General features: G+C 41.3%; 3 protein-coding genes and 2 long non-coding RNA genes across 22 annotated transcripts; 2 read left to right on the forward strand and 3 right to left on the reverse strand.

Moving 5' to 3' along the window:
• Nucleotides 1-23,121: 23,121 nt before the first annotated feature.
• Nucleotides 23,122-164,455, reverse strand: NRCAM (neuronal cell adhesion molecule). 16 transcript variants are annotated; one of them, XM_081877812.1, is made up of 30 exons: nucleotides 164,273-164,455; nucleotides 115,565-115,648; nucleotides 101,081-101,274; nucleotides 96,099-96,204; nucleotides 93,655-93,860; nucleotides 92,473-92,595; nucleotides 90,047-90,217; nucleotides 89,488-89,544; nucleotides 86,359-86,470; nucleotides 85,176-85,360; nucleotides 83,638-83,769; nucleotides 80,772-80,915; nucleotides 77,135-77,246; nucleotides 76,173-76,339; nucleotides 75,933-76,080; nucleotides 72,264-72,388; nucleotides 70,694-70,723; nucleotides 67,950-68,051; nucleotides 66,807-67,004; nucleotides 66,631-66,701; nucleotides 65,552-65,777; nucleotides 65,230-65,345; nucleotides 64,114-64,318; nucleotides 63,668-63,790; nucleotides 58,321-58,506; nucleotides 49,800-49,925; nucleotides 47,353-47,505; nucleotides 43,279-43,410; nucleotides 40,633-40,711; nucleotides 23,122-25,598 (listed from the first exon to the last, which is right to left on the reverse strand). In XM_081877812.1, exons 3-30 carry the CDS (start codon nucleotides 101,169-101,171, stop codon nucleotides 25,361-25,363), a joined length of 3,864 nt encoding a protein of 1,287 aa, XP_081733938.1. In that variant the 5' UTR covers nucleotides 101,172-101,274; nucleotides 115,565-115,648; nucleotides 164,273-164,455; the 3' UTR covers nucleotides 23,122-25,360. The 16 variants fall into 16 exon arrangements, 15 of the variants coding, with proteins under 15 accessions (XP_081733938.1, XP_081733946.1, XP_081733947.1 ...); XM_081877820.1 differs by lacking the exon at nucleotides 164,273-164,455 and adding an exon at nucleotides 163,367-163,517; XR_014160505.1 differs by lacking the exon at nucleotides 164,273-164,455 and adding an exon at nucleotides 31,490-31,551 and having other exon boundaries at nucleotides 25,472-25,598.
• Nucleotides 111,529-115,157, forward strand: LOC309351041. The gene is made up of 3 exons (XR_014160675.1): nucleotides 111,529-111,807; nucleotides 114,151-114,234; nucleotides 115,106-115,157. It is a non-coding gene; the product is annotated as an uncharacterized lncRNA (long non-coding RNA).
• An 8,523-nt stretch (nucleotides 164,456-172,978) lies between the features above and the next one.
• Nucleotides 172,979-203,566, reverse strand: PNPLA8 (patatin like domain 8, phospholipase A2). Of its 3 annotated transcripts, none has more exons than XM_081877905.1 (10): nucleotides 203,441-203,566; nucleotides 198,499-199,672; nucleotides 196,516-196,665; nucleotides 195,649-195,800; nucleotides 191,935-192,029; nucleotides 191,344-191,515; nucleotides 190,484-190,541; nucleotides 185,260-185,454; nucleotides 176,438-176,633; nucleotides 172,979-174,375 (listed from the first exon to the last, which is right to left on the reverse strand). In XM_081877905.1, exons 2-10 carry the CDS (start codon nucleotides 199,585-199,587, stop codon nucleotides 174,101-174,103), a joined length of 2,382 nt encoding a protein of 793 aa, XP_081734031.1. In that variant the 5' UTR covers nucleotides 199,588-199,672; nucleotides 203,441-203,566; the 3' UTR covers nucleotides 172,979-174,100. The 3 variants fall into 3 exon arrangements, with proteins under 3 accessions (XP_081734031.1, XP_081734032.1, XP_081734033.1); XM_081877906.1 differs by lacking the exon at nucleotides 203,441-203,566 and adding an exon at nucleotides 203,291-203,434; XM_081877907.1 differs by lacking the exon at nucleotides 172,979-174,375 and adding an exon at nucleotides 176,337-176,361 and having other exon boundaries at nucleotides 176,404-176,633.
• Nucleotides 177,780-183,631, reverse strand: LOC309350922. The gene is made up of 2 exons (XR_014160601.1): nucleotides 178,434-183,631; nucleotides 177,780-178,402 (listed from the first exon to the last, which is right to left on the reverse strand). It is a non-coding gene; the product is annotated as an uncharacterized lncRNA (long non-coding RNA).
• A 22,996-nt stretch (nucleotides 203,567-226,562) lies between the features above and the next one.
• LOC309350694 (mesotocin receptor-like) lies at nucleotides 226,563-230,387 on the forward strand. The gene is made up of 3 exons (XM_081877752.1): nucleotides 226,563-227,138; nucleotides 228,382-229,471; nucleotides 230,162-230,387. The coding sequence occupies exons 2-3, from the start codon at nucleotides 228,559-228,561 to the stop codon at nucleotides 230,359-230,361; spliced, it is 1,113 nt and encodes a 370-aa protein (XP_081733878.1). The 5' UTR covers nucleotides 226,563-227,138; nucleotides 228,382-228,558; the 3' UTR covers nucleotides 230,362-230,387.
• The last annotated feature ends 57,971 nt before the right edge of the window (nucleotides 230,388-288,358 follow it).

Genomic DNA, 288,358 nt, shown 5'->3' on the forward strand with positions numbered 1-288,358 from the left:
GTGTTATCACTCTGCTGGTGACCCCCCCTCTGTTTCTGTTTCAGCTGAGTCAGGTGAAGCTGTGGAAGTTCTAGATCAGTGTAGCAGGGGCTCGATGAGGACCAGTAAGCTGAACCTGCATCCTGGCAAGATGGAGGTTCTGTTGGTGGGTGGCTCCTGGGTTCAGGAATTGGGAAGATGCTTGTTCTGGGTGGGGTTGCACTCCCTCTGCAGTAAAAACTTGCATAGTCTTTGGGTGCTCACCAAGGCCTTTGATGGTGTTCCATTCCAGGATGGATGTGCATTTTTACTGCTTGGTTGTAATTTACAGTGGTACCTTGGGTTACATACGCTTCAGGTTACAGATTCCACTAACCCAGAAATAGTGCTTCAGGTTAAGAACTTTGCTTCAGGTTGAGAACAGAAATTGTGCTCCGGCGGTGCAGCGGCAGCGGGAGGCCGCATTAGCTAAAGTGGTACTTCAGGTTAAGAACAGTTTCAGGTTAAGTACGGACCTCCGGAACGAATTAAGTTCTTAACCCGAGGTACCACTGTATCTGCCTTCCTTAATCTGATTGTGCAGTTTACATGGATTTGTAGTTCATATTATAACCTGTTTATATGTATTTGTATTTTGTACCGTAGCTTGCTCTGGAATTGCATTTGCAGTGAAAAAGAAAGGTTTTAAATAATGATACAAATGCCATCTTTGCTTTGTTCAGTATAGAGTTCAGGATAGCACGGCCAGCCCTAGCTTTAGGGAGAATGAGAAGGCTGCCTCAGGCAGCTGATTTTGTGTGTCAGGAGAGCAAAGCAGTTTGATAATTATTTACTTGGTTATAATTATCATATTTTACTCCCAGGTAGAGCTGCTGGTGGGATTTTCTGCCCTCGATGCCAAAGTAACTTTGCCAAAATAACCTTGGGTTCTTTCAGGAGTGGCAGCATCATTTACTGTGTCACCTCAGGAAGCAAAATTATTTGGGCCAGACCTGCAGGGTAGACTAGCTGCATGACGTTTCAAGAAAATTAAAGTCTCCATATTACCAAACATAATACTACAACTATAGGACAAGCAAATGAACTTGGAGCATTCTAAACTACTTTAAAAACTGCGTCTTTAAATACTTTTTAAAGACAGAAAATAGAATTGAAATCTGATCTGCAACAGTAGGCTGACAAACAGCCGTTCTAATAGAGATGCTGTATCAGTTTTACAGCAGGTCAGGGCATCATCATTTTATGGTGGAGCTAATATGAACATGCCACAGAGAAAGTGATGTTTGCTGTCCTGAAACAACCTGAATCGACAGGGACAGAACGTGATTATTTTGCTCTCTAGGCTGGATTTAATTCATATAATCAATTCAGGGTTCAATTTCTTTTTCCAAAGCCATAGCTCCGCCTGGCCTTAAGCAATTTTTCTACTCATCTTATCAATCAGCCCTCAGTGTTCATATTCATAAGAGGTCTACATGTCCCCGGACCCTGGAACAGGAAGCTAATAATAGCAACCCTCATTTATCACCAAGAGGAGACTGCAATGTATTAAGAGTTGGTTATTAACTACACAGATCAATTGGCCAACATAGATGCCATCATTATCTCATTGTATGATTTTCTTTTTGGTAAATTTGCAAAATGAGGCATTAATTTATAAGTAAGCACTGTTTAATATTCTCCATTCCAACCAAGTTTAATTATACATTAGTCATAAATTACACATGGGTTCATAATATTTCCAATTTATATCTGAAACACAATAGAGCCCAACGGTAGCTCAGAAAAGTCACATCATCAGAAACCTAATAATTTCTTGGCAATTTCCCTGGATCTGTAAGAAGATCCATCAGCCTTCGAGAATGAAGTTATAGCATGGTACAGAGGCTGTCATTTCCCATTCTTAAGAGTCTTACATAGGAACCAAAACATACTTCAGAAGTTATATTCTGTCCCTGCTCCCAGGAGCTGTTCCCAGGATGATAACTGCATCATGCACACTGACCTACCAGTTGATACCTAACCCTTAGGCTGTCAGGGAACCACTCTGGGAGGCTTCAAATTTCATGTGGTTATTCATAACCGAATCTATACATTGAGCTTTAATTATCCACAAAGGTTTGCAGACTCTCTTTGCACTCTGGGCAAATCCTTTGTTTCAAAGGTGAGTGTCCGTTGTGGATACTGTTGCCTTATGAGGTAATCGAAAGCTGCTAAAATATATTGCATTTGGGTTTGGGTTGGCAGATTCTTTTTGGGTGTGTGTGCAGTATAGACTACAATCCTATATCCCTAAATCGACATGTATAGGATTGCACTGTTCATGCTACGACTATCCAAGAGGGAGCCTTTAAAGCTGCGAATCTTGCCTCCCCTGACTGAAATATATTTGCTCTCTTCTCTCACTGAAATTTGAAATCTTATCCTTTGTTTCCCTATGCATTTATTTTTTACATAAGCTTAGTTCATAGTACAGTTCTTGTGTCTGGTTACCTCTCCTTGACAAGAGAGATAGGAAAACTACTGGATCTTCCTAACCTGTCAAGTTAGCTAAAGGATCACTCAGACCAAGTGAATTTGGGAACCCAGGAAGATGTCTTATGCAGAGTCAAATTGGTACATAGTCTATTGAGCTCAGATTGTCTACACTGACTGACTGCACCTCCCCAGAGTTTCAGGCAGGGACATCTTCAGTCACTTCTGGAGATTTCTTGGAAGTAAACCTGGTATCTTTTACATGTAGATCATGTGCTTTTCCACTTTGGTCTTGACAATCCTATTGTTCAGCTTCTACTGTTCTGTTGCCAAACATTAGCCAGAGTGGCCACCACAGTGAAGAACATCATCTGTTCCAGTCTACTTACGCTCAAAACAATAAAGTATGTTTTATCCAATTGTGTTATTCTAATTTTAAATTTCTCTCCTGTTTCTAGATATTTAACACATAAATACTTCAAATACTTCTGATTTCCATTAGAAATTTTCCATGAAACAACAGAGTGCTTCTAAATAATGAAGAAGCCCATGCTGTAGACCAGTGTTTCTCAAACTTTTTCTGACTGTGGCCTCCTTCTGACCTTGTTTCCTTCCTGTGACCCCCCTCTGTCCTGCCAGTAGAAAGCTGGGTATTTAAATGTTATACTTTAAGTATTTCTCCATTAATGTGGCAATATGACCCTTGTTCTTGATGACCAGAAACAAGCTTTTTTTAATATATCCGGTTTGATTGATGTGAGGGATAACTGAAGATCACTTCTGTCCATTATGTTAAGGTGATTCCGTGTTAGGCAGAGTAAATAATTCACATGACTGAAACCTAATTCTACCAAATACAAAGTAGGAAATGCCATGAAAAACCATTTTGATTTATCCCAAAGCTGTGGATACCGGTACTTTTTTGAGACTGTACTCTATCAAAAAATTGTGTTTTCTTTACTGAAAGTTACTCTGATTGCTCTGTAGCTCTTTGAGGAAGAGCTACATCAGCAGCATTCACAGCAAATGGATCAACTACCCAGTCCAGATTATCATGGAAATAAAATTCCATATTGTTATAAAGCTGCTTCAAATGATTCACATACAAAATTATTTCATCATCTTTCAATTCATCACTAACTGCTGCAAATTCTCTGTGGCTGCCTAGTCTTGTGCCCCGGCCCCCCATTTATGCGATTTTCACCTGTGCCCCCCAGTTGAGAAACACTGCTCTATCCCTTACACACATACCAACTCCTTTCAATCCAAACTAACCATTTATGAATAAAAAGCTTTCTACGTTTTACCAAAATGTGTGAAATTTAAATATTGACTCGCACCATCGTACATGAGCTTCATGAACGCTGCTAAATAACAGTGATTAGGTTCTTATTTTCTGCTGTAATTTGATAACTGTAACACTCTTCCCCAAAGCACACCATTGGGATAGGGAAAAACGATTCATTTTCTTATTGTTCTTCCTGCCAGCAACCTATACTAAAATTGTATTTGAAGCCTCTTCTCTTTAGCAATCTTTCCTGGAGCAAGGTTATACTAGGTGAACTTCTGATGTATTTTTCTCTCCTGGAAATCTTTAAGCAGAAAGCTAATTCATCATTGGAAGTGAATAGGCAGAGGAGAGAACCTCCTTATGTATAGTGAACATAGCTTCTACTATCCAAATTACAGCCAGGCAGATCATATCTCTCTCTCTCTCTCTCTCTCTCTCTCTCTCTCTCTCTCTCTCACACACACACACACACACAGAGAGAGAGAGAGAGAGATTGGGACTGTAACTACTGTTTATTACCACCCACCCCTTATAGTGGAAAAAATGATGCCACATAAGAATGTACAATGATACAGAGAATTGAGGAAAAGAGACAACTACCGTTGACGTACCAAACGTGGGTGAAAATGGACAGCCAACATAGCTAATAGGTATGAGGAAACTTTGTCACTCGAAAAGACCCTCCAGCTTTGCCACACATTAGAACATGTGATCAAAAGAAGAACGAATACAATACTTCACTTTGTTAATACAGATGTCTAATCTGGCAAAATTGTGATAGAAGCCCTTTGCATTTGTTAAGCTGCTTGTCTGTACTGAGCTCATGTTCAGTCTTCCTTCCTCTTTACATCAGCTCCCTCTTTCTTCTACTGTTCTTTTTAAACCCATTCAATTCACTTTTAAACACCTCAGTTCTCTAGTTCCTGCTTCTCTCTCTATTATTCTGCGCTGTCTACATTCCTCTGTCATATTGTTGGAGCTTGCGGTGGCATCCCAAGTGGCAACAAGATCAGAGCTCAAGCATCAAGAGGGAAGTAGTCAAGGATGGGGAAATTGTGGTCCTTCAGATGTTGTTGGACCTCATCACTCATCAACCACAGCCAACATGGCCAGTGGTCAGGGCTGATGGAAGTTGGAGTCCAGCAACAAATTCCCCTTCTCCTTCCCCTATCTACCAAAGATCACTCATTCTGTTTACACTTGGAAATTGCTGACAGTTAACTTTGAGTTCTTTTTTGTTTACTTGCTTGCTCGAGCTGTTCCTGTTCCTGAAATTATGTGTAACGCTTTACAACTACCTGGATGTTTTAATCATGGTTATTTATTGATTTTAATCATGTTTATATTGTGAACTACTTTGAGATTTATAACGTATAAATAAAAAATGGCATATCCATTTTTTAAAACAAAGCCAAGGAAACATTTGAATAGAAATACAGGAAACAAACCCATGCGAGACATGTGAACTTCAACAAAGGACACTGCTTAATATATTCACTGATCATCCTATTGCAAATGAAATTGGTAGAAATTGTGGTGGTGAGAAGGTGGTGGATTAAGCAAGGGTAACATCCAATGAAGTCTTTATGGGATAGCGAAGGGCATGTGCATTTAAAGAACTGTGGAGTCTTCACAGTAGTACAAAAAGAAATCAGCAGGAACAGTTGAAAAGGTAAGGAAAGATACCAACAACAACAACAACAACAACAACAACAACAATTTATTTATACCCACCCATCTGGCTGGGTTTCCCTAGCCACTCTGGGCGGCTTCCAACAGAATATTAAAATACAGAAGAGCAAAGTGGGTTTTTGTGTTATGCAAAATAGCATAGAGTGGAATGCAGCAGGGTCCTGGAAGAGCAATAGGCCCCAAACAAAAGCATTGTGAAAGACCAAGATGTTTGTGTCAGGAATTTGGTATATATAACACAGTGCTGCTATGCAGCATTAAGAATTTATGATAAAATTCATTTTGCCCCAGGGTACCTGCCGTCTGTCCCCATGGTAAAGAGAGGCTGTAGCTTCCTTCTGGTGGCCACTCACTTCCCTCTAGTTAAATACATTGAGGTAGATGCAAACTCTTCTGCTTAGGAGCACCCCTCCCAAGGGGGAATAGACGAGATGCTCAAGTCTGAGTTGAACCTCTGATGGCATGAAAGTACCACAAAGTTTATTTTTAAAAATAAAGATCTAGTCACATTAGCCTTCAAACACCAGCAGCTTTTCTCAATTCCCTGAGGAACAGGTCGAGCTATCATAATTATATATTTAGGACTAACCTTACTCTTGTGCCCATAATCTGTTTTAACCTTTTTTAAAAAAATATTGTACTTTTAAATTGCTGTATCCTGCCCTGGGGCCATATGGTGTGGGACAGGTAAGAAACTGAAACAAATCATTATTATATTAGAGGAAATTGCTTTGCAGAAGTGCCTACATTGGGAAAATTATACAACAAATGTGTATATTAGGAGAAATTTGCATTAAAATGCTGGTGAATTTTCATGAGGAATACACACACACACACACACACTGATGCAGAAATGTGGAAAACTGGACTTGAATGGCAAAATTGAAAGAATCTGTGAGGGGGTGGGGTGAAAAGCCATTGTGGATGAGAGTAAAATCCCTTACCAACAGTGTTAACCAGGAGGCATTGACAGCTGCAGTGGGGGCTTCTGAACTGGGGGTGGGCTGGGAAAGTTTCCCCTTGCTGCTGAAGAGTCAAAGAGGGAAATCAGGAATGTAGAAGAACCTTTTGAACATGTCCCTTGGTGAGATCCCACTAGGCCACATGAGATGCAGGGCCTGCTGAGATCTTGTAATGTCAGGGACCGTGCTGAGGAGGGCTGCACTGAGGAAGAATGGTGGGAGCCACCCCCTCCTCCTGATCCTGAATCTTCCCAGGAGCAGGAGGACAGTATAGATTTGGAACAGTGGTTTGCAGAGGGGCATAGTTCAGAAGGCAGAAGCTGGGAAATACTGGATGGGGAACAGCTAGCAAAAGAAACACTGGAAGAGAGGGGGTTAACAGATTCACAGTCTCAGGACAGCATTCACCCCCCTTCTCCAAAGTCACAGAAAGCTCAGAAATTGGCAGAGCAGAAAACACAGAGAGTACAAACTCTTACAAGACGTAGAAGTGACGTAGATTAATAGGGATAGAAGGGAGTGGGATCCTTACTTAGGAGCACCACCATTCTGGTTAGAGGCTATCTTTTATCCTTTTCTGTGTTTATTAAAGAAACTAACTGGTAAGAATTCCCTTTCATTTGATCTGCTCATTTACGGCCACGGGGAAGGAAGTCAATTCCCCAAAGCCTTACAAGTGATGCTCCTCTCCATAGTCCTGCCATGCTAACCATCACACTCCAGCAGATGATGTTGACAAGCTCACAGGGCCACAGTTACTGAGAAAAATAAACTGGGAGATCCTTCACAGCAGACACTGTTAGTTTTTAAATTAAGATGATTTGAATTAATTTAGAATCTAGTGTCTGAACATGCTTTTAGAAAGCATTCACAACCGAAATAATGATGGAACTTTTTGCTTGTGTTTTAAACCGGTAAGATAAGATTTTGACACAACAGCTGCACTCTTCTGCTACTTCATTAGAAATGTTTTTTCTCTTTCTCTTTCTTTTTTTTTAGTCAAAATGAATTTTTTTGAAAGGAAAGGCTCCAGTCTATCTTTTATCAATCAGATCAACTTGTTTGCCAGCCTGGTGTTCTATCATCTCAGGAACATCGCAAGGATTGTGATATTACCTTTCCCAGAGGGGAGCTGAATTGGTTTTATTACTTCCTGTCTGAGTTACTACTAATCTCTTTTTTGGAGTCGTTCCAATAGGAGCAATGTTTCATTTGAGATTGGCACATTGCACTACGTGTTTTTGTGCATTATTTCAAAACCCATGTGCAAGTTTTTGAGATGTCTTTTTGAAGTCATAACATAGATTCCCTGGTTAAAAACAGAGATTTATTAAAATTCTTACATATGTTTGAAAAATTGCATACACCTGTCATCAGTTCCCAATACAGTGGTACCTCGGGTTACAGATGCTTCAGGTTACAGACTCCACTAACCCAGAAATAGTACCTCAGGTTAAGAACTTTGCTTCAAGATGAGAACAGAAATCGCACAGCGGCAGCGGGAGGCCCCATTAGCTAAAGTGGTATCTCAGGTTAAGAACAGTTTCAGGTTAAGAACAGACCTCCAGAACGAATTAAGTTCTTAACCCGAGGTACCACTGTATATAACTTTGAAACATGGGAAAGAAATGAGAGTCACCTTACAACATATGTGTTTGCTCTTGACACCATCATTTTATCATTATTACTGTGTGATCATTCACAAAGCGTAACAATTCAGTTGCATTTTCTGGGAACATTCCCACCCCCACCCCCACCCCCAGTCTTGCAAACTAAACCATCATATTCTGTTAATTTGAAGTGGTTTCTGCCTGCCTCACATATCAGATGACAGTTGCTGTGATGTACTGCTGTGAATCTCCCTCTAGCAATGAACGGCCTTTGAACAGATTTTCTTTGGCGGTGCAGAAGGAAAGGGAAGGACATAAGGAAAATCAAAGGAGGAGAGATGAGGGAGACATGGAATTTAAATGAGAAGAATGTGCGTTTTTAGTTTTAAAAACACTGTTCTGATCTGTGGTTGCGAGAAGTGCTACAAATTAAGAAAATCTGAAGTCCTCCTTAGGCGAGTTCCCTCATCCAATTTGCAATCACACATTGAGGATAACTGAGCTGGACTACACTGGTTGCCTGATGGGACCCAGCCCCACTGACATGTCTACTGCCAGCCCCACTCACTTCCATCCAGGCAAAGAGAGACATAGGGTCTCTCTGGGACTCTGATTGTGTAGGGTTCAAGATCATGAAGAGAGCTTCTCAATTGCAGATATTACCCCAGTGTGTTGGTGTACAAGGGGCAGGGCTGGCAAGGGGACGCAATGGGGCAGAGGGGCCCACACAGCACAGCACAGCACTCCTTATATACCAAAAAACGGCATATCAGGAATTCAAGAACCGTATTGTCACACCCACTCATTCAACAATCAGACTCTCCTTGTACCCATCACATCAGTCCATCCACCCAATTCTCACTTCCACAAAACACCTGGGGTAATACAACTCCACATCTCTCCACCAACACACTCACCCTGTGGCTGGTGTGTGTGTGTGTGTGTGTGTGTGTGTGTGTGCGCGCATCAGGCACAGCTCTCAACAAACTTGACCCTCACAACCTCACAGGGAGCATAACTGTAAATCATATGAGGGAACACCTGAAAAGTCTTTATGCATTCTTCATATTTGACAATGATAAGGCTTTGATCACCACAGGCTGAGTGTTGAGTATTGAGACTCAGGTGCAGCTGGCTTTTATTCCCAGGTGGTGGACCAGATTGAAGACTTCACGACTCTGGTTCACCACCTAGACTCCACCTCCCTGCCTGCCCCTGATTGGGCACTTCAAATTTTCAGAGTTGGCAGGCTATCCCGCTGTCCAAAGTGACTGGCCAGGGGAAAACCCAACAGCTTGCCATGAATATAGGATTTCTCCCCACTAGGAACAGAGGGGAAGCCCGTGACGGGCCACAACTGCTAACCACCCCCAAGTAGGGGAAGCGACTATTTTGATCACAACAGGCTTAGTACTGAGTTTGTCTGAAAAAAATCCTAAACTAAGGTGTTAGATATGCTTTTAGTCAGCTACCACTGCTCTTTTTTGACTATATGTGTGTGCATGGGGGGTTCTAATTATATAATTATATTTAGATCCTGACTTTCCCCCCAGCATGGAAAGAGCATGCAACCAGTGGCTACAAATAGTTGAAACAACTGAATGAAACAAAGAGGTAGCCCCCTTGATTTTAAAGTTTATTAATGGCGTGGCTTTCAACTGGCTAATTCACTGACTGTGTTGCCACCACCAGTCACATTTCCCTGCTATCAGAATAGCATGCGTTGGAACTATGGGAGGCCAACAACTGCACACCATCACACCTAATGTGAGATCCTGTCCTTGCACATTAAGCTCCATCCCAATTATTTCAGTAAAGTTAAGCATAAGCAATGAATGTTTCTTGGATAATTGCACTGATCAAATGAGTATTTGTGGGAGGTCTAGTTTGTATGTCTTGATATGACTATGTTATCATCATCTGGGAAGATAGCCAAGTATAATGCACTGGTACAATATATGAGCTTTTCCTGGATTAACTATGTATGAATTTATTTATTTTTAATATCTCCCCCCCCATTTCTCTTCACTGGAAGGTCCCAAGGCAGGTTACTGCAATACAAAACGACAGTTACAGAAATGGATAGAATCGTTACAATAATAAAATACGGTAAGCTGCTCCAAATGGAACAGATAAGTATAAATTAATCAAAAGAGGTGGGCAAAGCACCCTAGCTGCCAAAGGCCAATATAAATGGGTGCTTTGTGCTCTAACAGCGGCCTGAATTGTGGCATCCAGGTGGAGGGGCCATCACATCATCTTGCTCAGTTATCCTAAACAGGATATTCTAGCAAAACACTACATAGCCACTAGGCTCCAGAATCTCCCTTATCTTCTATATATATAGTGCTTAGAAAGAGAAAATCAGAAATATGTTGCTACTGATTGTGCCTGCCCAGCATTGCTCTGTTTAGGTGGTTGCCACAGCAACAAAGGAGTCTCCCTTGGCAACATATCACCCCTCAGTGTGTGCAGATTTTCTCTGGTGGATCATGTATACCCAGAGGCCCAAAATAATTACTGGGAAGGATTGCTATTTTTAAGACTTTAATTACTCTTCCCACTTGAGAGTAATAATATTTCTCTCAATATATTATTGCCCTAAATGTTATTTTATTGGTTCGAAGTTGTAAAATGTTCGTGATGAACACATTATTTCTATGAAGGGGATTTTGTGTGTGTGTGTGTGTGTGTGTGTGTGTTGCTAAAGATGGGAAGGTCTTATTCCTTGGCAATGATGTGAGTCTCCTTCTGGGCAGGATATTGTCCTGAGCTGTTTAATGTGTCCCGTTCCCCTCTGTAGCACGTATACGCTGCATGAGGTGGAATGAATTTTTCAGTGGTAATGGTAGAAAAATTCCCACTGGGTATATTCTGATGCAGCTAAGAAACCAGTTTTGCTTCTGGACATTTGATTTCTTACAAAGGAAATGCTTAAATGCTTTCCCCTTAATTCTGGATCAATAATAGACGCTGATAGAAACGATTAAGTGCTCTTCTAACCAGCTTTTGTGGACACAGATGGTGGGAAAGGCTGTGCATAGAATAAAAATGGTAGATATTTAGCATGTGCAAAGTTGCCGTACGACTGTTGGTTTCATGACGTATTTTTTTTTAAAAAATAGTTTTCTAGTACTACATTTGTACAAAAACGGCATGCTTGTTAATAGGATTGCTGCAATCGGCAAATGTATAAGTAAGCCTTTAACAGCTTGAACACTGAGGGTATGGACTTTTGAACCAAAAATTCAACCCATCATGTCCCAAGATCTACAGTCATACATTAGGGATGAGATGTGCAAATCAATGGCCACTGGCCATGATAGCTATGGTCCACTTCTACTGCCAGAGACGACATACCTATAAATACCATTTGGGAAGAATCTAAAATGGGGAGAGTGCTCTTGTACTCAGGTTCTGCTTATGGGTTTCCCAGATGAGTCCGGTTAGCCAATGAAAGAACAGATTGCTGGACTAGATAGGCCTGGGCCTCATCCCACAGGACCTATATGTTCCTTATATCTATTCCAACAGCATTTAAAACATCAGGGTGTGTGGATAAGAGTGATCAGCGCTTGCAGATCATAAGGCAGATGAAATGCCTTGGAAGTATCAAAACTTGTAAGAATAGTGGCCAAGCTGATGTTCTAGAAGCTGATCTCCTGAGATTATGCATTTTCTAATCACTTTAAATTTATTATTTTGTAGCCAGCAAAGTATGGCGCCACCAACCCTGTTCACTCCTACAATATTCATTGTGGGGAATATGGTTACATTATTTTTAGAAGCACTTATTGAGTCCAGTGTCAGTGTGGAGCACCCGTGTTACAATGCAATCCTAATTCCCTGATCTGTGCTGTTGGAGATGGTTAACATAAGGCGAAACTAGTTCTCTTGGTGACCTTACAGATTACTATGATCTGTAGCTCTTGCCCTCAGAATGAAATTTGCTATGAGGAATGCCAGATTACATTTGTGTGATCAATTGGAATAACTTGGGCCACCTATTGTATTATTAATTCTGTGTCAGTTTCAAAATCATTTGTAAATTATTCACACGCATGAGTAATTATTTAACATTTGCTTGAAACAGAAAATGTACACAGAAAATTAATGAACCCTTAGCTGTTGAGATCCTCTCTAGGAAACAAATCAGTTGGGCAGTTGAAGACCTTTATAACAAGCCAGTAGAATTTATTGTGTATAAAAATTATCTGCCGCTTTGCCGTGCGTGTGGGGAGGGCTTCCCCCTGCTAGCCCATTCTCCATCTTGGGCTTGGGGACGGGCCCCAGACTCCACCTCAGCATAAAAGACTCCAAGTAGGCCCGGGACACTGCTGCTGCCGCTTTGCCGGTGAGTCTTGGGGAGGACCGCTCCCCCTGCAAGCCCATTCTCCATCTTGGGCTTGGGGACGGGCCCCAGACTCCACCTCAGCATATAAGGCTTCAAGGAGGCCTCGGAACACCACTGCTGCCGCTTCGCCGTGCGTGTGGGGAGGGCTTCCCCCTGCAGGCCCACTCTCCATCAGGCCTTGGGGCGGGGCCTACGCTCATCACTGCCGCACCTTTGGGGACATTGGTGCTGCGGCAGCGGTTGTTTGAAGTGTTTTTATATGTTTTAAACTGTGTGGGTTTTTTGTTTTGTTTTGCTTTGTTGTACCACCATAAGCGGTGATTTTTATCCATGTATTTTTATTTTGTTTTGGTCTATTTTGGGTTGGGGTGGGGTGGTTGTGGAGTGGGGTGGGGATTGGCTTTATTTTCGTATAATTGTTTTTGTTTGTTTGCTTTTATATTCTGTAAATGGAGGTGAGCCTGAGGCTTGGGATTCCTACTGTGGAGGGGCAAGGGAGGTATGGCGGTGGGGGCAGATGTCATAGGCGAAGGGGATCGAGATACGGATATGCTCGTACCCCTTCCAATCTGCGCCCCATCCCGAGAGACGAGGGTAGGGTGAGCAAGGATTACTCACCTCCGTCACTGGTGTTGTGCAATGCCAGGTCTATAGGCAACAAAACCGCCACCCTGCGAGATTTCTTCACCTCGCAGGGGGTTGACCTGGCATGTGTGACTGAGACCTGGGTGCGCGAAGGGGATACTGTTACCTTACGAGAGATGGCGCCCCCGGGTTTCTCCGTCCTCCACCAGTCGCGGACTGTGGGCCGGGGGGGAGGGGTGGCGTTATTAATCCGGGAAGATTGTCCTTTCAGGGCTCTACCATCGCCATCGATCCCCGGCATTGAATGTGTTGGCCTAGTGTGGGGCTCCGAGGTGAGCTTGGCTGTCTGGCTGGTGTACCGGCCACCCAGCGCACCAGCAGCCACCCTGTCAGGCCTGCTGGAGGCGGTGGCCGGCTGGGCCTTGGAGTTCCCTAACCTATTGGTATTGGGGGACTTCAACATCCATGCTGATGCCACTCCCTCCTCGCAGGCTCTGGACCTGGTGTCTTCCATGGCGACACTAGGGCTCTCCCAGTTTGTTTCGGGCCCCACACATCAAGCAGGCCACACGCTGGATCTGATCTTTGGCATCGGTATAGATGTGATCATGTTTCCTTCGATGAAGGTGCCATGGTCTGATCACTATGCCCTGAAAGCCAGGATTGACGTTCCACCCCCACCCTGCTTGGGTGGCGAGCCAATTTGGGCTCGCCCGCAAAGGCTGATGGACCCTGATAGATTCCGTCAAGCCTTGCGGGACCTTTCTCCCCCTGGCGACTCATTGACTGAGCTTGTTGAGGCCTGGAATACCCAGCTCCTGGCAGCCATCAATGAGATCGCACCTAAGCGCCCTCTGCGACCCCGCAGAAACCGGGCTCCCTGGTTTACCGAGGAGCTCCGGAAAATGAAGCGGGACCTCAGACGGCTAGAGCGAGTATGGCGGGGTGCCCGTGACGGAGCCTCAAGAACATCTTATAGGGTTTTTATGAAAACCTATGAGATGGCAGTGAAGGCCGCTAAGAAGTCTTACTTCTCGGCCTCCATTGCATCCGCTAGCTCTCGCCCGGCGCAATTATTTAGTATAATTCGGTCTTTAACGTCCCTCGAAGGACAGCCAAATTTAAATAACAATTTGACACACAGCTGTGAGGCATTTGCGAGCTTTTTTGCAGAGAAGGTCTTGTTGCTCCGCCATGACCTCCCTGCCAATTTGGATACAATAAAGGAACTGGAGGCCCCTCGACTGCCCTCGGGTTCAGTATTGGACCACTTTGACCGGATATCCCCAGCCGATGTGGACAGACTCCTCCGAGCTGGAAAGCCCACCACATGTCCTCTCGACCCGTGCCCGTCCTGGCTGATTAGAGCGTGTCCAGACGAGGTGTGGGCCCCCCTGGGGGATATCATCAATCTGTCCCTTGGCACCGGGACATTCCCAGGGGAACTGAAGGAGGCAGTGGTGCGCCCGCTCTTAAAGAAAACATCATTAGATCCCTTAGATCTATCCAATTACCGCCCGGTTTCGAATCTTCCATTCCTGGGTAAGGTGATTGAGAGAGCGGTTGCTGAACAGCTTGGTAGGTTTCTGGATGAAACATCGGCTCTGGATCCATTCCAGTCCGGCTTCCGCGCTGGTCATGGGACTGAGACGGCTCTGGTCGCCCTAACAGATGATCTCCGCAGGCAGCTGGATCGAGGCGGGTCGGGGCTGCTGATTCTTCTAGACCTGTCAGCAGCCTTCGACATGGTCGATCACGAACTCCTGGACCACCGCCTTGCCGACGTGGGGATCCAGGGCACAGTCCTTCAATGGCTGCGCTCGTTTCTCTCCGGTCGGGGACAGAGGGTGGCGCTTGGGGGGGAATTGTCATCCCGCCACTCCTTGGTGTGTGGTGTGCCCCAGGGTGCAATACTCTCCCCAATTGCTTTTTAACATCTTTATGCGCCCCCTCGCCCAGCTTGTCCGGAGTTTTGGGCTGGGCTGCCATCAGTATGCTGATGACACCCAACTCTATCTGTTGATGGACGGCCACCCGGACTCTGCCCCAGACACACTGATCAGATGCTTGGAGGCTGTGGCTGGATGGTTACGTGGGAGCCGGCTGAAGTTAAATCCTTCGAAGACAGAGGTCCTCTGGCTGGGACGGGACGACAGGGGGCTGAGGGGGCAACTCCCATCTCTTGCGGGGGTGCAATTAGTGCCAGCACCGTCCGTTAAGAGTTTGGGTGTAATCTTCGATACCTCCCTCTCCATGGAGGCGCAGATTGCAGCTATAACAAAGGCGGCATTCTTTCATCTCCGCCAAGCTAAGCAGTTGGCTCCTTACCTCTCACGCCCTGACCTAGCCACTGTGATCCACGCGACGGTCACCTCCAGACTGGATTATTGTAACTCGCTCTACGTGGGGCTGCCCTTGAGACTGACCCAGAAACTCCAGCGGGTGCAAAATGCTGCAGCGAGACTCCTTACGGGGTCTTCGCTTAGAGATCACATTCATCCGGTGCTATACCAGCTGCACTGGCTCCCGGTGGAGTACAGGATCAGGTTTAAGGTGCTGGTTTTAACCTTCAAAGCCCTATACGGCCTAAGGCCCTCGTACCTACGGGACCGCCTCTCCTGGTATGCCCCACAGAGGAACTTACGATCTTCAAATAAAAACATCTTGAAGGTCCCAAGCCACAGAGAGGTTAGGCTGGCCTCAACTAGAGCCAGGGCTTTTTCGGCTGCGGCTCCAACCTGGTGGAACGCTCTCTCACAAGAGACAAGGGCCCTGCAGGACTTGACATCTTTCCGCAGGGCCTGCAAGACAGAGCTGTTCCACCTGGCCTTTGGTCAGGGCGCAGCCTGACTCCCTCCTCTGGCAATCTTTACAAAACTTTAGTTTATGGTTGCCATCAATTTTGATTTTAATTCATTTTAATCCATTTTTATAATGTTTTATAATGTTGTACTGTTTTAGTGTTGTTAGCCGCCCTGAGCCCGGCTTCGGCTGGGGAGGGCGGGATATAAATAAAATTTATTATTTATTATTATTATTATTATTATCTTCCTTACCATAAAAATGTACACATTTTGCACAGCCCCATTATAGTGAATAGGAACAAGAAGTAAATCTGACTAGTTTCAACTGTGTTCATTTAACAAAAAGTTTCTAGGAGTTTATGCTCTATTTCTTCTTTTCTGAAATATACTTATGTGTCTAGAAGACTTTTGGATTCCCCTTCCCAGCTTCTTGATGTAAACCTCCAGAATGTATTTTGTATAGTTAAGTTCTTACCTCTATCTTAAGTACATTGTATTTATTATTATTATTATTGCTATGGCTAGTGGCCAATGCAAATAAAGATTCTTCTGATTCTGGATTCGCCTTCGCAGCTTCTTTTTGGCCCTACTGTCATCAGAGCCCAACATTAGTTGGGTTAGGTGTTTTGAGCCCCAGGCCTACTTGGTGGCAAGTCAGTAAGTCATATCCAGAGTTCAAAGTCTGGGGGTCAATCCATGCAAGCAAATTTCTAAGTCTAAAGGTCAGGAAATGCAGTCGAAGGTCAATCCAAGTAAGCCAAGTCTGAAGTTCAGCAGTCAGCATACACTGCAGAGTTAAACCCAAAGCACAGTCCCATAAATGTCTAGAAGCATCCAAGCCAAGGTCCATCAACATGGGCAGTTGAGCAGACACAACACCTTAGCTCTGCTCCCCTTTTGTACTTGGCCATCTGGGCTTGATGAGGCAGGTGACCCTCACCTGTTCTGAGCCTACTCCAGCTCAGGAATCACATGCCTCCTCCCTGAGCTAGTGAGCCCCACTTGGCCAGCTAGGGAGCTGGACTGTGGGCCCTTGCCTGCCTCACCCTCCTGGAGCCCCACTTCCACTTCTCCCTGTGACTCAGAACTCTGGTGATGGGTCCTGTTGCTCTGGTTTCTGTTCACTGAGCCCCATCCCTTTGCCATCCTCTGTCATCCTGTGAGTACTTCCTCCCCCATCCCCAGCTTGCCCCAGTGTGTCCCAGTCCCGGCTACATCCCTCGCCGGTACCCTCTTCCTCCTCCCCATTGTGCTGCCAGTTCATGACACTAAAACACAACTGATACAAACAAAAATAGACACCCTCAAAGATATCTTGAAACTACCCAAAATTTAGATATTGCCCAGAACTTATGGAAAACTAAGGAGCCCTTCATATTTCCTGGGGCCAGAACCTTAGGATCCACTTCATCTCAGCATTCCATTGTGCAACTGTGTCTCTCAGCCGCCTGCCTGCATTGTAGGGACAATAAGAACTGCTTTACAGGGTTACAGTAAGATCAAAATTACTTAATACTACAGTGGAACCTTGGTTCTCGAATGCCTTGGTCCTTGAACATTCCGACTCCTGAACACCGAAAACACGGAAGTAAGTGTTCTGGTTTTCTAATGTTTTTCGGAAGCTAGACTTCCTATGCGGCTGTTGGCTATTGTTTCTGGGGCACCTGAGCCAATCAGAAGCCGCACTTTGGTTTTCGAATGTTTTGGAGGTCAAATGGATCACATTCGAGAACCAAGATACCACTGTATATGTGAAGCTACTTTAATGGTTTTAATGAATGGTATATTGTTTTAAATTGTGATGTTTTATGTAATTCACCCCAGAACCATTTAGTAATGAGCAGGTTATGTGCATATATGCAAGCATGTAGGTATGTGCAAATAAATAAATAAATAAATAGCTCGTAGTGTTTTCAATCCTGTAAATCCTGTAAATACTAAAAAGCCCTATTTATTATAATCGTTACATTATCATCCTACATACATAGGATCAGGCTGTCAGTAGACCAAATCTGTATTTGGGTGTCCCTCTCAGTAACAGGTTTTCCTGTTTTCCTTACCCTCATCATGAGAGTTGTGTCCCCGTGACACATTTTATCACCCAAAGCCAGTAGGGGTATTAATATCAAGAGACAGATTCTCATTATGCAGAGAATAGAAGGGTTCTGATGCCCTTAGACAGGAAGGCATATAGGCAGATAGCCAGTGAAAGTAATGCAGGCTGACAAAGTGACATTCCAGAGCAAATTGATTTCATTGTTCTCAGCCAGATACAAATAAAGGGTCTTCAGATACAAGAATATCAATAAACTAAACAAATACGTCCTGAAAGGATGCTTTGGTGACTTCTGTTTAAACTATCAAACTACATTTATCAAAGCATCTTGTAATAAGTAACGTGTCAAAGGGGTAGACTTAGTTCTGGGACCAAATCAGCCTTGTAACAACAACAACAAACAACAACAACAACAACAACATGACGACAACAAAAATCATCATCATCATCATCATCAGTGCTTTTTTTCTGGGGGGACGCAGGGATACGCATACCCCTAAACATTTTGTGAATCTAAGTTTGGCCTCATTGAGGGGCAGTATTTCAATATGAGTAGGAAAATGAGAGTACCCCTAAAATATTTTTTAGAAAAAAAAGCACTGATGATGATGATATTTATACCCCGCCCATCTGGCCGGGTTGCCCCAGCCACCAACACATAAAAACATAATAAAACATCAAAGATTAATTAATCCAATATAAAAGTTACAATAACTTGGTTATTGCGGTCACCCTAGCAGATGATCTTTGTCAGGAAAGGGACAAGGGGAATGTGAGCTTCCTTCTTGTATTGAATCTTTCGCCAGCTTTTGATACCATTGACCACTGGGACCCCCGATCCTGCTATGTGGGCTGGGTGTTAGAACACTATTTTATCCTGATTCCGACACTACTGTAGGGTTGTTTGCAGAAAGCAGCACTGGGAAGTATGCTTTTTGGTCTCCTGGCATTTGTGCTGGGCCCTATTTTGTCCCAGTGCTGTTTACCATTGATATGAAACCATTAGGAGTGGTCATTAGGGGAATCTGGAATTAAGTGTCACCTGCCTGAACCTGTAAACAGGCTAGCAGAGGGCTAAATCTCGCTTACAGTACAACTTTGACAGGTAGGTGCAGTCACTCACATCCATTGCCTGCCATCATAATGACACCAGGTGACAACTTGAACGTGCTTGCAAAGGGACTTCAAAGACATTGCCTTTCAGCATCCAGGGGTGCTGAGAGACATAATTTTGAAACCTGGTGCTGAGAGGCACTGCCTTTGAAGTCCCTTTGCAAGACGTTTGCATTGAAACAGCTTGAAAGTGGACTTCAATGTGATGTCTGTCAACATTTATCAGCTAAAAAAGGCTGAAAAACACTACCATTCAGTTTCAGTAGCAAACAGTTGCAAAAGAACATTGGACTGTTGGTAGCCATGCCTTTACCTGCCTCACACCTGTCATCACATATGATATTAGGGGTGGGACAACTCCTGACTTACCCTACAGACTAAATATGAGGTTGCCAGTGTGGTATCTATGGGTGCAATGGCAACCTTGAGAACTTCCCCTGGCACCCAAGAAACCTCTGTGCCACCCCTCTGCACTTACAGCTTCTCAACAATGAGGTGGCGAAGAGAGTTATTTTTTCCTTCCCACGTCAAAATGTTAGAGAAAGGGTGCCCATTTATTCTGTCAGCTATTTATGCTTTCTAAGGCTCAGATGACACCTGTGCAGCCAAACAGAAAGTGGAGTGACAGAGAGAACAAGAGGAAAAGGTAAACAATCTTGAAGGCTGGAAGCAGAAAAACAGAGTGGCCAAGAGGAAATGGGGTGCCACATGAAACACACACACACACACACACACACACACACACACACACACCCCGGATCCCACAAAACAGGTCCAATTTAAATTGCACAATTGCAGGAAGCTTTTATGTGTCTCCTCCCCCCCCCCAAACCACCATGAGATCATACCTGTCCACAATGACTGAACCTGAAGAATCATGAACCACGGGCCAGGACTCAGCTTCACTGCTACACAGCAGCCTGCAGGGGGAGAAGGGGGAGTGACTCCACCTGCAACTGATTAGCCTTCAAGGACACAGAGGAGAAGGCACTGATGAGAACCAGCTGGCTTCAGCCTTCTTAAGCAGGGCTCTCAGCAGCAGCCAGATGCTGGAAACATGCTTGCCTTTGCCTTCTGAACAGCTGTGACAAATTTTGAAACAGATGAAGTGTGATTGCTGAACAGGGTGGACTACTGACCTATAAATTACCATACCTTGCTCCTTTGTGCTTTCCAGCTGGACCCTTCACTTTGTGACCACTGGATTCCCTGACCACTGGATGGTCTGACTATGTGGATTGCTGATTACGTGACCCTCGAAATGGATTTGACTTCGTTTGCTGACTCTGCTAAGCATATCTCAGAGACTCTTCTGTTTGTTTGGCCTCACACTGCACCAAGCTCTATGTGCTCAGCCATGGAACTACAACATCATTTCCCAACACTGACATGCACAAAAAGATAGTTCCTCCACCATCAAACATAAATGGTGATAGCATCTGTGACTTGGTGGTAGTTGCTTCAGCATCCTATGCAAATATCATGAGGCTCCACAGGGATGTGAGCCTTGGATCAATGTCCTTCACTTCACATATTCAGTTGACACCAACCCTGATGGTTATTAGAAATCTTGTAAAAACATTTCTATTGACTCAAGCAGTTGGTTAGTTGATTCGAGGGAGGTGCTTTTGTTGAATGGTCACTTTAAAATGTGAAGGTTCATTATTATTTCACAAGTTGTGTATGTCTTTAAGGGCCAGGGCCAAGGCAAATAACGAGACCGTCTTGCAGCTGTGAAACATAGCAGGTGCTGCTGAGTTGTACTGATTAAGCTGTGTCAGCAATTGAGTGTAGTATTTAAGGAGCAGCACCTAGCTCTCCCATTGCCCTGGGGGATGGGATGGTTGGGTCTGGTTTGTTGTTGATGTATTTAGTGTATAAGGAGTTTTTGTTATTGTTATTAAAACCTTGTTTAAGTTATTTTTGAGTCCCTTTTTAATGCATGGTCTCCCCAGCAAGCTCTCTGCAGCGCTACTAAACTGCAAATGCTCAACATCTTTGCCATTCTCAGTGCTGATGTGTACTTTCAATTCATTATTGCTGCGGTTTGATCTTTTAAAATATTGTTTTATTGTACATTTTAAAGTTGTACCGTGCTCTGGGATTGATTTTAATGAACAGGTTATGAATCATCTAAATAAAAAGCTATCATAAATAAAAGGTTGGCAAGCCTAGAAGGTACAGCAAAGAATATTTTGATCTTTGTTTCTGCAACGATGGTGTCAGTAGTGACTTAACCTTCCATCTACTTCCTACAGCGCTGCTTCACTCTCCATGCTTGCCATTGCCCTCTGAATAGCTGTGACAAATTTTGAAACAGATGAAGTGTGATTGCTGAACAGGATGGACTACTGACCTATAAATTAGCTAGTGTAACTTTGGATTCGAGGCATGTCACAAGCTTAGCTGTGTCATTTTTACATATTCTGCTTGAAGCACCGTATCACCCAGTTACAAGGAAACAGTCTGAGGTTAGGGGTTTTCCAGTGAACCACAAAATATGAGCTAATTGGCCACAAACCCACATTCTTTAATTACATACCAATTTCCCTGGATATTTGCAGCTTTTGGCTATATCAGACACTCAAACATTTTATGCAGAAAAAAAACATATGGCACCTACAATGTGTGAGTTGGGTGAACAGTGTATTTAGACCAGGAGAGGGGAATCTGCATTTAATTCAGATGAAACACAGTGTGAACATGTCACATTCACCCTAACTTACCTCACAGAGAATACGATGGGATAACTTCATATATGCCATCCTGAGCTCCTTGGAAAATGTGTGGGAAAGAAAAATAGAGGAGCAGGATGGGAACTGTATTTTCTATGTCTTTCCTGAAAGTTTAATTGTTTCAGCTGCAGGCTAAAACAAAGCGCAACACAGGAAAGCAAGAAGTTAAGCAATGAGAAAGTAAGAAATACATACAACGTAACAGAAACACAGAAAGAAACAATCCCACATCAAGCAAAGATCAAGGTCAAAATCAAGGTCACAAATCACAATATGAGAGCCAAAGCATTTTTGTCGTAGGTTTACAATTGTCAGAGGAAATGTAGCACCAGAAATCTCCTTGTTTAACATGTCATGGTACTTTCTTTAGAAACTTATTCCGAAATAACAGTGAAACATAGTGAAAACACAGCGATGTTGAATACCAAGGTGCTATACTTTGACAATAAAAGCAATTGTCTATTGAAGTAATTCCTAGAAAAATGTTGTGATCTAAATGGGAAGCATCTCTCAACTCTGACCTTATCTGAAAGATTTGCTCTTAGCAATTATCAGGACAAGGAGTACATGAAGGGGGTCAGTATATAAGAGTTATTTCCCAAAATGGTCAATAATGGTCCCATGTGCCTGGCCCCACATAGCTTTCACATGATTCCTTCATCTTCAGTCAAGTCTGCTCTGAATAATTTCCCCAACATCCCATATAGGAGAGCAACGGCCCCCTACTCCCCACAACATTTTGATCTGTGTTTCGAAGCCACATACAATGCCCATACAAAGCCCAATCCAATTTTGTTGATTCACCGGTAGTGAAGGAGGGTTGTAATAAGGTGCAGCAGGAAATGGCTTGCCATCATCTAGTATAATTCCTAAGGGAATTATGGGAAATGAAAATGGCAACTGCGAATGAGAGCTTTCCTCTTAGGAAAGGGTGGAGGGTGGGAAGATAGTCAGAATCATGGATGGGGAGGGAAAGTTTAAGTCTCTCCTCTCTATGTACTGCAGTCCCAATGACCAATGCCTCCAACTTTTTTTAAAAAAAAATCCTTATAGTGCCTCATTGTGATGAATTTAGCATCACCACTAGCTTGACCCATAATGTTTGGTGCCATAGCTCAACATTTTGCAACCATATTGCTATCATCTTTTTTGTGAGTCAGAATTATAATATGCAGTTCCTGATGGATGAGCCTGGCAGAATAACTCAGGAACACATCTGCAATGTGTAATAAATAGAAAACTATTTAATGCTCTACCACCCCAAATCCCAGGAAAACACGAGAGTGGCACCGGGGGGGGGGGGCAGGGAGGGAAAAAAGAAGTTTCACAAAGTTTCATGCACTTTCGTCTGTTGAGCCTATAATTAATCTATTTTTACCTTATGTGTGATCTTAAGAGTATAAGGCTAGGGTATGGATGATGATAACAATCTGTTCGGTATTATTGCATGAGACTGAACAGCAAGTGAAATTTTAAAACCACATTTATTTTAATACAAAATGTGTTGCACCATTACAGAAGTAATCTCCTCTGTGTATTTTCACATGCATGGATAAATTTAGCATCTACATTTAATTGTAAAATTACGCTGGTCTCCAATACTGTTGGTAAATCTTTGTAGGAATGTTTTATCCTTTTTGTGCTTTTTCAGTCAGTGCTGCATAACTGTTTTCCAGCTCTAAGTGTTGCCATGCTTATAAGGTGAGTATTTCAAATTGTGCTTAATTTATACTATAAGTTAACCTATACTATAGGTCCCATAGTATATGCATCAAAGCTGCAACAAGTGTGCTGTGATTAAGTGAAAAGCAATAACTCAACCTATAATGATATTGGAAACAATCTGTCAAGTACTGCTGCTGTGCCACCTCCACTCCTTAAGGACCTGCACAAAAAATGGATAGAAGTTACACAGTAGCAGCCTAATGGGCATGTTATCTCAAATTTTGAATTACATATATTTAGGTAGATGCTTTAAAATACCATGCACTCTGTTGGTTAGAGTACTTCTTACACAGTACAACAAAAGCATTTTCAAACACCTAGAAGCATATAGCATCTACACTTTAAGTGTATTTACAAATTCAACAAAATATCTACATATAAAAAGCTTACTTAAAATTAAACTTGATGCAAGTTATGAAAAACCAATTTATTGGCAAATGAAACTGAGCATTCCTTCAACCATAGGTTGTTATATAAAATTTCATATTTGGAGGTAACCATTTCTGTGATATTGATTGTGTGTGTGTGTGTGTGTGTGTTTGCAGAAAACATTCTAACAGATGATAGTGGTAATTTATGACTAAACTTACTTAACATTTGTCAAATTTCACTTGAATGCTGTGGCTCTTGAGTAGCAGCTTCATGCCAAGCATAATGGTAAAAGCGGTGTCAGAGGGTCTTGGACTTACTGGGAAAGGAAATGTGCTTTTGTGAGCATGGTATCTTAGAATATCATGAGCTTTTTTGTGTTTCCCTATGTTAGCAAAATATACTAATTCAGCCATCTTTGTGTAAACTGCATAAGGCCATGAAAGTGTAAGTTGCATTAGCTTGTCTATAGTTTATCTCCAGAAAAGAAAGAAACTTTAATGAGTTTTATATCACGTAAAAACGAACTCTTCTGTACCTGTTGAACACATCTGGGAATTTAACAATAATTAAATTACTTTGGCAATGATGTCAGTTCATTAGTCATATACTATTGTACCAGCTTACTGAGGTGCAACACAAACCGCAGGGAGCATTTCCTTCACAAGTTCCATCAAAATGAATCAAATTGCGAATTTTGAATTTGCAACTTTTCATTTCAATGCTACCTTGCACAAGGAAAGTTCCCGATTGGTTATGACCAGCTACAGTACATTATTGAATGTACACTTATATAAAGGCACTGAATGTATTTTGCCCTGTATGGTTTCTGGAATATGTCTATATCATTTGAAAATTTCACTTCCATAACTGTATAAATTCCAAAATGCATTTCAATGCATGTTGTTGTATGTCCTAAAAAAAGAGAAAGATACAATGTACATTGGATGTCAAAAAGAGAACACTGTGCTGCAGTAATACTTGGATTAGAAAGGCTACAAGAGGAGCAAAGAGCAGGTATCAGGATCTCAGTAAGCATCAGCAAATGCAAGTATCATACTTAAAAGTCATTTATCAATCATATACTGTACATACTGTTCCTAACTGTCTTGCAAAAAGACATAATGATATCTAGACAATTAAGTCACCAATTTCACAACAATGTCCACAAAGACATTGAAGTTCTATATAATACTACTATAACACTCTGACAATGAAAATGGGCTTCATATCCAGGGATTCAGTTGAGGACTGCATAACGAAGTATCAAAACCATTTTCAGTGGCATAAACTGGCTTTGCCCGGGACGTATGCAGCGCTTCGCATGCATTATACTGTACTTTTCGTTATTCTTAGTTGATGTTGCTCTTTTTTTAGTCTTGTAAAAAAGCAAGTATCTGTGCAAAATGTTTTGCATTCTGAGTCATACTAACATACCACTTACTGTTATATAGTTTAACAGTTTCACCTATATGTACTTATTACATAAACACTTTGCCGTGTAGAATATTTGTTTCCTTCATGTCCAAAAAGTGGGGAAGATGTACAAATGCTTGAAAATAATAATAATGGAAATGTAGTATGAATAGGGCAAGAGTTCTTTTTTTCAATTAGACAAATGAATTCATTGCGTTAACAGGTGAAGGAGCCTCAGAACTTTCGTTCCCTTCTGCGGGTTCTTTCTCTTTTTTACCACTGTATTGTCCAATAAAGGAGCCATCCTCATTGAACTGACCATTAACTCCTTCTCCATAGTCAACTAAACTATCATCGCTGTCCTCTTTTTTCACAGTCCTGTCTGAAGGTGTCCTGCTTCCCTTTTTTAGAGGCTTGTGGTCATCGGCATCACTGAAAAAATAAAGGGTTTTTAAGAAAAGAAACTATTAACATATAACTTAGACAAGGTGTAAAAACAAAAACAAATCATGCATGCGGGTTTTTGAAAAGTATGTGTAGTCCCACAGTCCTTTAGTAAACTCAATCACAGGGTGAAGACAAATTAATACAATGTATGAATACGTGGTGCAGTAATGGTTTAAACGCAGGATTTCTCCAACGGTGGAAGTGCGTTTTCCCCACCGTGCAAGGCTTCACAGTGACAAATTCAGGTCCCATTTTTGAAGCAATGTAGAAAAAGTTGCAAGCATTAGAAAGGGCCCCTTGTTCTTCAGATATGAAGCTTATGGTGTGCTGTGAAATTAGTCTGTTAAAACTTTTTATTCTCGATTCCTGAATATGAATGAGGAATGAATTTGATTAAATGGAAAAAAAACAAACAAACCAAGATTCTCCCCAGTATTAGAAAAATACAATAAACAAAGTGTTGTATTTGGAGCAATTTGTTACACTACACACACCAGGCTTGAAATTGGTAACCTTACCTTTCCAGAGACCTACATATTCCATTAAAAGGGTGCAGAAGAAACAAATGAAAACAGCCTAAGAAGAAAAGCAAAGTCCATATCCTGATAGTGATCAGTGTTTAGTTAAATGAAAACCAGATCTTAATTCACAACATCTTTAAATCAAACTTGCTATTTCAAGAGTGAATGAATATTTTGGAAAGAATTGTTAGCAGCTGGAAGAAATGGTTTACACTCGGTCTTAGCTTTTGCTTGAGACAGTATAGGTAACTGTGTATGAAGGTGGTTTTGCTGCCTGGAGCATATCTCTCTCAATGGAAATCTTGACAAATACCATCTGCATATACTGAAGGGACATGCAGCATGCCCTAATTTCAGCAACTGAGCAGATATGCATACATGGCTAGCAATCTCCACAATTTGGGCCACAGTGCCAGGCAGTAAGCAATGGTCCATACCAGCATCTTCCTAGTCCACATGTAAAGAGGACTGTTTTGCTAGAAGTTGCAGACAATGCAGCTTATTAGCAGTTTAAGAACAGAACCATACTTTATCAGACTGGGTTATACACATTTCCACACAGCAGGACCTCATACCATTTTATGCCACATGTATTTTCCATTTCAGTATCACACCATTAGCATGGGAAGTAACATCATTTGTGGCATCCTTGTGATTATTTCCTGTACATCAGGGGTGGCCAATTCCCAAGAGACTGCGATCTACTCACAGATTTAAAAACTGGCAGTGATCTACCCCCTTTTTGGGGGTTCAGGTCAAAGTTGTTGAACTTTTTGGGGGGATGAGGAAAGCCCCATTTTTGGGCGGTGCAGAGCAAAAATGTTGAGCTTTTTTAAGGGGAGCCAAAGTTGTTGAGTTTCTTTGGGGGGAGCCAGTGATCTACCACAGATGTCCAATAATCTACCGTTAGGTCATGATCTACCTGTTGGATGTGCCTGCTGTACATGATGCCGAAAGGTGCAGGACACAACCGTGTGGAAATGGCTTCTGCACTCTACTGTTAATGTTATCAATCAGTCCTGAGATTAACTATGAACCCGGGTGAGATGTTTGTTGATGCTCTACGTCAGCTTTGTCTCTGCTTAAAATCTTATCATACCTCCCTACCCACTTTTATCATTGTCTACATGACTAACAGGGACTACCGCAGACTGTGCAATCTGCAGGTTTACCCTATTGTGTATCCAGCTGCTTGCTTGTGCCCATCTGACTTTTCATACAGACATATCTATGGGCCACATTTGTGATTTTTGTGTGCAGAGCCACAGGTGTGCATGGTACGAGGATTTCCCTTTCATTTGAAGTACCCATCCTGTATTCCTCCTTTGGCACAGCCCAGTATATCCACCGACAGCAAGGTTAGTTCCCTATTGCATCCCATCTCATCATTGCTTTGTTCTGCCACTATAATCTGGTACTCCTCTGAGCCTTCTCTTGTAACCTCCAATATATTTTATGCCCATCTGTTACGCAAGGTTCAACTGTCTGGTTTAAGCATACAGTAAGCCCACAGCTTATGCTCATTTAACTTGTGTGCATTCAGCTTTACGCACTTGGCAAAAAAGATTTTTTTTGAAAGGGGACAGGCATCTGGGGGGGGGGGGGAATCCTACCTGCCACTGAACCCAATATGTTTTGACGATATGTGATTTTTGCTTTGAAGCGATCCCTGAAACATTACTTCACGTAAGTTGCAGGCTTACTATATTGGAGAGGTATTGGGAATAGGACAACAGATGTGTTCTCTCTCTCTCTCTTTACAACAGAATGTTTAGACTACTCCAAACTCATCTCTACTTGCAGTGTTTGTGAAATCCTTTCTATCAAGATACATTATCTCATGGGCAAATTCTGCTGTTTCTTTTCTCTTAGGGGATATATCCTTGACCTTAAGATCTCAGACTCTGTTCAGTTAATCTCTCTCTTGCCTTCTACAAAGAGAAACTTCAGAGCTCCCTTCTGAATTTCCAGGTAGCAAAAGAATTATGCGTTCACTCAAGAGTTGTCAGATTCTAAATGTAGATCAAAATAATCCTTTGAATCTCACAATAAGCTGTTTGTGATGTATCTAGAAAGGAAATTTGGCAGGTTAGACTTTTGTCCCACAAAACATCATTGTGTAGCAGGGGGGGTTGGGAGAGGTTATTTGAATCCATCTTAAGACATTCTATTTTAGAGTGGACCATAAGATAATTTCCAACCAGTAACATACCAGGAACAAAACTGCATGCCTCTTCATATGACGCTGGAAAATCTCTTAGATTCCCTTTTCCCAGTCTGACCATGGCACTACTTAACTGTTGGTGTCAAAGACTATACATATCTTACACATTCAATATGAATATTAACTGAAAAGTACCAAAGCGGTAAACCCATTTAATTTGAAGAGCCCCAAAAAACACTAATGGAGGCATGGGAAGAGAAAGCAGCATAACCCCAATTTGTTTACTCAGTTCAATAAAACTTACCCCCTATTAAGCATGTTGAGGATTGCAGATTGAATTTGGTGCAGAACATCACATTATTATTATGGCTGCAAACTACTTGTTACAGCAGCTTGAAATAAATTGAGGAATATGAGTTTGTTTTGAATTTCTGAGCACACATCACAGCAAATTCAGGAAAAATGTTGATTTATATTCAGGGAAGCACTATGGAGATTTCTTATTCAAGCTATGTATTGCAAGCTCAGATATGTGTCTTTCCCTTCCATTTCTCCATTTATAACAACAACACTCTAATATATGCATTAGACAATACTGTATAATAAGATGTAAGCTCCCACATTATAAAATCATGAAACCAGCTTTTCACTGCAATTATATCCATTTTTGTTCATAATGATAACAGCCACAGTGGTTATTTTTAACACACTGGAAATGTGTTGCAAACAAAGATGGCTGTGTCCCTTGAATATTGACTTGTGTTTCCCCTCTGGCTTGGTTCTGCATTCCCTAGACTTGAGTGAACATTGTAGTTTCTTTCACTTATTGGAGTCCAGTGGATTTCCAACTCTGTCTTCCATTACTTCCACATTTATTCTTCATTCCTAAAGGCTTGTTTCACAATATGCATTGGCTATCTTTGTAACAAAATGGATGTAATCTATAAATATTATCCAAAGAAAACAATTATATTTTTTGAAATTTAAAGGAAATACAGTTAAACTAGAATATATCATTCTCCCACCAAGTTATAAAAAAAGACAACAAGTTACCTCTCATTGTATTGCATAAATAGGGTGAAATTACAATTTACACAGACACATTGAAAACCAGCCATAGCTCTTCCATCTGTTTAAAATTAACTATTTCCTTTAACTTATTCAACTTGTCTAACATGCATATTGCACGAAACAACAAGAAGACACATATATTTATATAAAAAGTACACAATATTGAGTCTGTAGAGGGGGAAGATGGTATTTAAGTGATGCAAATGTAAATCAAGACACTCCATAGAAAATATATAGAGTTAGTCCAAATTAAGCACTTTGAAATCCCATTTCATTTTAATAGGAAGTTGAGTATGTGCCTCTACTAAAGTAATGGTCATCTGTATTGCCTTCCTAAGCAGTGAGGAGAATATTAACTATTCCTCTGAATTTCTGATCTGGTAAGATAGGCTGGACGAAAAGATGACAGGTTAGTTACGATAATGGGTTGGATCCAAAGTTTTAATTCATTGAAGGAAAGAACCATGCGTGGAATGACACATCCTAGTGAACGTATAATTGGTGCCTTTTATGGTGACTTTGGGGAAATGTGAAAGGAATTTAAAATGAAATTTAAATTTAAATATATTAAACAAAGGTTGGGGGCCACTTTTAGCAAGAAGGCTGGATGAAAGTAGTTAACTCTTCACAGAGTGACCACTTGTCAATCTCCTGACCTCAATTTGACATTAGGCACAGGAGAGGTAAAGCTCTGACTGTAAAGAAACAATCAAGAGTTCACTCCCGATTGTTTCTTTGAAGTGGCTTAACCTTCGGTGCAGTTTGAATTTGGTGTCTTCTGTCACACTGTTGTCAGATCAGATACACTTGGGAGCATCTGAGTGTATCTGATCCCTGCTGAAAGCAGTGCAGCGTAAGGCACCACATTCAAATAGTGATGAATTTAAGCTGCAAATGAATTCAGTGTTTGTAGCTGTGGCTTTATCAGTCCTGAGCCTGATGTCAGGTGAGGGACATATGAGCACGGCTTGGCCAAAACAATCTGGTGGTCCAAATGGGGCTTGATAGACTTAATTAGGTCTATAGGCTGGACATTCTCTACCATTATCTTAAACTAAATGTTAACCTGATAGATTTCCTCAGAAGTAGAATTAACATGCTCACTATCATTTCTACCACTGTGATATAGGTCTGCATCAGTGAAGAGAAATTCCTAAATAGAATGACTCCTGTGATGAAAAGTCATGTGTATACAGTGGTACCTCGGGTTACATACGCTTCAGGTTACAGACTCCGCTAACCCAGAAAAGTACCTCGGGTTAAGAACTTTGCTTCAGGATGAGAACAGAAATCGTGCTCTGGCGGCGCAGCAGCGGCAGGAGGCCCCATTAGCTAAAGTGGTGCTTCAGGTTAAGAGCAGTTTCAGGTTAAGAACAGACCTCCAGAACGAATTAAGTACTTAACCCGAGGTACCACTGTGACAAACTCACACTTGTGATTTATTCTCAGTAATAATAAAAAAGGAACCCAAGTGAACACAACAAATTAAAATTAAAGGGTGATGTGCATAGGTAATATACTCCGAGAATAACTAGTTAACTATCACCCAAAGTTTTGTATTATGCATTAAATACAAACATGCACCTGTATACACATTAACCACAAAATAGAAATGCCACCTGCGAAATAATCATATGCATTCACAGATCCAAATATTTCTGAGCTCTCCTTTTTCCTTTTGAATACTATGAATATATCTTTTGATTTGTGTTTCAACGAAATTCACAATCACCCACCAAAGACAGATCTGGTTGGGTGGTATACCATGAATAAAGCACAAAGGGTTTGAAATACATAATACCTTTCATTGCATTGTTGTATCCTATGCTTTGTAGCACAAAATATTTGGATTTAACTGAAAAAACTATACATACTATTTTTTAAAAGGGGATCATAAGCAGTTTTCAAATTTTTCAATATTGTATTTATTTCACACAAAATGTTTCAAAAGTAACGTGTAGTGGCACTAACTTCAGAAAGCAGTTTTATTTATTACCGTAGAATACAGGACTTTTTTTTTTATTTCAAAGAAATAAGTTCTTTTCATCAGTTTCTCTTTCATTCTTATTTCTTTTAGGTTTATTTTACAGTTATAATCTAAATAATGAAAAAATACTTACACAGCTGGTTGCATTGTTTCTGTGATTTTTCTATATGCTAGTAATGATGCAGAGTCTAATGTCTGTATAATTAAAAAACAAACAAGAACAAAACTGCAGATTTACACGAGTGTGTGTACCTGCACGGAAGTGGACACTGGCGTGAGTGCACAGTTACAGCATATGCAAAAATCAGATTTGGAAATTGGGTTCCCTCAGTCTTTTGCACACTAAAAAAGGAAGTGAAAACAATGTTCCCATAGGAATTGCAGCAAATATATAGCTCAGGAACCAAGGGAGCCCCCTTTCAGTGAGTAAGGAACATGTTCAAAGCAGCACAACATGTGTGTGTGTGTGTGTGTGTGTGTTTAGGGGGGACCAGATAAATATATTCAAGATTACTAGATGCTGAGAAACAGGAATGGTGGCAGAGGTCCCAATTGAATAAGGCTGAGAACTAAGTTCTATCAATTCAACTGAATGAAGAGAGAATAGTAGCCATCTTGACAGCAGATACCAGGGAGTAAATAAGAGTTAATTACCGCAGGCTAGCAATACGTTCCATAAACTGGATCAATGGAATGAACGTTTATTACATCTGTCAAATATAATGTCCAGATGTTAAAGAAGAACTGGAGATTATTCCTCTAACAATTGTGCAGAAGAGGAAATGTTGGCAGGTGAAGCTGCTTTCATACCTATATGCCGAAGCAACTCCCACTGAAATGCCTTCTTCTGCGTAACTAGTAGAAGGAGCAACTATTACATCTGTTTCTGGTCACCTGAGAAAAGTCAAATAGACTGTGTGCACTGGACTGACTTCTTCTATGAACACTAGCTACTTTAAGGTGCAGAGCTAAGACAGGGCTTTCACGCATGCAGCAATGGCAGGTTTTCCCCCCTGTGATGTCAAGGAAACATACAAAGCTTGGGACAATGCAGGAAAATCCCCTTCGCGCATAGTCATGAGCATCTGACATTCCATGGCAAAGCAGGAACAAGTGCTGCTAGGGCAGCTTCCCAGTTCTGCTGAATTAATCCAGCAGCCATCCAGATATTGCCAGACTCCAGCTCCCACCAGCCTCAGCCAGCATGGCTCATAATCAGGATGATGGGAGTTGTAGTCCAGCAACAACTTAAGGGGCTACAGATTCTCCATTCCTGCCTATACAAAGTCACTTGAAAGTAAGTTCCAACAAATGTTGACCACAGAAAAGGCATTCTGTATATGGTTAGGAGTCTTGATGATCTTTTAAAACACTGCTTGAGTTGAAACTCTGCACACACTCAGAGGCACTCTATTCAAGGCACCTAAATGTACTTAAATATCTAAATGTATTTAGATGTCCTAATCTGTATCATTCACGAAAGAATGTGAAACACCTTTTGCCATGGCACAGACAGAAATAAGAGAATCACATTAACAAGATGAAGATTTATTAGTCGCTTTACGCATAGAAATGACTCAAAGCGACTTACAAACACAAAAGAAATACTAAAACCAATTGCAATTGGCACAATCAATAAAAACCTAAAGAAGAAGCTTGTCTATACAAATAAAAGCAGATCCTGCCACACCAAAAGAGGCATGGAACGTAAATCCATTTTGCTCATGTGGTTAAGTAAAACATGCCTTCAAAATATTCTATAGATAGGAATTTAGCGGGTGAATTCTAGATTTTGCCTTTAACTCAAAAGGGATTTCTTCCAGGAATAACACAATATCACTTACTCAAGAATGATACATTATACAAAAGAATGTTCTGCTCTCTACTTCAAGATGGCATATTCTTTGCCCTTCAAATTTGTTAATGTAGCTAATTGTTAATGTATATTGAAGATGCACAGAAAGGAAGATGTCTCCCAGGTATATCCTGGGAGGAGAACCAAAGTCTTGATTCTTACTGGGAAATGAATGTTAATTTGTTGCTAAGAAATATACTTCAGAAGCAAGATTGATTGTGTTTTTGTGGGCTTTAAAGAGCTCCACATTAAGGGTTGGGGCTTTTGGGCATTTTTACAGTAGTGTTATTTCTAATGATGATTTAATATAATACCAGGAATGTTCTCTTTTCCTGCTTAGATAGCCTCAAAACCTATACAATTTTTTTTAATTGACTTCCTTTGCAGATGAATACTTACTGAAATCTTTGAAATTAAGATCAACAACTGAAAAATATCCTTCAAAACTTAAAACAGAATGTTTTCCCCCTCCTCCAAGTATATCAGTAAGTAGCATGAATACTGGAACAATTACAAAGAAAATATGGATTGTAGGATATATGAATTTTATTGTCAGATGAGGCATTACAATAGCAAGTTCGCTCCAATACTTGCTATTTACAAATAGAAAGTCAGTTTTAATAAACTAATAAGTTGAGCAACCTTTAAATGAAGTTTTATATTACATAAGAACATAATTCTAAAAGTTGTATTATAGAAGGTGATATCAAATGTTAGCTACACATCAGAGTAGAACAACTGAAATTAATGGAATTAATGTTTATTTCAGGGGGTCTGTTCTGAATACATCATGTTGTGATGTATTTAATTGTGGCCCTTCCCTGATGGAAGCTTCTTTGATTTAACAAAGGCTTCTGTGAATTAAAGAAGGTATTTTTCTGCCAATTTCTCCTTTCTCTTGCAGCCCCGCCCCCCAGCAGGACCTCCCATGCTGCTCCAAAGAAATAAAAAAATTAAAAATCCCCAGACCCTCTAGAATAGACTTGGCAACAGGGGGCAGGAGGCAGAAGATCAAAAATCTGTTCCCTTATTGTTCTGTTTATGGAAGCCTCCACTGGATCAAAGTGCTTTCCTTCACTGGAAGAACAGCTCTCTGGCCAAATTAGAACTTCCCTCTTTTTACTTATACATAACCGTTTTTTCCCCTTTACTGTTATGAGTTTTATGAAACAAATAGCAAACTTGAAGGTGATGGAGGAGAGACATAACAAAGTGAGAAGATGGCTGTAAAGGGCATAAGTAAACAGAAGCCAAATAATATCTGGGGGTGAAACAGAGCAGTAAAAGAAATGCATCAAAAAGTTTTACAAATTCTTAGTAAACTTTGTCACATCATTCCAACGACATTGCATTCATTACCTGTTAATAATCTTTTCACTTCAGGGGCAGGCAGATGCAATAACGAGTCAAAAAGCAGAAGGCTGGTTTGTCTGTGCATGCACCCATTGTGTAGATCAACATGCAAAATAACTCAAAATATGATTAGCACTATATTCAGCTAAAAAAATCACTGGAGCAAAAAAGAATACAGTAACGCGCATTGCATTGCAGTGAAACGGGAAGGAACTTGGTAGGATGTATTGAGTTGACTGGCAGCTTTTAATGATGGCTCTGAGAGCACAACTGTCTCTCACTTCAGGGGGAAAATAGGGAGATAACCAAAATTATTCAGTATGCACTACTTTTTCCTAAATGCCTTGAAGAGAAAATGATTAAATTGCTCTGATCTCATCCTAATTCTTAATACAGTATACAGAATCGGAATTCGGGTATGTTGGTATGCTTCCAGTATCTACAAGATGCCTAAATCAATGGGACCAGAAGAGAAAGGAAATAAAGGACCAATTTTTGACATCCCAGAAGTATAAATTTTATGCTGTAAAACAATTTAAAAGGCCTTCAGGATAATTACAAATTTACCTTATCTCACTAGGGATTTTTTTGACAAATTGGCTTCAGTAGGCCTACATTATTTCAGTTACAATTGAATCACTTCCTATGAAATAAATCTCTGCATTGCTTAGCTTTTAGTAATATCTAGAATATGAAGTGTATTGCAAATTTTTATTTTAACTACAAGTAGCAGGTCAACTTTAAAAAAAAATAGACAAAATGTTTTAAAATAACATTTTTACAAATGATTTCCCCATTGTTAAAACAAGTAATTTTAAAGGATATCATTCAAGGTTTTTCAAAGCTAAGGAAAACTACCCCTTCCTAGATACTGAGACAGATACAATACTAGGTTTTTTACTGTAAAGCTCAGGGTATCCTGGGGTATGTCATGTATAAACTCTGCATCTGTTTTACAGATAAAGAAGGTTGTTTTGAGGTTCTGCAACAGAAACAAGGCCACTCATAACTTTTTGGCTCTTGAGAATGAAACTCCTAAAGGTGGAATTGCCATAGTGCTGGTCAAACTCTGAGATCACAGGGCCCCTATATTACTTGAGTGGCAGGAGAAGGAGCCATGCTGCACTGGTAATGTTTGAAATGCTAATAATATAAGAATATGTTCAGGATTGCAGCGTTGGTTTTCTTGTAAAGGTAGGATATATTGAACTGGCTGGCAGGTGTTATTGGATTAATTTTTTAGTAATGCACCACTTTGTGAAGATACCAATATGAAATGCATTTTCAAATCAGTCTAAAGAAGCAAGTGCATGTTAAAAATATTCTGTGGCAATGATGGAAGTCTGTCTGGATATGAAGCACTCTTAGATAATAAAACGGCCCAAGGGAATAAAAGTCCCTCTGAATCAGTTTTACAATGCTGTTGTAATATAGGAACGTAGGCACTGCAGCCACTCCCACTGAGATGAAATAACTGGATTATCTGGACTAACAATATATGACCTGGGAACTTTAATTTTCTTAAATGATATAGGAATGGTTGGTTAATTTCTGCCAGAACTGTTGGAGCTAAGAAGTTCTGGGGCTACTATTTTGAACACAATTTTAAAAATAAGGGGCAGGGGACCCCTTTGTGAACTTTATGAAGCCAGAAGTCAAACTCTACAGAGAGACTTTAAATATTGTGCTGGCTGAGCAAAACAGAAAGTACTAATTACCTCAGTCTAGATCTCTCTCTCTCTCTCTCTCTCTCTCTCTCTCTCTCTCTCTCTCTCTCTCCCCCCCCCCCCGTGTGTGTGTGTGTCCACTCTGAGACTCCTATATCCCCTTCTAAATCGGGGGGGGGGGGGGGAATGTATCCAGTATGGATAACAAATGACACAGTTGGTTAAATAATCTACTTATTCCCCTAGTGAAAAGAAGGCAATTGACCAGAGACAGTGAGAGTGATACAGAAAGAGTTTAAAACTGATACTGCATTTAAAATTGATCAAGACAAGAAACCATGTGAAATAGCTTCTCATTCCCCTTGTGTCATCTTTTTATTGACTGAAACTATTTTTGCTTCCTGGAAAGCATTTATGTCAGAAGTCTCCTCTTGGTACATTTGTGACTTCTTTGAATGTTATACCCTTTCATATTCATGAGATGTAAGGACTGCAAACCTTTCCCTCTTTTTAACCTAGTAGGGAACTGATAGGCTGTGTGACACCTGTGAGGATAATAAAGAAAAGAAGTGGAACAGTGTATTTTCTTTTTCAGCTGTTGGAGGGATTTCTTCTGTTGGGCATAATCTTTGAAAACCTGTCCCAAGCAGTCTCCAAATAAAGTTCCACCACAATATGGTAGGGATAACAGCTGGTATTTCATGCCTAGGTCCAAGGGCCAATGACGCAACAAGCTAGCCCTCCATGCCACTGTGAGACATGCTATGTTTTTAACTGTGAGTTCGAGAGAATCCTGGGCAGCATCATGAATGAAATTAGCTGCAATTCTACACAGAATATGTGTTCTCCACTTGCTTGAAGGTGACTTCAGTGTGCCTCCCCTTATTGCTTGCTCCTTTTCCAGCCAGGCTAATAAAGCCCTAGACGCATAGGCAGAATAAAGGGATACTCTAAGCTGGGCTGAAACTAAGCTGAATGATCTCTTGATCATAGCCTCAACCTTTCTATCAACTGGATGTTTGGGGACATAGCCCGCAACTCCAGAGAAGCATGTCTTAGCATTTCTACTAGCTGCTGCAGTATCTATCTTGGGTATGGTCCCCCAAAACACAGATTTGTCCACTGGCAGAGGATACAGTTCATGTAGAATTGCTGGAGCTACATGTCTTACATTGGGTTTATTCCAGATTTTATGAATTAGTTTTTTAACAGCTGAATGAACCGGAAGGGATTTATCTATCATGCTACTTTCTGCAGGCTGTTCAGTTTTGTGGTGTTTTAACTGTAGTTCTTTCTGAATATGCTTGAATAAGTAGTTCTGAATCTCCATTTTGAACCTACGTATGGGCTCACTATCCTTTCCTACTTCCAGTAAGGAAGCAAATGATACTTCTTCATTCTCAGGAGGCGATTCATCCTCCAAGTCACTGTGAAATTTAGGCTTTTTTGTAGAAGCTGAATTTTTTTCCACACTGTCCACAGCTTCAGGTACCGATAACTGGCAGTGCTCTCTAGTTGTTTCATAGGAGGCCACAGTAATCACTGTGTGTAGTGCCTCGGGGTCCATTATTGAAGAAGGTTCAGCCTGCATGGCAGAAGCTACAGCATTTTTGGCCACAGCATGGGTATCCTTCAAAATGGAAGTAGTTTTGGGTAATACAACAGACCTCATTAGTGAACTATTGTCAGAGTTGGAGCAACTACAAGCAATACTAGGAGCACCAGAAGGTCTTACCTTCTTGACTTGGCCCCTGTAGTTGTCTTCTGAATCTGAGTTGGGGCCTATTGTGTGGTTGAACCACTGTTGTGAAGAGGCCGGGCCCTTGGTGGACCTTTGCTGATATGGGGGACGCTGTCCTACCTGAGAATGTGACCCTTCATCCAGTTTTGTTATTTGCTGCCACAGAGTGTGGTATCTAGAAACACCCTCAGGCTGCCATTCCGTTGGTTTATTTTTCCTCCGACAGAGTGAAGGGGAGATGGAATTTACTTTTAAATGCTTTGGAGAGTGCCTGACTCTCCTGTGAGAGGTCTCTGATCTGGTGATGAAGGATTGCTCTCCTGACCTTCTGGATAGGTTGGCTCTCTGAGACCACACAGACACTGCTTTGGTAAAGGCAGGGTCTGCTTCGGGAAAACGAGTGACATCGCTACATTCTCTCTTTCTTCCTTTGTCCGTTTTCTTTACTGTCCACGGAGACATGGACCTGAAGTGATGAAAAAAGTTCAAAATACTCGAATTCTTGGGGGGGAAATGAAACAAAAACAAAAAAAGTTTCCCTCAAACACACACTGAATCACATTTTAGAACTGCCTGAGGCAGCATGAACCAGGAAAGTGATTACCGGTAATGGTAGCAGTACTGGGCTGCACAAAAGTTACAAACACATAATCTGTGATTTGAATATTTGCTTGCATCTGCTCTGTCTCTAAAGAGAAAAGGGGGCAAATCCTATTATTACCTGTGAATGCCGCAGGAACTTGTGTCTAAAAGGAGATTTTTTAGCAAAATGAATTAGATGAGCGACTTCTTAAAAAACATATAAAATCTGGTAGTAAAGATTCATGCAATCATTTACTTAACCGTACAACTAACTGATGATGGCATAGATGATTTCACACATTAACATGCTAGTTGTTTCAAGACATAGACTAAAATCCTGGCTTAGGTCCCACATGATAATAGATTTGATGATCACATCTAGAACTGAGTTGCCCAACAAAAACTCACCAGAGAATTGGCATAATTCTGCATGACTATAAGGTAACACGGGAACAGAAAACTATCATAGGTACAAGTTAGCATTTGAATAATTTCCCTTTGTGAACAATTCTGTCACTACTTAATTGCTTTAGGCCAATATTATTAGCCCCAATCTTTTATAATTATTGTTACCCAGCAACAATGAAATACAAAACCTAATCACCTTTAAAAGTTTCTGCATTGTAAGTGCCATAGAACAACACAGGACCTATTCTTTGGCATTCAGAATCATACAATACACAGCTTAGAACAATTAAATGAAAGACTAATTTCCTATAGATAGAAAGCTACAAAAATATACTGAACTCGTTAAAAATGACAATTAGAGCACTACAGTACATGACATACAAGAAACAAAGTATTTAAAATGATACATAAACATATCTTAAAATATGATAGAATGCACAAACAAAACACAAAAGGCTAACCTTTTAAATAAATCATCCTTTCTTGTTTAAACCAACACATTGGATTAAAATGATAAAGCTTTCTTTGAATTATATTATATATTGTTATTAGTAGTTTGAATAGCATGCCTTTGTGAGGCAAGAAAAATAGCTAATTTATTATTCTTATTAGATAACAATGAACTGGCTTTGAACTTAACAAAGTTCAGCTAATTTGAAACTACCACCTAATTTTTATCCATTCAAGTTGATGATTTTTACCCTTCATATATCACTTAGCTATTTTTTTCCCTACTGTTGAACAAGATGCCTAGAATTCATCTATGTTTGATTATTACACTACTAAGACAAAAAACAAAAGCTGAGTACTGCTGAAATCAATTATATTTTTTACTACTAAGCCTGGATTTAATACAGGACATTCATATATTTTGCTTTATTCCTGCTTTGAAAGGAATAAGGCAGAAAGATTAAATAATAAGTAAAAATAAAAATCACACATGCACAAAACTGCCCCAAAATCACAGTGAACACTGGAAGCAAATATATGAGACATATGAATGAAGTAAAACCCTGGATCCAAATTTGTTTTAAGTATTCGGTTAGCAATACTGCAATTTGGATCTGTATTTTACATTTCTGGTTGATCATAATGTATGATCTTAAGATTTTCCACATAGGTTGCAATCCTTGCACTCTTACCTGGGGGTAAGCCCCAATGAACACAATGGTACTTACTTCTGAGTAAACATGCATAGGATTGCTCCGGTAGATTGTAATCCACAGAGGCTGTGTGGGAACAAGGCTACCAGAAGACGATGAGACACTGGGGGAACTCCACAACTTCCTCTAGAAACATTCCTACAGCAGTGGAGATGCTGCCATGCCTTGTGTTATGCTTTGCCACAATTACTGCACCCATAGAATTTCAAATTTCCCTTACAGTCAAGTGGATCATTAACTATCAGATATGTTGGTATCTATGCCTGTGAATTGCCTTGCAATGGTAATGGCAGTGGGGCTATGGTCCTACATCAATATATTTGTGGGTGACACCACATGATATTCTTAATGTTGGTGAGACATCATGTTTGAGGATGCTGAGCTGATGAAGCTACTAACACCTCCAGTATTAAATACTTCTGAACGGTGTGGAGCAATAGTTAAAAATAAGTAGTTCTCTTCAAAATCAAGCAGACATGACCAGTATGAATTAACATAATTGCTTACCTGTATTCGCCAAGTGTTCCGTCGTCTTCTTTCATAGGCTGTATTTCTGGGTCACCATGAGCATCCTCTTTTTCTTTCACTAAAACATACAAATGGAGGATAACAATTAGCAAGGATTGGAAGTGTGATGCATGCCAACCCCTAGTGGGGTGTGTGCTTTCTGAAGGACCCTGTGTGCAGCAGCAGCTGTATGCCAGTCACCTAACCCTTGCAATCTCCATCTTCTACTGCAGTTATAAAAAGGGAAGGACTGCCTTGGTTCATGCTGGAATCACCCTGGAATCCAGCAGTGCTTTGCTGTTATTAAGGATAAACTGGGCAGCAACTATATCCATGGAACATAAAGATCTGCAGACAGAATGCTGATCTTCATCATAACACACAGCAACTTTCTTTTGGGTTGCATCCCACAAGAGCATTTTCTAAAGAAGCCTCTACTACAAAAACAGCAGAAAAGAGGTATCTGGTATTATTTTAGGCTTTGTAACTTGCAGGAGTTATATTATACTTTCTTTAGCTGATGTCAGGGAACTGCCATCAGCTCAGAGGCGAGAGGTGGAAGGGCAGGTGGGTTACAGGGAGCCTCCAAAGATCGTGAGAAGCAGCACTTCCTCCGTGGAGGAGGGAAGCCCCGCCTCTAGTGGGGAAGGGATGCAGGGCTCAGAGGATGCAAGAGAGAGCCAAGACACCGTGCATGAGCAAAGCGGGGGGGAGGCAGGCCCCCCTTTAGCCACGCCCTCTCTGCACAGTAGGTTTACGTGCAGAGAGGGGAGGCGTCGGATGGGGGTAAAGAGACTACTCTGCTAGGGAAAGTTTAAGGACCGCCCACTCTCAGATTCTGCTAGTGACTGATCAAGACATGGAATTGAGACGTTCTGCACTGTAAATGTTTTTGCACCAATAATAAAGCCTTTGAAAAGATCAGTGGGGATCTTGCCTGTTTGCTCTTGAGCAACCACGCCGGTAGGCATAACAGCTGATTTTTATGTTTATATTCAGTTTTAGTTGAAGTGTACTTGTATGTTTGATTTCCGTGTAATTTGTTTTAAATCAAGTTGAATTGTCTTTAGACCATTTTTATTATCATCACCAGTAGGAAAGGAAGGAAAAGGTCTCACCCACCCTCATAAATGATTAATAAACCCAAATCTAAATAAAGTAAAAGAGATGATGTTGCTTGTGCAACACAGACCATGCCTGCCATTTATAATTCCAATAGTTAATAGGTTTGCATCTTTAGTGGACACTAATGGGTCATATGAGATCACTAATGATACCAAGTCTTCAGAACAACAAAAATACAGAAGCTCCTTTGATGGATAACCATATAATAAGCCTCATTCCGAGCCCAATAAGTGTGGAATGCCTTTGCCCAGTGGTACTGTGGCCCATAGATTGCAGCAAATAGCTTGGCGAGGTTTTGCCCAGTATCTTGTTTATGTGGTGGGCTCATGGGAAAACGCTATAATACTGTCTGAGCAACCCTCTATAATTAACCAGTTTAAGAGTGGGAAGATTCCAGGGATTGACTATACCCCAAAAGACTTTATAAAAGTAAATCAGCACTGGTGAATACAATTGGTGGTTGCCCTTCTTATTACAATAAACAGTTGGTATGATCCCTTCCAGTTGGAAGAGAACAAGCTAATGACCCAGGAAGCTATAGACTTAACTATTTTCTAGTAACTATGGGGAAAATTATATACTAGGTTCTTAACCAAGATTTAATGTTCTTCCATCTGAAATGCTTTGGGGAAGGTATGTTGGCAAACCTCTTTGCTCAAGGGTATGCCCTGTAATAATAGACTTTATAGAATATGCCCCTCTGCTTTGTGATTTCTATGCTGGAATTCAGCAGCATACAATTGGATCTTTATGCAGCAAACTACCAGGAATGTCAATTCAATTTTATGTTAAATATCCAATGGAAGATACAACCCCAAAGATGTCACTGATAGAAGCTAAATTTCTATCAGTAGCATGAGAAAATGAAAACTCATTATTTGAAATTGGAAGGACTATTTTCAGGGTTGAACTCAAGATTACAACAATTCTATATAATTGCATTTATGTCACACTTTTGAATCTGTAATTGCTGCCAAGTTAAATTGCTTCAAATTCTTAAGATTTCACAAAAATTCCAGAAATAAATCTGAATCAAATTACAGATCCAAAGAGCAGCACAAGTAGTTCTCTACTCCCAGTTTCTTCCCACACTGTATGGCGAACTGTTTTATCTAATACTGCAGCTCTGCCCACACGAAATACTTCCATGCATGCAACAAAACTTCTTTTTCCTCTCATGATGCCTCTAGGCCTCAACATACCCTCAAAATCAGCCCCAGAAGGTTGGGAGACCCTCCAGATTTTGAGGAAATCAGGGGAAGGAGTGGAGACAGAAATCCCATTGTATCAGTAGAAGTCTGTTTGATCAGCATGGATAAAACCCAAAGTGCCTTTCAAGGCAGTTTGTGATATGACCCAGGGAACTACTGTGAAAAGATTTGATTTATTTTATTTTATTTTAGAACCCCCAATCATTTGGGTTCCTTGATGTAGTAATCTGGATTTGGGCAATTAAGAGTAGAGAATATATTAAATGTAAATAGAATTAAATATTCAAACTCACAGTGCAACATATCGTACCTGGATATTTTCCACCTTTATTTCTCCGTATGAAACAAACTATTAGCAAAATCAGGATGAGAAGAGCAACTGCGCACATAAGACCAATGAACCATCCTTGAGTAGCAATGTCAACCTGCCGGCTTGCCTTTGCTAGAAAATGGAAAAAGATTAATTATTATTCCCAAATATCCATTACATTAGAGTAATTTCACTCACAACCATTCTGTAAAAACATTCTATGTATTAATTTTGCATCAGAAGAATGACACTGAATGTGGTATTTAAGAACATTTGACCTCAGAATGGATTTGCAGCAAGGTTAATTAATGATGTTCAACGTTATGCATTTGATTTATTTAGCATGCTTCACATGTCATGGATCTGTAATATTTGCTTCTTTAGCATATTCTACTTATTTTGCTAACTGATACCTATATATGGAGGTGGCTATGGCTAATATTTTTATAATGCAAAATTTGGAGGAAAGTCATTGAGTCCATAGCTTTGTGCAGAAAGGATGCATAATTTTACCAGCAAGATTATAGCACATTCCTAAAGCAGATTTTAAAGTCAACGATGACAGTCAAATTAGTTCAGTCAAGCAGGTTCCTACACTTGCTCATCAGTATATGAAATTAATTGATCTGTGGAATTAAGCCGCATGATCCACTTGAAGGCATTACTTATGCACAGTAGATTCACCTTTCTGCAATAGGAAGTGCAACAAGATTTCTGTGTAGATATTTACAAGTTTCACAGTTGTACTCTACAGGATTACTGCATGTGGTTTTGAAAATGCATTCTTTATAAAAATAAGAGGTGATTACGTTAAGGTCTGGGGTTCTTTTATAAAGTATCTGAAAAATAACCATAAGCACCAACATAGCTAGTGACTAAAATTCATAAAACTTTCAATTTCAAATGAATGTATTAACATTTTATTATTTTTAAAAGTCCATTTTCTTAATAGATAAATCTGAAATTTTCCAAACATGCAGTTATGAGGAATTAAGTTTAGGGTCAAACATTAAAGGAAGACATGCACATATAACATTCAAATGTATTCTGAAATTTCATGCTAACTAAACGAAACACTCCATGCATATTGTACCAAGTATGTAACAAGAAAAGACAGTAACTTACTTCTGCAGCTTCTGATATTCCTTGCATACCAGGATACTGTTTATCCTGCTAAGGAGTACGCATTTCTAAAACCCAGTTGATGGAATCTAACTGGTACCCTTGTGCTTTTGATTCAGCAATGCCTCTGTTAATGGATGAGCTAGAGAGGAAATTGTAGCTGTTTCCTCCTTTCCTCTGCTCCTCTCTGGAGCCCATTTTTAGATGTACTGGAGGCTACAGGGATAAAATAACCACTATCACTTTTCTTCCATTAGCAGATACATCCACTGGATCAAAAACACTTCTGTGAGCACAAGGGTATCAACTGGATTCCTCCCAAGTTTTGTTTGTTTGTTTTTTTACATAAACTTTTGTAGTTGTGTTGCACAAATTGTTTTCTTTAAGCACACTGCTAATTTCCCCTGGTGAATACAGAAGCTGCAAGTACATAGGAAGGGGCCGCACTGTGCTTACTTAATATGAAATAATGTCTTATTATGATGAACAAGATCTCTTTCAGAGACCACAAACATGTTATGTAGATTTGAGTCTAATCTGGGGTTTCAGATCCCCCTGCCTTGCCCCATTTTACCTCCTCATATTTATTGTCACTAAGCAAGAATTTAGATGCTGAATTATTCCATTTAGTTTGAGGAATGAAAATTCGCTGCTGCATTATGGCAATGTAATTATCTTGCCATGCTTCTCTTCAGTTTGGCTTTCTCTGCATTTCCTATAAACAAAACTCAGGAAAATGCGGAAGAATTGTGCCAAGTCAATCCATGAGCATGGAAAGAAGTTGTCCCCACTATCTTCCTGCTACTTTCTTGCCCATCTTTAACTGTCCCCGGCACTCTCCAAAACACATTTCCCCTTTTCCCTTCCCTTGGTGATGAAAGGAACTGGCAAGGCAGCTCCACACCTTCTCTCCACTATTAACAGCATGAAAAGGTCCAAGGGACTATAGGGGATGTTCTTCTAAACAAGGACTTCCCCTTGCATGTTCACTAGCATTCAGGGCCCTCTATAGGTTTCATGTCCTGTGGTATGGGCTGTCTACACTGCATCAGAACACCTACACCTCTTCAGGAAGGTTCTGACATTTAGTGTTCTTTAGGACCATGAATTCTGGTAAAGCCACCAACCAGGCCACCAAGGTCCTCTCCAATTATATGATTCAATGGTTTGCTATTTTTGTGTTCATCTGGGAAATGAGCTATTTTTGTGGAAATCTGCCGTCTAGTTTTAGCTTTGCAGGTGTGAAATACCCACCCCCACCCATAATCAGTTGGCTTCTGTAGCAATAGTCACAAGAAAAGTGTCATCCTATCACCAGAGTTTCACTTAACTTCTACATAAAAAAGCTGTGAATGCTGCTGTTTAAATTTTATCAGCTTTGCTATAAACACAGAAGGAAACTGATAAAAGGTATTGTAGGGAATTGATTTAAGACCAGATCATATAATTTTACTATGACTATACTAAATACACTGACATCATAGTTTAAGAGTTTACCATAATGCCATACAATTTTTCGAACAGCCATACATTGGAAATATATAATGTAGAAGAACATTATAGCCCCTTAACCAGACAATACTGATTGCCCAGGGCAGTGGAGAAGAATGAAATGTGTGTCTAGAATTTAAGCTTATTGTCAGTTTGCACTTGCAGAATAGGTAGTGCTGACCATGTGTTATGAGTACAGGTGACTCCCTACTTATGAGGGGGTTACATTCCAGCACCCCATGTGCATAAGTGAAAATTGCGTAAGTGGGGAGCACCCTCTAAACACCCTTTAAATGCTCTTTCTGCCACTCTCTCTCCAATCCAGATCAAAAGTACTGTAATAAAAATATCCACAAGTGGAATTGAAGCTCTGGGGCACTGGAAGTCAGGTTCCGAGGTCTTGCAAGGCCTCAAACAGCATCTCCGAGGTCTCACGAGGACTCTGATGTGACTTTCAGTGCTTTGCAAGGCATTGTAAGTTGTGCAGGGGGCCCTGCAGTGCAGATGCTGAGCACCCACAAGATTTTTTTGTGGGTGCTCGGGCCCCCAGGTCCCCCTAGAGTTGGCACTCCTGGCAGTCACACACAAGTTGATCACACAGAAGTGGGGATTCATCCGTACTGGCATTTTCCTGAACCAGAGGACCCTTTCTGAACACATGGGGTTGCATGTAGAAGAGCACTTTGCATTCCTCACATATATAATCAGAGTACATGACTTTAACTTTTTAAAATGGCCCTTTTTATCAGGTTCTTTGGTATCTTTCTAATTGTTCCACATCATAAAGTTAACATTTGTTTTTAGCATTGCTTTTGAAATATTGCAGTGTATATGCAATATGCAACCAACACATGTACCAACAGCACACCCCCTAAACACATATGATTATGCCACTCAACATGACATTGGTAACAAAATATTGGTAACAAAAACTATTATTTTCCTCTTTAAATTATTGCTGTTTTATAAAGATAAACGGAAAGACGCTCTTTATCTCCCTTCTTACATTTGATTCAGTACAAAACATGCCAAATACTATACGTATTCTGGTTTTAATACATTTGGTCTATCAGAACAACAAAGTTAATACATTTTTATTGATCCTTAAGCTAGAAGGAACCAGTTTGATAATCTGAGTTCGATGTCCTTAGACTTAGTTATTCTCTAACACAAATGTACAATCCAGAAACAAAGAATTAAAAAGGGCCCCTCAAAAGGAGCCGTGAAAAATGTATACTTCCTTACAACAAATGGCAAAGTGATAAAGACAACCAACAAATTCATGGAGCATACCAAAGACATGCTGGTGCGAGTATGAGACACACATTTTAGCTCTCCCTTGGATAGAGCAGAAAAGGATAATTTTTATATAAATATACAAACATAACACTACTTCAGATTCCCAGCACTTAACACATCACAATTCTGAATGCAGAGCAGAATTGGTATGGTGTGCCTCACCTGGACCTGTCTCAAACACAGCATCTGAACTCCTAAAACCAGAAAGACCCTCAGCACCAACCCGGACTTTATATGATGTTCCTGGTGTTAATCCTTTTAACATAAAGAAGTTCCGGGAACCATTAACATTTTCTTTTTTCAAATCTTCTTTGCCTACAAAATTTTTAGGAACACAACAATTGGAGTATTTAAATTCACTGTCTTGAATTCATGCTTACACTTCTTACTGCCGTTTGGCAAAAGTTTAGATTTCCGTCTCAAAAATATTTTGCTGTTATTTACTAATATACAATATCTAGGTAAACTGTAGGCTAAATGACAAAGAGTATTGTGGCACCTTAAAGCCTAATATTTTTTATTATGGTACGTGCTTTAATGGACTAATACAGCCTTAGTCAATGTGGTACCCCTCCAGAGGTTGTAAAATCACAATCCTCCTTGAATTTTGGTCATGCTGATTGGGGCTGATGGGGTTTGTAGTCGAACAACTTATAGAGGACACTGTGTGTGTGTGCATGTGCAAACAGTAAGGAGTGAGACTGGAAGGGAACGAGTTGAAAACCCCCCTGAAGACTACAATAATTATATCCAACTTTAAATGGATGTAAAATAATTACAGGCTCTATTCACAAAGCAACATTAATAATTATGAATAGTATAGTCACAAATGATTTTATGTGCATTTAAGATATACTGTAATTGTCACAGTTTGTACTTTTTGCATTTCATTTCATAATGAAATATATACTGCTTATAACCTTGCTCCCAACCCTATTTGGGTGTATACATGTCAAATTAGAATAGTACTTCATGCATTTGATGAACTGGAGTCCAGTTCACGAAAGCTTACGCTGTTAGATATTTATTAGCCTTTAAGGTGCCTTTATTTCTCTCTCTTTCTATTGCAGCAGCTATCAGCCTGGAAACAGTCACAATCTCATTTTTCATCTATTGTGAAAGATTCATTTTGATCAGTCTGCTAGAGGAAAGGAAATGTTGTTTTAACTGTTAAAATGGCCACAAAGATTTGATTATAGTTTTGTTTTCTTGGGAAATGGTGTTAAAACCCTAATTTTTTAAGAGAGGCACATTTTCTGCTTAGATTTTTCTTTACATTTTCTTTAATTTCTCAGCAATCAAGCAAAGAAAAGGGGAGCAATTCATTCATAACCAGAATTTGTGTGGCTCATTAAACTGCCCACTTCTGCCTAGTTCATCTTTCTCAGAATTAAGAGTGAAAATCCTTCCATTCAGATATGCTTCTCACATCTTTCTGTTCAGGATTTATTAAAAATGTGAAAGATACACATTGTATAATTACACAAGGCTTCTCTGAAACTGGACTTTACTGGGGACTGATGATGGCATTATCTTCCTTCTCATGTAATGGGGCAAGTAACATGCCCTGACCACCAAAAAGTGACCTTTGGGGGATAGCTCAGTAGGTATATCAGGGTTTTGGACTCTTAATATCAGGGTTTTGGGTTCAAGCCCCACAATGAGCAAAAGATTCCTGTATTGGTTGGTCCTTTCCAACTCTATTCTATTCTGTTTTAACCTCATGGACATAATACAACTAAAGGAAAGCAAACAAGCAGACACCTTTTGCCATCAAAACATCAAGCATTTAACTTTAGGATTATAGGTGCATCAAATTGCTGCCCTGAAGATGTTTAGAAAATCAGGCTTTCTAGTTTTAATGAAGACTAATTGGCTACATATGAATTTAATGGCACAAAAAACCCCAGTTTCAATATACTGTAGTTTAAAGCATTTTGCTTCATAACCTTTCAGGTTAAGTATCTCTGAAGCTGCATTGCATTAATGAGGTTTTAATAACAGAATTCCAAGCACAACAAATATGTATGTGCTTAATAAGACTGAATGTACTCTATGATGGGCAGCCTCATCAACTCTCACCAGAGTGAGGTGGGGAAAGAGGAGTAACTGCAGATGCAGAAGCAGTGCTTCCTCACATATATATGCTGCTTGGTGGGGAACTACCAATTCACACAGTTTCTGCATGAGCAATTCCCTCTGGGGCTGTGTGTGCTTTTCAAAACAATGCTAAAAATTCTGCTGAATTGCCGTTTGGGGGTGCGGGAAAGGGTTTGATTCAGTCACCACCTACTAAACAGCTGATCAACAGGAATTTAGTAGCTGCGATAGTAAACTCTATGTGCAGCTCCATGCGTGTCCATTTAGTTAGGGGCATTTTATTAAGTGCTGATGGCTCTAATTCCTAAAACAATACAATAAAATGACATTATTTCAAATGTGTGCTTGTACACACTTCTATGCACTTCATATTAAAAAGTTTGCTGCAGTTTTTTAGAAGCAAAACTAGTTTTTGAAAACTTAAGTCGATATTGGGCCATTTTCTTATTATTAAAATATTTTTAAATATATTACAGCATTTGGAAGAATTCAATGAAATGTCTTCTTACTGCCTGCCACACCATATTCAACATAAATGTTCTCATGAACTGGACCCTCATACTCCCAACTGATATTGGCATAGGTCTCAGCAGCAGCTGCCGTAACATTTTTGATCCCTGGATACACTGGCGGCACTAAATACACAAGAAAAACAGAGCAAAATATGAAAGGCTGCATGCATCTCGTACAATCCAGCTTTAACTTCTTCCCTAACCTGAATCTTAAGGAATAGAATATTGATTTGTTTCCGTTTTCGGAAAAATGAAAAATGTGGACTTACCATGAATTTCCATTAGCAGCAATTCTCAGGTGGACCACTCTTCCGCTTGGTGAAAGCCCCTCCTCTTGGTTACCAGGCACGGTCCTCTTTAAAATGGAACCAAGGGGAGGAGCTTCCCCTCAGCCCCTGGGCTGTGACAAGAGTTTGGATAAGCTTCTACCATGAACTTTACTCTGACAGGAGGTCTACTAATAGTATTAGTAGATCTAATACAACAAGCATGAAAACACTGGAGCTAATGTACTGCTATGGTTAACAAAGAAAAAGAACTTCCTACTGGAGTCAAACTATCTAAACCCACTACAGATACTGAATGGGCTTCCAAGAACATAACTCTAGCTTTTCTCTATATCTACCTATTTGCAAACTACCCCACCTTTGAATCTCTGAGAATGAGAATAGACAATGTCAATATTTCCCTCTCTGCAGTGGGGTAGCCTTCAATTCAGATGTACCAAGTTTTCTTGTATCCAAACAGCAGGGAGATTCAACTGTTTTATCCCAAAGCCGCCTTCTATGAAATGCGGCATTAAGATAACGCATCGTTACAAGTATGATCATTTGATAATGTCTAGCAAAGGTGTGCATGAATCTTGAGGGTGCAGCTTTGCACACAGATGGGGAGCTTCTGTAGGCTGTGGAAATAGCAGTATTGCATTTATAGTGAGCTGGCATCTTATCCTTATAGACTTTATTGTCTTCTAACCATTGTGAGGATGGACAAATCAGTCCCCACTGAAGATTATTGCAGAGGGTTGGACTTCCAACTCCCTCCCAACTCTACAATTCTATGATTGAATCTCTGTTCAGAAATAGTACATGAATGACCATGAAAGGATAGGAACATAGGAAACTGTCTTACAGTCTTACACTGACTCAGACCATTGGGTTCATCTAGCTCAGTACTGACTGGCAGCGGTTCTCCAGGATTCCAGGTGGAGGTCCTCCCCAACCCTACCTTGAAATGCTGGAGATTGAACTGGGGGTGTTCACATGCTCTATCACTGAGCTGCTGCTCTTCCATGAAATCTGACCTGCCAATGAAAAGTGGAATGAAATACTCTAGTTCTCCTAGCTTCCATTGCTTTGCAAAAAACCCCATGTGTAGGTCATCCTAATACACCAGGGAGGGTTGCAGTGAAACCCAAACAGGAAAAGGCAGAAAATCAGAGCCATGAGAGTTATTCTTGTCCCCATTTTCTTCTCCTCATTTTGTTGAGTGGCTATTGCTGCCACTATATCCTTGTGTTGTAGTTTTATTTAAAAAAAATTTATGGTAGGACAAGGAGGACTCAATACCTCTCAAAGCCACCTGATTAGCTGGCACATTTAGAAAGACAGTAAATGTCTTGCACCTGTTTGGACAAAATGGATTTTACCAAAGTTATAAAAAAATGGAGTGCTTTGGTGGCCCTGAGGTTGGGAAACTGGAAGGTAAGCAGTCTTCATATTTCCCCAAACTATATAAACAATCTCCATAAATAGAAGTGGACAACAGGTTCACGTATCATTTTTTCCTTCCCAAATTTGCTTTTGTGTCCTTCTACATATAATCCAAATTTCTTACTAGAAGGATTAGGGAAGGGAGGGGGGAATCTATTTTCAAAATTGTTACAAAGGTGTGTGATGCTCTGAACAACTGTCTTGCCTGCCAACAATGCAAGGCAGGCCTGGAAGCTGAAGAGAAACCCTTCCTCATGGTGTTGTACGTTGTTGTTGTTGTTGTTGTTGTTGTTGTTGTTGTTGTTGTTGTTAAAGAGAATCCTGCCTGGTAACCCAGTGGAGGTGAGTCCCCGAGTTCTGTTCCACTCTGGCACCACTAGAGAATTAGTGACTACAGGATTAGCAGACATTGCATATGACGTGGTAGTAAGCATGCTATGTTAGTCTATTATGAAGTACAACTAACTATATAACCGTTTAATTCTATGCAACTCATTTAAGAGTATGCCCCATTCAATTCAGTGTGACATTTCCAGATAAAGAGGCATGTTTAAGTATTCTACTTCTCAGTTAAAAGGCTAGCCACATCTAAAAGGCTAGCAAACATCTCAAAAGTGACACTAATTCTACAGATTGATGGAAAACCATAAAGACACGCAGAAATATAACTTTCTATTTTCATATTGTTTTGGTAATTCTTGAATTTCTTTCCGGCAGTTTCTTTCTGCGGAACGTTGCAGTTCAGCTGTTTTGATGGCATTAAAATCCATAAGATAAATATCCTTCCCCTTATATGTTGGTAGGTACAGTCTGGGGTGGACCCTGGTAATATGGTGCCCTGTGCAAGGCCAAAGTTTGATGTCCTCCCGGCCCTTGTAGCAGCTTCCCAAATTGGCTAAGCGAGGCACCAGACTTTGGGATGAAGGCACAAGGCTCTGGCAGGGTCCTGGAGCCCTACTTCACAGAGTTGGGCAAGAACTAACTAAGCTTTTGGAGGGACCCTGTCAAAGCCCTCGTGCCTCCTTCCCGAAGCAAGCACTTACTTAGGCTTTGTGAAGGAAGCGGGAAGGCGCCCCCTCGGCTCGGCACCCTGTGCAGGGGAACCAGTCTCGCCACCCTAAATCCGTCTCTGGTACAGTATGCATAACAGGGAAGGTTTCAAAAAGGGGTTTCAAAAGGGTTCTCTGAATTTCCTTCATCAGAGAAAGCAGGAAAGAGGAAAACAAACAGCGAAAATATTTTTACAGAGTAAAAATGTTTCATACATTACAGCACCATCTTACCTGTTAAGTCAACACAACACATACATAAATGGACACCCATGCAGGTTCTTTTAAAGACATTTTACTCGATACAATAGGAGAACAAGTTGCAAAAGGAAAACAAGCACATAAAATCATTATTAAAATGCAGATCAATAATAATATTAGTTATAGCTATCTTGAAAGGCTAATAATCATTCATTCATGACTCTGATGGACATAGGCTTTTATCACAAGGAGGCACCCATCAAGAACTGCAACGGTACAACCTGTGCAATCCCAGAGATGACCAAGTAAAAAAGGATTTTATAGCTGAAGTGCATGGTAGGTTGCATTTTTTACTTTATTAATGATTTGTATGATTTTTTTACCCACCCTTCACCTCGGGCAGGTTACAGCAATGTAATAAACAATAATAAACACAGATAAGCAGTAAAAATCATAAAACAGCTTCCATCATAAAAGAACAGCATAAATTCAGCAAAAGAGGTGGGTTTCATAAAATGAAAACCTTAGCTGTTAAAAGGTATGGTAAAGTGATGCCTCTTCAGCACCTCTGTGTGTTCTATGTGGTTAATTCACAACATGTTCTCGAACATTATTCAGCATGCAAAACCATTTGAGGAATGAAATACCATGCATTTCTTTCCCCCTGGAAACAATGCTGAAAAACCTGTCAGGGGAAAGATCAGAGTTTTTTATTTTTAAGATTGTGCTAATCCACCCCCACAATGGTCCATCACCCAGCTTCTGGAACTGAAATCAACTTCCAGCTTTCTGTGGCAGCACATATTTACTGCTGCTTGATCCAGAAAAGAAGGAAGCTCCCAGTTTGCATCTGTAAAACAAAATATAGAATCGCCCTACTTTGAGCCTGTGTAAGTTCTAGGTACTCAAAAATAGGAACCTTCCTTGACGAACTTGCAAAACAGATGCTTTTAAGTGATGCAACAGATATGCAAAATTAAAGGAAGTTGCGGCAAAACACAATTGGATATTATTCCTTCAGTAAAGAGGACTTAATTCTGACTGATTTCTTGAAAATGTCTGAAGACTATTCTTTGCTTCCCCCAAAATAACAGTTTACATTATGATGCAACACATTGTTAACAGTCAGTTAGCACATTTGTGAACTGTGCTCCACTCTGCAGAGATGCATTCAGAGCAAAATCAAACATGAATCTGTTCATGCTCTAGGCACAGAGAGGAATTTATGGAGAATTGAGATTTTGGAAACGTTTCTCTTGGAGTAATCTAACAAAGCAGGTAAAGTCCAGCTCCAACGACCTTCTGCCGGTTCCCTCACTGCAAGAAGTAAAGTTACAGGGAACAAGGCAGAGGGCCTTCCCGGTAGAGGCACCCACCTTGTTTAACGCCCTTCAATCAGATGTTGAACAGATAATCAGTTTTCTGAAGAAGTGTGCATGCACACGAAAGCTCATACCAAGAACTGACTTAGTTGGTCTTTAAGGTGCTACTGGAAGGAATTTGTTTTGTTTTGACTATGGCAGACCAACACGGCTACCTATCTGTAACCAGATAATCAATTGTATGACTTTTAGAAGACAGCTGAAGGCAGCCCTGTATATGGATTTTTTTTAAGTTTGATGTATTATTGTGTTTTTATATTTTGCTGGAAGCCACTTAGAGTGGCTGTGGCAACCCAGTCAGATGGGCAGCATATGGAATTATTTATTTACTATTACTATTACTACTATTATTTTCAGGAAAAAACAAAGACTTTTCATCTTTGCCAATGTGGTCCCCCCCCCCAATACAGATGATTGTATTATGAACAGGGGATGCTAACAGCCAGCCTAAAAGGCTTTGGCCCAGTATGCCTGCAGAAGCATCTCCACCCCCAGCGTTCAGCCCGGACACTGAGGTCCAGCTCTGAGTGAGTTTACAGGGAACTAGGCAGAGGGCCTTCTTGGTAGTGGTGCCCGCCCTGTGGAATGCCCTCCCATCAGATGTCAAGCAAATGAACAACTATCTGACTTTTAGGCAGCCCTGTTTAGAGAAGTTTTTAATGTTTGATGTTTTATCGTGTTTTTAATATTCTGTTGGGAGCCGCCCAGTGGCTGGGGAAACCCAGCCAGATGGGCGAGGTACTATTGCTACTACTAATCATTTATTACTATTATTATTACAATTGTTGTTGTTATCCTCTGCTTCAGTTAATAAACTACATATCTAGAGAGCTTTATTTTTTTTTATTAACCAAGTTAAATAGCCAGTTAATTCATATAAATAGGCAAAATACCAACAATGACAACCATCTATTTCAGTAAAAACAACAACATTAATTTATGGATGTACCAGAACAAGTATGTTATGGTTGTAAGGTGTCAAACTACTACATAACATGTCAGCAGAATATACCAAATAATTTCTGCATGAAACTGTTTTGATATTTGTAATCATATTATGTTGAAGTGTTTCAACAAAACAAGTAAGGATAGGTGGGAATCTCATGTAGACCACATCTTTAAGCAAACTGAGCTAATTAGGACCTCCTAGACCAATCCAAGAGTGGGAATATAATTACCCTTCAGTTTTCAAGCTTTTCTGAATTTTGCGATACAGTTCTCATTTCAAGAAAGTATCCAGATTCATAAAACAATGCAAATTTTAGGTTAACATGTAGTTTATATGTATATTGTGTTTCATTATGTGTTTAAGTATAAATTTAAATCAGATTTTTTTTATATGGGATTTTAAAAAATAGAGAATAATGCAGTGGAATGAATTTATGAATATATACATGGGGAAAACTGACATGAGTCAGAAATAGGCTGATGTGTCCAGATTCTCTGAAATTTTGATTTGAAATTCTACAGGAAGTAATCCAACATTATGATGTTTTAATCCATGATGCTTTAATCCAACATCACAGTGCTATACTACTCTTTAGATAGTAGTATTGATTACCATTTCTCCAATTATTGTTTATATTTCACTTTCTTATGCTAATAACAACAGCCATCTTAACTTTCAGCTAATAAGTTCTATAAGCTGTGAACCAAACAGAACATTTAACAGGTCAGCCTATGCACAGATAACATAAAGCTCTCCAATAGAGCAATAGATAATAGGAACCCAAATGGTCATGAAACTATCCTCTCTGTGTGTTTATTAAGGTGACATATATAAGGAGAAAGGTATACTGGAAACGAGTAAGCAAAAGATGGCATTCAATAAACTGACTGTACATGTCTGTGTGCCTGCGTTTTTGAAAAGTGAACTTTATTTAATAGGATCTCTGCTTCCACTTTATTTGCAATATACTAGCCCACTTTGATTCTACAGGAAACAGACATCTGAAAGCTTGGTGTGACCAATAAACACATGACACTAGATCTCACCAATGCTTGAATTAATTGGGGAGGGAAGCCTTTACTCCCGCCCCCCCCCCATTGCTAGCAGAGGCATTCTCAGAGGTTCTGAAGGAGGAGAAACCTGCAAGCTATCATTACTGCCACAAAGCAGCCTTAGTGATAGAAAAATGAGCTCCTCCCTGTAGCACAAACTTGCCTCCTCCTCAGAGCCTGTCTAATGGATTGTCATGAAAGACAGTAGATACACGTGTGCTTTTTGAAGCAATAAGACAGGTACTATGTTAAAGAAATTGATGGATATCCCATAAACATTCCCTCTATCAGCGCAACACTCTCCTTTAATGAATTGCATTGTTCCTTTCACTTTTACAGGCTGATTTCTATTTAAAGAAACTGAATTAAGAATCTGCAAAAATCCATACAATTCATGCTCATCTTTACCTGCACTTAGGTCAAGTGGAAGAATACCAGCATAAATGGAAGAAAATAAAAGGACACTACATAATTAGGTACAACAAAAGGAGCGTATATATCTATATATCTATAGTATAAATCTACACATATATATTAAAGTACAAAGGCATGCAGTTAAAGTATTAGAAGAAGGGAATAAGAAGTTAAACACTCACACTAAAGAGTGGTTTTAAAAACAAAGGCTAATAATCATGCATTTGTTTCACCTACTATTATTATTTTTTAAAAAAAGAAATATCTTTCTTAACCACTTTTCCTTTTGTCTTATAATTTATTAATGTGCAGTTAAGTTAAATCATAGGTGTGCATGCATGTGCACGCACGCACGCACGCACACGCGCGCGCGTGCACACACACACACACACACACACACTATAGCAGTTTTCCAGAATAAAGACACTTCCTTGTTCTGCCAAACTTAGGACAATTGTCGGTTGCTTTGTCCAAATAAAGGACTTGCCTGACAGCTTTTTCTTTTCTTTTCTAAGTGACCAGCATTGCTTTTTAGTCTGGCATCTTCAAAAACAGCAATACTTGCTTTGTGAGGGAAGGTCACTTTATAGTTTCTTTCACTTGTAACTTGCCCCTGCTTAGCATCTTACGTGTTATGCTATGTTTGGTTTTGGCTTTAATCCCTGTTTTGGATACGATTAGATTCAGGACAGTGATTCAGAGGAAAGTATTATACCCGCAGAACAGGCTTTAATTAGGAATCCTGATGCAGCAGCCAAAACTCGAGAACTGATACAAAATACGATGCATTATATTCGGGGTATATGATGGTAATGCATAGACAGCTGCAGTATACAGGTGCTTTTACATGGCTTTGTGACTATTGTTTTCATGCTAATGATCCTGTGGTATCTGCTCAAATACATCCCAATGATTAAGCTACGAAAGCAAATGGCAGGTCCAAATGGCAACTTTCTGTGCACTTGGTCAGATATTGTAGAGTATGGGTAAAAATATATATTTCGGGTAGAGATTTCTCCCCACAGGGTATATCTGTACTCGCAAAGAAAAAAAACCCATGTGGAACTGCACAATCCACAGTGGTTTAATGTAAGGTGGGGAGGCAGCTCTGACTGAATCATTCAGGACTGCAGGAAGTATAAATGCTAAAAAGTAAAGCTAAAGGGTAAAGGGACCCCTGACCATTAGGTCCAGTCGTGACCGACTCTGGGGTTGCAGCGCTCATCTCGCTTTATTGGCCGAGGGAGCTGGCATACAGCTTCCAGGTCATGTGGCCAGCATGAATAAGCCGCTTCTGGCGAACCTGAGCAGCGCACGGAAATGCTAAAAGTAGACATTAAATCTCTAAAATCAGTGCAATCCAGATATGACCTAAAGTCTTGTTTTCATTGGGAAGCAAGGAAACCATTTCATAAAATACAGACAGCTGCAAGATGATCATATAGCCATTTTAGAGTGAATTTCGTGTGACCATAGCCCAGCTATGGTGCCTGGAAAGCTATGTGACAATTTAAAAGGCATAGTTTAGCATGACACAATAAATATAAGTGACTATATACATATGCAAGTCCCTTGTAAAACAATTATGCACAGGTTTTCTAGGGATAAACTTTACAGCAGTTCCAAGAGCACCACATTTTCCTTGAAAACCAAAACCATAGAGACAATTCTCCTACTACAGACAGCTAAATTCACTTATTTTTAGAGAGAGAAAAATGGCACAATTATTCAAATGTAAGTGGACGTTCTTTATACATACCCATCTTACCTTCATCCATAATTGTTACTGCCTCCTCTGTTATTTGACTTCCAGCTCCAACTGATGTCTGTGCATAGAAGTAAAACTTGTATCGAGTGCTGTAATTTAAGTTGCTTAATATCAGGCTGGTCTCATTGGCTGGTATACTGATCTCTTCCAAGCGGCCTAATTCATGTGTGTTATTAACTGTTGAAAGACAGCACAAATAATATAGTTAAGTACTTGTTTGGAAGCACATCACTGTTACATCAAAAAGCATTGCACCAGACTTTACTACATATATTGAATTAGTAAACTCCCTTAATCACGTGACCATGGATAGCTCAGGTGGTTGGAGCATGGTGCTGATAACACCAAGATCGCAGGCTTGATCTTTGTATGGGACAGCTGCATATTCCTGCATTGCAGGGGGGTGGACTAGATGATCCTCAGGGCCCCTTCCATCTCTACAATTCTATGATTCTATGTAGCCATATGGCACACATGTTTTGGCACACTAAGCAGTATGTTTTTCAGCAGCCCTAGGTAAAAATTGAATTATGCAGCATTGCTCCCTGGTACCGTGGAAAGTCATGGATTTGTGTGTTATCTTCTTCATGTCTCTAAGGCTGTAGCCAAGGCAAGCAGGGAGGAAAACAGAGGCTAAAATAATAATAATAATAATAATTGGAAGGAGTGTGACAGATGCCGGAAAAGCAGAAAACGTTTGATGGGGCAAGCTGAAAGGGAATGGAGTGGGAAAGAACTTTATTATTATTTTTAAATGAAGAAGCACACCAACAGTTGTGGAGGGTTGGGCAAGGTTAACTCAGACAGACAGACCATACAGACATGGAAAACCTAAACCTGAAACAAGCATAGTGGAGTGCTTTGAAAATAATGAATCAAAGACTTGGTCAAGAATTTATATCTTCGGACAGAGTAAAGAAGCGAGGAGTGGTGATATATGCAAAAGAGAGCCTGTCACCTAAATTCTTATTCAAAGACGAACATGGAAGAATATTAGGAATTGAGATACAACATCAAGGAGAAAAGATTCTGATATTAGGAATTTATGCACCAAATGACGGGAAATCGGAATTCTACAAGAAGTTGCATGAGATCATGCTGGACTATCTGGACTACAACAACATCATTATGATGGGAGATATGAATGGGGTCGTATCGACAAACATGGATAAGTCACAAAATCAAAATGTTACAAAAGATGGCAGACTGCCAAAGACCTTTTTTGAAATGGCTGACAATATGGACTGGATTGACATTTGGAGAACTAAGAACCCCCTGGGAAGAGAGGGAACATTCTTCTCTGAAGCCCAACTGACTTGGACAAGAATCGACCAAATATGGATATCTAGAGGTCTGGCACCCAAGGTCAGAAAAGTGGAAATCTGCCCAAAGACCTGCTCCGACCATAATGCGCTGAAGATGGATATGACACTTTTGCCAACCGGCTCCTTTAGATGGAAGATGAATGATAGCTTGTTTGGAGATCAGGAGATCGTTAAGAAGGCCCAAAAAACTCTGAAGGACTATTTTGAAATAAATATGAACACTACGGTGGAAAAAAGAACTATCTGGGACGCAAGCAAAGCTGTGATGAGGGGGTTCTTGATACAACAGAACACTGTAAAGAAAAGAACACAAAATGAAAGGAAAGATAAGATTTTGCAGAAAATCAAAGAATTGGAGAAGAAATTAAGATCAAATCCGAAGTCACAGCCGATTCTGAGAGAAATTAAGCTATATCAAGCTCAATATTCCAAATTGATAAACCAAGAAATAGAATGGAAGATTAAATTAATGAAACAAAAAACTTTTGAATCGGCAAATAAATGTGGGAAACTGCTAGCCTGGCAGTTGAAGAAGAGACAGAAACTAAATACAGTTACAAACCTAGAAATTGAAGGAAGAAATATCCAGAACCCCATGGAAATTAGAAAGTGCTTCCAGAGATACTTTAAAAAATTATACACTCAAGGGCCGCAAGATGAGGTTGAGATTAAACAATTTTTGGAAAGAAATGGACTAACAAAGTTGTCACAAAAAAACAGATTAATCCTGAACAACAAAATAACACAGCAAGAGATTGAACAAGCTATCCAGAACATGCAATTGGGCAAATCTCCAGGGCCAGACGGCCTGACCTCCAAGTATTATAAGACATTAAAAGACTATCTGATCCAACCATTGATGGAGGTCTGTAATGAAATTATGGAAGGGAAGAAGGCGCCGGAATCGTGGAAGGAAGCTTTTATCACATTGATACCAAAATCTGAAGCTGAAAAGACACAACTTAAAAACTATCGTCCCATCTCCCTTCTGAATGTGGATTACAAAATATTTGCAGACATTTTGGCAAGTAGATTTAAAAGAGTTCTTAATGAAGTAATTCATAAAGACCAGGCAGGCTTTCTCCCGGGCAGACATATGTTTGCAAATACTAGGAACATTATTGACGTTTTGGAACTTTTGCAAACAGATATAAATACAAAAGCAGTGTTAATTTTTATAGACGCGGAGAAGGCCTTTGACAATATTTCTTGGAAATTTATGAAGGGAAATTTGAATGAAATGGGAGTGGGACGGGGGTTTGAGAATGGGATTGACGCAATATATTCAGAACAAAAGGCTAAACTAATAGTTAACAATGTGGTTACAGAAGAGTTCAAAATTGAAAAAGGAACACGACAAGGCTGCCCGATTTCCCCTTTGTTATTTATTTCGGTTCTGGAGGTGCTCTTGAACTTGATCAGAGGGGACCGGTTGGTGGAAGGGATTCAGGTCGGAGCGAAACAATACAAATTGAAAGCTTTCGCAGATGACCTAGTTTTGACTCTGCAGGAGCCAGAATCTAGTACGAAAAGAGTATTACAACTGATACAGGATTTTGGTCGGGTGGCAGGATTTAAATTAAATAAACAGAAAACTAAAGTGTTGGGAAAAAATTTGACAGATATAGAGTCGGAACGGTTTCAGAGAGAAACGGAACTAACTATGGTTAAAAAAGTAAAATACCTAGGGGTAAACATAACAGCAAAAAACCTGAGTCTATTTAAGGATAATTATGAAAAATGTTGGTCTGAAATTAAGAGAGACTTGGATAGTTGGACAAAATTGAAGCTTTCTTTGTTAGGCCGAATTGCTGCTATCAAGATGAATGTATTGCCAAAAATGTTGTTTTTGTTTCAAACATTACAGATTGTGGACAAAACGGAGTGCTTCCGGAAGTGGCAGAAAGATATATCCAGATTTGTCTGGCAGGGCAAAAAGCCCAGAATTAAGTTTAAGATATTAACAGATGCGAAAGAAAGAGGGGGCTTTGCCCTGCCAGACTTAAAGTTGTACTATGAAGCCGCAGCTTTTTGCTGGCTAAAAGACTGGCTACTTCTCGAAGACACTGACGTGTTGGACTTGGAAGGTTTTAACAATGCTTTTGGTTGGCATGCATACTTATGGTATGATAAAGTTAAGATCAATAAGGCCTTTAAGAACCATATTGTCAGGAAAGCAGTGTTTAATGTCTGGACAAAATACAAAGACTTACTGGAAAATAAAACTCCAAGGTGGCTCTCACCTCTGGAGGCTAAGGCCCTAAAAAGACCCAATATGGAGGCCAAATGGCCAAAATATTGGGAAATATTAGAAAAAGATGGAGACAACTGGAAATTGCAGAGTCTAGAGAAAATGAAGGATAAGGTGCGAGACTGGTTACATTATGCTCAGATTAAAGAAGTTTTTAAAAATGATAAAAAGTTAGGGTTCCAGGTGGAGAAATCGAAGTTAGAAACTGAATTGTTAGAACCAAAGACTAAGGTATTATCTAGAATGTATAACTTGCTGTTAAAATGGAATACACAAGACGAAATGGTTAAATCGGCTATGATAAAATGGGCACAGGACATTGGGCATAACATCATGTTTGAGGACTGGGAAAGGTTGTGGACCACTGGGCTGAACTTCACCGCATGTAATGCTCTGAAGGAAAATGTAATGAAAATGATATATAGATGGTACATGACCCCATTTAAACCTGCCAAAATATACCATTCGTCTGATAATAAATGTTGGAAATGTAAAGAAAACGAAGGAACATTCTTTCACCTCTGGTGGACATGCCCTAAGGTGAAGGTCTTCTGGGAAATGATATATAATGAGCTGAAAAAGGTATTTAAGTATACCTTCACTAAGAAACCAGAGGCCTTCCTTCTGGGTATTGTCGGCCAGAGGGGTTAAAGAAGGACCGAACATTCTTTATGTATGCAACAACGGCAGCAAGGATACTCATCGCAAAAAAATGGAAAACTCAAGATCTACCCACACTGGAAGAGTGGCAGATGCAACTGATGGACTATATGCAACTGGCCGAGATGACTGGCAGAATCTGTGACCTGGGAGAAGGGAAGATGGAGGAAGACTGGGAGAAATTCAGGAAGTATCTACAAAAACATTGTAATTTGGTTGAATGTTAAGAAGGATGCTAGATTATAAAAAATTGGCCACCACTAAATTAGATTTGAAATTTGATGATAAGTGAGACTAAAGAAAATATAAATTTTTTTGGAAGAAGTGCTAGATTATATTTGAACGTGTGGACATGAGATTGTAAACAAGTTGATAATTTGTTTGGAAAAAACTTTTAACGATGTAAATGGGAGCGGGAGACGCGAGGGAGTCCAAAGAAGTGATGAAATTATGTCTGTGATAGAAGTAAGATTCTTTATTATTTGTGCATTTATATTTAAAAACTTTAATAAACATTTATAAAAAAAAAATGAAAATAATGAATCAGCCATGAATCAAAACTGAAGGCTGATGGGAGGAGGTAGTGATTTTGAGCAGTGATTTTGCCTTCAACCATCAGGTGGCATTCCAAAACCACACGATGCCAGATTGCATGAGAGAGAGAGAGAAAAGTGCTATCATGCCACCTGCTTTCTATAAGAATGGGACACCAAGAATGCAGAAGTGGAATACAATGGAAGTTTTAAAATTCGACAGATTTGATTTAGCATTGCCCATTCCCATTTGAAGCAATTTTAATAAACTGTTCCCTACAATATATATATATATATATATATATATATATATATATATATATATATGAATGAAAACTTATACCAAGAACAAACTTAGTTGGTCTCTAAGGTGCTACTGGACATCATCATCATCATCATCATCATCATCATCATCATTATATTATTATTATATATTTCGACTGCATCAGACCAACACGGCTACCTACCTGAATCTGTTCCCTACAAAGATATATTATCAACTTAAAAAGCTGCTATTAACTATTCAGTAAGCATGTGTTTTGAGAAATGAAAAACAACTGTTTACTCACTTGGTTGAAACTTTAGTATATATCCTACCACAACACCATTTGGATGAGAAGGTGGTCCCCATTCCAAAGTGAGGGAATCCAGATTTGGATTGGTAATCTTCAAAAAGGAGGGTGCGCTCGGAACTTTTAAGATGATAAAATGACACATGTTAAAGATAATAAGTAACAAATTTGCCATCACCACCACCACCATTATTAACTAAAATTAAATAAAATTCAAATACAAGCCAGTGTAAATGAGCCCTACATTTACTTCCACCTTTTACACAATGTACAGTAATACTGATTAGGTAGTGGAACAATGTAAGACCCACATTCTAATCTGATTCATGTTTTACTCAAGAAATCCTAGTGATCACTGCTAGGATTATGATTTTCAGGAATGTAAAATGCATTTGAAACATTAAATGCAAATAGAGTAGCTTTATTGTTTTCTAACTGCATACCTCCTTCGGGAGTTTTAAATGTTTCATCAGGGGTTGCTGGTCCTTCTCCTTTTCCATTAACCACTCTAACATTCAATTTGTAAGTGCTATATGGCTCCAATCCTGGCAACATTCCATGTGTCTTATTTCCAGGAAAAGACAGTGCCTTTTTTTCAACATGCTGGTTAATTCTTCCAGATAAACTTTCCACTTTCATATAGTAAATCTAAAAATTAAATATATATTTTTTAAAATATTTATCTACTGCTTCTCTGGTTTGCAACATACTATGATAAAGGTTTCTGACATACAATTTAGGGTTCTGGGGCTCTTTTAATGAGGCATACAAAATCCTAAACATGCTTATTTGGATATTTGCAATCCTATGCATGTTTATTTGGACGTAAAGCCCATAAGCCCCACCAACACATCCTTTTAATCAAGTGCTTTTAAGACTGTTCATGTTCATCAGTGGTTACAGGGTGTGATTTAATTTTTTAAGCCCATGACAATTACACGGCATATATGTTGCATTCACCTTTATTTTTATTACTTTAAAAAGTTTATCAGAAACAAATCTGAAGTGATTTAGTGGCACAGCAGGATGATAGTATTTGATAACACAGGTTTATGCAGAACATTATTTATAAAGTGAATTGTTTTAAGTTTTATCTAATATGCTGATATGAGAAGGTAGAATTCACAATTATTAGCAGTAGAAAAAAATAACTATTCAAGCCTGCTGATTTCCCCCCTAATGCTAGTTGTACTAGAAAGAATAATCCCTGGTTGAGTCATGCTATATTAATTTTCAGAACCATTCACGTCACACTTTTCTGGAAGCACTTAAGGGTAAAGGATATCAGCAGTCAGGCTAAAAATCGTTTTTGACAGAAATGAACTAATGGCCTTTCTTCTAGAAAGTGAAACACAATGGCTCCAGCAGTTACTTTAATCACATGGAAGCTGACAGAACAGCTATTTCAATCAAATACTGGCTGATGAAAATGAAACAGACTACTATAAAAAGAGATAAGCTTTGATATTTAGAGTTCAGAACTCATAGCTAGAAGTTCCCACCCCAAAGATATAAACAAAGAGTAAATATTATTTCAGAGGCTACAATGGTTAACTTACTTTGTATCCCTGTAGATGACCTCGGACATACTTTAACAGAACTGGATCCCATTGCACTTTTGCTAAGGTGCTGTTTACAACTTGTACCTGCAAATTGCCTGGAGCAACCATTGGTACTGTTGGAGAAAATTCAATGAATCTCAGGTTAGAGCAACTTACACATACTCATGACACTTTAGAGACTTCAGAAGTCTAGAAGTTTGGTTGTGAATCTATATATTTCACAACCATAATTACTACCAAAGCTTCAGTGCATTGCGATAAATGTATAGCCCTCGCAGCAAGGATTATTGCAAAAAAATCAAAAAAAAAATCAACTTACAATCTTCCCCAGAATGTCCAATTGTTGTTGTTGGTTCTGGAGCAGGTCCCAAATCATTTAACGCCTGCACTTTTATCTCGTAAGGAGCAAAGGTCGGTGTACCAGACACAATATATTTGGATACATTTGCAACTGTAACAGATGTCCAATCATCGTCGCCATCCTTCTGCCGCCAACTGACTTGGTACCGGAGCCCTGGACCGTTGGACTGAAAATGCTTTAAGGGCTAAAATGGAAAGTGAAGAAAAAGAAGATATTTATAGTTAGCTACTGCATTTAAAAAAATACAGAAAATAAGACAATAATTATATAAAACCAATGACCTTGGGTTGAAGAATTCCACAATATGCCAATTTAACCAGGTGCTTCCTGTGAAATGTATTAATCTTATTGCTTGCATAGTTAGATATTTCCAACCAAACCCTTTCAGAAATATTGTAGTTCATGAGCAGTTTCATTGTTCCCCTTTTTATATAATTTAGTGAAAATTTATTCTTATACAGGCAACTCCCCACTTGTGTGTGATCTACTTGCGTGCAACTGCACACATGTACACCACCAGTAAACCGGAAATGGGGAGCACCCTGGAGAGTCCTTGTGGCTCACGAAGAGACCCTCCCAAGAGTCTGAAGAAAGCATCCTCTTTGGGCTCTGGGGAGGGTGTCCTTGCAAGCCAGAGGTGTAGCGGGGCTATAGTGAGCTGCTCAGCTGAAGCATGGGGAAGGTTTCCTGTGTAGCAGCTGAGCAGCCTAAACAAACCTTCAGCACATGGGAAGATCCTCCCTAGATCTCAAAGAAGACACCCTCTTCAGGCACTGAGGAGGCTCTCCTCATGAGCCAGAGGAGCAGTGGGGCTTTGTTGAGGCTGCTCAGCTGACTTATGGGTAAGCAACTGCTGCTATGCTACTCCACACGTCAGATGTTAGGTGGGGAGGCTGAGCAGCCACAACAAAGTCCCACTGCCCTACAGCTTGTGATGAGACCCTCCCTGGAGCCCAAAGAGGACGCCTTCTTTGGGTTCAAATTCTGAAAGGGTTCAAACTCTTTAAAAAATCTTTAAAAAATGTATATATCCTTACCTCCCACATGATCACCAAATTATCAGGTTCTGATCCAATCCCTTGAACCCCAGTAGGATTGTCATCCGGCTCTAGAAGTTAAATATTTATATTTAAGTAAACTCTTTACCCATCCCAAATAATTCAGTACTATCTATGGTCTAAGCTGATAATTGTAAGTGATAGCGTTTATTTACTTGCAGCTTTTGTAAAGTATTGTTCAGAGGCTTCACTTGGCTGGCTATTTCCAATGTCATTGACAGCTATTACACGAAATGAATAGTTAACATATGGTGACAGCTTTAACTGTACAGTTGTCAGGATCCCAGAGATTTCTGTCAGGTAGTTCCATATCCCTGGTTCACGCATGGCATCTTCATATTCAATGACAAACTCTGCATATAAAATAAAAGAGGATTGCTTCAGAAACCAGAGAACTTTCTGTCATGCAACAAGCAAAAAGGAAATGTTTCAGATTATAATGAGCTGAGGACAATATCTATGTCAATATAATTTTATAAGAAATTGTCCTCTTTTAGTGTAGGAATGGCATGGTATCAACATGATTATTATTATTATTATAGGTTTCACTATGTAATGATATGTTATCTCTGTATACTGAAAAATGGTTAGGATGCAATGCAAACATTTTATTCTTAGAAATAAATATATTTTTAAAAATATGATAATTGTATAAAAAGAGGTTTTCATGTTCTTGAAAACAGGAATGCTATAGCCTGAAAAGTTGGCAGATTGTCCTAGAAATAGACTTATCTAACCCAGCTTGCAGCATTTGTTTATGGCAGGAGCAGCTGCACACCATCAGGGCTGGTGCTGGTTAAAGGGAAGAGAAACAGAAAAGCCAGACCACAGAGAGACAAATGAGATGAGAAGAAGACAACGAGAGAAGCAGCATTTGACTTCCAGTTCCTCTGAGATGAGCCATTACTATGGCCACATTTAAAGGCATTCTATTCTCATGAAAGAGGAGAACTTGATATCTGTGCTGGCAAAGCAAACAGAGGGGTGGGTGGCTGAGAAAAAAATGTGGATGGTTGAAAGAGAGCAAGCACATACACACAGAGAAGTCACAGAAAAGGCCCTCCCTCATGATCTCCAGCTCTTAATGAAAAGAAAAGTTCCCATCCCTGCCTTAAAGGATTGTGCCTTTTTATTTTATTTAGTGTCCAATAATGGTACAAAAGTGTACAGCTAATAAGAAAATTGCAAATGAAAAATATAATTACGTAGAATCTGGGAACAAAACACACTCCCTTTTAAATGTAACACATTGTTCCCCTTTTAATTTAATTTAGTCAAATAAACATAGCGAACCATACTCGTAATAGGGCTATTATTGTCATTGCCCGGTATCCACGTGAGCTGAACACTTCTCTCTTGATGATCTGTCAATTCCAGATCAAAAGGTGGATCAGGACGATCTGCAAGCCAAATAAGCGCAAAGGAAGATAAACACAAATTAGTTGCTATCCAGGAAAACAAAATCTAACCATAACTGCTTTCAACATGTACAAATGATTTAGTGGTCACTAGCATGCAACTGCAATGAAAATGAATAACCGATTTTGCTGGGAAACAATGCAAAAAGAAGAAAAAGCAATAATTGTTACAAGAACTCCAGTGCCAGATTGCCTTGTGTTTTAAGAAATAATGGTAACTGGACAGTTGAGAAGTAGTATGGTTCACCAGCAGTTTCAGTTAATGATTAATGATGATGAGTAGAAAACTACTGTATGTGAAAGCAAGTCTCCTCGTACACAAAAAGGAAAATAAAAAGCATACATATTAACAAAAAAACAACTGTTTCAGAATTACAGTGATCAGAAGCACTTCTTTTTCTAGGAAGGTTCCTTTTTTAATAATAATAATAATAATAATAATAATAATAATAATAATAATAATAATTTCACCTGGCAAAGCCAATTCAAAGCCATTTAAAAGTAGCAGATGGCAGAGTGGGGCTGTGCCACTTACCTGACCATCCTTCAACTGAGTTGCTACTGTATACTGGGACAGAGAGGGGGGTGGTTGACATGGTGCAATCCAATGTTCCTGCCAGCACGTTTGCACTGCACCAACCTCTTCCTCCCCTTTCCTGTCTTAGTATGCAGCAACAACTCAGCTATTGACCATGCCCATAGTTTATCATCACTGCTGCTTCTTTTTTTATTCATCTGCAGTTCTTCACTCTGGATAATATACATTTTGAATGGGCTTAACTGTGATGGTATCACAACTTCCCCTCAAAATTGGTATGGGGTGGGTGGGGAAGGAGAGCAGGGGTCTTAGAACAGCATTTCTAATTCATCCAAAACCACAATTGTCACCAATCCTTGATGGAAGCCATGATGATATATAATGAATTATGATATGTAGATTATTTGAAATGTGGCTTCAGCTGTCTCTACGTGAATAACTTGCTCTCCAGAGAGGTTCAGCTGATGCTGATTTGTTCTGACATTTTTATTTTTCCTGAACTTTTAAGATGATTTTAGGGGTCTGGGTGCATTTTAACCTTTTGGTGCTAGATTTATATGGTTTGAGAACTAACTCTGTTTTGATATACCACTATTTTATATATTTTTAATTATTTGAAGACCAAACTAGAAGATAAAGGCACAGATATGGAGCTGATATTGTTGTTGTTGCTTCTGCTGCTGTTTTTACACAAATTGCCACCATGTAAGGCTCAATTTGAATCACCTTGGATAGTAGGGGAGTAATAACCCTTTGCTACTTCTCTGGTCCATATGCAATCCCTACCCACCCCCAAATTAAACAGAGAGTTCTCTCCTTTGTGCAAAAACTGATGGCTGAGACAGGGGTGGTTTGAATTGGGAAAATAGCAGGGGCAAAGGTTTTAAACCCCCTAAAGACCACATACCATTGTCAGTTTTGACCTTGAATTATTAGCCCTCCTGAGGATCCTTTGGGTGGAAGGGCAAAACATAAATATATTAAACTTAGGTGTGTTTTTTTAAGTTTGCATATGTAGTGTTTCTGGTGATTTGTGGAAATGGGACTTTGAATCATTCCTGCAGCTTTGTTGAATGATTTTTCTTACTTGTCTTATCTCACATCTGGAAGGGAAATGAAAACAGGCAGATTCTTTCTCCCCCTCCATGGCAAGGATCTTGTTGGTCGTTGGGTGAGATTTTAAGATCAAGACATTTCCTTCCAAGCAATATGTGTCCCCTAGCAGATTATTCCCAGGGGATTTCTGAGAATTAAAATATGCTCTGCCCCAGATGCCGCACCACCTCCATGGGACTGAGGAGCGCCACTGTCAAAACCTTGTGGTGGTGAAAACCGTCCCCCTAAATTTTGAGCTGAAAGGTCTTGGAAGAGAACATTCAGACCACGTTTAGACGTAACTGCTGAAACTCTGCCAAGCTCAGGAAAGGTGGACCTGTGAAACTCATTGAAGATGCAACAGCAAAACATCTTTGAAGTTTTGGGAGTAAAGAAAAGATGAGGGCAGAGTATATCCAAGACTTGTGCTAGCCCTGGCCAAGGATGAAAACAAGTAGTTAATTCCCAGCACAGCTTCATGTTTTAATTTTCATCAGTCTAAGGCCTTGCACTTAGCTGTTGACTTAACTTCAGACTTGTATCCATTTTGCTGTTCTTCATATAACAGCTCAGGAATAAGCCAAACATATCCAAAAGCCCATAGAAAAGGTCAAAAGGAATATTAAACATTATTTGGTGGAGAAAATGTAAATGATTTGTGGGGATGGATAAGTATTAAGGCAAATTTTAATGATAAAAATATGTGCATTTAAAGAGGTATGTTGAACACAGTTTTGGATAAAATGTTTACTCAGTTATTAGAAATATTGGTCTTGATCACAGGCTGTATTAAATCATAATAATGAAACAGTTCAAGCATTTAGCTCAAAAGAATGGTAACACAACACTAAATTATCATCAGATCCAAAATAAGTTTGTAAAATGTAATGAAACAGGGGGAGAAAGAGAGAAAATCTCAGCTTGAAATAGGCAGAAAGGTTAGGAACATTTGGTGCATGACACAAACAAGACTTTTTTTTTATTAGTTTACCGTAAACAACAGGTGGGGCTGTTGGAGGAGCTGAAAAAGGATATTAATATAAAGTATATAGTCAGTGTTAGTAGCCGGAAAAGAAACTGAACTGTACAAGTAAGTTACTATTAAAATGGCTGAATATTATAACACAAAGTTACGGTACTTCTATATGGATAAGTATTAATTTCTAATCATGCACTGATTAGGGGTCAAGCTGAAAACTGTAGCAAGTAAAATTGATGACATCCATTGTTCTGAGACATAAGCAACTTCTTGCAAACAGGTGATAAACTAAAACAAAGCCTGGATACTGTAAGGTTATTCATGAATAAGCCAATGACTAACGAAAAGGTCTTGCTTAACTTATATTTCCTTCCTAGTTCATTTATCAATTCAGGAAATCACAACCATAACAGTAGCACACATGTGTATGTGTGTGTGTTTGTGCACAGTGCACCTTCCCTGCTTTGTTCGTAGCTTGGCAGAACAAGACTGCTTAGCAGGTGGATCTGTGTGTATTACCCTACTGCTTGTATCAGTTTTATTTTCCCATGCATCAGGCAAATTAGCCCACACCCAGGTACACAGATAGGAATATGTGTTTCTGTGCTACTTGCTGATCCTTGATAGCTATCTAAAATAATATAAGCCATCAGGAAAGTAAATATACAATGGATTAAGGCAAAATTGGTTTCTACAGCCTCAACCCCAGTCCCTGAGATGGATTAAGGAAAGTCCTCCCCCACCCCCCTTTAACAGGCATAGGCAGACATTGATTTTTTTCTAATTCAACAAACAGAAAAAGCTGGGATGTGAATGCGGTTATAGACAAAAGCCTAATATTGCTAGGGCAATCCATAGTAGATTCAGGTATAGAGGATCCATGTATGAAAACAGAGATTGCAGAGAAAACCCACACATTGAACATTCAGAGCTGTGCATTTATCTGTGCTGGATCATGTCTCTGTGGCTGATACAGCCAGTTTTAAAAAAACATTTTCGATCATGTGGGAACTAAATTTTGGGCCCTTCTTCCCTTCTCAAATATGTGTGCAGTACTGCCAAAGCATCTGTAAAGTGTGCGTGCTTATTACCTTTATAAACAATAAAATGCATTAAAAATAGTTAATCTATAAATAAAATAGGTTGGATCCAGGTATGTCTGAGCATAAGGAGACTTACATTAGAAGGCTTTCCTACCCCTTTCCCCCACTGTAGCTCCACTGTGCCCACTTGTGGCATGAGGACCCTCAAGAGCAACTTATTATGGGTTGCAATGAGCTCCAGTAGAGAGTTATGGAACCTGAGGAGGATTTCCTTGTGCATGCAGAGTTTCTCTCCACATAAACTGTGTCTGTCTGATTTCCACTCGTTTCCTCCTCTCACTGAAGCTCCTTGCATCCCATCCCACACCATTCTCAAGGGTTCCATGACCTTCTGGCGTGGTTTTTCAGGAGTATATGTGGCAACATAAATTTATGCTCATGCATAAATCCAGACATATGGCAACCCTACCATTAGCTGAAACTCAATAATAGATAATAGATTTATCATAGTCATAATCATAAGTTAAAATAAATCTTACCAACAACAGTGAGCACAGCACTTGCAGAAACACTGTCCAGAGTAGTATTAGCTATGCAAGTATATGCTCCACCATCTTTATCAGTGACATTCATAATGGTCAAGTTGTGTTTACTGACAATAAACCTGCAATTACAATACATTTAGTCACTCCATTGGTGCATAGGACTATAAGTATATATTGCAACAAAATACAGTAAAATCTTAATATCAGTACTGAAAAATACTTCAATATTATCTAATATTGAGAAAGCATCCTTCATGCAGTAAATAAACCACATTTAGGTCACATATCAACCCACTAAATATTGCCTGCATCATCAAAAAAATATAGTGTAGTTGAAGCAGGAACAAGAGTATAGTACTTCTTAAATATAATTAGTATATAATTACTGTGGTTGAAAAATGTATTACCCAATCCAGCTATGCTAAATTTAAAATAATTGGTTATGATTCAGTAGCTTCAAAAATTTACAGAACAGCCTCTAATACATGTCTGTTCAGAGTCCTTAGTGCCACATAATGTTAGGCCAAATCAATCTCCTTTCCTTCAGGACAGGAGATCACAGACACTTTGCTCCTGCTGAAACATTTTGCAGATGCATTGAGCAGTGGCGTAGCGTGGGTTGTCAGCACCCGGGGCAAGGCAAGTAATTTGCGCCCCCTAACCCATGGGTTTTAGCACTCGAGTGCGAGCGCCCCCCCCCCAAGATGTTGCGCCCGCCCCCCTGCACCCCCACGCTACGCCACTGCTTCAGGCCCCCCAATAAAACATTTGAGGGGGCCAGTCCCCCAGTTGATGGGCATTGCCAATGTGGTAAACAATGCAGGGCGGGGCTTACCTGCCTCCCCCCCAAAATATCATACTGTATTCACGTTGGCACCCCTGATGAACTCAGCGGGGCTAACTTCTGCCCCGCAAGCCTTTGCACCTCCCTGTCTCCTTTCCGCTCTATATGTAAGAGGGTGAAGGTCAGGCTGGCAGCGCGAATAAGGGCCCCGCTGCTGAAGGCCTCGCCCGCCACGACCTCCTGGTCCACGGGCAAGGCAAGAAAGTGCCTTTTCCTTGGGGGGGGGAGTCTTAAATTTCAAACCATTATTATTATTATTATTATTATTATTATTATTATTAATATCAAATGTGTGTGGTTTCTCCACCGACGACTCGCCACGTGCGAGGAGGAAGGTGGGCTCCCTTCACCTACCCGTCTCCTTAAGGGAAAGGGAAAACGATGTGAGGAAAAGCGACGCGGGACAGCGAGCGAGGTTCTCCTCAGAGCCTTTTCCCGCCGCCCCCTCGCAAGACAGCCCTGAAACCGAGCGCGGAGTGAGGGGCGGGGCCCGGCGGAGTCTCGCTGCCCCCCTACGCCTCTCGAGGGGGCATGAGGGGCGCCATGTCAAGGGCGCCCGCGGGCGCAGCAGCGGCTCCTGTCAGGGCACGAGGCGGGCGGGTGTCCCTTGCGCAGCGGCAGCCGCCGCTGGCTAGCCCCGCCTCACCTGGCGCCTCTCCCCCACCCACCCCGTCCGCCCACCCATATCCCACTCAGGAGGGGCCGGTGGGCTGGCGAGCGCCTCACTGCAGCAGCACCAGAGAGGGAGAGAAGTCCGCCTCCTGCCGCCGCCGCCTCTTCATCCCCAGCAGCAACTTCCCTGCCCAGCTCCCCGCCGCTGCCTCCTTCTCTCCCTGCTTTGCAGTAGCAGCAGCCGCCGCCGCTCCTCCTCTCCTCCCGGGGACGATGCTCTGGCTCCTCAGCGGCAGCTCCCGAGCCGTGTCCCCGCGGCACCTCTGCTCCCCCGGGCTCCCCTTTGCCGCCTGGCTCCTGCTGCACCACCTGGGGGCAGCTCCCATGGCTGGGGCTTCCTCCTTCCCGAGACATGCGGCTCTGCTACAGCCTGCACCCGAGGCTCTTTGGCGACTCCGGAGGTGGCGAGTGCGCCCCCCCAGATGTTGCGCCCGGTGCGGCCAGCACCCCCGGCACCCCCCACGCTACGCCACTGGCATTGAGCTAAGTCACAATTTGGCTTACATAGTGTGTTGCATTGTCTTAAACTGAATTCATGGCTCGGCTCTCTCCAGAATCTGCATACACCTAGTGGAGCGAGTTGAAGAGTGCACAGAAGTTCTGATGTCTATATACAAAAAGCTGCCTGTTCACAATGGCACCACCTTTTTCAGTGAAGAGAAAAGCTCCATGAATGCAAAGGGTAGGTCCAAACAATTCCATGTTCCACAAAGTGAACAGGGAATCTTGGTCAGAACTTGGGAATTTGGGAATTTGAGTTGGAACTCAAATATGCAGTTACAATTGTGTTAGGAGTCCCATTCTGCAATCTGATTTATATACCTTTTCAAACAGCTGTAATAAATCGGGTCCTTCCTTAAAGAGGGCACGTGCTGCGGTGAGACCTGGCAACCAAACCCTGTGTTGTGGGTGGGTTTGATTGAATAGCCACAACATCCACTTGGTAGGTCCCTTGATGCTGGGTTTAATCAGGCCAATGGGTTGCAAGCTAAATGGATCAAGGGACCTAGATATACCTATGCGCGTGTCCCAGAGCTTCCTCTTTTGGTGTGTGCATCCGGAACACCTGCCCACCTCTCCCCATATTTAGGGCTGTGTGCTTGACCTTGCTATGCCATCGTGTGTCATCTGTCATTGGGACAGGGACACGGCAGGAATTTTCCCCAGTTGGCTGATTGGCTGGTGCCATTTGGGTTTTGCCTGCCATGTAGCAAATCATCACAACTTGTAAAGTTGCAGATAGGCTCTGGTTCAGGTGATAGGGATGGGAGAATGCTCTCACCATCCCTATGTGAAGGGTATTCCGTTAAAGGAATCCAGGGACTCGATGGTTTGGTCAACCCCTGAGAGGGGGTTGTGCCTGTGCCTGAGTCCAGGGGGGCATTTGGGTGGCAGAGATAGCTTGTTCCTGGCTTTCTGCTTATCCAGGTGTTCACCCTAGGCTGACCTATGCTGGTGACCTCGGTCAGCGCTACCTGAAATGGTCAGGGAGCTAGTCAAACCAGAGCCTATGCAACCACTCACTTGCTGTAATCAGTAAAGATGTGGCCTAAATTCTGCCAAAAACTAAACCAAAATTTGAGTCTTGTCTGAATTTATTTAAGGACATGAAGATTGCAGATCATATAACTGCCTCTGTATGCATGTAGCAAACTGCAAAGCTATCAAACACCTGTTTGCATGCATTCCTATGACAGGGAAGGCGGCAATCACATTTTCTTACATAGTCTACCCCTTTTATGTCTTCTCATTATGTCTTATTTTTCTGTGTTAGCCAAAATATGACACCCTGCAAAATTTGTGATCCACAATATTGCTATCCAACAAACTTTCTGTTTTTGCCACCTTCCTTGAGCAACGGGAAGACCACAATACATGATTGGTGGCTTGTAAGTCACACGGGACTGAAATAAACCCTATGGGAAACCCCTCCACAAAATGTGTTCACTTTGTGCACTACCTTGCAAATATAGTAACCAAGTAATGCTAGAATGACCAAATCCCCTTAAGTCCTATAGGGCGCATTAAAGTATGTTGTCCCATTAGAAATATCACGTAAGGAAAATTGTACTTCTTCTATGAAATGCATAAATAACTGGGTTTTAATGCCTTGAAAAAAATGATGAAAGAAAAAATGATGTACATACCTTTCATCATTTGGCAATTCAGCGCTGTCCTTCAACCACGTAACTGTTGGTACTAAGGTTGCATCATGTTTAATTGTACATTCAAAGGAAACCTGCCCAGTCCTTTGTACAACTTTGTATTCAGGCTGCTTAATAATCATTGTTGGCTCTGAAACATAAAATTACTATTAAGATATTTAACAGCTGGAAATTCTTTAGGGAATTGTGATTAGAAGAGTGGTAGGAGGCATGATTTCTTACCCTTGATTTCTAATTGAACTTCGTTTTGTACCTTCCCTAGTTTATTTCTTGCAACACAGGTATACGTGCCAGCACTATCCTTCTGGGCTTCAGGAATTTCCAAGGTTCCATTTTTATGGAAAATATACTGATTTCCTTGGAGAATGCTACCTTTCACTCCTTTAAACCTAAGTGTTGAAAACACAATCATGTTATGCATTTATTCAAACATCATTGGGTGAAAATGAGTTCCTTTAATTAAATACATCATTATACCTCAGACCAACAGAGCTGTACCAGTAAGTTAATGGCTTGTAAATACTAGGGTTAGAATATACAGTACTAATATTCAACGAGGAGATTCTAACTGCCAAAGTAGACAATGTGTGATCAATTTGACATAGCCTAGTTTTTACTTTTGAAAAACTGCTCCCACCAATTAGAAACAAGCCCATGTCTGCAGAGTGAAGTTGGATAGCTCAGCTGACAGAGAAAAAGGCTGTTGATCTTAGGGTTGTGGGTTTCTGCCCCACGTTGGGCAAAAGATTCCTGCATTGCAGGCAGTTGGACTAAATGGCCTTCAGTATTCTTTTCTGTATGACAGAGTTCCAAAAATAATAATAATCCCATAGGGACTAGCCCTTGAGGAGGGGGGGCAGGCAAATGGAATATTTTTTTGGGGGGATGACAAGGGTCCCAAACCTGATCCCCATTCTGAAATGGGTATTTAAAAACCCTGTTAAATACAATCATGCATTTAACAGATCATTTAATTTTGTCCTGACTAGCGTAAAAAAATGATGCATTATGTTGGAAATAAGCAAATATACTAATGTTGCTTCCATAAGTAAGAAAATGGTTTGCAAATGAAAATGAGAAAAAAACAGTTTTCTATTTTACAAATTTCCAAAATTATTTGCTTAAATAACTGTTGTGAATGGAACAGAACATCTTTTAAGTTTTTTACATCATAATTAACTTACCATTCAATTTCAGGCACAGGTGATCCAAAAAAAGCACAGTCCAGAAGGGCAGGTTTGTTTGCAATGACTTGATAGAGTTCGTTATGAGGAGTGAGTATTCTTGGTGGCTCAGCTAAAAGAAAGGCATTATTGAAACTGTTGTGAATTCCTTTGGATGCATTTGTTTAGAAAAAAGGGAGATAAGTATTTTAAATAAAAGTATCACATAAAGAACAATAAAAGCATTTCCCTCAATTTCTTCCCTCTCTTATTATGTAGCAGTTTTGAACCAAAGAAGTTGCAAGACTTCAGCTAATAAATCCACATCCTGATTAACATTCTAGACCTGATATTTATTACAATGTAGAAATGAAATACCTGTGATAAAAATACTTCTGCCTTCCCTAGAGCTTCTAATATTTGATAGCTTTAGCATGCTCAGGAATCAAAAGTTTTGCATCTCTTTGTAGGAAATGCATACTTTTTTGTGCATTCTGCAAGCTCCATTTTAAACTTTTTTGTAAATTGGATGTTATTTCATACCTACCGTATTTTTTGCTCCATAAGATGCACTTTTTTCCTCTTAAAAAGTAAGGGGAGAGGTCTGTGCATCTTATGGAGCAAATGTGTGGTCCCTGGAGCCAAATTGCTGGAGTACAGCACCCTCCTGAGCTGCTCTTTGGTGGTGGTGGTGGGAGCCGCACTGCTCTGCTGGCAGCCTCCGCTTTCCCACTTACATTTTTTCTTGTTTTCCTCCTCTAAAAACTAGGTGTGTCTTATGGTCGGGTGTGTCTTATAGAGCGAAAAATAGTTTCTCTCCTACGACACCTTTTCTTTTTATTTGTAACTGCTTGTTAGAAAAAATATAAAACCTAAGGTGAACGATTTTGTGTTTCTTTTTCAAACAAAAAAGAGGACCGAGAACAAAAACAATCAAAATCTATGTATACAGTGGTACCACCGGTTACGAATTTAATTTGTTCTGGAGGTCCGTTCTCAACCCAAAACTGCTTGTAACATGAGGTGCACTTTTGCTAATGGCACCTCCCGCTGCTGCCACACTGCCGGCACGTGACTTCTGCTCACATCCTGGGGCAAAGGTCTCAACTGGGAGCATCTACTTCTGGGTTAGCGGAGCTCATAACATGAAATATTTGCAAGGGGGACAGTACGTAACACAAGGTTCCACTGTACCAAGAAAAGGTCCTAAGTGATGTGATTTGGAGAGTTTCTGACACAACCTTATTAATTGATCCTCTCATTGGAACTTCCGGGTTGGCGCCATCGCCGAATGGCGGACTCCCTCCGAGTTCCGGAGGGAGCCTGCTCGGTAGGGGCTGGGTCCTGCCGCGCCGGCGACGCGGGGACCCTTAAAAACCATGGGCGCTAAAACCCATGGACATGGTGACTCGGCTGGCACCTTTTGAGCCCCCCCCCGACCCGCGAAGGAGCCTTTTTAAAGGCTGCGGAACGGGTGACGGGGGGGGGGTGCTTTGAGTCCTCCGCTTCCCCTGCCGAGTGAAGCCGCATGCCATTCGACGGAGAGCGCTGACTTCTTCCATTGGAAATTTGGACTTAAAAGCATAACCCGTGAGTAATCGGAACTTGGATTAAAAAAGGCGAGAAATTCTTTAAAGAATTCGGAATGAGCGGGGGAGGCATAAAAAGGAAGTCAGCCCCCCCCCCCCCCGTTGTAGAGGAGCTAAAGTAAAGGACTTAACATCTAAGATTGAGCGCAACCTTATTTTGATAAAGTTATGAAATTTCGCGATGGAAAATTATAAGATTGAGCTGGAGGAGAAAAGTGGAATTTATTCAAAAAGCAACCCCCCCCCCCGGAACCTGGGAGCGTTTTAGTGAGAGCGCCGGGAGAAGACAAGGAGAGGTTTTGACAGCTGTCAAAGAGCTGTCAAAGCAGAAGAACAACAATGAGAACTTTGTTACGAGGACTTTGCCGGTTATATTTGTTACAAATTGGATACAAAATGTTTAAAACAAGGAATAATAAAGTTACTTTGACTGGTGGACGTGATCTGGAAGGGAACTGAGTTACTATAATCCACCTAGAGGAGCCGAGGGATATTACAAGTTGTTGGCATCGAATTTGACAGAACTTTTTATCTCCTGGGAAACTGCAGAAATGGAACATTATTTTGACTACAGAGGTTTACACACTAACGTAGACAATAGACTTATCTATTGAAAATGGAAGGGACTTGGCATCATGTTTCGTTCCTGAATAACAGAGCCTCTGCAGTGGAATTTAGAAGCTTTTGGAATTAGAACATTTGTGCAGGAAAACAGGAAAAGAAAGAGGAGAGAACAACAAGAACAAGAACAACAAGAATAATAAGAATTGGACAAAGTTGGAAGTGGGAACATTTGGGAAATCCAGATTTGAAAGGTTTAAGAAATAAAATTGGAGTTTTACTCCCAAGTATATAAAAATCTGGATGGAAAAAATGGGCCTTTTTGAGATAGACTCCTTCCAAGATTGGACATTTAAAATTAAAGAAGACTGGTAAAGGACTATGGTTTAAATAAATGTGGGAACTCCAGGAAGACATCAGATGTTGATCAATACGGGAAACGCAACCAGGAAAAGGGGGAGGGATTTGGAATCCAAAGGCTGTAAAATCAAAATCATATTTTATTTTATTATATTTTAATCTATTATGTATATTAAAGGGGGGAACGCGCGGAAGGGAATAGGTCGATCTTAGGAGATGGGAAAATATTTTTAAATTGGGCTAATGATAATAAGGTTAAAATTTGGGATAATAAATTGCTGAATTTATTTGTAAGAATTGGAATACAAGAGGGGGAGGGGAGGGGAAGTCCTGGAAAGATGTTATGGAAAATAAGATCTTAAATTTGGATGTTTTGTTTTTTTTATATTGTTATAATTGGAAATTCTTAATAAATATTATTAAAAAAATAATAATAATAATTCATCCTCTCATTAGCGTAATTGAGATGAATAGCATTCTTAAAGCAGACATTTGCAGCTTTTATGAAACATATAATTATCTGCCTCTTTTGAAAATTCGTATGACAAAAAAAGTGAAGTACGTATTGTACTGATTCTCCAGTGGATATATTTATATGCAACCTGCACCTGTTATTCAGAGGTATACTGTCTCCAACAGCAGTTGGCCATCATGACTAGCAACCAGTAATTGATCTAATCCTCTTTTAAATCATTTGGTGTCCCTCACTAGATATACTGGGAGGAAATACTGTAGTTTAACTGTGCACTGTGTGAATAAGTACTTCATTTTGTCCCAAATCTTCCAACATCCAGCTTCATTGGTTGAGCCCAAAGAGGGGTGAAAGATATTTCCCTATCTACTTTCTGGTATGAGTCTATCCTTACTGTAGCCACTGAACACACCGAGACATATCTCTTGAGTAAACATACATAGTATTGTGCTGTAAGACATTCTTATTTGGGCTTGTGTTTGGTGTTGAGTTCAATCTAGTAGAAGATGGAAGTTTGTTTTTAACTGATTTTTAATATACTAATTTATGTATGCTTTAATGAATGCTAAAATATTACTTCTGAGTAAACACGTATAGGATTGCACAAATGGGAAATCACACAACTATGCAGCATTATTACTAGGGGGTTTTCCCCCAAAAGAAAATGTGGTCTTACCTAAAACATTCACAAATGCATTTGCCAATAAATATCCATATTCATTAGAGGCGTTACATTGATAAACAGCACTTGACCTTTCTTGTACATCAGTGAAAATAACTGTGTCGCCGTCAACATTTCTGCTAGGATCTTCAGGAGCAACTAGCAAAAATAGGAAGGAGATATTAAAAAATGTTCAGAGATGCCAAAATATTCCTTTTTATTCAGTTGTTATTTGCAAAAAGTAATGAGAGGTTCAGAGACAGGATTGAAAAATTCTTGCGAGATACAGCAATATACAGTAAAACATAATGGAAACTCAAGTGGAGGCACATCTTCTACCAAAAGAACAAAGGATAAGTTATAGCAAAAAGGACCTGAAGAAAAGGAGAGAGTGTGAAAAATGCAAATACGACAAAACAATAGTATCCAAAGTAGACTGTAGATCTAACTGGAATTACTTATTTTCCTTCCTTCCACAATGAAAAATTGAGGTTAAATTATACATTAATGCTACCAATATAGCCCCTCCACTGGAATATTTAAGAGGCAGAATATACAAGAATGTGATAAAAAATCATATAATTTTACTCAAACATCCAAATGAACACCCCCCCCCCAAGAAAAGCATTATAAACTACAAATCAGCTATACTGAAACAACATGATGCCTAAGAATGCAATGCAAGCCACCAGATCTCCTGGAGAAATGAGGATAAGAAACGAAGGCGATAGCCCTCTGCTGATGCCCAGGAACTTTATGGGGGATGACATATCCGTCATTGAAAGATCTGTGGGCACAGATCAGCGTTGTTTTCACCAGCAACTGCTAATGCTAGGCCTCGAAATAGGATATGAGAGAATCAGGACAGATGGGCCTTGGATGCACCAGGTTCAAAGCCCCTGCATTATTTCAGGAAGCCATAGGATCGAGACCCTGAAGAACATCAGCTTGGAGCTAATTCCCTGTTCCAGTCCTGACAGGATGATAGGCAGATGATTAGCAACCTCACTCCCACACATCATATAATTTAGCATTGTTCTGTACATCTAGTTTCCACAAGAGCCAGAAAACTGTAGATGTTAGTACAAGGTCTTTCAATTCACAAATATATTATGTTGTCCAAAAGGGGGGGGGATGTTAACCCCATAATCTAAATAAAGTAAAGTCCTGAGGATTTCTAGTCTGCATTTTTAAAAACTAGAAAATAAAAACAGATCATTGATAGCAAGGCCTACAGGGAGTAAACAGCTTTGAAATTCAAATCTTGCTATTTTATTTGAAATTATTCCTTTGGTCTACATCTTCCTCCATTGAAGAAAAAAAGCCACAAAAGTCACAAAAAATACTTTAATGCGTGTAAAATCAAAGGTAGCTGATCCCTATGCACTTCACTTCAAAGAACCTTGCCCTCATGGGAAGATAATGAACATTATTCTAGCCACAGAATACAAATAATAAAACTCATGTGCTTTATCTAAATGGTATTTTAACAAATTATTGTTCCAGCACACCATTCCTCTTTCCAGAACTCCTGGCAAGGCCAAAATATGACTCAGCACTTCTATACAGAAATATAAGATTACAAACCCTCTTGTAGAGGCTCTACCTGTTCTGTAGGTTGTTAGGCTGGCTACGTGAAAAAGAGTGCAGAACAGGGCTTCTGCATGGACCTTTAATCGTTGGGTAGGAAATATATTTTCTGCAAGCAGTTTGTTAAATGCTTCCCCACCACCACCTGGCCAGTGTATTTCTTGTCCACTTTCTCTAATGAACTGTTTCACTTGAGGACTTTGGCTCTCTCCTTGCCTGGCACAAGTTAAAGCCACCTCATCCAGAGTTCCTGAATGATGTTGTTGCTTAGAAACTTGAAAGGGAAAGGAATGGAATCTTCAGAAGGGATATTAATGGCAACCTACTTCAGTAGAGCGAAGGAACCTGTGCCACTTGGGGAAGGGAAATTCAGCCGCAGCTGAAAGTACCCCTCCGTCTGGCCACCCATTCTCAACTTTAGAACTTGCTGCCACCCGATAATGAGGAATTCTTTCTACAAGGCTGCCAGTTATCAATCAACCTAAAAACTTCCCTGGGTTTTTTTCTGTAAAGGTAGGGTAGTTTATCGCTCCTAGGCATGGGAGTGTTAAAAACAAGGCTGCAACAGGTTTATGAAATGAAATCTAAAGTTTACCAAGGCAAAAATAAGGAGTTCTTCTAGGAAAAGGCATTGCATGAGAAAGTTACTGAAAGACAACATATTCCCAGTGAAGCAAAAGAACAAACAAATGCTTAAACGCAATCCTCCTTTGCAGTCTCTAAATACATTCCCTAAGGTTACAAACTTACATTCTTCTATTGTACTCCAGAGAGTTCCAGTAGGTCCACCTTGCTAATTTGATGTCTCCAGAGTCACGCCTTGAAGTGCCTGCCCCAAAGGCAGTCCTCTAAGGAATAGCCTCTGGCTACCTGCCCCCTCCACAACATGGGCTCTGCCCAACAGATTGCAGGTGACAGGAAATTTTGGGTTTTTTTTTTTTAATTTCAGACAAGCCTTCTCTCACATACTCAGATAACTCTCCCACCTTCTCTTTTGAGCTAGTTAACTCTAGAGTTATGGAGTTAACCATATAATCCCCAAACAAACAAGCAAGCAAGATTTGTATCCCCATATAATACACAACTGTCTATAAAAGTAGAGTCCATGCAAACAACCCATATAAACAAAGTCCAAGTCCTTTATTCCTTGTTTATTTCTCTCTCTCCTTCCTTTCCCCTAAATGGAAGCTGAATCCTGCAAAGCCTTGTGGCTTTCACCTCTCCTGGAACAGAGACACCAGTTAAAAACTTTGCATCACATTGTTCTGAAGAGAGTAAAAACAGATCTTACTTGTGATAGGAACTCCATTCGCTAACCAGCTTATACTGGGTTTGGGTTTGCCATTAGCTCTGCAGATCAAGGAACCACTTTCTCCAGGAGATAATACAAGGTTTGTGGGCTCTCTTATCCAGTAAGGTGCAGCTGAATTTAAAGGGAACAAAACAACCATCTGTATATCTTTTATTGTGTGTGCGTGGTGGAATACAATATTACACAGATTGACTCAATTAGTTATGGTGGCAAAATTCTGGCTGTCTAGGGAACAAAGTTGATAGAATGTTTGCAGTGCACATCCTGAGAGAGGAAGGAACATTGTCTATTTGGGTGGGATAATTTAAAACTTGCAGAGAACCTAGTATAGACAAAAGTTTGTGGGGCGTTTTTTTAAGAGTACTGTAGCCCACAAAGAAATTAGAAGGAGTAGAAAAGCCAAGAAAGAGTCAAGGAGCCCAGAGCAAAGGTAGCTGACAGAATTTAGGGACAGCAACATGAGGAAAGGGTAGATGAAGCCAATACATTAAGATCAGGAAGGAGGTCTTGATGTCACATTGAAGTAAGCTAATCAGTAAAATCTTCTCTTGCAGACTTCTTGTAACAAGTCTATTGGGCTGCATATTGCATATAATATCTTTATTCCACTTTATATATTAACATAGTACACTATTTGATTGTATCCAATGGGGAATGGGTTGGCAGAAGGTAATTTTCTCTGTCACCTCCAGAAAGCCCCTTCTTAGGATCGAAGTACCCTCTCTGAAAGGGGTAGGCTATGGCTAGGGGTGCCGAGGGAAATAATAATTTAAAAAAATCAGCAGATAAATCTTCTGCTAATCCCCTCCCAACCATGAATAACTGCATCCAAGTGATTTTGTTATTCATTTACTTAAATAGATGTGTTAGTTGTTTTTCAAAATGCTCCCCCCCAAAGGCAGCATACAGTATACAATAAAATCAGTTAAAATATATTATACAATATTAAAACAATAATAATGAGGTAGGAAAACAAGGGCCTCAGCAGAACTCTGAGAGAAAAACCTCCCAGAAAATTTAAGAAAGATTCTGGATCTATCAGCCTCTGAGAGGATTGTCCTCTACCCATGCTGGGGTTACAAGTTGCCCAAAGATCAGACTGAATCAGGTACAATCTGCTCCACTACCCATTTGTTCTCATTGTACTGATTTTGGAAGACTTGAAATTCTGCTGAAGGAGAATTTTTGGTGATTAGATCTGAGACTGATCAGAATCTGCCTCAATTTAGCTAGCGGATTCCAAAATGTCTTTAGGATATACAAGACTTTTTCTGTGTGCTGGGAAGGCTTTACCACACTGTGTGAAGTCAATGGCATTACAGTATTGGCCATCATGAAGTGCTGTAAACATACATAGCAAGGTATAGTTAATATACCACAATACATTTCTCATTTCGACATTTGGATTGGTTTCAGTGTAGAAATCCAGTTCAGACAAACCTTTCATGTAGTAAAACCCATCTGATGCCACCCCTCTGAACTAAAAAAATTACATGCCATGTTAAGAAAAGTTTTACCTTTGACAGTGACTGTTATAACATGGTGAGCGGAACCCAAAAGATTTGATGCAATGCATTTATATTTTCCAGAGTCAGCTTCAGAAATGTCTATTATTTTGAGGGTTTTATGAAAATTATCCAAAAAAGTTCTGTTGGCAGGAAGCTCACCGCCTTCTTTAATCCAGCGAATAAGTGGCGTAGGTCTGATGAAAAACAAACAAAGCAAGAACAGTTGAGATTAAAGTGATTGGCGGAATGAGCACAATATTCCAACTCTCATGATAAAGAGATTGGAAGCAAGCTTATAAGCTTCAGGTTCTCTTCTTCTGTCAGTGCTGACAGAATTCCCTTCCAATTTCCACAGTGGGCTTTAGGGTGCTATGGACAGATAGGTAATCAGCAAATTTTACAGATACAGCCAAAAATAATATGTAACTTAACAAAGAAAAAGAAAAAGACTAACTCATTCTTGGTAGATGGACAATGGAAGAAAGAGGTAGAGATAAGCAGAATATGTACATTTAGAATATCTCTTTTATAAAAGGCTGACATTTAGGATTCTTGCACTACAATTCACTACACGTCACTGGTACAAAAGGAAAACAAATTTGCTAAATATTTGCTGAGCACAGCCCCTGCTGATAGGGCAGGAAAGGAATGACAGAAAGAGTGAACACTACAAGTGAATGACAGTTGTAGGAGGTATAGAAGCAATCAGTGATCTATAAAAGCAAGCAAGTTATGGAATTATCTCCTGTGCTTGCCAAAGCATTGTTTGCCAGGTGTTGGACCTTTGAACTGATGGGTTTTACCCCAGAGTCTCTGCTATGAACCTTGTGTTGTGGGGAAGAGGAAGAATAAAAACCTTACTGCTGCCTGAATGTCTGATTTATGAAGGCACACTCAAGACAACTTGGTAAATTAGAGCAAAGAGGTACAGTATTCAATTATACAGTCTCTGGAAATTCTGGGGAAAGTCTGTCTTCTATTGGTTGGACAAGGAAACAACAAATTGTGAAATAGCTGTGAGAAAGAGAAGGGAAAGAGCAAGCATCTCAGCTGTCTCCCTTTCTCTGTGTGTGCGCACTGCCAAACTAATCAACAATTGAACATTTAAACATAATAATACTGCAAAAGGAAAACAGTGTAAAGATATAGAAGTGAGAAGTGGTTACGTTGCATGTTTCAAATGTCAACTCACAATCCTTCTGCAATGCACTCCAGCAAAAGGGTGTTTCCTCTTAGCTCTGTTTTGCTGCTTGTACTTCCAGTGGGTAGCAGAAGAGTTGGTCGCCTTTCAGGAGATAACCTGTCTAAAAGAAAAGAAAAATGTATTTAGAAGTATTAATAATTTGAATGTAATTTCAAGGCTACAGTAAAACTAATCCTTTCCATAAATGCATGCTGTATCTAATACTGACCGTCAATACTGTAATTCATAAAAACTGGGAGTTTTTAACCCTTCTTGCTCTGCCTCGTTTAACTACTTTGCAAAACTCTGCCTTAAAATTTGGAAAATTCCTGTAAGGGGTAAGCATTTCATTTAGTAACTAAAATCTTTTGAAAGAAATCCACCCACCAAATAAATTAGTGCTTTATTTTTTTGACACTAAAGAATAACGTAAGTTTCTCTGGGAACATCATTGTTGGTGAAATAGCAAATTCCTAAATAAATAATAGTGCTGTGAAGAGCTACTGTAAGTGATCAGAGTTTTTCACTTGAAATGACAGAAGTAAATGATAAAGGTTTTCGACTGAAATCTTTTCTGTTGGCTTAGAAGTTTATCTTGTGAATTCTATCCTTTTTATTACCATTTCTGTTTGAAATTCTTCTGGGAAATTAGTTAACATTCATCTGTGTAGATATGAGCAATAGCTGGCTTACATTCAATGGGACTCCAAAAGGTTATAAGTAAACAGGAGTGGAATCAGGGTACAGTGGTGCCTCGCAAGATGAAAAGAATCTGTTCCGCGAGTCTCTTCGTCTAGCGGTTTTTTCGTCTTGCGAAGCAAGCCCATTGACGGCTAAGCGGATTAGCGCTATTAGCGGTTTAGCGGCTTTTAGCGGCTTTTAGCGGCTTAGCGGATAAGCGGCTTAGAAAAAGAGGGGAAGGGGGAAAAACCCGCAGGAACTCGCAAGACATTTTCGTCTTACGAAGCAAGCCCATAGGGGAATTTGTTTTTCGAAGCACCTCCAAAACGGAAAACTCTTTCGTCTAGCGAGTTTTCCGTCTTGCGAAGCATTCGTCTTGCGGGGCACCACTGTATATCATCATTACAAATTAAAATGTTTTCAGGCAACTTTTAACTGCTTTGGCTTTCCCAAAAGATCTTGGTCAAACTGCAGTTTGGTCCAGTGTTGGAAATTCTCTTAGAGATCCCCATGATACAATTTCTCCTCCCCAAGCTTTTCATACACACCTGCACCTACCTACCTATATCACAGAACTATGACCCTCACCATTCCCTGGGAACAGAAAATGACTATAAAGTGTTTTAAGTTTGTAGTGTAGACAGGTCCAGGAAGACAGCGAGATCATAGAATAAGAAGTAAGCCACTAACTTTAAAAGCATAGCTTTTAGTCCAGATCACCAAGTTCTCTCATGTGTACACCGACTATTCCCTATTCTCTTCAGTCGAACTCTGTGTGCTTAAAAGAGGTGCATGCATTGAATTTCCACTCTTATAATGGGGAAATCCTCAAGTGCACAAGGAGCCACTTCTATCTCCATATGCTTTCACATAACTTGCAAATAGGATACAAAGCAAAAATATTCGAATTAATTCTTATTTTATGAAAAAAATGAAGGACAAAGTCCATCAGCCAGTTACCTACTAGCATGTACCAATTACAGTGGTGCCTCGCAAGATGAAATTAATCCATTCTGTGAGTCTCTTCGTATAGCGGTTTTTTCGTCTTGCGAAGCAAGCCCATTGACAGCTTAGTGGATTAGCGCTATTAGCGGTTTAGCGGCTTTTAGCGGCTTATCAGCTTAGCGGATCAGCTGATAAGCGGCTTAGCTGCTTAGAAAAGGGGGGGGAGGGGAAAAAATGCAGGAACTCGCAAGACATTTTCGTCTTGCGAAGCAAGCCCATAGGGAAATTCGCGAAGCGCCTCCAAAACGGAAAACCCTTTCGTCTAGCGGGTTTTCCATCTTGCGAGGCGTTTGTCTTGCGGGGCACCACTGTACATTTTCCTGACCTTTAAATACATCACAGTATGACTGGTCTGCTGTGCCGCTCTCTCTCTAGGACTAAATTGTCCTTGAAGGGTAGCATGCTCAAACATGCAGCTCTTTTGCCACCCCCCTCCTTTGCACTCCATGGAAGCAGGATGCAACAGTGGTGCGCTCTTCAGCTCATCTTGGATCTGGGAGGTTCTCACATCCAAGAGACAAACAGCAGCAATACAGATGACCATGTCACTGCATAGATGTAGGCACTTATTTTGCTAATGCTTACTTTGGTTTGGATATAGCTCCAATTGATTTGCTCTCGGCTTCTACTGGGGTGGGTGGGGAGGTTGTGGCACTTAGGGAAAAAGGGCTGCTGCTGCCTGCCTTGAATCTGAGCAATGGTAGGAGATGGTGGTACTTCACTTGCTTAAGTGAGAATAAAAAAGGGAAATACATCAGCCACTAGAATTATATTATGCTGATGGACTGCGTCCCTGTAATATATGCCATTAGCCCTTGGAAAGTTTGTGTGAAGTGGATCATATATGCATCCTTGAGAAATTCAACAGTGTGGTTAAATCCACAACCATAAAGCCATGTTTATAGTTGATAAGATTGCTACCTCTGTGAAGGATTGAAAATAAAAGAAAAAAAATAAAATAGCAAATGCACATTAGGGCATGGATGCTTCAAACATGCTAGACATGTATTCTTTCTAACACAGATGTATTAAGTGGTTAGCACTTAAAATGCATATTCAGTGAGATATTAAGCAGGATGAGCAACAGTTAATGGTTTATGGCTTTTTCCTTAGTATACAGTGTGTGCTATTTACTGGTCTCGGTGATAGCAAATTATCAGCTAACATAAAGGGGAAAGTTATAGAGTGCATGAACATTAACAAGCCTGCTATATTGATTCATTTGCCAAAAAGGGGGGGGGGGAAACATGTTCGCATGCAAATGTTCTGCCATTACTTCTAAATAATTTATAATCAATTAGAGCACTCATCCTGTGCAATTTACTTTTATGGTCACCAGTAGATATAGATATTAGAATTGTAAGGGCAGTAAAGTTAAGCAGCCATGGAGTGGTTAGTTAACTAAATTCTACAATGAAAGGAGTAATGCAGGAGTGGATCTCTAAAACTCACCACCATAAAAATCAGAGTCACTCATATTAGCAGTTATAGTTTCATTCAATGAATCCACTGAAATAAATAGAATATCATGAAGAATGCAACCAGGAAGCAGTAAATATGGGCTTTAGAAGTTAATCTATCTATCTACTGAAGCTGATCAATTCGTACAGAAATAAACATTTATTTCATTGTAATATCCAGGTCTGCAATTGCTTTTGAATAAGACAGAAAATATTTGGTAACTGTCATACAGAAGCATCTTGTTACCAGGCTGTTTTCAAACTTAGGTTGTATACCAGCAAACAGATTGTCTAAACTAGTATTGACTTCAATGCAGTTTAGGCACCCTAGGTACTTAACAGTACATATTTTTATTGCACCACATAATTTTACAAAGCTCTAGTAAATATATACTGGAAGTCATTTTTAATGTTTGGAAGGTGTATTAATTTAAACCACGTGTTCTAAGAAAGGTACATTCCAGCAAGAAAAGTTTGTTATACACTTACATAACATATACTTCTGTCAAATGTAATGTAGCTATAAAACAGCTTACAAAATTCACACCTACCTGGTTCAACTTTTAAAGAAATGGGTTGCTTCTGTTGTATAGTTTGAGTGTGGTTAAATCTCGCATAGCATATGTAATCGTCACGGCTATCTTCTGGCTTTACATTAGAAAAATAAAGGTCTCCATTTAGACTCTGGGAAACTCTATTATTTTGAGGCAGCTTTTGAAAAGCTGTAGGGAAGAAAAGAAAAGAAATTGTGTCATTAAACAATGAAGGGCTACTTTAGGTACGTGAAGTAGACATTCTCCTATTGCTGCCTGCCTCAGTGCCTCTGACAAAGATTCTAGTGTTTAGACAGGTTCAAATGAACCTGCCTTTCTAATGCCTGGGTCCCAATTCATAGAGGGCTTTAAAGATTAAAATCAGCACTCTGAATTGCATGCAGAAACAAATTTAGAAGCCCTTGAAAATGGTTTAAAACTGGTGGATGTGTCCCCTGTGGGAGAAAAACCAGTCAGTTTCCATGTGTGAGATAACTAATAAAGGAATGCCATTCTCCTACCCCCCTGAGAAAAATGTGAGAACAAGCATATTGGTGGAACAATTATATTTATTGCAATGTAAGAAGATCTCCAAATCAAGAGTGAATTAATAAGTGAGGGCAGGTGAGTTTATTTATTATATAGAGGGGAGCGCCCCTCTTATCCCCTGTGCAAATCAGCTGCTGTACCCAGTGGCTTCCAAGCCAACAACTGGGTATATTTCTGCTCCTCACACTAGATGAGCCTTAGGGTATAAGGACTGGGCATGTACACTATGGCCCCATGGCAGAATGTTTACCCAAGTGTACCTGCCCATCCCTGCCCATCTTTTGCAAGCTTACAGCTATAAGCGATGACTCCCAGGTGCCCACAACCCTAATAATGTCTCAGGGTGGCATAGGATTATATCCTAATTTTCTTACCTGCCTGCACTAAACTCCAGTGAGAGCAAAGTGACCAAATTCAACAGTAAACAACTGCCAGTCAAACCAGCTTGTGTACTTGTTTAAAACAAGCCACTGCCAGATAGACTAGATTAAGCAAATAAGAGAACTCATGCCAATCGCATCTGATTCTTCCAGTTACGTAAGCAAATAACAATGAGACCAGATTCATCCAACAGGGAAATGGAAATATTGCCAATCAGCAGAGTCACAAAATAAATGAGCAAGCAAACATTATGTAGTGTGAAATAGGCCAGAAAAGGGAAGGCATCACCCATGATTGATTACCTTGCCCATCTACTTTTGGGAAATCGCTTTCAGAGTCTCCTTTGGGTAAGGAGGTAGAGCAAATTCACCTCAACTAATATCCACTCCACTGCGGATATTGTCTCCAAACGAGGTCATGAAACCAGATAAATCAATGTGAAATGGCTTTTTCTTGTCTTAAAAGTAGGACTGCCATGTCCCCCCCCCCCCGTTCCAGATCACAACAGTAGGTGTAGTCCCAGCCATAGTTCAAGAGACTATTCAACATGTATTTACTTACTATAGTCATTTCTACTCTCTTCCTACTGCTTTGCAAGGTCCATCTTTGTATCAGCCCAGCCCTGCCCTGTTTTGGCCTCTCATTACTTGTAGAAAAAGCATGTCTCAGAGATATTGAGGATGGTTATCAAAATGTGGGTCATCTAGACAGGCTGTTCACAATGGTTGTGCAACTTTACTCACTGTCCCATCAAAGTGATGGGGGAAATGGCACACAATGACCATGCATGAACACTATGTAATAATTTGCAACAGTATTACAGGCCAACCTATGTGTCATGCTGATTCAAACCAACTACCTTGCTTTAAAAAGACAGTGGGCCTGACATATAACATCACACGCAGAAAACTGCAGCTTGAGTAGCATTATGATGTAATACAGAAATGTAGCAAACACAGCCATGTCCCATCATAAAGAGCTAACTTACAAACATGAAACACTTTCCTGTTAGCATGGGATTTCAAGTCATGTATAAAGGTAAAGGGACCCCTGACCATTAGGTCCAGTCGTGACCGACTCTGGGGTTGTGGCGCTCATCTCGCTTTATTGGCCAAGAGAGCTGGCATTTGTCCGCAGACAGCTTCCGGGTCATGTGGCCAGCATGACTAAGCCGCTTCTGGCGAACCAGAGCAGCACACGGAAATGCAGTTTACCTTCCCGCAGGAGCGCTACCTATTTATCTACTTGCACTTTGACGTGCTTTCGAACTGCTAGGTTGGCAGGAGCAGGGACTGAACAACAGGAGCTCACCCCATCGCAGGTATTCAAACCGCCAACCTTCTGATCGGCAAGTCCTAGGCTCTGTGGTTTAACCCACAGCGCCACCTGCATCATGTGTACAGTATGATGAATTTGTCCCCCTTGCCACATGAAGGTGTTCTAATTGCAGCACAGATGGAATTACTGAAATAATTTAGTGTGAGAGATATTTATGTATTTTAAAATAAACTTACAGTTATCCATCCAAAATATTATAGGTGGTGGTAATCCAATAGGTGGCCTGCAGGGAAGTATTGCATATTGACCTTCAACTACTGTTTTGGGAACTAGTTTTTCTTTGGTCCATAAAGGAGATCCTGCAGAAAAGGGAGGAAATCAATGTCACATGGCCTGGGCAGTGAAAACAAAATAGGAATTTCAAGAAGCGAGAGAAAACAAAGCTGCATAAGATATGAACCCAAAATCACATGAAATTTACAAATTTTGCATGAACATCTTATTTACAGTATTCTTAGGGGGAAAGTTGTAAGGAACTTTATGATGTGGTTTAAGCTATTTCAAGGGAAAAAATTAATCTTCAAATGTTCAGCAATAGGAAGAGAAACTTGCACTTTCCTGAAATGTGCATAGGAAGTTCTCAGACTATGTAATGCTGGGTATCGTAGGAAAGCAAAGCAATTAAACACGAGGATAATTGACTCCTAATTACACATTACAGGAGTAGGTAGTTACAAAAATATAGATGAATGGGAGAGCAAATTAAGTATGCCATCTTCAGCACAGTTATACATCCTTACTTTTTATTGATTTCAATGCTACTTTAGTACATGTAAAGTGAATCATATGTCGTTATGCAGCATTTTAAGGTATTTGCCTGCCATGCTAGAGTGAAATGATTTAGGATCATCTGTTTACCACCTCATCCTAAACTCTTAAAAGAATATATCTGAGATGAAGACATGACTGCTTAAGGAAACAAAAACTCTAATGAGACTACTTCACTGATCTATATTCCAACCTCTTTGGTCTCATTTTACATTTCAGCAATATGTAATTGTTAAATACATATAATAAATATAAAATATTTTGTTCTAATTGTGATGCTTTATACAATACCCAGTTCTAAACATACTGGAAAAAGAAGGGAAATCTCGCGTGCTTAACTTACTAAGAAAAACTTCAGAGAAGATGGGTAGTTTTTCATGCAGTACAGTGCTAAACTATAATATCAAATATCATTACCTTCTAATAAGATTGCTTTGATGATTAAAAAGATGTCTTTTTTAAGAAAAGAAGAAAGAAAATAATGTAATATTTATTACAAGGGTTCCAGAGAAAGAAAATTAAGTAAATAAATATGCTGACAACAAGTAGTAAGAGCTTCAAGTTTAAGAAAATTCTAATATTCAACTTACTAGATGACCGTATAACAATATTATTGGAAATTGCTGCTCCAAGTTCATTTCTTGCTGTGCACTGATAAACTCCTTCATACGTTTCTGCCTTTCCTCCATTTTCGTCATTAATAATATTTATTATAAGGGTTCCTGAGTGAGGCTTCATTCTTACCCGTACATCTTTATCGATGTCAAAATGAGTTCCATTGCGTGTCCATGAGAAGCTATCAATTGGGGTGGGAAGTTGAAGAAGTTAGTTATTGGGAGGGGGGACATTTGCTATCAGATAATGTATAATCTTCAGTGTATAATGTGTACTTTCGGTGAAACAAAATGTTGACAATGTTAATAAATATCCAACTAGAAAATGTGAAAAATAAACAAGTGAGACACCTATTCCAGACAAAGTGTTGCCCCAAAAGTGTTGTAGGAATTTTCATTACCTGCAATAACACTATGTCCACAGACCTCCACAGACTTCCAAAACCCTATGCCCAATGGATATCTGGATCACAGTTATGTTCTATAAGCTTTTCCTAGCCTCTGTTTAAGAGTAAAAGTCTACTAATACGGTATAAGTGTAAAGATGCTATTTGTAAACTTGTGTTTCTTCAAGTTGCATAAATAGCTAGTGCCACCTTTTTAGAAAGTTCATCATCTTCTGTCTACAGCAGGTCTGCTAAATCTCATACTATCACATCTCACAGTATGACAGTATACATCTGACAAAAATAATGGGAATGCTTTCACCAAGCCTTGCTGTTGTATAGGCAGCATTCTAAAAAATACTGAGTTCTCTGCTGAGGCCAGGATCAAGTCCTTACCCCATACAGCAGAAGGCAGCATTTTGGCTATATTTCCTTCTGGTGGCAACTCACTGCTCCTCATGGAGATATATTCTGAAAATTTCCAAGCTTGATGAGGCCTTTGGGGCAACTTCAATGGCCGCTCACTGCATCCATGGGGGCAATGGTCTCAGTCTGTGATGGCCTGTGTATGCTCTTCGCAATAAGCACCTCTGCTCACTCACTCAGAGATATATACAGTTCTTTATTTTACATATGTACAGGCAGCACATTACAGTCATGTGTCTGAATCGTTCAGTTCAGATTCTGGGAGTGGCTTTCGCCGGCTTCTCCTCCAACAGAAAAGGCGGGGAAGTTTCATGTGATGCCTCTCCCCCCTCCTCTTTAACTCTCTCCTCTCCTGGGCAGACGGACTAGGCACTGCCTCACCAAGTGCCAGAACTTCCTGTGTGGTGCTGGGGCTCTGCTTCAGCATCGGAGAGCCTTTCTGCCTCCTGGCTCTCTCCCCCTTCCCCATCCATCACTTCCTGTCCACCTCCCTCTGAATGTTCCTCCTCTTCCCCAGCATTCTCTGGCAGTCCCATGACACAGCCCCTTTGCACTCTGCCTTCGTCCCCAGCAATCAGGCCATGCTTGCTCGCTGGCCTCTTCTGAGTGAATTCCCCTTTGACAGCAGTATGGGGGAGGTGTCATCCTCTAGGTAGGACATACTTGAATAGACCAGGCATGTCCAAAGTCCGTTTCAAGGGCCTAATCTGGCCCACAAGTCGGTTTAATCCAGCCCCTGTGGCAGTTTATTTCCTGGGGGAAATCCCCCCCCCAAAAGAGCTCAACAACTTCAGTCCTAAAAACAACTTTGGGCAGCCCTTTGGTCGGCCCTCACAGCCCTTCACGTCATCAAATCTGGCCCTCTTTGAAAAAAGTTTGGACACCACTGGAATAGACCAATCATGGACCCCCCCCCCATGGAGGGTGGTGCCTTGCTGGCTGGCCAGGCATTGGCTGTTGCCCTGTCCAAGGCAAGGGTGGAATCCTACTCTTCAGGTGCTGGGTGAAGTGGTGCATCACACAATACTCTATCAGTGGCATAGGCAGGGTACCCCATTAGAGGGTTCACGGTGGAAATTCCTCTCCAGAAGCCAAGCATAGGGCAAATGGGCCATAGAGTTTCCAGCAGCAGCCTTGGGATGGCCAACTCAGTAGATCAACATCTTAGAGAGGCTATGATACTGGCTTGTCCCTGCAGCAGTTCCATCCCTCCAGCAGGAGGCTGGAATCCATATACACCCAATGCCTGAGCCAAAGTTCTACCTACACTTGTAATCAATAAAGTTGTGACCAATTTTTTATCCAGATCATTGTCTGCTTGCATTTGTTCTGTCACATTTCACATAGTATTAGGCCAGGGAAAGGAGGCACTGCGATTGGGACCACAACTGGAAGTGCTCCACATACAAGAACAATCGTACAATTAGCACTTTGGCACCTCACAAATGCTCTTTGCATTTTTTAATGATAGAACTATGTATATGATAGGCTATTTTGCAAAGTCATATTATAATAATCACAGGCATAGCATTGTCTATTTTGCTGAGATTAAGTTTTTTTAAAAAAATTGGATGTATACAAAGTTAAGACAACAAAACCAGTACTTACCTAGGGGGTGGCTTTCCTTTTGCTTCACACTGTATTACAATATTCTCCCTTGGATCAACAATATAGTCTTTTGGAGACTGTTGTGTTATTGTCGGAGGCTGTGGTACTTTTTATGAAATATAATTAAAAAGTAAAAGGAAATATTCAATTATATCTTCTAAAAGAAGCACAAAACCACTTTCGTAAAAAAAAAGTAGAAAAAGAAGCAAATCACAGAAATAGTGCTGTTAACCACAAACATCTAGTGTGCTGCAATCCTGTACAAATATTCAGGAGACTAAATTCACATGAGATTAATGGCAAATGTTACTGTTGCATGCCTCTAGGACTACAGTTTGGGTTTATAAAACAAAATCTCTGACATTTCTTATTATAGGCAGTTGCATATGATCATCATTTTGCCAGTGTACCATGGCACCCTGGGGTGCCTTGAATGATGGTCAGGGGTGCCACGGACAGCACTGGCCTCCATCCCTCTTTCCCCCCTCCCTCCTCAGATGAGCTCTTGAGTCTCTGCCTCCCAAAGGCTTGCACAGCTGTTTGTTGCAGCAGCCCTGGCTACAAGCTCCCCGGGCGAATGGTGCCTCTGGAGCTGGCCAGGGGGTGCTGCCCAGGCCCCTGCGGGGCAGTGTGAGGAGACAGCTCTCTTTGGGGTGGAGTGGGGACAGCTCAGAGACCAGGGGCAGGGTGTTTGAAAAAGGGTGAGAGGCTGCCAGCTCTGCAGTCATGGGATGACATAACTGGGCTCTTGAGCCTCACAGGGGTGTCACAGAAAGAATGTAGTTGGTCAAGGGAGCCATGAACACAGAAAGGTTGAAAACCTCTGCCTTACCAGACCATCACTAAAGCCCTCTTTGTATGTTCTACAACTGTATAATTAATTCATGTAGGGAAGATCCAGCTTGTATCCACTGGTCTCATTTGCAATACTTTTTGGAGGGAAAAAAAAAGCCTAAGTATGTACAAGTTGTCACTGTATTCTAGCTGGCCAGATGAGCTTTCACCAGTGTGCCAATGCAAGAACACACTGTATTGCCAAGTGCTAGATTGGGTTACCTCTACCATTTGACCTTCTCAGCAAAGGACACGTATTTGGCTTTTGACATGTGTTTTAATATGCATTTACAACATATATTTCAAATCGGCTGATTTTGTATTTTAATTAGGCGAACCTAAATTCTGATTTTCTGCATATTTTAATGTATATTTTATATTTTATGTAAACTACCTAGGGGTTTTGATGATTAACCGGTACTATATAAATCCTGTTAAATAACTAACAGGACTCGATGCCAAGGAATTTGTTCTTAAATCACAAGCGGCTATTTCTGTTGGATTAGACTGGCGTGCAAATTAATGAGAGTGAAAATAGTTTCATGTAACACCAAGAAGACTAGCATTTTTAATAGTCTGAGAACTCTTAGATCACAACTGGCTTTCTCATTACCAAACGAAAGCCCTACTGTGTGTACATAAGCATCTGCACCTGCTTACAGAGATTATCAAGTAGCTGTTTTTGATACTGTTACCATGAAATGATCACCAAGATACCAGATTCTACATGTGTATGAGTGACTGTGCTAATGTGACAATTTCTGTAGAGATCTTTTCTCTCTTTCTCTTATTGCAGAAAGAAATTAGGTTGATAAGTTATTTCTAGTAAGTGAACTCTTCCTGGGCATCTGTAGGTGGCTGTCCTAGTCTTTCCTTTCTACATCGTTAGCAGTACTGTATTTATATAACACAATATATGGCACATTATAAAAGTGTGTGATAAGATATACTAGACATCTCATTGCTGAAGATAATACTAAAAGTACTATGAACACATCTAGGTCAAACAAACCTGCCCCGCCAGTTCTGTGCATGCAGTGGGGATCTGATCTTCACTTAAAATTCACCTGCACTGCAATTCATTTCCAAAGTAAAAATGGAAAGTTTTGACCAACCACCTGGCTTAGCCCTTCTAAATTTGCAGTGAAGTAAGAATGGAGAAGGGGGAAGTAGTCATATGGGCCTTGAATTTCTCAGCAGTCACTCCCATACTGTGGGATGGCCATCAGATGTCAAGGAGATAAACAACTATTGGACTTTCAGAAGACATTTAAAGGCAGCCCTGCTCAGGGAAGTTTTTAATGCTTGATATCATATTGTGTTTTAATTTGCTGGAAGCCACACAGAGTGGCTGAGGTAACCTAGTCAGATGGGTGGCATAAATAATAATAATAATAGTAGTAGTAGTAGTAGTAAAGTATTAATATTACTGAACATTAAGGGCCCAGTCATGCATCACATTGAACTACAGCTTAAATAAAATTATGGTTTAATGTGGCTGAGCATCAAAAGTCTCTATGGTTCTCCCCCTCCTTCTTTTAGGGATATTAGGTAGGGATAGTAGGAAATTTTGTCAGAAACGGAAGTGGAAACTGCCACAATTTGCATATTAAACTGAAGTCAGGAATAGAAATCATGCAAGGGAATACGAGTCGCATTTGGTAACTTTTTTTTTTTTTAGCCTGAATGTTACATAAATAATTAAGCAAATTTTGTGCTGTTTTTCATGTTTGATTTTCACTGGAATGCACTGAAGTTAATTACATACTTTATTACATAATTAGCGTTTGTTTCAGCCAACACCAGAAAGTGAGATGAATAATGTAGATTTTAGCAGAAGCCGAACCGTAGTGAAATGGAAACAGCATCGATTGTGATGAAAATGGGATGAAACCATGCCTCTTTACATTATGAGCTGAGGGGAAAATGAACCAGAAGCTAGTCTGTCATTGATATGTGAAATGGCACTCCTGGGTTTGACTCTGTCCTAACAAACAACAATAATCCAAGCTTTGTCCTTGACTTATTTTCGTGGTATGTTAGGAGACAAACAAATCAGAAACAATGGTTTGCACATAATGGCAAGATATTCTCTGGCTTGTTTCATTTATGATATGCTGAACAGGGGTGCACCACAGGCTGTTGAAATAATAGTTTCAAGTGATGGGTGAACCACATCAAAAAGGCTGTTCTTAAAAAGGAATTGTGATGTGATGCATTCTTGTGGGAAACCGTGTCTATGGAGTTTGGGAGAAACCAAATTCTAGTCGTGCATGCTTGTAAATCTAACAGCAAGAGAAAACATGAGCAAACACACAGGCTGTGTATAGATGATTTACCTGGAACTATAGGAACAGCTTTATGCTTAATGTTGACTCAACTTAATAGCCACAAAATGAAGAAGAGGTGCAATGTAAACAGGAACATTTCTCTTGGTTCCATTTTTCTAACTGCAGTCACTTCTCCTGGTCCTAACTAAATGGTGAAACTGACTAGGTCAGATTACAAGCAGAAGCTGACACAATCAATGTAACTCCTGAAACTTGGGACATCATTGAAAGGGAAAGGTGGCATTGGACCTTTTTTGGGGAAAAACAACACACATATCCTTTTGGACACCAAAAATAAATATTTGAACATTTAAAAGAAACCCATTCCAAAGTTGCTACCGGCTATAATTTCCACAATGCTGCTTTCCATCAATCATCTATACACGACAACATTAATAACAGCAAACAACACCACGTACAAAAATCATGTCACTTGGATTCCACACTCATTAAAAAAATATGAATACACACACACACAGTGTAAACTTTATTGTCTAGGTTAGTGGGCAGAAAACTTACATTCTTCAAGGAGTTTTGCTTTTTTTCCCCCCGCATCAGATTCAGCAGGTGAATTGTAATCATGAATTAAAAAAAATTATTTGTTAGTAAGAAGAAAAAGTTAAATCTTAGAAAGAGAAGGTATTGAGGAAAATATACAGATCACTGACACTAAAAGTATTTTCAACAATTGTTACTCAAACAGTAAATGTTTCAAGATTAAGCGTGGAATCTTACACAATCCAATGTGTGAGGCTCTTGTCAAATGTTGACTTTTCAAGTACAAACAATGCTTGTTACTCTGACCTATAAAGAACATGCCCTATTGATACTAAGGTTCTGAGGAGGTAGGGAAATGGAATTAATGGAATGCATTGCACTCATGCTGCGGGCAAAAATCAATTTGTGCATAGGTCCAGATGGAAGAGCAGCTAAGCACTTAAGACTGCATTTTAAAAATACAAACAGCATCTATTCCACTAGTCTTCAGATAGGGGATAAGGACCCACTTGCAGCCTAATCCAAGGTGAGTTGCAACGGGAACACTACCACCATCCAAATATACACTAAAAATAAATAAATAAGAAATGGGTCCCAAATTCACATTTGAGTTAAAAAATTGTCCTGGGTCTGAAATGGCCAAAGATACCTGCTATTCCATCGACAACATGGACATGTTATTAGCTATGCTATTTCCATTACCAAATATATTAATTTAAATGTGAGAGCCTTCCTTAATATTGCAGGACTAAACCAATACTGCTTAGGTTTATTGTAAATGTACTCATGCTGTAGGAAAAAAACGTAACTTTTTGTTTATAATTTTACAGTTTTATGACATAACAAATAAAACATTTGCATAAAAGATAAAAAGTGAAGCTGCTGTTCAAAATGCAAATGTCCTGGGCTTTTGACCAGTCTGTTACCTTAATGCCTAGTTTGCTTTTAAGCATCTAGTACTCAATTCTCACAAGGAAATGACACTGTGAACGGCTGCCTTGGAACTATCCACAACTAAAGGAGGTGAGGAGTGTGAAATATACATACAAATGTGTGTTTTTTTCCCATAATGTAATAGCATGCTGCTAGTTTATGAGCTGAATTTAGGTTATCAGTTTGTTTCCCTGTAAAAGAGCTGGCCAATGTAATGCCTTCCATACTGTTGAGCCTCCAGTTATCATTGCTGCAGACATGGCCACAGTCAGGGATGATACTGTATTCCAGCAACATTTGGAAGGTGCCATGTTGGAAAGCCCTGCTCTACAACAATATAAAGACACGCAACACCATTCTTTGGACTAAAAAGGTGTTAATACTTACGATCAAGAGGTACATCCAATGCTGTAATAATTTGGCAAAAAAAGAGAACCAGGGAAAGTCTGCTTTCAGAGATGCTGCTGCTCCACTCCATTCCAATATGTATTAGGAAATGCCCAGTAGAATTAAAACAAGCTCAAATTTCCTTTCTTATTAGCAGGAGATTTCTGGAAATGGGGTTTGTGAAGTCGTATAATCTGGAAACGAAGTAATACCAAACAACTGTTAGCAATGGTTTGGAACACATAATCAGGCTACTACAACCCTTGCATTATGGCTGATTCATACATTCAGTGCACCAGAAATCAGGATGTGAACCATAATGTGTAACAATTGTACCATTGGGGTTATATGTGCGGGAACTCCTTTTCATTCCATGTACAAGTGCGTGGAAGCAACAGCCAATGCTGCCATTGCCGGGGGGGGGGGAGAGGGAGAACCCTATTTCAGTTGCAGACCACATATTTTGCAAGAAGGAGGTCACATGTTCAAAAGGCACTCAGATCAAGCAGTGAGTCACCCACCTTCTGACCTAACAATGGACTGACTTAGTAGGTCTTTTCAGATGTGTGCAAGGAAGGTGGGTAGAAAAAACAGGATAGTGAGTGCCTGACCTGTGTGTGTTCATTAGAAGGTTTGAAAGATCCCAGAGGGTTCATTCCATGTGATTGAGGTGCCTGTGTTTTTTTTTAGGGCTGTGTGCATGGACTCATATTTTAGGAATACACTTTCACATACTGATATAATGTCCAAACAGAGCTCATAAGGACTTTTTCTTATGTGCCTTTCCAGTGAAGCGGGGGGAGAGGTGACGAAAGAAAGAAAAGTGGTCCTTAGACAAGATGCCACTCCATAATCAAATCTGCATTAATTTTCCAGGTCATTCAGATGGCCACCTGAAATGGAACCACATGAAGGGCTTACAAGTGCATGGTAAAATTGCTATGACAACAGCAGCAGTTGCTTCACGTCTACAGTTTACAAAATGATGTCGCCTCTATTTCAAGTAACCACCTACATATATATATAGCTGCATCTTTGGAACTAAGCCTTTGAAACTTTTGTAAAGTATCAAGATCATGGATGCATTGAATGAAATTTTACTGACACACTGAAAGATGGCACCAAGGTAAGACATGCATATCAGAGCTCCCCAAATTCTCTTTCAATTACTGGTACATGACGGGGGTTTGCTTTGCTGGCTTCTTCCCCTCTCTTTTATTCTTTTTAAAATTCTTCTTATCAAAGGCAAGGTTGTTTTATGTGCTCCGACAGCCTCAGGAATTTGCACTATATAATTTGTGAAGTCAGAGTCGTAAATTAGTTTTAACGAAGCCTAACAGCCTTGCAGCCGCCACCCTGATTTCCTGTTGGCTATATCTCCACATTTAAAAAACTTATTTTAAGGACTTTTAACCTTAAAAACCTTTTAATCTTTAAAAATCCATTTTAATTCCTTTGACCCCCTATATTTTAAACAAACTGAAGGAGAGGAAAAATTGCTGTTGGCCAAAGAGGCTACGTTGAAAGAATTTGGTTTTTGCTTTTATCTTTTTAGCCTCCTCTCTACTGCCTTGCTGCCCACAAAGTAGCTGTAGATCAATCAGGACTGGATGAGACTGTAGATTTGGAACTCAACCAATTGACCCAAGAAGTACGGCTTGGCTGATACACGTAGAATTCCAGAAATGAAAAGAGCAAAAAGACCCACTTGTCCAGATATGGATAGTGATTCACGGTATTTAATTCTCAAGCAGAGTAACTTGGACGATTATTTTCTGCCTCTTCAAAGAGCCTGTTTCTCCACCAAAAAATCCTTTTAACTCTCTGCACACAGAAACAGCAGAGGAAACATTCCCTGGATTTAACAAGAAGGATACTGAAATTAATAGCCTTAATTTAGCCATTTTCATTAATTCCAATCGGTCTTCTCTGCGTTAAACTCATCCCATGATACATAATAATTACAATGTAGTGTGCTCAGCGTTGGACACACTTCACATTCATTCTCCTTGTTTGCACATCACTTTAAACAATAGTTAAACTAAAGCATGGTTTGAATGCAGACGTGAAGTATGCTGTTGTACGCTGCTGCAATAGCATGCACTTCATTCCTCTCTGTACCTGCTATGGTGCCAGAAGCTAAGCCTGTCAGTCTGGCTGAAGTGTTGTGTCCAAACCTGAGCTCATGGTTTGTTTGGAAAGAAATAAACTATAGTCCTAGGTGCAGATGTAACAAAATGACAGACGACAGCTTAGCTCCTGGCAGCACTGTAGCAGCTGTCAACAATTTCAGCAGTGTGCAAGAATGAAGCACTCATTGTTTTTGAATGAACAACCCACAATTTGAACTCTAAGCACCAGCATGTTACATGTTCACATTTAAACCATCATTTAGCTTAACTATAGATTAAAGTGACATGTGACCCATATCATTATCTCAGTATTCCTTACAACAATCCCAAAAAGGTTGGTCTGTGTTATTATTCCATGATCACGCATAAGCGACTGAGACTGACTTATATTGCAGAAGTTTGGACATAAATAACCCAGAATGTTTGCAAGCTTTGAATATTGCCTTGGTAACATTCAACAACCAACCAACCTAATATTCACTGACTAGTCTCTATTCACATAATCCATTTTTTCAAGACAGGTAGTGCAGCAACCTGAATAGAAATATTGTGTAATCTGAAGCATACACCAGGGTATTTTGTCATACGATTTCAATATTAGAGCCAAAGGGAATGCAAGTGCTGAACTTGCAGTATGTAGCTATTAAGTGTCATCTGCTATAAACATAAAATACCTCAGTGGTTCATGATAGAACATATTTAACTAAAACACCTCTGTAGATTTGTCAGCACAATTTTTGTTCTGGTTCATCGTATTCAGGATGAATAGTGACATAAATGGGAAAAGGTAAGACTGCAGCTCCGGCTGAACTGAGCATATTCTTGGCCACGAGATAAAGTCACCAAACTTCTGACACATATTGTTATACAATGAATAAATAGCTGCATTATAAAGTTACATATTCTGCACATTATGAGAGCAATCTCCTATTCATGATATGCCAGTTGGGGTGGGGCTGTAGAATTTTGTGGAAGCCCTGCTATGCAGATGGAACTCCTGATACTTTGCTGCCATGATAGATACCTAGTACTGGGCCAGTGAACCTTTTTGATTTCATGGGTCCAGATCCTTATCAGAATAAGACTCATGGGGCAAATCTGACATGTGGGCAGGACCTAGCAATCACATGCTGTCACAATGATGCTAGGAGCTCCTAGCCGCCATCCCTGGGCGGTCAGAGATCATGTTGCTGCTGGGCTATCTGGGAATTCCCCTGGCTGGCCAGTCTGCTGGGCCTGATGGCCTGCCAAAACCTTAAGTTCAAGTGGGCCAATCTGAGGATTTTCTTTCTTTTTTTTATTAAATTTTTATTGGGTTTTCACATTTTATAACAACACATACAAAAAACAAACAAACAAAAAAACCCCACATGAATATTTTCATATCCTTACTTTCATAACCCTCTTTCCCTGACTTCCCCCCACCCCCCCCCCATACATCCCAATTTCCATATTTAATTCAGCAAGTTCTTGTTTCTCTCCTTAACCCTATTCTTATTATGTTTAGACTTAATTCTTTCTGTTAGGCCCAATTTATTGTCCCATTCACTTATATACATTAGATCCTTTATCTAAGATCGATCAAGGTTCTTATACCATAAATTTCCCTTTTTTATATTGAAATATAAATCAAAATTATAATACCCCAAAATCATAAAATTTTTGAATTCTGTTTTTCCCCCTTCCTCCCTGCCCAGGTATCTGTCCCTTCCCAAATAACTGTCCTCCCATGAAACTCCTAGCCCGGATTCCTCACATCAGAGGCCTTTAAGTCTCTTTCAGTCTCTCTCTGTCTGTTCTGTTGGTAGTCTTTTTTGTTGGTCTTCAGATCTCGAGGGATGTCTGTCACAGTCACTTCATCTTTTCTCGAATCAAACCTAATTGGAAAAGCTTGCTGCCAGGGTTCTGCCAGGGGTCCCCGAATTTCAAAGTCATCCAAGCCAGAAAAGAGGAGGAAGTCCCAGTTATGTTTCTTTACTCTTTTAACTTCCCATGTTCCATAGTGTCCAATGGCTTCCTCCTTTGCTTTTTTCTTCTCATGGTTTGTAATCCAAAAAACTTCTCTGTTCCCTGACTGCAAAAGGTCCTGTTCGAAATTTTTTATCTGTACTTTTCCCCCTCCAGCCTCCTTTTCCACCAGCTCCAAAGATATCTTTTCTGTTTCAGCTGCAGAATCTTTCAGAGTCAGATCCTTAGTTCCATCAGCAAGGTTGCTTGTTTTAGCGATCAAGGTCGTGAGTTGTTTGTCCATAGCCATAGCTTGCTCTTGTAAAGTTCCCACGAGAAAAAAGGCTCTTTCTATTTGTGCTAGTAATTTTCCTTCTGCAGCCATTGTAGTGTCACTGGTTCCCCCTAGGGGGATTGCCATTGTTAGAGTTCTTTGCCAACAGTCTTATATCTTGTTATTTACTTTGTTTCCAACCACTTCTAGTTAAATGTAACACCTTTAAATCAGAGAGATATAAAGTAATGCAGTTCTTATCTTGATCCAGCCGTTTGAGAGCTCAATTAACAGCTGTCAAACTCCTGTTCTTTCACGCTAGGTTGATGCAGGACGCTCCCGGGTCCAGGGGGGTGGGTACACAAAAGTTTTCAAAGTTCACCTCTTCCCTCCAGCGCAACTTAAAAATAAATAAAAGCTTGTTCTCACAAATTAATGGAATCTCTTATCAGTCCCAAAAGACACGAAATTTTTTATTCCGATCTTAGGTTTTCGCTCCTTGCTTTAAATTGTCTGTATGTAGGGGGGTGCGGACTTCCCTTTAGCACATCCCCCCGTTCGTTCCAAATTAAAGGTATAAATTTCTTTTAAAGTCCAAATTTCCTTCTACTCACGGGGTATTTATTTCCAGTCCAAATGTCGGGAAGAAAGTTGACGCTCTCCGGTAATGGCTTGCGGCTTCACTCCACTGAAGTAGCGGTCTACTCCCAGCACCACGCCATTCCTCGTACCCTCTCCGCAGCCTTTAAAAAGGCTCTTCGATTGTCGAGGAGGGCGCTTAAGGTGCCCACTGAGTCACCAAGTCCACAGGTATCAGCACCTGTGGTTTCTAAGGGTCCCCGCGTCGCCGGCGCGGCAAGACCCGTCTTCAGCAGAGCCGATTCCCTCCGGAGCTCGGAGGGAATCCGCCATTAGACCAATCGCGTCAACCCGGAAGTCCTCCAATCTGAGGATTTTCTTGGCTACGATGAAAGTGCAGTTAATCACTGTGCTGCCTTCCCCAAAGGAAAGTACTTGACTAAAAGCAGTACTTGACTGAAATAGACATACTTTATCCATACTACTAAAAAGAAGAGTGAAAACAGCATTCCTCAGATGAAAATAGGGACATTTCTCACACACCCCTCCTGGGCCCCTATTTTTGAGAGGGGGGCAGCATTTCCTATCTGAAGAAGGGTGTGCATACATGCCTTCACTATCGTGAGAAAACCCTTAAGTCCCAATTTTATTTTATTTTATTTTATTTTATTCTTTGGTTAAAAAAAAAAGTAAAGGAAAAGGACCCCTGATAGTTAAGTTCAGTTGCGAATGACTCTGGGGTTGCAGCTTTACTCACTTTACTGGCCGAGGGAGCCGACGTTTGTCCACAGACAGTTTTTTGTGGGTCATGTGGCTAGCATGACTAAGCCGCTTCTGGCGAAACCAGAGCAGCGCACGAAAATGCCATTTACCTTCCTGCCGGAGTGGTACCTATTTATCTACTTGCACTTTTTGGTAATTTCAAACTGCTAGGTTGGCAGGAGCTGGGACCAAGCAACAGGAGCTCGCTCCGTCATGGGGATTCGAACCGCCGACCTTCTGATCAGCAAGTTCTAGGCTCTGTGGTTTAACCCACAGCACTACCCACACAGATTTAGATAAAGAAGAGCACCCACCAATAAATACTTTTTAGAAAGGGGCAAAATTAGACATGGACACACAAAGCATTAGAAAAAATATCAATCAAGACTCCTTGCATTCTGCTCCTCTCCCTCTTTCCTCCTGCCCAGGGAGGCTCAGCCATCTGCCTGCCCCTCAGAACCTGGTGCTTCACACAGGGCTAGACCTCGGTGGCTGCAGACTCTCCTCTCCTTGCCCACTCTCCAGCAGCTGCTCAAGGGAGAAGGCCAGAAGTGGCAGCCATGGAGAGGCAGGGGGATGTTCCCCCGCTGCCACCATTGTCATCACTTTGTTTTTGTTTTTTTTTATAAATATTTATTAAGATTTTTGAATACAAATACACAAATAATCAACAATCTTACTTCTAACACAACATAGTTTCATCATTTCTTTGGACTCCCTCACGTCTCCCGCTCCCATTTACATCATTAAAAGGTTTTTCCAAGCAAATTATCAACTTGTTTACGATCTTATATCCACTCATTTAAATATAATTCTCCAAAAAAAAAATATTATATTTTCTTTAGTCTCACTTATCATCAAATTCAAGTCTAATTTAGTGGTGGCCAATTTTTTTTTATAATCTAGCATCCTTCTTAACATTCAACCAAATTACAATATTTTTGTAAATACATCTTAAATTTCTTCCAATCTTCCTCAATCCTCTCTTCTCCCAGGTCTCGGATTCTGCCAGTCATCTCGGCCAGTTGCATATAGTCCATCAGCTGCATCTGCCACTCTTCCAGTGTGGGTAGATCTTGAATTTTCCAGTTTTTAGCAATGAGTATCCTTGCTGCCGTTGTTGCATACATAAAAAATGTTTGGTCCTTCTTTAGCACCTTCTGGCCGACAATACCCAGAAGGAAGGCCTCTGGTTTCTTAGTGAAGGTATATTTAAATACCTTTTTCAGTTCATTATATATCATTTCCCAGAAGGCCTTCACCTTAGGGCATGTCCACCAGAGGTGAAAGAATGTTCCTTCATTTTCTTTACATTTCCAGCATTTATTATCAGACGAATGGTATATTTTGGCAAGTTTAACTGGGGTCATGTACCATCTATATGTCATTTTCATTACATTTTCCTTCAGAGCATTACATGCGGTGAAGTTCAGCCCAGTGGTCCACAACCTTTCCCAGTCCTCAAACATAATGTTATGCCCAATGTCCTGTGCCCACTTTATCATAGCCGATTTAACCATTTCGTCTTGTGTATTCCATTTTAACAGCAAGTTATACATTCTAGATAGTACCTTAGTCTTTGGTTCTAACAATTCTGTTTCTAACTTCGATTTCTCCACCTGGAACCCTAACTTTTTATCATTTTTGAAAACTTCTTTAATCTGAGCGTAATGTAACCAGTCTCGCACTTTATCCTTCATTTTCTCCAAACTCTGCAATTTCCAACCATTGTCATCACTTTGGACAAGCACTGGCAAGCACCCCGAGTTCAGTGATAGTGGCACTAGTGGAGGAAATAGGGACATTCTGGGACCAAATCAAAAGCCGGGATGGCTTCTGTAATTCCGGACTGTCTCTGGGAAATTGGGACACTTGTGAGGGTATGAAACGGTTTCTAGGCCAAAGTAAATGTTTCCTTTTAAGTTATTATTTCCCACTGGTTAAACTGAATAATAAAACCTTTTATCCAGCCAGAGCCATTGAAGCCTTCGACCTGATTAACTGTTTAGCAAAAGGTTTCATTTCTTAACTAGGTCCCATGCACAATTCAATAGTAACTCTTACAAGATGAAACTTGCATATCAATATCACTATTTTTACTGAGGTATGTAGATGACAAAATTGATGTATTTGACTGCCAAATAACTTTCATTTTAAAATAGCTTTTATTAAATCCTGCCAATTAACTGGATCTCTTAATAGACCTAGCTCATTAAGCGTTTGCATATTTTCAAACCTTTAAAGCCATATTTATTTTCAATAGATGTTTTGACACCAGAAAACCTATCATCTTTCAAAACATTTGTACTAGTTTGACTCCTTTTAATAATATTTCACAATCTATTGAATTCACTGACAGATGAATGGATGTGAGCATTTCATAATTTCAATGCTGAAATGTGTTTCCTGTATCACACCTCTTACAAAGTTGAACAGCAAATAATTCATTCCAAAGTTGTAAGAGCCAGGAAACCACATGAATTGCCATCATTTTGGAAACTATGCACCATTTCTATTTGAGTATCCATTCTTTTGTCATTCAAGCACTGACGTTACACTATCCATTCATTCAGCAGGCTTTGGAAACTGCTACTAGTCATCAACATTCTAGTGAAGCAACAAAGCCTTGCAATATTACTAGACCATGTAAAATACAAAACAAAACACCGAGCTATTGAAAAGTGGTGTTAATGCCAGACGAATGACATTACTGAGTAAAGTTAATATATGAACCTGCTTACTCTTGGAAAATCTGTAAGGGTATATAACGTCACAAGCATATGTACTTTGACAGTCGGGGTAAGATGTATCACTTTGATTTTATTCAAAGCTATGACTAAACTGGGGTCTGTTTGGCACCACTATATAATCAGTAAGAGCTTGATCAGCAGCCAACAAATTTGGATGAGATTGCAAAGTAAGTGTTTCACAACAAATCAGAAAGCTCTGAAGCAGCGAGGTTGCTTAACTGTGCCAAATTGATCCTTTATGAGCTTTGCCCTTGTGTTAGGATCTGCTGCTGGCAGCACAATATGCACCAGCAGCAAATCACTGTGTGCGAAAAAGGCTGAATAGCTCTTGCCAACTCATGGGATTTACCAGAGATAGGAGTATTTCAAAGGAGTAGACCTGTTTCATGTGTAATCATGTACATGTTAACAGTTGTCATAGCTCCCCAAAAGAACAAAAGATGCCAAAGGGAGTGAAAAATAAAGGTTATAGGACTTTTAAATGAGAGAATCAGTGAAGAGCTATTGTACTGGGAGACAACATGGTAGGTTTGTGTGTTAAGGCACTGAGACCTAAAGGAAAGGCCTATCCTACTTTTGGACCAGGCTAGCAAGCAAAGTTCTCACCTAGCAATGAAAGCATTTCTTATTTAAATAAGATGCAACGTACTACACTTCATTACCCTGGCGCAAAGTGCAATCATGTTCATTATCCTCTAAACATAATGTGCTCCCCCCCCCTTACTCAGATGACACATTAATAAAACACAAGTCCCTTGGTATCTGCTTTAAATTTAAGTGCATGGCAGTATCTTCGAATGAGATTTGCTATAGAACTCTGTTATCCGCAATTATTTCAGACATTTATGGGAAGTAATGATTTACAGTGCTGGTCTCACAAACTGAGGCAAAACAGGAAGGTGTTGTGCCTCCATCTGCCCCTCGGCAGAAGCCTTTCTTACTGGGGTCATGAGGTTTCTGGGTTCCAGCAACATATTGCAAGAGGTTTGTGAAATCTTGCTAGAACCTGGAAGATGCAGGTGCTTCTCCCTGCATCCTTGCATCTTTGGAGGCAGGCAAGGTGTTCCCCCCACCACAGGAAAAGTGAAGACAAGCAGTGGCAGCAGCAAGACTTTGAAACAGTTGTGCAAGATCTCGCCAGAAGCTGCCACTTCTCCTCGCTTCTTTGGTGGCAGGGGCTGGCGTGGTAGGTTGCTTGTAGGGGCACCACCACCAGAGGATTCTGCTGCAGTCTGCCTCATTGACATGGCAGCTCTAGCCAATCTAGGGACTAGAGATCCTTTAGACTGTTGGTGAGGAACCTTGGAGGAAAAGAACTATAGAAGTCAATGAACATTACTAACTTGAGTCCATTGATTTCAGTGCATCTACTCTGAGTATGACAGTTGGATGCAATGCTTAATCTCTAGCCCATTGTTTGAAGAATAGATATTACATATACTGGACAACTTCTACACCACACTGCAACTGCGAAGGTTACTGAAGTATTCATTTTGTTCTTTTATAAAGGAACTAACAATTAGAGAGTAGTATGGTGAATAGCAATAAGTGTTCATGCCTTCTTTGCTCATTAAAATAAAATGAAAAACATTTGCCAAAATTTAGCTTTTGAAGACATATTTCTTTTTCCAAGTGATAACCTGAGATTTAAAAATAAACCACTTAATCTCCCTGTTTATGTAGGTGTGCAGTAACATAACATAACATATTGATTGCTAAAATTAACTTGCTGCCAAAAAAACCCTGACAATAGCACAGTGCAAACAATTTGAATTGGATTTTTGCAAGCATGTAGCATGAATCCAATTTAAGCAGGTCCTGACTTAACAAGGTGAATAAAAATGACAGGCCATGTGCCCTCTCCTTAATACCAATAAACTTCTCATGCATCATCTCCCTATTAGGCACCCTAAGGGTGGAAAAGAACATGTTACAAAAAACATCCCAAGGTCTGTATATATCCGTTTCTAATCTTTACCAACATAGCTCTGTTTCTTCTACTATGAGACCCCTAGAAACAATCTAGGGCAGCCTTCCACAACATGCTGCCCTCCAGATGTTGACTACAACTCCTGACAGCCCTAGCACAAAATAGTACAAAATATCTGGAGGACACCAGACTGGCACAAGCTCATACAAGATATTGATTCAGCACTTTTTGTATTAGCTTTCACCAGTTATCAAGATCTGCTACGAACTGATCTTTCTGTACGTCTGAGGAAGACAACTTCCATCAACCCCAGTGAATCATCCCTGTTGGAGCTGATAGATTGATCTGATAGGGTATATGAACCTCTTTTGACATATAAACTTACTATAGTGGAAGTAAATAAGTTCACTGATGAGCCCATGCAAGTTCTGCAGTGGCCATGTCATGCTAAGAGCCACAAACAATCTGCCCACTCCTATCACTTGTTTCACTGCCCTCCATGTAGATATATGGCCAACACAGTATGTTTACAGCATGACTAACGGTAGGCGACATTCACCCTTAGTTTTGCTCTAATTGAGTTGGTTATTTCTCATATAAAGGCACACAAAGAAATGGTTAAAGGCTACACCATGAAACCATATACAAATAACGGTATGATAATACTATGTAGTTTAGATTTGTGTCCTTTAACAACTGATGCTTTAAGTGAGGTGTGCTGTATAAACAAGAACATATTATGGTTTCTGGATTGGATTGTTGAAGATTTGTCATCCTTTGCATTTTTTTTTTTACAAGAGCTGATAGACATGGCAGAACTATAAATCTTTTCAGATAATCTTATGGTGTGGCACATGTTGATTTATACTTGCTATTGTCTTAGCCACTTCAAATCTATCAGTAGAACTCTTGAAAAATTGCATTACGTTCAGGCACTTTATAAACCCAGTAGTCAAAAACAGTGATGCTTAAGGAAAACCATTTCTCTCCCTCCAATTTCAACCAATATCCTATATCCTTTGCATTCTGTCATAATCCATCCTACTAGTCTTTTTTGCTTATGTAAGCTGATCAGAAGGATAGTGCACTATCAAAAGCTTTTTCTAAAATCCAGATTAATTATGTTCACTGTTTCTCATGTCTTTGGCACGTAAGCTCTGTAAAAACTAAAAATGGGGGGGGCGGGGGCGGGTAGGAGCAAGATGTCTTCAGATGGTAACTTATCAGCTACTCACCCATAGAAGTATGGGCTTTCATTCAGAGGGCCTTCTTGGTGGCGGCGCCTACCCTGTGGAATGCCCTCCCATCAGATATCAAGGAAATAAACAACTATTTGACTTTTAGAAGACATCTGAAGGCAGCCTTGTTTAGGGAAGTTTTTAATGTTTGAGGTTTTATTCTGTTTAATATTTTGTTGGAAGCCGCCCAAGAGTGGCTGTGGAAACCCAGCCAGATGGGCGTTGTATAAATGCTAAATTACTGTTATTGTTATTGTTATTCAATAGCTAATCCAATTATTCCCTTTACTTGGCATGGAGAGTAGATCCGTAGCCTATCTTTGTATGACATTCCTTTGCCTACCAAAATTAAGGCATGTTTTTGTTAGCTAACTACTTTCGCCTGCTACAGCTGATCCTAGGGGGTGGGATCAAGACCAAACCCAAACAGTAATCCATTGCTTGCTGTTTGGGAGGAGATAGGCTGCACTGAGCAGAAAGATAAGAAGTCTTGGGGAAGAGAAGACAGAGTTGAGGTTCAAAGTGAAGAAGCTGGGCCCTGAACAGTTAGCTTCTAAGTCTTCTGCCATTTTATAATATTTATGAACTTCATCTTGGTACAGTTGGGATCATAACTGAACTTCCTCCCCACATTAAATATCTCTGGGATGGAAATCCCAGAAGATTGGGAAGATGGAAATGCGAAGAAGGACTTCCCATTGCAAATGATCATTGCTGGCTATCAATATCCTACACCAACCTTACAATGTCCTTCTCATTTTCATGATTTTCTTCCTAAGGGATATTCTTCTATAGCCTTTCAGATCTATGAATTAATTTAAACAAGGCTTGTAAAAAACAAAGCACTTGGAGACCTGAGTATCTCATGCCAAAGTGCCACTTTAAAATACCATTTATCTAATGTGATTGCATACTAAACCAAAGCCCTATATGGATTGGCTCAAAACAATTACAACACTAAGTCCTTTCCCATTTGTGTGAAATATGATGTAGCCCTGCTGCAAATAAACAGATTGCTTATTTCTCAGTGGATTTCTTAGCTGATGTGCTCTAGCCAGTGCTGGATTTATGTATAAGCTAAACAAGCTATAGCTTAGGGCCCACTCTCTTGGGGGCCCCCAAAAAAATTAAAGGAAAAAGAACTGGATGTACATTTCCAAAATATGATAAAAATCAAATAGAATAAAACCTACATACATCAACAGTGTTTTGTGTTGTGTAGGCTCATGTGATGTAAGTAATGGGCCGTGCCTGCTATATAAAGGGCCCCATTACCTTCAGTAGCTTACGGCCTCATCAAACCTAAATCCGGCCCTGGCTCTAGCAGTTGAGGACCAGAAAACACAGAAAAAGCTGGTGGACTATTCCACAGAACAATACCAAGACAGACATTGGTTAAAAAACCCCAAATGGTTTATCATCCCCTGTAAAAATAAACGATCTCAATTTTTTCTACAGATCTCTTCTGGGGTGAAATTCCTTCCAAGCCCCCAAACTGAATGATCAATTAAATATGATCAACATATTACTCTCTTGATGCTGGTGCTGGTAAGGATTTTAATCTATGATCAGATTCTTCCATTGTTTCCTAAGCCTCAGAGATGGAAAAGCAGGCAAGGGGGATAAAGTCTTCAGTATAAATATTTTATTTAAATAAAAACCACATAAAACATTTTTAAACGAGTTTCTTTCCAAGCAACAGTTTCTTTCCAAGAGCAGTGCCTAGTACATATAAAAGGCACAAGGGAAGAGGGGCAAACACCAGATAAATGTGAATTATTTACCAATTCAACATGTTGCTATGAGTTCTCAGTAACTTGCAAGATATGCCTAGTAATGTTGTAGTTAATGGATAGAGGCTTACATAAAATTACCATCTTTATCTAGTCTGCAAAATAAGTTGGCTGATTTTCTTGTCAAAGGAGTACTGAAAACAGAGAGCAGTTTATGAAAACTTGCAAAAGCCATATCACAATTTCCCTACACATCCTGTTTTTGTGCAAAAATGATACATCAGAAATAGCATTTTTGCATCTTCATCACCCAACAAATGCACAACTTTCCAATGAAGACGGAGCTCACACAGTTCCTGGGGGGAAGAAAATATGAACAGTGTACTTTGGATACAAAACTGTTGTATCAAAAAAGGTTTTATTACAATCAAGCAGTTCTTTGAAATAAGAGGATGCCTTCAAACAGAAGGCTGCCCTAAAGTAAGACACATAGCCACCCCAATTTGCCAAACTACATATATCACTTCCCCTACTATCAATTTCTAGCTGGCAAAAGTTAACATCAGCTTCCACAGATCTTATACAACAGAGATTCCATTAATGTTATGCTAGGAGCAGAAGAACCTCTCTGCATCAAAAACATGTGTTGAAAGAGCATTCTTCTTTCTTAATCAATTCAGGAGTCACATTTCACAATCTCCTAAAACAGAGTGAAATGAGAAGACACAGATGGTGGTCAGTTAAGTCTTGGTCTTTCCACATGCTTTCCAATCTAATGCCCTGCTACCTGACAGACACAAGTTGCTCTGAAACATCCAAACCAACCATAGTAGTCTGTGCTATCTCAACCTGACTGAATCGAACCTGACTTCAAATAGGCGCGATTTGACTCAGGACTCAGGCAAAGCCAGTCACAGCTTTGTAAAAATACCTTGTGCACCAGTGGCAGGGCCGACTGCCAGTAGCAACAAACATAGGACCACTAACCACGTCACAAAGTTCTGAACAAAAAAATGTCTTATGCCTCCAAATCTTAAATAAAAAAGGAGGAAAAGGCCATTCAATTTCTCCTACAAGATGTCCAAGAATTTCTCAATAACCTACATCCCAGAAATTAGACAAAATAAGAATGTTTTTACCTTTGTTTAATGCTTGGTTTTGATGAGTCAGTCTGAGTTTGATGACCTCTTTTTTAACCCTTGGTCTTCAAGAAATGATTGGAACTGAAATAAAAGGACAGTATGAATTTTTATATTGTTCATTGTATATTTTAAACCGTACATACTATTTTGCTGGGAGTTGCTGTACTGAGGCAATAGCTCCCAGCGTCTGCTATGAAGGCTCTAATGTTTGCAGTAAATGTTTGTTTTTTCCTCTTCCTCTTCCTCTTTCCACTGTTATCTGGAAAGTGGCCCTCAAGCTGAAAAAAGTTCTCAACTCCAATTAAATGTATCCCTTTGCTGTTGACAGCATGCTGGTAACAGGTTGTGATTTAGCATTCTGTTTTATCACTATGCCTTCACATGCTACAAGTATGGTGCTCTTATTCAAGTAAGTAATACACATTTTTAGACTGAGGATTCTGCTAATTAAACAGTACCTAATACAGTTGTACCTTGGTTTTCGAACAGCTTAGTTCTCAAACGTTTTGGCTCCCGAACATCACAAACCCAGAAGTAACTGTTCCGATTTGCGAACTATTGTTGGAAGCTGACTCTCCGACGGGGCTTCCATGGCTTCCAATTGGCTGCAGGAGCTTCCTGCAGCCAATCAGAAGCCGTGCTTTGGTTTTAAAACATTCTGGAAGTCAAACGGACTTCCGGAATGGATTCCGTTTGACTTCCAAGGTATGACTGTATCACAAAGAGAAACTATGTGGACTCAGAACTGCATTTGGCATTGCCAGTTCAAACTATGCAAGCTATATAAGTTCAAACTCCCACCCTGCCCCCCAAAAGGGACTGCAGCGTCATTGTCTTAGGTGGGCATTGAGAGCAAAAGCTTGAGAACCCCTGCCTTAAAAAGTTGAAGATGATACAGTTACAAACCAGAATAGGGAAAAAGATGCCACCAGAAAGCAAAGTATTTTATCCTTCCCTGAATTTAGCACAAGTTAACTGAGGGTTAACTGTATGGCACCATTATACAGTAGGTTAGTACTCTATCATTAGTCATAGTTAAATACAGTGGACCCTCTGGATATGTATTTAATTTGTTCTGGGTGTACACATTTTTTTAAAAAAAAAAAAACATGCTCACACAGACAACAGCAACTTTGCATAGACTTATATAACACTTACTGTCAATAGTGTAAAAAGGAATGCTTAAATTGCTGAATTGTTCAGATTTTAACTGCTTGGTTATATCTATCAAGACAAAATATATAATGCTGTTGTGAGATAGATACGAATCTCAAAACCCACATTACATTGTGGTTCTTGATGTATGAATATTTATTAATCCCAAATATCATGCTTTTATCGTATGCTAGTCTTAAATACAATGGGTTATACAGTGCTACCTCGGGTTACATACGCTTCAGGTTACATACGCTTCAGGTTACAGACTCTGCTAACCCAGAAATAGTGCTTCAGGTTAAGAACTTTACTTCAGGATAAGAACAGAAATTGTGCTCCAGCGGTGCGGCGGCAGCAGGAGGCCCCATTAGCTAAAGTGGTGCTTAAGGTTAAGAACAGTTTCAGGTTAAGAAAGGACCTCCGGAACGAATTAAGTACTTAACCTGAGGTACTACTGTACTGTACTAAATCATACATAGAGTAGACCCACTTAAATCAATGGACTTTATTAACTTTGTTAGACATAAAGTTAAGCAGCAATCCTAACTCCACTTACCTAGGTGTGAACCCCACTGAATTCAATGGTACTCACACTAGAATACACGTGGTTAGAAATGGAGCCTTAGCAAGCTAGTATGAACTATTTATTTTAATTAGTCTACTGTTCATATGATTTGGATACAACACATTTGTTACAAGCAGATTTCTCAGTGATTTCACTTTTGTTTAAGAGCAGGCACGTTCATTTTCAGCTTTGGGGTTCTATAGCATAAGAAGGGCTCGTAATGTAACTATGTCCCATCAATCTTGCACAAAGAAAACAGTCTGCACAAAACATGATTATCTACTGCAAGTACATCAGCTTAACATAAAATTAAAAATTCTGATAGGTTTTTTCAAATAATAGTATAGTTCAAAACATGAGCAGTTGTAAATAAGAATGTATTATACAAATAATGTTACAAGTCAACAGTGGAACAAGAGTAAACAGAAAATGTTGACATACTTGCTTCTGGTTTAATGAAGCTGTAACAACAAAACCACAACTGAGTTTTGTGCTTTCTAGTGCATGAAAATAGTATATTAATTAAAATATGTTATGAAGATTTGCATTAGGTATAAAATTCAATGAAATTTCAGATATGTTAAATGTTGGTAAATGTGTAACTGGAAGGAAAATAATTGCCTGTGTAAAATATATTTAGAAAGTCAAGTGAATGAGATATGAACAAAAATACAAAAATCAATATTGAAAGAAACTTTTCCTTTTCTCATCAGCCAATATTAGAACTTAAATAGATATTCCAACATACAAAGTAAGTTTCTTTCTGCATAGAAGAGAACAGGAACTTTGCTAATGAACTTTGGTGGTCCAGAATTGTTTTTCATTTGCTTTTGGAATTTATAAAGATAGCATGTCCATACCTTTATATGAACTTCATGTAATATAAAGGTGCCAATTTCAACCCCCAGTAAAGCACTGAATTAATTAGATCCAATTTAGTTTCGTCTTCACATTTCTAAAACATCTATTTCAACACAGTTAGAAAAACTGATGAACTGGTGCAAAACAAAATTTTGTTAACTACTTAGTATTAACCAGATGTATCAGTAATACCTTCAAAATAATTCTATATGGTACCTTATGAATGCACTTTTGTTCTGCTTTTCATCTCCAGGATACAGAAGTTAAAACTTTGATTAAGAAGTCTTCCTCTCAGAGCAATCCTGCTAATAAATCCCTGTGCTGCTGAATTCTGCTACTGCTAAAGAGGTACCAAAAAGAGAGAGCTGCCTTTAAAGAGCCAATCACATCCTTTTGGACCTCCCAAGCTTCACTGTGCAATCAGCAAGGGCTTTGTAGCTATACAATAGGGGTTAAATACTTCCCTGTATTTATTTAAAAGCAAGAAAATCTGCTTAGTTGCTTGAACCTCCTACTTATTCAGAATATGGTTCTATTATATTTAATAGCAGACATTTGTTGCAGAAAGTAGCATTACTATAACTCCTGGTTCTCGGAGTTATAAGAGTTAAGTACCAGGATTCCCTTAAGGTCTTGCCTCTACCCTGCATATGCCCTTATATTTACTGTTCTTTGACTTTTTATTTCAATGCTCTGATATGATTTTGACCTAGCTATCTGCCACAGCATTTGATAATCAGACTAGTAGTACTCAGTTCTGATCAGATAAACATGGTAACTCCACAGAAACAATCTCTTTATGCTGACAAAGAAGTCTTTCAACTCAGGAAAAGAAAAATGTTCTGAAAGTCAGGACTGGTTAGAATAGATTACCACATTATGCACAAGGCTGATACACCAGATTTATCACTTTATCCTCATTTACTTTTCAAGCAATTGCCTTGACACAATTAGTCAAGAACAATGATGCCTTTCAAACTTCCCCCTGCGGAAAAATATGATATCTATAAATACAATATATCTCTTTGCTGACAAGCACACAATGTGGCTCTAGAAAAATTCAACTAAAAATGTTTCCCTTGCTGTTTTGCATGCTCAAAACAATAAGAAATGCTCCTTTGATGCCCACTTAGTTTCCCTAAAGACCTGTTCAGAAACTTCACAAAAGTACTATCACCATGTAACATAATCTACTTCAAAGCATATTGTCAAAGAAGCCTAACACTAAGTGCAGTCTCATGACCTCTCACACTTAACAAAGCTGAGAGTGAGAGTGTCTTAACCAAAGCTATTCTAGATGTGTGTTATCACTAGTCCTAGGCCTTGGTAGGTAACATTATATATTTTAAACACAAAGTTTATTTTTGTAATAATTATTCTTAAGTTTTCATTTCATTTTATTTTTTGTTACGACTTCATTTACCCATTTCAATAGGCAAATACGTGTCAATATCTTTTAACAGCACCTGCCTGTTCAATAGCTAAATGATATGTATACTATAAATTAAGCATGCCATGAAGTTAATATTAGTACAACACCTGCAAAATTTCTAAGGTGATAATCTAGCCCAAAATAAACATGCATTGATTTAACTAGTTTGAATGGAAATCATTAAGTAGTGTAAATACTTAAAACTCCCACTGAAATCTACATTAATCTTTAGGGTTTTGCTCTGGCTGATGTTATCATGACTTGTTGTAGTCTAATTGTCCCTCTGTTTTCTTCTCTCTACATCCTCTCACAACCTGCTTCATATACAAATGAATTGAAAACTGTATTTTGAAGGAAAGTTCTAAGATTTTATTCTGAACAATGACAGTTTTCCGTTCTTTAGACATGAATAGGAGGAGGACAGGTCTGATTCTGTAGCTTGATTGACCAAGTCTAATCAGAATTATTTCTGCACACTGCTTCACTACAGCAGTAGCCCCATTAAACACTAAATGCTTCTGGAACCCGTCCCCCTTTCGCCTCCTACTGTGACCCATTACTTTCCAAACAGTAGCTACCCAGTGGGCTACTCAAAACATTCAAGGGAGGAAGGCACTGTGGTAAACAATCATCTCAAAACCCACACCAAAATCTGTCATTTGGGTTTTGGGGATGGCAACTATCCAGAACCAAACAAATGATTTGTGATAGATATTTTTTTTTAAAGCCTTCAAACTACTCTTACTTTGCAAACTGATACTCTTAGTCATGTCTAAGCACTCACCTGTACAACGGGTTTTATATCTATTTTCAGAATCAAGATGACCTAGGCTAGGTGAAATCACAATTGAAAAAAGCTCTTCCATTTTTAGAAAAATTTATTGTGCGCATTTCAAACAAATTCATTTAACTAACAGCTTAACCTTAATGACACTTTGCTCAATGGGATGTCCCACTGATTTCAAATAAAATTTACTTCTAAGTGACTGTGTATTCTGAACTGCAGCCTAATATGATTTGCATAATGCAATCTAAACATTTTTGTTTCGTTCAAAACCACTTGATGAAAACGATTGATTGTTACCACTGAGGTTTTTAATAGTATAATATCCATTTAGAAGAACAAATATTGTTCTTGTCTGAGGCCCGGGGGAGGAGCCTTGTTAAAATAAAGATATAAACTCAAACAAAAATACAGCCACTACAGTTACATAAGATGTCAGGGTAGCTCAGATAAACCTGGGAAATTGGAAAAAACAAAAGTTCGAAAACTTTTTGCACTCTACACTGATCTTTCAAGGATTGTGCACTTATCAACTATGCTTGCAAAACTATTTCTACATGTTTCATTGTTACCGAAGCCCTGCTAACACAAGATAACGCTGGCACTAGACATGTGGCTCCAACACACAGCCCATGAGATGTGCCACTGTGGCAGCGGCAGCCAGTCTGATCTGATGCGACACACTAGTATGCGGTAATGCAGGTCCCGATTTTACTATTGAAGACTTGCAGTGCATATGGACAGGCATGGCCATTTCTCCCATGGCTGTTTCATCCATTAAGTACTTGTCTGTTGGAAGCCCAGGGCATTCTTTGCATGACAGCGTAAATCTGGCAGGCCCCTAGTGAGACCTATTCGCTGGCTTAACCCTCCAAGGCCCAGGACAAGTGTACCTGGCTGCCCATCCTGCTGCATGAGCCTGGATGTGGGCAGGTACAAATGGAAAGAGATGATCATTTAGATACAGAGAACTCAACCATGTAGTTCAAATCAGAACTTTGAATTGGGCCTGGAAATGGATCAGGAGCCAATGAATGTGAAGAAGAACCAAATCCCAGTGTTTGGGTATCTTACTCTGTCCTGTAACCGACGTCTCCGGACCTTCTTCAAAATGCAGTCACACATGTACAATGCATAGCTGTCAACTTTCAGATTTGAAAATAAGGGATCAGCATCCTCACATGTCCCGGGGACAGTCTACGGGATATCTAACAATCCGGGATAGCAGCAGGAAATGGCGCTGGAATAAGGGAATTTCCCACAAAAAAAGGAAAGGTTGACAGCTATGGTACAATGGATCAGAGTTATCACACTGGCAGACAAGAACAGGGGTTACTGAAGGCAAGTTGTCTACATGAAGATAGGGAACTCTTCCACCCAGCAGTTTTTGTGGACTTGTTGCTGCTCCAGCAAGCAAGTTTTTTTTCAGTTTCCACACACTATGGTCTTCAATCAAATGTTATTCCATAGTTCTACCTCGACATCCAGATTTACGTTTTTGTTTTACTTAACTGTAAATCTGGATTAAATGGGAAAATAATATGGACATCATTTTGAAGAGTAGATGCTATAAATAATTTGTGAGCATAAACAGCAGACTCTACAAAAAACTCTTAGGTGAAAGTCCCCAGGATCATACTTGAGATACCACGTTAAGCTCTGTGCCACAAAGGTTATTTGCATTTCTAATGATGGGGATGGATCCTGAAACACCTGCCAGCTACAAACCTGATCCTCTAGAGCAGGGTTCCCCAAACCTGTGTCTCCAGCTGTTGTTGAACTACAACTCCCATCATCCCTAGCTAGCAGGAGCAGTGGTCAGAGATGGTGAGAATTGTAGTCCAACAATAGCTCAAGACCCAAGTTTGAGAAACCCTGTTCTACGGTGAGTGCACCCACGTATTGAAAAAGTATCACTCATCTGAGCAAACGAATGATCTCCTAACAGTGTCTCTGCCTTTCTGGACTGAACTTCTGTATTTTACTCATCCTGCCCATTGTCACAGCTAAGCACCAATTTACCATTCCTATAACCTTATCTTGGTTAGATGAAAAGAAGAGTAGAGCTACATGCCACCAGCATAATCATGAAATGCACCCCAAATCCCCAGATTATCTGACTCAGCAGTTTCACATAGATGTTAAGCAGCATGGGGATAAGACAGGACCCTGTGGAGCGTCATAGCACAATTGCCACAGCAACTGCAGAAATTCCCCAATACCACCCTCTCAAGACAGTCATCCCAGAATGAATGGATCCACTGCAGTGCAGTATCACCCACGAGGGAAATAACCCTCTCCCACTGCTGTTTCCTCGGCATTTGGAGGCATACCATTATCATACAAATCAGGATGACAAGATTTTTCTGCAGTTAGTCACAAGACAATGCAAACTCTTAGTCCTTCTCATTCTGAAGAAAACTCCTCCTTGTACCAGAACACCGTTCTAGCAAAGCCTCAGACCACAAGCGTTCCTGAAATGGGAGCCTTATAGTGCTTTGGGAGGAATCACAGAGGATATAATTATAACCCCTACACTCTCTGAAGACTTCAGTGGTTGTGCTTTATACAGGGCCAAAGCAGGGGTAGCAAACATGGTGCCCTTCAGATATTGCTGAACTCAATTAGCCGAAGCCACCATGGTCAATGGTCAGGGATAGAATCATAGAATTGCAGCTTTGGAAGGGACCCTGAGCATCATCTAGTCAAACCACCTGCAATGCAGGAATCTCAACTAAAGCATCCATGACAGATGACCATCCAAACTCTGCTCAAAAAGCTCCAAAAAGCCCACCACCTTCCAAGTAAGTTCACTCCACTGCTGAACAGTGTTTACTGTCAAAAAGTTATTCCTGATGTCTAGTCGGAATCTTCTTTCTTGTAACTTGAAGCCATTCGTTAGGGTCCTGCCATCTGGAGCAGAAGAAAACAAGCTAGCTCCATCTTCCATATGACAACCATTTGGATATTTGAAGATGGCTATCATACCTATGATGATGCGAATTGTAGTCCTGCAACATCTGGTAGGAACCATATGGCTTACTCCTGTACAGGATCAACATTTAACAGCTATATAGGGGTTAATATAGCACTTCAACCCCTTTTATCTTAATAATCGCTGTGCCTTCCAAGGACTCCATCTTTTTTATGACAACAAAGCAGCCATGACTTACCCAGACCTAAACCCAAGCTGCTCCTAAACCTACAATATAGGATTAACAGTAGTTGTCATTGTTTTATTTATAGGACAGGAGTGGGAGACCTCCAGTTCAAGGCAGCAGTAAGGGATGTGGACCCCCAAGCCTCTCTGTCTAGTTCTGTACCAGTTCTGCTTTGTATCCCCCCAAATCACTGCTGTGATAGCACTGCTGTTGAGAAAGGGAGTAGAAGCTTAGCATCTTGCACTAATCCCCCCTCTCTTTTATCCCCCACCCAAGTTTCATGTGAGTATACATAGATGTGGGTGTATAGTTGTCATTTTACATGGGGTAAATTTGATGGAACTGAGCCATGACCAAAGTAAGAAAAGGACCGAGTGTTTAGTTACTTCCTTGTTTATGATGCAACTACTTGGGTTCTAATATCCTCCCCATTCTAGTCATTTAACATGAGCACACAGATAAAATGCAACTGTCAAGGTTGTGCCCCATGTCCTCAGCAATTGCTTGCTCCAGAAACCATTGCAAATCAGGCTCCTTTTCTCCATTCTTCTATGTATGGTCATTTGTTTATCTATTGCATTTATATCCTAGTTATCCTCTGAGGTTCTCTCAGCCCCTGTTTTACCCTCAAAACAACCCTGTGAGGTAGCCTACGCTGAGAGACTGTTACTGGCACAAGTTCACCCAGGTGAGTGGGGGAACTGAACCCTAGGTCTCACAGGTCCAACACTCTAAGCACTATACCACAATGGTTCCTCATTTACACACAAATATAAACAAGAACTATTGTGAAAAAGTGTTGAGGTGCTAGGAAAAAGATTGATTATCATTGGGGATATGACTTAAGAAATACTAGATAATACTAGAATTAAAATGTTTTTAGATTTGATGGTGATCATATCTTAAAGCAGCAGCATCTAGACATAAATTATACATTATATTTGGATGACATTTTCATGAACTTTATAGGGTTTAATAATAAATTAGTTTGCACACTACTTATATAAATGAATTATTCTAAATGTCAGAAACAATTAAAAATACATTAGTAGGAAGCATTCCAGACCAAAAAGTTACCTACAAGAGAATTCTATTTTTTAAAAAAAAAAAAATTCAAAAATATTCCACCTCTCTTATCTATAAATGAATTCTGAAGTGGGGCAATTCATGCAGAATGATCAGCTAGTAGAAATGTCCTCAGGTTATAAAAAAGAAAAAGAAAAGAAAATGCAGAATACATTTCATAGATAATATAATTCAAGTAAGCAGAAAAACTGAAACAGCTAGACAGTCTTGGAATTGCTTCTGTAGAACAGATAATACCTATCTCAAAGGACTGAGTTCACTATAAGCAGCCTGCTACAAGCATCTGCAGGTTTTCAACTTAGAAGGCAATCCTCTGCCACCATCAGAACTTTTTTTATGATCAATCATTCTGGAAACCTGGGGTGCAGTTAGTACCTAACTTTTTAAAGCCCCTGTGGTTATCCTTTTTCTTTCAGAAACCCATTCCATTGGATTTAAACTGCATACTGACTATAGAAAGGGTGGGGTGGGAACGGTTCCCAGCTCAAAAGGGGCTGCAATAAATTAAAATCCAAATCCCACATCTTAAAGTATGCATAACTTAAATGGGAAACCAATACATTTATCAAAGAAATGGACATAATAATCAAAAGTACAGCAAAAAACCCCCCCAAAAAACATTAATTGCAGCAGTGGGCCACACAACAGTCAGATGGGCCTCATCATCCACGTTTCAAGAGAAGGGGAAAGGTCAAGGCTGAGAGAGGGCTACAGAAAACCTAAGTTAAATATGTGACCTATTTTTCAATTGTATACATGTATGCTTGATTTAAGCACTGTGAAATAAAAACTGGGCTTAAACTCTCTTTTTTAAAAAAGCAACTAAATTTCTCCCCTATCTCTAAGCCTCCACCAGCTGAAACACAGCAAGACAAGGGCCTCTAGATTTAAAATGTTCTTCTAAAAGGAGTCTTTAATTTAATAATAACTGCTTCCACTCCTGCACATTTTTCTATAGCTGCCAAGATTTAGTGATTTCAGCAAGCACTCTCGTTCATGGTATTACGTTGTGTAATTTAGAATTTTATAAGCTGTTTTCAGAATTCTGATAAAGTAGCTTATAAATTAATAAATTTATTAAATATATTGATAAATGTACTACAAAACCATGCATTTGGTTGGTCCCTGGTGCAATACAATCAATCTGAATACTGTTCTTATGAATAAAGGTAAAGGTAAAGGAACCCCTGACCATTAGGTCCAGTTGTGGCCGACTCTGGGGTTGCGGCACTCATCTCGCTTTATTGGCTGAGGGAGCCGGCGTACAGCTTCCGGGTCATGTGGCCAGCATGACTAAGCCGCTTCTAGCGAACCAGAGCAGCGCACGGAAACGCTGTTTACCTTCCCGCTGGAGTGGTACCTATTTATCTACTTGCACTTTGACATGCTTTCGAACTGCTAGGTTGGCAGGAGCAGGGACCAAGCAACGGGAGCTCACCCCGTCGTGGGGATTCAAACCACCAACCTTCTGATCAGCAAGTCCTAGGCTCTGTGATTTAACCCACAGCGCCACCCGCGTCCCATGTTCTTATGAATATATAAGAACAAAAATGATGCCATTATTTTAACTTAACACTTTAATCACGTGCTTCTCTCCCCCCCCCCGCAACACCCACTTGCTGAAATTCTTTCAACAGTTGATTTTAAAAAACCTGTTGATAATACCTAAATCCACCATATTTCAAAAGATCTGCCTCCAGTTCACACTTACATGAAGGAACATTGCATATGCTATTTTAAACTTTTATTCTACTTAACCATTTTTTTATTTGTGCAGTACTCTCTCTTGCATACAACAGCACTTCCACTGCTGAAAATGAAACAATACAATCATGAAAACAACTGGTTTTTTAACCTTTAAATTGAACTTGGTAATACAGACCAACACAAGCAACACACAGTGTGTGGTGCCCAATTTAATATGGAAACAATAAAATAATTTATTGATATGCATGTTGGAAGTACTAAAGTTTGAACAGGAAGACAGACTTTGTACAGAAATTCATTGCTAAAGAGAACTGTAAAATAAAATTATCAACAGTGTTTTGCCTATTTTTCACCTCAGTTAATTAAAATCACAGCATTAAATTTTGTTGAAGATAGTGATTTGCTAAAAAAAAATAAAAATGGCAAGTATCTACATGCTATCAAAAATCCCTACTATATAAATAACACTGAATTATGCATGTTGTTTAATGAAGATTATAAAATATGTCTGCCAAAGAAGAAAAACAACATATGGGCCAGCATAATCCATTCATTGGTTTATGAACCAAATGTCCCCCTGAGTATGTAAAATGCCTATGAGTCCCAAGTGATGAATTTTACATTTGGATCCGTGATTTAGCTAAGAGATGTATAAAAATATCACATATAGGTTGATGGCTCCCCACTGATTACACATCCAAGGATACTCATTAAGCTTTTCTTGTTGTGAAAATAAATCACACTCATGAAACATATATGCTACTTCCAGGCAGACAAGCAAACGCAGTTGGTGTAAAATGGATAAAACCCTTTATATTTAAATAATAATCTATATGTGGCATGAGTTACAGCTATGAATAGGACCTTTTCTACTGTGTAGGGAGCAACCGTCAAAAAAGAAAGACACACAGAATAAAATGGGGGGGGGCGAGGGGAATAGAAGAAATATCGTGAATATCCAAAGACAATGAAGTTAAAACAACAAATTGTGTGAGATGAGCAGTGATGAAGCAACACGTGCATATCTCCCCTTGTTTCCAACCCTGCCTTGGAAGTTGGAACATGCCTGATATTCTTGCATTTGACTCTGTCTATTCATTCTGGCAGCCGTGTAAACCTAGGAAAAGTGTTTCATCAGTGCTTCAGAGCTTTGGCAGCACTATCTAATGAGGATAGTGAGGATATGGTATAATTACTCTATTGTATTTCAATCTTTCAGTGAAATCAACTCATCAATAAAACCTTGAAGTAGCTCATATCAAGCACTAAACAGCAGAGGGATGATGGCAGAACATTTGGCTGTTTTATTTATTTTCTTCAATTATGGACAAGCTTTTAGGACAGCTCTAAAAAAAATAAATCCTTGTATCTCTTTCCAGTTTGTGTCATATATTTACATTTGTTTATATATAGTGGTGGGCTTAATCTCTATTCCCAATATCTCTATTTTGGTGACACTTTCCACCACTCGTTCCAACTCTTCTTAATCATTGCTAAAGAGAAACGATCTATACTAACCAAACAGCAGAGATGAATGAAGCATAGAAACCAGAAAACATAAGTGGGATTTGACTGTTTATACGTTGTGTTAATTTTTTTCCTTCACCAACATTTTCTGCCTCCTAATTCTCTCAGCAAAATGCAAGAAACAAATTCAATTGGAGTAGCAGGTACATACATAACAGTGTACGCTAATGAGCATTTCGACTGGCCACTAGGAAATGAAAGCTGCATTTTCACATATCAGTGCCTCCTGAGCCCCCATGGGTGCTTATATGCATTTTGGGGCTCCAAAATACGCAGGAAGCTTCCTAGGGATGGTGATGTGTATATGCAGAGCTAACATATTTGAGCATACTTTTGACTCACATGTGTTGCTTAGTTTAAACCATGTTCAGAACACTTGAACAGGGTTCCAGTCTTCTATAATCATCAGAAGGTTAAGTATCAGAAATCTAAATCTGAATGAGTTAGAAACAGCAAGGGAATAGGTGGTATCTGACTACAGGGATCATTTAACTAATGCAAGTAAAACTCTTCCCATATATCTCCAGTATATGACTTAACTATATTTATGCTTTGAAAATACCGAGGCAGAAATCTACTTGTATATTTGTCCCCAGAATTCCCTTGTTCTCTTTCATCCATCTGATATAGATGATGATAGATGATAGATAGATGACAGATGACAGATGATAGATGATAGATGATAGATGATAGATTAGATGATAGATGATAGATGATAGATGATAGATGATAGATAGATAGATAGATAGATAGATAGATAGATAGATGATAAATAGATAGATAGATGATAGATATTTTTAGAGAATAATGTTGATGTTTGGGTAGAGAAAATGATGCCTACATTTACATATAATTATGGTATGCAGAAAAAAAAGCTGGAATGCGCATGAAAAAGTTTGAAAATACCACTGAAAGGAAAAATATATGTAGGATTTGTGTGCCCTTATGAAATCAGAGACAAAATAACAGTTTAATTCATGAAGCCATGCTGTCATTGTTCAGCTATTTTAATGCTGGACTTGAACAATAAAATACTCATTCTATTCTTTGTGACCTAACAGGAATTCCTAGCTAATGTTAATATGGTTGAAAGAGGAAAGTGTATCCTAGTTACTTTTCTACCAAACTGAAACAAACTTTAGACCTATGGTCTGACCTCACTGGCACCAGTTTTTCTATTGACATTAATTAATGCAGAGCAGATTTTATGGTCTAAACATGTGGGCGTTTTCTGGTAACCAACAGAATAAGACCACTCCTGAAGTTGTCCCCTAAACTGTATGCCAGAATAGCTATATTTCCTTATTTGTATCCCTTTTCCCTCCAACGTATAGCCCAAAGCTGCTGTCGTTATACAAAAACAATGATTATCTGGCAATAAAAATGCTACAATGAACTTATAAACTTTCCAGCTATACCTAACGAAACACCAGTACAGTTAACAAATAGAAAAGTCATAAGCAATAGGTAAAGGTAAAAGGTAAAGGACGGCTGGATGGTTAAGTACAGTCAAAGACGACTATGGAGTCGCGGTGCTTCATCTTGCTTTCTGGCCGAGGGAGCTGGTGTTTGTCCACAAACAGCTTTCTGGATCATGTGGCCAGCATGACTAAACCGCTTCTGGTACAACAGAACATTGCGATGGAATCCAGAGCGCACGGAAACACCGTTTACCTTCCCGCCACAGTGGTACCTATTTATCTACTTGTACTGGCATGCTTTCAAACTGCTAGGTTGGCAAAAGCTGGGACAAAGCAACGGGAACTCACTCCGTCATGGGGACTCGAACCACCGACCTTCCGATCAGTAAGCCCTAAAGGCTCAGTTGTTTAGACCACAGCACCACCTAAGCAATATACAATATATACAATACAACCCATATGTTAGCCAAAACTATATACACATATCGCTGATCCAGCAGCCAATAAACAATGCAGACACACCATTAAAGTTGTTCATTTATTAATTTCTAAACATTGTTTAAGGGTCCTATGTAGAGCATATTACAGTAGTCTAACCTGGACATGACTCACATGTGCAATAAAGCATTACAGAAAAACGAATCTTGATAGAATTATATGTACAAAATTGATGTGATTGTATATATGATCACATACAACACAATCACATCAATATTTCCCCCTGTAATGTTTTATCGATACATACACATGTTTCTTTGTGCTCGATAAGATTTTGGAAGCAGTGCTGGATGTAGGATTTCGAGGTCTCTTGGCCATGGCATCCCCAGCGGGAACCCAGACCTGGAAGAGGCACGACATGCAAACTGATAATTATTTTAAGAGCTTTTTGAATACTCTATGCAAAGTGGAAGTAATAGCACTGTTAGGACACTGGACCCTCTGCTGATCTTGGGGCCCAGGCAAATACCCAATCTTGACAACTTCTGAAACTGTCCCTGTTTAGTTTATTTAGTTTCCTTAATTAATTTCTAGCAAACACAGGCCATTAGACTCAGCATTCAACAGTAATGCCAAACAAAGCTTTTCAAGTGGTCATTATTTACCTTAAGGTTTCCTCTACACCAGCTACACAAATTTAACTAAATATGGCCATACATTTTATTCAAGTGTTGCCATAGAATCTTGACTAACACAAAATAGCATTTACCTACTTCGTTTCCATTGTTTTTTTCTTTTGGGTGGGAGGGGGTTGCTTCTGAAACATGAAGGCCTTTGTTTTCTTAGTCACAGCATTACAATGTATGTATAGTATCTTGTACCAAAAGGAACAGAAAGCCTTGTCAGGTAGAGGAGGGATTGTGTGTGCATGTGTGTATATATCAAGCAGGAAAACATTAAAAGACTGAGTAAATGCCTTGGCAAGTACCAGAAAGGTGAAATTATCTGAACCTACCCATATTCGTTCTGTCTACTTTCTGGCTAATTCTGTTCTCCTGTACTTGTAATGGCTTGCTTAAAAAGCATCCTTCATGAATGTATCTAATCCTTCTGGAAAAGCATTTGTGTTGGTGATCATCACAGTAGCCTGTGGCAATGAATACTATAGGTACATTATGTGTTTTGGGGGCCGGGATTCTCTTTTGTTTTAAACCTGCTGTCTACCAGTTTCAATACATGAGCCTAGGAAGGCTTCATATTGTGACAGAATGAATCACTTTCACACAAACCTTTCCAGTGCATACCATCAGTTATGTTCAAAACCTAAATTGTTAGAGAGCATTTATTCATATGAAAGATGCTCCATTTTCCATCCCTACCACCCAAATGCCCTTTTGGCACCTTCTCCAGAATTAGTATATGCATTTTTTAAAACTTAATGTGACTATTTTACATACATATACAACACAGGACCATGTTATTCTGAATACCTACATAGGGTTGCCTTCTGAAGATTGCTCACAAACTTCCACAGGTACAGAATGCTGCTGGTTGCTTATTGGCACTAATAATAATTTAATCATCATCATCATCATCATCATCATCATCTTCATTATCAAAGCATGTGACAGCACTCCTATACTAGTTGCACTGGTTGACATTGCATATATGGGCCTAATTCAAAGTGCTGGATTTAATATTTAAAGTACTGAATGATTGGGGACCATGTCATTTGAAGGACTAACAATACTGCTATGAACCTGCCTCGGAAGTTATGCTTGTAAACTGACTTATAAGGGAAATTGATGGACACAAGGTACGAGGCCTTTTTTGTGGTGGCCCCAGCTTGTGGAATTGCTAAGCCAATGAAGTGGGTACAGCCTCAATGCAGTCAACCTAAGTAGTTTTTAAAAGCCTCCTCCTAAATAAGGACTTTAATTTTTTTTAAGAGAGTCCTCTCTTAGAATGGGCAGCTTTTTATTTATTCTGTGTGTTGTTTTCTATTTTAGCTGGCTTGTGGTTTAAAATGATTGCTAATGCTTCTGCCCAGATACTTTCAATCTGCACTCTGTCCTTATGATTCCATGAATACCGGTAGTTGAGAATCACAAGCAGGTAGAGTGTTGTTGTATTCAACCCCTGCTTGCAGGTTTCCCAATCATCTGATTGTGATTGGCCACTGTAAGAACAGGATGATGGACTAGGTAGACCTTTGGCCTGATTTAGGAAGGATCTTATTATTGCTGTATTGTATATATTCTCTTTTGTTTTCAGACCTTTCCATAGCCATACAAAGTACCATCTTTTCACTGCTTCAGTTGAGAATTTATTCTTCTCCACCATTTTACTTTTTCTTGGACCAAAGTTTGTTTGTTTGTTTGTTTGTTTTACAATCTAGTTTGGGCTCTATCATCCTGAATAATTTGGCATTAACAGTAAATTTGGCTACTGTACTCCCAAGCCCTATCTCCAGACCATATGTGAATCATGACCTTTGATATGTCTACCCTGTGGGACAAGCATTTTATAAAACAACAAGGTACATGCCTTGAGCAGATATTCTAAAGTTTAGGTATGGTGCTGAAGTTGTGATCATGTTCAATGGCTCTTCTCACGCTCTTCATGCATTTCAAGAGCCGGTCTGCACAAGTCCCCATGCATACAAACTGAAGCTTGAGAAGACTTCTGCATAGCACTCTGGAAGACCTCACAATCAAGTCCAGTGAACAGTGCTCCACAGGCTCGGACATCTACTGATCTTTGCGCCTTGTGAAGCTCCATGCACAGCACTTCATAAAACATCCCAGTCATCTGAGCATGTTTTGCAGGGCTTTGCAGGAGCTGCTGAGCAGCTGAAAAACCTCTTCCACTTGAACCATGTCCTACCCCACACCTGACACCTGGAGTAGGCAGGCATGGTTTGGTCAAAATGGCCTCATGAGCCAAATGGGGGAGTCTGGTAGGTTTCATTGATTTGTTGGCTGGAGGTCCATAATAACGTTAACAACAACAATTGTCACACTAGTAACAGGAACTACAGGAACTTTTTCTTTGCTTTTTTCTTTGCTTTCCTATTCATTGCAGGTGGGGGAGGGAGCAAAAAGTGGCTTTGGCATCCCATTTTGTATAATTATTCTAGGCACCCTAGAGTAAAAACCCTTTGCCAGTATCTCTGCTCACATGATTTCTTTTATTAAAACACACCATTCTTTCCTACTTGCTGTAATCACAGCTACTGTGCGATGGCACGCAGAAATAACCATGCCTCATGTCTATATTTACATGTGATTATTTTTGCAGTAAAGGTATGACAGCATGCCATCTGCAGAAGCTGCAGGGTATGAAATTAATTTCCATCTCTTCTTAAGGATGGTGAGAAATCCAGGCAAGCCACCAGGCTTTCTTTCTTTCTTTTTTTCACTTAATAAACAGAGCATAAGGCCGCACACTAAAAATAAACCTTCCTCCACATACTGCAAGCTTTCAAAAGAAAAGGTATATTCAAGATAGTGAAATGTCTGCCAGGCCTTCTCAACAGTTAATCCCTGCTACAAGGCTAGAAAACAGCAAGTTCTTGAGAGATGGCAGGTGATTAAAATGGACAAGATTTTTTGTCTATGGAACTTGAGAGAGCAGGATTTCTGTCAAATTCAATCCCCCACTGATTCCCAGGAAAAGAGCTGACAGCACATTCAGCATTCAACAATGAGTGTGCTGTGCTTCCAAGGACTTGCTGAGAGTTTTGAAATCCGGGAACTGGGAGGCAGAGGAGATCCTTGAACTTGAATGATGAACAATGCTTTCTAAACAATGCACAAGATATTGTTAAAAAAAAGAAGAACAATATGCAGATAGGGATAGTGTGAGTCTCAGAAAAGAGGATTCACTCAGAAAGCATTTTATTTGCCTAATGCTTTAGTTTCTTACACATTTTGCAACTCTAATGTACACACAAGGCGCTCCAGGGGATGCACGATTCACCAATGTATGAGACAGTTCCACATGTATTTATTTATTGACAGTCATATCCCACATTCCAAGTCCCAAGGGAGCTTAAAAAAATTATTGAAGTAAACAAAACGATGGAATATGCAATAATGCAAACAACAACCAAGCAACAGTGTTGAGCATGAAAAGGAATGAAGGTGGGATGGGGAGATAAAGTATTCAGCAACAGATAACATCAGCATCCAAAAGTTTTTGTATCAATAATCAGGTTGTAACTCGGCCAACAGATCTCTTTAGAGGGATACTCAATGACTTGGCCTCCATTCATGAAAGAGTCTGACCTCTGTGCACAAAGAATTGCACATACAGTAGAATAGCAAGATCCTTCATATAGCGTGACCTCAAGCAGTCTGGGGCTTTAAATATTAAGACTGAAACCAGAAGTTGCTCCCAGAAACAAAATTGCAGTTAGTTTATTTAGAATGGCAGTGCAAATGGAAAAATGCCCCATATGAATACTTTGCTAGTGAAACAGAAAACCTCTCAGAGGTCCAGGAGAATTAGCAGGATCACACTCGCCTTCCTTCCTTCTCGATGCAGGTCATGCATTACGATGACTAAGGTAGATTTAGTCCCACAATCATGCCAAGGAAATGCATCTAGATCAGACCTTTGGTGTCTAGATGCTACTGGCCTCCAACACCCATCAGCCCCAGTCAGCATGGCTATTGGTTAGGGATGATGGGAACTGGATTTCGTTTAGAGGACTACAGGTTTCCTGCCTCTAATCTAGATAATCAGTATCTTCTAGGATAACCCAGAGCTGTGTTGCTATGACATTTTCAAGCACCTAACCCAACAATGGTATATTTGAAACTAGCCAGTAATTACTCAGTTGCAAGGGATCTTGTGGCTATCAATAGCCTCTAATCTCGATGCTATGACCTCCACAAGCCAACAAGCCACCCTAGATCTGTCACATCACACAATCAGGAAGGATGTGAATGGTACAGTCCTCACTCTGCCCTAGTCTTCATTACATTCTTGATGGAAATACCACCCAGTATCTATCAAGTTAAAGTTGAACCAACAATAAGCAATTTTATATGCCAGCGCTTCACAAGTAATTAAGTCTGGAGAAATCAACGTAACCTCCGTCAGCTCAAGCAGAGAGACTGTTAGGCAGTGGGGTGGTTGTCACACAACAAAATCCCTATCCTGCTTCAGGTGCCAGCCACAGGTATAAACACTCAGAATTGTAAGCCTGCCTTTTTTGGCTCAACATCTCTCTCACACACACCTGCACACAGCAGCCTCACCTGGTCATGAATATTAACATCCATGCAATGCAAAAAGCAGTAGGCAAACCTGTTCAGTTAGGTCTCTGACCAGCCAACATTCAACAGCATAGAACCTAATCAAAACAGGCCAGCGCAAATAAATAAAGTAGTAAATCTCATAGTAAATGTTTATCTAAGGTAGCATGTCACTCAGGCTGTGTAAACGTTGCCAGCTTCAAAGGCAGCTGGATTGTTTTTTTTTTTTCTCAGTTAGGACCAAAGCTGGTTTTGGGAGAAACTGCATCAAAATGCAGCATAGGAAACAACAGGTAGATAAAGGATATACAATGATACCTCAGGTTAAGAACTTAATTCGTTCTGGAGGTCCGTTCTTAACCTGAGGTACCACTTTAGCTAATGGGGCCTCCTGCTGCCACCGCGCCACCACCGTGCAATTTCTGTTCTTATCCTGAAGCAAAGTTCTTAACACAAGGTACTATGTCTGGGTTAGCGGAGTCTGTAACCTGAAGTGTCTGTAACCTGAAGCGTCTGTAACCTGAGGTACCTCTGTATATGGATTGTGTGTACACTGTTAGTTTACGCTAGTGCTGAGAGCACACTGGATGCAGAGCAAATGGGAGTGTGCACACAGCCACAAATTATCACATGAGGATTGAGAAGCACAGTTCTGTGAACCAGTCCTAAATCCAAGAGTTTTGAATAAAGTGGACTGTGCACTCTAATATGAGCGCTTATAATAAGCCACCTTTATCCAAAGGCCTCAAGGGACTTAAAAGATGTAAAGTGGAAAGTGAATAATTCCAAATGGAATTGAAATGAATTGATCAAATGAAGTATTATCCATTATATATATATATATATATATATATATATATATATATATATATGAATGAATTAGGCAGCAGGAAAAATAAAATATTCACACACACACATATGACTGCAAAAGGCTTGTTTCATTATGTTTTGGAGGGTTCGTCATTGCAACTTAACATTTGTTGTGCTGTACGTGTCAAATTGATTTTATAAGTGCCTGCTTAGAAATTGGAACAATATTGACACATGACCCAGGAAATGGGGATAGCTACACAACACGCACACTAAATGTGCCCCAAATTGAACAGAATCCCACACTGCAGCCATATCCTGACAGCAAGGGAAAGGGCATACTGGACTGGACTTTTTTCAGTGTGTTTGCAAAGGATAAAAGGTTAAGGGTGAACAAATAATATTTATGCATAGACCTTTTACCAAAGCAAATGACATTTTTATTGAACTCTGATTAGTTTAAGCATGTAACATTCTTTTCTGAATACTGTACCATAACCTATTGGCTTATGTCACTGAAAGAAACAGTACTGCTGTTGTTATTCAAAATACCACTGAACTGTGTCTGTGGTCCTTGAGTCATATTACCGGAAGCCTGAATGTACAAAAATGAAAAAGATGAATTTGTTGTGCTGTGAATAGATGTCTGTGGCATGCATTTAAAAGGCACATAATTGATCAGATGAAGGCAAATGGTTTGCACCAAGTGCAAGTTCATTAAGCAAATGTCTTCTCAGAAGCCCTCTATTAAATTGAGTATTAGTGATCTAATGGGTCTTATCTTGCATTTGGGGAGGGGGCTTTTATTGAGCCTTTTAAAGTGTCTATTAAAATAATGCATGAATCACTCATTTATTAAGCCAGAAAGAACTCAGTAAGCACAGAAGTTGGCTGATTTCACCATAGCCAGAAATACAGAAGACAACTGCTTGACTCTGTATTGGTGATGGATTTTCTTGTTTTCCTTTCTTTTTTTAAAGTTACAATACAGCAGAATAATCAAGTTCTTGACAAGGGTTTTTAATTTTACTATCAATGAAATATTCACTCAATTCTGACTTAACCTCTACTCCCAGAAATCTTTGTTTAACTGTTAGAGATTGATGGAGGTTATTATTGCCCAAGTATGCTACAAAAATTATTCAAAATTATGCTACACCTAGCACTCACAAATACTAAGAGAAAATAATGAACAATGCTAGGAACTAGCTTTTTTTTCTTGTCAGAAAAACACGGGGGTGGTATTCCTGGGTGATAAAGTGCTGGCTTTTCTGATGCCAAGACAAAGCTCACAGCTCCCACAGCTGACACAGAGAAGTGATAAAAAGAGATCTGATGTTCTAGGCAATGAAACTTTTAGTGAATTCCACGGGGGGGGGGGGGAGGAGAGAAACAGGTTACTATAATATATCACTCTTTCAGTTACATCCCTGATTCCATGCAAGCTGCAAGTTCAGCAACTGTATAAAAGCAATGAGAAGGTTGTTTTGCCTTTTAACATAACTCCAGTATCTACTGAGCCATGCCTTAAAATCTCTAAGGCAGACCCTGTTTAGCAGTGGCACAAGACAGGGCCTTGTCCATGCCCCTAGCTGTGGAATATCTTGCCCATCAAGCTGTATTTGTCCCTTACATTGTCACAGTTCTTGCCACATCTAAAAATGTATTTGTGCAGGCTTTTGGAGGTCGGCTGGGGTTATACAGCTCAGCATTCCTGCTCTGATGTACTGTATAAACTGCCAAGCTGATACAGATTTTTGTATGGTTGCTTTAATGTGTTTGTAATTGCATTTTTTATTAAGTTGTATGCCATCTTGGTCTCCTATGGGTGAGAAATATAAATAAAATAAAATAAAGGTTTCAATCTGTTTCAGATAAGATTTTCAGTAGTACATTCAGACTATCTGGAGTTACAATAGCCTAAGAAAGAAGACTCTGTTAAGAAGACATCCTCATAGAACAGGATGCAATAACCAAAACAGGGCGGCAGCGGGGGGGGGGGGGGGACATTGCCAGAAGAACAATGTTTCTCTGACCTTTTAATCCTTGCCTTCAAAGAAAGCATGTACAACACCTTTGAAGGCTTGCCTGGGTATTAGAGGAAGACAGGCAACAGAGCAGACAGACTTCTGTTTCTTATTCTTGCTTTATGCAAAATGCTTTTTCTACCTTGACTAAAAATGTGCATTGTTCATAACCTTGACAAGCAATATATTTATGAATGTTTTACATATATATGCTTCCTGTATCACAGTCTCCAGGGGAACTTTAAAAAAAAGCTTTTAAAGATACTGACTACAAAGTATATATATCCAAAACTCAAAATCTGGGGAGCTGTTTTATAATAAAATAATAATAATAATTTATTTATACCCACCCATCTGGCTGGGTTTCCCCAGCCACTCTGGGCGGCTTCCAACAAAATATTAAAAATACAATAAAACATGAAACATGAAACATTAAAAACAGGGCTGCCTTCAGATGTCTTCTAAAAGTCAGATAGTTGTTTATTTCCTTGATATCTGATGGGAGGGCATTCCACAGGGTGGGCGCCACTACCAAGAAGGCCCTCTGCCTGGTTCCCTGTAGCCTCACTTCTCACAGTGAGGGAACCGCCAGAAGGCCCTCGGAGCTGGACCTCAGTTTTAAATCCCCCAGGAGTGGATCTGAGGGAAGCCTGATTGTTCCCTCAGGCACAGCCCCCATCCGAGCTCGTCAGCCATTGGCCAATTTGGCTGGCTGATGTGGAGCAGGATTTCAAGCCACGGACATTACGTTGGCCAATTCCATCTCCTCTGCAAACCCCAGTTCTACATCTGAAGGATCCGCAAATATCAACAAAAGTAATCTCCAACCCCTCCGTGCCAGGGGGACAAGGACTGGATTCAGCCCCATGGCATTTTCCTACACTACATTTACAACATACAAAATCACTTATAAAAAAATGTTTTAGTCATATTCACACATTTTGGGTATTTTTAGCTGCAACTATGATCGGAGATAAGCTTTTTACTGCTTACGCTTACTGCTTACACTTTTACTGGGACGCGGGTGGCGCTGTGGCTTACTGCTTACACTTTTACTGGGATGCTGGGAGGTTTTACTGGGAGGTTTTACTGTGGGTAAAACCTCAGCGCCTAGGACTTGCCGATCGCATGGTCGGCGGTTCGAATCCCCGCAGCGGGGTGCGCTCCCGTCGCTCGGTCCCAGCGCCTGCCAACCTAGCAGTTCGAAAGCACCCCCGGGTGCAAGTAGATAAATAGGGACCGCTTACCAGCAGAAAGGTAAACGGCGTTCCGTGTGCTGCGCTGGCTTGCCAGATGCAGCTTGTCACGCTGGCCACGTGACCCGGAAGTGTCTTCGGACAGCGCCAGCTCCCGGCCTATAGAGTGAGATGAGCGCACAACCCTAGAGTCTGGCAAGACTGGCCCGAACGGGCAGGGGTACCTTTACCTTTTATGATTGGAGATAAGCTTTTACTGCTGCCTTGCAAACGAAGCTCAGAGGGTCAATGCACATGTACTGCACCATTTTAAAGATATTTCTTAATTCATATTGCATTATTTAGATAAATTCCATAAACAAGTCAGAAAAACATTGCCAGGTGGTGTTCCAATTCTGACATAAATAATACATTTTAAAATCAACTGAGTTCTAAAAGCTAATTACGCTGTTCCACAATGCATCCAGTCCAGCACAACTGAATAAATATCAAATCAACAGTAGAATATAATGTACGAACACTGTACATCCTTACAGATGGTAATTAACAGGCTGCTATTATCTGAATAGAAGTCTGTTGTCATCATTGTCCCAGATTTTCCTCATACAGAATAAAAACTGCTGATTCCAGACTTTTGACTCTATGGGTAGATTTGATCTGCATTTAAAAGCTATTTCATCACATTGTTATAAGAATTATAATAAAAAAAATGAGTATGGGCCGTATGATAGCAAGAGATAGCACATTTGTTCAAACTGTTATTCAAACCACTTGAAATACTGCCAGTTATACATTTCAAACCTGAAAGTATATTTTAGCAGAGAAAATGTTAATCATTACATTTCTGATTGTATGTTCAGCACACCATCTGCTCTCGTAGTATGGGGGAAAATAAATTTCACTTGCAAGGTTTCTGTGATTTACTGCCAGAAAGACTAATCTCCTAAAATAAGGTCAAGCATTCACCATACACTGAAGAAGGTGGCGGACCATTTCTAGAACCTGCTTCAAGCCGAGTCAATACTTCAGACTGAGAGTACACGGACAATGAGGTTTGTCAGGTTTCCATAATGCCTTTCTCATGTAGCCTGAGAGTAAACCAGAAGAAGTTTCTAATGAATATGCTTTCACCAAATGTGATTGCGTGTCGAGGTCCCCAGGTCCACCCCAATAACTCACACAACACACAGAATTTTTTGTCTAAGATTTTTGGCATAATTTTGGCCACAACTTTATTAAAATACAAATTTGTGAGTGGTTGCATAGGCATTGGTTGTGACTATCTGCCCCCACCATGGGGGACAGACTGACATTCCACACGATGCGAAAGTCAGAATAGGGGAATACACTTGGGGGTAACAATGGAGCAGGGAACCTGCCCTCATCCCAAATGCAACCGGGAGCTCATTGCTATGGCCCAAGCCCCCTTGACAGAGTGGACAAGCAATAGTTAGCCCCCAATTCCTTTAACGGAATCCCTTGCAGCAGCAGCATTAGAGGGGCAGGCACAGCCAATCCATGCCCCTCAACCAACCAAACCATAAACCAATGCCTAACCACGAACCTTACAAGTTGTGATGATTTGCTACTCAGTAGGCAAAAACCAAATGGCCCCGGCCAATCAGCCAGATGGACAAAATTCCTACCAGGCCCCCGCTCCAAAGCAGGCGACCCCATGACAGGCATAGCAAGGTCAAAGCGAACAACCCTATTCTAGGGAGGGAGGGACGGGCAATCCAATGCACGGGCGAAAAGAGGAAGTCCTAGCCTCGTGCAAGGAGTTTTACTATTTCTGGCTGTCAATCAATAAATGGCAACATTAACTTCTTCCCAACAACAAGGGAAGCCCCAATCGCATCAGTGGCCAACAATCAATCAGCCCACCCCCCAACTTTGTAGTGTCCTGGCGGTCCCCACCGCAACACGTGCTCTCCATGAAGGAGAACACGCTATATCACAAAATGCATCCTACTTCTTTACAAGCCACTAGGAGATATAATTCCCTACTAAACACAGCAAACAAATCAAAGTCTAGCAGAAAGCCCAGCCCTCAGTAAAAGTTTTCTATAAATCAAGTTTGGCCTGTTGGATGGACACTCGCCATCCCTGCAATATGAGTATAGGATGTTGTAGACTTTTGGCCTCACATTCATGGACGGAACTAAACTGTGTACGGATTATGTGCCAGAGGGAACAGGCTTGGCTGCACAGCCCTGCTTCTCTTAATGTATTTGCTTACAAGTGACAAGTCTGAACATCCAAGAGGCATCGTTTCTGAAGATATGCTGGAGCAGAGTAACACGTGGACATCAAATTGTAATGAGACCGTCCATTGGGGGGCATGGCCCTGGGTGCAAAATTCTGAGGTATTGCAACCAGGCTCCCGCATGCAGACGCCGGGTTCCGTGGAAATCCTTGCCCCACCCTGGTGAAGGCGGCAGAGCAGCCCAGGCTCTCAGTGGTCTAGACCCAACTATAAAAACACTGCCTTTCTTAATACCAATCTAATGTTTTTTCCTAGGAAGCCAGAAAACATCCATGGAAGCACATTCCAAACTCCCTTAATGAAGTTTTATTTATAATTGTTCTATTCTCCCAGCCCAGCCAGTGTGGTGTAGTGGTTAAGAGTGGTGGACTCATAATCTGGTGAACTGGGTTCGCTTCCCCGCTCCTCCACATGCAACTGCTGGGTGACCTTGGGCTAGCCACACTTCTCTGAAGTCTCTCTTTTTTTTTTTTAATTTTTATTAAGTTTTGCATAAGTATATTTCACAAACATACAAAAGACAAAAGTAAATAAAACAAACATAAAAAAGAAAAAAGACATACAATACATACTACCTAAACAACACAACTTAACATTAATTTTACAACAACATTGATCGACTTCCCTTTATCTCGATTTCGGATAATGTTATCTTAGTTGTCTATCTGCTGTATCTATTCCAAAATGACATTTGTAACGTAGTAAGCGTTATCTCATGCCTACTGTGATTTTTTTTTTTTTGATACATATATATTTCTGATTAACATTTTGATGTACCCCTTGTCTCTATTTCCATATATGTTCTAAATTTATTCTCTGAAGTCTCTCAGCCTCACTCACCTCACAGAGTGTTTGTTGTGGGAGAGGAAGGAAAAGGAGATTGCAGCTGCTTTGAGACTCCTTAGGGTAGTGATAAAGTGGGATATCAAATCCAAACTACTCTTCTTCTTCTTCTTCTTCTTCTTCTTCTTCTTCTTCTTCTTCTTCCTCTTCTTCCTCTTCTTCTTCTTCTTCCCTTTTCCGATGGAAGTGAGGCTAAAGCTGTAGTTATTTATGTGTCCTTTGGAAAGCCAGAGGGCAATTAGAGAGCTACCAGAGAAGTTAGCACTATTGTTTCCCTGTTCATGGGGTGTTTACTGGTATCTGGTTTTTAGAAGGTGATGAATGTGGTGCCACAGAGGCAGCCACGGCAGATTCTGAAGGACAAGACAAAGGAAAGTGACCACTATGGGCATGTTCACTGGATTTGTTTAGCACTCATATATCATGAAAGTGCCAGGCGAGATATCCCTGGAGAGAGTATTCTCCAAATGGGGAGCCACCACAGAAAAGGCCTGTTCTCAAGTTGCCACCCTCTGGACCTCTTGTGGAGGAGGGTATTGAAGAAGGACCTCAGATGAAGATCGCAGGGTCTAGGTTGGTTCATTTGAGGAGGGGTAGTCCTTGAGGTATTGCGGTCCTGAGCCATTTAAGGCTTTATGGGTCAAAACCAGCGCTTTGAATTGGGCCCAAAAACTAATTGGCAGGCAGTGCAGTTGGGCCAGGATCAGTGTTATATGAGCATACCATCTTGATTATCTAAATTTACTTTTGAAATATTTATTCATACTTGCCTAGGTAGTATGGCATTATCTACCCTTTGGAACGCCCTCCCATAGTATGTCAGACAAGCATTGTTTTTTGAGCAGCTTTCATTTTTTAACAAGCCTTTTAAGAGGGATTGTTTTTTATCCGAGTCTATATTTGTATTGTCATAGGAATACTTTTCATACATGAAATTGTTTTTTATATGTTTTTATTGCTAAATTTCTTTGAGAAGATTTCTAGGAAGTGATTCATAAATGAAAATAAATTAATTGTGAATTTCTGGGGAAAGTGTCTATATTAAAATCTTACTGATGCAATATTTCTGAATAAAACACATTGGCTAATACATATTATTTGCCTTTAAATGACAAAATGTGTTCCATATTAATGAAAAATGAATGCCAACTTTGCACAATAATTGTTTTCTGCTTACCATAAATCTGTCCTTGCCTCTGCTTTCTTGATACAATTTATGTAATATCCAGCTGACAGAAATCATTAAGTGTGCTCTTTTTATTTAATGAATTGCCTTATTAGTCATTTCAAATCACAAACTGTGTGTTGAGTTAAGTAAATAGGCAGGCTATGTCTACACGGTAAAAGCCTTTTAAGAATAATAAGAGAAATATGTGAACGACAATGGTTTGCATACTGTTTCTTTCATTTTTGCACCCACATTCAAGCAGAACATGTCTGCGAGCCACAACAACAAAATATACACTGCTTTAATATTAGGAAGTATTGCAGCTCTCAATACCAGCAAAAGACGACAAATATCAGATTATTTGCTATACAGTTGTGGAAAAATCTCTTTACCACCAGTGTGTAAGCTTAATTGTATCTTGTTTAGCTCTTCTAGGTGGCACTGAGCTAATACCCCAAGAAGTATCTGCAGGACGCATGAAGCAAGGTGAGGTGACTGCCTTGGGTGGCAGGATCCACAGGGGCAGCAAAACCAGTCTCCAAGGAATGCATCACTGACTGCTGCCACAGTGGTAGCGATGGCTGGAGCACATTCCTTGGAGGCTGGATCTGCTGCCTTCTCAGCAGACATCCTCCGCCCATGCCACAGGTGAGCCAGGGGCGAAAAATTCCTTTCCCTGTGACCAGCCAACAGTGTCATCAACCTCAGCTGGCTGCAGGGGACTGTCAGGGCTTTCCACAATCTGAATTTAAATGGGTCAATCATGGCCAACCAAAAGGTGGGACTTGGTGACGGCCCTCGATGGAACCTAGCTTCTTTCAGGTCCACGTCCAACTAATTTAAACCAACTGCACTCAGAGTCATCAGCGCAGTTGGCAATGGGCATCCCATCTGAAGATAAGTTGGCAGTACCTTGGAGATAAACTGAAACCTTTATCTCATTTTCAAAGCACAGAATATGCAAGTTGTTGTTGTTTAGTCGTTTAGTCGTGTCCGACTCTTCGTGACCCCATAGACCAGAGCACACCAGGCACTTCTGTCTTCAATATGCAAGTTAATAGAGTCTGAACACCAGAAAGAAGAGCTAGCAGAATGAAACCAAAGAGGGAATAACCACAACAAAAATTGTTTAAAACATTGCTTCATTCAAAAATGATTTGATGTTATACAAAGATCAAACATTTTAAATGCAAGCAAAATGCAAGCCTACACATACATAGAGGTGGCTGATGAGTCTATACAAACCAAACAGGCTGCACAAATGTTAAACACTAAGGGAAAAAAAGCTTTCACAAGCAGGCATCAATAAAAGCTCTTGCAGAACTCTTCAGAGAGAGATTGCAGTTACAATGGGAAAATATATGAAGGTGATTTATTGTTGTTATAGAATTACTAAAAAAGATGCTAATTCCTAAAGAGTCTGACATACATCTATAAAAACAACAACATGCTGAGTGGAGCCTTGAAGGGTTAATTCCTTTATTCCATTGGTCCATACTGGGTTGTTGAGGCAAAAGGTGGAACAGAGTGAAATAGTACTATCACAGAAAAAGGAAGATGAACAGGTCAGCAAGAGATGGAAGGAAGTGACCAACAGGAGAGAATTCCCTCATGGATGGTGCTGATGTACTGTATCCCAGGCTCCGTGGTTCCTGCTGTGCCTCTTAAAGGGTCTATCTCCAGTTTACCACGCCACTATGTACACCAAATGGAAAGAAGAAGAGCCCTGATCCTAGTACTCAGTCCAGAAGTATGGGACTCTCCTCCTCCTCCTTCCTGCAGAGGATAACATATGACGCTAAGCTGCTGCCTTGCTCAGGAGCTCAAAGAGAGAGGAATGGGAGTGAGAACAGAAGATGAGAGAGCAAGACAAAGAGATAGGGTGGTAGAGAGAGACAGATAGTTCTTCCCACCACTGATCCTCACACCCAGCTGACTTTTCCTGTGGTCGTGGTCCTTCACAGAAAAAAAAAGGAAAGATTTTGGGCCTGGTTTAAAGCAACCTGGAGTGTCTCTGCTGCAGAGTGTAGCACTTCCTGTGAACATCGTATAGTCCCATGTAGCCTAAATAAACCAAGCAACAAAAGGCAACATTGCTCTAAGCCAACACAAGAGTGATGCTACTCTGAAACTCCAGAAACTTTAGAACATCTCTTATAATATCTTTATTATTATCATTTATTAAATTTGTTAGTCGCTTTATCTTGCCCAAGGCAAACCAAAGCGACTTAAAACCAAACAAACAAACAACCCCACATGGATATGTTAAAACCAGAGAGAGGCACTGAAAATATCCCATCCACTTCTAAAAGATAGCTTTAGTTAGTTAAAGGCCAGAGGCCTAGAGGAAAGTTTTTGCCTGGCGCCTAAGCTGCAGATATTCACTCATTTATCACCTGCAACTTCTCATCAGTTGCTCTGCTTTTTTTAAAAAAAATATTACTTTGCATGTCCTACCACAGTATAAATCGCTTTTACTAACTAATATATTCTTATCCATTAATAACTGTATTTTATAAAGAATATTGATAGCATCATTTTTCTCTCATTCTTTAACGGACAGTGTGAAAATTAGTTCTGTTTTGTACAGCAAACTATTGTTACACGCCTCCCCAATTTCCACAGCAGTGCAAGATTCCAAGGGTCCAGGCACTTACTCAGGGTTTGCGTTTCCTTTGGAAATGAGGCACTGGGGTGTCTTTATGATATATGGTTTACTTGCACATATACACTTAATGGAGCATTACACTCCAAGCAGGTCCTGTTTCTCCTATTGCTGTGGCCTGCGATTCAAACCATCAGCCCACATTGTGCTCTGAACCCCACACTCCAGCCTGCTGCTTTTCACAGACTGGCACCTTCCCCCTCAGTCACACCACAGCCACCTCAATTCATATAACTTCCTCCTCACAAAAACTCTGGCATTGCTTGTCTCAGAGCTCCGGGGACGGGGACGGGGGGCTTCACCCATCTGTTGGCTGGCAGAAAGTCTCTGGCTTGCTGATGGCCCATCTCCCTGTCTCTGCTAATGACCTATGTCCTCAACAAGGGAAGCTGAGTTCATCTATTAGGAGTCTAACTTCCAGTGTAACTCTCCAAGCATTGATTAAATTCTAACACTTACTAAATCCAGGAAGTATTGGTGTGTTGCACCCACAAATTCTGGCACCTAAACTCCTAACACTATTCTTATTTTTAGAAATGAAACCCCCCAGCTGCTTTCATTTGAAAACTGAATGAACTAACTAAAACAAATATAGTCCTCCTTTTCATAATAATAACTAGTCTAAATATTCATTCTACTTATAGCGTATAAAAATCAACTAAATATGAAGATTACTGAAACCTAAATATTAACCCAAATCCAAAAAATATATCCTATAATGATAACAATGTGGAAAAATTTTGGAGAGTTCTGCCTTTAGAGTCATTGACCTAAAATGTAAGAAAGCAAGGTTCATTCATATGCTACTGATTTGTCAACATGCACAAAATAACAGGATTAATATACTAAACTGACATCTGCCTCTGGAAAGCAATTTCAGTGTATAATTATAATGTGGCCTGCTTGCTTCTAGAGATACACTAACCATTTCTATTATATTTAGAGTGAAATTGTTTGTTGGATGGATGTGACAGGATTCTTTTTCCATTGGAATACGCAATTCGTTAGTTTATGCTCTAGAATAATTTGTGACATTTCCTACCCATTAAAAAAAAGGAAAGGACTCTGTTTTTGCACTGAAAAATAAATTGTATGGGGAATAAAAGTCATTTCAGCCAAACATGCACTTGGCATTTCCAGTTGACAATAACAATATTGCTCCTCATTATTTGAATAAAGGGATATAAGGCCTGTCAGGCAAAACCCAAAGTCAAGTGGTGATTTTAAAAAAGAGAGAGTTTTCACCTTTCTGGGTTAGAACAAATTTATAATATTGTTTACTAAAACAACTTTTATCATCAGCCTACACACACCTCATGGCAAATTGTCACAATGATAAGAGTTAGAGTCCAATAGCATCAGGGGGCAGGGAGGGCTACCCCTGCCATAATGGTTTGACCAATAAATACTGATTGGCTGAATACTGGTGAACCTCAACTTAATTATCAACTCCTAGAAACATTTAAGGTAGGGGCAGCTAATACAGAGCCCTCCATATGTTGCTGGACTACAGCTCCAATTACCCCTGAGATTTGACCATGCTGGCTAGGACTGATGGGACCTGGAGTCCAACAACATATGGAAGACATAACATTGGCTACCCCTGCTCTTTGACGTAATAATCTATTGTACTGACACTATAGAGATATTAAGGAGATTAAGAAGTTCTGCTTTGATAGGGTTGCCATATTTCAAAAAGTAAAAACCAGGACACCCCGAAACATGATTTTTCAATTGACTCGCTGAAGATCCAGGACAAATTCCCCCTGGATGCCAATTCCACCTTTGAAATCGCAGAAAATCCGGACGTATGGCAGCTCTAGCTTTGATGAGATAAACAAATCCACAATAATTGTTGGGCAAGCTAGAACTACATTAGGACTTGTCTACAACCTTACACTTTAAATTTGAAGTACTAGTTTTGTTGGTTAAACTCTTACATTGCTCCCAACCCAAGAATGTAACAAGCTCTCACCATCAGAAGTTAGACAGATCATGATCAAAGAGAGGGCATTCTGTCAAGGTTCATCAGTTTGAAAATATCCCCTGAGAGATATCTGCATTGCTGGACCCCAGGCAGTTTCCCAATCAGCACTAACCAGCCCCAAACCCAAAGATGCCTTCACAATGATGTCATGAGACCATTGGCCAAGTAAACTATTTCATTTACCTGAGCTGTTAACTGAATGTTATGTTAATTTTATTTTTGATTCTGAGGTTTCACTGCCTGGCTGCTTTATGCTTTTATTCATGCTTTTGCTGTTCATAATGAATTTATGTTCTTGTTTTTAATTGTATGTATTCCATTTTTAATGTCCCCTTGCAAACTTCTTTGAAATTAGAAAGCAAGGTAGAAATAATTTAAATAAAAAATTACTTCCTTCTAGCTTACCTTTGCTTTCATCAATTTTTCAGCCTTAGTTAGGAAGTGTAACACTTCTTCACTGATATTTCCAAAATAATGCAATTGGTTCCTGGCATAAATAAAGTTGCAAGAAGTGAACTCCTAGATCAAAGCCATGCTCATTGTAAAACCTAGAATTCTCTGCTGATTAATTAAAAGAAAACTATTATCATAAGTTATCAAGCTTTGAAAATTTAGGAATGAAAAGAGAGAGTCAATATTCCCTATACAATGGGTCAGATAACCTAAGCCTAATGATAGATTTTGCGCCATAACTGTGATTTGACCTGCTGCAGCTTGAATACAATCCTGGCTTATTTTATCAAATGGATGTCACATTTTCTCCATTCAAACAGTGGCATGGGAGCCACATCCATGTAGCATAGTCCCAGTGCTGCTCAAGGATTGTGGTGAGCAGGGAAGGAAAACAGCACTCACTTTACTATGAGTTCATATGAATGGGACTACAGCTTTGTCAATTTCTTTGGAGCTAAGGAAGCCCATAACTTCCACAGGATGCTGTGCAGGGCAATCAAAGGGTACCCAGCCCTGCACACTTCCAAAATAAGAATAGGTCAGCTTGAGTTGTGAGACATCCCTTGCTTGGTAGCAGTTCTGGCCCACCCCTTCCATTCTGAAAACTCCAGCAACTGCCAGAGGACCTAGATGACCCTATGAATGCCTAGCTGAACAAGGACTCTTCCCAAAGTTATGGTACCCATCCACCTGCTTTCTCCAAATCCCATTTCACCGGCTGCCCCCATTCTATCTTGTATTGCTGCTGATTACTGGGGAGGGAGAAAATTGCACCCAATCAGGCTGCTGGGCTAGGTTGAAATATTTAAATTTCACTGCCGATCACAGTGCTATACAAGGAACTAGGCAGAAGGCCTTCTTGGTAGTGGCACCCACCCTGTGGAACACCCTCCTATCAGATGTCAAACAGATAAAAAACTACACAACTTTCTGAAGACATCTGGCAGTAGCCCTCTATTATGACTTTTTTAATGTTTGATGTTTCGTTGTGTAGGGCGATGCCTGTATTTCTATATCCTACCCCTACAAAGATTCAACATCATTCACAACTATGCCCTACATGTTTTGGGATCACCCTTCCAACCTTCTAGAGCAGGTGAGATCAACATTCTTGGCCCCAGAGCCTTGGCCAACATTCCAGAGGCCACAGCAGTAAATGTGACGAAAATTAGGTGTTGCCCGCCACACACACTTACCACACACATTTATAGGGCACAGAAACACCCTCAGATGATCTATATAAATCAGCTGAAGTGGTGGGTTTACTGCCATCTCCCATCTCATCAAATGATTGATCTGATTACTGGGGAGGGAGAAAATTGCACCCAATCAGGCTGCTGGGCTAGGTTGAAATATTTAAATTTCACTGCCGATCACAGTGCTATTTTCACTTTATTTTTATTTTTTTGTCTCTGTGTCCAGAACAAAACTGCTTAGGGAGCCAGATTATGCCCTGAAATTGAGAATTAGTCACACATGTGGTAGAGGAAGAATATCATTAGGTTTCTGCCCTGCAGACTAAACATCACCATAATAAACAGGCACCCCAATCACAAAGTAATTATGTGAAGCAGCACTATTAAACAAAATTTTAAAAAATCACTCTGCTGATCTAGTTTCTATCCTAACAACATACATGCTGGTAACCAACAGCTAAGGCTGAAGAACTCACAGGTCAGTACAATTTGCTCCTGTACATAGGATATCAATCTGTTGACTGATAAAAACACAGTAGATACCTAACTAGACAAGGACTTATTACATGATCTTCAACCGGAAGTCATATTTGTTAGTTTCAGTAACTTACCTAAAAAGCAGGCATAATAGTGACACACCCAGGGATATCTTAAAGATATATCAGGTTGTAAATCAGCATTAGACATAGTAAAATAAACATAAAGGTATCTACATAAATCTCATTAATTTCAACTGAATTTAAAATTAGGCTCCAACTTAGAGAAGCATGTAAGTGTCATCTATACCAACTTGCCTTCTGCATTAGAAATCTTTATTTTTAATCCATTTAGATGTATCAGACTATTTATAATTAATTTTAATTTGAAACTGTTAAGAGAAAGGCATTTATTAGCACTTGAGAGAAGGGCAAATATAATGGTATTGATTCCCTTAATTAAAACCAGCAGAAATTATAGATTTCTTTGCTTAGCTTTCCCTCCCCTTCTGATGTGTAACATGTTCTATTACTGACAATCAAGCACAGGCCAGTGACCAAATACATTACCTCCCATATAGTGCCTTTTCCTTTCATTAGTTTATGAGAATACCGGGTGCAGAAAATTATATTCTTGCAAATATACACACTGTTCCTGGAAATAGCAGCAACATCCAGCCCTCATTTCTAACCCAGTTAACAGTTTAGTACCATGTAAATGAAATGAAATATATGATTAGTTTATTTTTAATGTTACCTTAGTTGTAAAATATAATAAAAATGCTAGTTTTAAGTTCAGCATTGTTATTACATTTAACAGGTACCATAACACCACATTTATCCAATCATGTCACTTGAAGCTGAATATATTTTAGCTGCACCAGAAATTGTTTGGGGAGAGAAGGGTGAAGTTAGGAATAAAATATAAGCTTTGTGGTCAGCTGTGACCAACTGGAAACTATATCTGAAAAGTGCAGTGATACACCAGAGGGAATGAATGAATTTCAGGAAACAGCACAGTTTTAAGCATTCATAAAATAAGGCACAACCAACAAAGCAGAGTCACATAAAACAAGCCTTCTGTGCCAGCAGTGTACTTTCAGAAATTTCATTAATTAAAAAGGTCAAGAACTCAAAGTACTGGAACTATCTGAGACTTTGCAGACATTTTCTGAAGCTTAATTACTCGTGACATTTACTATGTACTTTCATCCAAAACTAACATTCACTTATTTATTTGAAGTCATTTTCTCTGAGTGTTCTGCTGCATGGAGCATGCACTTGGACTGCTGCAATATTGTTTTGGGAACCCTTTAGAGCAGCCATGCAGAATTGTTGCCATGGAAGGAGGGGGAGGGAACCCTTGGTTTTTCCACCTTATTATCAGTGGATATTTCTGAACATTTAATGTTTTCTCTTTAGATAGCTCCTAAGGTAACTAGTTTAAAATTTATGACAGCAGTTATTACACCATAAAAACAAAATAGGTTTTCCTCAAATCCTATTATCTACTATTTCAATGAAGATCGCTGCCTTTCCAAGTTATGCATCTTGTAATGCAAATCCCAGCCTCACTCTGATAATGACCTCAGATTGGGTTTAATTTGGGGGATGTTGTCTGTCTTATCTTGTTCCATTATTGATTTCTTAGTCTCCTTGTGTCTCATCAGAAAATTAGGCAAGATGGGAAATTAAAAGTAAATAAATAGTAAATACAGGTAACTTGCAGCTTACACGAAGGTTCATTTCCAGGGGTCCACATGTAAATGTGAAATTGTATAAAGCTAGGAACCCCTGGAACTTACACACACACACACACACACACTGGAGGGCTGCTTACTGCACTCTGGGAAGGTGGCATGAGGAAGAATAAGAAGAGTTTGGATTTGATATCCCGCTTTATCACTACCCGAAGGAGTCTCAAAGTGGCTAACATTCTCCTTTCCCTTCCTCCCCCGCAACAAACACTCTGTGAGGTGAGTGGGGCTGAGAGACTTCAGAGAAGTGTGACTACCCTAAGGTCACCCAGCAGCTGCATGTAGAAGAGCCGGGAAGCGAACCCGGTTCCCCAGATTACGAGACTACCGCTCTTAACCACTACACCACACTGGCTGTCTGACTCTAAGGATGGTTCCAGAGCCCTAATGCCACCTTCTCAAAGCTCAGTGAGGTGGGAAAGAGGCGCAAGGGCTCTGAGAGCTTCCTTGCTTCCCACAGCCCAGTGAGCAAGGAAAGTCCACTGGATGCACAGGTTGGTGGGTGGGAAATAAATAAATGGGGAGTGGGGAATAGTGAATGGTGGGTCATCGTTCCCCACCCCCTCTCCATTTATTTATCTATTTTCCCACCACGACCCAGGCAAAGCTGCAATTGCTTAAGTGAAAACAGTGAGCTACCTGTACACCAGTTGATTCAGGAAGTCTCACACAGTCTGTCCCTGCCCTGTTGGTGTTAATAAAAGAATAAGCTGTGGTTGGTATGCCATGGGTTTTGGTCCAAGGCGCAACTAGAAACAAAACTTTAATTCTGCAGCTTACTGACTGTTTAAAGCCTTTAAATAGAGATTCAGGACCCCAAGGAGCTCAGTAACCCAAGTTCAGTGTCACAACACTTGCTTTTTTGAAAAAAGAAGAAGGAAAGAAAGAAAGTTGAGGGCAAGGAAAGAAAGAGAAGCTGTATCTCTACACTACAAGGCTACTACTTCCATACTAACTGTAATAGCTCCTCTAAGAATTCATAAGATTCTGTTGTTAAGGGCAAATCCTAGAAAAAGAGGCATACCAAGGGTCCCCTGTGCCCCTTCCAGAAAAAACAACAACACTTTACCACAAGAGCCAATTAGAAATTGCTACATTTTATGTTACCCAAGTGGACGCGGGTGGCACTGTGGGTTAAATCACTGAGCCTAGGACTTGCCGATCAGAAGGTTGGCGGTTCAAATCCCCACGACGGGGTGAGCTCCCGTTGCTCGGTCCCTGCTCCTGCCAACCTAGCAGTTTGAAAGCACGTCAAAGTGCAAGTAGATAAATAGGTATCGCTCCAGCGGGAAGGTAAACGGCGTTTCCGTGCGCTGCTCTGGTTCGCCAGAAGCGGCTTAGTCATGCTGGTCATATGACTCAGAAGCTGTATGCCGGCTCCCTCGGCCAATAAAGCGAGATGAGCGCTGCAACCCCAGAGTCGGTCACGACTGGACCTAATGGTCAGGGGTCCCTTTACCTTTACCTATGTTACCCAAGTACTCAAAGCGTTCAGAGTGAGGGTCCAAAGGAAGGGTGAAACAAACTGAATGCCTTTGTGCTGCGGTGCAAGAAGGACAAGAAGCTTCTCCCACTTCTGAGATCATTGTGACAGCAGTGACATGTTGCCACACACCTATATGTCAATCACTCCAAAGTCTTATAGAGGATTTTTTGCACACATGCCTTAGGCCCGTGCCTCTGGTTGGGGCCAGTTTTGCCAAACCCTAGGTACACCTGCCTAGAAAGTTTTGTTATAGATCCCCATTTCCCCCAACCCATACACACATAACTACAATTCCCAGGGTTCCTTTGGAAGTAGAGATTGCTTGCAATGTAGCTAAGTACAGGAGATGACATACCGAAGAAAAATGGCAGGGATAGGAGGTATACACAGGAGGAAAAAATTTAAATTGTATGCCACTGTTTCAGATTGATTCAGCAATGTGAGTCCTGGATCTGAAACTGTTAATCCTACTTGTTTATAGCACAGTATTGTTTTATGCTAGCCAATCTATCTTCCACGGAAATGATAATAATTACCCAAACAAACTCATACAGCTATAATATTTTGTGCAATTCAAATAATTTCCCCCTTGCTTCTTGATGTAGAATCATAGAATCATAGAATCATAGAGTTGGAAGAGACCACAAGGGCCATCGAGTCCAACCCCCTGCCAAGCAGGAAACACCATCAGAGCACTCCTGACATATGGTTGTCAAGCCTCTGCTTAAAGACCTCCAAAGAAGGAGACTCCACCACACTCCTTGGCAGCAAATTCCACTGTCGAACAGCTCTTACTGTCAGGAAGTTCTTCCTAATGTTTAGGTGGAATCTTCTTTCTTGTAGTTTGGATCCATTGCTCCGTGTCCGCTTCTCTGGAGCAGCAGAAAACAACCTTTCTCCCTCCTCTATGTGACATTCTTTTATATATTTGAACATGGCTATCATATCACCCCTTAACCTCCTCTTCTCCAGGCTAAACATGCCCAGCTCCCTTAGCCGTTCCTCATAAGGCATCGTTTCCAGGCCTTTGACCATTTTGGTTGCCCTCCTCTGGACACGTTCCAGTTTGTCAGTGTCCAGTTTGTCAGTTGTAGCACTTTAGGTTCTTAACCTTTTGATGAATGAAACTTCATTTTTGTCCTACTTAGGCAGAAAACTCAGAAAGATCCACTTAGACACGCTACACTTGCTTTGTAGAAATGTGGAAAGGTCATTTCTTTTACTTAATTCTCTAATAGGACGAGAGAGTATCAGAATTAAGTGAGCTGTGAAATAAAAGGTTGCAGTAACACAGCCACAAATTCCAGTCCATTTCATCCTCTTCCTTTGAGTGTAAGGCTTGTTAGAGATTATGATTTGTTTTAGGAGCAAAAGTAGTTGGTTTCTTTCAAGCACTGTCTTTGCACACATCCCCATTCAGCATTATACTATAGATATGCTCTAGAAGTTGTCACCCATTGGGCGGGGGGGGGGGGGGGGATGGTACAGACCTGGCCTAGATATGGAGCTCTAGAAGTTGTTGGCAACATGGTGATTTAATAGCTGGTCTACAGTTGCTATGCTGAAACTGTTGGGAAAGCCGGCCCAAACTATACATTGTGTTAATACCATTTTTAAAATAGAATGTTTAAGATCTACCACTCTTAAGCAGACATGAGAGCCCCGATTCAGACAGGACTGCAGAATGTAAAGGGGACAGTTAACCTTTACCCTGTGCTATTTTTATGCAGCAAATGGAAACAGCACCTTCCCCAGCATCCTGATCAGGATTCACCTTCTATCATTACTTTTGTTAAATGGCACAGCAGATTCTATGAAAATGCAAGTAAAACCAAGTTACAGTGCAATACTTTTCACATTTACCTGGAATCCCAGTTATGTTCAAAGGAACTTCCTCCCTAATAAATGCAATTAGGATTTCAGCCTTACTTTGATTTGAAGAGGGGTAAACAAATATTCAAGGTGGCGCTGTGGTCTAAACCACTGAGCCTCTTGGGCTTGCCAATCAGAAGGTCAGTGGTTTGAATCCCAGCAATGGGGTGAGCTCGGTCCCAGCTCCTGCCAACCTAGCAGTTCAAAAGCACAAGTGCAAGTAGGTAAATGGTGTTTCTGTGCTCTGCTCTGGTTTCATCAGAAGCAGCTTAGTCATGCTGGCCACATGACCCGGAAAAACTATCTGCGGACAAACTCTGGCTCCCTCGGCCTGTAAAGCGAGATGAGCACCACAACCCCAGAGTCATCTGCGACTGGACTTAACTGTCAGGGGTCCTTTACCTTTACCTTTAGACAAATATTCAGGGTGACTAAGTTCTGAGTTGAGCCTGCATGTGGCCAGTATTCTAGCTATAGAGTTCTGCTCTGTCCCTGTCATTTACTTTATAACAAAATACTTCATGTATACCAAGCAAGCACATTTCCAAGTGTACACAAATCTAACTACTAGGGCTCTCCATATGCAAGCCTTTATAATTCAGGGGTGCAAAATTGTGGAGGTGCTGAATAGTGGCTCGTAGAAGGAATGCTTTCACTGTAGCATCTGTGCACACAGTGGTATCTTTGCAAACACAAAGTAGCATCAGCTGACACTATCCATGCACTATCCTGTTTGGGGATTAGTCATTTTGTTGCTTCTAAATTTTATGGTAAAGCAGCATATGCTATGCTTGGCTAGTAGCAGCATTTTCAGTATGACAAAGTTTACTGCTGAGCTACGTTTTATGGATTTCCCCCCTCAAAAATCAAAGGCAGCTCAACAGATTGCAACAACACTGGAATAAATTGTACAGAGATCAAAGCGCTTCTAGAAATAAGGCTCTAACAAATGGTCTCCATAGCTAACATCATGGGGAACTGGGGTGGCATGCAGGGCGCAATAGGACATCCATGCAGCGGCAAACAGAGCCACAGAAGAATGGAAAACAGCAGCAGGAAGAGAGAGTTGTGTCCAGTGTTCTGTGAACGGAACTCTGTTTACACAAGGGGACTTCCCCTTTCTCTCCTCTCACTTGACACCCCAAGATTCTTCTAGAGATTCTCCCAACCCCCTGGAGATGATTTTGAGGGTGCACAGGAGGCTGCAGGGGAAAACAGAAGAGGGGAAAGTTCTGTTCTGCACGTGGAAGGGGAATGCTGGATACCAACCATGGTGTTTACGTAGCTCTTGGCAGCACTTCAAACATCAAATCTCCTTCATAGAAGAATCATAGGAGATTGGGTCCATAAGAACATAAGGCAACCCTGCTGGCCACCCCTGCTGGCCTATCTAGTCCACTATAGAAAGATCACAAGCAAGCCATGGGAACACCAGCAGAAGAAAGAGCATTGCAGGGGGTTGGATTCTCATGGTCCCTTTCAACTCTATGATTCTATGATGCTGCTGAAGGTGTTCAGGGCCTCTAATCCTTGCAGTAGCTTATACGTATCATGACAAGTAGCCACCATGACAGCCTTATCTTCCAATAATTTATCTTGGAATTCTCTTTTAAAGTTGTCCAGGTGGGTGGTCATTGCTACATTTTGTGGTGGTGAACTCCGTAGTTTAACTGAGTGCTCTGAGGACAAGTGTGGATCAGACACAGAATGTAGAGTTTGAGCCCCTCTAAGAATGCAGAGATCCAACTCAGTACAGTATATCCATGCCTTCCTCAATGTGCATGCTTCCAAACATACACTATAGGTTTTAAAACTGAACTGAAGACTGATATTATACATTAAGTGGGGGTTCAAAATTTAACTAAGAAGTAAGCTTTATTTAACAGAGGTCTACAGTAACATTTTTTTAGCATATGAAAAGATGTAGCCACAGCAAGGAGGAGACTGTGGAGGGGTGAGTTGACCAAAGTATATATTTCACCCAATTTTTCTGAATGTTTGCCTTGCATAAAATAAAATAAAATATTGCCCTTTCATTTATGTAGTTATTTAAACAACACTTTATCTAAATTCTCTGTAAATCTACCCCTTGTCTCCAGTGTTCTGGCAAACAACATGAAAGTACTGGGGGAAATAATTTTTATTTCATTCATTTCATTTAACATCCATTAATCAGGTAAATATATTTATATTTTGTATCTCCAGCGCTCTGTAACGTCCATCCCATTACCATCAGACAGACAGATAGGGTGAGTGTGTAAATGAGTGGGACCCCATAAGAGGATGTAAACTTCTGGGTTGACATTTTTTGGCACAAAGGATATTCATGTGCCCACAGCAGTTTTAGGCTCACCGCTAGGTATAAAACATCTAGAACAGAAAGTTAATGAAGGGGTGGAATACATATAGCAAGGTGAATTCTGCAGGCTATTTATACAGATCCTTCACAAGCTATCTCTAGGACATTTTAATTAATTAAATAAATAAATATTTAAAGATATCAGCTCTTATCCTCCTAGCACATATACCAGCGGGAGTGCCAGGATTTTCCAGCTGAAACATCACATAATGAGAGCTAAGAAAAAACCCTCAGGCTTCAAATTTATAGCCCTCCTGCATGGGTTCTAAGCCCCTTAGAAGAGCTACAAGTTGTCCCAACTTAATTATAGCTTGTTAAATTGACAATTTAAATTGCTAATTCACTTCTGGGGTCATTTGAAAAGCTACCCAATCCTGTACTGAGATTCTCTTGTCACATCCAAAATGTTTTGACCAAAACATGCCTTGTGCATCAAAAACAACCACAAAAAAATGTTCGAGTGTTGACAGAAAAGTGTACAATTCGAGGATTTATATTTTCTTGATGAATAGGGTTTTTTTTAAGTAATCATTGTGTTTACTGCTTTAAACTATGAACAGAAAAGCACCATATTTCCATCTCATGTGTTCTTAGGTGTCAAGTCATCCAAGTCAAACATCAAACAAAAAAATGCAAAATAAGCTCCCCATTATTAATTCATTGATTATCAAGATTAATAGGTCTCTGTACTCAACGCACAATCACATGGGAAAGGCAGAAGAAGATAAGAAGAGTGTAGGCGAAACAATTTAGCAAGACAAGTAAATTTGATTGTGTGATGGATCCAAGGCCTTGGCCTTAAATCACATTTGAATGTCTCACTACCTACAATATTTTTTATAACCTTGTCAAATAACTAGATTTTTATTGCACATCTTAATCAGAGGCTGAACACATTTCTATCTATCCTCCTATGTGTTGGTTCATCACCATCTGTCACGTAAAGCTCCAGCAGATACGAAAATTTCAATTCAATAAATGCACTCTGCACTCAAACTAAGCTATCATTCACATTTAGACATGAGACTTGAATTCTTTTTCAGTGTTCTTCAACTCTGACCCAGCTCTACCCCCTCCTTCACTGAAAAGGGCAAAGACAACAGCCCAGCAAGTGGGACAGGCAAAACAGACCTCCTTTGTTCACTTTTTCCCCTTTCAGTTTTCTATTGAGGTAAATAACTGAAAAGCTCAGCCAGTCTTCAGTGCCTCTGAAGAAAGCAGTACAGCTAGCCTGAAACTACGCCTACTGATCAACATATAAGAGTATTATGAAGCTCGTGGGACATCATGTTAATCTTGCAAAATAATGTATTGAAGGGTAATTGATGAAGTGAATTTGTATTTATCCGCATTTTCTAAACATATAAACAAAGTGACTTTAGATAGTATACTTGACAAAATTTAAATTAGAGTTATTTATATTACATGTGCTGAATTTTTTGAATACTGCCTGCCCACTCAAGAAGGGAAAAGCAAATAATTCAATGCATAGTACATATGACCTCCTACATTATTCCCACAGCTTACACTGCTGAAAAACACACTTTTCTGTATGGATTTCAGCTGGGGGTTTTTTAATTGTATTCGCAGAGCAGAATAAAACTAAAGTAAAACCTACTGCCATCCTTCCTAATGTCTCTTAAAAGCCTCCTTGCACTCCCTCCAAACAGATATCTGGCAGGTTGACAAAACAAAAATATGAGGACTATAATATGGTAATTCACAGAGTGATTTGGAGCAATTACAGAAATGGCCCATCAGTGGATATTCAGTATGGATTTATTTACTATTGATTTGCTCTGCTGAATATTTAATTGAACTGCTTAATAGTCCTAACCAGTCTTTTTTAAAAATATATATATAATTGGTGATCCTAAAATTTATACTCAGTCTCAGATTAAAGCTTCATGGGCTAAATAAAATGAAATCACATCTATTGAGTTGTGGTTTAAATTTTGTATACCAACAAGAAAGCTAAATGTTTATACCATATCAGTTCCCTTCCTCCTGTTACATGTATGGTTAGAAAAATAAAGGCTACCTAGTTGATTATTAAGAATTCATATACATGACCATGCAATAGAGTTCATTGCACTGGTAACACCTGCACCGATTTAAGCATAATTTGCATTGGGAACGTTTTATCCATTTATAAATAATAATACAATACAAGAGTTTTAGCTTCCTCACAATCAGTGGCTGGAGCCAAAGTTCCGTATGTGCTCCAGTGTTGCATAACAAGCTCTCAGATGTGAAACAGCTTCCATTTCACTTAGATTCTGGAGCCAAAAGGGATGTGCCCCCCCCAAAAAAACTAAAGTAACTGTGAAATCCTTTCAGCATACAGAAGGAACAGGTTCAAAGAAGCCGCTGTACAGGTAAGGCTGTGGATCAAGTTTTGTTGCATGATTGCATCCCTCCTGCAGTGCCATCCTCAGATACTGTCATATGTGGAGCAGGCTGTCACACATGACATCTCTCCCCACTCATTTCTTTAAAAAATGACACTTGGAAGGGAAGATGGAGCCCCTCTGGAATCGACTGCCTGAAGAGGCTGCTTCATACTGCTTAACAGTAAGTCCATCTTTGTACTTGATCACACTACTTGTTGAGTGACATCTCACTCTGCACACAGGCCCTGATGGCAGCAAGCTAACCAGCAACAAATATGGTTTTGGTCCTAGATATTTTACATCAACCAGCAGTTGATTTATATGGTTCAGTTGTCCGATTATGATAATTAGTACCTGTTACAGAAATTAGTGTTATGTCATAGGTCAGAAATTATACATGCATCTAACAGCACCGTCAGCAGAAGCTGTGCATGAGGACTTCCACTTGTGCAATGGGGCTTCCCTTCTCTCCTCTCCCCCCCCCCTGAAATTGGCCGGGGGTGGGTGCGTGGGAGAACCAGCATGCAGGGGGAGAAGATGGAGGATCATACCATTTTGGCAAGCCGAAATGCTTGTGCAGACAGAACAACTGGAAAAGTGCCATGTTGAATTCCACCCAGGATGTTTTTTTAACTGGCGTTTTGCAATTTGTATAGTGTGCTTTAAAAGGGACTATTTCAACAATGATGAATGAATTGCTCTGTAAAATAGCTTGCATCGATAGCAATCTATAGGTACTAACACCATGAACACAGATAAATCACTCATTTGGGTTGCATATAGCAATCACAGCTACAAATTAATTTCCTAGCAAGTTTTGGGAAAATAGATATTGGGGGGGGGCATAGTCTCTCTCTTTCTAATGTTCAAAGCTGGTGCCACTGCCTAAACAACTAAAACAGCACCATCCACACAGAAGAGAAAGATATCAGCAGAAACAGGGAAACATCCAAAGTTTGCAGAAGTGCATTGAAGTCTGAGCAGTGCTGTGGCTAGGGAATGTTGCCTGCCTGTTGGAGAAACCACACATATCTGGATGTAAGGAGAACAGGAATATTGTGGAGGACATAATTGACTGGAGTAGTGAGCAGGTGTACTCTATACTGCAACATTTTGTTGCAGCTCTCACTTGTATCATACCAATAGCATTTAAAACATTATTCAAATCTATGCCCCTTTAACCTATGCCCCTTTAAAGATATGAAATAAAAAGTGACGGGTGTGATTTTACTCACCTTACTAATATTAAGTAACATGCCACTTATTTCTGTTATGTGTAAAATGCTCACAAAAAGATGAAAGTATAACATGTTTCTTTCACAGTGAAGTTTTAGTACATATCTATTCAAATTCAATGGGTCTTACTTTCAGGTAAGTGTGTGCATATAGGATTGCAAGTTTCAGTCTCTGAAGTTTCTTAGAAACAGACCCCTGACCTCAGAATGCGTACAGACATCTTGATAAAAGGTATCATTTCAGAGCATGTGGAGGATGCAGATTAGACTATGTTTAATCACAAAGTGGCAAACAAATACACAATACTGTAGTTGAAGGAAACCAAACTGAATAACAAGCCAAACTCAGTTACTACGTCCGTAGATGTAGGCTTCACATACGGGTTGGCAATCCAAACTACTACTTTAGGTGCACCTGACGGAATTTTTATACACCCCCTCCACCTTTTGAGTACCTGACCTGTGTCATTCCACAAACTTAAAACTGAAGCTCCCTCCAGCTTTAAGAACTACTTATCCTGCAGGATGGGAGTCTACTGTCCAAGACCAACAAGTTCAAACCACCCCTTGGGTGCTGTGAACCAATTGCTCTTTCTCTCTCTCTCTTTTAGGTCCTGGCTATAATTGACAACATACTCAATCTTTTACTGGTGATAGCCTGCACTTGAAGCATTTGTGTTATTCCTAGAATGAACATAGCAAAGAAAACAGTTGTTTCACTGTATAATCAATATAAAAACAGCAGTGTATTGTTAACTAAGCCACAGGAATCTGAGCTCAGGTTGACATGCTTTTTCTACACTGAACCAAAACTTTGCACAGCTCCCCCGAAAATTAGCAGACGAAAACCAAGTTAATTGACACTTGTAGCCAGGAGATTCACTGCATTGCTTGCATTCATGGACATTTTCTAATGAGTGTCAAAGATGGGGAAAGTAGCACAGTAAGTCACCTCAGCACCCCCTATGGATATTCCTGTTTCACATATCAAGTCCAGTTGTTTACACACCACTTGATTTAATCCCAGTTGGCTTTGTAAACAACCCTCATATACAAGAATGCTGACATTCTTTTGCACCTTAGTTTGCTTCTTTCCCTGTTATTAAAACATATAGCTATTCCGTTACATTCCATTAGATATCATACACATGCACCCATGTCCACATATTCAAGAGCGAAATGCAGAGGAGACAGATCATGAACGCGAGATGAAGTAATAATAATTGAATGACCCATTTATGAGATTGCATTTTCTGGAAAAACACAGTTGATATACACTCCGCTCAGGCTACCACCTGGCTAGTCATTTCTGTATATGGCAATGCGTTCTTTTGGAGCGAAGTAAACCCTGCTTCGCAAAGTGGATCATTTACCCCTTGGTTGTGAAAGAGCTTTTCTCCCCAAAGCGCCCCTTCTCCAAACCGAGACTCATCAAATCTGCGTGGCACAGATGGAGGAGGAAGGAAAGACGAGCGGGCCTCTTAAAACCCTAATCCTCAGCTGCGTTGGCTTGCTTCAGCATAGACAGCTCCTTTCCCCCACGCAGACAGTTGCACAGGCTGCAAGGAGCCTGGCCCAAATCTGGCGGCCACTGGGGGGTGGCTGGCTGGCTGGCTGGCTGGCTGAGAGAGAGAGAGAGAGAGAGAGGCAGAGCTCGGCAAAGCAGGCAGCCTGTTGCCCCCTTCAGCGGGCCTGAAATGGCGACTGTTGTCAACCTCCGCCTGGGTGGGAGAGGCTGAGCTACACGCCGCGAAAGAAAGCACGGCAGGAGGGCAGGAGGGGCTCGCCTCTTGGCCTCCGCCACTCCTTCCCAAGCAGCCCGACCTTCCCAGCCCCAGGGCAGAGGAGCTGGGGGCAGGAGACCCTCCCCAGTCCAGGCTACCAGCAAACGATCGCCGCTCCAAACTCTGGATGGAGGGATGGTGACAGCCAGGGGCTCCAATTTGAAGAAGGTGGTGGTAAGGTAAGCCCCGCCCCACACAATCGATCGCAAGACGTGGTGCACGCACAACATTGGGATGGCATTGCCCATCAACTTTGGTGGGGGGCGGGCGGGCGGGCGGGCACCTCAAATATGTCATGGGGCCCCTAGAAGTTGGCTCCTATGGTGACAGGCGCTTTCCGAGGAGGGGTGGGCCCACACCTGTAGCACACAAAGGTCTCTCCCCTACCCAGCCCCAGCAAGCAAACCCAGCCCCACAACTCCTACCAGACACCCATCGTGGCCGCCAGAGGAGTCGTGACCTGCAAACAGGGTGGGCTGCTGCTGCTGCTGCTACAATGAGCCTGGCTGTCCCCCGCCGTGGAGATGCACGGCGGAGGCACACCCACACGGCGAGAGAAAGAGCCACCTCTGCCATCGCACATCAAAGAAACGCTGGGCCGGGGGGGGGAGGGGAATCCCGCCTCTCCACACCCCCCCCCACCTACTAGACACGGCCTCGAGGGAGAGAGTCTTGGAGGTTCGATGCCCAAGGGGCTCCCGGGAGTCCCCTCAGCCCTCGCGCGCTTCCTGGAAAGCGGAGGAGTTGGAGCCACCAGGATGCCTGGCTGGGCGTCAGCTTATGGCACATCCCTCTACACATGGCGACTTCTTCGGCCCGGCTGGCCCACGGGGACACCCCCCCCCTCCCCGCCTGCTCGCGTTTCCCTGGGTGACCCCATTGCGGACCACGGCCGTTATATAATTCCCCTGCTCCCTCCGCTTTCTGGCGAAGACAAGGGCGAGGGGGTTCTTTGATGGGTTGTTTGCCAGGAGCGGGGCTCGTCCCTCTCCTCTCTCTCTCTCTCTCTCTCTCTCCTCTGCCCGGCTACCCAGGGCGCAGGAGGGTGGCTCCCAGCCAGGCTATCCCCGCAAACAGCGGCGGCCAGTTGCCATGGGGAGCTGCGGCGGAAGACGAGCTCGGCGTCGCCTCAGCGCCAGGGCTGGGCAGGGCTGGCTGGGCGCGGGGGCCCGCGCTGGTGGGTGACAGGCAGCCACCCCGCACCCACCGCCCCTCCCGCGCGAAGGCAGCCGCCCTGTTGCTACCGAGCGCCCCGCTGCTAAGACACCCCACCTCAAGACCCCATAATATATATATATCGCCGCTCCATATATATGAAGCTCAGGACTCACAGTTAGTCGTAGGCGGGGAGCCGGAGAGAGAGAGAGATAGCGCGCGTCTCTTTCTCCTCAGGGGGCTCGCTCTCTCCTCCCTCAGGTCCAGCGAGCTTGGAGAGGAGAGCTCACTCAGGCAAGGCAAGGCGAGCTCGCGCGCGCTCCAGAGCCTCTCTCGCCTCCCTATTTCCGACCAGAACGAGCCCGGCGCGCGCCCGCCCCTGCCTGAGAGACGAGGAGGCGGGAGAAAAAGGATGAGCGCGTGGAAGGTGCCCTCACCCCACCCAGCTGCCTCCTTCCCAGACGCTGCGCGCGCGCTGCTGTGCCCTCCTCAGGCGGCGAGATTACTTCCACGCCGTCTGACAGGGCGCGCTGCCTCTCGCAGCACAGACACGCGCCGCCGCTGCCATGCCCCCAAACCTGGGAGGGCGACGGCCAGCAAACGCCTGACAGAATTGTTATCTGTCCCTCCCTACTGTTTAAGTTATGTAATGGGCGATAGGAAGCGGGACCTGTGTGTACCCCATTGTTCACAGAAATGTAGAGCTGGAAGGGACTCCCCCCCCCCCCCAGCATAGCTGTCAACGTTTCCATTTTATTAAAGGGAAATTCCCTTATTCCGAATAGGATTCCTCGCAAGAAAAGGGGAAAGTTGACAGCTATGCCCTCGAGGGTCATCTAGCTCAACTCCTTGCACTGAAGGAATCATAGAGGCCCAAGTACTAGGGGCTGAAGTCCCTTCGCTACCCCCCAATAAAATATTTTGAGGGGGCCACCCCCCAAGTTGATGGGCATTGGAATTCAAATGGTGTGTGCGCGTGCCATGTCATGAGATTGATTAATAATAACAATAACAGTAATAATTTATACCATGCCCATGTGGCTGGGTTTCCCCAGCCCCTCAAGGTGGTTCCCAACAGAATATTAAAAACACAATAAAATAACATCTAAACATTAAAAACTTACTTAAACAGGGCTGCCTTCAGATGTCTTCAAAATTTTGCAAGATGGGGCTTACCTGGGTGCCCCAAATATTTTATTTGAGTTGGCAAACCCCGCCCCCCCCGGCAGGAATCTCAGCTAGACCATACAAGGCATCTACTAAATAATTATTTGATCGCCAAATAAGTATTTCGTATCTCTACTGGATATATAAACCATTTGTCCAAACAAAGGCTAAGAAGAATGCACAAACTTTTTTAGTATCGGCAATGAATGTTTAAACTAGTTTGCATTATAAATTGCTGAATGATTAGTAGATTTATATGTGCACAAGCATGTATGTTCAACACATTCATTCTTAAGCTGGCAAGCTATGAATGCCTAAGAATCTTGTGTGCAAAACCCAGTCTCAAACAGTAAAAGGGAAATCTTGTGCTATTTGGGCCATTAGGACTGTATGATACTGCCTGGGGAGGCATATTTTCCACCACCCTGCAATATGCACCCCATCTGTATATGCATGTTGCACACACATAGGTATTTAAACAGGTATGTGGATTACTTGTGTCTTGCTGAATTGGGGCGCATTAATTCTTTGCAGAAACCACAGAGAAGAGAACTGTACTGTGGCAAAAAAATAATAATCAAACAATCTAGGACAGAGAGAGATGCAAGCAAAGCCACCCACCCATCCAAGAGTTTGTTTGAGCTGCCCACCAAGTACCCTGATGCCTTTTTGCAATATTAGAATTGCTTGTTTAAATCTAATTCAAGTAAGCTGCATTTGAGTAATTTGTACACTGAAAGGCAGGATATAAATAATTGTAATAAATAACCTGTCTGATCAGTGAGAAATAAGGTTACCTCACTCCACATAGGACATGTCCTCAGAACAATGTTGCAAACGAAGAAGCCATAAGAGTATATGGTCAGTGAATAATAAAATATATTGTTCATACTGGCTGCAGATTCTTCAACTGGAGAAGCCACTTTAACAGCCTTTGTATTATTGCACTATAGGAATTTGTGCACCTGCTAAATCCAGGTTGCTGTGATAGCACTCCTCCCACCTTGTATTTCAATAAGGACTTGTGCTCGCATTACAGGAAGGCACAATTTATATGTTCTAAGGCTGCAATTCTATGCCTACTTAGTGAAAGCAAATCCCACTGAACTCAGTGAGACATACTTCTAAGTAATTGCATAGGTTTGGACTACAAAGTTAATGCAACACATTCCAGAGCAAACTAAGCTCCTTGCCACTTCAATTTTTTTTTTTTACATGTATAATGGCTTTTTAAAGTTTGCTTTCTGTAAAAACAACTAACACTTTACATGAATAAACAGCTATCAGTAGTGAAAAATTTGCACGTTTCATTTTTTAAAAACCTTGAGTAATATTGTAGTGAAACGGAAATAAGTATCACACCAAAGAAAGATAAATGTGTCTATTGTAAGATGCTGTACTGTTTGGTGTATATATACCGTATATATATAGTAATGAGGCCTGGTTTTCCAGCATACCATCTACAGTATACCCTAATATAATGTGTTCAAAGAACTTGTCTAAGGGGGAAAAAAGCACTACAGTGTAGTCTTTTAGAAAATACACAAAGATAGTACTGTGCTATCTAGAATAGGGTACTTGAAAATAGTTAGCACCAAATATAAAGCTTTAGTACAAAGCTGTTAATTAAGCCAAATCCAAACCAGAAAAGGAGTTAAAAGCAAGGCAGTACAACCCTGGAACAGAAGTTTAGGGGGATCTCTGCCATTCCCAAGTATGACACAAAAAGTTCTTGCTTCCTTAGATACAGCACATTATTTTCCATGTCAACATTACAAATTCCTACGTAACTAGCTTCAATAAAGCTCAACAGAAAAAAACAGAAAACCAGGATTTAATTAATGAATTGTAGGAGCAAAATACAGAATCAGAACTAGGCATTAAAGTTTGCACCCACTCCTCAACACTCTAACCCCTCTCTGAAGTAACTGGAGTGTTTTGATGTTTGTACGTGGGAGAAGAGATGATTGGGTTCCAAGCAGGAAAACCTTGGAAAGCACTGCCTCAGCCTGAGAACAGAGCAAGGCTTAAGAAGTTTGTTAAAAGCTGAAATTGTTATATGAAAACAATATTGTTATTTCTCAGAGAAAACACACAGTGCAAACTACAGAATGCCTACTCAAGATAGAGCAGCATAGAGTTCAATGGGTCTTACCCCTAACTGAAGTGGGTATAGGATTTCAGCCATATTTTATTTAATGGAACTTAAATTACACCTTTCATAATGTATGTCCCAGGTCAATTTGCAAATGATCTTTTAAACAAAATAATAAATTTAGAACAAACCTATTAAAAAGCAACCTATAGCACATTATTTGGGGGGGGGACACCAACCAAATCACTGAATTCAATGGACTTAAATCCAAATTTTGACAAGTGTACTTTCCGTATACTATAGTTGGATTATACTCCATACAATTAAAATAGCAATTAAAGCAGCAAAGCTGCAAAGTCACTTACCAACACTATTTTTAAGTACAAACTGTTAAAATACATCAGAAAATAAGAATGCCTTAACCTGATCCCTGAGAGACAACCAAGTTGGTGATAGGTAAAGGAGGGGTTATTTTACCATGGTTTTGCCAGGATTCCCCCACCCCCCACCTAGTGAAATACTAAGAACAGATGACACAGGCGGTGCGGTGAAAAAAAGAGGACCTCTAAATTTAGGCAGGAAACACAGCATGCTTTTAAATCTGTAGACTATAATTGTAAGTCTACAATTTTTACCAGCTGCCCTTAATAGAGAGCCTCCATCAAGACTAACTGGGCAAATTTTAGCACTACTAAAGCCATGGTCTTTATGGAAACAAAATAAGATGGTGGGTGAATAATACACTGGTTTGGTAGTCAGTTGGCTGCAGCATTCAGGCTACTAGCAAATCCAATGTAGATTGTGAAATAGAGGCTAAAGATATGATTAATCTAAAACACATACATCTATCTCCTGGATGCCCGGCTGAGTTGATCCAGAGCAAATTCTGAAAATATAATGGTGAACACTTCTCCATGAGAACAGCTGGCTTACAGGCACAAGGTTAAACCTTGCCACACAGAAAGAGCTGCATGAAGCTACCATTTGATTCAAGTTAAATGATGGTATTTAACCTTTCCTCCTTTTAGCACTACACAATTAGGTTTGCATCATTAGAACATAAGAGCACCACCAATGATCTTCTAATTGCTATGTTACATAGCACTCTAATTTTTGCATGGTGATGTGCTGGGTTCTTGAAATGCGAAACAGGAAGACTTAAATTCCTCCCCAAAGCCCTGCAAGTTATTTGGTGTTTGCAGAGAAAAAACAACTTATGAGCAGTAACTGCAGTTGCAAGATTTTAGATGAAGGCTTAAGAGCTCTGATCAAAGATGAGACCATCTCTTATATTTCTTCTTCTCCATACCACAGAGAACATTCCTTAAAAATTAATACGTATGGCACTAACAACTTTAGAACCTGCACTGAATTTATCTTTCCATTCTTTCCACATTACTTACAAGCAAAATGGAACACGTTTTTTCCTCTTATGAAGTAGACAGGCATAAGTGTGATTTATCACACTTGTATCCCACCTTTTGTTCCTGGAACTGTATGTCCCACCCCACCCCACCTCCAATTTTATCTTCATAAAACTATGATGGGTCAGTCACCATCACAGTTTAATTTGGGTTTACCCAGAAAACTTCATGGCCAAGAAAAAAAATGGTTGTTCACTAGGTATCTTGTTCAACAGGATCAGCCTGGAAGCAGTGGCCACTCAGTCCACCTGACCCTGCCACACTGCCATTTTGATTCATCCAGAATGTAATGTTGTACATAAAGCAAGAACAGTGGAACAATTTGCACAACTGCCTGAGGGACAGATCTCCATCAAGTTGACAAGTCTATCACTCTATGCGTATCTTCAGGTTGTCCAACAGAGAAACTAAATCCTAATTAGCATTAGACAAAGTATACATTACCTTTAGGGCTAGGCATCCCAATATTTTCTTTTGTGAAAACTCTGTTCTGTGAACGACCTCAAACAGTCCACAACTGTTAGCCTTTGCATTTCAGTTCACTGCTACGCACAATGCATACAGACAGACTTAAGAGAATAAAACTTATAGAATTAAGCTGTCAAAGCAATGCAGAGTAGAATGGAAAAGTCTCAAAAGGATTCATGACTAACAGCATCAAAAATAAATGTAGCATCTTTTTAAGAAAGGACAGAAACAAAGTGAGACTAAACTGACATGTTTCAGTGCCAAATGATGCTTTCACACAGTAACTTGGAAATATCCAGCTTGTATCTTACACATATATGCGCAGGAAGCACAACTTATAAATCCCTAAATCAGTGTCCAGCTTTAACAGGAGGCATTCATTAGTGACAACTCTTACCTGATCCATTTGCCATTAAATATTTTAATCTTGTACAGATCGTTGCCAAAGGTACCTAGTCACTGAGCGTCAATTTTTTAAAAGGTTTTTTTAAAAAGTATTTATTTGTTTCACATTTATAACCTAATCCCCCACCCACCACCATGTCCAAATTTAAGCATGCAAAGGAATACTAATTATTACAAATGCCTGTGCAAGTGCCTGGTGTATTGAGGGAATAGGATATAGGAATGGTTCATCAGACTGTCTTCCACAGCTAATGAAATAATTAAGGAATATATTCGGGCCGAGATGACCTAGCTAAATTTACGACAGCCAACCACTATATCTTTATCGCAGGACTTTGGAGATCAAACAAGCTCTCTTACAAGTGCCTGATGGGGTAATTGGAAAGGTTAATTGTATAAGTCCAAGTGCAGCTTTTAATCAGACTCTGAACAAAAACTGCCTGGATAAGCAGCCAATTCATTTGAGATAAGAAAACTTAAGACACCCTATTCCCTTCAGATAAGGCAGAGCCAATTTGTTATCCCTGGCCTAAAACAGAGAGAGAAGCACCACGTTTAGTAGTCAAATGCAAAGTTATGCCACACAACCTACTTTTACAAAATCTTCAGATCTTGAACGTAAATACACACTAACCTACATACGATATGAAAAAAGACTTAACGTTCTTCAATTAGAATAAAGAATCTCAAATGGCATTTTACTCATACCCTGTGGAATACTCAGGCACAGGATTACAATTAAAAACAGTTTTAAAGGACTTGTAGACAGCACACACTGTATCTTATCTGCATTCAACAATAAATTCTTTCATCAATATTTCAGACGGATCCTATGATTAAAAAATGATTTGCTTATCTTTGGGAACTGAATTTGCCAAGTTTATGAAGGGAAGGCAAAATATTTTATTGCCATGTGTATCTTAGAAAAAACGCAAGAAAGCCATGAAGGCTTGATGCGTGGAGTGTACTCAAATTAGTGCATACTTAAATTAGTGTACATTGTCATTTCTAGCTGACAATGTTGAAGGAATAAGGCTACAATGTGGCTTTAAGGAGTTTTCAGAGACACCCTTGCTTCTTCATTCACAACTGGGTGCACGGAACAAGTTTTTTTTTTTTTTTTTTTAGAAACGTTTATAGCAGACACAGCTAAAATATGCCAAGTCATTTCAGGTGCATCATTTCAATTTCAGGAAATGGTTCCTTTCCTACAGAGCTGTTCTTCCCCATTTTTCATTCCCATTCCCTCATGAGAGCATCAAGCCGTGAGCTGCCAAATTCCAAAGAGCAATAATGGTTTGGGGAAACAGTCACACTGTGGATATATAAAAAACAACAACAAGAAGAATGGGAGTATTTATGAGATAACCAGTGTGCTGTAGTGGTTGTAGTGTTGGACTAGGCGTCTGGAGACCAGCATTCAAATCCCCACTTAACTATGAAACTCACTGGGTGAGCTTGGGCCAGTTGTCGTGTTTCAGTCAAACCTACCTCACAGAGTTGTTGTGGGGATTAAGTGAGGAGGGGGAGAACTATGTATGCCACCTTAAGTTCCTTGGAGGAAAAGTTGGGATATAGATGCAATAAATATTTACACAGAAGTAAAAAATAGAGTAAAAATTAGCATGCACTGTGGTCTAGCTGAGTTATAGTCTTGTCCATTAAGCTTGCCCCTTCTGGGATTCTAAGCATAATATATATCAAGAAACAAAGGGTTGTATCCAACCATACTCCAAGTACCGTATTTTTCGCTCTGTAGGATGCACCCGACCATAGGACACACCTTGTTTTATAGGGGGAGAAGAAGAAAAAAATTCTACCCTTCTCTGCTCAGTGCCCCTTCAGCGAAGCGGCAGGAGAAATGGAGCCCCTTCCATTTCTCCTGCCGCTTCACTGAAGGGGCACTGCGCAGAGAGGGGGAGAATTTTTTTCCCTTGTTCTCCCCCTCTAAAACAAGGGGGAAGGCAGTGAAGTCTTGCTCTCCCGGCTTCAGCAAAAGGAACCCGAAGACTGTGGAGCGCAGCGGGAACTCGCACTGCGCTCCGAATGCTTCGCGTTGCTTTCGCTGAAGCCTCCAGAGCACGGAGGGAGCTCTCCCTCTGCGCTTCAGAGGCTTCGAGTTGCTATCGCTGAAGCCAAGAAGCCTGCATTCGCTCCATAGGACGCAGACACATTTCCCCTTAATTTTTGGAGGGGAAAAAGTGTGTCCTATAGAGCAAAAAATACGGTAGATCTTTTGAAATCAATAGTCGCAGCATACTCTGAATAGGACTTCGTTGGATATAACTCAATGACACACTTAAGAACAGCCCTGCTGATCAGGCCAAAGGTCTATCTAGTCTAGAATTCTGTTCTCACAGTGGCCAACCAGATGGGAAGCCTACAGAAGCAGGACTTGAGTGCAACAGCATTCTGCCACTTGTGATTCTTAGAAGCTGGTACAGTATTCCAAGACATGCTGCCTATGATAGTGGAGGTGGAACATAGCCTCTTTATTCTCAATGAATCTGTCTAATCCTTTTTTAAGAAGCCATCCAAGTTGGTGGCCTTATAGCCACTTAAAATAAGAACCACACTGCTGGATAAACCAAAAAGTTCATCTAGCTGAGAAGGGGACAAGCAGGAATTGAAGGCAAAAATTCTCTCCCAGGGTTGCTCCCCAGACAACTGGTCTACGGAGGCAGAATGTTTCTGAACTTGGAAATTGTATACAGGCGGGAACCATTTTAGGCACGTCTGATTGATGCACAGGTCCTTTTGGAGCCAGAAGGCAGTGGATCAGGGGCAGGCCTGAACAGAGCACGCTTATATGCACTTGACCAATGCACACAGGGGCTAGGAATGGAACCCCCATGCGTAATGTTCGCTGCCTGTATAGCTATCATAACCAACGGCTATGGTCTTTTTAATCCAGTACTAAGAAGCTAACTGACAGCAGTGGTCCATTATTTTTCCAACTAGGTATTTCTGATCTTAACGAAGTGCTTAACCATAGATGTCATTGCTTAAGCCAAATACTTTACATATTGCCAAGTCTGTGTCTGACTACCAAGATCTCACAAACAAGCCTTCCAGGAAGGAGATTTTCAAGGGCGGCATGCAAGGCATTCATGGGGTTTATGAATAAACACAACTTGAGAGCGTTTGAAATCCCCCATTGCCACTTTAGCGTATCAGAATGAACCGTGATTAGCACAGATGAGTCTTTTTTAGAGTTATCTTAAACACTGGTACTGAAGTCATGTTGACTGCTAACTGGAGTATACAAAGTTACACAAGGTTAAAACTCAAGTCTTTGAGCAATTCAGGCACAGAACATGAGGCACATGAGTAAACCTGTTTATTTTATTTTTACCAGTAACTAGACTAGGCTTAGTATACATATCACTAAATAAATCATACAGTACTATGAACATATAAGAAATCATGTTACAAATTTATTTTCTTACTTTCAAGACATGAGTTTGTGTTGTTTTTAGATAGGGAATTACTCTGGAATAGAACCTTTGAACTTAAAAATTCTGAAAAATATAAGTAGGTTGCTACTGTAGACCTTACCGTAATCAGCCAAATACTGATAATGTAAACTGGATAAATTATTGAGACCCAATGCACAATATACAAAGCATTTTAACATTATTTTAAAATACAAAAAAATTGTTGACATGCACAGACTTTGTGATAAGGCAATTAAATTGCCATTAAATAGACGGGATCGCATTTAGTGGCAGTGCCAAGAACCTGCAGAATACTGCAGGTTTATAATACATTGCAATCCAATCTGATATCAGAGTAGTTTTATTTATTCTGGCGTAAGTGCTTTGTAGAGCAGGCTGCCCAGTTGGTTTGTTTCCTCTTCTCACATCAAAAACATTTTTAGTTAACAGGTAAACCACATTTTGTTTTTGTCAACATGATTTTGGTCTGCATTTCCAACACATAACAAAATTTGTGTCCCATAATTGTCACAAATTTAGGCAGACCCTAACAAATGTCAGATAAAAACCCCCAAGCCATACCAGAATTGTACTTCTGAGGAAGTTTAGGAACAGATATCCAATAAAATCTTCACTTCAAGAACTGAAAAAACCAGACATGAATTCTTAGATTCCACTGCATAAGTAGAATGCACCTCCACCAATGCAAAAAGGTGTACGAAGGTCATCATTACCCTCATCCGAATCCTGCAGAAATCTACCTTCAATCTAGCCCAGGGCTCTAGATTGGGGGAACAGGAGGGGAAAGAATAAGAGATTGTGGCAAATTCCCTGTCTGCTTTAAGTGCCATTGATGTGTCATTGCAGACTGAAGTACTTTCCCCCAGCCTATCATGTTCATTATAATCAGAAGTAATTACATAATGACTAATAAATGTTGATCCCTTTTAGCACAGAACGGATTTCTGAAACAAGGTCCACACCTGAGACTTTACAAACTTTACATATTCACAATTTGGAAATAATTGGAAGCCCTTCGTACATGTCAGATTTTAATCTTATCCAGTCGTTAAATTTCTGCAAAGTTGATTTCTCCTGGGCTAATATTTTAGCAGCTTTTTTCAGTTTTTCTTCATTTCTTTCTAAATACCGGATGCCATCAGTCCTCAACTGATTCAGCTTTTCTTTGCGATTTTCATCCAGAGCTATATCTTCATTCATCATAGGATTAAATCTGAAGTAGGTGTCTGGAGGCAGAAGGGCATCCAGCATAGTGTGGACTTCTAGTTTTAAAACCAACACAAGAAAAACAAAACGTTAGTTTGGGAAGACACATGCAAACTTTACTTAAGAATGAGGAAAAGGTTGAGGTGTAGCACCTCCTCCCCAAATTTAAAGAGGTATCTACTTACCATTGTCTTACTTATCAATGATGGCAACCTTACTTTAAAAATATTTATTTGAAAGTAAAACAGTTGTTTTAAAATAAAGCACAGTCTAAGGGAAGCATGCTTCAGCCTGGAATGTGGTACTCAAATAAACTTGGTCAGTAAGTATGTGTACCTGTGGCACTTAATAGCCCATGGTGCTCATATCCGCACAATGAACCAAACATTACCTGGCCCACTGCATCCCCACATTTGTATCAGAGCCACCCCATGAGGCCCATCTTATTTCTGTGATTTTAAGATGTTTTAATGATGTAACTGCTCTGGGACATTAGGGTAAAGGGTAGAATGAGGAAGAAGAAGAAGAAGAAGAAGAAGAAGAAGAAGAAGAAGAAGAATAAGAATGTATTTTTAAGCAGCCAACTCACAGGAAATAATGTATCTTCACCTTTTGACTTTTCTGTTTAGAAGTGAATATTGCACGGTGACATTACTGGCTATGGCTATGTATGTAACTAACCAATCATTACAACAACCCCAGAAGCAGAAAATCACATAATGCCTAGCCCACCATTTGACCAGAAAATCAGAACTCCTTTCATTGTATTCTGACTCCCGTAAATGGGGCAAAAGAGGCTCAGCTGTTACACAATAAATTTTAAAGCCAGGCGATTGTCAACAGTAAGGCACTTCTCTGGCCACAGGAATACAATTTTGGGATTTGGGACACCTTCTGAGTAGCCAAATCCTTGCTGAAATGCTACACCTGGCCCTTTAAGTAATAATAATAGTAGTAATCATCATCATCATCATCATCATCATCATCATCATCATCAGATCTAGAACAACAGGACTGTGAGACACAGTTCTCTTCCCCGGCTCTTCTATGGTCTATGCTAGCCTTTCCCAATATGGTGCCTTCCTTGTGTTGCTAGGTTACAGCTCCCATCAGTCCCAGCCAGCATGGAAGGGGATGCGAGTTGTGGTCCAAAACATATGGACGCCACCAAGATGGCCTTTCTCATAAAATATCTTATATGGATTTCACACTAAAAACAATTACACAACTTCACTTTTAAAAGTCACTTCTTTTAAATTAGTGCCTCTCTTCACAGCAACACAACACGACTATGCAATTTATCTTCTGGTGGTATTCTGTATCAATCCCAGAAGGTTTTCAGTTTTAAAAGAGGCAATGTGTTGCTGGTTCAAGTCAAACAAGTCCTTAAAAATAATTTAGATGAATGTGCAGAATGGAGGGAGATAGTGCTTTCCCACCAATATCAAAATAGGAGATTTAGAATTATGTTGCTACTTAACCACTACTCCCAGCATGCTCAAACCTATACCAGTCCTTGCCACGATTATTTTAATGCTCATTCTGGCATCCCTCTTGAATTTCAAGGCAAGCAACACCTCCATCAGCACTATGGCCCATTTTTAGATATGATGTATTCATCAATCAAAGAGAGCTTAATAACAGCATAATCAAGGTACAGTCTCAAGCAGTTAATTTAAATGCATATTTGGCATGCTTTATCATCAGCTGCCAGCACAATCCTTATTCACCAAATATCCACTGCAATATATTAGTCTGACAAAAAGGCTAAACCTTAAATGTATCAAACACACAGACTCATACACAGACTGATTTAACACAATGCATTCTAATTCTCTTTTTATGCTGGCTTTGTATATGAACTAAACCCCAAATCCTCACATGGATGGCGGGAGATAGGGATTAACAAAATAATCTCAATTTGAACAAAGATTATGAAACATGCCCTTGATGGAAACAGAATGTCCTTTGATGTTTTGACTACTGGTAAATCATTTTTTAACAATATTCATGTATGCTATGCTATTCCTAGTCATGAAAACCTGCATTTTAACTCTTCAAAGAGCTACGAAAAGGCATAATACGAAAGCAAAACAACCTTAGCCAGTAGGTACCAACCTTCAGTATCAGTGGCACTGCTGATGACATTAGTCAATTTAGCTTTCAGACTTGTATAGGTGACGTTAGGTTTCCCTTCATTTTCATATCGACCTGTTCCCAGGGATATTACACACTGCAGTGGAACATTTGGCCAAAGACACTTGCATTCGTGCACTGCTAAAGCTGTAGGATTATTTAAAAGCAGACCTCCATCCTGTGAATAATAAAAAAGGAACAAAAGCAAGGGGTTTGAGCCATTCATAACTATAGGCGTATCATTAAAATATTACAAGATTCAAATAAAAAGTCCCAGTGTTCTGTTTTTATTCGCTTTCTGCCAATACTGAAGCAAGGAAGCTACTTAAAATATACTGCTGCTGTACATGCTCAATTTAATTAGTAATGCTACTCTATGGATTCTATGTTACTGGTAAATTTTGTTTCTAAACATGTACGGTATCAATAGCTTTAGGTAATTTAAACTAAGTAAAATATATACATTAATATTAAACAATCATTCCTTTGATGAAAGCCTCAGGCAGACAGAACAGCCATAGCTTTAGATGAGAGCACAAAACTGTTGAACTATGGAGGCTTCAGTCTACTAGTATACGGTACTGCTCTGTTCAGGGTACCCGTCACTCCGTTGTCCTAGTTCTTCTTATGTTTCTTCCCCAGCATAATGGCCAGCATGTTCAGTCCTTACTGGTCTAAAGCATATGTCCAATGCTTTAAATTTTAATCATAATAAAACAGATATTGAATAAGTTTGTACATAAACTACTGCATGGACACTTCTTTTGCACATATATATATTGATTGCAGTTACAAGCCTAGAATATAAGCCAAATAGGCTTTTGAGACATTTATTTCTACTAGTTCAACAGGACCTATGTTGATCCTTTCAGAAACCTACAAAAAAATTTTGTTTTGCAGGGAGTGCTTGTAGCCTTTTAGCAGCTGGCAACAGAATCATATTTTAGTGGTCCAAGACACTGCAAACAAACATTTCCACATAAAATATTAAAGAGTTCTTTGTGCACAAATACATAAATTGTCTGCTGAAACCCTGCTGGAGCTATAGTTGTGCCTCCTATCCTCCAGCAAAAAAGCAAAAAAATTAATAATAATTTTGCACCCTAGTGTGATGGGAGTAGCTTTTCTCCAATAATGGCACTGACATTTTTTGAGGGAGGGGGCAGAACTACCCATACAACCAACTGCAGGTATTGCTGTCTATGAAACAGGCTCTGAAATTTAGATCACTTTCCTCCTTGAGATCGTAATATGCAAAACCAAATTCTGTTTCCAAAGACATGCAAAGAGAAGTGTTGTTGGTTTTTCCATGGGACTAAATAAAAACTGTTCTAATTCTAAATTTATCACATCACACCACAAGAATATCCAAATCACATCTACTTAATATATTGTTCAAACTGCAGTCCAATGAATTCTTTATTGAAAACAGAAACTCCTTTTTTCCACAGCTGCAGTAGATAAAGCAGATCATTGGCCTGTTGAGAAAGTCCTTTGGTTAAGCTTTCAATACAATCTACAAAAGCTTTTTGAACTCTTTCTGGACCAATTAGTATATTGGTCAGCAGAAGTAAGAAGAACAGTAGCCTCTTAGTGCACATTTTAAAATTTTGGCTAAAATCAGATTTCGCCTCAGCACCCATAGTAAACACTGTGTTTGCTCTATGAATAAGTCTACTGAATTCAGTTTAATGCCCTGGTTCTTTTAAAGCTGAAGATAGTAAATATTAGCAGCAGCATCCACTTGGGATATGTAACATTTAATTTTAAGCAGACCAGATTCATATAACTCTACATCATATGTGCTACAACAGTCTAAAGGCATGATCCTGCAAAGACCTTTTAAGGCCTACTGATGGCAAAAAGTCACATTCCACCCAACAGTTGTGAAAGGGACAGGAAAGACAGCTAAGGCCTCTCGGTCGGCCTGGCTAGGGCCAACTGCCACTAGGGCTGCCCCTAATGAAACTGACCCCACCAGTGGCCATTCTGTCTGGGTTACCATAGCACCACCACACGGTACAATGCTACGAGTTTTAAGAAGCATGTAAAACTATCAAATCCTAATGTATTTTCGTTATATAGAACACAGGAAAACCTAAATGGACAAAAGCTACACAGCTTTCATATGAGCTTGTTAAATGGATGTTTGCATCTGCAAAAGGCAGATGGCCAACTTGTGCTCAAAAGGGCAAACAAGAGTTCACAAAAGCTCAGTTTTGAACATTTAATGTATTGCGGCTTTGCTTATGCTCTAACTGCAGTTTCTATTTGCTTTCGTAAATACAGAACATAACTGAGGATCTATTTAACTACAGTCTGATCATTTGTTTAACGCTTTGCATCGCTAAAGGTTAAAGCTGAGTTTAAAATTTCAGACGAGTAGACCAACCACATAATGGCATCTTTAAATCTCATATCCCTAGATACTTTAAAGTGTAGAAAAATCGTTATGATGGATGCCCGTCTCTTTGAACTGAACGATCTAGCAACAGCCATATGAAGTGTATGCACAAGCCTTGGATTTTATTCAACTGCGTGGCAACTGGCCAAAATTGACAAGCACTTCATTCCATTTATTCTCTTTTCACTTCTCATGTTGCCTTTCCTTGCCCTCTATTTTGTCTTCCCTGCTCCCTATTTATTCTTATTCCAACTGCAAGTTTCTCTCTTCACTAGTCCCCAAATATACATAAGCCACCCCTGCCTCTCTTTGTACTCTTGCATTCTTACATTGATCCCTTGCCCCGCTGTTGCCATAAGCACACTGGGAACATTTAAAATGTTTTATGCCACTTTTGGCTGTGAATTAAATTCAAATTTAATGCTTTGACAAAAAAAGAAAAAAAGTATTTGACAGCCATTGCAATCGTCAACACAGAGCTTTGATCTCCAGGCCCTTTCTGGTATAAAAGTATCTGCTTATTTTTAGATTGCGACTTCTAAATGTCAGACTGGCAACTGCCAAAGGAATTTATCTATGCCACTTTTTTATTATTATTTAAGAACTTTTTTTTTAAAGTGTGAAAGAAACAAATTATGGGGCACTGTTACTTCTAACTTAGCTTTGTTTGTTCCTTGCCAGATCAAAGACAAGGTTTTCCTTTCTCTTTCTCTCTTTTTTAAAATAGAAGTTCCATGTTATGTGCTTTACTCAAAACATGTACATGGCAGTAAAGAGACAGAAACCTAAAAGTTAAATCCCACTGAGATCCCTTCTTTAAAAACTTGCATTTCTTCCTTTAAGCGCTATCCTGATTTCCTTCTCCCTTTCTCACAAAGTGCTGCAGACCTCCCTGCTGTTCATAGTGGGTGATGGGGAGGACATTACTTAATATGCATGATTTTCAGACATTGCTGGGAATTTTACCAGTTGTCTTCTTTAAGATTTCAGAGCTCACACACTCAAGAAAATAGAATTCTATTCTTCCTATTTAGTATTTTACCGCCTAGTCTAGGACAACTGGTGGCAGCACTTTTTAGAACGTTCTGTTGGTACTGGAATATTTGGTACTGTAACAAGTGGCATCAGGACACCTTTTGCAACAAAAACCAGGGCAAAATACATCCATCCTAAACTCAACAGGAGACTACTAATTAAGACTTTAAAATCTTGTTACTCATTTTCAACAGCACTGTACATGTAAAGCCTATTGTGCATTTTCTTTTTCAATAAAAAGCCGGAATTTCAAGTTACACTGTACCAGGCACTTTCTTCCTTTTCCTAAAACACAGGTTTTTTTACTTTGACACAGTGAAGTTATGTGAACTGAGTCCCATGGCACTGAAAGATGCGATTTAGCAAAGCCAATTCCAATACTTGGAGTTTGCTAGCTCCATAGCAACCATTTCACCTCAATGCCTGCGCAGACATGCTTTGCATTTCGAGTTCATTTTCACAGACTTGCTCTGTTTACCTTCATTGTGCTTGTGAAAAAGAAAACTCCAAACTAGCCAAGGGAATATTCACTTACAGAATTGTTCTATTTAAAAATTAAATTCAGCATCGAAATATGAATATTGGGCTTCTGCTATACGCAGAAGGCGTTTTTAAAATTGCTGTCTTCTGAGAATTTTAGCACTTTCTTTTGTCTGATAAATATAGGATAAAACAGTCAAGGTAAAGTATTAATGGAATGACATTCTTGATTACAGGAGCATCTTTCAATCACTCCACTGAATTGTGGGTTTTTATTTATATAAACAAATTACGACTGATCTTTAACATTTATTGGTATGCCTTGGACTCCCATAAAAGCTGTGTGTTCAATAAACACTCATTTAGCACAAAAGATGTGCTTTTGCATCACTTAAGACTTACAACCATTTCTATAGTATTTAAAATGGGAATTAATACTTGAACAACAGCAGAAAAATGACACCACCACAATACTAAACAGAAAAGAGCATTTCAGGGAAAAGAAAGGACATTAGTTCAGGTTGTCTTTAAAATTGGGCAAAGCCAAAGTCTGTACTTAACTGTCTTAGCTACAGAGTTCTAGTTTCCACTCTCTGTTCACTAGTGTCACCAAATCACAGTTGTGACACCCTGGAGTTCCAAGTTTACACCTCTCTCGTTTTTGACGGCAAGCACAATATTGCCTCTAAACAGATGAGTGAGGAATAAAAAGCATCTCTGGACTACACTGCAAAGAGGTATTAAGGGTACCAAAACCATGTCTGGGTTAGCAGCTGACAATCCCATCCCAATTCCATAGCTGCCCTCAACGCACACAGTTCTATTCCCTGCCAATTTCCAGTACTGGAATTTAATACCATGGCAGAAAGGCATGGGAGACATTCCTGGGAGAAAGCACTCTTATCATGTTCCAGTATTCATACCCAGCTTAAGTCCTGTTACTAGAAAATGGCCAAGCAGATGAAATCAAGCACCCTTAGCTCCATGCCACAAATAGTAGAAGGTCCCACCCCCCTCCATGTCTATCAATTTTTAAAAACTTGAGCCCGTGATATGATAGAAATGCTTCTTGTGTTTTGTTAATCTCCAATGATATTTCAAAAATTATCCTATGTATCTGACACAGTGATCCTAAGAGTGAAGCATGGGCATAACAGGAAAGACCTTGCATAAAATCTTAAAATTCTCATGTGGATATAAAGTCTACTGATAAAGGCAAGAGAAAGGAACAAAAACAACATTTGATTGTACATATGTTGGAAACAGGCTCCCAGTTACTGTTATGAAACTAAAGCTTTGAAAACATTTCATCAAGGGTCACACTCTTCCTTGTCCTATATGCTCATCCTAATACAATTGTTTTACACATATGGAATTATTTAATCATTCTTAATTTTTGTTATGTATGGAGTCCTTTTTACATATGGAGGTTTATTATTATCTTTTTTTTAACCGTGAAATTGTTTCAAGGTATTTTATGGGAAGCAATTCATAAAAGGACTCAAAGAAATACAAGTTGCGACAAAATTATATTGGGCTTGCTTGCCAAAAGAATTAATTCTTCTTCGTGTCAGGAGCCAGTTGCCATTTTGTACGGCAGAGGAACATATAACACTAATCCAGGGTAGCTAGCATGATGCTTTCCAGATGCAGTTGAACTACAGTCCCATCATCCCTGACCACTGGCTGCAGCTGCTCAGAGTTGCTGGACTCTCCTTCATTGGAGGATTTAAAGCAGAGATTGGATGGTCATCTGCCATGGATGCTTTAGCTGAGATTCCTGCATTGCAGGGGGTTGGACTAGATGGCCCTTGTGGGTGCCTTCCAATTCTATGACTCCATGAAGCCCAACACCTAGAAAACTCTGACAGTATCTATCGAACACCAGTATGAAAATGAGTTTAGTTGTGTAACATGCAGTCAATGCAGGAAGTATTCTAAGCAGATGGCAGATTATAAAAGGTGTTACAAAGAGAAAAATACTGGCAGCTGTTGCAGCGACTGTGACAATAAAATTTAAGTACAGCAATCCAGTGTCTTGTACCATGCAGGGAACTCGAGAACAAGAGAAGGGGAGTGGATTGGAAGGTTTTACTACATCCTAAGTGGTCTGATCTCACCCCCCTCCCCATTCTTCCAGAGAAATACTTTTTCAAGCACAAGGGGAAATAAATCAGGGCTTTTGGAAAAACAACAACAAAGCAGCATATCTATACTATCCTGCTTGCCTGGAAGATAATGCTTCCCAAGATTTGTTCTGAAGCACTGTTCACTTCTGAGTCACAATAAAAAAAACCCCAAAATACAAAATGTTCCTCGCTGCGGAAGTTAAGTCTTCATGAGTTGGAAGGTAACAGGAACTGTGACCCTTAAATGTAACAGTTGAAAACAGATCTTGAGTAAAGCCTATTCTCTTTGTATCACAAGCCCCCTTTTAAGATCTGAACAGCACAGGGCTTTCCTATGCCTTTAGCAGCTGCTTGCAACATTTTGAGAGATGTAGCATTTCCCCCCTTTTATCTACTTGTTTCATATACCACAGAATCCCAGCCCTGCCACAATCCAGAGATCACTGATCATTATTTATACCTCCCGGTGGGTGGTATTTCAGTCTATACTGGCTAATTGCTGTCTGGGTTGTTGAGAAAGTTCACTGGCCACAACAGTTCTATTTATTGACAGGTTGGAAGAAGGAGCAGCGTCTGTAACACTCTTTGCATCAATCTGCATGTGCTACGGGAATGCAGATTCTCTTAACTTCTCCTTCTTCATAACCAACTTGAACTATAGACAAACCATATAAGCCTAGGAGTGCATGCATTAAGTATGTTAAGAAAAATGTATAAAATACGTTAAGTGATGCAATAATGAATAATGATATGCCTTGCATGGTCATTTGTCATGCTGGCTAAGGCTGTTGGGAGTCCAATGACATTTAGATTGCCACAGGTTTCCCAGCCCTGCCATATAGAACTAACCGCCACGTATCCTTAAAGCTTTTCTTCAGAAACCACCGTTTGTAAACATCACTTGATTTTAAACAAAACTGCTACCTACTACAAAAAGCAAATGTGAACAAATTGATAACAGAAACAAGCAGGAAAATAAATTAAGTAGCGACAGAGACAAGTATTAACAACAAATATCTCTTTAAGAGCTTCATCATTCAGAGTGCCTTCAGGGGTCTCTAGAGCAGCCATTGCGTAAAGCTGGCATTGCCACCAAAGAAGTCCTCTTGCAGACAGACTCCTGCTGAGCTTCAGTCAACAAGGGCACTCAGAGAGAGGATCACAGCTACTGAACTGAGAGCACAAGGGAGTATATACAGTGGACGCTCAGGTTGCGAATGTGATCCGTTTGAGAGGAACGTTCACAACCTGCAGCAGGCTGCGATTCAGCGCTTCTGCGCTTGCACGACCACCAAAACCCAGAAGTAACCCATTCTGGTACTTCTGGGTTTTGGCGCGTCTGTAACCTGAAAAAACGCAAACCTGAAGCGTCTGTAACCTGAGGTATGACTGTACAGGGGAAGACAAGAACCTAGGGTCGAAGCAGTTTGAAGGCTTTGCTAGCTAGGAATCAGCACACTGCCCCAAGAAAAATTCCATTGCTGAACAGACTGCATGCAAATATGGAGAACAAACGGAGCTATTAATTTAGTTCTATGCAACAGAGATCCGGGGGAGGCTGCTGCAGGGAAAAGGAAGGAGAAAGTGGTGAAGTGATTTTCTCCAATTCCCCCTTCTTTCTGCAACCCACCAACACCCCAACAGAGCATCTTCTCAGGGGGCAAAGGAGGAATTAACAAAAGTAATTCCCGATCCTTAAGTGGGAGGATAACACAAACAGAAAACCATCAACGGGATCTCTGGGCCGAACCCTCTGTGTCTAGTTCAACTAAAACTTAATCACATTTCAGCTGAATTTAGTCTATGGCTAAGATACCTTTCAAAGTAATCACTATTTATTGTTAACTTGATAATTTGATATTTATCTTTCATATTTATAAACACTGTTGTCACGTCTGTTTGTTTTAGCTTTGCGCTGCATTTTAGTGCCGCAATTTTATTTCATCCTGTCTTCTATAAATTGCAAGCCATCTTGAGGTTCCTGTTGGGAGGTGGGATATATATATATTTCAAAATGAACAGAATTCTAAGAGCGGTTTCCATTTTTCTTTTAGGGGAAAAATGCCATACTGCTGGTCTGGTTTTCATGCCCCTTCCTCACTGAAATCTCTTTTAGCAAATTAGCAACATATGAAGCAGCCGTAAGACTCTCAATATTGTCACACATCAAAGGACTGGTATACTTAATAAACTGGTTCATTAGGCAGGAGGCAGAACTAAATGCAATGAATTTTTAATGCCACATATCAAAGGACTCTTCCATTCAATGAAAACATTAATTAGCATCAGCATACAACTCTCACAGCAGTTGCCCTGGCATTAAAGTTTGTCAGCATACCTTGAAACACGCAGGGCTTTGCTAGAGATCACAGAACTATGAAACCTTTATTGTAAGGTTAAGCAATTCACCAAAATCAGAAGACTCTTTGAACTACTGAAATCAATACTGCAGTATGAACAGTGAATAGTGTTTCACTGCCTGAATTCATGGCAAGGAGCCATGGTTAAACTTGCTTCCCTAGTGCACATGCTCTTATCATACATATGTACCATATGTCTAAATCATGCCTGCGTCATATAAGGTACATACATAAGGCTCACTTTAAAGCAATATGTGAAATCAGCTGCAGTCTTGTTTGATAGTATTTGCTGTTAAATAATTAATCCCATTTTAACTCCCATTCTCCCCTAGATCAATTTTGTCTAGAAAGAAATCTAATTATTATTATTTAAAGAAAAGCAACATTACAACCAACCTGATGAAGGTCATGGCCCAGCGCATACTCCTGGAAGTAACCTGGTGCAGCAGATGATGCTCTGATAGCTTGCCATAATTTATACTGGCAACTTCCAGGATAGTGAGACTTGACTCCGGGAAGGTGATTGTAATTTCTAAATACAAAGGCTTTCAACGGTGTCCCTCTGCTTACAATGGTGCTTACTGCAGCCACCTGACAAGAACAGGGAAACAAAACATTAAATGAAGCCTATAACTGTTTCCTATGACTTCAGTGGTTAGAAATCGGACACATACACCTTATTAGACAAACTTTATTTTCACACTCAGTTATATAACAATGTTGATGGTCAGGTGTCTTAAATGGTCTTATCAGTCTAACACTTTGATTAGAGGATGCCATAATAGTTAAGGTTTTATAGAAGTGCTTCAGTAGTTTAAAGTACACACAAGAGAAAATATTTACTGATCAATGGGGAAAATGTAACACATGGCACTTGTTATGAACAGTTAACTGATATTTGACAGCCCCCATCACCTGAATTTTGGAGAAGGAAAAGATATAGAATAGAAATCAACCACACAGTCAGAAGATGGCAGGAAAATGTAAATACCCCAACACTTTATCACATTTGAAGATTTTAGATTGGAAATTTATTACACAAGCATAAAGTGAGTGATAATTCATAAAGACTTCATCATATGCTTTGATAAGAAATAAATTGCTCAAACCAACTAACTCCATTATCATACAGTATCTTGAAACACTGCAGTTTGTGAAGGTAAAATAATTTGCAAAAACTTTTAGAGATTACTTAGCAACTTTATTTTGGGGGGATATTTGGTAATGTAAGGAAAGCAGATTAGCTTATGGCAGCTTCACTGATGCAAATCTATGAAAAAGGTTAACCTAGCTGAAAAAGGTTAACCCAGCTCAGGGGTCCCCAACCTACGGCCAACGGAGGCTGTTTAACTGGCCCACGAGCCACCCCCGAACCGAGCCGCCCGTTTGGCGGGTCCCCATGCGATGCACTAAACCGGGCACAGCGCAGCGCGGGGACTCTCTTCTGCGGCTCCAGAAATCACTTCTGCGAATGCCCAAACACCAGAAATCGCGTCTGAGCATGTCCACGGCACCGGAAATCACTTCTGCGCATGCTCAGACGCTGAAAATCACTTCTTCACAGGGGCAATTTTTTGGCATCTGGGCACACACAGAAGCGATTTCCGGCGCCATGGACATGCGCAGATGCGATCTTCAGCATTGCGCTGCACCAGCCCGGCCCACGGAGGATCTCCGCAGGAGTGATCCGGCTGATGCCCGGTAACCCTTGCCGACCCCTGACCTAGCTAATAGAGATTCTAATTATTTTGGGGGCTTTCTGTTAAGTAAACAGCAACGAAAGAACCCCAAGGTTCTGAGTTTTCTTTTCCCCCCTTTCTGTTCCCAATTGCTCTTCCCCATCTTGTATTTTAGATTGCAAAGCCGAGGGCAGGGGCAATTTTATTACTGTTCACATTAACCCACTCTAAGGGATAAAAATACTTGAAATGAATAAAATATTTTAAATCACTAACACACTTTTTTGCTTTTATTTCATAGTTAAAACTGTAAATAATGTGGGCAATGCAACACTAAAAGCTACCATAAGACTAGCAATCTTCCAAGTATTCTGTAGACAGAATCATTTTGAATATCTGCCTCTTAGAAAGCAAGGTAAGATTTGGAAAATCATTCACTAGGTTTTGTGTTCACAGTTCTTACATCTTCTTAAGTTGCATTTATACAGTAGTGACCAGTTCTGTGTTCATAAAACCCTTAGCCCTTTTAGTATTGGCTAAGTTCTAAAATCTTCCTGGATGTTTTAATTGTGTATTGACAAATGTATTTGTATTTTTTTTTTCTGACTGACAGTCGAATAAAAATGTTGTTGTTGTTGTTGTTATTATTGTGTTCATAAAACAGAATGATGGAGCTGAATACAATAAGATTGTTAAGTTGCTAAATTACCTAAAGGCAAGCAGAATGAATAATTCCCACATTTAACATGCTTAGAAATATATTAAATTACGGTAATGTCCCCCCACCCCCAAGAAAGGCTTCTTTTAACCTCCTACACAAGTATGCAGGTTTCCACCCCAGAACAATTCTAAGAACTAAACATATAAGAGAGATTTATAGGTTAATGGAAGACTTTCTAAACAGTAACTCTGTTTCAGATATTACCGTTAACAGTGAGTGCAATACTATTTCCTATCATGGAAAAATTAGCATTAGAAATGTTTGAGATCTTTATACCGTGATGCACACAGCTCAAATATCATCTTTTAAATTGTTACTCTTAACAAGTCAGTGGGTGTATATTTCTATTTGTATCCCATTTAAGAACTTTCCTTTGTTTGAGAAATCGTGACTCAAGCACTTAAACCCTGCCTTTATGCTATTGTCGTACTGTTTTTCTCTGCCCAATTACAAAGTAAAATCATTCTATTTTAAAAATAGCTTAAAAAACATAAGAATTCTCACATGCAAAGCTGAAATGATCGCTCATGAGGTATATTCCTTGGCTATGACAAAGGCAGTGTATAGAATTGTACATTTCTAGATGGTGCTAACACAAACCAATGCTCTTCAGTATTTAATGATGCAAACCAAATTCACCCTACCTGTACAGAGACCCTGAGCCCTGGAGGTAGAGTGAACTCTCTCTGCTAGAGTGTTCAATTCTAAAGCCACCATTGATTTGCAAAGCAACAGAAAGTAACAGGAGCCTAGGAAAAGCCAATATGAATCAGAGTCTTCAATATCAGACCACCCACTCCACTCTTCCTTATTGACTACAATCAGGTCTGTATCTTGATCTTCTGGGGAAGAAAACTATTGCTGGAGAACAATACTACTGCTGAGAAGCAGGGCTTGAGTACTTATTAAGAGCTTCCCCACGGTTTAAAAAGTGAGGATCTGGAGAAGAAGCATCCCTGCTTTCAGCAAAAACCACAGATGCAGAAGTAACCACTGCTGATAGTTGAGAGGCTGAAGTACTACAGATTGAGGGAGCCCCAGCGCTCGTGAAAAACTGAGAACTTGAAACAGGTTATGCTTCTGACATCTGGGCATTTGAAGCGGGCTGAGAAGGGGTAATAAAATCCTTTGCCACAGCCTGCAGTCAGGAGTAAAAGGAAGCTGCTGATCCTGAACATTTAGGTTGCCAGACATATTGCTGCACCGTTGAAATGAGCCACTGCTAGACTGGGACATAATAGGCAAGCCAGCACCCACTTGGGGCTGAGAAGGAGAAACAGGCAAACCAGCACCCATTTGTGGGTGCTGGAAAAGCCCTTCGTCGGGGAAGAAGAAAAACTGAGGAATTCCTCTGTAGAGGATGGGAGAGCTGAAAAGCTACAGTGGTACCGCAGGTTAAGAACTTAATTCGTTCTGGAGGTCTGTTCTTAACCTGAAACTGTTCTTAACCTGAAGCTCCACTTTAGCTAATGGGGCCTCCTGCTGCTGCCGCTCCACTGCCGTGTGATTTCTGTTCTCATCCTGAAGCAAAGTTCTTAACCCGAGGTACTATTTTTGGGTTAGCGGAGTCTGTAACCTGAAGCGTCTGTAACCTGAAGTGTCTGTAACCCGAGGTACCACTGTATGTCCTTCTTCCCCCTCAGAAGGTTCTTCTGACTCTGTGTGAGGCACACCTGGCCAGCTCTGAAGATAGAGCAGCAGGTCTTCTATGCATGGCTGCATTAAGATCAGCATTGAAGATCAGTTTCCCTCAATATATTCACCTTGGTCAGGACTGAAGGAGTAGAAGGGCCAAGTCTAGCCCTTAAAGCCAGGGGTAGAAAATCCTAATACTGAATCTTAAGTCTTCCTGATGCCAGGCAAACACATGTTTACTCAGTTAGACCATTTAAAAGTGATTTATCTTGTTGACCATTTGCTGAGAGTTCTGGAAGAGCTGCTCTCTGTCTCAAAGGTCTTTTCCACCAGGCCTGAGATGGCGGGGCCCTGACTGACTCCAGCTACAAAAGCTGAGGCTGTTGAACAGACTCTTAGGCTAGGGTGTTGTTTGGGGGATTTTTTTGCTTGGAAGAAGGGTTGTTGCTGTTAGTTTTTTGTAATTTTTAACTTATTATTTATGACTACTTTTGTTATGTTGTAGGTTTTATTTCCCCATGTTATAAGGCAGAGTTTGAACTGAGGAAAGGCAGAATACAAATAAAATTGTATCTGTATGTATGTATATTGTTGAACTGCTTTGTTGTCCTGCTGTTTAAGCAGTATTTTGGAACATTTTTGCATTGTTTTAATTTTTGTTTACATATTTATTGTAAGTGTCCTCAGAAGTTGTAAAACTAAAGGACTGTAACTAGATGTTTCATTACAGCCCAGATCTTAAATAGGTACTAGAAATAAATCACATGACTCAGGTACAGGACAATCATGCCTTGCCCCATTATAGCTGGTTTTGTAACAAGCTATTCCAGGCTCATAAGACAGGGATTGGATCATGGCAAAATATGAGGTGGAAATCCTTTCGCCCAATACCAAGTATTTGTTGTTGTTGTTGTTTAGTCGTGTCCAACTCTTCGTGACCCCATGGACCAGAGTACGCCAGGGACTCCTGTCTTCCACTGCCTCCCGCAGTTTGGTCCGACTCATGCTGGTAGCTTCAAGAACACTGTCCAACCATCTCGTCCTCTGTCGTCCCCTTCTCCTAGTGCCCTCAATCTTTCCCAACATCAGGGTCTTTTCCAGGGAGTCTTCTCTTCTCATGAGGTGGCCAAAGTATTGGAGCCAAGTATTGTATAAATACCAAGTATTTAGGGTTAAAGAAAGACAGTGGCCAGGGAACCTCTTCCTTGGTTTTCTTCCTGTCACTCTCTCCCCACTGACAACTGCTTGCTTAGAGGACACAACTAGAATCGTGTTCATATTGAACTTTGCAAGTGACTGACCAAGAAAGTTAGGAATCTAGGTGGCTAGTTTAGAATTTGTCAGATTCAGGAACACATTTTTACTTTTTAACTTCCAATGACCATTCACTGGATTAATGTGCCTACAGACTTAAATTCTGTACCCATTTGCCTGTTTAAATGCCCATTTCCTACATGAGCACTGAGAAAAGAGTTCTAAAACAAAGATGAACAATACTTAATAGAAATGTTGTGCAACACATGTTTAAACAATCTTACATGCTTGCAGTAGATTAAAAAAAAAAAACCTGATCAAGTACACTGACCTTAGGACATCTGGGATTTCTGGCTGTTTCAATCATAACATCTGATCCCATTCTCTCTCTATGGAAAAAGGACAAAACATGACAAGTTACGATTTATTGTTTTTAATATGCTGTCTGCCATTTTTAAAAATATTTCTAAAGAAATACAGCTGCCCTGATCTTCAGTTGTCATTCCTTCTCACATACTATTCTCACATACTATATATTCATGCTCTAAACACTTAGGCAAGGGAGATCATTTATTTGGATTCTACTGGACTGCATCCAGACTAAATCAGCTGACTGTAGCCTCTACTAAAATCAATTTGACAAATTAGTCATGTTTTACTTCCGACAGAAATCTATGGGACTCAATTTCAACTAACTTAATAGGTTAGATCCAAACTGTACCATTTTTGTTTTCTTTTAGACCAACGGCAAGAACACTTTAACATTTACCACAGTTTTAGCCATACAGACAAAATTCCTCAGGTGGTGAGGAATTTTAGTGAAAATAATGAACCACAATGAAGAGAGCTATTGAGCAGTTAGGCATGTAAAAAGAAAACAGAGGGCCCCAACTCAATTTATTTGTCAGAAACAAAATTATATTAAAAGGCTTTCAAATGGTTTGGCAGCCTGAACAAACAAAAACTATTTAAAGAATCACCAACCACGGACTTTAAAGATAGGTGTCACCATATCTACTTGCAGTTAATATTATACTCCTCTGTTGCAGTAACATTTGTCACTGTGATATGAATTCTTAGAATTTACAGGATGGTAGAATGAGGACTGTGCCTATTTAATACTTTGATGTACACTGAAGTAAGCAAAATTAGTGATGATTTTAAACAAATCAATAGATAAATTTAACTTACATAAGAATCTTCTCCCAGATTTCACTGTCATAAAATGCATGGCTCCAGCCCATTTTAACTGTCCCAACAATGACATTTTGCTTAAACACATCCGTTCCTAGTTTACGATAAAGTTCTTCACACTCGTCCAGAGGGATATGGAATAACCCCAACATAAATGCCAATATAGCACCTAAAAGCAAACATGATTCATAAATTGTAAATGTGGTATTTTATATGATTACCTAATGACTCATTTATAGGAGCACAGCATAAAGAGATAAAAATCTTTATACTTGGATTATTCTAAAAGTTAAAAAAAAAAAATAATAATCAGGATTATTTTGGTCCCTGGAGTGTAAATATTATTTCAATGTCCATGCAACCTGATTATAAATATTTTTGAGACATATTTTTAGGACAAATTATTTGTAGAGTTTAGAAGTTGATAAATGCATGCTAATATAACTGAGATATTAACATTAAGCATTCATTTATAGTGCCACCTAGAGTGTAAGAATATAATGGCCTGGTCTGCACATCACATGAAGATAATGCAATTGAGAAGTGTGATGGGGAATGCTGCTCAGAAGTCCATGCAGGACTATTTACCTGTACTCACTCCACAAATGTAGTCAAAAAGATGATGAACCGGCTTTCCAGTGAGCTCTTCTAGCTTACGAAGTGTCTGAAGTGCTACTAAACCCCTGTAACACAAAAAAACCAAAAAATGTTATGCAATTTATCATTTGTTAAGTAAAAGCCAAGTGACAGTATGTTTAAGCCACTAGCTATCAAGCTTTCAGTATCATCCACTGCTATATCCTGGGAAATGTGGCATCTTTAAAGGCAAAGAACATGTTCAAAACTGATTGATCTCTCCCATTAGATATGCTTTAATAAGTGTTTCCTATACAGGTCACAGGAAATATATACTTTCTAGGAAAGAAAAATAAAAAGATTACTAAGGTTGGTAAAGAACAGAGAAGCAATGCTGACTTTAAAGTCATTAATTTCCCCTCTCTACCAGTAGCTCTGAAGTGGAATATTCCTAGTGGTTGCAATCTTCTGCAGTAGGATATAATAATGGTACTCATAGAGCATATTCAAAAGCAGAGCTGTTTTGCACCATTCCACAGCAACCAATGCTCAAAACACATAAGGTATGAAACTGCATCCGTCCTAAGGTAGCTGAGCACAGGGAATACCAAAATATGTAAATATGAAACCTGAACTGCATGACACCTTGGCAACTTAAGATCTTATAGGTTGTGTGTTTGAGAAATAAAGGAAGCCAGCAAAGTGAAACATTCACACTGTTGACTTACTGGTTGTCTTAGCTATCAAGTCCTAACATACATACATGAATTATTATTCAGCAATTGTGCCCTGTCTACATAGAGCTTATTCTTCAGTAAGCCAGCACAGGATTAAAACCCAAGGTGCAAACCACTAAGTTAAGATCTTGCCTCTACCATGAGTCACTCTCAACCTCAGACCTTATTGGCAATATAGGACCGTAATACTTCTGTCCGATGAAAGGAACTTTGAGGTAAGAGTCAGTGCTAGTCCTACTCAGAAGAGACCAATTGACATTAATAGACACAACTATCTTAGGCTCATTAGGTAGTATTCAACTAAGGTATACTCAGAAGAGACCCACCAAAATGAATGGACCTAACTTAGCTGTGCTCATTAATCTCAATGGGTCTACTTTGAGGAAGAACTTAGCTGTACACAACCCTTTGAATCCAGTATACAGTATTTTATCATTTTAAAGCTGAAATATTATCATTCTGTTAATTAACACTTTTATACCCAGTGAGAATTTAAGTGCAAAGGTTGGTGAAATTTATTTTGTGGAGCACAAATCTAATGGCAGCTTCACAGTTAAAGCAGAAATTGCCAAGGCAAAAACTGAAATCACGGCATTTGGAGAGAATGTGTGCTAGAAGGAGCCCAGATACCAAGAAATCAAGCGAGAAAGTAGTTGCTAAGGAAAGCAGAAACAAGAATACATTACCACATACCTTCACAGCTCACTGATTCAAAACAAGACAGAATGGTAATGATTACGAGTAATTAATGCTTTCAGGCAGTTCTGTACTTTATGAGCAATTAATTGGTTAGTGTCAAATTTATGTTAGTTGACAGTTGGTGAGATTAGTCCAAAATATCACCATAACTGACAATGAGCACTGAATGAAAAGAAAAGATAAAGAGCTTTACAGGGACTTTACCAAGGACAATCTTTCAACATGCTCCTAGCTATCTCAACTCTAAACCAAAGGTGGCTTGTAATTCTTATAAATGGTCCATTAAATATGACAAAATATCGAAGAAAAATGCTTGCCCTAAACCATTTCTATTGCCAGTGAAAGAAACTGGATATCCGCCACTATTTTTTCCACAGGCAATTATATAACCAATGAAGTTTTATTTTCTTCTTAATTTAACATACTCACATGCATCATTCTTTCCTGTTTTAGGATATGGCTCTGGGTTAAAAACATTCAAAAGGAAACGCAGATATGGCCTTGTCCAGGGGGCAGCAAACTACGGACTGCGGGCCGGATACAGCCCGAGGGGGTCATTAAACCGCCCCCCGGCCCTTGCCACCCACTGTCAGTCCCTGCATGGAGCTAAACTGGCACACCACACTGGTTTAGTTCCATGCGGGGACTGACTTCTGAGACGCAGCCACGGCTTCTTATTGGCTGCAGGAAGCTCCCACATGAAGGATGTGGGAAAGTGTTTCACTGACTGCTTGATGCAAAGCTCACTGTCCTCTTTCAGTTGCATAGCTTTAATTGCTTAGTTCTGAGTGACCGATTTGTGATTTGTGCTTGCTTGGTTTCATTCTGTTTGAGAAACTACCCCATCCTAAGACTCATGAACTCACCATGTATTTTCCAGGATAGACTACACAAATACCAATAAAGATATTCCTGCATTCCAGAGATATTAGTATATGCTAATCTAAACTGTATAAGATTCTACTGTTCAGCAACAATAGAGGACGGAGCAGGTGGTCATGACCCAAGAGAAACAAATTCACAAATAAGTTTAAACAGAAGCGTTATTTAAAAACATTTACATATTTGTCATGTTTACACTAAGATAAACCTGGCTGAAGATGCAAGTTGTTTGCGGTATCAATTGAGAATTTCAGTCTGTTAGTAAATGAAAGTGGGACACTCTCAAGTGACCCCTTTCAAACAAATAAGTGGGTACCAAGTGCTGAAAATAATATACAGTTGTATACACTTCTGTTAGGAATTAGACTTGAAAGATCCTTTTATTTAAAAGAAACAAAATTCAGGCTAATGACAGGCCAAAAGCAGGCAAACCCTTCAGCACTTTAATATGATGATGAAGTCAGGGACCCATAACTATTCTCCAGTCTACGGTCTTGCCACACTTCCATCTTGCTAATGGAGAAAACTTTCCAGTTATCATGGTTATGGATAAATTCTGAAAAATGTGTTAAGGCTGGTCCATCCTTTACACCAATTCATTGTTTAACATTACATGTATGCCTGCGTTTTGTCCTCCATTTCAACTTTAGTTCCTTTCACTTTTGCAGGAAGTCTAGCTTGCCACTATGACTGAATCCTCAAACTATATTTGCATGAAGATTGCAAACTAGCATAAAGCTATTCAAATTATATATTTGTGCAAACTATTATTTGCTCGTTCAGATGTAATGGCAAACTCGAGTTGCACAGAAAGGGGAAGACAACAGGAGGAGCGAGCATGTAAACACAGGTCATGTTCATGAATTGGCACACAATGGTGCTGCATGTAAATCAACCTCAAGAGACTGACTTCACTGAGAATCTCCAGTGTTCTTCAAATGGAAGCAAACTATTACAGTGGTACCTTGGGTTACATACGCTTCAGGTTACATACACTTCAGGTTACAGACTCCGCTACCCCAGAAATATTACCTCGGGTTAAGAACTTTGCTTCTGGATGAGAACAGAAATCGCATGGCGGCAGCGCGGCAAGCGGGAGGCCCCATTAGCTAAAGTGGTGCTTCAGGTTAAGAACAGTTTCAGGTTGAGAACAGACCTCCAGAATGAATTAAGTACTTAACCCGAGGTACCACTGTATAGTCCAGTGGCATAAATGTAAATTTACGAATCCAGTGACACAATGAAGCATGCAAAATTGTATTTTTAATCTCCAAGAGTACTGCTATATTTTCTCTCTCAGCTCAAATAGGCAGAGGACTATGTCTGCTGCCTATACTAGAGGGCAGATACACAAATTTAAAATAGTTCACTCCAGCTAAAGACACAGATGTAACTTTCACAGCCTTACCTTGTTCCCCCGCCATCAATAGTGAGAACTCGAATGCCCCACCCTTTTACAGGATCTGTATAGCCAATTACAGCCAATGCTTCCCTGACAGCAGCCTGAAGAGCTTCATCATTTGCCTGCCTTAGTCGCAACAAGCATGGAATGCTTTTTTCCTGGAAACAAAATATAGATTTTAAATGCAGCACAAAAAGTGTTAATCTATCTGGTGCTTCTCCAGAGCACCAGATATAAAACTGAAATTTACGAAAGTAAATACTGTTAAATTTAAAAGAAAGCATTGATGTTTTCTTCACACTATTCTTACACATACTATACTTGGCCTGAAATCCTAAGCACACTTCTCAGGAAACAAATCCCAATAAAATTTGTAGGACTCACAGGATCATGTTATTAGAACCTTCCAGTTATTGAAAAATGTAGTTAGTGTTATTTTTCAAGTTGCAGGACAATAATGAAAGTCAAAATACTCAAAATGTGTAACTAACTAGATATCCTCAACTCCAGATTCTACTATAAGTCAGAAATGGATCTTTTGTGTATTACAATCTTGTGATCTTTGAATATTATATAACATTACCATCCCTGCACCAGTTATTGGTGTAACTTTAGTGCAGCAATGGCTAACCTGTGGAACTTCAATGCCAATTGTTCCTGACAAGTGGCTATGCTGGCTGGGTCTGATGAGAGCTGGTGACCAAAAACAACTTGGCAGGATATAAGAAGCCACTGATTCTTATATAGCCTGATATCCAGTGGAATACGCACTTAGATGTTATATATTGTTGTAAAATACATAGCTCACAATTATTATTTCCAAAATGAGGATGTGATTTCAATTCATGGTGAGATGATAGAATTAATTTGTACCTTAACAGCAACTCCTCTACTTTCTGGAAATTCCAAGAGATGGTATGTCAGTTCTTCAACCCTGTTGATACAGACTCTTCTGTTAGATGATCTCCGTAATGCTTGCACTAAAGCCCGGGTTCTGTTATCTATACTCACCCTTGCAATAATCTAAGAAGAGAATGTTTTATTAATTTTAAAAATCAATCAAATATCTAAGATGTCTTCAACCAATTCAAACTCAGGACCCACCTTCAACCCAAATGTGCATTTGAGGGACCCATTTCTTAACCTTTAATCATATATTTGTATGCTGGCAGCGCTGCTGCTGTGACCCAGTAGTGGGTCCCGAGCCACCAGCTGAAGATCACTGGTCTAAGGGATCTAGCAACACAAGCTTTTGTGGACCAGAACCCACTTTATCAAGCACATTTTAAAAATGACAGGCAGGCAGTTGGCTCCCTCCTTTTCTCTATGAGCATAAGTTAAATAGGCATCCACTTGAGGCTGCAATCCTATGCACACTTATCAGGGAGTCCTTTGAAAATACAACTTCTAAACAGACATGCTTAGGTTTTCACTACTCATGACCATTCCTTGCATCTGATTACGTGAATCCTGGCATTACTACAAGTGTCATGCAGTGCAATCCTATACATGTACACTCAGAGGTCCCATTGACTTTAATGGGCTTACCCCAAATAAATGCGTACAGGACTGCAGCTTTTAAGGTACCAGAAGGATTTTGGTGGCTTTGTTCAAAGAAAATGCCTCTGGAATTAATAAAAATGCAATTTTTTTTGCTAAATAATATTTTCATCATTTTTATTTTTTTAGACTGAAACTTACCTTGTTACCTCTGCTGAGTTAATAATTATAAAAACATGGAAAAGCTTGCTGAATCAGACCAATGGCCCATCTAGTCCAGCATCTTGTTCTCAGAGTGGCCAGCCCATGTGAAACCTGCAAGAAGGACCTGAGTACAAGAGTACTTCCCCCCCCCCCCGGTGTAGTTTCCAGCAATTATTTCCATGTCCAACAAACAGGGAGAGCTTTATAAGCATTTCAGATTTTTTTTTTAATCTCAAGTCCAGAAATATGTAGTAAGGGTGCTGGGCTAATAAAGTGGCACCTTGGTTCTCGAACTTAATCCATTCCTGAAATCCGTTTGACTCCTGAAACGTTTGAAAACCAAGGCACGGCTTCTGATTGGCACAGATGCCCCAGAAACAATAGCCAGCAGCTGCACTGGACCTTCGGCTTCCTAAAAAAGTTTGAAAACCGGAACACTTACTTCCAGGTTTCTGGTGTTTGGGAGCCGATTTGTTCATCAACTAAGCTGTTCGAAACCCAGGTTCCACTGTACTGTTGTGCACCAGTAACTTACTAAAGAGAGTTGTAGGGAAGACAGTAGAAAAAACAAGAGTGGGACACAAACAGCACTTTAAAGTGCTCAATACAGAGTTGTGTTCAACTAAGCTCACTCTGGCAGCCCTTACCACAGCCCTATAAGGCCAACAGCAGTATTCTGAACACTGATTTGTCTGTGGTGACTAAAGTCCTCGCGGTGAACAGAAAGGGCTGTTTTTAAGTTAAATGCTAATGGATTATCTCCTGACCTCAAGGCTGTTGATGTTCTGTACCTGATTTTTGTTACTTTTGCATAGGCAGTCATTTTTATAGACTAATTTACAGAGTTGCTGCAAACTAGCACTCTTTAAATAGAAAGCCAATTCATCCAATTACTTAGTTCTTTTACGGTAAGAGTGTACAAAATAAATCAAAAATCTCTACATATACTTTAACCATGCAAGTACTTTCACAAAGCTGCTTCTTAAGTTGTATAACCTTTAAAAAATATTCTATACTCTGTTCTGTTAAAATCAATGACACAGGGGTTTGGGGTTGTTGGTCTGCCCCCCCCCTTTTCTTCTATAGTCTATAACTATATTTTATCTGTTACATAACAAAATAGCATATGAAGTGATGATTAAGGAGGTTTACCTTTTCCCTTTGAAGGGACAGCCTCCTCTCTTTCTCTTCCGCACGTTTAGCCTCCTCGTCATCTTTCAACTTATCCTCACTTTCTTGTACTTTGCTCTTTTCTGGCAAAGCGGTTTTTGGATCAGATCGTAACTTTGGGACCAGTCCTCCAATGTAACTATCCACAAAGGCCTGTACACTGTTACTTGGGTAAGAAAGAAAACTTGCAATACCCTTTTTGCTGGAAGCTGGAGCGGTGGCACTGGCATTCGCAGAGTCTGGAGACTGTGCTGCAGGTATTAAGGCAGATACTGCATTCATTCTGTTTTCATTACTTAATATGTCATCTTCTGGTGTATCAAGTGTCTTCCCCTCCTGAGTCTGTGATTTAGGAGGGGAACCATTCCCCTTTTTCTCTTGAGCCATACCACCAGTGCTAAAGTACCAATTGATGTGATTTGCTAGAAAGTTGTATGTTTCTCCAAAGTTTGTAGCAAAATAGCTAACATGAAAAAGGCTATTTTTGAAATCTGCAAGATCTTTCAATGAACCACGATTAGTACTACTGGGACCCAAGTCTTCACTTACAGGCACAAGCTTCTTATCATCTATGCTATCATTGCAGTCTTTCTGACTTCTGTTGTTTGCAGCTTGTCTGACATTTTCTGGGTTCGTATGAAAACTATTTTCTTGGCCATTATTTTCAGCTGATCTGTTCAGTATACCAGAATGTGGCTTAAGCCGAGCTATCCGTGAAATCAGTTCACTGTGAGTTCCAGACACAGCTTTTGAGACAGATTCTAAAGTGTTCTTAAATCGTGACATGCGACTGCTTGTTTTTGTCAATTCCTTAGAAGTACTAAGTTTAGAAGCTCTGTAATGCAAGGAGTCATGATAACAGAAGTGCTTGTTATACCATAGTGCTTTGTCTCCTCCCCATTTATAATATGGTTTGCTTGTGTGAAAAACTCTAAAAGGAATAGCTTGAGTTATACTCCAAAAAAGCTTAGGTCTGTACAAGTAATACAGTTGTCTGGTGTTTTGTTTACAAAGGCTTTTTGAACTAGCTACTAAGTACAGATAGGCATCTAAAGACAACCGAATTGACATTACGTATAAATACTGAAGTCATCCATAAATTTGTTTTGTCCAGAAATCTTTTTTTAAAAGGAAACATCACTCTTCGGGATGTTACCTGAAATGAAAAATAAAGAGTGTTAGTCTATTGAGCAAAGTATGCTCGACAAAGAGAAATCAGAGTTTCCAATAGTGAGTATACTTGATCTTAGCCTAAGAGGCAGCTCATCAAATTTAGAATTGTATCGTTCTGGAAAGCCATTTGTTTAAATGAGTTAAACAAAAGTAATCTGAAATTAGCTATAGGGATTACCAATACTCAGATACAGTGTAATGCATTAAAGCAAGGTATCAGAACATCCCCAAGAATAGCTACATATTAAGCAATAGAATAAAACAGACATCCCCAAACTCGGCCCTCCAGATGTTTTTAGGACTACAACTCCTATCATCCCTAGCTAAAAGGACCAGTGGTCAGGGATGATGGGAGCTGTAGTCCCAAAACATCTGGAGGGCTGAGTTTGGAGATGCTTGGAATAAAATAGAGAACATGCTGACTCCCTCAAAGTATAGATAGACTATGGGATAAAAGGCACCATTGTATTCATTCCTATAAGAACAAGGCAAGAGTGTAATTAGACACAGATTTAGCTAACCATACTAGAAATAAGATTCCTTCCCATGGTGGTTTGTATTAGTGAAAGTCCTTCTGTTAGTGTAAAGCAAAGCACCTCATTTTCTTTTTCTTTTTTTATAATATTTATTAAAGTTTTTTAAACAATAAACAAAAAACATACATAATAACATAGTCTTTTCAAATTTCCACATTTCATTCTCCTCTTTGGACTTCCTCACATCTCTTGTTCCTGCATTCTAAACTCACAAATTTTGCTAGCAAATTATTTACTTGTTTCCATTCATATCATATAATTATCCAATATTAAATCTCAAATTTTAGAATTTAAATCACACTTTTGAGATCTTAATTTGAAATATTGTTTATCCAAAATTTGTCTTTTCTTTCAATTACATTCAAATTTATATTCCTTATTACTAATTTGTTGGAGCCGTGTTATTACAAATCTTACATCTTTCTTAGCATTCATACAATTTACAATGTTTTTGTAGATAATCCTTAAATTTCTTCCAGTCCTCCTCCACCAGTTCCTCTCCCAGGTCTCGGATTCTGCCAGGCATCTCAGCCAGTTCCATATAATCCATCAGTTGCATCTGCCATTCTTCCAGTGTGGGCAAATCTTGAGTTTCCCAGCATTTAGCAATGAGTATCCTTGCTGCTGTTGTGGCATACATAAAAAAAGTTCGGTCCTTCTTTTGCACACTCTGGCCGACAATGCCTAAAAGAAAGGCCTCTGGTTTCTTAGGGAAGGTATACTTAAATACCTTTTTCAGCTCATTGTATATCATTTCCCAGAAAGCCTTCACTCTAGGGCAAGTCCACCAGAGGTGAAAGAATGTTCCTTCAGCTTCTTTACACTTCCAACATTTATTGTCAGACAGATGGTATATCTTTGCGAGCTTGACTGGAGTCATGTACCACCTATATATCATTTTCATAATGTTTTCTTTCAAGGCATTACATGCCGTGAACTTCATACCGGTGGCCCATAACTTTTCCCAGTCAGCAAACATAATGTTGTACCCTATGTCCTGTGCCCATTGCAAAGCACCTCATTTTCACCCCTACCAAATGCAGGTCTCTATGCCATACCACAGAACCTTCCAACCTCCAGGAAAAGCTTTTTGGGGGAACAGAATATGAAGTATCAGTGAGAATTAGATATTCTGCCCTGTGCAAATGGAAGCACTACCACAATCAAAAAACAACAACCACCCACTGCCAGTTGCATCACTTAATCCAACAATTCTACTCTAAGGCAACTCTTTCACCACATTAAGTTTTCACTGAACTTTGGCACCAACCATTACGTCTTCATTGCACTTTGGCATGAATAATCTATTGCATTTCTCACTGCAATCAACAATGCCTCTGGGGAAAATGTTTCAGGGAAACTTCCTAGAATAGCTCTCCACTGAAGTACTGCATCAAATCAGCCTGTGTGTGCCCCAATGCCGCTTGGTGCATTTCATATTTTGGGCTGCCCTTGCATTCTAAGGAAAGAAAAGCTGTATACAATCATTTTATTTTAAGCAATGAACAAGTTGAGTAACAGAGAATAGCTAGCTGACAACAGGGCACATGACACTTGCTTGATCTGTTCCTAGTATCTTTCTTGAACAGCCAAGATCACACATTACAAGGCACTATTTATAACTGACAAGATGAGCACTTGCATACAGGAATACACTTAAAACCAGGAGGAAAACATTCAGAGCCTAATAGCTTTGGGTTTCAGTGAGACATGCTTAGAGGATAAGCTGGATATAAGCTCACAAATACAATTAAGCAAATTGCCAAGTATTACGTGTGTTTTCAGGACACAAGACTGACCACACCAAAGCCGTACGCTAGTCACATACACAATATAGATGTATTCCTTAATACATCTTTAGCCCGGTGGAAGGCAGAAAAACTAGTGAAATAACCAACCACATACACACCCATTTTTTAAAGATTGAGAACAGCTCAAAACCTTTAACAGTCAGAAAATATTCCAAAAGCAAACATTCTTGCGGAAAAAAGTCTTAATTATATGCACACAAACCAACAGGAATATCAAAAGCTATTTTGCTACTCAGTCTACTGACCATGATACGTTTAATATCAAAGTCGCGGGTTCGAGCCCCAAACTTTGCATTTCAGGGGTTGGACTAGATGACCCTTGTTGTCCCTTCCAACTCTACAATTCTATGAGTCTATAAAGGTTTTCAAACGATGGGGAGAAAGGGAGATATAGAGGGAAGGCATCACATATACTATTGTGTTCCTTCCTTTATATTAAGAGCCAAAGCTAAGAGAGAGAAAGAATGAAAGGCCCCAGGGCCCAATAATACCAGGTGGGCAACTTTTAGGGAAACAGTGAATGTTTGAAGTCTCAGCCTAAAGCAGAACCTCACATCCCCCAGACACCAGGTGTATGAGGAGAGGCTGTGTATTATCACTCACTGGTTTGTTGTTTTTATTTTGTTTATATATTTTGAGGTTTTATATTTTGATTTTGTTCTGTGAACCACCCTGAGACCTCTGGGCATAGGGTGGTATATAAATTCAATAATAAATAAATAACAATAATAGCAGCAGCTGACTTACACGCCCCTGGGACAAACTACCACGGGACCCCTGGCTCAAACTCATAACTTGCTCACTGGTAATAGTAATAACAATAACAATATATTTTTTTATCATTTATACCCCCGCCCACTTAGGGAGGCTTTCAACACATATAAAAGCATAACCTATAAAATAAATAATATTAATAATATTAATAATTGATTATTTGTACCCCGCCCATCTGGCTGGGTTTCCCCAGCCACTCTGGGCGGCTTCTACAAATACCAAAAATACACTAATATGTCATACATTAAAAACTTCCCTGAACAGGGCTGCCTTAAGATCTCTTCTGAATGTCAGGTAGTTGTTTATCTCTTTGACAGATAAATGGTACTAACTGAAGGCCTTTTAAGCCAGGGGCAACCCGAAGCTACACAACGTACACGAAAGGCACACATAAACTCTCTCTCTCTCTCTCTCTCTCTCTCTCTCACACACACACACATAAAAATACCTCGTAACCAAGGAAAACGAAACACCGCGAACCTTAGAGGGGCAACAGGGCGACTCACAGACCCAGGTAAACAGGCGCGTTCCTGACACGGGTCAGGAAAGGCGCGCACGACGACGACAACACGAGGAAAGGCAGCAGCCCGAGGAGACGGAAGGCCAAGGGAACTGCTGGCTGCCGCTCACCCAAAGCAGGGCTCCCCGAAGGTCGACGGTCTACCCTCTAGGCCGCCCGGCAGGACGCCCAACGCGAAACCCGGAACAACAGTCTCACCGGCCATTTTCTTCCCAGACGGTGAGCATGCGCGGCCGACCGCGCATGCGCGCTAGAGAGGCGTCGAGATTTATTTATTTATTTATAAAGCTCTCTCTCTCTCTCTCTCTCTCCCCTCAGGGGTCCTGCGCCTACCCCATCTTTACCTAGTACGCATGCGTGCGAGCTGGAACGTTTAGCCGCGCGCCGTTTAACGACAAAGCAGCTCGATAGCCGCCTAAAAATGGCAAAAGAGAGAGCAGAGCTTTAAAGGGGCGCGTCTCCTTCTCTAGGCCAGGGAGTTTCCGGCTTGACAATGGAGATGCCGTATTTAACGCACACGCGCAAAGAAAGAAAAAGAAAGAAGAATAAATATTGTTGTTGTTTTATTTATACCCTGCCCACTTTAGGCGGCTTTCCAACACATATAAAGCCATAAAATAAAATAAAATCTTAAAGATTGTAACGTATCTGGGGTTAGACCTAGATGTGTCCACCTAGAAACAAACAAAAAAGGTCGCAGCAAACAGATGAGTTGCTGCTCTTAAGTGGAGGAGATTCCCCCCCCCCTTTAAGTAAACACTTAAAAAAACAAGTTACAGATAGGTAGCCGTGTTGGTCTGCCATAGTCAGAACAAAAAAAATTCCTTCCAGTAGCACCTTAAAGACCAACTAAGTCAGTTCTTGGTATGAGCTTTCGTGTGCATGCACACTTCTTCAGATTCAGAATCTGAACGATTTTATGCAAAGTTTATTGCAAATGGCATACTTTTCATTTCGTCCCATGGATCACTGCCTTTCATATCTGAAGGCCAGATGAAAAATAAATCCAGAAAGCTGAAGTCAGGAACATTGCAAAGTACATTACACAGTAATAAAGGTTGTCTGTCAACTTTTAAGTTCACAACATATGAACAGGAACATAACACCATGTATACTTGTGTCCAAATATATTTATACCTGATTTAGACCAACTGACATTAACTGAGATTTTACAATGTATTCATCTCAACTGAAAAAAGAACAACATGCCTGCACTAATGCAAAGGGTGAAACTGAGATGATCTGGACTGCTGCTGAGGGATCCCCACCCCTCCTGCTTCCAGCAAGTAGGAATGGGATCGGGCTGCTCCAATGGGAAGGAAGGCACCATGCTGCCCGAGCCACACTGCCGCAGCTCTCGGCCCTCCGCCTTCCATGTCTGACCCACCACGCACTGCTTCCCCCCCACCACCAAAGAACCAACAACTTGGCCTGTCCAGGCTCATGGAGAAAGGAGATAGAAGGAGGTAGGCTGGGTCTTCCTGTTATATACCTGCTGGGATTGAAAAGGCATCTGACCCTCAACTGAATCTCATAGTTCTCCTGATGAGTGCTTTGGTCTGCCCACCAGATACCAGTGTTTTTGTTACAATCCCCTTCTCAATTAAGTAATCAATTTTAATCTAGAATTTAAAATCTCAAAACTTTCTTATTTGTTAATTCGAGCAAGTAAACTACTGCGCTCACTTCATTACAAACAGTATTTTTGTTGGGAAACTGTGTACGTGCAGCTACTCACACAGAGTCAATTAAGGTTTGGCAGACAGCCAGAAGGCAATCTGAAGGAGTAAGTCTGCCTGGTGATAACAGAGACATGGAGACCGGTCTGCTCCCTGATTGGTCAAGCTCTCTCAAGGGAGTGATAATTAATGGCCTACTAACTGGAATGTGTTAGTTCAGAGTTTGTGAGTTCAGACTTCTGTGTGTCAGTGTAGGAGTTGTGAGTCGTGTCAGAGAGAGCTAGCAAAAGATCCGTGTTCTGTTCCTGCAAATAAAGGTAAAGGTACCCCTGCCTGTACGGGCCAGTCGTGTCCGACTCTAGGGTTGTGCTCCCATCTCACTTAAGAGGCCGGGGGCCAGCGCTGTCCGGAGACACTTCTGGGTCACGTGGCCAGCGTGACGAAGCTGCTCTGGCGAGCCAGCACCAGCGCAGCACACGGGAACGCCGTTTACCTTCCTGCTATAAAGCGGTACCTATTTATCTACTTGCACTTAGGGGTGCTTTCGAACTGCTAGGTGGGCAGGAGCCGGGACCGAAAGACGGGAGCTCACCCCGCCACGGGGATTCGAACCGCCGACCATGTGATCGGCAAGCCCTAGGCACTGAGGTTTTACCCACAGCGCCACCCGCGTCCCATGTTCCTGCAAATAGTCCACTGTATATAATAAACACGTAACTACAAGTTCCTGGTTCCTGCTTTGTCTATCCTGTCTGCAGCCAAGTCACCAATTGCTTCCGTGGATTCTGCGTGTACTTTGCTAGGTCTGGCTAAAGTCCTGCAACTAGTCAGAAAGTTGTGAAACACCAAATAGGTTTTGCCAATAATTTCTACCTGCAACAAACTTGAGCAAACCTGCTCCTCTTTCACAGAAATTTTTTGTTGCCATTTGCAACTGTAGCTGCCTCTGATTAGTTATCATTTAACTCTTGGGGGAAATAATTAGCATCACACATCAAAGTCCCAAAAGTGAACTGTAGTATTTATTTATTTATTTATTTAGCCACGCCCTCCCTGGCCGACGAGATTGGTCGACCCAAGGAGTGATGCAGCCGGGGAATCCCTAATGGCGCGGGGGCTAGCCACATCCCCCGCACAGAGGGGAGAGCTCCTGGTGAGCCCACAAAAAGGCTTTGGTGGGCAGGCAATCGGGGGCCACAAGAGATTGCTTTTTCAAAATTGCCTGGGGGGCCATTTGAAACCAGCCTGGGGCTGCAAGTGGCTCCCAGGCCGGACTTTGGACCTGCCTGGTGTAGGGGGAAACGATTCAGGGCACTGAACAACTTATTGCCCAGTCCCTTTCTAGCAGAATTAATTATGTATAATAGTTGATATTGTAGAATAAATTATGCAAAATGATTTGGGTATTTGTTTGATTTGCATACGGTAATTTCTTATGTTTGCTTTCTGATTGACATGTTTGTTTCTTTTCTTAAACCACTGGATACGTAGCCTAAACATCCCTTTCGTGGACAGAATATGGAGAATATATTCCTGTATGCATAAAGTGTGCAAGGGGCACAGTAATAAGGCTTATGCCTAGAATTCAAGATGGGCTTAGCCAATAATATGCATTTTTATTTGTCTTAACACCACCATCTTTAATCTACTACCCCCCACTGAAATATTGTGGGGAAATGTTCATGCTTTATGGTAAAGAAGATTTAACAGAAACAACTGGAAGATGCCTGCAGCCAGGAGGGTTTCAAGCACCAACCCAAGTAATTCAAATGGATTAAAGCACAGTATTGCCCTGGCACAAATAATCCACTTAAAAAAAAGAATTTTGTGATGTTAGGAAATTGGCAGAGGGTTCCTCCAGGCAACATATCTATTCAGCATCCATTCTGATTTGTTTATTGGACAGTTACATGACAACGAGCAACTTGAATTTGCCAGTGCATGAGTAAATCCTATCTGAAAATGGAGATGGTTTGGAAGAGCAGAGAGACGTGTAAACAACCTGCATGCAAATTAGGATGAATGCTGGATAAATATTCGTTGTTGTATAACTGTCCCATAAGTAAATTGGAATCGATGCTCAATAACGGCTGTTTACAGGATGCTTCCAGACTTTTACTGTTCTCAGGTGGGATTCATTCACATAACCACAAATTCTGATGGCACACTTATAGTTGCTTGGACTTTTTGTGTTAAGGAAAGCAACAGGAAAACATACTGGAAAGTGTGGGATGACACTTGGTTTGATGCAACATCATCTAGCCTCCCCACAAACAAATCAGAAGCAATGCTCATTAAATAGTCAAACCAGGATGAATGCTGAATTATCAGGTTTCTGGAGGAGCATGAAAATAATACTTGACTGTACTACAAAACTCTTCTACATTCAAACACTAGGTGGCAGCCGGAAATGGAAAAAGAACTTGTTTTCCGTGTAATTATGTACACTGATAAATATCTCAAACTTACAAATGAAGCATACTAGCCAGCAATAAACTTTCCTGTCCTTTTGTTTATATGAATCTACTCTCTCTCATTCTCCGTGACTTTGCCATTGTTATAAGCACGCTATCCATTGCAAATGTCTGTTTAGTTTGGCAGCTAAGCAGAGACACTGTAGGGCGTAGTTTATGACATACACATAAACTTGAAAAGAGGCAACTCTGCTTTCACCCTCCTTTGCACTTCCCTGTCTCTGGAGATGGGAAAGGATAATGTGAATGGAAAGAGACAGACACAGGGAGGATTCTTAGAATGGGTCTATCTATGCATAGCTAGCAGAGAAGAAGAGGGTCTTGGGAATGGAAGGAACAATGTTTTGAACAGGTAGAAAGGAAAAGAGGAAAATACTTGAGGTGGCAGCTTAGACAGGAAAGTTTGGAGGAGGGTGGGAGAAGATGCAAGAACACCTTGCATTTATTTGGGTCACAAACACTGAACAGTGCAGCTAATCTGCCATAAATCCAGTTTGAGACAGGTGGTTGTTTGAGTGGGTGGGAGGGACATGGTAATGGCCGATAAATAAGGAGTTTATGCCTAATGGGAATGCGAACAGGGGAACTGCCCTGTGCTTTCGGGTCCCTGTGTCTGGCACCAATGGCCACAGCCAAGAGCCCTGCTGATTTCCACCCATCAAATGAGGCTCTCAGTCTCCTCCTTAGAGCAGAGCAAGTAAGGAGACGGCCACCAATTGCCCCAAGAGGGCTTTTAAAAGGGTGACTTTGATAAGTTAGTTTAATGCTCCTTGTAAGCTGCCTTGGTATGTGTCAGGGGTTCAGGGAGAGAGGCGCAGATGAGGGAGGAGACAGAGAGTGAGGGGGAAGGATTCCAGAGTGACGAGGAAGAGGACGACAATGACCCAAGATTGTCCATGAGTCCGTCCAGTGAATCGGAGGACTCCCAAAAGGGAGCCCCTCTGGTCAAGCCAAGGGGAGCTAGAGGGGGAAGCAGTCAGGAGCAGGGAAACGAAGGGGGAACCCCCAGTGGGAGTTGGAGATCGGGACCGGCTGCTCCGCTGGAACGGAGTGAGGGGGGTGGAGTGACCAGTGTGTCAGAAGGAGCAGAACAGGAAGCAGAGAGGGGAAGGAGATCAGGGCAAAACGTCCTGCCGGAAGGGGAGGAAAGTAGTATCGAGGGCAGTGTAACTGTCGAAGGGAAGGTCAGGAGCAACGTACGCGCGCCAAGTTCAAAATGGGAGGCGCGCGGAAATGAAGAGAGTCCTGGGGAGGAGCCTGGTCCCAAAGCCCGAAGGAGGGGGGAGGAGGCGCCAGAGGATTCAGCCTCTGGGGAGTCCCGAAGGGAGAGAACACAGGGGGGCAGAAAGACCCTGCGGAAAAGGAAAGAGAGGAAGAGGTGGACCAGTACAAGCCTCTTAAACTGGTGTAGAGGCGGGACTGACTCAGAGGGGACTTCAGCGGTCTAAGCGTAACAGACGTAGAGTCACGGAGCTAGGCTGTGGAGCTAAGAATGTTCTTCAATAAAAACTTTTGTACATAAGCCGGACTGGACTTTGGTCTCTTGTGAGCTGGGACCACGGGTGACTCTGACAGTAAGTCCCCTCTCACAGAACGCAAATTTTTTTTTTGCAAAGCTCACGAACGGTAGCGGCCATGAGTGCGGAGGAGCAGCTAACAACGCTGCGAAACGCAGTTACAGAACTCACCGCTGCAGTCATTGCATCTCAGAAGAAGAGTGATGAAGCAGAGAAGCGCTGCCAGGACCTGCAAATAAGGTGGGAGCGTGCAAGCAAGGAAGGGTTCCCAGGGTCCAGATCGGAGGGAATTGGACTTGGAAGGCGGGGGGGCAGTCTAGTCACCCACTTCGATGGGAACCTAAAGCACTACCCAAGTTTCAGAGCAGACGTCTTGTATGCACTGCATTTGCTTCGTAATGACTTTAAAGATGAAGAGGAGAAAGTGGGGTTTATTGTGTCTCATTTGCATGGGGAGGCAAGAGCTTGGTTGTGCAATTTGTGGCGCGAAGACGGCCCTGCCCGCCGCGATTCTGATGAATTTATTAAAGCGATGGATGCTTGTTTCCAGTCAACCGTGGATCTTGATCTTGCGCGCAGGGAAATGCACGGGCTGCGGCAAGGCAGAGCCACTGTGCGTCAGTATCATTCACGATTTTTCGCCTTACTGACTGTATTAGGCTGGGAGAAGGACTGCACACCAGTGAGAGATTTGTTCTGGGAGGGTCTCAGCGGCCCCATAAAAGACGAACTTGCCAGGGGAGACAGACCTCAGACCCTGGAGGACGTCGTGCAGAGGGCTCTTGCGATTGGGGTACGGCACGAAGAACGTCCTTGGCACAATGAGGAGGGACGTCAGGCGCGTGCACCGGCAAGGAAGCCTCCTTTTCTCCCCAGAGACTTCAGCCAGGCACATCCCTCGCCTCTGGCGCGGCAGGGGGAGGAACCGATGGAAATTGGTGGTGCTAAGGCTCAAGCAACAGCCAGAGTCCCAGCATCCGGTGCAGTAAAGGCGAAGCCTCCTAGAGGGAACAGGAAATGTTACATCTGTGACAGTGCACAGCACATGGCGAAAGAGTGCCCCCAGAGGCCCCAGAAGCACACTGCAGCCTTAGCAACAGTGGCAGCAGAAGTGATGCAGGAAGAGCAACCTCAGGGAAACGACAGTGCCTGGCTGGAAGCAGAGCTGCTGGGGCTCAGCCAGGCGAATCTGTAGAGCAGTCCCCAGTGCCTTTGCAACGTACAGACCCTTTACCACCCAAGCCAACGGTGCAGCTCACTGCAACACTCCAGTTGCCGAACGGAACCACCCTGGAAGTCCCCATCACGATCGATTCTGGGAGCAACGCGGACTTTGTGGGGGTGCATTTCGTCAAGCAGCATCACATAGCGCTTCTGCCCGCGACAACGCCTCTAAACGTAGTCACGGTTGATGGCAGGAAATTGCTGGGAGGACAAGTTGTGCAACAGACGCCTCCCATGGAGATGCGGATTGGACATCATAGAGAAGTCATCAGCTTCAATGTCACCCGCCTGTCGGACACGCCTATAGTACTAGGCATGAGTTGGCTGGAGAGACACAGTCCTGCGATAGCGTGGTACCAACAGCAGATCACCTTTTGCTCATCGTACTGTGCTCAACATTGTATCCAGTCCAGCCAGGAGGAGGGGGCAGAGCAGCAGCTGCAACTTGGCATGGCGCAGGCAGTTCCTCGCAAGTACGAGAGTTTCCTGGAGGTTTTCTGCGAGAAGGAAGCCGACCAGCTGCCACCCCACAGACCTTACGATTGCGCGATCGACCTGTTGCCGGGGGCGCAGCTGCCGACTGCGAAGCTGTATTCCATGTCTGAGGACGAGATGCAAGAACTCAGGGAGTTCATAGAGCATAATTTGAAGCGTGGATTCATCCGGGAGTCCAAAGCAGTGGGGGGCAGTCCTGTGTTTTTTGTAAAGAAGAAGGACACGCCCCAGAAAAGACTCATTGTGGATTACAGGGCCGTCAATTCCATGACCAAGCCCAAGGCCTTCCCCATGCCCAAGATTGATGACCTCCTAGCGACCGTGCGGAAGGGGAAGATCTTCACCAAGTTGGATCTGCGTGGAGCGTATAACCTCATCCGTATCCGGGAGGGCGATGAGTGGAAGACGGCCATGTTCACGCCTCTGGGCACGTATGAATACAGAGTTATGCCGTTTGGTCTCCAAAATGGATCTCACGTCTTCCAAGCCTTTATGCATCACGTGCTGGCGGGGCTCCTCTACAAGAAGTGTGTGTGTTTCCTCGACGACATCCTGATCTTTTCGGAATCGCAGGAAGCTCATGAAAGAGACGTGAAGGAGGTCCTGCAGAGACTGCGAGAACACAGGCTCTACGCCAAGTTAGAGAAATGCCAGTTTGATGTGACGGAGGTGGATTTCCTCGGCTACAAGCTGTCTGACAAGGGGCTGGCCATGGACAGCGTCAAGGTCCGCGCCGTGTTGGACTGGAAGAGCCCACGCAATCGGAAGGAGGTCCAGAGATTTGTCGGGTTCGCCAATTTCTACCGCAAATTCATCAGGGGTTTTGCAAAGGAGACGGCAGCAATCACGGACACTCTCAGTTCCAAGAAGAAGAAGTTCGCTTGGACGGAACAGGCGGAGCGCTCTTTTAGGAAGCTTAAAAGCCTCTTCGCTTCCGAGGAGCAGCTGCTGCACGTGAATCCGGGCAGACCCATGCGAGTAGAGACCGACGCCTCAGACAGAGCGGTGGGAGCCGTGCTCCTGCAAGAAGATTCGCAAGGAAATTGGAGACCCGGTGCCTTTTACTCCCGAAAGCTCAGCAAGGCGGAGCAAAACTACACCATATGGGACAGGGAGCTGTTGGCCATTCACGCTGCCTTCAAAGCGTGGCGACACTTCCTCATAGGAGCCAAGCACACGGTGCAGGTCCGTACGGATCACAAGAACTTAGAGTATTGGCGCACGGCGAAGCTCCAGAGCCAAAGACACATGCGCTGGGCTGAATTCTTCGCGGATTTCGACTTCAGGATAGAATACATCCTGGGAGATTCCAACGTTATAGCCGACGCGCTCTCCAGGAAACCGCAATATCTCGAGGAAGCAGCGCCAGTGGCAGCCAAGCACATTTTCGCACCGCAGGCGTGGACGTGCGCTACCATCGCAGTCGACCTGGACGCGGTGCGACGTGCGTTGCAAGTGGATCGATTTGCACAATCCAAGATGGAGGCGCTGCGCAGGGGTTCGCAGAGGGACGATGAGTTCCAATTACGCGACGGGCTGTTAACTCACAAAGGGGCCCTCTACGTACCGGGCGAAGAGCTCCGCGCAAGGGTTCTGCAGCAGTTGCACGACGCCCCCAGTGCGGGCCACTTCGGCAAGGAGAAGACAATAGAACTGGTGGCCAGGGACTTTTGGTGGCCCCAGATGCGGGGAGAGATAGCGGATTACGTCGCCAGGTGTGACACTTGTCAGAGGTCCAAGCCAGTGCACCAGAAGCCAGCGGGGTTACTGGAACCGCTGGAGACGCCACAGCAACCGTGGGAGAGGGTGGCGCTGGACTTCGTCACTGACCTGCCCAGCTCCAGAGGCAAGACGGCAGTGCTGGTGGTGGTGGACCTGTTCACCAAGATGGCGCACTTCATTCCTTGCGCGAAGGTGGCGACGGCGGAACAGACCGCCAAACTCTTCATCGATCACGTGTTCAAGGTGCATGGGCTGCCACAATCCATCCTGTCCGACAGGGGGCACCAATTTGTTTCTACTTTTTGGCGGAAGCTTCTAGGTATCCTGCATGTCAAGATCAACCTAACGTCGGCAAGGCATCCGCAGACCAATGGCCAAGCAGAGAGAGTCAACGCGATCATGCAGCAGTACCTGAGATGTTACGCCAATCAGCGCCCGGCGGCGTGGGTGGACTACCTGCCGATGGCGGAGTTTGCCTACAACAACACGAAGCACGCGTCGACGGGGGTGACGCCGTTCTTCGCGAACAATGGTCGTCATCCCAGAACCTTCCCGGGGTTCGTAACACCGGGAGAGGGGGTGACACAAGAAGCCGACCAGAACTGCAAGAGGTGCACGAGGAGCTGCGGAGACATTTGGAGCTAGCCAAACAAGCATATAAGGTGCAGGCAGACAAAAACAGGAGAGTGGGAGAGGACATCCAGGTGGGGGACTGGGTATGGTTAGCGGCCCAAGCGATGCCAGCCAGGTCGTTGGCTAAGAAGAAGCTGGGACTCAGGCAGCTAGGGCCATACCAGGTGGAGGCTAGGATCAACCCTGTAGCTTTTCGACTGGCCCTCCCCGAAGGTTCCAGAGTGCACCCGGTCTTTCATAGGTCGGTGCTCACTCCCTACAAGACCCCGCACAGGTTTCAGGAGTCTGAAACAGTACCGCACGCACGCACTCAGTCACCCGAGAGGGAGGGGGCGCCCAGGGCCGAACCACTCAACGAGGTCACTGAGATCCTGGACTCGAGATGGGGGGTAGAGGGAGTAGAATACTTTCTAGCCAGAGAGGGTACCCCGGCCAGTGCCAATATTTGGGTGCCGGACTACGCTTTAGACGAACCTCTTCTGAAAGACGAGTTCCATGCACTTTTCCCGCATAGACCCATGCCAGCCGAGTACTTTGATGACTGGCTCTTTACGCCCACACTTTCAGACAGTACTTTCAGGGGCTTTTCTTCCGCCGAGGAGAGAACGCCAGACTCAAGCCCGCCCAGGGGATCGTGTTCGGGGGTAGACACAGAACCCTCTTACTGGTGGGACGAGCAACCAGAGGACGACTGGCGCAAGAAATGGCTGACGGGGCCTTGGCAGGCAGCACCAGACGAAGTAGCAATGGAAGAGGGAGCCGAGAACACCTTGGGTGAAGAACCCGCATTCGAACACACATACACCGAGCTGCTAGCAGAGGACATTGAAGCAAACGAACTGTATCCTGCATCTACCTCCGAGGAGCTGCGGCTCCCACGACCTGCCTCCGAGGGCCGGGAGGGGGGAAGGGGGGCTTCGAGGGGGGGATGGATGTCAGGGAGAGAGGCGCAGATGAGGGAGGAGACAGAGAGTGAGGGGGAAGGATTCCAGAGTGACGAGGAAGAGGACGACAATGACCCAAGATTGTCCATGAGTCCGTCCAGTGAATCGGAGGACTCCCAAAAGGGAGCCCCTCTGGTCAAGCCAAGGGGAGCTAGAGGGGGAAGCAGTCAGGAGCAGGGAAACGAAGGGGGAACCCCCAGTGGGAGTTGGAGATCGGGACCGGCTGCTCCGCTGGAACGGAGTGAGGGGGGTGGAGTGACCAGTGTGTCAGAAGGAGCAGAACAGGAAGCAGAGAGGGGAAGGAGATCAGGGCAAAACGTCCTGCCGGAAGGGGAGGAAAGTAGTATCGAGGGCAGTGTAACTGTCGAAGGGAAGGTCAGGAGCAACGTACGCGCGCCAAGTTCAAAATGGGAGGCGCGCGGAAATGAAGAGAGTCCTGGGGAGGAGCCTGGTCCCAAAGCCCGAAGGAGGGGGGAGGAGGCGCCAGAGGATTCAGCCTCTGGGGAGTCCCGAAGGGAGAGAACACAGGGGGGCAGAAAGACCCTGCGGAAAAGGAAAGAGAGGAAGAGGTGGACCAGTACAAGCCTCTTAAACTGGTGTAGAGGCGGGACTGACTCAGAGGGGACTTCAGCGGTCTAAGCGTAACAGACGTAGAGTCACGGAGCTAGGCTGTGGAGCTAAGAATGTTCTTCAATAAAAACTTTTGTACATAAGCCGGACTGGACTTTGGTCTCTTGTGAGCTGGGACCACGGGTGACTCTGACAGTATGGATTATATATTGGAAGGTGGGATGTACATTAGGTCACATTCGCACCATATATTTAAAAGGCAGCTCTGGCTGAGACCCTACTTGCCTGCACACTGTCTTTCCAGAGTGCTACATGCACTGGTTATCTCCTGCTTGGACTACAACAATGCGCTCTATGTGGGGCTACCTTTGAAAGTGACTCGGAAACTACAACTGATCCACAATGCAGCAACTAGACTGGTGACTGGGAGCAGCTGCCGAGACCATATAACACCGGTCCTTAAAGACAGTCAGTAGCCAATATAGGGCCCGAAATGGGGTTATGGGGTATGTGTAAGCAGAGCCAGCCAACCGCACCATACACCAGAGAGAAACCTAAAACAGGGTCCTCAGCTATGCCAACTCGGAGCCGGCACAGCAAAATAAGTAAATAAATAAAAACTTAAACAAAAACAGCTCCCCTATCTTCTTTCCTGGCTGGCGTAATCTGGCAGAGCTTCAGATGCAGCGGCTGATCTGCCACTCTGCCCCACCTTGGCAAGGATTTGGACCACTCTGCCAATTCGTTTAATTTGGCAAGCAGCGCAGGCAGATGCAGCTTAGAATACCTTGTAGAGCCAGTTACAAGGAGATAAAGGAGATTTTGTTTCCCAACAGAAGAAGAAGTCACAAATACAGAGACTGATCTAGGTGAGCCAACACACTTTTTACATTTAGGTCAAGCCCTGGATTGCCTTTAAACATGCTCGAACAAGAGCAGGCGGACCAGTTTTCAACACAGCAGGTGTTAATCAGCTTACTAATGTCCGGATGTGCACTTTCCTTTACCCCTCCCCCCCTTTTACATACATTTAAACTGCAATGTAATTGACATGATCTGTATTATTATTTTTTGGCATTTTCCTCAACTCTGACTTAACTGCTTACATTTCTTTCTTCCCTTCCACCTGTTTCTTTACATATACACCTGCCAACTTAGGAGAACCCTCCATGCATGTGATGAAATGAATTCTGGTCTATGGAAGTGTATGCCATTGTTATGCACATCCTTCCTCTGTGGGTTAAGCATTCTGGTGGTCCATGCAGCACTTACCCAGGTTTGATGTCCTTTGGTAGGAGGTCAACTGAAGTCTTATTGATGTTCTGTAGCGTTTGCTTTATTGACACAGGTTGTTCATAGGTGGAGGCATAGCTTAATCAGGGCTTTCCCCCCCAGCCAGAATTCACTGGAACTCAGTTCCAGCATCTCTCAGGTGGGTGCCATTGCTATTATAAGAGAACAAGGAGGTGTTCATTGTGAGTCCTGGCCCCTCTTTTTCTAGAAAAATAGCACTGAGCTTAACCATTCTAACAGGCAAAGTTCACAGCTCCCATATCATATATTTAGGGGTATTGCCACCTCCCTCCCCCCCCCAATGCTTTTAGATCACAGTCCAAAATCACAGCTCTCTGTTCATTTTTTCTTCTGCTCCTGTCTGAAGCCCCCTTTTCAAGAGAGGAATCTAGGTAAGTCATCTTCTCCAACCATCACTGAATGAAACGCGTTGTTGGAACACCAAGGCTATCAGCAGGCAGGCATATATTTTTTTATTTGTATGGTTTTCCACCCTGCTCTTTCCTTCCACAATAACCAATAAGGTAGAATACACAGCATTAAAAACACAATTTAAAACAACAGTGGCACAGATCACAGATAAAAATGAGCTCCGTGGGTAATACTCAGCAGTCAAAAATAAGTGTGACATTCACACAGCTTTTTCCATTTTCAAAAGCAGTTTGAAGAACCTTCTTGGGTTTTTCTTTCAGCAAACAGATTGATAGAGGGGAAAGTTCAGTTACTGTCATCCGGCTGGATGTGAGTTGGGAGTCTCAGGGGCAAAATTCATGTGCAGGCAGTGCTTCCCCACAAGTAAGTGATGCTTTTGTAGTCGGTGAAATCCATCCCTATAAATAAGAATCCAAGGTTAACCTATGACCCCCGATATACAATGACACTGCGGGTTCCATTGAAAGCAGGTTAAAAAAATTACTATTACAGATAAGATCTCCCAGGGGATAAAAAGAGTCATGTACTGATCTCCTGTTGTGCCACTAGTCTTACTCCTTTGTTAGATTAAGGTTCAAGTTCCCCTGCTTGATTTATAGTTTGTGAACTGCAGGGAGATAGAAGGTGTGTCTGATTAAGTTATCTGAGCACAGTTACATCTGATTTTTTAATCTAATGATAACAATAGTAATTGGATGTATTCCTTTTCTTTGGAAAAGTATTATTAGGCACTCCCTGTTTTGAGTACTGAGAAATCCCAGGGACAACACCAGCACTACAGGGTTTTGCTTATACCGGAGAATTAGAATACAGTGGCAACTTGAGTTACAAACACCTCGGGTTACAGACTCCGCTAACCCGGAAGTAGTACCTCAGGTTAAGAACTTTACCTCAGGATGAGAACAGAAATTGTGCACTGGTGGCACGGCGGGAACAGGAGGCCCCAATAGCTAAATTGGTACCTCAGGTTAAGAGCAGTTTCAGGTTAAGAACGGACCTCCAGAACGAATTAAGTTTGTAACCAGAGGTACCACTGTACTTTTGTATAATCTGTTTTAATTATCCAAGTAGGAAGTAAGCACAGGGCTGAGGAACCTGTATTCCTCTAGAGCAGGGTTTCCCAAACTTGGGTCTCCAACTGTTTTTGGACTACAACTCCCATCATCCTTAGCTAGCAGGACCAGTGGTCAGGGATGGTGGGAATTGTAGCTCAAAAACAGTTGGATCTCCAAGTTTGGGAAACACTGCTCTAGAGGTTGCTAGACTCCAGTTCCCATCAGCCTCAGCCAATATCGCCAATGGTTGGGGTGATGGGAATTGTAGTCCAGCAACATTTTGGAGGACCATAGGCTCCCTAGCCCTGACATACAACATATTCTTACAGTAAGCATGTGTTCAGCCCCTCCAAAGCTAAACCTGTTGCAGCTAACTGTGGTAGGAAACTCAGCTGGTTTTGTTTTTGTCTCTTCCAATCTCCACAGTGCTGTTTCCATTTCACACACACTGCCCACTGCACACACACCTTTTTCTCCCAGATGCTCAAGATGGCATACATGGTTCTTCCCCTCCTGATTTAATCCTCACAGCAACCCTCTGAAGTAATTTAGGCTGGGAAGCAGTTGCTGACAAAGTCACCCAGTGAACTTCCTTGCTGACTGGTCATTTGAACCATGGTCTCCCAAGTCCTAGTCTAACATTCAGTACACTGAATTGGTACACCACACTGGCTGTTACAAGGGCATCATATTTTAGAGGAAGGAGATGCAAGAATCAGAAAATATCCACTGAAATAATGGATGCAAAGCATACTGGGCTGGATACAGACTTACAGCACAATCCTAGACATGTCTACTTGGAATTAAGTCCTATTGAATTCAATGGGGTGTACTCCCAGTCCTAGTTAAGTGGGGTTAGGACTGCAGCCTTAGTCATGCTTACACTTAGTGAAATCAACAACTGAACGGTAGTCATCATTACTAACTTAAGTCACACTGATTTCAACGGATCAACTCTAAGCATGGCTAAGGTTGGATCCAACCAACGGCCAAAAAATTGTGCAATATAATATGAAACCATTACAAGTTTATCAATGAAGGTGCAGCTGATAAGTAAAAAAATCTAGAGCGTTGTGAAATTTTACAGAATCTCTGATACTCTCTCTTCATATTCCTGCATGCTGAAACAATAAATATTCCTTTGGTAATCTTGTTTATATGGCTACATACATCTGCTAGCAATCATTCTGTTCCTAGAAGGACTATGTTTATGTTACCATAATTACACTGAAAAATCCCAGATATCGCAGAGCCTATTTTTATCCTAACGATGAAGTAGTCAACAGCTCTTCCTATTGAAACATCCTGGCTACTTAGCCAAACTATGAAGTAAAGTTCTTGTGATACATTTTGTGGTTGATAATCACTGCACACAAGGGAGAAACTATTCTAACCTATTCATTGTGGGTGCCTCCACATGGCAGCTTCTTCTGTACTTGGTGCTGAGCATTTTTATTATTTTATTATTTTTGCAGCATCCACATAGCACCAACCCAATAAAAATGCCAACCTTATTCCCCTACCCCAATTAATTCCAGATTTACCATTTATGTTTTGTTTTGCTACTTACTGGCTTTTCCACAGAAATTGTAAATTTGGATTAAATGGGGAAATAATATGGGTAAGCTTTCAGATTAAGACAATGTCGTGTGGAAACTGTTCCAAACTTGCATGCATGCAAACCACAGACTCCAGAGTGAACAGCCACCTAGAAGTGCCCCATGTAGCTTCAGGAATTTTAAATTCACTATTTAGTGCTTTTAAAAAGTCAGTGAAAATCCAAATTAGAGAAATATTTCCCTTGAGCTTAACTGAGAAAAATTGCCTGGTTAAGTTTCCTAAAAAATATTATCTATATTAATGCTGCAGTATGTATTTACCTAGGAGTAAGTCTGAATTCAATGAGGTAGGCAAACTTTTTTTTAACTCATCAATTTTTGGACAACTGGACAAAATATTTTTAACTGGTTGATAACCCCATTTTTTATTACAATACAAATGAACAACCACCACTATTCTAATGTAATTGTAAACTTCTAAGGACCTTGGTTTTGTTATTTTTCCTCTAGCAAACATAGTTCCTTTCCCCCTTTAGGGGATATCGAATGTCCATCCAAACTAAGCAAGAGGCCTTCTAGAGTTCTTCCAGGCTCCCAGAGTCTGAACAGACTCTGCTTCACTTAGTTCTCTTAAAAAACAGTGTCTTGGGATCAGAGCCAAAAACTGAGGCAGACGTTCTGAAGCAAAACACCACAATGGGGCAAAAGGTTGGTCAACAGTGGCAAAAGCCCATATGTTCTGTGGTGCAAGTTATGTGAAGTCTTTGGTCTAATAGACCCATGTATTTTGGCTCATTTAAAAAATAGGATAACTTCATTGAACACTGCATATTTGGAAGGGTCTGCAGTCATAGTCCCAGCACACATTTCTCAATGGGAGAAGGAGAAAATGAAAATCAGCTTTAAAAAATTGATATATCGTTATGGAAGTTTGCATGTGCATTCTTGATGCAACTCTATGAGTCAAATGTTAAGTCTGGCTTGACCCTTATATCCAGTTTGTTATGTACTGAGGTTTCTCACCCTGGGCCAGCAGGGGGATACTGTAGATAGTTATGCAAATGAAGGATTGAAAAGTGACGCTCAGTGATTGGATAGTTTTAGAAAATGGCAACAGTTACATTGTTCTGGAGCTCAGGCTGACTGAGCTCCTCAGCTTAGTTTTGTTCCAGCTTACAAAATAAAGAGCTGCTTGGGAGAAATCGCTGTGTCTTCTATGTCAACCCACAACTTAACACTGGCGACGAGGATGGGATCGATCGACATCAGAGCACAGCCATCCTTTGAACTGAGCTGAATCACTGAGCTGAATCACAGAGTGAAATCACTGAGCGAAATAACTGGACAGAACCAATTCAGAGCTGACTGTTCTGGCTAGAGCACTGTGTTCCATCCATCGCCCTTCACGCCGGCATCGGAATCATGGCTTCACTTGTGGCTCTACCACCGTTTGCGCCAGCCTCTGAATCATGGGACTCCTACCTCGCTCGGTTTGACTGCTACCTCCAAGCCAATGAGCTGACAGCAGTATCAAAGGAACGGAAGTGGGGCCTATTCCTCAGCCTCTGTGGGCCTGAGGTGTTTGAGACGGCCCGAGCATTGGTTGCGCCTGAAGCAGTCCAGGCAACACCGTGGGACATGATCCAAGAGAAGCTCCGCAACCACTACGCACCGAAGCCGTCCAAGATTGCTGCCCGCCATGCGTTTTACCACCGGAACCAGGCAGAGGGGGAATCAATCAACAACTACACCACTGCCCTCAGACAGGCTGCAATGCACTGTGAGGTCCGAGACTTAGACGATGCCCTGATGGATCGAATCGTCTGCAGGGTCTAGGACATCCATCTGCAACGGCGTCTCCTCGCCAAGCCAGACCTCACGCTACAGAAAGCCATTGAGGAGGCTGTGACCTCAGAAGCTGCTGAACGCTCCGCCCAGGAGATCCGCAAGTCCAGCAGCCCACGTCTTGCTAGGAAGCCAGTTCCAGTGCATCACGAAGAGGCCAGCAGTGATGAGACATCCTCCAGTGAAGACGATGACGTGCACCAAACAAAGCGGTAGTGCAGGAAGTTGCAACAGAAGTCCAAGGGCCAACCGGAATGTGCCGTCTGCGGAGGCAACCATTCCCGTGCCAAGTGTCGATTCAGAGACGCCATCTGTCGGATGTGTTCCAGAAGGAGCCACATTGCTAAGGTCTGCCGATCGGCTCCGTCTGACACCCCCCCTTCACCGACTCGCAAGTCCAAGTCTTCACTCCAGTCTGCCAAGGAAAGCTGTTTCGCTCTCACCAACTGCCGCTGCCCGTCTGGAACCACGATTGGCCAAACTGACTCGCCTACGCGACGCAAGCTGAACGTCACGGTGCTCATTGAAGGAGCTCCATGTGACATGGAGATCGACACCGGGTCTGCCCTGTCCATCATGTCTTGGAGCACCATCAAAAGACTGGTACCCAGAGTGTCCAAAAGGCAACTCGACTCTCACCGTGTACACCTGAGAGACTACCAGGGAAACGACATTCCTGTGGTAGGCGCTGGCCGGTTCCGGATCGCCTTCAAGGATTTTTTGGGCCTGCTCCGGCTGCTGGTGGTCGAAGGTCAGCGGCCAAGCCTCCTAGGGCTAGACTGGTTTGATGCCCTCGGCCTGGAAGTCACCGGCATCAACTGCATCTCTAACGCAGAGACTGAGGGTCTGGTCAAAGACTTTGCCGAGGTTTTTGACGGCACTTTGGGGCAATATACAGGTACGCCCATCTCCTTTAACCTTGATCCACAAGTCGCCCCCATCAAGCTAAAGCCACGCCGGGTTCCCTTTGCTCTCAAGGCTAAGGTGGACGAACAACTGGACAAGCTGATCGCCCAAGGAGTTTTGGAGCCAGTTGACCATGCCAAGTGGGAAACCCACATCGTCATGCCTGTCAAGCCAGACGGGTCGGTGAGAATCTGCGCTGACTACAAGTGCATGATCAACAAGGCACTTCAGCAGCACGCTTATCCGGTTCCTGTTATCCAACACCTGCTGCATTCCCTGGGTGAGGGTAAGGTCTTTGCTAAGCTGGACCTTGTCAAAGCCTATCAACAACTGCTCGTCGATGATGCCACTGCTGAAGCCCAGACCAAGGGGCATTCCGTTGCCGCCGGTTGCAGTTCGGGGTGAGTGTGGCTCTTCCAAAGCCTTATGGAGCGTCTCCTGCAAAGGCTTCCGGGCGTGGTACCATATTTTGATGACGTCTTGGTGTCCGCAGACTCACACCAGCAGCTGTTCGAGTGCCTCCGTGCCGTGCTGACCAGATTCCAAGAGTAAAGGTAAAGGTAAAAGGTAAAGAGGGAGAAGTGCCAGATCGCCGTTCCACAGGTAGAGTTCCTGGGCTATCTTATCGACGCCTCCGGCCTTCACCTGACTACATCCAAGATCCGCGCTATCCAGCAGGCCCCCATCCCAAAGAACAAGACGGAGTTGCAGGCGTTCCTGGGGCTGCTGAACTTTTATAACATGTTCCTGCCCCACAAAGCCACGGTGGCTGAGCCTCTTCACCGACTCCTCAGCACAAAGACGCCTTGGTCCTGGGGTCATCGGGAGACGGCGGCCTTCAACGCGGTCAAGGCTCTCCTTTCATCGGACAGTGTGCCGGTACAGTACAGTGAATCCAGGCCACTGGTCCTTGCCTGCGACGCCTCACCTTTTGGCATTGGCGCTGTCCTTAGTCACCGTTTTCCAGACAGAAGAGAAGCACCGCTCGCCTACTTTTCCAGGACTCTATCTCCGACGGAACGGAATTACAGCCAGCTCGACAAGGAGGCACTGGCACTTGTGGCTGGAGTGAAGAGGTTCCATGAATACCTCTATGGCAGGACTTTTGACCTCATCACCGACCACAAGCCGCTCCTGGGCCTCCTCGCCGGTGATCGTCCAACTCCACCGGTCCTCTCGCCGCACATGCTGCGATGGACTGTTTTCCTGGCTGCCTACCATGGCCCGGGGAAATCGATGGGCCATGCCAACGCCCTCAGCCGTTGCCCTTTTCCAGCATTTGTGGAAGACCCGGCTCCAGCTTCATCGCTCCTCCTGATTGAGGATCTTCCGGCAGCGCCTGTATCAGCTGCCACTGTGGCCTCTGCATCTGCCCAGCATCACACCATCAGCCATGTGCTCAACTGGGTGTGGAGGGGGTGGCCACAGGGGCCTTTTGCATCAGAGTTCCAGCCCTTTGCAACCAGACAACATGAACTCTCGGCTCATCACGGCTGTCTGCTGTGGGGAGACCGCGTCGTGATTCCCCAAAGACTCCGTCAACGCGTCCTGGAGGCTCTACACATTGGCCACCCGGGAATTGTCAAAATGAAGGCGTTGGCTTGGTGTTACGTCTGGTGGCCTAACATGGACGATGCCATCACTGCCTGGGTGTCCGCCTGTCAAGCGTGCCAAGAATCGAGGCCTGCACCACCGGCAGCTAAAGGATACACCTGGGAGATGCCAAAGACACCCTGGTCGAGGGTGTACATCGATCTGGCTGGACCCTATCATGGCCGGACCTTTATGGTAGTGGTGGACGCCTATTCCAAATGGTTGGAGGTGGCCCTGATGCCCTCCACCACTACCGAGGCCGTCATCCAGGTGCGAGGCCTGTTTGTGATGCATGGGTGTCCTGATGTCCTTGTCTCCGACAACGGACCACAGTTCACGTCAGGCACTTTTGAGCGGTATCTTTTGGGACTGGGCATCCGCCATGCCCTAACGGCACCATTTCATCCATCCAGCAACGGGCAAGCGGAGAGAATGGTGCGCTCGGCAAAAGAGGCACTGGCGCGCCTGGACTGGGGAGACTGGCATGAGCGGCTCGCCAAATACTTGTTCGTGCAACACATCACCCCTCATGCGGCCACAGGGCGGAGTCCTGCTGAACTGCTTATGGGCCGCCGCCTCAGGTCCCCGCTCGACCGGCTGCACCCGGACTTTGCCGTGCCCGAACCCCCAGGCTGTGCCAACGTGCCACGGTCATTTGTTCCAGGAAACCAGGTCTTTGCCCGGAACTATGTGGGGGACATTCCTTGGGTGCCAGCCACAGTAGTGGGAGTCACTGGACCTCACTCGTACCAGGTGGCACTCGAAGACGGACGCTTGTGGTGCCGGCACATAGACCAGCTTAGGCGCAGGGTTTGGGACTTGGACACCACCATGGTGCCCACAACTGCGCTCGTGACTCCAGAAGAGATACTTACAGATGGAGAGGCTCCACCTACACCTCCCTCGCAAACTGCCAGCGTGGAGCCAAACCAAGCCGCTTCAGAGGGTCTGCCAGACTTACCACAGGCTCAGACCACTCCACTTGCGGAGGCTCCACCTACAGCAGCGGATCCAGGGGATTTGGTTTCAACGCCACCTAGGGTTGCACCACAGCCTCAGCAAGAATTGTGTGGCCCCCCGAACTTGGCTACCAGTCCCCGGCGGTCTGGCAGAGTTTCCAAGCACCCAACTTATTTAAAGGACTATGTTGTTGGACATGTATCACTGTTGGTCTAAGTATGGGAAATGTAACCGGTATGCTTTTGTGCCTAATTGAACCATTACGTGTAGTGCTGTATATAAGGAAACCATTACGATTGTAACTAACGCCTTATCTCGGTGGGGAGGGGTGTTATGTACTGAGGTTTCTCACCCTGGGCCAGCAGGGGGATGCAAATGAAGGATCGAAAAGTGATTGGATAGTTTTGTATGCAAATGAAGGATCGAAAAGTGACGTTCAGTGATTGGATAGTTTTAGAAAATGGCAACAGTTACATTGTTCTGGAGCTCTATATAAGCAGGCTGACTGAGCTCCTCAGCTTAGTTCTGTTCCAGCTTACAAAATAAAGAGCTGCTTGGGAGAAATCGCTGTGTCGTCTGCTATGTCAACCCACAACTTAACACAGTTTTTTGGTGGGTGGGGAACCTGAAAACTCACTGTACAGTGGTACCTCAGGTTACATACGCTTCAGGTTACAGACTCCGCTAACCCAGAAATAGTACCTCAGGTTAAGAATTTTGCTTCAGGATGAGAACAGAAATCGCGCGGCAGTGGTGCGGCAGCAGTGGGAGGCCCCATTAGCTAAAGTGGTGCTTCAGGTTAAGAACAGTTTCAGCTTAAGGACAGACCTCCAGAACGAATTAAGTACTTAACCTGAGGTACCACTGTAATGTCATATATCTCATGAGCACGAAGCGAGCTTAATGATTTAATATTTTATATGTTTGGCATGATTCTCCATCTGCAGTCATAATTCCCGCTTCACCCCCCCCCCATTTCCAAAGGGAGAAGGAAACACACAATAGCTGTGTACACACTAGACCTTCAAAGCACATTCTTTCCCTCAAAGAATTGTAGTTTACCCCCTTACAGAGTTACAATCTTTAGTAGCTCTTCACAAACTGCAGTGCCCAGAATTCTTTCAGGGAAAGAATGTGCTTCAAATGTGCTTTAAAGCTGTAGCGTATACACAGCCGTAGATTGCAATGTGATATCTGGACCTTGAAAACATGATAGTAGTGCACAACTGTTTCTGCATTTCAGTTTTGGACATTGTAAATGAATGAAAAGCTCAACCCAAAGAGGTCAGGAAGGCAAATTGCATTGAAAGCTATAATCTGATCCAAAGAACTATGCACTTTCCTTGTTGTGTTTTATCTTATTCAAACACAGAAAGAAATGGAATGGTGCAGGTTCACAGTCCACCCGTTTCCTGAGTGTTGGTGTTAAGTTGTGAGTGAACATATCAGACGACCCAGCGATTCTCCAAACAGCTCTTGTTTATTCACAGGTCAGAACAGAACTGAATTGAAGGGTTCAGCCAGCCTGCTTATATAGAGCTCCACTAGAACGCAACAGTAACCATTTTCTGTAACTATCCAATCACTGAACGTCACTTTCGATCCCTTATTTGCATATGTGGACCTGAACTATCTACAGTATCCCTCTGCTGGCCCAGGGTGAGAATTTCAGTACATAACAGTTGGCATTTTTGTGATGAGAGATGAAGAAGCAGGTGCACACTTGTTCCTTTTTTCCCACAGATTTTGGAATAATTTCAGCAAAGAAGTTATCAAACTGGCAGGAACGGCTTGAGCTCTTAGCCAAGGACGCAGATGTCGTCTTGGTCAGTGGGGACTGGCAAACTGCCTGCTGCAGAAACCCTGGAGAGCAAGATCTTGGTTACTCAAGTTGCGGTCCTTGAGGATGCAAAACCCTTAGATGTGGCTCACATGTGCCCACATTCATAAGCAACTGTAAAATGAGAACTAGTGCATGTGGTTTGGCACATGGTTATGCATGAAATCTAAAATAGATTTAGGATCTTGGCAGTCTGCATTTAAGGGGGATCAGAAGAGGTTTGGCTTAGGACAGATCCATGCCATACAATTATAATACACACTCAGTGCACACTTAAAGCACGTGACTACCTCCAAAGAATCCTGGGAACTATAGTTTCCTTCTCACAGCACTATAATTCCCAGCATCCTTAATAAACTGCATTTCCCAGCATTCATTGGGGGTTGTGTTGGATGTGCTTTCAGGTTAGCAGGGGAAGAAATGCATAGCTGAATTATAAGTGGCTTTCTGAATTTGTTTCGAGAAGAAGATCTGCAAGCATCACCTGCGAAACTATACATTCCAGAAAAGCATTTCAAAATATACTGGACTGTGACCAGCTACTACTTCCTGTAAATGTGAAGGAACCTGAACACTAATGTATGGCATTCCATTTGCGGTCACTTTTGCCACTGTAAAAGCCAGGCTTTCGCTGTTTCGGGAACATCAGTTTACATTTCTAGTCCAAACAACATTAATATATAGCACACTATAAAAGAGAAGCAGAAAACATGAGGCTATGTTTATGTTAAAGGGAAGGATTTGATGAACTTGCAGCAATTTCACACATCCGGTGACTAGGAGTATTTTCTCTTGAAAACCTCATCTAAATACAAACCAAGTGTTCGCTGTGGAAGAATTGTTGACCTTAAGAGAAGCCGAAGTACATAAGAGTTTGCAATATAACAAATGCAAGGACGTCCCCCCCAATTTTTTTCCAGAATCAAAGCTGGAGAAATATTTCTCAGTCGCTCAGTTATTGCTATGCAGCTTTAAGCAGGCAGGGGAACACTCGTTTTGAGGATACTGTGGATTCGTTTTGCTTTATGGACACTGATTATCAAGACTTAACAACACCTGCAAGCTAAGTAAGTACTATAGCCCTTTTTAATGAATACAGAGAGAAGAGTTGACCTGTTAGTTTGCCGATACACAACATGCCTTAAACTGGTGGAAATAAGAAACAAGGGACAGTGTTTGCTTGGGACCATTTGATATTTATGATAGTAGGGCGGGGAGCAAAGGGGGGAAATTGAGGGAATATTTGTCGGAATGTAGACCAAAATATTGCACACCTCTGTTTGATAATACTGTAGAGACTACAGCGACAGGTGTAGGATTTTAGCTCTGCTGTGGAGCTGCTTTTGTACAATACTCAGCAAGGCAGCCTTGTGTTTGCTTCCGAGTATACCCTCATTGGGAATCTATTCTGGAAGAACTGGTATGAGGAACCGCTACAAAATTGTGTATTTGCTATCACATTTTTGTTGCATTCATGCATTGCGTATTTTCATTGCAGACTAATATGGGCACATCTTAAAAATGTAAATGTATGAAGCAGCCATGCCCTTCCCAAAATCAACAGTAGGTTTTTTTGCAATAAAACAGTGTAGTCCATACCAAGAAAAGAAGAAGCCTGGAGAGCTGTAAATCTGCTTGGCAGTTTCACAAGCTGCAGTCATTCAAACGGCAAAGAATATCTTATTTGCACTTTTTAAATCTGCATCCTCCATTGTATTTTTGCTCAATGTGAAAAATACAAGAACAGATGTGTAGTTCTAGGTTATATTGACATGGATTTATTTTGTTTGGACAAAGGGATTCCAATCATGATATTTAATTTTGTACAAGGAAAGAACAAAGGAGAACTAGGATTATTTTTGGAGACATCTTTTATAGTGAATGCACCTTTTTGTGGTGGGAGAAAAAAGTTAATGGGAAAATATGGTCCCCTTGTTGAATATATTGTTTTTAGCCTACTTCTTTGTTCTGGGGGTTTTCATTCCTTTTTGATGAAAAAGTGCACAGCCTTTCCACGTACATACGTAGAAAGCTTTGTCATTATATGATGAAGAGAATTATGGTACATTAAAGAACACAGTTGTCACGTAGATACTAGGCAAATATTCCATAAGCAAATGTATAAGCATGAATTTGGCTGCTTTTATTTTGGGATGTCAATGCAAATAGGTAGTTCACTTTCTATAAGCCAACAAGTTTCAGTGTATGTATGTGTTTCTGATTTTCCTCCTGGCTAAGACAACTGCAGTTTCTCAAGTTACATAAAGATCTACTTGTTAAGAGTAAAGCTGCTGTGGTTTTTTTTTTTAGTTTTTAGATGTTTTTATTGGACAACGAGAGAGAAAGTTTGAAATTCAAGTCCACTGGTGCGTGAACCCATATGTTCCAAGACACACTGAAACATAAACAACTGGCGATATATTTAATAGCTTGTCTTCCACGGCTGCCAACCTAAGTGACCCTCTCTGAAAGTAGCTCTTCTGCATTATGGAGAATTTCTCATTTTCCAAAGATGACTATGAGCCTGGCGTTCCTTTCCTTCCCGGTTTTCTCAACTCCACAAATGCACCAGCTCTTCCCGAAAGGCAATCGAGAAATGAACAATTAGCTCTGGTAGAAATTGCTGTGCTGGGGATAATATTTGCGACAGCGTCTGTGGGCAACATCATCCTCATCCTGGTGTTATGGAGGAGAAGAATGAAGTTGTCTAGGATGTATGTTTTCCTGCTTCACCTGAGCATTGCAGACCTGATGGTTGCATTCTTCCAAGTCCTTCCACAGCTCTTTTGGAAAATTACAGATGTTTTCATGGGCCCAGACATTCTGTGCAGAACCATCATTTATCTCCAGCTGTTGAGCATGTTTGCCTCCACTTATATGATCGTGGTTATGGCACTGGATAGATACCAAGCGGTGTGCCACCCCATGGCCTCTTTTCCAAAGAAGACGGCCCTTTGGAACCCTCCAATCTGCACAAGCTGGTTCATTTCTCTGGTCTTCAGCGTTCCCCAGGTATTTATCTTTCGGAAGAGAGAGGTATCCCCAGGCATCTTTGACTGCCAAGCTGACTTCATTGAACCCTGGGGCACAAAGGTGTATGTGACTTGGATTTCCATAGCTATTTTCTTCCTCCCTGCAGCTGTCCTCATAGTATGTCATGTGAGGATTTGCAGAGCAATTCAAATGCACATGCATTTGAAAAGCTGCAATGAATTGGAAGTGACGAATCAGAAGCAAATACAGCCATGCCAGGGAAACAATGCAAGTTGTACATCGAAGGCTATGATCAAGACTATAAAGATGACAGTGGTGATAGTTGTGGCTTATATTTTCTGTTGGTCACCTTTTTTCATCGCACAGCTGTGGACTGCCTGGCACCCCAGTGATGCTAGGACTGAAGGTAAGGCCAATGATCTTGCCCGATACATAGCCAATAATCACATTGCTATATTTTAAATATCTGGATGGATTTATAATCGTTCTAAACGTGGGCATAATATTAAACGGCTTAATAAGAAAAAATCATCAAATGACATTTATTGCCAATTTAAAGAACAAACACAGGAAATCAATTGTTTTTAAATGAGTAGAATTTTGCTTCAAAACTTATTGAAATGCTTGTGCCCCAAAGGCTGCTGAATGTTATGCCCATTATGATTTATGAACAACTGGAGCAGATCAACTGGAGTATTTGCTCAAGTCAAAACTGAACGAGACATTTCCAAATAGTCTATAGTGCAAGAGAAACACTACGTTGAATTGAACAATAATCTGATTCTAGAGAAATATAGACAAAATGTTTCTAACGATATTTGGAAAATCTTCAGCCATTCCCAAACAAATCTATAGTAAGTTAATTGGTTGAAGATCAATGGGATCAAAAAATTTCTTATGTATATCTTTTATTAACGTTCTTTTATTAAGTGAGCTTACTCTTCAGGGCATAAACATCTGTTCAGGGTATAAAAACCAGTTTTTCATTGAGAGAGAGAGAGAGAGAGAGAGAGAGAGAGAGAGAGAGAGAGAGAATTTCCCCTGCAACATGTTCCTTTGTCTTCTCTGAATGACTTATAAATTCTTTTCCTTTCAGGTCCAGTAATAGCCATTCTTATGCTCCTAGGGAATCTTAACAGCTGTGTTAATCCATGGATTTATATGTACTTTTGTGGTCAAATACCACGTTGTTCAAAAAAAATACAAGACAACGCTGCAGCTCATGAAGAATCTACCATTACAGGCAGTGTTAACTTGGGAGAGAAAGAATCTGAAGACAATATCACATCTGTGTAATCATAAATTCTTGCTTTTTTGGCTTATATTTGTTTCATTGAACCATTTTTTCTAATATGGTATGTGCACATGTGGTAAGAAACATTATTTCTTTATATATGTATTTCCTTATTTTGAAGCAAATATATTCAAGGTTTAAAAATTCCCAGCACAGTGTAAAAGGCATGTTATATGTGAATATTTTTGCATGCCAAGTGCTGAACACCATACATATCAAGGTACATCTCAAACTACACACATTCATAGGCTCCTCTCAATTCTGTATCCTCCTCCAGCAAGTTTAGTGAACGTATTATAATGTCTCTAAGGTACCTTTGCCACGGTAAATGCATATCTCAACTCTCCTAAGGTTGTTTTCACAAATTATACCAAGCACATTTTTTTTTTTTTTTTTTTTTTTTTTTTAGTAATATGACAATACAACAGGCTTTAGAGAAGCGTGGGGGAACTTCTGTCTCTAGATAGGTTTTTGTACTCCAGTTCCCATCAGTGCTAGCCATCATGTCCATGTGGCCTCTGGAGGGTCTGTATTTGAGAGAGGGAAAGTGAGTTCCCATTAGTGATTGCCCTACATGCAGATTTCATGTACTGCAGATTCCCTTCATTAAGCACCAAGTCATGTGCTTACATATGAGGTAATGTGAGCTGCACACTCCACACTAATTAAAATATATGCCAACTCATAGACCGGGCACGATCTTGGCAAAGCTGAGGAACAGCGACTTACCTTACAGAATTCTTATGTGAAGTAAGATTGACGATGAAACACTCTGCCTATTAAAATTGCTTTATGAGCTATTGTTTATTTTACTCCTCCTAGTCCTGTGGGCAGGAAGGGATAGATATGTCAGTGAGCAGAACAGAAATGAGTTATTAAAGTCACTGGTGGCTCCAGTGAAATGCTGCAAGGTTGAGTATAAAATCCCATTGTTACATGGTCATATTACATGGAACTTTTGATCTAGAATGTCCAACTGGAGTCTTGCCAGCCAGACTTTACTTTTCAGGATTTTCTTGTACTCCTGCTTCCTACCTTTTTATTCAACCTTTAGTTTTTCACCTTCTGTTCCTCTCAGGTCTCTCTGAACCTCCTCTGCTGACATGCTGTGACCAATGATTCAGCTTCTGGCACTGCCCTTTCAAAAACTTGGCAAGGGCACTCAGTTTCTTGGTATTGACGTTTGGCTCTACAAACGTACGTTTTGTAAAATTGTGAGAGGACTGCGGCCTATTTCCTGGCTGCTGGCTCACACTGTGACTCACATCCCGGGCAGTTTCTTACAGCCAGAGTCCCGGGAGGACATTATCACAATATCTCTTTGTGGGTCCTCTAGCACTTGATTGTGTTCTATAAACCTCATGCTGTTGGCAAAGCAAATTATGCACTTAATCTGAATTAATTGAGAGAGGAGTAGTCAATTATTTAGAGGGACACGGGTGGCACTGTGGGTTAAACCACAGAGCCTAGGACTTGTCGATCAGAAGGTTGGCGGTTCGAATCCCCACGACGGGGTGAGCTCCCGTTGCTTGGTCCCTGTTCCTGCCAACCTAGCAGTTCGAAAGCACGTCAAAGTGCAAGTAGATAAATAGGTACTGCTCTGGCAGGAAGGTAAACGGTGTTTCTGTGCGCTGCTCTGGTTCGCCAGAAGCGGCTTAGTCATGCTGGCCACATGATCCGGAAACTGTACGCTGGCTCCCTCGGCCAATAAAGCGAGATGAGCGCCGCAACCCCAGAGTCGGCCACAACTGGACCTAATGGTCAGGGGTCCCTTTACCTTTACCTTTAGTCAATTATTTATGATGATCTTTCTGTAACTTTGATATGAAATCAAGAGTGGGGACTCCTGCAAACTTGTAAGAACATAGCAAACTATTATGCTAAGTAGCCCAACTGTCTACACTGAGTGGCAGTGGTTATTTGGGGTTTTAGGCAGGGCAGTCTCCTGGTCATACTTGGAGATGCTGGAGACTGAGCCTAGGATCTTTTGAGTGCAAAAGCAGATGGTCTACTACTGAGCTATAGTTCCTTCATGATCAAATTACTGCCTCATGCAGGCAGCTTTTGCTGATATGAATGCCTTCCTCTTATAAACATATGATCTGGGGTTAAATTGACATCAGCTTGGGTAGGCCTTGAACTATGGATGGTACATAATGCCATTATGATAATGACAATAGATTTCTTGGGGTTCAGGAGGGACTGGCAGCTCTCTGATTATGGGATACGTGGTATAGTTGTGTCCCATTCTGCAGCTCACAGCACAGGAAGACTGACAATCAGAAAAACGAAATAGAGATTTTAAAGCTTTCTTTTTGCCCTTATTAAACACACTTTTTTTTTTAAAAGGAAGGAGCCTTGGCACTATGCAGTGAAAAGTGATAATTATAAATTCAAATTTTGTTAATTTTAACCAAATTACAGGTGTGTGTGTGTGTGTGTGTGTGTGTACATGCACTATATCACATGTTAAATCAGTTTATTTTGTTTCTGAAAATGACTGTGCAAAGTTGCAGATGGGCTTTGAAGCAGTCTATCAGCTGATGAGAATGTGCACCATTCAAATAAGCTTTGTTTTCTAATCTCTTAGCACCACACCTAATTTAGAATCATTTTTGTTATGCATAGCTAATGATGACTTGTGGCTTCCTATGTAGTTCTAATTATCAGGTATAGAGCTTTGATGGAAAAACCATATGTTTAACAACATGAATACTATATTTTAAATAACAACATTTAAGTCTATAGATATCAGTCTGTATGTATTTGTCTACAGGACAGCAGCATAAGTTTGGAATTTGGTTTATGGCAGAAAATAAACATCCTCTAAATAAAAAAGTGTCACAGCACCATAACACTTTAAAAAGACAAAAATTAAAATAAAATATGGTCACCACCATTTTGGCAATGTGTTGCCACTTCCCTACTGAAGCACTTTCAATCCAAAAGAAAAGTTCAGTACTCTGGGTACTCACATTTCATGGCCACTAATGGGCAACTACACTCACATTAGTAAGGATGTGTAGTGCTAAATAAATTACAGATTTTTAGTTTTAAGGATCACCTGGAATTCCTCCTCCCAAAGGTCTCTTAGGTGAACTAGAGCTTCCCTTTCCCTGCATCACATTCACTAGTATCAACGTAGTGGGATTAACATTCAGAAAAAAGTGTAATATCCCTGAAAGTGTTGAAAGTCACTTGCAATTCTGCATCTTACAGAAGAACAGTATTTTATAAGAGCTTGGAGCCACCCATCTGGAAGCAGCTGTCACAAACATGTGTCCCACAGATCCATAAAGTCCCCAAATCCCTCTTTATTTTGAGAACTGCTAAAAACCAGAAAGGTTCAGTCTATCCCGATGACAACCACTGTGTATTGTTCCATGTGTTTTGTAAAACTTCCAATTCTCCTTATTTATTTGTACAAGGGGGAAAAAATCTGACTCCAGCTGTGGCTTAAAGTTTGCAAAGCATTCTTCTTGTTGTCTCCTACCTTCTATTCTGCAAACCAAAACAACCTTATTTATGAGAGACCTTTTGCCAAGTACGGTAAGTCAAAGAAACAAAGCATAGGCTGGCTTGGATCCAAAGACCCCGCTGTGCAAATCTAAGGCCCTTCCTCTTGTGCAAGGTAGCTGCCAATTTCCCCCTCATCTGCATCCCCCTCCAACTTCTCCAGAGCATATCCCAAAGCGGAGCCAGTTTTCAGGGGTTGCAGATGGGGAAGGGAATTAGTGATCCCCTCTGCGTGTGGACAAATGTATTTCACTTACGCAATGTGATCTTTGGAACCAAACAATTTACAACACTCCTCTTCGTTCCAGAATGCTTATTTTTTGAATTAGCTAAACAGGTTGAAAAACACCTATTATTTCTAAATCTGAATGGTGGTGTGAGTACTTCTGTTCTTCTGTCTCGATAGCTGCAGAGGCACCACAAATAGATTAAAGCCCAGCTGAAGACTGTCATTATTTATGGAAATGTTTTCTAAGAATGGGAATCTTAAAATCTCCTCTTCCTCCTACTCAAACCCTCTTCTCTACTTCACATGGTCGAGAAATGAATCTTCCAGCTAAATCACAATATTGCAGGGATGGTCCCTGGTGCCTTTCAGAAGTTACTGAACATACAGTTGATGGAAGTTGTAGTAGTTCAGAAACATCTGGAAGACATTGTGTTTAATATTGTTTAGCCACAACTGCCGACAGCTGAATTTTTATTCTGCCTTTCCTCCAAAGGGGCCAGAGCTGTGTGATGTACGTAGGTTAGGATGAGAAGGAAATGTGTTTTGCTCAGGCATCCACTGAACTTCATAGCTAACCAGGGATTTGAACATAGGAAGTTGCCTTATACTGAGGCAGACCAACAGGTTCATGGAGTACAGTGTTGTCTGCACCAGTGTTCTTCAACCTTGGGCCACCAAATGTTGGTGGGACTACAACTCCCATCACCCAGAGCCAGATTTCCCATGGCCAGAAACGATGGGAGTTGTACTTCAACAACAGAGGACCCAAAATTGAAGCACACTCATCTACATCTATGTCTCTTAAAAAGCAGAAACATCACCTTGCCAACAAAGGTCCGTATAGTTAAAGCTATGGTTTTCCCAGTAGTGATGTATGGAAGTGAGAGCTGGACTATAAAGAAGGCTGATCGCTGAAGAATTGATGCTTTTGAATTATGGTGCTGGAGAAGACTCCTGAGAGTCCCATGGACTGCAAGAAGATCAAACTGATCCATTCTTAAGGAAATCAGCCCTGAGTGCTCACTGGAAGGACAGATCCTGAAGCTGAGGCTCCAGTACTTTGGCCACCTCATGAGAAGAGAAGACTCCCTGGAAAAGACCCTGATGTTGGGAAAGATGGAGGGCACAAGGAGAAGGGGATGACAGAGGACAAGATGGTTGGACAGTGTTCTCGAAGCTACCAGCATGAGTTTGACCAAACTGCGGGAGGCAGTGGAAGACAGGAGTGCCTGGCCTGCTCTGGTCCATGGGGTCACGAAGAGTTGGACACGACTAAACAACTAAACAACAACAACAACATCTACACAGACTGGCATTGGCTTTCCAGGGTTTCAAACAGCAGTCATTCCCAGTCCTACTTTGCCAGTGATTGAACCAGGAACCTTTGACACATAAAACATGTGCTCTGTCACTGATCTATGGCCCTCCCCCAAGGTGAGTTTATCATTCCTCTAAAATAATAATAATAATAATCTAAGTTGCAATCCAAACTCCCTTTCTTGGTTTGTTTGTTTTGTGGGTTGGAAGTGTCCTCCACCCAGCCCTGATGGTCTTCACTGGCCTCCACCCACAGAGTGATCATTCCACTCACACAAAACTCCCCAGTTGTTTTGTCCAATGAGTGGGAAAGTGGAAGTGCATCTACTTGTATCTCCACCATTGGCAGCCTGCAAAAAGCACCACTGGCAAGGTTGTGTCTTCCTTCAACCAGAATTACTTCAAAAATGTTGACTTAATTCACCAAATTCAGGATAACTCACTCTGCAACCCTATGCATGACTATTACGAAATCAATTCTGTTGGGTTTGCTGTTGGGGGGGTATTGTTTTGTTGTTTCTGTTTTAACTACCGGTATTTATTTGTGCTTTTTCTTGTATTTTTGTTTTGTGAACCCCCATGAGATCTTTGGATGAAGGGTGGTATATAAATCTTAACAACAACAATAATATAATTTTAGCCACTATGCCACACTAGCTTTCAAATTTTGGAAACCTGAGCTACTGGTCCTTCTTGCAGGTGGAAGATGAAGCTGGATTGAACCCCACATTCATAAAAATGTGGTGTGAACCTTCATCTTTCCCTCTCACAGATCTTTTTTCTGGCTTCACTAACTTTGCTCACTTTAATCTGACTTATGTATGTTTCATTGCTGATCTTATTGAACAAAATAAAATGCAGTGACCTAGATCTAGTATAACTCATTTTAATGTCATAAAATGGATTGCCTTTATCGATCTGCACAGTATTTTATTTGCAAAGCTAGCAATAATGCAGAAGTGTTTTACAATAGCACCACATGTTAACACACCATTGTCTTCAGCCATTATATTTCCATGGCCTCGATCTCAATATTTTCTAACCCACAGATTATTCTTTTCTGAAATAGAAAGATTTCTGTTGATTAGAAAGATAAGAGTTTTCTCTGCAGTCAGAATTCCTAAAATGAGAAACTAACAATGTTGTGAATTTCTGCCTGTGTGTGTGTGTGTGTTTTCTGGAATTTGGTCATCTTGCCATTGTGTATCAACTTCCTAATGGATACAGCCCTACAGCTTAGTTCTCGAACGTTTTGGCTTACGAATGCCGCAAACCCGGAAGTGGCTGTTCCGGTTTGCGAACTATTTTTGGAAGACGAACTGACTTCCAGAATGGATTCCATTCAACTTCCAAGGTACGATTGTATAACTAATGTAAGGATGCATCCGAACAACAAAATCCAGAAAAGTTAAAGGTAAAGGGATCCCTGACCATTAGGTCCAGTCGTGACTGACTCTGGGGTTGCGGAGCTCATCTTGCTTTATTGGCCTAGGGAGCCAGCGTACAGCTTCCGGGTCATGTGGCCAGCATGACTAAGCCGCTTCTGGCGAACCAGAGCAGCACACGGAAACGCCGTATACCTTCCTGCCGGAGCGGTACCTATTTATCTACTTGCACTTTGACGTGCTTTTGAACTGCTAGGTTGGCAGGAGCAGGGACCGAGCAACAGGAGCTCACCCCGTCACGGGGATTCAAACCGCCAACATTCTGATCGGCAAGTCCTAGGCTCTGTGGTTTCATCACAGCGCCACCCGTGTCCCCCCAGAAAAGTTAGATGCCTGCAAATAAATGAACAAATCAGCCTGCTGGGAGCTGGTAGAAGAGCAGGGAGAATTCTATCCCACAGTTAGCAACCTACTATATTTCTTCACTGCATTTTGGGAGGGGCAGAGTGCTTCATCTCTCATCTAGCAACCCATTCACTCACCTGCATGCAATTTATTTTTGCCTAGGGTTACCAGCCTAGGGCTAAAATACAAGGCTGAACCAAGTACAGAAGAATGGTGCCAGACAAGAATACACTTTCACTGAAGAATTTTATTTCTTTGAATTATTTTACTTAAAATATTTATAGACTGCCCTCCATTTATTTGTAGTAAGGTTTATCCCCAAATGGAGATATCCATAGCGGCTATGAAGCAAACACAATTCAGAATCTTACAAAGAAAAAGTGGGGCAAGAAATAACAAAGCCAGCAGACAGCAGATGGAATTAAAACTCTAAAAAAAAACCCCAAAAGAAAACTAAGTTTTGCTATTCCCATGGTGACTGTCAGTTAAGTAAATGTGGTTTAACGGCTGTTAAAACAATCATTTAAGAACAGCAATCAGTAAAAGAAACAAAGAAAAGTAAAATCAACAATGGAACGAAGCCTGAAAACTGGAGCTGGGAAGATAGAATGGATAGGCCTTTGCACTGCACTGGAAAGATTTAAGCACAAGCTTCATATAAGTCTCTCTGAGCTAAGAAAACATTCTTCCCGGTCTCCACTAGGCATGGGCAACTCTGTCAATTTCAGTTTCTCCTTTTTCAAATATTAAGTTCCTTTTCCCACATTTCCACATCACTTTGTAATTTTTTAAAAAAGTAAATATTCATGAAAATCCATCAGCATTTTAGTGCAAATTTCTTCCAGTATGCACATTTTTGTATGCAGTCTTGCCTATTACTGTGTGCACATTTTCTCAAAGCCACTCCCCTAATACACTGCAATTTTGTTTGTCATTTTTGCCAATCTATGCATTTTTATGCACATTTTGCAGCCATATGTGCATTTTTGTTCATACAACTTGGTGGGAGAACTGCAAAAAAATGGAGAAGGATGAATTTCTAAGGAGGGCTGATTGCTTCTGAAAGTGCAAATCAGGCAAATTGAATCTAATTTCTTCCCGATCAATCATCTCTGCTCAGCTGACTTCTTAAGAGGATGGGGGAGCCAGTTCAGAAACACAGTAAATTTCATAAACACAATTAAAGACGCTCATAAACAAGATACTGAGAGACCAGCAATTAATAAAGCAGGAAGCCTACCCAAAACTCTTTAACTGGCATTGTTGCTTTAATGAATAAATAATTAAATTTTTATACTGCCTTTCATCTGAAGGTCATAGGGCAGTTCACAGCATAAAAATACAAAATGAGGACATGAAATACATAATTAAACAAAAACCAATAAACCCTCTCTCATGAACACATTTTTAAAAGCCATAAAATGTCTGTAATCAACCAAACACCTGGTTAAAGAGAAACATTACTCAGAAACGTCAGTCCCATGATACAGGCAAAGAGAACCTGTGAAGCATAAACAGGTTTTTGCTACACCTTCACACAGTTACACTTGATTACTGTTGTTCAGAACTATACACCAAAGTGCCGCCATTTCTGGGGGGGAAATTGCTTGACCTTTAAACAACAGCACGGAAGCCAGCAGGAGCCTATATTAAGAGCTGAGGGGTGTTCCCTAGAGAATGTAACTAGAAGAGTTGCAAGAAACATAATTTGATATGAATGATTCACGTCTGGGAAAAAGGCTGTTAGTGGACCCACCAGTAATTCAACAGCACATTAAGAAGGGGTAGATGGATTCAATGAGAGGTGTAAGAACAAAAAACAAACAAACCTAGAAAGCTCTGAGATCTGCAAGATTTTCCAAACATGCCTGTTCACTTAGAAGACTTCACACTTTCTCCTTCGCTACCTTCCAAAACGCCTGTGGCCTACACTGGAAGATCAGCAAATATAATCCAGTTCGAAGGATGGGTGTCAAAATCAGTTTAGTGTTATATGTCCCAAACATGTGTTTTTGATAAAGCCCCCCAATGTGCTGTCTTTGCTGCTGCTTATTTCTGAATGATAATTAAAAACCCAACCCCTTTCCAGCACCTACTAAGAAGAAAAGGCTTGTGGGTAAATAACCCACAAATGTCCACTCGATTGCAAGCACAGCATGTCCATATCCTACACTGTGTTATCATATATTTCATTGGAATGACCTGAATGCATGATAGCTCCAGTGTCATCATAGTGACGCACAAACCTTCTGAGAAAGCAATCATCATCTGGGAACATGTTTATCTTTTTATTCATTGATTCCAAGTTTTGAGTTGGCTGGTCATGTGATTCATAGTCATCCTGATGCTCAGTTCAGGTATGAAGATCGATGCAGCATTTGTTTCCGAGGCAGCATCTATTTGGTAATGATTAAAAAGGTGAGCAGCTCCTTCTAAAGACAGTACAGTGGTACCTCAGGTTACATACGCTTCAGGTTATATACGCTTCAGGTTACATACGCTTCAGGTTACAGACTCCACTAACCCAGAAATAGTACCTCGGGTTAAGAACTTTGCTTCAGGATGAGAACAGAAATCATGCTCCGGCGGCACGGTGGCAGCAGGAGGCCCCATTAGCTAAGTGGTGCTTCAGGTTAAGAACAGTTTCAGGTTAAGAACGGACCTCTGGGACGAATTAAGTACTTAACCCGAGCTACCACTGTACTGCAACCTGTTTGTTGACCTACCTTCCATTCTGGCAAATCCCCATAGCAGTGGTGAGGAGGAGGAAGAACTACTACTGCCTGTTGCTGAATTACAACTTATTACCAAACTTAAAACCATGGAGAGACCTGGTCTGAATAGAGACATTGGGTTCTTATCTCATTATACATGATAAAGCTATTTTTGGCCATCTTATTCCTTGCTTTTTCCTGTAAGACCAATTGCAGTCGTTAACAGTCGTCAACAGGTTTACCACACCTATCAGCCAATCACCCATCCCCACCACCCTTCTGAGTAATACCCCTCCCCACCCTCTCACTATATATAAAGGTCTGGTGACTTCTGTTTCAGTGTATCTGAAGAAGTGTGCATGCACACAAAAGTTCATACCAAGAACAAACTTACGGTAGTTGGTCTCTAAGGTGCTACTGGACAATTTTTTTAATTTTTTAAAATATATTTCTACTGCCTGCCCGTAATGCATAGTATGCAGGTGGCATGTTTGATTGCCTCAGGTCTTAGAGAGGTCCAACAATGGCAGCTGGCATGGTCAGGCAGCTGCTGGGCCCTATATACCAGAAAAGAGCCCAGAGCAGACATCTGACACCAGCCATTACCATCTTCAGGCCATGTGTACAACATGCTCAGGGACGCAGGTGGCGCTGTGGGTTAAACCACAGAGACTAGGACTTGCCAGTCAGAAGGTTGGCAGTTTGAATCCCCACGACGGGGTGAGCTCTTGTTGCTCGGTCCCTGCTCCTGCCAACCTAGCAGTTCGAAAGCATGTCAAAGTGCAAGTAGATAAATAGGTACCACTCCGGCGGGAAGGTAAACGGCGTTTCCGTATGCTGCTCTGGTTCGCCAGAAGTGGCTTAGTCATGTTGGCCACGTGACCCAGAAGCTGTACACCTGCTCCCTCGGCCAATAAAGCAAGATGAGTGCCGTAACCCCAGAGTCAGCCACGACTGGACCTAATGGTCAGGGGTCCCTTTACCTTTACAACATGCTCAGATGTGGATAAGTCTAGGGGGCTGCAAATTTCTGTTGTTACTCTGTTGCCCTGGTAATCTCCAGGAAGTCAATGTGGAGCAGAGGGCATTGCACAATAGCCAATGGTCTTTTATTAAGAGTTGTCCCTGTAGGCTCGCTAGCTTTTCAGAAATATGGACTTGATGGCATTGCTGACTCCATTGTCGCTGCTGCCACAAATAGTCCTGTAAATAGCATTAAATAGCTGTGAGGGATTCTTAGGTATCTTGATCCCCAGACATTGATCCACGTCTTCAGGACAAACTGCCTTTAGGCATGGTGGCTGGTCACATCCTGCTAGGCTTTCAGTCTCTGATCCCTCTAAGCCACCCAGAAATGCAAAATTATGCCAAAAGTGGTTCCTTCTTGATAGCTCGCCATTAGAAAGTTCCAGATTCATTGTTAATTCTATTGGAATATGCAATTGGAATATTATAAATGTATAAATGAGCAAAATCCAGTTTCATATGAAGCCAGGAAAAAATGAGTTCATTGGTCGGAAGCAAATAATTGTCTTAGTACTCATACATATACAGTATATTGTTCTGAATGGTTTTGAGCAGCATGTGTGCCAATATGCTCCAGTATATTGAATTAGTAAATGATCAACAACATCATAATAAGCCAAAAATGTAATATTACCTTTCAGTTCCTCGTGTGACTAGGGGAAATGTTGTTTATTGCATCTGTGGTTGATGAATTTGGCACTGGTATCTGCACAAAGCTTCACTTAAGGAAGCACACAGTGTGTTCAAAATAATCAAGCAAGCAAATGATCTCTCCCCAGGATTTCTGTGGGTGGATGGAAGTATGCGCTTGAGATTCATTGAGCATATCTGATTGCAGAAGCACTTCAACTCAGCTGTAATCTGCTGTAAACCACTTAGGCAGCCGGGTGCTCAGTTTGCCATATGAAAAGAACCAACCATTTTAAAATATTCCCTCCTGACAGGTGGCCTGCTGGTGGTAGATCAGTCAAAGCAACAGCTTACTCTAAGCCAGGGGTCAGCAAACTTTTTCAGAAGGGGGCCGGTCCACTGTCCCTCAGACCTTGTGGGGGGCAGGACTCTCTCTCTCTCTCTCTCTCTCTCTCTCTCTCTCTCTATATATATATATATATTGTCAGGGGTTCAAGGAGAGAGGCGCAGATGAGGGAAGAGACAGAGAGCGAGGGGGAAGGATTCCAGGGTGACGAGGAAGAGGATGACAATGACCCAAGATTGTCCATGAGTCCGTCCAGTGAATCGGAGGACTCCCAAAAGGGAGCCCCCCTGGGCAAGCCAAGGGGAGCTAGAGGGGGAGCAGTCAGGAGCAGGGGAACGAAGGGGAAACCCCCAGGGGGAGTTGGAGATCGGGACCGGCTTCTCCACCGGAACGGAGTGAAGGGGGTGGAGTGACCAGTGTGTCAGAAGGAGCAGAACAGGGAGCAGAGAGGGGAAGGAGATCGGGGCAAGACGTCCTGCCGGAAGGGGCGGAGAGTACTACCAAGAGCAGTGTAACTGTTGGAGGGAAGGTCAGAAGCAACGTACGCGCGCCAAGTTCAAAATGGGAGGCGCGCGGAAGTGAAGAGAGTCCTGGGGAGGAGCCTGGTCCCAAAGCGCGAAGGAGGGGGGAAGAGGCGCCAGAGGATTCAGCCTCTGGAGAGTCCCGAAGGGAGAGAACACAGGGGGGCAGAAAGACCCTGCAGAAAAGGAAGGAGAGGAAGAGGTGGACCAGTACAAGCCTCTTAAACTGGTGTAGAGGAGGGACTGACTCAGAGGGGACTTCGGCGGTCTAAGCGTAACAGACGTAGAGCCACGGAGCTCGGATGTAAAGCTAAGAATGTTCTTCAATAAAAGCTTTTGTACATAAGCCGGACTGGACTTTGGTCTCTTGTGAGCTGGGACCACGGGTGACTCTGACATATATATATATATATACATATATATATATATATATATAGGGGGGGATGAACGAATTCCTATGCCCCACAAATAACTCAGAGATGCATTTTAAATAAAAGCACACTTTCTACTCATGTAAAAAACGCTGATTCCCGAACCGTCCACGGACTGGATTTAGAAAGCGATAGGGCCGGATTCGGCCCCCAGGCCTTAGTTTGCCTACCCATGCTCTAAGCCTTTACAGTTTCACAAATGGTTGTGTGAATCAGCCCAGATTCTGCAGCCAGAATAGGAAAGTTTTGTTTTTTAATCATCATCATCATCATCATCATCATCATCATCTTATATGCTATACTCCAACATGGACCTTGAAACAAGTGACTGGATAGATAATTTCTTCCTTCTGGTTTGCCCAGAAGGGATTTAAACAGCCTACCTGTTGTGTACCAGGAGATTTATTTTCCAGGGTACCCTACCCTGCCTGCTCTCTTTTTATCAACCAGGTTAAGTTACGGTGTCGATCAGGGTTTTCTAAACTTTTCATGTTGGTGATACACTTTTAAGACATGCATTGTTTCACGACACAGTAATTCAGTTTCACTTGAAAACCGGAGGTTTACCAGACCCTTTCTAGCCCTGGCAAGAGTGTGGGGAACCATTCACACAACACACCTACACACTGCAGTTGACACACTAACATGTTGTTGCAACACACAGTTTGGAAGCTCTGTAGACATAGAGCTAGCCACCATGTTCATAGGGCCAAGAAGAAATTTTACTGAAGACCACCAATGCAGGATCTACAAATTTTGTCACAGGGCAAAAGTCTGCACTGCAGCTCTGCTCACCCTGATTGTGAACTGCAAATTGTAAGCCTTCAGTCCCAAAGTAAACAGAGGGAGGTAGCCAGGGGCTGTGAAGGATTCCCACAGAAAGTTTTTCACAATGCTTTTTGCTTGGATGCACCCTGCCAGGTTTTAAACTACAGTGATGATCAGGGTGGTCTTCCCTCACCCTTTTAATTAAGTTAAGCAAGTCTCCATCTAATGTTCAGATGGGAGACTTCTGGGGAGGCCTAGCCGAAGCTTCCTTTTGAAGAAAGCTTGCATAAAGATTAGCCAATAAATAATTACCACATTGTCAATTAGCTATGTTGACATTGGGAGAAAATCCCACCACCAACGCCAAAGAGATTTTGGACCTGAGCAAGCCAGCATTCTCCCCTCTTGCAGTTTCCAGCAACTGGTATTAAGACATATAAAGAGATCAACTAGATTACTTTATAAAATGTATATTTAAACTAATGAAGTGAGGAGTGTTCAATGCCATTTATTTCAAAGGCCTTTATTGCACTTGAATCTGACCTGGATTAGGGCCAGTGTTCTTTGGCCATTTTCAGCAACCGATGTTGCCTTGCCTTTGGTATCTTGAAATGTTGGTCTTTTAAAAACGAACCTGATTGCTTGCTGTCAGTCATCTCATCTTGTCTGAGTTTTCCCAAATGACCTTGAGGCACTAGTGGAACAAATTGTCTGGTAGTACATAACAATGAAATGTTTTACTACTTTATGTATTAGTTTGTTATCTTGCCCTCCTCTCTTGTTTAGCTTTCCTGGCTGTGGATCGTTCATCATCTTCTACTACTGCAGGCTGTAATAAAATATTTCATTGGACGTTTCCACCTCATTGGCTTTGAAACATTTGATTGCAGCATATTGACTCCCCTCTGACACCGAGAGACCCACTGCATTGTTTTCATTTTATTAGTCATTCATTCATTCCATATCCACAATGCCAGAATTCCTTCCACATTGTTCCTTTCTCTGGAATTGCCACCTTTAGTTCACTGATAGCACTGATGTCAAATTGTTGCAGTACAGTAGCAATTTCTTTGTAATTCTCCTGTGTGTTTTCACATCTGAGTTGTGGTGATTCTCCCCTCAAATAAAACATTGTTGCAGTACAAGTCTGTTTTGTGTGCACAGGCAAAGCACTGTTCAAGTTTTCTGGGGCTCCTGTTCCATTAAGTAAAAGTTTCCTGTTTGCAACTCGTGTTCATTTTATTACTTCCAGTTGATCAAGGCTGAGAAACATAGCTTCTTAACTCTCCTTTGAATAATGTCTCTTAGCTGTTTCTGTGTTAATTTCCCTTGTTAGGGAACTTTAAGAACTGATTTCCACTCATCTGCATTTAAATTTTGTAGCAAAGTAGGAAAAAAATGCCTCTTTTGCTTTTAAAAATGAACAAATAATGCAAAGAAACCAGCCAATACCTAACCCTCTTAATAGAAATGGAAACAGACATTGGGACAGTGTATATATATATATATATATATATATGTGTGTGTGTGTGTGTGTGTGTGTGTGTGTGTGTGTGTGGTGTGTGTGTTTTTAGATGGGTTTGTGTCTGAACATATTGGAAAATAGTATCTAGGATACAGCAATGTCTGAGTGTCTAATTAGACACAGGGGACACGGGTGGTGCTGTGGGTTAAACCACAGCGCCTAGGACTTGCCGATCAGAAGGTTGGCAGTTCGAATCCCTGTGATGGGGTGAGTTCCCATTGCTCGGTCCCTGCTCCTGCCAACCTAGCAGTTCGAAAGCACATCAAAGTGCAAGTAGATAAATAGGTACTGCTCTGGCGGGAAGGTAAACGGCGTTTCCGTGTGCTGCTCTGGTTTGCCAGAAGCAGCTTAGTCATGCTGGCCACATGACCCGGAAGCTGTATGCCGGCTCCCCCAGCCAATAAAGCGAGATGAGCGCCGCAACCCCAGAGTCAGCCACAACTGGACCTAATGGTCAGGGGTCCCTTTACCTTTACCTATTTAAATGTGTTTAGATGGTTTTGTGTCTGAACATATGGGAAAATAATATCTAGGATACAGCAATGTCTGAGTGTCCTATCAGACACAGGTGGCTGATTAATGGCATAACAAAAAGAGATACCTTCCATGAAACTTGGACCTCTTTCTTTTAATATTTAAATGATCCCAATCAAGACCACCTCATGCTAGCACTCAATCGTCTCAGTGGAGAGGTTAAGTAATATGCTTGAACACTGAATGTCTAAAGTCAATGGAGAGAACAAACACCATTAGATGTACTTCTGGATAAGTGTTTAATAGTCCTTGTATTTGTAGTTGTTTAAGAACCAATTTAAAAATGTAAATAAAATAGAGGGTTTTTTAAAAAAATTGTTTGCAATGTTGAAATATGTTTTCATTTCATTTTAAATTGTATTGTGTTACCATTTTGATATTTGCTACCCTGAGCTCCTTTGAAAGAAAGGGCCTGATACAAATTTAGCAAATAACTAAATATAAGGGAGACCTTTCAACATACAAATAAAGCTGATATACATCACTGTTCCTTCACTGTACTTAAGGAGAAACAATAATACAGTGGTGCCTCGCAAGACGAAATTAATTCGTTCCGCGAGTTTTTTCGTCTTGCAATTTTTTCGTCTTGCGAAGCATGGACTTTGGAAAAGCTTCAAAAACACCAAAGTCTTCAAAAACCTCAAAAAAGGCTACCACACCACGTGCTATGAGTTGCTCCTTGAAGTGAATGCACGGTTTTAAGAAAAAGGAAACAAACTTGCAAGACAAAGGAAACAAACTTGCAAGACGTTTTCGTCTTGCGAAGCAAGCCCATAGGGAAATCCGTCTTGCGAAGCAACTCAAAAAATGAAAAACTCTTTGCGAGTTTTTCGTCTTTCGAGGCATTCGTCTTGCAAGGTACCACTGTATGCTCAAGTCCTGCATTTAGCAAATGTTTTTTATTATCAGACTTTTGCTTGTGCCTTCCTTGTAGAACAATATTATAGAAATAACTTGGTCACAGGGAGGGGGTGGATAATATAGTGCTGTTTTACTGTGTGAAGCCTTCTGGCTAATTCTAGAAAAGCGATGTCTCAGCAGTGCTAAAGTGCTCCAATGTGGGAGCAACCCAAATCTCTCTAGAGCTGTGTTATAAGTCAAAAGTCCATTGCTTAGGCCACACACACTTGGATCCTTTAAAACACATTCAGTGGTATAAATAAGGTTACAATGAGCACAAATGTGGTAATAGATCATATGCCAGCACTTCCTTAGTGCTTATAAATATGAGGGATTGCCCCCATTCACACTTCCTTTCATTTCACCCACTGCTAAACTTACAGGAATCTTCGTGTAAAAAGGGCTTTTAGTGATTGCTCATCGACAAATGCCACCATCTCAAAAATTGTTGCCACTTGAAGTGGCCTATCTATTATTTCAAATTACAGAACAGCTCCAGCAATAAATCACAAGGTAAGGAATAGACAAATGCACAGGGGGATGGTTGCTGAAGAATACAATCTACTAACAAAAATTGTTGCAGGAGAATGGAAAGCCTGTCATTTGGGGCTATCACGGTGATTACATGTGTAGCAACAGCATCTACCTCATGGCTGCATGTATTTTGTTTATCCTCCTTAGGCTGGAAGCAAGTTCCACTGGAACTCAATGGGGCTTACATCTGAGCAGAAGTACATAGGATTGTGCAGTTACTCAGCTTGAGGATGCAGACGAGATAGATGAACTACTTGGCCTGGTAATGGAAGAAAAGAATAGCTCTAGATGGAAAGGTATCATTTTTCTTGCATGCCCCATGTTTCTGTGAGACTAAAAAAGATAAAGGACCCCTGACAGTTAAGTCCAGTCGCGAACGACTCTGGTGTTGCGGTGCTCATCTTGCTTTACTGGCTGAGGGAGCCGACATTTGTCCGCAGACAGTTTTTCCAGTCCATGTGGCCAGCATGACTAAGCTGCTTCTGGCGAAACCAGAGCAGTGCACAGAAACGCCGTTTACCTACCCACTAGAGTGGTACCTATTTATCTACTTGCACTGGAGTGCTTTCGAACTGCTAGGTTGGCAGGAGCTGGGACCAAACAACGGGAGCTCACCCCATCGCGGGGATTTGAACCGCCGACCTTCTGATCGGCAAGCCCAAGGCTCAGTGGTTTACACCACAGCACCACCCACGTCCCATTCTGTGAGACTAGTTTAGCCTAATACAAGCTCAACCAACCACAATAATCCTCCAGTAAATGTTGATTTCCACTGCAAGATAGACTGAGTCTCAATTTACATTCTGTTTGCTACACCATATATTATTCCTATGTCATAAGGCCATGTTCCCTTTTCTAAATATCTCTGAACCGTGATTGAACCACAATTGAAAAAAGAGCCATAGGAATGATTGAAAAGAGCCATAACTGACCTGCCCAGAAAAATATGACTATGGTTTGTTGAATTCATCTTGTGAAGGCTTCAATGTGTTTCTAGGTGTAACCATGTGCCAAAAAAGTGCATTAAGAGTGGGTTGAAAAGGACAGGAGCGCCAAAGTGAATTTCTGTAGACTATCCCCACATACCCAAATCTTCTGGAGAAGTCAGCTTGCTTTCATGTGGCTAGGTAAGAAATGGCTGCATGAATTAACCCTGACTGATGCTGCCTTAGTTTTACCTGCCAAGGGCTTTGGTTGCACTAGGAATCCAGAAAAAAAAGACACAGTTAAGGTTAAATTCTCATAATCAGTAAGAGCTGATTGACAGAAATGCCTCTGTAAGTTCCAGCAAGTAGAAAAGGTATATGGGACAGGAAAGAGTATGTGACTTTTAGATTTTGAGGATTCTTTTTAATAAAAAAAATGCTTGACATTTTCAGTGGGAGGGCTGTTCCCCAGTGGCCCCAGTGGATCAGTCTCCACTGACTACATAGTGCAGCCACTACAAAGATTCTCCAACTCCATGCTATCTTGTCAATCATAGGAGCTAACTCCTAGGGGGTGAGGTCCCTTCAGCTCCCCATAAAATATTTGAGCCCCCCACAGAGTTGATGGGCTTTGCCATTCAAATGGTGTACCTGCCCCCCCCCAATATTTTATTCACGTTGTCATTCTTGAAAGACGTTCCACCATTTTGAGTCACTATGGCATCAATGCAACCATCTGGAACTTCACTGCATTCAGTATTATCTATCTTTCATTTTGCACAACATGGTCTACTTTACTGTTATTTTTAACAGCTGGTTTTATGTTCTGTTCTGTGATTTTAGTCTTTAGTATTTGAGTGGTTTTCTTGTTGTTTTTATTTGTTTTGGCATAATGTAAGCCCTCCTGAGCACTCTGTGAAACTATGTTGGCCAAATAAAACTCCCCAAAATAAATTAGAATCATTGCACAACAGATAATAGAATTGGCCATAAAATCTTAGAATTCAAGTGCAGCCTGACCCTATTCATGTTTATTCATAAATAAATCCCATTTATGCCAGGTAAGTATGAGTGTAATGGGAATATCTCAACTCTTCTTTCTTGTTTTACACAGTAAGCGACATAGCAAAGACATCTGGATACAGTGAATGTTACCAGTTCCCTTGTTCCCTTCAAGGCTTGATACTACACAGATTTTTTTAAAAATTCTATTTCTATTCTAGGGACCTCTAGCTGACCACATTTGATTTTGCATCTGATTCAGCATGGCACTTCTTAATGTTCTGTGACCATGTGCCTTTGTTTATTTGTTGTACAAAAGAAACGAAAATATAGGTTGCCTTGTATCTCTAAATAAACTACTGGAAAAAAGAGTTCTGGTTAACTGGACTACAGGCTTCTTGTGATATATCAGATACTGTATTTCTAACCTGAGTTATGGGCCAGCACCTTCACATTTGCTTTCAAGGAAGAAAATAATATTAATGGAAATCATCTTTCACGTCCCACTGCACTTCAGTACCTGAAACGTAACAAGCAAAAATTGCATTTCTTTCAATGGCTACAGCTCTGCTATTACAGAGGCAAACGTGACCTGACTCTGAAAACTTCCTGAAGAAAGGGAATGAAAGTACTGGACCAATATCTGTGAGGAATTTTGCATTAGTAGTTATCAGTGCAGCCTGGTTGTCTTCCTGGTTGAATATTCATTTGTCGTTGTTGTTCATCTCTTTATGCTCTAAATTATCAAATCCTCTTGATTGCAGTAAGAATTTGAGTGACCACTCAGGCATGATCCGCTGTAAGAAGGTTATTTTTCCCTCAGACATCTGAAGTACAAGATCCTGGTTTATTCATCTTGGTAGGTTCCTACGCCCCACCCTCACTTGCCTCTGGGAACACACAGAGCCGCTGGTGGTCCTCTGATGTGCTGGAGATAATGCAGAGATGCCATTGGTATGAACTGGCCTCTTATTGGCATGGCACGCAAGCCCTCTTCATGCCCTCTTGATTATCAAAGAGACTCTCTAATATTAAGGGACCAGCCGCCAACATCTACATGTTGGGCATGTCCAGTAGGGAAGCCTATGCACCTCCATGTATGTTTCCATGCATTCTGAAACCATTCTTCTATGTAGCTGAATGGGAGAACACCTCTTTCCCCATATGAAGCATTTCCTAGCTTCAGAAAGGCAGCACAGTCCTTTCAGTTTAGCATCATGCAAGACCAGAGATTTCCAAACTGTGTGCCATGACAACGATAGTGTGTGTCATGCATGTAAGTGTGTCATGCGAACGCTCCCTATGCTCTTCCCAGGGCTAGAAAGGGGTTAGTTTAACCTCTGGTTTGCTAGAAAAACTGAATTACTGCGTCACGAAATGATGGATGTCTAAAAAGTGTGTCACCAACACAAAAAGTTTGGAAAGCTCTGTGCTAGACTATAATCCAGGTTTAGGTGATTGTGGATTTCAGTTAGGTACACAAAGTATGGAGCTATGGGCCATTCTGGCTTCTTCCATCACCTTATGGGGAAAGCAGCATCCACTGAATGTCAGCCTTCTTCAGAACTTGCTCCATCTCTTTCATAATATAGCAACACTACACCAGTGCATTCCTTGTTTCACATGGTCGTAATGGTAGGGAAAGATAATATAACCACTTCATCTTGCAAGTCTGAGATCTGCCATGCATTGGGTCACCAACTTTAGATTTCGAAAGGACCCAAGTATTAAAGTTGGGTAAGAACCTCATAGGTTAAAGTAGAATCTTATGGATTCTGGTGTGGCAGAGAAAAGAAGGAATGTGGCTGGTCAGGGGAGGAACGAAGCAGATTATATATTGCATCACTGCCTGTACCTTGATTGGTAATCAAACATTCTCCAATAAAAATATTAACCTTGCAGGTCATGGGTGGAGACTGGTATAATCTCAAGTTTTTCTGATCCATTATTAGTTTATCTGCCAGAACACAACTTAATTGGTTGGACCAGTTAGACAGATTGGCAGCTTTGACAATACATAGAGTACTATTACTAACTCACAAATAACCTGGGAGAATCACATTGTGCTCATGGCTGCTTTCAGATCTAAATCTCAGTCTGCTCAATCTTTCCCCCCAGCAAGAATGTACACTTCCTCTAATGTCTTTGACATTCTGATTTAAAGCTATAAACAAAACTAGCTGGTGATAGTCAGAGGAGTGAAAACAAAATACTCAATCAACATTTTCCAATGAAGACTCTGACATGGGTGTCTTGCTGTCACTGAGAAACAACGCTCGTTTTGGCAAGCCTCCTAAAATTCTGCTTCCGCTCCTTGGATTTATCAAGAATATACAGACCTTGTTTGCAAATGGAAATTAGCCGCAACTAATTCACTAGCAATGAGCAAACCGGCAATTTATCCTAAAGCTTACAACTGTTGTTGCCTGGCTACAAATCCGCTCAAATGCCTTTATATATGAAATGATGAGGGAGGGAGTGTTGGAAGTAATTTGTTTTGATGACAAGTTGTCACAGGGCCAGGTCATGCAACAAACCACATTAACCTTCTAAAGCACTCGCTGTCTATACAGCTTCACCAGTATTAGGAATAACACTGCAAAATACCCTGCTGGATGAATTACATGGGAGGAGATGCAGTGTAGCATCTTTAAATGCAGCCATTCATTTATCTTCAAAGGGTTAGACATTTTGCAGCACAAATCATGAAAAAGTCAGCTGGATACATCAGGCAAGCACCTCATTTGCTGTGTTTGCAAAAGCAAAATAAAGCAAAAAGGGAGAATATAGAAAGCTGTCTTACATAAGAGTCAGACCACTGGTTCATTGAGTTCAGAGGAAGCGGGCGGTGCTGTGGTCTAAAGCCCTGAGCCTCTTGGGCTTGCCAATCAGAAGGTTGGTGGTTTGAATCCCCGTGACATGGTGAGCTCCTGTTGTTCTGTTCCAGCTTCTGCAAACCTAGCAGTTCAAAAGCACACCAGTACAAGTAGATAAATAGGTACCGCTGCAGTGGGAAGGTAAACAACGTTTTCGTGCACTCTAGTTTCCGTCACGGTGTTCTGTTGCACCAGAAGTGGTTTCCACATGACCCAGAAAGCTGTCTGTGGACAAACATCGGCTCCCTTGGCCTGAAGTGAGATAAGCGCTGCACCTCATAGTTACCTTTGACAGGACTTAACCATCCAGGGGTCATTTACCTTTACCACTGAGTTCAGTATTGTCTACAGTACCTAACAGTGACTTTCCAGGGTTTTAAGAAGGCAACATTCCCAGCCCTACCTGGAGATGCTGGGGACTGAAACTGTGACATTCAGCTTGCAAAGCAGATGCTCTACCATTCTCTGAGCTGTGGCTCTTTTCCAAACAAAAGTGTGATTTTGGGAAGGGCATATTTAATTCATCATCCGCATGAGCGGATCTCCCAAACAAGCACAAAGCATTAACCAGGAACACAGAAACTCCTCTTTTCCAGCATCTGACTTTCTGTGTTACTCGATAGTCCTGTAGGATGGACTCCTCTTATCATCTTCATCAATCATTGTAGGAAAGCAGCTCTGTATTGTATGTCTTAAGGAAATGAGCCCTGAGTGCTCACTGGAAGGACAGATTGTGAAGCTGAGGCTCCAGTACTTTGGCCACCTCATGAGAAGAGAAGACTCCCTAGAAAAGATCCTGATGTTGGGAAAGATGGAGGGCACAAGGAGAAGGGGACGAGTTGGTTGGACAGTATTCTCGAAGCTACCAGCATGAGTTTGACCAAACTGCGGGAGGCAGTGGAAGACAGGAGTGCCTGGCGTGCTCTGGTGCATGGGGTTACGAAGAGTCGGACACAACTAAATGACTAAACAACAACATTGTATGTCTTATACTGAATTATGTATCAATTGCCTTTCATATGTCTCAAAGCAATATTTGCACTGCAATAAAATAGTTAAAAACAGCACAGAATTTAAGATGGCAGAAATCAAGTCATCCAGTTAGGAAACTGGGTTGAGGTTTAGCGATGTCAGTGGCAGCCATATCTCAGAGGTGAGAAAGTGGGGCACCATCACTAAGAAGGTCCTCCCACAAAGTGCTTCAGAATTCTCTAGCATCACTAGGAGCCTCTCCCCCATAGAATTTGGGTGGGAATATATGGAATCAGGTACTTCTTCAACTATCCATGTCCCAAGTGGCATATGGGTTTATAAGTTAACATAAGCACCTTATATTTGGCTCTGCAGCAAATGCAAACTTTTCCAAATTGGTGCTATGTGTTGCTGCCAGGCTGTTACACACAACAGCCTAGTTCTGGCATTCTTCATGATGCAGATTCTAAACCAATCTCAAGGGCAGCCCCCCATGGAGCACATGACAATAACCCAACCTTTTTAGGTCACCAGCACATGGGCCACTGTGGCTAGGATCCCCCTGGTAGCGGGAAGCAATAAAAAGGGGGGTGGAATTTTGTTTGTTATACTGAAAGCAGTGGCAGATTTAGGGCAGTGCAAGAGTCTCCCCTGCACAGAGTGCCGAGCCAAGAGGGTCAAAATCGAGAAGATCCAACACAGAAAGGATCCATTTGGGGGCGCCAAATTTTGGCCTCGCTCATGGTGCCGTATCACCAAAGACTACCAAAGTCCACACCTGCTGATAGAAGTTTTGAAGGTAAAACAAATTAATAAAATAAACAAAAGTCTTCAGTCTTCAACCAGTCTCTACAAGGCTGGTAGGAATCAAAACATTATTTTATACAGATATGTGGTGAGAGTTTTTCAGAAACTACAGTCGTACCTTGGATCCCGAACACCTTCCGAGTCAAACGTTTTGGCTCCTGAATGCTGCAAACCTGGAAGTGAGTGTTCCGGTTTGCAAACGTTCTTTGGAACCCAAATGTCCAATGTGGCTTCTGATTGGCTGCAAGAGCTTCCTGCAGCCAATCAGAAGTCGCGCCTTGGTTTCCGAACGTTTTGGGGGCCGAACGGACTTCCGGAACGTATTCCGTTCGACTTTCGAGGTACCATTGCAATAGCAAATATCAGCAATGTCACAGAGGGAAGATCACAGAAGCTTAACCTCATTCTCAGCACATTATATTGAAATATGCCTCTTGGATTTCAATAATTCTTATTTCTACGTATTGTGATTAGAGCTGAGATTTAAACACCTTAGATTCTGTTAACCCATTTCTACAACATTCCTCTTTCTCACAGCCACCTGAATCATTACATTTCTCCCCCCCCCCCCCATGGGGAGCAAGAATGATAACGCGCCACACATCTCTTCACTGAAATTTGCTGCTAGATACAGCAAAAAAATCAATAACCATACACATACTTGTGTCATATTTCTTACTACCTCTTGCTTCCCCTTTACCTAGCTAGCACAAGTGGCAAACTCTAGACTTATGCAATATCCTACCAGAAACAGAATGGCTACAAGGCAAGCAAGGGTGTAATTGACCTTAGCTTGCAAAAAAGAAGAAGAAAGAGGGCCTTAGATTTGTATGCTGAAGTACAGCAGTCACACGCCGATTCCATAGCTGCACAAAAAAAAGCCCTGTTTGCTCCAGTTTCTGTAGTGTTTACCCCTGTGCTTCATCCAAAGCTATTTCAATTTACCAGCCAAAGCTGAGCTACTGAACAGTACTTTTGATCTCCAAAGGAGAATTAACATTATCCCAGCTAACCTGACTGGTTTGTTCAAAAATATCCGGACTGGTCCTTAAGCTGTTAAAAAGCTGAGCAAACTAAAAGAGTGCCCTCACTAAGTTTTAACAAAGGCTTGTGCAAAGGGATAACACTGACTTCAAAGTTAAGCAAGTTCACTCAAAAAACCCTGATTTCCCATTGATCATGATGACAGCTGGGGGGAAAGGGAACCAAATAAGAAGATTAGCTTGGAAAAAATGGTAAAGATTTCAGAAGCGAGCAATTCCTTTTTCACGTTGGAAAATCTTAAGGGTAAAATAATAGCATCTCTTGAGGTCCCTGTCCCCCCATAAAGTAGCATTAAGCTTGATTTATTCTCAGATATGAAAGTGAAGAATACATGGCTTGATAAACAATATATATAACACTTATTTGAACATTCTTATTTGCAGATTCTGAAAGTAATCACATTAGTCTTGCTCCTTGGCAGACCTGCCCTCCTGTAGGGCTAGAAATGGCCAACACCAATGTTTTAAACGTGGATCTGAGCTTGCCGTTTTATGACAGGCCTCTCTTATCTTGATTGAGGGCTGCTTTCTGCTTCATCAACCTGGCTTTTTGTGACAAATGTAATTACCTAAAGTGTTTCTTCTTTCTCTCCCCGCCCCCCCCCTGCCATCAGTTGAAGCCCCATGCTACAGCAATAATTGTGCTACAGAGAAGATTGGCTTTTAGCCTTCGTGACTCAAGTATTACATTTTCCTCTCCAAACAATAGGCCTATTATGCCTTTCAGATTTCAGTATGGCAATAGGCACATTACAATACAATCTGGGGACTGAAATGATTGTTATAAAGAATGTCAAGAGAGTGAAAGACTATGAGAGTTAGAGTAGGTGGTCCATTATGAGACCTCTTTAATTCACATCCAAGTCATGAGGCCTCTGTTAGGCTCTTGTCCTATTTTCCTCACAGATTCTAAAAAGTTAGGGACATGGGACTGCAATGTCTGACATAAGGTACATACTAGGAATAGATGTACAACTGCACATCAGATGGTTTTCAGCTAGACCTCAGACCTTGTTTTCTGAGACTATCTTTACCTGGCTGTCCTAACCATGGGCGAGGGAGCCTTCCAAACATTGCTGGATTCTCATCAGCCCTGGTCAGCAATGGTCAGGCAAAATAGGAGTTGCATCCTTGTCAATGTTATTAGACTGCAGGTTCTCCACCCCTGATTTATACCTTCGTATCTTGGAAGTCGAACAGAATCTGTTCCTCAAGTCCGTTCAACTTCCAAAGCGTTTATAAACCAAGACGTGGCTTCCGATTGGCTGCAGGAAGCTTCTGCAGCCAATCAGGAGCCGCAGAAGCTGCGTTGGACGTTCGGGTTCCAAAAAATGTTCACAAACCAGAAAACTCACTTCCAGGTTTGGGAGCCAAAATGTCTGAGTACCAAGGTGTTCAGGATCCAAGGTACAACTGTACAGTGGTACCTCGGGTTAAGTACTTAATTCATTCCAGAGGTCCGTTCTTAACCTGAAACTGTTCTTAACCTGAAGCACCACTTTAGCTAATGGGGCCTCCTCCTGCTGCTGCGCCACCAGAGCACGATTTCTGTTCTCATCCTGAAGCAAAGTTCTTAACCCGAGGTACTATTTCTGGGTTAACGGAGTCTGTAACCTGAAGCGTATGTAACCCGAGGTACCACTGTACTAGAGTTCTGATGTCAGCATGAACAATTGAGGGGGGAAGTTCATTATAAATATGTCTTACCCAGCTCTTAAACCATTACCATGGGAGTTTACACTTTGTGATGCTTAACAAATGACACATGTTGCAACAAAATGTTTCTGCGATGAGTGTTCCTGTTCCAAGTTCTAACCAGCCAGCCACACCCTATCCCAGGGCTATCTTCACACAACAGTTTATTCTGTCTTACTCAGATTACCCTAATTGTTAATTTCTGTATTATATTAGAGCTTTCCAGGGGCATAACGTGGGGGTTGGGATTGGCAGGGGTGATTGTACTGGATGCATTTTTTTTGGGGGGGGGGGAGCACTGCTTACACTGCTCTCCTGAGCAAATTTAAAACTCGTTTTCAAGTTATTTGCAAACAGATTTCCCCACCCCTAGAAAACATGGAAATGAGCACTAAACTTGTATTGTATTTCTGGAGGGGGCTTTTATGTCTTGTGCAAGTTCAAATATAATGCAGGCAATAGACCAGGGGCCATATTTGACTTGGACTAGGCTGGGGAGAGACATAGAGACTTGACTTGCTCTCTGTGCTGAATCCAAAGTTATGGATTTATGGGTGCAGCTAGAAGCCTAATGGGGACGTGGGTGGTGCTGTGGGTTAAACCACAGAGCCTAGGACTTGCCGATCAGAAGGTTGGCAGTTCGAATCCCTGTGATGGGGTGAGTTCCCATTGCTCGGTCCCTGCTCCTGCCAACCTAACAGTTCGAAAGCACATCAAAGTGCAAGTAGAGAAATAGGTACCGCTCCAGCGGGAAGGTAAATGGCGTTTCCGTGCGCTGCTCTGGTTCACCAGAAGCGGCTTCATCATGCTGGCCACATGACCCGGAAGCTGTACGCCGGCTCCCATGGCCAATAAAGCGAGATGAGTGCCGCAACCCCAGAGTCGGTCACGACTGGACCTAATGGTCAGGGGTCCCTTTACCTTTACCTAGAAGCCTAATGGGGGAGCGAGATGTTTCATTGTTAATATTGTGAGTCCTTCTAGCTTATGCTGAATTGTATAGTTGTGTCAATAAAACCACATATTGCAAGAACATCACAGGCTCCAGTGACCTAAGGAAACCAAACCCAAGTTACACAATGGCACCTCTGAGACACACATTCATACGCAGAGTAGGTAAAACATGCTAGAAAAGAAAACTCTTTGAATTCTTTTGTCACTTCCCCCTGTTCCCTCTCCATTCCCATTTAACAAAGCAAGGAAAAAAGTGTATTTCTCAAACCTCTCCTATTAGAGAAAATTAACGTTTACTGACAAACACACCATTAATTAACTGCAGGTTCCCTTGGGAAAAGATCTGGCTTTTCATGCTCTTAAATCCAAATCTGCTGATATGATTTCAATTCCATGCATACATCAGTCTTGATATGACCAGAAGCAATTAGTTTGCTCTGGCAGCCCTCTGAACAGCTTTTGCTTTTCACACAGCTCTAAAGAGACTCTTGACAGGGCTACTCACCAAAACAAAACAGAATGATGCTGCTTCAGAGCGGATTTAAGAACAGTTTCCAAACTGTGATGAGTTTCCAGGGCTTGAACATACATACAAAAATGAACTAAACACACATGCTGTGCATGGGCACAACAATCTCGTTCTACATGCCAAGCTGTAGGAAGAATTCCCAGGGCAATGATGCTAAATTCATTATATACTGCAGCACTATGAAATTAAGTGTTCTGAAGCAGGTAACCGTGAACTTTGGTAGTGTCACTAAACAGGGCTGAATTCCGAAGCACTGCTCCACTCACGAAATGTTACCACTCGCAGGAGGGGGAAGGCAGTTCTTAATGATTCCTCCTTATTAAAGAATGTAAGTGGATCCTGCTGGATGGATGAGGCCCATCTGGTCCAGCATCCTGTTCTCACAGTGGCCAACCTGATGCCTGTGGGAGCCTGCAAGATGGACACCAGCACAACAGCATTCTGCCCACCTGCAATTTGCAGCGCCTGGAATTGCCTCTGGCGGTAAGGTAAATCATAGCCATGGTGGTGGTTGGTAGCACCTTCTCAAACCAGCTCAGTGCTTCACCCAGGGATTTGGGGGTCTCTCTGGAACACTGTGAGAGATGGTGCAGGAGGCTGTGTTGGGGAAGCAGGGAGAGCAAATCAGCAAAAAGCTCACCCACCCCCAAACCAGTGAATGCCTCCACTGGGTCGACTCCTTTCAGCTCCTTTTGTTCATAGGAGGGCTGTTATGTGGTGGTTGCTGGTGCCCACCAGGGCTTGTAGAATGGAACGCAGAGATACTGAGGGCTTTCCCACATTTCCACTTATCCTGCAGCTTTCTCCCAGGGAAAGCCTGCTATATACCGCTGAATTGGAGCAAATGTCTGGTGAGTTTTCCATGGATTCATGCCTGCTCCAATTCACCGGTAAGGAGAGAGCTTTCCAGCGAAAAGTGGTGGGGCAAATGGAAAAGTGCTCAGACCAGTGGTGTAGCGGGGGTTGCCAGTGTCTGGGGCCATGTGGAGGGGGTGGGAGGGAAATGGATGGAGTACACATGCATATTCAACTGCTTAATGGTGTCCACATCACCCAGGAGATTGAAGCCACAGAGATAAGAGGAACAAGTGGAATTGTGGATGAATCCCAACAGCAGATGGAGCCGGAACCAGTATCAGGCACAGCTAACTAAGGTTTTTTTCTGCCTATTACAAAATTGAAAACCATATACACACAAAATATTACATGACGGACAAAAAAATGGATCACCAGGGTGGGTGGTAAAATACTTAACATATTATTTTATGGTACATAATAATGAGGTGATTACAGTTAACCAGTTCAATGGATTCTTCAATAAATCAACTCTGAAAACAAAATACTGTAGTCAGAATGAGCTAAAATAGTATTGCCTGTTTTTCTACTTCATATTGTAATACATGTTGTAGGTATTTCTTATTCATGTAAGAAAACATAAAATCATATCATACCATGTAAAACTTATCTCATCCCACCCCATCTTCCCATGGCACATTCAATTTTTGCAACACTTTTTCTGTTTGCTAGACTATATTATAACAGTGATCAAAATTCTTTAATTGCATGGGTTTCCAATTTCTGTCTCTTACCATTCTAGGTGCTGTTAATAAATGCATTCTTAATTCCTTGCTTCTTAATTGGTCCATATCTGAAGTATATAAATTAACTAAGGCAAAATAACTTGTGTGGGCTACTGCATATAGATCAGGGGTGGCTAATTTTTTGCCCCCCAGATGTTGCTGAAGTACAGCACCCCCGATGAATAGCCATGTTGGCTGGGGCTCATATTCTAATAAAGGTAAAGGGACCCCTGACCATTAGGTCCAGTCGTGGCCGACTCTGGGGTTGTGGCGCTCATCTCGCTTTATTGGCCGAGGGAGCTGGCGTACAGCTTCCGGTCATGTGGCCAGCATGACTAAGCCGCTTCTGGCGAATCAGAGCAGCACACAGAAACGCCGTTTACCTTCCCGTCGGAGCCGTACCTATTTATCTACTTGCACTTTGATGTGCTTTCAAACTGCTAGGTTGGCAGGAGCAGGGACCGAGCAACGGGAGATCACCCTATCACGGGGATTCGAACCGCCGACCTTCTGATAGGCAAGTCCTAGGCTCTGTGGTTTAACCCACAGCGCCACCCATATTCTAATTCTAGTTACTATTATGAATAAATTCATTACCTGTGTTTCACCCGCAGGTCCTAGGGAGGGTTACAACAATTTAAAACTCAGTATTAAAAACAGTGAAGACAAATTACAGTCACAGTAATTGGGTGACCCTGAAAACACACATTTCAAGTGTGAATGGCCAGGATAAAGAGACAGAAGAGTAAACAAATAAATTAATCACATGAGTATGCTTGCAAGAACAAGTAAATGGATAATTCAGCCAACTTGAATTATTACTGTACAGTCTGCTATCAGCACCTAGTGGCAATGGGAGGCAACAGTAATATTAAAAATGTAGCATCTGCTAGGAAAGTCTCAATAGATAAAAGAGGATCAGTAGCATTTTGCCAAATACTTCAATTTTCCTTTGGTATCTAATGTGAAGGTTTTGAGTACTGCTTGCAGTTTATGTTGTTGTATCATATTACTGTCTTCAATCAGTCAATGGTTTGGAATAAATATTGGGGAGAAGGGGGAGTGATTCCACCTGCAGCTGATCAGGCTCCAAGGACACAGAGGAGAAGGTGCTGATGAGAACCAGCTGGCTTCAGCCTTCTTAAGCAGAGCTTGCAGCAGCAGTCAGGTAACAGCAGCAGGTAACAGTTCTTGTAGTTCCTGGTCCTACTTTGCTGTTCCCTGCTTGTATTGACTCCTAACCCCATGATCATTGGATTCCTGGACTTCTGGACCATCTGAAAGAAGGACGTGATTGTCTGGGTTTAAGGTCACCAAGGAACTTTTGACACCTCAGTTTCCCAAAGGTCTCTCCCAACTTCATTTCCTGGAGCTGAGGAACAAAGTTTAGGTTTGTTTTATTTGTTTACTTGCTTTTAGGAGGAATAATCCATTTAAGCCTCTCTTCCCTTGCTATTGTGCTTTTTGTATCTGCTTCTTTTATCTTAGATGCTTGAGGAGGTTTAAGATATGCAGCAGCTGTTGTAAATGTAAAATAAATGAAGCCAACTTTTTTTTTTTTAAGTCAAGTTGCTATTTGTGGAGTTTCCTGCATCCTATTGCAGCTTTAGTAATAAGTGGTTCGAGGACTCTTACCTGTTCAAGTAGAATAAGAAATATTACAGGGCAAGGATGTGAAGGCCTGCAGGCCATGTATATTTCCCATTGTTTAAGATGCTCTTTGAACTTTAAGGCTCTAATCTTGATTCCATTTATCTGGTTTCTTTAAAATGCAAACACTTACTGCAGTACTAATACAATTGTGATACAGTTTCTGAATTAGAGTGCTGTATGAATTACTTCTCTGGAGTAATTTCTCAACTTGATTAAGCTGTTGAGTGTTTGAGCCTCTGGGAGCAAAACTGTACATTTCTCTAACTGATGAGTAAACAAGAAATGAAACTGAAATATAAACCAGCCGCTGGAACTCACATAGTACCAAATGATAAGGTTATTTTAAAGGGAAGACATAGCCCTCAGCAATAGGTTCACATCAAGGAGTAATTTTAATTGGGGTAGATGTAATATTGTGTTGCATAGTAATCCAACCCCCACACTAGGAAACCTAATCCTGAGATGGTTAGTTGGGATGAAATTAAGTCTCCTACCCCATCCTAATTAACCCCTCATTTGCATAGACCCTTTCATTTTGGCTGCAAAGCTTCTTTCCAGTCATCTAATAATTGCAGCCTTCCCTGTTCCTCGGCTGTGCAGAACTTTTCTCCTTTCAGCCTAGCTGACATTTGCTTCTTTTGTGGGTGCTTACAAAAAGATTCTACTATACCATCCAGCAAGTCGGTGTCTGAACAACTTAGATCTGAGGTGGCTTTGTGTAGAGAGGTGGTTATCTTTAGCCTCTGACCATGAAAACAGACATTGCCACAGTCTTACAACTGCTGGTGAGGGATAATGGCAAGGTTGGGCCTACTTGGCAGCTAAAGGGTACTGATGACTGCATATTCCATTGTTAGATTTGCTGTGCAATTTATCTAGCATTCACATCAGGAGTAGCCAATGTGGTTTCCTCCAAATATTGTTGGACTACAACTCCTATCATCCCTGACCATTGGTCATGCTGACTGGGGCTGATGGGAGCTGACATCCAAAACATCTGCTGGATGTTACATTCACAGTTCCTGACAGAGATTTCATCTGTTCCACCCATTGCAGTCCTTGGCCAATGTGAACTCAAAGACAGAATACAACAGCCAATTTCCAAGCTATAATGGACATCTAACCACTAGAAAAGGTGGCCATACATTGTCCTGGTGGAAAGCTTTAATGTCTGTCTCCTCAGATTTCTGATCAGATGCAAAAATGTGGCAAAATTTTGTCTTCACTTCATGTAAAGAAGATTCAATGCCATGTTTAACCAAGTGTGCTCACTGCAGGGAGCTATCACTGGGAGGGTTGCCAGAGATTGCTGCTATAATCCTAAATCTGGGACAAATTTGAGAAGCCCAGCAGATATTACTTCCATCTCTTACCACTATTTTGGGGTGGCTCCAGACAGCCTGTAAACTGAAGATCCATCCTGATCCTCTTGCACAAAGATTATACACAAATGTTTTACTTCAGCATTTATTCTGAATTGTTTGAGGGGAGGTTATATGACAACGAACAGCAATCCCAATATGCTTGAGAGGTGCTTCTCGTTGTTTGTTCACTCCACACTTCCCAATGCATTTCCCCATTACTTTCCTAACCAGAAAGGGTTTGATTTTTTTATTTATTTTAAGCAAGTTTCTTGCACTAGGGTGACACTGTCCTTTAATTGCACAAACCTAAGGACGTGGGTGGTGCTGTGGTCTAAACCACAGAGCCTAGGGCTTGCCGATCAGAAGGCCGGCGGTTCGAATCCCCGTGACGGGGTGAGCTCCTGTTGTTCAGTCCCAGCTCCTGCCCACCTAGCAGTTTAAAGCATGCCAGTGCAAGTAGATAAATAGGTACTGCTCTGGTGGGAAGGTAAACAGTGTTTCCATGTGTTGCTCTGGTTCACCAGAAGCGGCTTAGTCATGCTGGCCACATGACCCAGAAGCTGTCTGCGGACAAATGCCAGCTCCCTCAGCCTATAGAGTGAGATGAGTGCGCAACCCCATAGTCGTCTGCGACTGGACCTAATGGTCAGGGGTACCTATACCTATATAAGTTGATGGCATGCACTTGAATCCCTCCTGGGAAATAGTTTGGGGGCAGTGTTGGTCCTTTTGTATTCTCTCCTCTCCTGAGTGGCACACCTGTAGACTTATACCATAACTGGGATATAACTATGGCTGTTTAATTTCCCAGTACAACAGTATATTTAAATAATGCCAGAGACATTGCCTTCCCCTGTGTCTCATATTAAATTGCCTTGTACTAAGACAATTTGCTTGCAAAGCATATGCTATGGACCCTGTAAATAAACAATCCAGATTCCAAATTAGAAGCATTCATTCAAACTTTTCTGCCAAGTTCTTAAATCTTCTCTTCCTAACATATTATTTGCCCAGAATATGTGCTGCAAACAAGATTTATTTAAATACAGTGGTACCTCAGGTTATAGAAGCTTCAGGTTACAGATGCTTCAGGTTACAGACTCCGCTAACCCGGAAGTAGTACCTCAGGTTAAGAACAGTTTCAGGTTAAGAACGGACCTCCAGAATGAATTAAGTTGTTAACCCGAGGTACCACTGTACAAGGAATAAAACCTACACTCAATAAACTTTTAGATACATTTTTGAGTGACCTTTGAAATGGGCCTTTTGGGGGGGGGGAGGAAACAGAAAGCATTGTTCAAGTTCTGTATCTTTTTGCATCTTTAAACATATTGAGCAAGAGAGAAATTTTGAGATGAGCTGCAATACTTTGAATTGAATCAATAGCTTTGTTAAATAGATTTCAGCTTCCAGAGAGTCTTCAGTTAATTTAAATGGGTTAGTGGCTGAAATGCTCTGGCAGTGTGTTCAATTAATGTACAAGTCATTAATGTGCTTGTATCTCCTTCCAACAAATCTTCTTTACAAATGCTACACACCTGCAGGGTATTGTTTTCCCCGCTATTGTAAATACATTAATTTAGAAAACTAAATGTGAGCGCTCAATAGCCTTTTTTAAGAAAAGCAATAGATTAGTATTATTTGTTTGTAGAGTTGCAATTTTCAAAGCATTTTTGACAGAACACCAGTGGTGAAAGTAATAAAAACCACCAACTGGTATTTAATACTGTTATATACTGAAGTTCTCACCCTGGGCCAGCAGGGGGATACTGTAGATAGTTTTCACCCAGGTCCACATATGCAAATAGGGGATTGAAAGTGACATTCAGTGATTGGATAGTTACAGAAAATGGTTAGTTGTGTTGTAGTGGAGCTCTATATAAGCAGGTTGGCTGAACAAGAGTTCAGTTCAGTTCTCTTCTGGTCTTTGAATAAACAAGAGCTGTTTGAAGAATCGCTGAGTCGTCTGATATGTTCACCCACAACTTAACAAATACTTTTATAAACTTTTATAATTTTATCATAATATGGATATAAGCTGCCATTATCACTGCCGCATGATCCTCAGTGCCCTTTCCATCTCTAAAAATCTATGATTCTATGAGCTCTGTGTCAAGTGTATGTGCAGGAGCCAGGCCCAGGACTGGGGCCTTCCTAAGTTTGTTCTGAAGAGGCAAGGTGTGGCCTCACAGGTGAGGCTGCTTGGTAACTCACAGCACCTGGTGGCAAGAGCTGGGAAGGGATATAAGGTCAGCATTTCCCTTTGGCTCTTTGCCACAGCAATATGGTTCCTGCCTTGCTGCGATTGGCTTCTTGCTTCCTGATCCTTGTACCTCGGCTTCTTGACTCCCTGCTTTTTGATCCTCCGACCCCTGACTTCATGACTCCTTGCTTCCTGATGCTCTGTCTCTTGGCTCCTGACTCCTGCCTTCTGGACCCCCGTTCCTGCTCCCACCCCACCATCTTGTCGCAGGTCCTGACGTCCCCTGCCGGGACTTCGATTGCCCGTGAACCAGACTGTAACACTGTGGCCCTACCTTTCCTCTCTAGCCTCTCACTCTCAAGCCCTCACCAACAATCGTAGACTGACATGGGGGTGAGCTCCTCCTCTGGGTCTGTCTGGCCCATTGCTCAGCAACATGTAGGACTCTCCTAGAGCTGTTTGTGAGAATAGGAGAGCCAGCAAAATTGAGACTGCCCTGCTGTGTGATGGCAGGTGTACCCTCTGATTCCTCCCTGTCTGCGTCTGTGCTCACACTGAGATGCTCAGCCTCCAGCCCTGTTCTGGGAGAGACTTCTTCCTCTAACTTCCTTTTGATCGCTCTGCTCTCCTGCTTCCAGCACCACTTAGCTTGACCCTTCTGCATTGTCCCACCACCAGGACCCAGGGTCTAAGTTCTTGTCTTGCTTGGGGGGCTTCCAGGCAGGAGGCTCCTCGCACTCCTCCTCATCCAGCCAGACCCTGATACCTTCCAGGTTTGCCACACTGCAGTCCTACTATCACTGACCATTGGCCTCGCTAGTTCATAAAGTTGGGAGTCCAGCATCTAGGAGCCACAAGTTACTCATCCCTGAGCTAAATCATCAATGCTCCCTGATCTCCATGGAAATTCCTACCTCTTCTCAACATGAAGATGGGCTCATTTCCACAGGGTTGGTTTGTTTGTTTTTAAAAAAGATTATTTGAAATCTCAAACATAGTCCATTGCTGATGAATTCATAGAATTGTAGAGAAGGAACAGACCATACAGGTGAAACTAAAAAAATTAGAATATCATGGAAAAGTTCATTCATTTCAGTAATTCAACTTAAAAGGTGAAACTAATATATGAGATAGAATATTCGCAATATTCTAATTTTCTGAGATTGTTAATTTGGGGTTTTATCAGCTGTATGCCATGATCATCACAATTATAGCAAATAAAGGCTTGACATATCTCGCTTTGCATGTCATGAGTCTATCTCATACTGTATATTAGTTTCACCTTTTAAGTTGAATTACTGAAATGAATGAACTTTTTCACAATATTCTATTTTTTCGAGTTTCACCTGTATTTCCATATTCTGCTGACACAGCTCTCTACTGTACATAGCCTTCTCTGCACCCAGTTTCCCCCTTCCTCCCAAAACTTGTCCTCATTGCCCAGGTTGTTGATGAAGGGTGTTCTTTACACCTTCAACAGATCCTGAAGGCTTGCATCAAAGAAGGTCTCAGCATTGGGTCTTTATGATGAGAGATTCAGAAACCCCAACAGACTAAATCCCAAATATCTTTGTGATGTAAACTTATTGTTGTCAAGGCTTTGGGGTCTAGCAAAAGCACAAAAAGAAATTATTCTTCAAAGTGGGGGGGGCAGAGAAGAATGACAGGAGCTTATTTGAAAAAATTAAAAAATTGTCCTGTAGCACCTAAGAGACCAATTAAGTTTGTTCTGGGTATAAGCTTTTGTGTGCATGCACACTTCTTCAGCTATCTTTTTTTCAACTGCATTAGTCCAACACCACTACCTACCTGAATCTATGAGCTTATTTATGAGCCTAGCCAAAAAGGAAAAGGATTTCAGCTCAGCTCACAAACAGCAATTTAAATCTAAACCAGCAAATATTCATTAGGAAGCAGGATACCATATACCACTTCAGATACGCAAACAGGGAAATCATTCACTTGAAAGCACCCCACAGTAAACTCTGCTTGCATGGGCAGCTGTAGCACATCACTCATAGCCTGTCTCTGAAAGTGGAGAGTTTGAGTGTCCTTCCTTATGGCGAGGATTCGAGGATTGGAATGATATTAAGATATCATGAATTACTCATTCCCATAGTCTAGTCAGACAATGAATTTTAGTAATGTATTTTTTTTACAATAGACATATTCAGCAAAAGATGCACTGATTTAGTTTCAGAGTTTTATCTGCGAAAGTATTTCACATTAAGATAAGTGGGGAGAAATACAGAAAGAGAATTTTATATGATGACCACTGGATGGAGACATTTCTCTAAAGTTCTGGGGAAAGCTTTTTAATGAGAAATAGGTGCTTGTTTTTATTATAGTTCAGTACATATTCTAAAACTGCTTCTCACAGAATAGTAGCCAAAGCTGGAGTAAGCAACTGCACAACTAGATTGTGTCATATATTTTATGCTTAAAAGAACGAATTACAATAGCCGCCTCTGCTACATTAAGACCACACTTACTTAAAATTACATAAATGAATGAAAACATCAGGTTAAGGATGTCATTCTCAAAGCATTGTTATCATTAGACATTTAATGTAATAAATGACCTTAAGCTACCTATACTTTTTTGTCCTTTTTACAGAATATTTACCATTAGCAAGATGTCTGTTTATGGGAGCGTGTACTGAAACATGACTGCAAACTAGGACATCTGCGCTTAGCTAACTCATCAGTTAGATTAATCTATTAAAATATTTTAATGGATGAGTAAAGTGCCGCAGATTGTAAATTCTTGCATGAAGAATAATTCAAATAATTTTCACTAGTGGCAGGTGGCTTCCACCTCCTCACTTAGACATGAGGAAATGCCCTTTGTAAAATTATGCTTGCAGTAGTACATGCATGCATCACCTAACAGAAGAATGTTATATTTCTGCTGGATCAGACCAAAGCCTCATCTAGTCTGGCATTCTGATCTCACTGTGGCAAGCAGATGTCTATGGGAAAACCACAAGCAGGATTTGAGTGTAACAGCACTTCTCTCAAGTATCTGCCTCCAACACTGAAGGTAGAACTTAGCTAGTAGCCATGCTTAACCTTATCCTCCATGAATTTGCCTAATCTTCTTTTAAAGCCATCACTTCATCTGGGGGGAGCAAATTCCATTGTTCAACTATGCACTATGTGAAGGAGTCCTTTCTTTCATCAAAAGGAGACAAGTATACATTTTTCCTTCAAAGGTAAAGGTAAAGGAGCCCTGGACGGTTAAGTCCAGTCAAAGGCGACTATGGGGTTGTGGCGCTCATCTCGCTTTCAGGCTGAGGGAGCCGGCGTTTGTCCACAGACAACTTTCCGGGTCATGTGGCCAGCATGATTAAATCGCTTCTGGCGCAACGGGACACCTTGAAGGAAACCAGAGTGCACGGAAACGCCGTTTACCTTCCCGCCACAGTGGTACCTTGTTTATCTTCTTGCACTGTGTGCATTCAAACTGCTAGGTTGGCAGGAGCTGGGGCAGAGCAACAGGAGCTCACCCCATCATGGGGATTCGAACCACCAGCCTTCCAGTTGGCAAGCCCAAGAGGCTCAGTGGTTTAGAACACAGCACCACCCATGTCCCAACTCAACTTAGCTTTCAAAGTTATTCCTATCCAGATGCAAATCTATACAGGCTTACCTAACTCAAATTCATGCAATTAAGTAAGATTTAACTCAGGCTTCATCAAACTCAGCCCTCCAGATGTTTTGAGACTACAATTCCCATCATCCCTGACCACTGGTCCTGCTAGCTAGGGATTGTGGGAGTTGTAAGCCAGAAACACCTGGAGGGTCGAGTTTGAGGAAGCCTGATTTAACTAATACACTAGATTTAGCAACTTCCTTCCTTCCTTCCCTACCCTTCTCTTCTTCCCTGATTCCCTTATCACCCTTTCTCTTACCCGCTAGCTCCTATTCTTTTCATAGCTGTAAGCTCATCCTGTGACAGCTTCATTTCCTCCTTCCTCCTCCTTTTCCTACATCCTTGGCTTCCACCTTATTGGCTACTTCTGCCGTGGAGACACTCAAAGCCCTCTCTTCAACCCCATGCACAACATTTTTGGAATTATAAATCTGTGTGCAGTACCTCACTTGCCCCTCTGGTGCAACCCAGTGCATGTCTATTTGGAAATAAATCTCACTGAAACTTACAGCATTGTAGAATTGTATCATTGGAAGGGACCCTGATGCTAATCTAGTCCAGTTTGTAGAAAGGGTTTGGATTAAGAGTGTTACACTCAGGAGTTTAAAGGCAGTGAAAAAAAGGGGGGAAGCAAAAACACCACTCTCTCCATGTCATTAACTCACCCAGAATCCTGGGAAATGAGGGTCCACATAGCTGAGCCATGCCTCACTCAGGCTAAATGACACATTATGTCAGCAGTGCATTTAAATAGCATCTTTAGGACATGGCATACATCTGAAGAAACAAAACAGGCTAAGGGGGGAACCCGTTCTAGATTAGATCCATTGCCCATAGTTTAACCCTTTCCATTGATCTGTTCTCCTGTTCCAGATTTCCCCATCCCATGCTGAAAACACTTCTTCATGCAAATAGCAGGGAAGGGATTGTGAATAAGGCCACCTGGTAGACAACATGGGCGAATCATGACCCTCCTGAGGTTGCTGTGTTTTTAAAGAACCAAGGCTTGGAACTCATTCACACTTCTGCTTGTCCTGTGCCTAGAAAGCATGGAAAAGAAAAGAAAAAAACAGTTGAGGTTTGTTCTGATTCAGTGGATTTCCCCAGGGGAAAGCAGTGGCACATGCAGAAGCATGGACGAGCCCAAAGAGAACCCAATCTCTGCGTGTGTGCACCCACACACCCACACACCCATACTATGCTACAAAACATGTATTGGAGCAGGCAGTGGAGCTGTAATGAGCTAATGGAAGTAATGCGCAAATTTATGGCATGCTTCCTAACAAAACGCTTTTGAAGGGATTTTCTGTAAGGTTAGAGGAAGGGTGCATTGCCCGTGGAAGACTGTAGAACTATAGCGCTCCAACCAATAGGTGCCATGCTGACCTTCCATAAGCCTCTTTCAAGAATGTACTCTGCTATATTGCTGTGGTCCAGCAGTGTGGGTTTTAAGGAGACAATTGATGCTGGACTTGCACATTTAAAACATGTACACAGTGTGTTGTACCCTTGTACTTAGAATGGCAAGAGGCAAATGAGAACAAGCATCTTGCATTTTTTAATTGTTGGAGGAACAGGATAATTCTAACAGGGTGCAGCTTGTAACGCCAATTGCACTAGCTGAAATTGCCTTTTCAATACAACTGTTAAAGATACAAGGGCCCTACGCTCTTTTGCATCTGGCTCCCCTACTTTGTTAATCCGGCTAAAATAGCTACCATATTATTGTTAGTCTCACAGTGACTAATGTGGCTCACAATTTCAGTTTCACCCACAGACATGCAGTAGAGACATAGCAGATGTCTTCCTTCAACTTGTCTTCAACTACCCAGTTGTTGTTACTAAAACTTAAGTCAACATATTTGTAAGCCTGATCCCATACATACTCAGAGGATTGCAACCTTCGTCTGTTACCAATCTTGGAATATTCTGGGATGTCTCTTATATGCTGACTTGTGGTTAAAAAAAGAAATAGGACATTCCTTTTCCAACTTTCTTTGCTAAAGTTTGGCCAAACTACAGTGTTCTTTTTTAATCCTGCACTTCAAGCTCAGAGCTAGCACTTAGTAGGTCAGCTGCAAGCTTCATATTTCAATTGTCTGCATTTAACTATTCCATTTTCTGGAGGGCTCTAGAGCGAGGAAAAAAATATATATATTCCGCTAAGTCAAATGCTCAGGAAGGGCCAATTAAAAAAGTGCCTGTTAACAAGGATTGAGGACCTAGCAATAGGTCATACTGATCAAGAGAAGTTTGGAGAAGTTGTAGCTGGGACTATTCCGATATGGCAGCCAAGTAGTTGTGGTTGAATGCTGGTAGAAATGTTGGGGGTGGGAGAGATAAAGGGTCCAAGGGATACAACAGGTTAACAGCTAGGACAGTAGAAAAAGAATAAAAGCAGAGGAAGGCAGAGGATTTGTGGCAGGCTGACTTCAGTGGCTAGATTGCCACCCAGAAATATTGCCTGTCCCTTGAATGTTCTGAAGTAGCAGGAGAATATGAAACCACTGTTTTGCCCTGATTCTCTGCCAAGTTTCTCACTCTACTACTTTCTGTGGGGATGAAATTGGGTACCTGCTTTCTAAAGCAGCGGCAGCAGGAGGGGAGAAGTGATGTGGAGGTGTGTACATTGCCCATGTACCCCTGAACTTCTCCTGTGCTTTTAGGAGGGGGTCCTGATTTGTGAAATCAACTGCTGATTTAGCATGGAGCTGAACATTGTCACCTGCTATAATGGTTGGCTTCAAGCTGCTGTTAAAAGATGTGTAGGGCAAGACTGTGATCTGGCAATCCCAGGATTGGGTTGAGATCCAAGAGTTGGTGGTAAACAGAAAAAAGGGGTCTTGGGTGCTTGGAAACCTAGTGAAGACACGTGAACGTCTTGGCCATGGTTGTAGATGTCTAGGCTGTAGGGAAATAGTATTGAGTTTAGGATACACTTAGTTGGAAGAAGGAAATGGAGAAAGAGCCATAGCTTAGTGGTAGAATAACAACGTTGCCTGCAAAAGGTTCTCTGCCATCTCTACGGAAGGCTGTTGCCTGTCAGTGTAGAAGATCCTGATCTAGATTCAGTATAAGACAGCTTCTGATGTTCCTTCCTCTGAAGTAAGGCACTTTGGACATAGGAATTACCTGTGTGAGTAACCATGCGCAGGGTTGTGCTGTGTAACTCACTGCAGTGGGCACATGATGAAGCAACAGGTTCTTTCCTTTGAATGCTAAATGATGTGGAAATGTTCTCAAGGATTCAAGGCCAATGCTTTATAAGCCTGACCAACATTTTCAATTTGTTGGGTTTGCTCTCCCTTGTAATACACTAAAGGATCCCCCCCTCCTTCTTTGGGAGTTTGATATATTAAAGTGCTGCTCTCCTTCTGTGCTGCAGATAAGTTTAGGCATAAAGGCAAGTCACTAATTCTTGAATGCGTAAACATCCATCAATTAGGTGTAAGGAGACACATGGCCCTGGTGAAGGAAAATTATTCAACACAGCTGGTGCTTTATATTGGTTGCTGAGAGTTTGTGGGCTTACCTTACATTAAAAGGTTTGAAACGAGCAGAGAAATAAATCTCGGGCTGCGTTAAAGCCACAGAGCCTTGTGGTCCATTAAAGTCCACCAGATTTATTGCAGCATAAGCTTTTGTGGACTAGTCTACTTCATCAGATGCTATGAAGTGCTATCCTTAGTTGGCAGATATACAGGTGTATGCCTCTGTGTATATGTGGGGCAAGGGAAATACAAGCAGTGGGGTCAAGAGCTATAGCCAGTGATAATTTTATACAAAACACGCATTTATACAAGATAAGCCTAGTGACAAATAACAAAAGTGGTCATTATAGTACTTTGAAAGAAAAGAGCTTTGATATTGTGGTTTATACCTATGTTGGCATATGAAGCCATTATCTCGATTCAGGCCTAAGTGAGTAAAATAAAACTTGACGATACTCAACAACTTTGTAGCGGGGTCTCTTTTTGAAGTTTCTTTGTTGAAGAATGGTAACTCTCAGGTTGGAAGTGAAACATCCCAAGAGACTGATATGTACTCCCACTAGTTTCTGAATGGTGCCATTTTTAAAATGTTAAATTTGGGTCTGTGACTTAAAAAAAAAAAAATTGGTATAGAGACTAACTTGATTGTCCTATATAGGCAAAGAGTAGCAATGCATATTAGGTAGCGAAATGTCACCCCTCCCCAGTGGCATGACTACTGCTCCTAGTGTAACACTAAACTTTTATTAGTGTTGCCTCAGTGGATACGAGGACAGGGATGGCAGGTGGGTGGCTACAGAGATGAGATAATAGTTGGAGCCCCTGTAATATCACATTTAGGTTTCAATTGGCTGTAACGTCAGGGACAGTGGGTTATGGGGAGCATAATTCAGACTCTCAAAGAGCAGAGGGCAGGAAGCTGAAGAAGAGTTGTGCCAGAAAATAAAGTAGTGGTGTTCCCTACTTACGAAATACAGGTGAATTATACAGAGACCATGGCATAACCCTCAATATCAGACGATTGTTTCCCGCTATGTTGCTTTCCTCATAGTTGTGTCCCAAGATGTTTGCGCTGTTGTCAGGTAACTGAGAAGAAAACAAAGAAAATAGGAAAGGTTCATGTGTTAAGTTGAGGTTCATGTAGGGCTGAATATAAATGACACGAATTCCCCTTGCCATGTTCTGACATTAGCATCTCAGGCGAAACCCACTCAGAAATGACTCATAGGTTAACAGCTCCTTTTCTCCACCAGAAATGCTGTGCCTCATTCTGCTAATGTCGCAATTAACCAAAAGTACAAAGCTGATGACTGTACAAGGCTGTAGAACCCTGAATGCAGGAGAGACTTCTGGCTATTGCATTACCCGCCTCCAATTTGCCAGAATGTTACCTTTGAGGCCTTCTCCTTGCATTTCCTCACAGATTTCTCTCAGTACATGATGCTTTTCTTCCGCCCAACCTCCCCCCTCCCCAGATTTGTCCTCTGGCAAAATAGTTTATTAACTGACTACAGTAATGCAACTTTCATTTTAATAATCTTTCATTACTGACCAAGGATTAGAACTCCCTCAGTTGGGAGATCTCTGCCTTTTATTGTGTACAAAGTTAGTACCCTATAAATGTTAGCAAGATAGTGGTAGCAATTGAATTCCTAAAGCATTTTTTTTGCTTGTAATGAAGCAATAACAACTGCCACCCTCTTTGTTTCAAAATACATTTGCTTTGATTTCAGTAGAACTTGCTTCCATGTCAAGAAATACTCAGGCTCACAGCAGATGACTGAATAAGCTTGTAGGTTTAGCAAATGTAACTTTATCTCTATCCCCATATCTCCAATTCAGTAAGTGTGGATAGAACCAAATATATGCACTTTTAGGAATACTTTATCCCAGTATATGCATTTCTGTACACATAACTGAAAAATTCAGAGAGGTGCAAAAACTGAACTAAACTTGTCCCCCATCCTTAATTGGGTAAGATTCCCAACATTCGGGCATTCTTTCTTTCTCCAAGCTACAGGAATGTGCCCTTGTTTACATGAGACACTTTTATGTCTTAGAGGAATTCGTTCTAGTGTTGCATTTGCAAACCGCAGTAATTTGCTAAAATTGGCCTCCACCTTTCCTTTCTCCCAGCACTATATGAAATCCCAGGTGTTTGTAGGTGGCGAGAAAATCCTTTCATTTCAGCATCCTGCGCTTTCTCCCCATGTGATTTGGAAGGATGCTTTTCAGATGCATTAGGCTAATGCCGCAAATGGCTTTGCAAGGCGCAACTCTTTGTTGGAGAATAATGGCAAAAACAGGCAAATGTAAATTGCATCCTATGCCAAAAGCCCAGGCTGCTCATGACTTGTCAACAAAGTGAATTCCACCCTGACAGGAGTTGAATTATACGTCTGATGCTACCAATGCTGCTTCATTCTCTGGGGTTCCTCACACTAGAAGCTGCCAAATTGACTGTCGCTTTCTATTCAGTTTGGGATGTGATTCTTTGGCTGTGAATGGGGAGTGTTAGGAAAACTCATTCTCCCCACCCCACCCCTCCGCTCGTGTTCCAGATGATGGGATATTTCTCCCCCCCCCACCTCATTTGCTCATTTCATTTGCTCATTGGCAGATGTTGTGTCCCAACATCATGGGGTAGAGAGGAGGAAATGCAACAAAGTCGCTAATGACTCTGGCTTCGAATTTGAAGACTCTGGTGTGTTTTCCTCCACCCACCCCCCTCTTCTCAGGCTGCTTCTATTTCACTTCAGTGAACAGTGCTTCAAAAACATCAAAACCCACCTTCATCTGTCTGCAGCGCTTCTTCAATTTGACATTGTAATAACCCACATTTGATTCATTTCCCAAGGTTGTAAATCTTTTCTTCTTCTAGTGCACTGATTTTTTAATACTTCAGTGGTAATGGGACAGCAAGCAATAGCACCGAGAATCTGTTCCTTAATGAAAATGAGCTTGATTTTTAGCAGTACGGACAACTGGAAAAAAATATATATCCGAGCAGAGAGATGCTGGTTGATTGGCGTGTAATGAGTCTCAACAAATATATACATGTTTGCAAATGTGTGATTCCCTCTTCTTTGCCATTGCTCGCTCGCATCAAATTATATGCTTGCGGTCCAAAGAAGGTCTTAACAAGCATTTGCCCTCCTTCCCCCACATATTGTAGCAAATCGGAATTTGTTAAATGGGGAAATGGAGAAAAGAATGAAATCCAAGCCCTTTGCCCTTGCCAGTGGCAGATTAATAAATAAACAAACCCATCTCCTTGCTTATAATATGATTTACTGCCTGTGCTTTTCTTCATAATGCTATAATTTGCTGCAGCAAATCCCATTATATTTAATAACTTGGCAGATTACAGAACTTTTTTTAAAGGGACTGATCTACATAAAATAACCATCTGAATTATTGTGTACATGCTGAAAATGAAGATGAAATAAGGAAGAGGCATTTTGTCGATGGAGTTTTGTTCAACATTGCTTTAGCTGTATCTTATTAGTCAACTGTCCTTACTGTATTCAAATTCCCTTCTTTCTTTCTTTCTTTCTTTCTTTCTTTCTTTCTTTCTTTCTTTTTCTTTTTCAAATAAATGCCAGTCTTCAAAGTGTGTTAGGGGTCCAATAAGGGATTTCCTAATTGGTGTGCTTGACACCAGAGGAAATTGCATAGCTTGCCTATATGAAAATCTCTGGCATTATAAATTGCACATAACAAGGTAGTTGGACATAAATGGGTGAAGAAAAAGAGCTGGAATGAAATCCTGTCTCTTATTAAAGTCACTGGGAGCTTTGCCAATGGCTTCAGTGCAGCCCTGGATTGAAAAGCATAGGTTGTAGGATTCAGTGCCTTAGGCATTGAGTGCAGGTGGGTTCCCATGAGGCAAGGCACAGTGATAACAGCAAGAACCTTTATTGAACTGGACAACAGGGGCAAAGCAACTGCTTATATACATTTCTGAAGGCCTGGGCTACTCCCACTATCTAAACTTCCAAGCTGCGAATCATGACTCAGAGTTTAAGGGCCAATGGCAGAGGCCCAAATCCTGAAATGTTCTGTGATTGGATATCATATATCGAATTAGAACACAGGAGTTCAGAATCCTTAGTCAAGACTCAAGCTCAGGCAAACACAGTCCACTGAATATATAACAGGCATCATCCTTAACGCTTTCACACACTTGGATCCTGATCCTGCCACCTGGCTCCTAACACGCTGGGTGCATCATTTTTTTGGGGGGGGGGACATAATTTTTGCAAATTCCTTCATTAATTTAATCGGATATCTTTTGAATTCCCAAGTCATGTTACAACTTTTTAGAACCCCTTGTTTCTGGAATGTGAAAGTTGAAAAATCCAACACTCCTTACTCCTAACAGCCAGAGGAAATCTTTAGCCTGGGCCTTTCTTTCTGAATTTGAACATAGTATCATGAGTGGCTTCTCGGCTGGACCCTGCCCTTTAGAAAGTAAGCTCACCTGAGATCACTCAAGCCTCTTGGGGTCCAGTTTTCCACTGTCACCTATAAAAGGAAACCGGAAATTGAGAAAAATCTGTTGGCAGAGGTCCCTGGCTGTGTGTTGGACTTATTTTCTGACTCACCCCCCTTTACTTTTCTTCTGCTGTGAGATGGGTTTGTTTGCTAGTGTGCTCTTACCTTCCTTGTGATCCAATTTTGCTGACCAGCAGTGGCCAGGTATGGGTACTGAGAGAGCCCCACTGCCAAGCTTTGAGTGCCAGCATGCTTGCTGTCAAGTGGATACATGTGTGCACAAACCTGCCAAAGCCTAGTGTGTGAATGCCAGGGCCCAAGCAGAGCTCACTGTTGCCCCTACAAAAGTTCATGTAGAACAAAAGTTTCCTATTCCTCATTCCCCTCCAGCAGCCCCTCTGCACACATTGTCTGGAAGCCCTCCGAATCTCCGAGAGGCTCTTCATGGGGCTGAAGGAGTGAATAACAGACAATGGGCTGTGAGCTTGCTTAAGATAAGTTTGCTTCGGAGCCAATATCTTGAGCTTGCCAAACCTAAGACTTGGGTATTCCACTACTACCTGCACTCTTAACACAGATGTGAGTTCAGTTGATTAGAGGATGCATGCATCCCTCTACTCTGGTAGTGAATTAAGTGAATTAAGAGATACAATTACTTTTGTAGCTTAAGTAAGAAAACCTTGAACAAAAAGACCCATTGTTCCTGTATAGAGGCTTACAAGAGAAAATATAAAGCCATTAATCCCTAACGTTTGTACCAAACTTTGCTTTTATAGAGCAATCTTTGAAAATCCTTTGCTCTGTTAAAAACATCCAATGCCCCACTTTTCTAGGCAAAAAAGCTCTCAAAACGTGGCTTACAAGATAGCTAAGCTAGTATAAATACAATTTAAAAACAGTAAGAAACACATCAAAAATTATTGGGACATAATGGTCATAACCAGAAACCATAATTTCTGGTTATAATGTCAAGATCTTAGTAGCTGTTGATCATTAAAAAAACACACAGCACAACATCAATACCTTTTGATAAGCATGCTGTGTTGTAAAGACATATAAAGATACTGTCTATATTTATTGTGGTTAGTTTGTATAAATATCTTCCCACCCCATGCAGTCCACAAATCTCAGTGCAAGCAGAAACTCTTATTGGTATCTCCATCTCCTGCTTTAAAAACAAGCCAAATTTATAATAGGGCAACACATGTAAAATCTCAAATTAAATGGAATATCCCTAGGACTGACCATCTCAGACTTCAGACGAAAATAAGTAAGGGCCAGGGCTGTGCTGGAATGAGATGTTGTGATGACTGTTAAATAGCTGTAACCACCATTAAATGTAATCACATAATACTGCACTATTACATTTTGGAAGCATAATTCCGAATCCTTGAGAACTTACGTTTTTACAGGACAAATAGTCATGGTGATATCTGTTTAATATACCTTACACAGTATCCATTCTTCAGCCCATGTTCTGTCTCTTAATTTCAGTAACATCTGCGGTACCTTTTTAAAACATGAAATCCCTTTGATCTTGGTGTTCAGCTTCCTGAGCTGGACATTTCATTAACCCCTCTTTCACATAAATCCAGTGTTTCCTTTAAGAGGTTGCTTCATCTCCAGTTAGGGGTGCTGACAACTGAGTTTAACTCAGGCCAAACGTTAAATACAGCAAGCTACCTGCAACTATTTCTGATGACTTCTAATCACATTCTCACACATTCCAAGTAGAAATGCCACAGCTAGTAACCCCCCCCCAAAAAAGAACAACCACTAAATTTGTGGAGACATAAACCAAATTAGTCTTACTTAGGGTAGATCTACTGAAGTTAATGGGCATGAGGGGCTTACATCTGCCTCCCCTTCCTTCACAACCACAGTGGATGATGGGCTGTTAGTTGGAACCTTATCAGGTCAAACCAGCAGGAGAACATAACACCCAGAAAGGTAGGAGCACAGGAAGCTGGCTTATACCGAGTCAGACTATTGGTCCACCTAGCTCAGCATTGTCCTCAGTGATTGGCAGTGGCTCCCTGGACTTTCAGACAGGACTTTCAGACCATTGGTCCATCTAGCTCAGTATTGTCCTCAATGATTGGCAGTGGCTCTCTGGACTTTGACAAGAGAGACTGAACGTGGCAATTTACGCACCCCAAACAGATACTCTACCACTTGGATACATCGGATGGCATAGGGCTCAATCCATTCACAAATGAGAAATATCAAGGAGAAAAACCAAAGATTAATAAGCAGGTGAGGTGGTAGTAGAGTTACCAAGGACACTGTGAGTGTCTGGTGTTGCTATGGTGTTTTTTGTTTCTGTAGCTACTGCTGTTAGTTGACCATAGGATCATTACTCTTGTGTAGGAACCAAGACGCAGCATGGCCACTGGATTGGTCTACCCATACTTTTCTTTCAGAGGGTGTTCTTGTCACACTGATTGCTTACTTGTGCTTTTAACAGCTGAATCACAAATGACTCTATAGTTGGCTTCTTGATCTCTCCACCCTTGACTGATGACTTGGAGCTGAATCCATGAACCCACTCTCTGGAGAAGCAGAGCTTCTGAGCCAGGCCCAGCTTTATCATTAGGAAAAATGAGACAACCACCTCAGGTTACAGATGCTTGGAGGGCGAGGTGGCAGCAGCATCTCCCCTGGCTGTTGTTTTAAGTCTCCTGGCCATTCCACTCTGAAGGAGGACAGATCTGTGTATGCTACACAACCTGTCTGGATATCCTAATTTTTTTGCTATTCCAGGTGCAGTGAAGGATGCTGCCATTACCAGGGTTGAAGTAAAATTCCACTGCCACTCCAGTCAGCTTCCATATGTGAAACAAGAAGAGGCCACCATCTTGCCCTTTGCCTTATGTAGCAGAATATCTTGGGCTGAACTCATTCTAAGTTGATGTGAAACTTTGGGTTGTGGCCTTCGATTTCTGATGCCTTGTCCACACGTGATTAGTGCAAATTATGAGCATGCCTGGGTGAATGCTCCTAATTTTTGAAGTAAGATTTCTGCTCTCTAATGGAAGCATCTAATTGGTGATAATTTAATGCACCAAGTAATTTTGCACATTTCCTTGTTGTGTCCTGCTCCATTCAAATCTGTAAATGTACAGTTTTACTTTCTCCAAGTGAGCTACATACTTGTGTCTGGTCATCACACCTGTAGCCCCCCAAAAGCAGCAGGTTAAGTACAAGGCTATATAGTACAGGAGGTCCCAGTGATTAGGCAGACTCTCTCATTTGCAGCCAAATTGCAAGGTTTATGACCCATGACACCCTCCAGAGTGGTTTTTATTTTGCAAGAATATTCTGCAACATGTCACTGGTGCAATGACAGTACAATAGTGGTGAGGTTATGAGTACAGCTATCCCCATGCTATCAACATGGATGTGCAATAAAAAAGGTCTTCCTAAGGGGCTTCTAGGTGAAGGAAAATATGGTGGATATTATTTCCAGCAGGGGTGGGAGAAGAATCCAATTGCATCATCGAGGCACATGGTTCTTTAGACAGTATAAGCAGAGAGAGCTTTTTCCCCAAAGGGGTTGCAATCTAAAACTGAATACGAGTACTTGGGAAGAGAAGGAAACAGAAGAGGGGTAAACAGGGAACAATGTGCATTGCATAGCATATATTCCACTCAATTAATTTTTATATTTTGGCACATTAAATCAGTGTTTACATTAAATATTAACATCAAATCAAGGTGACAAATTACAGATACCAAACATTAGCTACCTGATAATCCATAAAATAGCAAATATTAATTAAATATTAATCATGGTAATGCCTTATTTTACTTATTTATTCAAAAGACTTGTCCCTCACCCATTTCAAAGCACTTGAAGTGGCTTCCATAACACACCCACACACCCACAGAGCAACAGTACATAAAACAATAATCATGGAAAACAGCAGCCAACATAACCAGCTGAGCAATCAATTAAATTACAAAGACAACAGTTCATAAAATAGCATCATCATCATCATCATCATCATTATTATTATTATTATTAAATATTTTATTAAGGGTTTTCTTGTTTTACAGTGTAAGTGTAATGCCTCGTATTCCCCCCCCCCCATGTAACATTTTTACAAATCCATTTCATTTGTTGAGGCATTAGGGGGAGAAGAAAAAAGAAAAAAAAAGAAAAAAAAGAAAGGGGGGTGGAGGGAGGGGAGATGGATGGGGGTGGGGTCGGGTAGCGGTGTTTCTATTATGCTTAATGTATGTAGTTTGGTGTCAGCGTGCTTGTGTTGTTCACTTGTGTTCCTTTGGTGGTGAGAGAGGTTGGGGTTGGCCTAGGATGTGATTGTTTGACAATGACAATAATCCAGCAACAGCATACAAATCAATATGGCTAACCTGATCCAAAACACCCACCCACCTCACTCACACACGAAAACATAGCATTATTATTATTTTAAAAAGGCAACAGCTTGTAATCATTACATCTGAACCAAATGCATGCAATTGAATATTCATCACAGTTATATCTCAGGGTGCTGTACATTGATTTCTTTCTGTTTTTTATCTCGTAAATACATGAGGGAAATTAGCCCATGAGGCCATAAATTGGCCAAAGATTATTATTGGCTGAGGTGATTTGAACCTGATTTGATTTCCTGCATGGCAGGGGGTTGGGCTAGATGACCCTCAGGGTCCCTTCCAACTCTACAGTTCTATTATTCTATGAACCTGGATTTTGACGCAGCAGGTTCAACACTCTGGTCCCTAGTCTATAGTGAATCTGCTCTGGAGGATTCTGAAGAGCATTGAGGTGTTTCTGCCCTAGGTAAAATATGATCCTATCTAACCCTTTCTCAATGCTTTTAAGTAAAAATAGAGAAAATGACCCATAATAACCTTTTCTTACTAAAACAGAACCAGTTTTAATTCATTCCCCTACCCTCCATGGCTTTCGGAGCATTATTACTTCAACTTCTGCAGATAATTTAGCTATGATTGCAATGCACAGGTACTTGTTTCAGATTATGCTATTAATTATATGCAATTTTCCAACTTCTTTCCATGAACCTCTTGCACTGATAACCTCCATCTGTGGCAGGTGACTCGTAAGATGTTGTTGATAGTACATTTCATCCGTTATTTTGCAATTTTCCAGTTTCACAAGCAAGCTAGACTGAAATGATTTCGGAAGCAACCGATATCGCTCAGTGCTTTCTAAACACGCGTTGTATGACTGCATTAATAAAACTCAACGTCTTCCACTTTTATTGCAAACCATTTTGTTTATTTGCTATAGACATTTTTATACTGCCCTTCAATCAAACGCCCAGGGCAGTTCACATTTGAAATTAGAGCAACAAAACAGTTAAAATTATAAATGCCAGTAAAATGTAAAAACTAACAAGCCAGCAAGATCTGGGTGCTTTGTAAAAACCAGTCAGTAAAACTAAAAAGCAAGTCTAAAAAGCTTGGGGAGAAAGAAAAGACTTTGCCTGGCACTGAAAAAAATGACAGACAAAATCAAGCAAACCTCTATGGGGATAGCAGTCCATAATTTGGACACCTCCACTGAAAAGGCACTCTCCCTGGTATCTAACTTATTTTAGATGTAGAAGGCACCCATAGGATGATTTCTATTGAAGGTATTAATATCTGGGTGACACCTGGAGTTGAGAGCTGATGAATGCTGAAAATAATAGTTAACAGTGAGCGGAGAAGGCTGGATGGGAATTCATTAATTCTGGGCAAAGGGAGGGGAGGGGGTCGGAGTTATTTCTCTGGAGCTGATTTCCAATTTACAAACTATGGTTTGGAGGGAGCCATTGTTACATGCAACCAGTCAGAGCTATTTTTCCTATTGGGCTTACTGGCGCCGGATATGCTTAAGATGGCCCTGGAGCCAGTGCTTTTTGGGGGGGGATGCAGGGGTACATATACCCCTAAACATTTTGTGAATCTAACGGGAGAAGAAACCTCTCTCTCTCTCTCTCTCTCTCTCTCTCTCTCTCTCTCTATATATATATATATATATATATATTGGATGTGTAGTGTTTTACTGATGAAAGTTGGGAAGATGTTAGTGCATACAACCTCATGCCGATGTTCCTGTGAGCTGTCAGCTGTGTAATATGAGGTAATGCATGTTCTTTGTACTTTTGTCCATTTACTGTACAGTGGTACCTCAGGTTACATATGCTTCAGGTTACAGACTCCGCTAACCCGGAGGTAGTACCTCTGGTTATGAACTTTGCTTCAGGATGAGAACAGAAATCATGCAACGGGGGCGCAGCGGCAGCAGAAGGCCCCATTAGCTAAAGTGGTACCTCAGGTTAAGAACAGACCTCAAGAACAAATTAAGTTCTTAACCTGAGGTACCACTGTATTTATTTTCCCCAATTTGCACTATAAAATGGTGGTTTTCTAGAGTCAAAATGAGAGTACCCTCTAAACATTTTTTAAAATAGAAAAAAACACTGCCTACAGCAGTAAACATGGTGGTGTTATTATTACTCATTGCTTTCTACAAAAAAAAAAAAAAAAAAAAAAAGGTCTTCAAGCAACTTAAAAAGGTAAAGGTACCCCTGCCCGTTCGGGCCAGTCTTGCCAGACTCTAGGGTTGTGCGCTCATCTCACTCTATAGGCCGGGAGCCGGCGCTGTCCGAAGACACTTCCGGGTCACGTGGCCAGCGTGACAAGCTGCATCTGGCAAGCCAGCGCAGCGCATGGAACACCGTTTACCTTCCTGCTGATAAGCGATCCCTATTTATCTACTTGCACCTGGAGGTGCTTTCGAACTGCTAGGTTGGCAGGCGCGGGGACCGACCGACAGGAGCGCACCCCGCTGTGGGGATTCGAACCGCCAACCATGCGATTGGCAAGTCCTAGGCGCTGAGGTTTTACCCACAGTGCCACCCGCGTCCCTAGCAACTTACATAGATACAAAATAGCAAGCTCCTTGTTGATTATTTAAAACCAAATGCATGGAATAAAAGACAATAGAACAAACATTTCTAAGGGTGTTCACCCAACAGCAAGAACTGTCCAATAACAAGACATAAAACATTCCCCGTACTGCATCACACTTTCTAAAAGCTCCCAGAAGCGTTGGAGCAAATCTTTGCATTCCCACATCCTGTGCAATTTAATCATTAAGCTGAGGAACCGGTGGATCGCTTCCTGAATTAAAAGGACACGTTTTGCGATTGCTTTCACGTATTCTAACTGAGCTGTCGCTTTTGCAAAATTATGGGTTTTCTGCAGACTGACGTTTGTTCCGATTCAGCAGTAAACAACAGGTTTTCCCTGCTGGGAAGTGGCCAGGACAAAAGAAAAATCCGCTCGGAGGCACAAATGATGAGCCCAAAGTGGCAAGTCTAGTTTCCTCTTACTGTTTTTGCAACATAAATGTAGCTTTCAGAACGTTTCTATGGGTCAATTGCATAATTACCAGAGACAGCATTTTAGCAAACGGATAAGCAGTCTCACAACTTTTGAAGTGCTTTGCTTTTTATTAGCTTCCATACGATTTTCACTAATCGGGACTCTGCAATGATATTTTATTTTTCCATTGTGGGTGTGAATTCAACACTTTCATGCTGAACCTTCTGCCTTGCTACACTGATGGTTCCTTTGTCAGTGCAGGTCTGACATCACAATTCTATGCATTTCCTGCTGTCAAAGTGCCAGCAGCTGTTTGCACAGCATAAAATGTAGCTGTTGTAATAATTTTATCCATTGGCTGCAGTTCAGTGGAGAAGCTAACAATTTTAATAGAGTTCAAATCAGTTGCAAAATGCACAATTGGCATTAGTCACTTTTAGTCACAAATAGCATGAAGGGTGGTGGTGGCAATTTACAAAAGAGCACCACTGACCTCAATTTTTTAAATTTAAGATGTACTCACCCGTGCATTCACATATGTCCAATGCTAGCGGCAACTGAGTCAGATGGGCAGAGTACAAAATAATAAAATTTAAATTATTATTATTATTATAGGGTTGGGGCCAGCAGTGCAACTCCACTCACTGGTAGACTCCTTGGTAGAGACTTCTCACATGAAGGGAACTATTGTCTTAAATGAAAGGAAACTCGAGGACAGTACAGTGGTACCTCGGGTTAAGTACTTAATTCGTTCCGGAGGTCCGTTCTTAACCTGAAGCACCACTTTAGCTAATGGGGCCTCCCGCTGCTGCTGCGCCGCCAGAGCACGATTTCTGTTCTCATCCTGAAGCAAAGTTCTTAACCCGAGATACTATTTCTGGGTTAGCGGAGTCTGTAACCTGAAGCATATGTAACCCAAGGTACCACTGTATTGCTTTGAATCATGCATCTGAACAGACTATGGGGCTACGACCCATACAACAAACTTCACTGTGTTGTGTGAGCCATAGTCCCATGAAAGCATGCACAGGATTGCAGCCTTAATTATAAATCTCATTTTCTTAAAAAAATTAAAAGCCACATTGATGATGGATGCAAACTGATTGACAAACAATATCAAGTTATTAACTAAATCTAAAAAAAGAGAAGCTTTTATGCAGGTATGCTATAACTGAAGTCAGAAAAGCAGACATATTTTGTAGAAATATATTGGGAAACATTATATTTGAGCTGTAGAATTAGGGCCTCAGAGATTATTATTTTTTAAGTCATGTCATTATTTCCCTGTTAGAACTTCTCTAGTAGTCATGGAGATGCAGTGCATCCATGGTTCTTGACACAATGATATACTCTTCTGCCAGCCAAGTTTTGCATAGAGTGAGGCTGCTTAAAATTCAGCCTGCGCAGAACACCTGTGGACGTGTCTTGTCTGACACAGATAAAAGCAGGAACAAGCTCCTCAGAAAAAAAACAACAGACAAGTATAAACATTTTTCCTGCCTGCTTTTGTTTTTCAAAGGATAATAAGTGTTCCTAATAATCTGCCAAACATGCTGTTCAAATTACATTTTCAAATAAGGCTTGTACTAACAGTTTTCCACTAATGAACCTGTCGGCATACTGTACATCCATTAAAAAAATGAATTTGCTCCTCACTGGTGACAAGAAGTAATGAGCAAGCACCTTGCAAGTTTTAACTAGTGAGAATGAAAGCTTGTCCATGCCATTCTATTCGTTGATTTGACAAATAGCTCTTGCAGCCTCTGCTGCGGGAAGAAACAGAAAATGTGCCATGGGCTGAAGAGCCTGCAAAAATCCCTTCCTTCCTTCCTTCCTAGTTGAAAGGGTAAGTGTCTCTGAGCGTATGCAGAGTATTTTCTCCCACCAATAACTAATCGTGCCATTTCATCACAGGATCACGTGTTACAAAAAAAATTCCTTCATCTTCTTCTACACACACACACACACACACACACACTCACTCACTCACTCACTCACTCACTCACTCTCTGGAATGTGCAACAAAACATTGCAGTGTGGAGTGCTCCTTTAAGGATGCCAGCCTGCCAGAATGACCGCTCCCCGCCTAAAACGGGGGGGGGGGGCGCCCTTTGCGTGGACGCGCGCAGCCCCTAGATCTGGAGTGGCTCCAACAGCATAGGTTTGGCTTTGCCTTCCCTCAGGTGGGATACCTGGAAGTCTCCGCCTACCCCAGTCAGTTGTCCAATCCCACCTGGGGGAAGCGTTGCCAAGGAGACCAGGCCAGGTAGGGGAGGGATTACCTGCCCACACAATAGAGGGAGGATCTTACCTGGGAATCGTCACTTGGCTCCAGAATGCCAGCCTGCCAGAATACTCTTTTTCCAGAATATTCTATTAACTCTTCCTGTATGGCTTTCTGTACCATTACCAATAGTCATTGGGCTGTATGGGCTTCTCCTTGTTAAGGTCTATCCCAAGGATTTATTGTACTACTGCAAACCCCAGGGTTCCTCTGAGTCCTCTTGTGCACCAAAGGTGCCCTTCTGGCTACATTATAAGGATATATGCTAAGAGAAGGAGTTTGCTATTAGCAGACATAGGAGGATGCAACTCCTTTCCTTGGCAATGGTGGCAGTTCTGTTTGTTTTGTTGTTTTGAGAGGCACAGCTCTCCACGCTGCTTGGGAGTGCAAGGAAGCATGGTATAATGGACCACAGCCCAACCGCCTGAGCCCCATATAAGAAAGATCTGGTCACAACAGAATGTACCCCTCTGCATATGAGATACTCTGCATGTGAGATACTTCCACCAGATACAACAGGAGTGGGGAACCTTTGGTCTGCCAGATGTTGCTGAGCTGCCATCTCATCAGCCCTAGGAAGCATGACCGATGGCCAGGGATTATGGGAGTTGTCTTCAAGCTGCCCTTCCAAAAATGTGAAGCAGTAGTAATATGAAATATATATAAACATTAAAAAATTGTCCAGTAGCACCTTAGGGACCAACTAAGTTTGTTCTTGGTATAAGCTTTTGTGTGCATGCATACTTCTTCAGATACAGTGAAACAGAAGTCACCAGACTCTTATATATAGTGGGAGGGTGGGATGTGGGGTTTTTCTCAGAAGGGTAGTAGGAGATGCGTGATTGACTTAATGGGTATGTAAACCGCAATTAGTCCTAAAGGAAAAAGCAAGGGATAGTATGCAGATGATTAGCATATGTAATGAGACAGGAATCCAATATCTCTATTAAGACCAGGTCTCACCATAGTTTTAAATTTAGTTGTAATTTAGCAACTGCTCTTTCAAGTCTGTTTCTGAAATTCTTTTGTAATAAGACAGAATTTCAGAAACAGACTTCTGTTTCAGTATATCTGAAGAAGTGTGCATGCACACGAAAGCTTATACCAAGAACAAACTTAGTTGGTCTCTAAGGTGCTGCTGGACAATTTTTTAAATATATATATATATATATTGACTGTGTCAGACCAACACGGCTACCTACCTGAATCTAGTAGTAATATGATCATTCAAGACTTACAAAATGTCCCTGTGGGGGAACATCAACTGTAAGTTTCTTGCGGCAGGGTGTGTTTGTTTTTTTAAGGACTCTGAAAAGCACCATGTACATAATTTACAGTGTTTATAGTAATAGGAGCCAACTCCTAGGGGTTGAGGTCCTTTCAACCCACCCTCCCCCTAATATATTTGAGAGGGCCAGGCCCCACCAAAGCACTTTATTATTCAAATATTGTGTGCACCACTTCTCGTGATCAAGTATGCGGGACGGGGCTTACCTGCCCTCCATATTTTCTTCAAGTTGGCTTGGCACCCCTGCACATGTATATCTGTGTGGTATTAATTAGTCCAATATTTCCCCCCCAGAGAAGGCTGAAGACTGTCAGTTTGAGCTGAGAAAGCTGACTGGTGCAACTGTTTAACCCTTTTCCAACCCCTTTCCTTCTCAAAATTGCCTGTGTGCAAATGTTTTGTTTAGTTTGTGCCTGCAAGGGAAGAGATATTGGTAAAAAGCAAATTTATGAATCCTTGGGTTTTCCTTTTGAGGGGGGCGGGGATGAAGGGGAAAGTATTAAAATAGCCGTGACTCTATTCAAACTAGCAGTCTTATGGGTGATAATAAAAAGTGGGAGCTTTTTACTAGCATCTGCCATGTAACATTTTGTTTGGTCTGCAGATGGTATGAAGCGAAGAGACTTCCCCTTCCTTCCTTCCTTGCAAAGGCAATGTTCTTGTTAATTGGGAAACGGAACAGAACTCCTCCTCCTGTTGGAAAATGTGTCTTAATAGACCACACACATTTGCTGAGCTGTTCAGAAGCAGCTCAATGTGCATGAGGTCATCATGGCTGTATTGATGGTATATGACACACTTAGGAAATCCATTTGAGAAGTGTTGCTAAAATCGATACGGAGAAATTTGACGAGCGGATATTGTGTGCCCCCTTTCCCCCTCCACTCTTATTGCTCTCTTAAATGCAAAGAGGTCAGAGAATATTGAGAGTTCTTCAGAAGGAAAGGAAAGGTTTTTTAGGAATTGAAATGTGGGACTGAGCGGGCCTGGAAGACAGTACGTCCCACCAGTGCATGTGCTACTCTTCCTAGGAGGTTC

This window comes from Podarcis erhardii, assembly GCF_964252035.2.
Source record: "Podarcis erhardii genome assembly, chromosome: 10".
Taxonomy (NCBI): Eukaryota; Metazoa; Chordata; class Lepidosauria; order Squamata; family Lacertidae; genus Podarcis; species Podarcis erhardii.

Excerpts from the sequence above, each read along its gene's own strand:
- NRCAM (XM_081877812.1), bottom strand. The coding sequence starts at position 101,171 with ATGGAGTGGAGCAGCAGCATCTCTGAAAGCAGACTTTCCCTGGTTCTC. Across the intron at positions 67,005-67,949 it reads CAATAATAGCCCTATTACGA|AGTTTGTCATTGAATATGAA; the intron begins GTATGGTTCGCT and ends TTTTATATGCAG. Across the intron at positions 40,712-43,278 it reads TAAAGGTGGAAAATATCCAG|TGAAAGAAAAAGAGGATGCT; the intron begins GTACGATATGTT and ends TGTATGTTTTAG.
- PNPLA8 (XM_081877905.1), bottom strand. The coding sequence starts at position 199,587 with ATGTCAATTCGGTTGTCTTTAGATGCCTATCTGTACTTAGTAGCTAGT. Across the intron at positions 192,030-195,648 it reads ATTGATGGCGGGGGAACAAG|GGGTTTAGTAGCACTTCAGA; the intron begins GTAAGGCTGTGA and ends TTTGTGTTACAG. Across the intron at positions 174,376-176,437 it reads CAGTGCCACTGATACTGAAG|AAGTCCACACTATGCTGGAT; the intron begins GTTGGTACCTAC and ends TTTTAAAACTAG.
- LOC309350694 (XM_081877752.1), top strand. The coding sequence starts at position 228,559 with ATGGAGAATTTCTCATTTTCCAAAGATGACTATGAGCCTGGCGTTCCT. Across the intron at positions 229,472-230,161 it reads CAGTGATGCTAGGACTGAAG|GTCCAGTAATAGCCATTCTT; the intron begins GTAAGGCCAATG and ends TTTTCCTTTCAG.